This window comes from Hemiscyllium ocellatum, chromosome 11 (assembly GCF_020745735.1).
Source record: "Hemiscyllium ocellatum isolate sHemOce1 chromosome 11, sHemOce1.pat.X.cur, whole genome shotgun sequence".
In the NCBI taxonomy this organism is placed as follows: Eukaryota; Metazoa; Chordata; class Chondrichthyes; order Orectolobiformes; family Hemiscylliidae; genus Hemiscyllium; species Hemiscyllium ocellatum.
This window is the reverse complement of record NC_083411.1, coordinates 45,950,724-46,239,081: the sequence shown is the minus strand read 5'-3', so window position 1 is coordinate 46,239,081 and position 288,358 is coordinate 45,950,724. Positions and strand designations below refer to the sequence as shown.

The following is a 288,358-nucleotide window of genomic DNA, read 5'->3' as shown; positions in this document are numbered from 1 at the left end:
TGCCCCACAACTACAGGTAACTGAAAGCTGTGATCCTCTGACAGTCCCATTGTCAGACACAGAATTGGACGGTGCAGACCCTTGCCTTGGCTCAAGGACACCAGAGCGGGTAAATGACCCCAGTGAGGAGCTGGATAGCTACCTCAGCCCAGCGAAGGTCCAGCAGTTCGTGCTCACCATGGGGATGCAGACAGCTACCCCAGAGACAGGACAGTCAAATGGACAATGGTAACCCCATAAACTGGGGATTAAAGAAGATTCCTTTGCTATCATATAACAGGGCACCCACTCACTAGGTGGGTTCCACTGAAGCCACAGTTAAATAATAAGAGACTGGATGGTTAATAAAGGGAACTGTAAATAGGATAACTGTAAATTCGATTAATTCAATCTGTACATTGTAATGTTAAGACATGCAATGTATATATCTATGAACGACATGACAAATTGTACAGGTACCAAAGATTTATTTCTATGAATAAAGTATATTTTGAAATAAAAAAAACCTAAGGTTTCTACGGGAGCATAGACCATAGGACATAGAACAGCACAGCACAGTAGAGGCCCTTCGGCCAACGATGTGGTGCCGAGCATATATCTTTTTCTAAGATCAACCTAAACTACACAACTCTTAATTTACTGTCGGCAATGTGCTTGTCCAGCAGATGCTTAAATGTCCCTAATATCTCTGACTTTACTACTGCTGCTGATAGTGCATCCACGCAAACACTATGGGTTTCTATGGGAAGTGAGGGAAGAGATGCTGCACCTTTGGTGATTATCTTTGCGTCCTGACTGTCCACTGGAGTAGTACCAGAGGTTTGGAGGATGGAAAATGTTTTTCTCTTGTTTAAGAAAGGGAATAGAGATAAGCCTGGGAATTATATATCCGTCAGTCTTACGTCGGTGATGTGCAAATTATTGAAGATGTTTCTGAGAGACGGGATTTATGATTATTTGGAAAAACATAGTTAGATTTTAAAAATCAGCATGGCTTTGTGTGCAGCAGTCATGCTTCACAAGCCTTATTGAATTCTTTAAGGATGTGACAAAACACATTGAAGGTAGAGCAGTGGATGTGGTGTGTATGGATTTTAACAAGGTGTTTGACAAGGTTCTCCATTGTAGGCTCATTCAGAAAGTAAGGAGGCATGGGATATGGGGAAATTTGGCTGTCTGGATACAGAATTGGCTGGTCCATAGAACACAGAGGGTGGTAGTAGATGGAAAGTATTCAGCCTGGAGCTCGGTGACCAGTGGTGATCTACAAAGATCTGTTCTGGGACCTTTGCTCTTTGTGATTTTTATAAATGACTTGGATGGGGAAGTGGAAGGGTGGATTAGTAAGCTTGCCGATGACACAAAGGTTGGTGGAGCTGTAGGTAGTATGGAAGGCTGCTGTAGGTTGCAACAGGACATTGGCAGAAGGCAGAGCTGGGTTGAGAAGTGGCAAATGGAGTTCAACATGGAAAAATGTGAAGTGATTCATTTCGGAAGGTTGAATTTGAATACAGAATACAGGGTTAAAGACAGGATTCTTTGCAGTGTGGAGGAACAGAGGAATCTCAGGGTCCATGTCCACAGATCCCTCAAAACTGCCAGCCAAGTTGATAGCGTTGTTAAGAAGGTGCACGGTGTGTTGCCTTCCATTAGTAACAGCTGTGAAAGTATGCAGCAGCTCTATAAAACCTTGGTTAGACCACACTTAGAATAGTGTGTTCAGTTCTGGTCGCTTCATCATAGGGAGGTTGCAGAAGCTTTAGAGAGCTTACAGAGGAGATTTACCAGGATGCTGCCTGGACTGGAGGGCATGTTTTATGAAAAAAGATTGAGGGAGCTAGGGCTTTTCTCATTGGAGCCAAGAAGGATGTGAGGTGACTTGATAGAGGTGTACCAGACGTTAAGAGGCATAGATAGAGTGGATAGCCAGAGACTTTTTCCTAAGGCAGAAATGTCTATCATGAGGGGACATAATTTTAAGGTGATTGGAGGAAGGTTTAGGAGAGGTGTCAGAGGAAGGTTCTTTACACAGAGAGTTGGGGGTGTGTGGAATGCACTGTCAGTGATGGGTAGTAGAGTCAGATGCATTAGGGACAGTAAAATTCTTAATAAGTCTCATCTTTTTACCTATTCATTGGAAGACCAGATATCTTCTTAAACAAAATATCAGTGTCTACAGATGGCACATGTAGGGAATGACCTTTCATTGAAATTTTCAACTTGTTAGCTAGAAATTCATTGTAAGGTCTGTGGAAACCTCAAAAGCTGGCAAACAATTGATGCTCATTTTCTGAAATTGCCACCTTCTTCCATTCAGGTTAGAACCAGATTAACTGACAGACTTCCTCAAACTTTAAACTTGAAATGTTAAGTTCCACTTATATTGAGAAGTGCAGTCTATTATTGAACAAACTAGTGCATTCTTCCATCCATCTGTAGCAGGCGATAAGAGCAGAGACAGATTCCTGGTCAACTCTGCTGTAGATGGGAAAGGTTAGTGACAAGAAGAGCATCTGACCTAAAGACCACCCAACAGTTCCAAATATTATGGTTGCTCCATGTAACAGAAAGCCAAAGGAGGAAGAAGGAGACAATCTATCTTTGAACTGTTATATCAATGTAACGATAACAACACAGAACAAAGAGCACATTCAGACTGTTTCCTCTGAGTATATTGCTGGAAGGAACAGTCCATTCACTGATGCAGCTAAGATCATTCCTGAGCTAAGATCAATGGATTGCTTTGACCAAAGAAAACAGAACCAGGACGGTGAAACAAAGAGAAAAATGAAACAGCATTAGGACAGTCATTGCTGTAATTGAGAAATTGATTCATTGAGATTTCAGCATGTAATCCAATTGGTACTTCAATAAATTATTAATTGCTGAAATGTTGCAATGTGATTTTTTGACTGAAAGATTAAACCATATTCTTGTTTGTTGATACTGTTTGAAGGAGATTTCCTAATGTTCAGAAGGAAACAGTTATCACTTAATAAACATCATCCAAAGAAAATAAACTTGTCATTAATCACATTTACTGAAAGCTTTTTTTAGGACTAGCTGTCAAAATAGGCTGCCTAAATTACAAAAATGAAGCGCATTCCATTGATATGGCAACTTCCGCATCCTTTCATATTTCAAGAGGTCCCACAGCCAATGAAAGAATATTTCAAAAATATTTCATTTCATTTGTCCACCCCAATCCAACACCAGCATTTCCCACAATGCGTTTTTCTTTGGAATGTTTCATAAGTTATAGGAATTCAATGTCATAATACTTCAGCATTTCAGTCAGTCCCAAAGACACTCTCGGTGCATTCTCTGTCAGGTCATCCAGTACATTATTCAACATCTTCCTGGTCTGCAGAAATGATGATCCTGCTCCAAAAATTAGACCAATGACTGGGATGCAGTCAAAGACAGGTTTAGCTGCAGAAATTCCACCAAAAACCGAACCTTTTAACTTTTGCAACACAAAGTCCTTACTTATTTCCCTTAGCAGTGAAGATTTCACCACTGCTTTCAGATCTTTTACAGGTTTCCCTGTTCTATTTGCCAGTCTTTGAAATGACACGTTGTCCAAACCCAGATATTTACAGAATTTTTTAATTGCACAAACCAGTATCCCAGTGTCACAAGCAAAGGACAGGCCAAGAACTAGAACTGCTCCCACTGATCCAGAAACTATAGCTAACATCCAGATTTGTTTCTTCAGCCCTTTTCTTTTGTTATGGATAATTTCCAAGGTTGTGTTCGGAAGTGACATCATGAATATGTGTTTCTTTAGATCATCAAGGTTATTTGCAAGGGTTTCCCTTAATTTTGGAAAATCAAAACCATTCATTTCAAAGTTTGATATCAGGAAAACAGTGAGTGCTGAAATCCCTGCCTCTTGCAATTTGCTGGCACAGTCTCTTCTGACCTTCTTCAGTTCTTCCCCTTCATTAAAATTCCTGTTTCGCTTCCTCATTGAATAGAGATCACTATCTATTTTGGAGTGGGCAAAGTATAAATTCTTCCCAAGCTTTTTAATCTCATTAGCTATAGAAATGTCATTTTCTCTGAATGAGAAAGAAGTCATATATTTGAAAATTCATTCCACCCAGGTACGTTTCTGTAGGGGAGTTTGTTCCAATTCCTGGCAGGCTCCAGAAGCAAACATTTGGCAGGTGAGGGTGTGGGTATGAGGTTGGCTTCATTGTAGTTTCTGTGGGCCCAGTTTCAGCTGCTCTGTCATCATCGCCCTGAACTCCTCTCATCGCATTGATGAAGGTGGGTTTCCCTGCACTGGAATTTCACTGCAATGTTCAGCTAGATATTGCGAGGAACATTTAACTTCTGCTGTATCAAAGAGGCAGCATTCCCCAGTCCACCTTTTTCATAAGCGGCCTTGAGATCTTGGAGTTCATCATGATTAAAATATTTAGACTTGGAAGACTGAGCCATGTCTGTGGAAAAGAATATAAACATTACACTAGGCATAACTTTGTCACAATCTGAGTGTGTGTTTTTTTTCACAAAGAATGAGAAGTGCAATCAAAATACGGAGATATGGCATTGAGGGTGAGTTGGAGGTTTGGATTAAGAATTGGCTGGCTGGAAGAAGACAGAGGGTAGTAGTTGATGGTAAAGGTTCATCTTGGAGTGCAGTTACCAACGGTGTTCCGCAAGGATCTGTTTTGGGACCATTGCTGTTTGTCATTTTTATAAATGACCTGGAGGAGGGGCTAGAAGGTTGGGTGAGCAAGTTTGCGGATGATACGAAAGTCGGTGGAGTTGTTGACAGTGAGGAAGGATGTGGCAGGTTACAGCGGGATATAGATAAGCTGTAGAGCTGGGCAGAAAGGTGGCAAATGGAGTTCAATGTAATTAAGTGTGAAGTGATTCACTTTAGTAAGAGTAACAAGAAGATGGGGTACTGGGCTAATGGTCAGATACTTGGTAGTGTGGATGAGCAGAGGGATCTTGGTGTCCACGTACACAGATCTCTGAAAGTTGCCACCCAGGTAAATAGTGCTGTGAAGAAGGCATATGGCGTACTGGCTTTTGTTGGTATAGGAATTGAGTTCCGGAGTCCTGAGGTCATGTTGCAGTTGTATAAGACTCTGGCGCGGCCGCATCTGGAGTATTGTGTGCAGTTTTGGTTGCCATACTATAGGAAGGATGTGGAGGCACTGGAACGGGTGCAGAGGAGGTTTACCAGGACGTTGCCTGGTATGTTAGGAAGATCATATGAGGAAAGGCTGAGGCACTTGGGGCTGTTTTCATTGGAGAAAAGGTTTGGGGTAACTTGATAGAGGTGTACAAGATGATTAGGGGTTTAGATAGGGTTGACCATGAGATCTTTTTCTACGTATGGAGTCAGCTATTACGAGGGGGCATAGCTTTAAATTAAGGGGTGGTAGGTATAGGACCGATGTTAGGGGTAGATTCTTTACTCAGCGAGTCGTGAGTTCATGGAATGCCCTGTCTGTAGCAGTGGTAGACTCTCCCTCTTTATAGGCATTTAAACGGGCATTGGATAGACATATGGAGGATAGTGGGCTAGTGTAGGTTAGGTAGGCATGGATTGGCGCAACATCGAGGGCCAAAGGGCCTGTACTGCGTTGTATTTTTTTATGTTCTATGTTCTATGTGCTATTGATTTTAAATCAGAACCGATTGGAGTTGGAATATTTTACTCAGGTACTGTGAGATACATTGATTATTAAAGAGTCTTGTCACTCTCTTTGATCGCTATGTTGCTGTTATTCAGTCTTAATCTCAATGCTGTTGTGGGAATATACTGTCAACATTTGATTGACGTGTTCACTTCTGAAGTTGTTGCAGGGAATGGGATGCACTTTGATTTTGTGTTTGTGGACACTGCGAATGGGAATGGAGTATATCAGGAACAGTATGTCATGATGAATATCAGGCTCAAGAAGGGTCACGGACATTGAGAATCACGTTCAGCCCAATATCGGTAGTCAGGAACAAAAACAGAAGTTGCTGGAAAAGCTCAGCAGGTGTGGAAGAACCTGTGAAGAGAAATCAGAGTTAATGTTTCAGGTACGGTGACCCTTCCTATTGTTTTCATCACTAGTCAGGGGATTATTTATCAGAAATAATGGATCGCTGGGTGCAGAGATGAAATAGAGAGGGATAAAGGGGTGTGAAATTTTGAATAAAATTGAATATTGAAGTTTCAAAGTTGGATATTGCAGATTTGGAGTGAGACGATTTTGAGTAAGATGGATATTGGGCAAAGGAACTCAAGGGAAAGCTGAACAGCAGAGCATTATACATAACTACCCTTTAGTGGCTGGGAGCCAATTCCCAATTGAGCACAGGAAATCTTTCTTGCTTCTTGTACACCCTGTGTTTGTAGGAGAAAGTGAGGACTACAGATGCTGGAGATCAGAGCCAAAGAGTGTGACACTCTAAAAGCACAGCAGGTCAGGCAGCATCCGAGGACCAGGAGAGTCGATGTTTCAAACATAGGCTCTTTGTCAGCCCATTCCTGATGAAGAGCTTATGCTTGAAACATCGACTCTCCTGCTCCTCGGATGCTGCCCGACCGACTGTGCTTTTCCAGCGCCACACATTTTGACCCTGTGGATGTAGTTACATTCAAGCTTAACATTTTTCCCCTCATTCCTGTTCAGTTTATGTGCTAACTTAAAGCTCAGTATGGCAAGATGACAGAATCAGAATATTCTCATTCTTTTCAAAGAAGAGTATTGGTGAGTTTATGAGGCACATGAACACTGATTTGATCTCTATTTCATCCACGCTATGAGAGCACAGTAACAGTGGAAGCTATGGCAGGCTCTCATCGGGTATTGAAACAGCAAACAGTCCACTTGAACCTTGGCATCAGACCTTCATTGGCACTTGATCCTAATTTTGCCTCCTTCTTTAGTGAGGTCATCACCTTGGGAAAGAGAGGACCTTCTTGAGGACTCAGAGACACAGAATTTGATGGGACTTCTCCAGGACTCACTGCCGTGCCAACTGAACTTATTCAATTTGATGTTAGGACCAAGAACCAATTAAAGTCATAGAGTCACAGAGACCTAGAGCACAGAAATAGACCCTTCGATTGACTCATACAAGCCGACCAGGTATCCAGCCTCCACCTCTTCCTCTGGCAACTCATTCCATACATGTACCATCCTCTGTGTGAAAAAGTTGCCCGTTAGGTCCCTTTTAAGTTTTTCTCCTCTCACCTTAAACCTATGCCCTCTAGTTCTGGACTCCCCCATCCCAGGAAAAAGACCTTGTCTATTTACCCTCTTCATGTCCCTCACAATTTAATAAACTTCTGTAAGGTCACCCCTCAGCCTTCGACACTCCAAGGTAAACAGCCCCAGCCTGTTTAGCCTCTCCCTATAGCTCCAATCCTCCAACCCTGGCAACATCCTTGTAAATCTTTTTTCTGAACCCTTTCAAGTTTCACAACATCCTTCCAATAAGAAGGAGACCAGAATTGCACGCAATGTTCCAAAAGTGGCCTAACCACTGTCCTGTACAGCCACAATGTGACCTCCCAACTCTTACACTCAGTGTTCTGACCCATAAGCGAAAACATACCAAACGCCTTCTTCACTATCGTATCTCCTTGTGATTCCACTTTCAAGGAACTATGAATCTGCACTCCAAGGTCTGTTTGTTCAGCAACACTCCCCAGGACTATATCATGAAGTGTATAAGTCCTGCTCTGATTTGCCTTTCCAAAATACAACACCTCACATTTCTCTAAATTAAACTTGGTTCAAAATGGAAGATTATATCTTCCTATAATGTCACTTCCAGGCCACAGCTGTCCACCTCTTTGACCAGTCTGTCAGAATACATTGAGATGATAGCACTCGTCATGAGGTCTGGTGGTTTACTTTGAGGAGAACCAGTTGCTGAAAGGTGGGCACATCATCACACTGACCATGCAATGAGGATGAGGAGACAATAGTCACAAGAGAATCTAGTGGTCTTACATCAGCCACGGTACATTCTCTCTAACCAAGCCCATCTTGTGAAGCAAAGAAGTGGCACTCAGCTCACATCATGCAATTGGCATTCATCTGTGCAGAGATGACCCACATCTAGGATTCAATGTTTGATGAGATTTGTAGATGTGTTTATGCCAAGATTCTCTATGCTGCTGTTTCTCTATCCTGCCACATAGACTGATCCTGTCCCTGAACCAGTCACCACCTTAGGAGGCATGCTGTTTCAGGAATGCTACATTGTGATTGAGTTCAGAAGATCAAAGATCCCCAGAAGAACCCAGTGGATGTGAAAGCAGAATGAGCTCCTACACTAATCACACTGGCCAATCGTCACTGCCTGACTCAACTCACGTCTTCATTTGCAAGATTTGTCAGTGAAAAATAACAGACACTGATTCACCAATGTGTAGACTCCCCTGACCAATGTCCAGGTTATTGAGAATCAATGTTAACTTCATCAGAGCAATCACCAGTAAATCCAGAAATCAAAGTTCCACAAGCTGTAAAATTAACAATCATCTCAATTGATGTTGATGTTGATCTACCTTCAAACTGGTCACAACTTGTCACGGACCCACCATCACAATATGGCTACCTCTGGAAATGGCTGGTGCAACATTCACAAGTTCATTGGTTTCCAGCTCCATAGCTCAACTTATCGATTCAAGAGGTCTGAATGTAACAAGGTCTCGTTGCTCTGCACTGGCCCTGTAACCTGACCTGCTGTCATTTTCCCAGAACTCTCTCTCTCCATCTTTTCTGGAGCAGTCCACATCTTCCAGAATTAATGCGTTAAGAATGAAATCTCCAAAAGCTGTGATGGATCTCCCAGCCTTGGTGCTCATGACTGATGTCTGGACAGTTCCCTGAGTGGCCGTCTCCATCCAAGTAGAGGCACTGGATGACTAATCCAGAGTCATAGTCTTTAGCCTTTAACCTTTTGTTGTGGTTTCCAGCTTAGGCTCTTGGTGTTATGCAGCCAATTGATCCAGTTTATGTGCTTAACCTGATAGTAAACACTGCTGAATGCTGCGGTGCTGTGAGAGGACTTACAGATCAGAGACCTCACAGCATCTTCTAATGGGGATAGTTTCTCTTTGTCACTGAATCTAACCCTGTCATAAATGTATCTGCTTCTGTCAAATCATCCCTCATTCTCCTTTACCTTAAGGAGAACAACTCCAGCTTCTCTAACCTGAACTTGTCGCTAAAATCCTCCATTTGTGCATCGCAAAAAGAGAAATAACATCACTACCTAGCAACCTCCAGTCTGAAATGCAAGCACTTGCCCGCTATTTGCTATCTTTCTTTCCTTAAACCAATTTCTTTAAGCAAACCGACACCAAACCTCAATTTGCTGAACATTACGTTATGCGAGACTTCATCAACCCCTGAAAATCGATGCAGAGAATATTTAATGCTTTCCCTTCATCAAGGTTCTCCTTTACCTTGCCACAAAAATCAATTAGCTTGGCCAAGGGTCATCTGCCTTTTATAAATCCTAAGTTGTCACCTTAATTAGTTGAAATCTCTCAAGTTATTGAAAATGGTTTATTTTCATGTTTACTGTTGCTAAATCCTGTTCAAGTGACCAGATGATAAAATTCCCAGAGTATAGAAGAAGGCCATTTGGCCCTTGAGTGCACACCAACCCTCCAAAGAGCAACCCACCCCATCCCTATAACCCAGCACATCTTTCGACACAATAAGCAATTTAACATTGCCAGTTCACCTAACCTGCACACCTTTGGACTGTGGTGGAAACTGGAGCATTAAGGAAACCCGTGCAGACACGGGGAGAATATGTGAACTCCACACAGACAGTTGCCTAAGGATGGAATTGAACCTGGATCCTTAGTGCTGTGAGAGCAGTGCTAACCATTGAACAACCATGCCGCCCAGTGTTATAATCGTTGTTACTGCAAAAATATACTTCATTTTTGAATAAACGTTTCATACTTGTTACTTTTGTAATTCTCTTGTAACTCCACCATGTGCACCATTGTTTCATGATGGCCACCACCTTCACCTCTGCCCTCTGACTTTCTTGAGGTTTTGATATATTACTGGTGTCTTCTGTTGTGAAAACTAATGCAAAGTAACTATAAGGTTCCTCTACCATTTCTTTTTTCGCCATTACTGCATCTTTCACCTCATTTTCCAGCCGTGCACTGTCCACTCTTGACTCTCTCTTATCTTTTAGATACCTAAAAGAAATATGGTGTTTTTTTTAAACCTTAACCCTAAGCCTAACCGTAACCCTAACCCCAACCGTAACTGAAATATTGGAGATTATGGAAACTTCTGCTATCCCCTTGGGGTCTTGGGATCTTATTAGTAAGGTCACTGGGTGTTGGCAGGATTAAGAAACAAAGGGGAAATCACATCTTGGAAAGGAGTTATTCCTGATGTATACAGGCGACAACCCCCAAGGATAGTGGCCCTTGCCTTCTCCTATTGCCAGAAGAAAATGCCCCAAATACATAAACTCCTCAACCAGGCAACCTTTGTCTATCTGACTTCTTCAGTCTTACATATAGATTAAAATCTGCTATGATTAATGTCATGCCTTTCTTACAAGGTCCCATTATTTCTCCCTTGTCACTCCACCCTATTGTGTTATGAGGCTGTACACTGATCTTACCTTTATCATTTATCGTCTCAACCCAGAATTATTTTGACTTTCCGGTTTCCTGAACTTAGTTTATTCCTCTTTAGGAAATCGCTCTAGATTTTCTTTGCTTCTTGCCCTTGAGCCTTACAGGCATCCCAAAATGACTCAAAATTCAAGTTGAAAAAGGAAGAGATAAAATAAATGCAATAGCTATCGCTGAAGATAAAGTGCTGGGGAAATCATAAGACCATAAGATAAAGGAATAGAATTAGACTATTTGGCCCATCAAATCTGTTCCACCAGTCAATCATCAGGAGGTGGAGAAGTCAACAGTTTTGGTGTAACCCTTCTTCAGGACTGTTGAAGAGTCCTAAAGAAGGGTTAGATCCTAAACATTGGCTTCTGCACCTCCTGATGCTGCCTGACTTCCAGCCTCCAGCTTGTCTACCATGGATTCCAACATCTGCAGCTTTTGTTTTGTCTCCCATCATTCAATCATCGTGGAAATATTTCTCAACCTGATTTTCCTGAGCTTGATCCTCTTACCAATCCAGAACTTACCGCCTCTGTCTTAAAAACACTCACTGACTTGGCCTCCACAGCTTTCTGCAGCAATGAGTTCCACAGATTCACCACTCTCTGGCTGAAGAGAATCCTAGGGAAGAAGAAAAATATTAATGGGAGGATGAGGCAACCATGTCTGACCAGGGAAGTCAGGGATAGCATAAAAGCAAAAGAGAAAGCATGAAGGTTAGTAAGAAGACAGAGGATTGTCAAGCTTTTAAAACCAGCAGAGAAACTAAAAAAAATTAAGCAGGGGCCAAGATAAAAGTGAGTTAGTGAGTAACATACAAAAAAACCCACAATATTTCATTTAGGTGCCTAAAAGGTAAGAGAGAGGCAAAAGTGGTCAGTTGACCGCTGGAAAATGAGGCTAGAGATGGAGTAATGGGGAACAAAGAAATGGTAGAGGAACCTTACAGTTACTTTGCATTAGTTTTCACAACAGAAGACACCAGCAATAAATCAAAACCTCAAGAAATTCAGAGGGCAGAGGTGAAGGTGGTGACCGTCAGGAAGGAGAAGGAAAACTAGTGGAACTAAAGACTGACAAGTCTGTTAAACCTGATGAGATGGATCCTAGGATGTTAAAGGAAGTAGCTACAGAGCTAATCAATGTGCAACTAATAATCTCCCAGTAATCATTTGATTTTTCAGAAGTTCCAGAAGATTGGAAATTAAATTAGATTCCCTACAGTATGGAAACAGTCCCTTCAGCCCAACAAGTCCACACTGACCCTCCGAAGAGCAACCTACCCAGACCTATTTTGCTACCCTATATTTACCCCTGACTAATGTACCTAACACTATGGGCAATTTAGCATGGCCAATTCATCTGGCCTACACATCTTTGGACTGTGGGAGGAAACCGGAGCACCTGGAGGAAACCCAAGCAGACACGGGGAGAATGTGCAAACTCCACATAGACAGTCATCCAAGGTGAGAATTCGAACACAGGTCCCTGGCCCTGTGAAGCAGCAGTGCTAACCATTGAGCCACCATGCTACCCAATATAGCTCCTGTATTTAAAAAGGGGAGGAGACAAAAAAAGGTAGCTATGGGCCAGTTAACTTAGCATCTGTTATTGGGAAAATGTGAGAATCTGTTATAAAAGCTGTATTAGTGGGGCATTTAGAAATGCAGAATATGATCAGCAAAGTTAATATGGCTTCATGTGAAGGGGAAAACATATCTGCTAAACTTATGAGACGTCTCTGAGCAGGTAACAAGCAGGGTAGATATAGGGGAAGCTTTGGATCTAAAGTATTTTGATTTTCAGAGTGCATTTGACCAGGTAACACACATGAGGCTACTTAGCAAGTTAAAAACCCATGCTATTGGAAGCAATATATTAGCAAGGACAGTTGATTTCCTAATATGTAGAAAACAGTAACTTGGAATAAGGTAGCGAGTTGATAATTATCAGGTCAACAAACTATAACTAGTGGTATACCATCGTCATCGGTGCTGGAGCGTGTAAATTATTTACAATATATATTGAAGGACTTTGATAAGGAAAGTTAATGCACTATAGCCAAGTTTGTGAATGACTCAAAAATAGGTGGGAAAGCAAGTGGATGTGCAGAATATACAGACAGCTTAAACGGTTGGACAAAAACACATGGTAGATAGAATATAATGCGGGAAATTGATGAAGCACAAAAAGTGTTCAAGTTCAATCAGTAAGGAATCAGGGGAAAGTCTCTGTACATTCAAAACATAGAAGAAAAGTTATTATGATTTGTTTCAAAGAAAATTAAATTAAACATCAATGGAAACATGTCAGCCATTTTATTAAAATTGTGAGATATGAACGATCTATCAAGTTATTTTCAAGATTATTTTAGATCTATTATTATGAAATGAGAAGCTGATTACCTTGTTGCAAAAGAACCTTTCAGTAAAAGTGACTATCATATGATAACATTTTCCATTATATTTGAAAGTGATGCAGTTCCTTTCAAAACTAGGATCTTAAATTGAGCCAAAGGAAACCATCAAGATAAGGGAGAGGTTAAATAGGCTGGGGCTGTTTTCCCTGGAGCATCAGAAGCTGAGGGGTGACCTTATAGAGGTTTATAAAATCATGAAGGGCATGGATAGGATAAATAGACAAAGTCTTTTCCTTGGGGTGGGGGAGTACAGAACTAGAGGGTATAGGTTTAGGGTGAGAGGGGAAAGATATAAAAGAAACTTAAGGGGCAACTTTTTCATGCAGAGAGTGGTACATGTAAGGAATGAGCTTCCAGAGGAAGTGGTGGAGGCTAGTACAATTGCAACATTTAAAAGGCATCTGGATGGGTAAATGAATAGGAGGGGTTTAGAGGGATATGGGCCAGGTGCTGGCAGGTGGGACTAGATTGGGTTGGAATATCTGGTTCTGGAGTAGAGTGGTGCTGGAAGGGCTTTTGCCCGGAACGTCGGATTTTCCTGCTCCTTGGATGCTGCCTGAACTACAGTGCTTTTTCAGCACCACCCTACTCCAGAATCTGGTTTCCAGCATCTGCAGTCATTGGGATACCTTGGGATATCTGGTTAGCATGGGCGAGTTGGACTGAAGGGTCTGTTTCCATACTGTACATCTCTATGACTCTATAAGACCAGCAAGATATGATGGGAGACAGGCAGTTGTAAGTTTTAACTGAATAAAGACATGGCTGAGAGCAAGCACCCATTGCTTTGAAGCACAAAAACCAACAACAAAGTTCAACAAAGGAAGATGAACACTATATTACACAAACAAAAGTCCGATAATGTCACTAAAAATATAGAAAGCCTGAGGTCAGGGGACTTTTTTTGAATTCACCAAAAAGGAAACTGATAAGCCCAAAATGATTTAAGACTGTAAAAAAAGCTCTATAAGTATGTAAAAAAAATCAAGATTTACAAAGAGAAATGTAATTACATTCCAAGAAGTTATAGGATAATTTATAACTATCATGGAAAAATGACAGAGAAGTTAAATCATTATTTGGTGACTGACTTTAAACAGGAAGATGCAAAAACTTTACCAGAAATAGAGATCTGCACCAAACTGCAGCTAAACCAATCCAAAGACAGTCACCAGGCAGTTTTTCTTTTCCCTGAAACTCAAAGATTCCTGGTTCCACTCTGTCTTAAAATATCCATTCATTGCATCACGATGTTACACAGTCTTGTCTAGTAAACATGTGCACGACTTAATATTTCCAAGTTCCATTTCATTGGTGTTCCAACTCCACAGTAGTGGTTCACTTCTGCACCATTTTGTAATTAAAAATTGGCAACCCAAGCATGAGGTGGAGGTAGTGGTGTTCAGGGAGTGCTATTATAGCGCAGTAACTGCCCTGAGGCCATGGGCTCAAATCTCACCTTAATTGCTGGAGTTTACTTTCAAGCACCAAAGCTAGTCCTAGTGATGATAAAGCCTCTATTGCTTATTTCAAAATTCATTTTAGTTTGTTAGTTTGCTTTAGGTAAGGAAATCTGTCTTTGTTACTTGTTTTCCATTCATGTGACTCAAGACTAAAGCACTGGTAGTTGACTCTTAAATGACTTGGCAGGTTGATTAGTCCAAGAATAATTTAAGGATGGGAAAACAATAATTGATCTTGCCACTGACAACCACATCTCATTCAGGATTTTATTAAAAGTTATAAACATGGTGCAGTCAAATGAGGAGGGGAAAGAGAAAAAAAACAGCCAGTCCCTCCTCACCTGGTCATAACAATCTGTCGGCATGGCAAAATATTATTCTAGTTTATGGACTTAGGTCAAATGGTGATCTCCCAAATTTCAGATGACCATAAGGCCTAAGATGTAGGAGCAGAAGTAGACCATTCAGCCCATCGAGGCTGCTCTGCCATTCAGTAAGATCATGGTTGATCTGATAATCCTTAACTCCACGTTCCTACCTTTCCCGCATAAGTCTCAATTTCCTGACTGATCAAAAAAAGGAATTGTCCATCTCAGCCTTGAATGTACTTAATGACCCAGATTCTCCAGCCCTCTGTGGTTAACTAAGTTCCACAGATTCACTCGCTGCTAAGAAAAGAAATTCCAACTTATTCTGTGATCCTTCCTTCTGGCCATAAACTCTCATACAAAGGAAAGCAACCTTTTTTTTTTCATTTATCCTATGAATCGTGTAAGTTTAAATAAGGTCATCTCATTTTTCTGTATTTAGTGAGAGCAGGCCCAACCTACTCAACATTTCCCCAGCAGCCGATATCTTCATACCTGCTGTCAGCCAATCAGCCAGTCTCAGGACTATCCTGCTCCCATTTTTTGAGATTCTGCCATAAGCATTTAAATATGTTTGCTCCATCAATGCTCTGGGTCCCTCAGCATCAAGACAGTTTTCCAGTTTGGTTTTCACATCTAAAAATTGAGTGACTGACTGTGTTCTCACATGCCATCTGCCATGTATTATCCCATTTGCTTTGACTATGTCCTTGCAGTTTCCTGCTCCCAGTCAAGTTCTCTCAAATTGTAGGCTGACAAATTATTTAAACCTGAACTTGTATATCAGATGAATATTCTATTGCTTTTTGCTCCATTCTTAACCTTACCTGAGGGTTTCTTTGTGGAGAATTTATTGTTACTGACACTTTAATACCTTGATTTAATGACAATCCTGCTACTTCAATGTTGGATCTACTCTGTGAGGAGAGAGGGAAAGAGTCACTCTGTATAACTGTCTGATACCACACCTCTAGTCAAATGTCTGTTTCAAATAGATTATCCAATGAAATTGCAGTGTAGGAACTCTCTGCCTTGTTGCTAGGTAGAATCCTAACAAACGGATTCATATTCATAGTTAAAAATCACACAGCACCAGGTTATAGTCCAACAGGTTTAATTGGAAGCACTAGCTTTCAGAGCGCTGCTTTTTCATCAACAATCACCTGATGAAGGACCGTCACTCTGAAAGCTAGTGTTTCCAATTAAACCTGCTGGACTATAAGCTGGTGTTGTGTGATTTTTAACTTTGTATACCCCAGTCCAACACTGGCATCTTCAAATCATTCATATTCACGGTAGTGAAATTCTCTGTTAGGAGTCTACCTAGCAATATAATCAAAAGCCTATTTATTACCTTGTTTTTTAAAGATAGCAATCCTGACTAGTAGAGGTGTAGGACACCGTATGATCATTACATTTGTGTTGTCTCTAGAATGAGAGTAATTGGAATGGTTTGAAGGATTTCAATTGTTTTCTATAGAAAACATTTCAGTGTCCTGATGTTTGGGGCAGTGATGGTGTGGTGGAAATGTCATTAGCCTAGTAATTGAGACTGACAGGCTAATGCCTTGAAGACATAGGTTTGAGCCCCATCAGAACAGATGGTGATGTTTGAATTCAATAAAAAGAGCCTGATGGTAGCATGGGTGGAGTCTTCCTGGTTTTTCAACAATGTGGGAAAATCAGAAGAGACTGGCAGAAATAAGATCATTGACATCAAGATGACAAAGTCCAATTTTTTAATCAGGTTTTGAGCAGTAAGATGAGAATCTCACTGGTGAACATTGATAAGTTAATTACCATCTATTGGATGTGTTAGCAGGCTATTATTAACTAATCCCACCTCATTCAAAGTTTGGGAGAAGATTTGTAGTTCGGTGCTCGTTGTTGTGATTCTGTTCGCCGAGCTGGGAATTTGTGTTGCAGAGGTTTCATCCCCTGTCTAAGTGACATCCTCAGTGTTTGGGAGCCTCCTGTGAAGAGCTTCTGTGATCTTTCCTCCGGCATTTGTAGTGCCGGAGGAAAGATCACAGAAACGCTTCACACAGGAGGCTCCCAAGCACTGAGGATGTCACTTAGACAGGGGACAAAACGGCTGCAACACAAATTCCCAGCTCGGCGAACAGAACCACAACAATCCCACCTCATTAATATGCAGTTTATCACTCTCCTCCTGACAATTCTTGACATGGAAGTCCGAGAAGTTGCCAGGTGACTCCAGGCCACTGCTTGCTCCTCTGCATTTCCATCAGTTACTGACATCTCAGCCCACTTCCATAGGCAATGCCCACCTGCACCCCCATCCCTGAACATTGGCATTGAACACACACTAACATGACCGCACCCTCATGGCACATCTCCAATCCCCAAGAGAGATCTCTACTTCAATGCTGCAGCACGGAGCACAGCAACACCATTCATTGCAATGCTGCTTCCAGGAACAGGCAGCCAGCTCATGGACTGGTTCAGGGTGCCCTTCAGGGCTCTTCACTTGCTCTTTTAGTTCTCCCTCACTTTATGTCTGCTTGGATGCTCACCGCATCTCTGTCTCACCATTTTTTTATGTGATTCACCCTCACAGTCTGAGCTTAAATGTGCCCAGTAATTTTGTGTCTTGTCTTGATAGCTGGTAGTAGTGAATAGTCAAGGGGCTAGACAGATTGGCGTATGGCATCATGCTTCATCAATTTCACATGTACACCATGTACCTGCAGCTTACATGGCAAGCATTCTGAATGTACTTCAACCAAAGGGACAGAGATGACCTGTTCAAGAGGGAGAGGTTACAGCTGAACTTGAGAGGGACCAATATCTTGGCAGCCAGGTTTGCTAGTGCTACAAGGGAGGGTTTAAACTGCTTTGCAGGGGTGGTGGGATCCTCAACAGCAACTAGGCAAGTGCGAGGCTGGAAGGAGATACAATAATCAGAATTAGTAAAGTGAAGAGACACAACAGGGAACAAGCAATACCTGTTGGATTAAATTACATCTATTTCAATATTTCAAGAGAGCTGACAGGTAAGGCTGATGAACTCAGGGTGCAGATAGGTATGTGGGACTGGGATATTATAGCCATTACAGAAACATAGCTAAGGGAGGGACAGGATTGGCAGCTCAATGTGCCAAGGCACAGGTGCTTTAGGTGGGACACAGCTAGTGGAAGGAGGGGAGGGGAATTGCATTTTTGATCAAGGCAAGTATCATAACAACAATCAAAGACGAAATAACTGAGGGATCATCCAGTGAGGCTTTGTGGGTGGAGCTAAGAAATAAGAAGGGGATGGTGACGTTATTGGGGTTGTACTATTGACCCCTAAGTAGTCTACCAGAATTAGAGGAACAAATTCAGGGAGACTGGGGAGACTTGTAGGAACAATAGGGTTATTAAAATAGGGGATTTTAATTTTCTGAACATAGACTGGGATTGCCATAGCTTTAAGGGCTTAGATGGGGTGGAATTTGTTAAGTGCATTCAGGAGAGTTTCCTGAAGGGTCCTACCAAGAAGGGACAAAACTCAACCTACTCTTGGGAAACGGGACAGGACAGGTAACAGAAATGACAGTGGGGAAGCACTTTGGGACCGGTGACTAATATTCTATTAAGTTTAAAATAGTTATGGAAAGGAACAAAACTGGTCCACAGGTTCTAGTTCTAAACGCGGGCAAGCTAAATTTTAATGGAGTTAGACAGCAGCTTGCAGGAGTTGATTGGAGTAATTTGTTTGCAGGCATAGTGGGAGGCCTTTAAAAGTGAGATAGTTAGAGTTCAAGGTCTCTATGTTCCTGTGAGGGTGAAGGGCAAGGTTGGCAGGAATAGAGAACCCTGGATGTCATGATATATTGAGGCTTTGACCAGAAAAAAGAAGGAGGCACGGCTCAAGTACAGGCAGCTGGGAACAAGGGAATCCCTGGAGGTATATAAGAGAGACAGAAGTTTACTGAAGAAGGAAACCAGGAAGGCGAAAAACGAGCACAAGATAGCCTTGGTTGACAATATTGGGGTGAATCCAAAGAGGTTCTTTAAGTATATTAAAGGAAAAAGAATAACTAGAGACAGGATAGAGCCCCTCAAAGACCAAATGAACATATACGTGTCAAACCACTGGAGACAGGCAAGGTTCTCAATGAATATTTCTCTTCTGTGTTTACCGTGGAGAAACACATGAAGACTTGGGAACTTGGGGAAGTTAGTGGTCATATTTTGGGGACAATCCATATCACATTGGAGGAGGTGCTATACATATTAAAATATATGATGGTGGATAAATCTCCTAGTCCTGACCAGATATATTCAAGAACACTGCAAGTGGCTAGAGAAGAAATTGCAGGTGCCCTGGCTGATATTTTTGCATCATTATCAGCCACAGGTGAGATCCTGGAAGATTGGAGGGTAGCAAATGTTGTGCCCTTTTTCAAGAAGGGCTGCAAAGGAAAGCCTGGGAACTATAGACCAGTAGACCTAATATTGTGGTTGGTAAGTCACTTGAGAAGATTCTGAGAGATAAGATATAATGCATTTGGAAAGATAGAGTTTGATTAGGAGTCGTCAGCATGGCTTTGTGCACAGAAGATCATGCCTCACAGATTTGTTAGCATTCTTTGATGAAGTGACCAAGAAGGTGATAAGGGCAGGGCGGTAGACATAGACTATATGGATTTCAATAAGGCCTTTGATAAAGTTCCACCTAGTAAGCTGCTCTGGATAGTTAGAATGGAATCCAGGATGAGCTGGCAAATTGGCTTGATTGTAGGAAGCAAAGGGTAATAGTGGAAGAATGGCTTGTCGGACTGGAGGCCTATGACTAGTGGAGTGCCACTAGGATCGGTGCTCGGTCCTCTACTTTTTGTGGAGAAAGTGAGGTCTGCAGATGCTGGAGATCAGAGCTGAAAATGTGTTGCTGGAAAAGCGCAGCAGGTCAGGCAGCATCCAAGGATGAAGGGCTTGTGCCCAAAACGTCGAATTTCCTGTTCCTTGGATGCTGCCTAACCTGCTGCGCTTTTCCAGCAACACATTTTCACCTCTACTTTTTGTCATTTACATAAATGATTTGGATGCGAGCATAAGAGATACAGTTAGTAAGTTTGCAGATGACACCAAAATTGGAGGAGTAGTGGACAGCGAAGAGGGTTACCTCAGATTACAACAGGATCTTGAACAGATGGGCCAAGGGGCTGAGAAGTGGCAGATGGAGTTTAATTCAGATAAATGCGAGATGCTGCATTTTGGGAAAGCAAATCTTAGCAGGACTTATACACTCAATGGTAAGGTCCTAGGGAGTGTCGCTGAACAAAGAGACCTTGGAGTGCAGGTTCATAGCTCCTTGAAAGTGGAGTCGCAGGTAGATAGGATAGTGAAGAAGGCATTTGGTATGCTTTCTTTTGTTAGTCAGAGTACAGGAGTTGGGAGGTCATGTTGCAGCTGTACAGGACATTGGTTAGGCCACTGTTGGAATATTGCATACAATTCTGGTCTCCTTCCTTAAATTAGATTAGATTACTTACAGTGTGGAAACAGGCCCTTCAGCCCAAAAAGTCCACACCAACCCTCCGAAGAGTAACCCACCCAAACCCATTCCCCTACATTTACCCCTTCACCATAACACTACGGGCAATTTAGCATGGCTAATTCACCTAACCTGTACATTTTTGGTTTGCGGGAGGAAACCCACGCAGACACAGGGAGAATGTGAAAACTCCACACAGACTGTCCCCTGAGGCAGGAATTGAACCCAAGTCTCTGGCACTGTGAGGCAGCAGGGTTAACCATTGTGCCACCATGCTATCGGAAAGATGTTGTGAAACGTGAAATAGTTCAGAAAAGAGTTACAGGGATGTTGCCAGGATTGGAGGATTTGAGCTATAGGGGGAGGCTGAACAGGCTGGGGCTGTTTTCCCTGGAGCGTAGGAGGCTGAGGGGTGACCTTATGGAGGTTTACAAAATTATGAGGGGCATGGATAAGATAAATAGACAATGTCTTTTCCCTGGGATGGGGGAGTCCAGGACTAGAGGGCATAGGTTTAGGGTTGGAGGGGAAAGATGTATAAGAGACCTAAGGGGCAACGTTTTCACACAGAGGGTGGTACAGGTATGCAATGAGCAGCCAGAAGATGTGGTGGAGGCTGGTACAATTGCAACAATTAAGTGGCATTTGGATGGATGTATGAATAGGAAGGATTTGGAGGGATATGGGCCTGGGTGCTGGCAGGTGGGTTAGATTGGGTTAGGATATCTGGTCGGCATGGATGGGTTGGACCGAAGGGTCTGCTTCCATGCTGTACATCTCTATGATTCTATGACTCTATTTGGATGACAATGTACAGGGTATGATTAGTAAGTTTGTAGGTGACACTAAAATAGGCGGTATCGTGGACAGTGAGGAAGGTTATCAGAAATTGCAGCAGGTCCTTGATCAGCTGGGGAAGTGGGCCGAGAAATTAGACTGATAAGTGTGAGGTCTTGCATTTTGGAAAGTCAAATCAAGGTAGGAGTTTCATGGTGAATGGTAGGGCCTAAAGGAGTGTAGTGGCACAGAGGGATCTTGGAATTCAGGTGCACGGTTCTCCGAAAGTGGAGTCACAGGTGGACAGGGCACTGGAGAAGGATTTTGGCACACTGGCCTTCATCAGTCAGGGCATTGAGTGTAGAAGTTAGAACGTTATGTTCCAGTTGTACAGGACGTTGGTGAGGCTGCACTTGGAGAATTGTGTTCAGTTTTAGTCACCTTGCTATAGGAAGGATGTTATTAAATTGGAAAGAGTGCAGAGGAAATTTACAAGGATGTTGCCATGACTCAACAGTCTAAGTTATAGGGAGAGGGTGAATAAGCTAGGACTTCTTTAGCGTGTAGGAGACTGAGACTCTTATGAAAGAGTATAAGATCATGAGAGGCATGGATAGGATGAATGCACTCAGTCTATTTCCCAGAGTTGGGGAATTAAGTACTAGAGGTTATCAGTTTAACATTAGAGAGGAAAGAATAAAAGTGAAGCTGAGGGGCAACTGTTTTACACAAAGGGTGGTATATATTTGGAAAGAGCTGCCAGCAGACGTGTTGAGGCAGGTACATTAACAACATTTAAAAGGCATTTGGACAAATACATGGATAGGAAAGGTTTGGAAAGATATGGGCCAAGTACAGGAAAATGGGGTTAGTATTGGTGGACATTATGGCCGGCATGGACCAGTTTGGGCCAAAGGGCCTGTCTCTGTAGGACTTTAAGACTGTATGACTCTAAATGATCTTGTCCCAAAGTCTAAGGAGTATATTCAGAAGTCGCAGCCTTCAGTCCTCGTACAGCAGGAATAAATACCAACACCAGGAATACCTGAAAGCGAAGACCTTTCGATATTCACAAAGTTTTCACAGTAGTAGATGTGACGATGTATGACTCAATTGGATATTATAGCCATGTGTACAGATTTGAATACAATTAGATAATATAGTCCTGTGAGTAATAAGAGTAAAATAAACATTATTTGTTCGAGATAAAAGCTTGTAAATATGTAAGCTTTTTATGGAAAAATATGTTATCTGGAAAAATAGTGTCAAACTATTGTTTTGCAGCAAGTCAGAGAATTGTGCACCATTTCTGATGTATACACCTCCCATGCTTGCATGAATAAATGCTTAGATAATGAAACCTATTGTTTGATTTGGAGATGCTAGTGTTGGACTGGGGGTTCGGTCCTCATGGGGGTGGCCTCAACTGGGTCCTTGGATTCATGTCACACTACGGGTGACCCCATTGCACTATACACACACACACACATATGCTTACACACACATACACACACACACACACACACACGACAGATACACACACACACACACACACACACACACTCATGCAGACCGTCTCTCATAAGCTCACATATACACTCCCACACTCACACACGGACCCTTTCACAGACTAATACCCCTTTACACCCACACTCACACACATAACACCCTCTGTCACAAACACTCATAAATCTCACCTCCCCTCCCCCCACCCCCGCTCCCATATGTACACACGCACATGCACACATACACATATAAGTTTGTAGGGTGAATCTATACTTGCAGAATTACATTTTATTTTGCTCAAAAACTGCATAAATCCACGTAAGATTCTGTGAATCCATTTTTTTAGATTCGAATCATTGTGGCACAGACAGTCTCACACAGGGAAGCTCCCACCTTCAATGCATTATCTGGGCCGACATGACACCAATGGTTAAAGTTCACTTGAGAATGTAACTTATTTAAAGGTTTTGTGATTTACATATGAGAAAACTGAAACCAACATGGTCATTCTAACAGATGAGAAAATTCAACAAACAATACATAATTTGTTGAATTTTTCAATATATAATTTCAGTTACATCACACTGTAAACATTTGCTATAAATTCTGTGTCTTACGACCTTATTCTTCACAATCACCTGATGAAGGAGCAGCACTCCGAAAGCTAGTGCTTCCAAATAAACCTGTTGGACTATAACCTGGTGTTGTGTGATTTTTAACTAAGTCTTATTTAGTCTTAAAGGGAGCAAAGGGTTAATTTTTTTTCATTCAATACCTGTCAACCTGATGAAGCTGCAACTTATGTGCCAAACAGCATGAGCAGCAGGGGATAAACAGGGCTAAGCCATTCCACAACCAACAGATCAGATGTAAACTCTGCAATCCTGACACATCTAGTTGTCAATGGTTGTGGGCAATTCATAACTCATTGGAGCAGGAGCTTCCACAAGTGTCTCTGTCCTTAGTGATGGGGGAGCACAGGATATCAGTACATACAATATGACTGAAATATTTGTAACAACCTTCAGCCCGGAGGATAATCCATCTTGGCCTCCTCCTAGAGGTCCCCACTGTTACTAACATCGGTCTTCAGCCAGTTTGATTCAATCCATATGATAACGAGAAATTGCTCGAAGCACTGGATATTGCAATAACTATGAGCCTTAAAACGTTCCCTTCCCTAACGCCACTGTGATTCTGCCTACAGAACATGGATTGCAGCAGGTCAAGAGGCAGCTCACCACCAATTTCTCAAGGGCAACTAGGGATTGGCAATAATTGCTGGCTCAGCCAGTGACAGCCAAGTCTCAGAAGTGAATTAAAAATAAAGTTCCCCACATCTAGCAGTCCTTCACTCTTTACCATACACCCCTTTAACAGAGTCGTCGAGCCATATAGCACAGAAACAGGTTTCCTAAACTTCTTTGCCTGTGTTTGGCCCATATCCCTCTAAACCTAACAATATTCCTGTCCAAGTATCTTTTGAATATTGTAATTGTTTTTGCCTCTACCATTTCCTCTGGCAGGTCATTCCATTTACCCACCCACCTCTGTGTCAACAGGATGCCCCTAAAATCTTTCCCCTCTCACCTTAATCCTACGCCTTCTGGTTTCGAAATCTCCTATCCTGAGGAAAAATCTTAGCTATCCACCTTATCGATGGCCCTCATGATTTTATAAACATCAACAAGGTCACCCCTCAGCATTACCCATTCTTGATATCTCACCACAAAATGTCTCCCGCCATTTGTTAGTTTCTCTAGTTAAAATTTAATTTAAAACTCCTAACTTGGTGGAAGTGAGCATTTTAAACACAGCAAGAACTTGGAGAGAAAAGGAGACAGCAAAATGAGGAAAATTTAAATTTGAGCTGTAAGTTTGTACAAAACTATCGAATGAGAGGTGATGGTGTTGAATGACATCATTGGAACTAGCAATTCAGAACCCAGGCTAATGTTCCAGGGGTGTGGGTTTCAGTCCCACTGTGGGACATCGTGGATGTTTAAATAACTCTCATCTAATGGCAACCATGTAACCATGATCAGCTGTTGTAATCCACCTGCACCATTAATCTCCTTTAGGGAAATCTTCCAATTCTACCTGGTCAAGTCTACATATGATTCCAGATCTACAATGATAGTGTGTTATAGAAAGTGGCCTCTTGGTCCATTGAGTTTTTATTGATCATCAAGCACCTATCCATTCCAATCCCAGTTTCCTGCCTTTGGTCCATAGTCTTTTAATCCATAGTGTTTCATCTAAATATTTCTTAAAAGACATGATGCGTTCAGCCTCTTTTTACCTCTACCCTTTTAAACAATGACTTCCCGATACCTGCCAGCTCCTGGGTTAAACAAAATTTCCTCAAATACCTTTGAAAGAACCTACTGACGTTAAAACTCACTGTTGACCACGACGAAGAGGAAAGCAAAGGGAAGGTTGACCCTTCCTGCCCTCTGGACAGTTTGGCACAGTCAATATATTCTGGTCTTACCAGTGATGCTCAAAACCCATTGATAGATGTAAATTTAATCCCACTCATCATTTCACTGACTCCCCTCCCCTCCAGTTTGTTGTTTGATCCTTGGTCCTTACCTGTGCTGCTTCCTTGAAGGAGGAGGGTCTATCAGTAAAGTTCTCCCACTGTCAGCACCTTCATGCAGAGTGACTGCTCCTGCTGCTTCACTGTCCCACACCAGCAACACTGAGGGTCACAGAGCAGAAACTGTTGCACTCAGTCAGCAGATTACTGTATACTGGCCTATGGGAATCACACATGGTGGATGTCCACTTATTGCCTGGGGAGATGACATTTTTATAATTCTTAATTCTTAGAAATATGTTTTTAGGTATTCTTGTCATAAGATGCAGAATCTGTGAACTTTGAGTATTCTGTCCAGCTATATGAAGGGCTTAGAAACTGTACTCCAAATAGACAACACCATTAAATACTGCTGTTGCTTACAATTATAGCAAATCTATAGCACAAAAATGGATCATTTGCCCAAAATAATCTGCACTGGTGTTTATAATCTACATAGGTCTCCTTCCATAGCATGTATGTGACTTTAAAAAGTTATTTTGTTTTTTTTTGAAGAGATGTGAGACAGAGATCGAACTGACAACTTGAAGAGGATTTAAGTAAATAGCTGGTGAGGCCTTTAGATGTTTTTAAAAGTTGGAACAATAGAAGCAACCTGAATGGTTGTGGCCTGCTCTCATCGATCCAAATTTCTGGGTTTAGGTTTTCTCAGTAACCTCAGAAGCTGTTTGGGGTCTCAAAATGAATTACAAGCTTCAGTGAGTGTTTTTTTGGCTGCTACACTCTCTGAATTTTCTCTTGATGTTTCTTCCTCCTGGATTGGAGAACTGCATGTGAGGATCTGTGTCTGAATTTGGCTTAATGCCAAGAGGTTGGTTTATGAGTTGTTACTGTATTAGAACAGTTAATTAACAATAGGTACTATATCTATTATTTGGAAAAGTTTGCCATTAGTTAATTTATTCTAATTTTCAGGCCTGTCTTAGGGATACATTCCTTGAGCAACTAGATGATTTCATCTTAGCATAGACAGAATTTTATGTTGTTTGGCTAAGTGCAAGTTGCATCGTGTGTGTTGGAGGGATTCTCAATGCAAGATCCAGTGGGATCTGATCATGTCAAACACACCTCATTAGCTACTTACCCTGCCCCTGTGGTACCTCTCATTCGAAATTCTATCCACACCTCACCATGCACCATTCTCAGAACAATTCGCTACTCCCAAATATCCCCTGAGAAGCAGGCATCCTGTGGGCTGGTGCCATTGTTAAAAGCCAGACAAGCCACACTTCCTGCAACTTACCCTGGACATGGCACATATACTGCTGGACAGGGACTATCCTGGAGATCCTGCTGGAAGTGGAGGTACACACAGCAGACTTCCTCATCTCCCAGGACCAAGTGTGAAGGTCACCACACTAAACCCTGCCAGGCCGTGGTGTCTGATGGTATAAATTGCCGTCAAAACCATTTGAAGGAATGCACAGTGCTGTAGGAAGAAGGCCAATGACATTTTCCACTCTGCCAGTGCAAATTCCACCTTCTCTCTGATACTCCACACTGCGTCTGTCTCTGCCATTGTATCTACAACTCATCAAGGCTCACACTCTCCTGCTATCACTATTGCTTTCAAAACCTTCTTCACTCACTCTCACCCAATCTAACCCTGAATACCATGAATATTGTACACCCTCAGAGCTGCCTACTCACTTAGCCATACCCTCAACACTACCAACTCTCAGCCATACCCTCAACACTACCTACGCACTCAGCATATCCTCAACAATACTTACTCAGTCACTCATACTCTCAACACTATCCACTCACTCAGCCATACCCTCAACACTATCTACTCACTCACTCATGCCCTCAATGCTGTCTGCACACTCACTCATACCCTCAGCACTGCCTACTCACTCACCCGTACACTTGGTACTGTCTACTCACTCACTTATACCCTCAGCACTGCCTACTCACTAACCCGTACCCTCAGCATTACCTACTCACTCATACCATCAGCCCTGCCTACTCACTCACATACCCTCAATATTACCTACTCACTCATACCCTCAGCACTGCCTACTCACTCACTCATACCCTCAACACTACCTACTCACTCACCCGTACCCTCAGCACTACCTACTCACTCACATACCCTTAATACTACCTACTTACTCATACCCTCAGCACTACCGACTCACTCATACCCTTAGCACTGCCTACTCACTCACACATGCCCTCAACACTGCCTACTCACTCAGGAGCCCTCCCCACCTGCACCAACAGTAATCACCAAGTCACACACTTTCATCCTTCAGAATACCTCCCCTGACGCTCAATCCAGAAATAAAACAGCTCCAGCGGGGCTGATAGAATCAAGATGGTGGTGGGCTGCCAAACATTTAGCACCTGTTACACAGAGGGCATCCTGGACCTGACTGCTCCAAGGGCTGACTGCCTGTGTCCAAGCTCTTGGACTGATATCGGAGATTGGTCTCAATTTACTGTGCTTGGCCCCTCTGAGTGGAGGCAATCTCTCTTAGCCTGTCTGAGGACTGCTGACAGCAAAAAAAGGCTTCCTTGTTGTTGTGTCAGCATTAAACAGTACGCAGTATAAGCTCTGTATTTCTGACTGAAAGAGCAATGTGCAAAAAGACAAGACAGGCTCAGAGTGAGTGAGTGCTATGACAGTGAGTGAAGAGGCTAGAACTGCAGCCTGGTGCAGCCCCTGACCACCACAGTATCATTGCTGTGGAGTTACAATGAGAGTTAACAGTGCAGCGTTGAAATGTTCTGTAAGTGGACCAGAGATATGCCATGAAAGTTCTTGGAGACTGACACATGTCACTGTGAACATAAGAGTACATGTGGACATTACTCATGGACTGTGCCTGAGACATTGGCATCCAATGTCCAACGTGGAAGTCATTTGAAGCAAGCGGTGAACTGAATTGGGAATTCTTGATTTCATAGAATCCCTCCAGTGTGGAATCAGGCCATTCAGCCCATTGAGTCTATACCAACCCTCAGAAAAGCATCCCACACCCCAATCCTATCCTATTCCCATAACTCTGCATTGCCCATGACTAATCCACCCACATTCCTGGACACTGTGGGTAATTTAGGCATAGACAATTCACCTACCCTGCACAGCTTTGGAATGTGGGAGGAAACCAGAGCACCAGAAGAAGCCCATACATACATGGTGAGAGTGTGCAAACTGCACGCAATCACCCAAGGGGGAGTTGAACCCATTGCTGTGGGGCAGCAGTTTAAACCATTGAGACACTATGCACCCTGCCTGTCCAGCTTGTTTGACAGATTTTGGTCAGATAATAAGTTGAATATGAATGAGATGAGTTTGGTCATTGCTGTGGTGTTTATCAATTCATAAGCATGGATATTAGCAATTCACCTCGTGAAAAACTCACCTCGTGAAAAGTATAAAAGATGGCATGAGGCGCACATACCCTTGACGTAGGGGTAGGCCTGTTTAAACTATGGATCGGATTCTGCCACAAACTATATGGTAGCCCATGTCCCTAGCACCCTGATGTGGTTCTATCTATGATGTCTCAGGTCTGATTTCTTTGAGGGGCCTAAGCATTCCAATCCTAGATTTCTGAAGCAAAAGCAGTCTCACAAGCAGGTTCACCATCTTAGCTTTCTGCAGCAAACGAGCTGTTTTTGTACTTGATATGGTTTTTCCATAACACCCCTACCTTAGCATCTTTCTATGCTGTGTCTGACTCCTCGATGTTTTCACTTTATTACTGTAAAAAAGTATGCAAAAAAATCAAGTGATATTAAATTATATGGTTATATGTATGACCTAAATATTGTGATCTGTGCATATCTTTAATATCATTGATTTCGAGTTCAGATTTTTACGATGTGAGTCATGCATATATTTTTTGTACATTGGCAACTTTCTATGACTGCACAAGATAAACAAGCTCCAGTATAGACGTTCAGGAGAAGATCCTCTAAATTTAAGGAATACACCATTAGATAGGAGAGAAAAATTGCTTTTTGAATCTGGTTTGAGTTTTTAGCAGTCCTGAGCAGTTGTTCAATGATGATGCTCCTGAGAAAGGAAGGATATAATGAAACTAGACTACCTTAGAATCGAATTAATGATAGTCCCAGATTAGAAATCTTGGGATAAAACCCTGAAATGGTTATGTAAAGCTGTGTATGTTTAAGCTCAGGTGTAATATAGAGTCATAAAGATGTACAGCATGGAAACAGACCCTTCGGTCGAACCTGTCCATGCCGACCAGATATCCCAACCCAATCTCGGCCCATATCCCTCCAAACCCTTCCGATTCATCTACCCATCCAAATGCCTTTTAAATGTTGTAATGGTACCAGCCTCCACCACGTCCTCTGGCAGCTCATTCCGTACACCCTTTGCGTGAAAAAGTTGCCTCATAGAAGTTACTAGCTGTTCCAGACTATAAGTTTAAGTCTTAAGTCAGGGCAAGTAGATAGGGCTCAAGGCTTAGAATTAATAAAAAGGGGAATTCAGTCTCGGGTCAATCGATCAAACACCAATGCTATTGAGGACAATTTCCTGTATGAGATTCCTTCTGGAGCAGTTGAGGAATCAGCTTGGGAACAGACCATCTTAGGCCTATTCTTATAAAATAACCAACTAATGATCTTGTTGCAAAAGATCCTTTTCGTAACAGGTTTATCATGATAGAATTTGAAAATGATGCAGTTCCATCCAAATCTAGGGTCTTAAATTGAACCAAAGGAAATCATGAAGGTAGGGCCAACAGGATATGTTGCAGCTTTAAATGAATGAATACATGGCTTAGAGAAAACATGGCTTTGAGGCACAAAAACCAAAAACAAAGTCAAAAAGAAGGAAGTTGAATACTATGTTAGATGGAAAAAAATAGTCCGATAATGTCACCAAAAATATAGAAAGCCTGAGGCCTAGGGATTTCTTTTTAAACTCAATGTAAAGGAAACTGATAAAACAAAACTAAATACGCTATGTAAATTGACTGTAAAAGAAAGCTTCTTTAAATGCGCAAAAATGAAGAGGTTTACAAAGATAAGTGTAAATACATTCCATGAAGTGACAGGAGAATTTATAACTGCAACTGTAAAATGACAGAGAAGCTAAATCAATGCTTGGTGACTGTTTTTAAAAAGGAAGATGTAGAAGCTCTGCCAAAAATAGAGATCAAAAGGATGGTTAGGATGAGGAACTGAAGAAAATTGGCATTAATTAGTTGACAAAGTAATGAGACTGACAGTTAGCAAATCCCCAGGACCCATAGATCTAAATCTCAGAATGGTGAAAGCAATGTTTATAGAGAATATGTCATCTTTCAAAAAAAGAATAGATTCTGGAATGGTGTCTGCAGATTGGAAGGTTGCAGATCTAACCCCACTACTTAGGAAAGGTGGAAGACAGAAAAAGGGGAAAGTCAGACCTGTTATGTAAATGTTTGGAAAAACATGAGAATCTATTATAAAGGATGTGATAATTGTTGTGATGATTCACTAGGACAACACATTGGAAACCAAGCTCTACTAATCCCATAGTTGTTGCAAATGTGAAAAGATTTAATTAAACTATCCACTTTAAGGGGTGACACAGTGGTTAGCGGTGCTGCTCGTCAGTGCCAGGGACCCAGGTCCACTTCCAGCGTCTGCGTGGGTTTCCTCCGGGTGTTCCGGTGTCATCCGAAGATATGCAGGTGAGGTAGATTGGTCATGTTAAATTGCCTATAGTCACCCAAGTCTTGAATCAAACCAGGCCCCTAGTGCCGTGAGGCGACAGTGCTAACCACTGAGCCACTGTATCACAAAATGGGTGACCTCTTACTTTTAAACTATAACCCTGAGTTCTAGATTCCCCCACAAGAGAAAACACCCTTTCAAAATCAAACTGGACAAGCATGTATTTGGATTTTAAGTAGGTTTTTGAACAAGTTTCATACACAAAATTGGTAAATAAAACTAAACCATATCGGTTAGGAGATAATATACTTGCACAGATTGTGGTTTAGTGAATCAAGAGAAATCAGAGAGAAAGAATAATTGAACCATTCACAGGTGATAGGCTTTGATTGTGCAGTACAACAAGGATCATTATTGGGGCTGTCACTGTTAACAATCTATATCAATGTTTTGGATGTGGGGACTAAATATAGTTTAGGGTGTAGGCTTGCTCGCTAAGCTGTAGGTTTGATATCCAGATTAAATATAGTCACCAAATTAGATAGAAATGTGAGTTGTCAGGAGGATGCATAAAAGGTTAAAAGAGGATTGAGACAGGCTGTGAGAGTGAGCGAAGAGAGGCAGATGGAATATAATGTGGACAAATGTGAGGTTATCCATTTTGATAGGAGAAAGGGAGGTCCAAAATATTTCTTAAGCAGTGAAGACTGTCAAGTGTTGATGTCCAAAGGCACTAGGTGTCCTTGTCAATAAGTCACTGAAAACATGTGCACATGCAGTAAGAAATTAAGAAAGTAAATGGTTTGTTGAGTTTTATTATAAGAATATTTGAATACAGGAGTAAAAATGTCCTAATTCAATTACATAGAACATTGGTGAGACTGCGCCTGGAGTGTTGTGTGCCCTTCTGGTCCCTTACTTAAGAAATTATATACTTTCCATCAAAGGAGTGAAATGAGGGTTCACCACGCCCTTTCCTGGGATGGTGGAACTATCTTTGAGAAGAGTTTGAAGACACAGGTCTGTATTCTCTTGAGTTTCGAAGAAGACAAGGTGAGTACAAAAATTCTCAATGGACATGACAGATGCAAAAGGATGTTTCACCCGGGCCTTAGGTGTATAAAGCCAGGGGACCCAATCTCGGAATATTGTCTGGCTAATTTCATGCTCAGGTCAGGAGAAATGCCCTCACTAAGAGACCAGGAATCTTTGGAATTCTCTCCCTCTGTGGGTTGTGGAGGCTCAATCATTGAGTATGTTCAAGACTGAGACTTTTCTAGGAACTAATAACATCAAGGAGGTTGGCCCAAAGATAGCGAACTACCATAATGAGACAACAGCCCTAAACTCTAGTTCGTCCAAAGGTGGCCATGGCTCACTGACGCCCTTCAGAGAAGGAAATCTGCTGTCCTCACATGTTCTGGCCCACATGTGATTCCAGACCCACAGCAATGTGTTTTACATTTAAATATTCGCTGAAGTGGCTTATCAAGAAAAGGAATGAACAGATCACCCGACATTAACCGAGGCAACAAAACTGATCCAGTTATGTCAACCCTGACAAGGCCTCTTCAGTCACATATGGGAGAGATCTCCCATAGACCAGTCAAGCAACAAACTAACATTATCATTCTCTTAGATTACGGGCAAAAGCCGGATACCACCATCATCCTCTCTGCACAGTCAACAAGACAGATCAGCCAGAGGCTGTGGTATAGTCAGTCAGAAATTGACACTGGATTGCTCAAAGTTGACTGCAGACCTCATGAAGTTTCATGGCATCAAGTCAAACATGGACAAGAAATGCATTGGCCCCAGCCTACCCCTTCCCTGATATACCTCCATGTTGATCAGAACTTGGAGGAAGCACTGAAGGTAGCAAGGGCACAGAATGTCATTGACCTTTCTGTCATTGCTCCATATGGAGTCAATCCAGTTGATCTACTTTTTGTTGTTCCAACTCTCACCTGGATACTAGGAAACATATTTGCCCATTCCCTGCCACCTCCTGGATGGATTTAATTGACTCTGTCTTCAATCTCATACCATTTGCTCCACCATGCCTCATCTCTATGAGTGTTGGGGGATGTGAAATTTTGTTTGTTTCCCAGTAACTTACTAACGTAATAAGAACATGAGAAATAGGGTAGGCCATTCAGCTCCTCTCAAGTCTCCCAACGGGGCGCAACTTTTCGATATTTCTGAAATCTCTCCCTCGCCTCTTTTTAATACTCCCATTAATCTCAACTCCACAACTCTCTGGGATAGAGATTTCCAGAAATCCACAACCCTGAGACAAGGAGTATCCTCCTGTCTCAGTTTGAAATAAGTGATCCCAATCACAAGACTGCCCAGAAGTGGAAATATCTACACTGTTAAATCCCTTCAGCCCCTTCAATAGCTTACTCCTCATTCTTCTAAACTGTAATGAAATAAAGACCAAACTTATTTCGCTGTTTTCAATGACTCACAACCCTCTGAGAGGATCTGTTATAAATGAGCACCCCCTCGTTCTAGATTGCCCTACAAGGGGGAAACATCTTTTCCACATCCACCCGGTCCAGTCCTCTCAGGATCTTATGTATTTCAATTCAGTCAGCTCTGACTCTTGCAAACTCCAGAGGAGACAGGCCTAGCCTGTCTAGTCTTTCCTCATAAGGTAATCCTCTCATTCCAGATGTCAGTCTAATAAACCTTCTCTGAAGTGCTTCCAGTTCATTAACATCCTTCGATAAGAATGGTGACCAGAACTATACACAACACTCCAAATGCTGTCTCACCAATGCCCTGTATAATTGAAGCATAACCTCCCTACTCTTATATTTAGTTCCCCTTGCAATAAAACATAACAAACCATTAGCTTTCCTGATTCCCTGAATACTAACCTTCACCAAGGCTAGGACAACCAGATCTCTCTGAGATCATCTCAGAGCTCTGTAACTTCTCACTTCTCAGCAAACATTTTATTCTTTTTTGTTTTTTCTGCCAAAATGTACAATTTTGCATCTTCCTGCATTGTGCTCTACCTATTCACTTAACCTATCTATTTCCCTTTGTGGGCTCCCCACGTCCTCTTCACAATTCACTTTCCTCCCTTTGGACAGCAAATTTAGTTCGCATGCCTTGAATCCTTCATCCAAATAATTTATATTGAATGTAAAGAGTTGAGGCCCTAGCAATACAGTGGGATAGAGAAGGAGAAAGAGGTGTTCTCCAAACTCAGTGTTCTACCTATTCAAATCTCATAGTGTGTATCCTTCTCCTCATCCACATCTAATTCATACTTGCATCATTAAAATTTTTTTTTGACATATGACTTTCAGTACAATCATTTTTGCTGGAGTGTGGGCCATATCCACACTCTATATACCCTTTTAAAGTCGATGAAAATGGTCAAGAAATCAATTATGTAGAATCCTTAAGCAATCAAGATTTTAAAATATTCGGCTTTTTAAAAATTGAAGAATAAAAGCTGCCTGCCTGTGTCAGTGTGAGGGGAAAATATCTGTTGTGGTAGTGTCCATAGTTGTTTGTTGACATAACACTATATGGTACCAATACAGCATTATTGAAACTTGATTGCTTTCTATGTGCATCATTAGCACAGATGAAGACCATCTCTTCACAATTTAATTGATGCCTCAAAAAGGTTGAAACATTACATGCATTCTTTGATGTTAGGCTGCTAATACATTTTTTAATATAAGGGATTAGGTACTTGATAATATTTAAATCTGTTGAGTAAGCATTCATAAATGAGTTTTAAAAAATATGTTGTGAAGTCTATAATAAATATTAGAACTAAATTTTATTTCATCTTAGCATGACTCCTGAATCGGCCCATATGGATACTAGATGCATCAGAATGGAAAAGGTAAGGCCAATGATGGTTTGGAGCTGTGAGGGGCTGTGAAGGTAAGCAGGTAGACATAAATTGGCACTAGGTCCATACAAGGGCTTTGATTGGTCAGATTATAGGTCAACATGCTGACAAAACAGTGATGATACAATGGTTTTAAAAGTTGGTTTTTCCTTTCTTTTTTTTTGGAGAGGTTTTAAGGCAGAGGTGACAAGTCTACCAGAACCACTAGGGTAAGTGGCTTATGAGGCCATTTGTTCTTTAAAAAGATGGGAATAATAGAAGTAGACTGAATGGGTGTGGTCACGCTCTCACAGGAACAGGATTTCCAGTTTAATTTTTCAGTTAACAGCTGTTGTTTCTGGGGTCTCAGCAAGGTTGGAAGCTGCAGTAGATCTCTCCCAGCTGCTATACTGTCTTAGAATTTTTACTTGATGTTTTTCCTTCTGGGTTGCTGAAGTTGCATGTGAAACAATGTGTTTTCTAAATTCTACATTGCCTCTTGATAGTCAATGAAGTCATCAGCACTAAATTCCCCACTATCAACATCCTGGGGTTACCATTGATCAGCAACTCAACTGGACTTGCTACATAAACACATAAGCTCCCCTCCAAGCCACTCATTATCCTGAATTGGAAGTATACTGCTGCTCCTTCACCTTCGCTGGGTCAAAATTATGGCATCTACATGAATGTCAAGGGTTCTTGATGGTAGCTCACCTTTACCTTCTTGAGGGTAACTAGAGATTGGCAATAAATTCCGACCAACCAGCGAAGCCCATAACCCATGAGTGAATTTTAAAAGTCTTGTAATGAGAGATAGGCCAATAGTTAATGAGTCTATAGTCCATTTGATCTGGAGTAGTATCAGTGCAATGATATTACGTGAATATTGTAACGTCTCTGGATAGGCTGGTCAAATCCTGTTGATCATATTTGTCTGTATCTTTAACCCTTGGGTCTTGCCTTAAACACTGCATTGTACATTGCCATTACACTATCTAGTGTCTTCAGCCATTTCTTGATATCATGTGGAGGAAATTGAATTGGTTGAAGACTGGCATCTGTGATGGTGGGGAGTACAGGAAGAGGATGAGATGCATCATCTGCTCAGCAATTCTGGCTGAAGATGGTTAGAAATATTCAGCCTTATCAATGGTAACACCATTGAATTTCAAGGGGCAGTGGTAGCTAGTCATTCCCTGGCATTTGTATGGTATGAATGCTACTTGCTACTTTTCAACTTATTGTAGACCAGATCAAACCTCCTCAAAATACATCACAGTCATAGCCTAGACCCTAACTTTTGTCTTATTTAAAGGCAAATATAAAGTTCTGTTTCCAGACACAATTGGATTGATCAAACTACGAGCAAATCACACTTTATTTTTATACTACGGTTAAAATGGGGGAGTCAGTGCTAAAGATTTGATGATATGGATTTTTCTGGAACTTCCTCCTCCAGTGAGTTGTTTAATTGTCCATTTAGTTGTCCACCACCATTTATAATGGCTGGCACGATGGCCAGTGGTCATCACTGCTGCCTCGGTTCCAGCCTCAGGCGACTGTCTGTGTCAAGTTTGCACATTCTCCCCGTGTCTGTGTGGGTTTCCTCCGGGTGCTCCAGTTTCCTCCCACAATCCAAAGATGTACAGGTCAGGTGAATTGACCAGCATAAATTGCCCATAGTGTTAGGTGCATTAGTCAGGGTAAATATAGGGTAGGGGAATGGGTCTGGGTGGATTACTCTTTGGAGGGTTGGTGTGAACTTGTTGGACCAAATGGCCTGTTTCCACACTGTAGGGAATCTGATCTAATCAAATCAGTTAACCGGATGTGCCAGGATTGCAGAGCTTAGATCTGATCCCTGGGTTGTGGGATCTCTTTGCCCTGTTTTGTGCATGTTACTTTGGCAATGTAGTACCTAACTAGTCCTGCTTCTTAGCTTCTCCAGGTTGCTGCCTCATTTTCAAGCACACCCAATTCTGACCCTGGCATGGCCTCTTGCACTCTTTATTAAACCAGTGTTGATAGCTGGATTGATGGTAGAGTGGGGGATATACTGGGGGCATGAGATTTCAAATTGTGGTTGAACACAAGTCTTCTGTGGCTGATGACCCACAGCACCTCCTGAGTGCCCAGTCTTGAGTTGCGAGATCAATTCAAAACCTGTCCCATTGAATATGGGCATGACACAATGTAATGGAGGACAGTCTGAATGTGAAGACAGAAGAACTGCGCAGTGGTCACTCTTACCATTACTATCATGGATGGACAGAAGCATCTGCAATGCATAGACTGTTGAGAATGAGGCCAAGTATGTGTTTGCCTCTTGTTGATTCCTTCACCATTTACCATCTTGCCAGTCCAACAGCTATGTGCCTTTGAACTCAACCAGCTTGGTCAATGTGGATGTCCCTGAGCCATTGGAGATTGGAGTATTAGAACCAGAATATGAGTTCTCTGACTGGGGCTGTTAAACTGGTCCAATCAGGGAGCTCTGGTAGATAGAGAAAAGCAGGAGTGTCAGACATTCTCTTCACTCAAACAGCTGGCTCTGGGAGCTGGATCATTGTCAAGGAATCGCCATGTGTAAATAAAGGGTGACTTGGTGACAGGATACCGGCCTCTGTGGAGTTATTTCAGTGATGATGAGAGAAAAGCACGCTCCTGAAGAAATTCACACACAACAGATGCCTTTGTGTTGGAATAAGCATTTCTGGCATCATGCTGTTATTTGGGAAACTTAGCTCATTCAATCTTGCTGTCAAAGAATGGATCCTGTATGTGGAAAGAATGTGTTATTTTTTTCCAGGCAAACGGCATTGGAGCAGATGCAAAGCAATGAGCAATTCTTCTGACACCTTGTGGACCCATAGCTTTTTCAGTTATTAGGAGCCTAACTTTCCCTGAGGCGGCAGATACTAAAACCTTTCAAGAGTTGACAGATTAGCGAAGGAATATTACAACCCTAGACCACCTGGAATTCTGAGATGTTATTGGTTTTTACTCAGCAACTCGAGAAACAGGGGTATCCATATCAGGACTTTTATTGAGATTAAGACAGCTGGCAGAGATGTGACTTTAACCCATAAGTAGATGCTGAGAGAGCATTTGGTATGTACTATTAATGATGTAAACATACAAAAGCACCTACAAACTGAGCCCAACTGGACTTCAAATAGGCACTGCAACTGACTTTGCCATTAGAAAATGCGGCAAGTGGAGCATATGAATTACGGAGTATGCCAATGGAAGTACAGACCTTTGTTAGTCCCACTGGCAATTACATAGCCTCACTCAGGACATATCTTGAACAGAGAGACTGAAGATCAGCCCACAGCAAAACCCCAAAATAAAGCCAAGCTTCGGCCAAATGGTTAAAATTTTCTCAAGAAATCTCTGCAGATTAAGGGTCTAACTTCAGTTCTGGTCTCTTATGAGAAGCAACAGGTTCGGTCACCAACTGATTTTACTAAAAGGTTTGAACCCTAGTTGCCAGGACAGAATTTGTTGAGAACGATTCACCTCGATTGACTCAATATTTTCCAATTAGAAAATGGCTATCCCAGTGAAATCCTAATTAAGTATCCGAAAACTCTTCAGGAAGATCCAGGGACTATCAAATGAATCCAAGGCTACCTTGAGTGATGACCAGGAAGTAACTCCATGATTCTGCAAGGCCCGCCCAGTGCCAATTGTCTCAAGGGGAAAAGTAGAGGCAGAAATCAGGAGGCTGGAAAGTGAAGATATCATCAAACCAATACAATTTGTGGAATGGGCAGCACCAGTCATATTGATTGTAATGCCTGAAGGGTAGGTTTGCCTTTGTAGGGATTTTAAACAAATGGTAAATCACTTTTTGCAGCTGGATAAATACCCAATCCCTCACATAGAGAACTTATACACAAAACTGACAGGGGTACTATCCTTCACAAAGTTGGACATGAGCAATGCATTCTTGATGACAATTCACATAAAGGTTTGTACCGATATACAAGACTGCCTTTTGGGGTATCATCAGCCTTCACCCTTTTCCAGCAGACTATCAAGAACATTTTACAAGGTCTACCCCAGGCCATTTATCTGGGCATTGTGCTAACAACAGGGAAGGCCGATAAGGAGCACTCAGAGAACTTGGACATAGTTCTTAAACATTTCTCCCAAATGAGCATACACCTTAGAAGGGATAAATGTGTGTTCCAGGCACCCCAAGTGACCTACTTGGGTTACAGAGTCAACAAGATTGATTTACACCCATTGGAAGATGAAGCGAGAGCAAACAAAGGTGCCCTGGCTCCCCTATCTGTACTAGAGCTTATGTCTTTCCTTGGGCTGGTGTATTATTCCAGAAAGTTCATATATAATTTGGCCTCCATCCTGGCACCTTTGTATTAATTTGAAAAATAGATCAGTCTTGGAGATGATTGTGCAGCCAAACTATAGCTTTCAGAGAAGTGAAGAGAGAGCTATCATGCAGTTGGCACATACAATAGTTGGCACATTATGACTCCAAAAGAGAGCTATAATTGACATGCAATGCCTCCCTGTTCCGCACCATGGTAGTATTAGCTCTTAGGTGGGTCAATGAAGAGGGATGCCCAATAGCATATGCATCGAGGACTTTGGCTAATGTAGAGTGTAAATACACCCAGATCGAGAAAGAAGGTTTGGCAATCCTATTTGGAGCCAGGATGTTCCACCAAAATCCTTATTGATGAAAATTTGTAATAATAAATGGCCACAAGCCCTTGCTCGAGTTACTAAAGGAGGAGGACAAGGCAGTGCCACCCATGGCTTCAGACTGAATTCAGCAGAGGGCTCTAATACTGAGTGCATAAAGTTGGAACACAGTCTGGGAGGCCAAATAGCAAATGTTCATGTATTGAGCTGCCTCCCACAGGCAGATACACCACCAGTGGTACTACCACTGGAAGATTCCAAAGTGGTTTTAAATTTTCTGACCACACTTCCAGTCACAGCTGACAATATCAGACTTTGGATGCAGAAAGATTCAATCCTGGCAAAACCAAAACAGTTGGGTTGACAGGGAAACCAGAGGGCCATCACAATCAGAATTGAAGCCATTTTGGACCCAGAGAGACCAGATCACAGCTGATGATGGCATATTATTATGGGGAGCGAGAGTAATTGTCCCAAGCAAAGGTTGCTGCCAGATACTGGCTGAACTCCACCATGGTTATCCAGGGGTTTCCAAAATGAAGATGTTGATGATAAAATGTGCCTGCTGACCAGGATTGGATGCAGCATAGGTGCATTGGTGGGACAGTGCCCAGAGTGCCAGCACAGACAAAATTTACTGCCAGCAGCTCCCCCACATTCATGGGAATGGCCGGGTAAACCCTGGACTTGGTCACACAATGACTATGCAGGTCTTTTCACAGGCTTAATATCCTTAGTCCTTGTGGACACCCACTCAAACCAGTTTGTCATGAGTAGAGTTCATTCGTCAAACATGGGGAACATCTGTGAGCATCTTTTGCAATACACAAACTTCTGGGAGTGTTGGTCATAGATAACGGGCCACCGTTTACCAGCAGGAAATTTGAGTATTTCCTAAAGTTACATGTATTCGCATATAAGGATAGCTCCATACCATCCATTGTCCAGTGGTTTGGCAAAAAGAACAGTCCAAACCTTGAAGGCAGGCTTAAGGAAATAGCCCACAGCTTCACGCGATACCCAAATTGCCCCTGTTCCTATTTGATTATTGGACCAGTCCTCATACAACTGCAGGGATAGCTTCAGGAGTGTTGCTAATGGGGAGACTGCACACCAAGTGAAATTTGATCATCCCGGACCTTGGGAGGGGTGTTGAAATGGCATCAGGAGTGTCAGTGCCCAACACATGACTCCCCTAAGTGAGAGAGATATTTTAATTCAGTGAATGAAGTTTGGTATAGGTACCAGGGGAACGGCCCTGCATGGGTAAGAAACATGGTCGACATGAGGTCACATCCAGTGATGTATAAAATCCAGGTCGGTGCGGCAGTCCTAAACCAACACCTGGGATCTCTTCGGAGGGGTGATATAGATTTGACATGCTGCTTCCTCATTGTAGGAATTCTATGATTGTGCCATTGGAAAATAAGAGAGAGATATCCTGGATGTTTGTAGGAGAATGTGACAGAAATTCTGTGTGGATTCCTGATTGGATTTGAGGAGGTACATCCCAGCTTCTGCAGCTCAGCAGGTCAATTCCATTACTTTTAACTCTACCCACGCATCTGCACATTTTAAAGAGTGGAGAATCGGGATGGGTGTTGCTGTTTTTGAGAATGAACAGTCATTGTGCTCAGAGTTGTTGCTGCAGAGCTTCTGGTGGAGTGCAGTGATGTCATGGGCACCATATCTGCATGTGCAGTGAATGCGCCCCCTGCAGGTGTGTTGGCAGGAAACACAGCCCTCTGGCACATTCTTATTCACTGAGCAACTGGAGAATTAACACAGAGAGCCTTGAAAGCTAAAATAAAACAATGAACTGTGGCCACTGGAGATTTCAAACAAAGACAGACATTGATGGAGGAACTCAGCAGGTTTGGCAGCATAGGTAAAAACAATGACTGCAGATGTTGGAAACCAGCTTCTGGATTAGTGGTGCTGGAAGAGCACAGCAGTTCAGGCAGCATCTGAGGAGCAGGAAAATCGACGTTTTGGATAAAAGTCTTTCATCACAAATACAGGCAGAGAGCCTGAAGGGTGGAGAGATAAGTGAGAGGAGGGTAGGGGAGGGGAGAAAGTAGCATAGAGTACAATAGGTGAGTGAGGGAGGGGATGAAGGTCAAGGAGGAGGGTTGAGTGGACAGGTGGAATAGATGATAGGCAGGTAAGACAAGTCAAGGGGACAGTGCTGAGCTGGAAGTTTGGAATTGAGGTGAGGTGGGGGGAGGGGAAATGAGGAAACTGTTGAAGCCCACATTGATGCCCTGGGGTTGAAGTGTTCCAAGGCGGAAGATGAGGTGTTCTTCCTCCAGGCATTTGGTGGTGAGGGAGCGGCGGTGAAGGAGGCCCAGGGCCTCCATGTCCTCGGTGGAGTGGGAGGAGGAGTTGAAATGTTGGGCCACAGGACGGTTTGGTTGATTGGTGTGGGTGTCCTGGAGATGTTCCCTAAAGCGCTCTGCTAGGAGGCGCCCAGTCTCCCCAATGTAGAGGAGACCACATCAGGAGTAACAGATACAATAAATGATATTAGTGGATGTGGAGGTAAAACTTTGATGGATGTGGAAGGCTCCTTTAGGGCCTTGGATGGAGGTAAGGGCAGAGGTGTGGGCACAGGTTCTGCAATTCCTGCAGTGGCAGGGGAAGGTGCCAGGATGGGAGGATGGGTTGTAGGGGGTGCGTGGACCTGACCAGGTAGTCACAGAGGGAACGGTCTTTGCAGAAGGTGGAAAGGGGTGGGGAGGGAAATATATCCCTGGTGGTGGTTTGGTAGCATATGTGGAGAGAGAAACAGAGTTAATGTTCAGAGTCCACTGGCGCTTCTTCAGAAGGGGAATCAACTTCACTGGGCTCAAAACATTAATTATGTTTGCTTTCCACAGATGCTATCAGATCTCCTGAGCTTCTCCAGCAACTTCTATTTTTGTTTGAAAGCTGTTTGCTGAGGAACTCTCCACTTACCAAGTAGGGATTTCACAGGACAGAGATTTATCTTAAAATCCTGTTTTTTGCCTTGACAAAACACTTTTGCATTCAGAGGATCTTGCTTTACAACTGTTCCCTGTCGGTTGCAGTCAATTTATTTTTAAAAGGGGATGGCAAATATACAATTTGTTCCCAATCAGTTACTTCATGATAAATAGAAACTTGCTTTAGAAATGGAGTTTTTTTAATATTAAATCATATTATTCACAGGCTACAAGTTAAAAGATTTAATAATGTATGTACTTTGGCATTTGCATTATCTTAAAAATATTCAACATATTCAACATTAGGGACAGCCTGGTGGCTCAGTGGTTAGCACTGCTGCCTCACAGCACCAGGGACATGGGTTCGATTCCACCCTCGGGCGACAGTCTGTGTGGAGTTTGCACGTTCTCCCAGTGTCTGCGTGGGTTTCCTCCAGGTGCTCTGACTTCCACCCACAATCCAAAGATGTGCAGGTCAGATGAATTGGCCATGCTAAATTGCCCATAGTGTTCAGGTTTGTTCAGTATAGGTGGATTAGACATGGGAAATATGGAGTTATGGGGATAGAGTAGGGAGAGGGGTCTGCATGGTGTGCTCCTCAGATGGTCTGTAGAGACTTTAAAGGCTGAATGACTGTTTATACACTGTAGGGATTCTATAAATACAGAAGCTTATATTATTTCCTGACTTCACCAAATAATAAGTGTAAATGCAGAAGATGCTCTTGAACAGCAAATGGTGGATGCAGGCACAGTTACATTTGAAGATATTTGGACGAGTACATGAATAGGAAAGGTGTAGAGGGATATGGGCCAAACACAGGCAAGTGAGACTTGTTTAGTTTTGGATTATGTTTGGCATGGATGAGTTGGACCGAAGGGTCTGTTCCTTTGCTGTATGACTCTGCAAGCCAAAACAAAAGATGAACCAAAGTGAATGCATTGCACGTCCAATGAGATTTGAGGGTTCAGGTGCACAGATCTTTAAAATGCCATGAACTGGTGCAGAAATTAGTCAAAAACACTAACGGACTTCTTTCCTTCCTGTCAAAGTATAGGAATGCAGATGTTATGCCACAATTATACAAAACCCTATGTGAGATGCCCCAGAGAACTGTAAGCAGACCTAGGCACCAGACCTGAGGAAGAATGTTTTGGCCCTGGACAGCGTTCAATATACGTGCACAAGGATGATAGCTAGACTTCAGGGGTTACAAAAAGACACTAGACAAATTCAGCCTTTTTGTCTAGACCTTAGATGGTTACGGGGTGTTCTAATTGAGGTAGTCAGGATATTAACAGGAAAGGTAAATATAAACTATTTCCACCGATTGGAGATTCTAGAATCGGGGGCATTGTCTAAGAATTAGGACCAAATCATTCAGGAGAGATGTTAGAAAGCTTTTCTACACACAAGTGTAATGAAGACTTGGAACTCTCTTTCTCAAGCAGTGGTCAATGTGAATTCAATTGTTACATTTCGATCTGAGCTATACGCAATTTTTTATTAAGCAGAAGTAATAAGGGATATGGGGGCCAAGTTAGACATGTGGAGTTAGGCCACAGATCAGCTATGATCATTTTGAATGGGGTTGCCTGTTCCTGTTGCAATGCTCCTACATTCTCTATTGCTTATTATAATAGCTAATATATTTCAGCATAAAAGAAACATGTTTATAACTGCTGAGGTGCGATAAGTATTATCCTGTTATGGAGACCTTGCTGCTCAGAGTAATTTGTGCTCCTTCCTCCACCACTGATTACATTCCAGCTGCTTTAGACAAGCACAGGCTGGATGCGTGGTGGCAGCTAGTAATCTAACCCCAACCACAAGCCACTAGTGGTTGGTACCAACACAACACACAAGATTAAAACCTAATGGCATCAGGGGTTTTTCATCACTCTTCCAAGATTCAGCAATGGATTATAACTGACGAAGAGTCACCTACTCTCTCTCCTTCGATGCTGTCTGACCTGTTATGATCTCCAGTATTTGTTTTCAGTAGAGATTCCACCATCTGCAGTGATTTGCTCCTGGATTAAAATCTAGTGTTTGGAGGTTTGGGGAGGAGGTGTATTGGTGAGAGAACTGAGGGGTGTGAAGCCATGATGTTCGATGGATCAGGGTCAGGGTCAGGTACAAGGTCATTATCTGGTTCAGGTGGAGCCCATTTCATCTCTATAACTCCTTGTCCCAAAACAGGGCCGCTGATCCATCTGAGCATTACAGGCCAGGTTAAACTCGGGTAAATGTGAAGTCAACAACAGCGAGCAGACCGTAGACTGGTCTCTCATTACAGAGAGAGAGAGATGGATGGTGGTGGTTTCACCAGTGGATTACCACGCTTCAGGCGAGGTTCTGAAGGTGGGACCTTCATGGTAACATCAGTCAGTGGGGGAACTGAGCCCACGCTGCTGGAATCACTCTGCAATACAAACCAGCCACCCCGCCAGCCAGCAGAGAGGGAGTCGTAAAGAAGGTTGGAAATAGAGAGCTGAAAGACACCTGGCTTTGAGCTGTAAATGGTGCTTGTACCTTGGGTTGCTCATGTTTATAAGAGAAGAATTTGAGATCTGTAACATATATTCATAAGTACATTTACACATAACAAAAAGTATTTTTGATCAGTCTGTTTGGACTTACTGTAATACAACCCACAATCAATCTGGACATTCTGGGTCAGAGGTAGGGACATTATCAGAGTGTCATAAATATCTTTAGCACAAACTAGAGTCAAACAGCACGGAAACAGACTCTTCGGTCCAACCAGTCCATGCCAAACATATTCCCAAACCAAGCTAGTCCCACCTGCCTACTCCTGGCCTATATCCATCCAAACCTTTCCTATTCATGTACTTATACAAATAGCGTTTAAATGTTGTAATGGTACCCACATCTACCACTTCCTTAGGAAGTTCATTCCACATGTGAACCTCTCTCTGCGTTTAAAAAAAACTCCCCTCACCATTTTTAAATCTCTCTCCTCTCACGTTAAAAATATGCCCTTAGTCTTGAAATACCCATCCGAGGGAATGGACACCACCATTAACCCTATCTATATCCCTCATGATTTTATAAACTTCTGTAAGGTTGCTTCTCAACTTCCTACATGAAATCTTCTGTCCAATCACATATTGCTAATAGATTGGACACAAGTTCTTAGACCATCCCCTCCCCCTCACACCACCCCCTCCCATCACTCCCTCCCTTTCACATCAGCCCTCCCCCTCACACTGTCCCCTACCCCTCACATGACTCCTTCACACTATCCGCTCCCTCACACCATCCCCTCCCATCACTCCATCCCCTTCACACCACCCCACCTCACACCATCCTATTCCCCATATAGCTTTCCCTCCCAACCCCTTACTCAGTCCCGCCCCCTCAGACCATCCCTTCACGCTATTCCCTCTCCCTCTCACCACCACCTCCTATTACTCCCTCTCCTTCACACCACCCGACCTCACACCACCCCCTCCCGTCAATGTTGATGTTTTTAAGCAGCTTGTTGCTATGATCTGGGGTGCATTACTCGACACAATGCTGGAAGCAGATTCACAACTCACTTGACAAGGTTACAGCTGCAGGCTTGTAAGGAATGAAGGGGTGGGGGCTGTAGCTCTGTCATCACGGGCATGGAGGGCTGAACAATTGTACTCTGCATCATAGCATTCACTGATGTGATTTCGGCCCATGTACTGCGTTCCCAGACAGCCCTGTCATCAGCTTCATGACCTGACACTTACTCAGGTAATCCCATCCCTGTCTGCTTCAATCATTCCCACAGATAATATCCCCAACCCTTGGCACACCGTGATGCCCATTCTCAGATAATAACTCTGGTCCATTAGCCCCTCCTCAGTTTGTAACTCCATTTCCATTAGCCCCTCCTCAGTTCATAACCCCATCTCCTGTCACTCCTTGCCCTCTACAGCCTCCTCTCCAAATAATCCCACCCCCAGGCAGGCAGAGAGCAAGACAGCCGCACAGTCTTTTCATCATCTCTGAGGTTTTGTTTTATTACAATGAAGTACCTTTGACCTCATTCCACATGTGCAAAACAAAATTAAAGGAATTTCTTTATAAATCATCTCTTAGGCATCAAACAATAAATAAATCTCCTGGGTTTGCTCTTTATACAACCAAAGTGCTACATACAGATGTAAACAATGTGGAGCACAGTCGGGGGTTCGCAAAGCACAGACATTCACCAATACGTTACTGAGCCACGTTGAAGACAACGTTTCAGTCACATTCCCAGCTCGGAGCGGGAAGAGGCTAAGGCGAATGTAGGAATTCAATAAAGAACATTCATTTAAGTCAAATCTCCCCTGGATCAAGGGTGTTCCAAAGCACCTTACAGCGAATTAGGTATTTCTGAAGCAGAGTCTGTTCTAATGTAGGAAATGCAGCAGCCAACATATACACAGCAAGATCTCAGAAACAGCACTGCAATAATGACCAGACAATTGGACCCAGAGATTGGTTCAGAGATAAATGGTGGGTAAGGGTTTGGTGATTTGTCCCAGCTCCCGCCCCACTCCACCTTCTGCTGCTCTTCCAATAGTGCCGTGGGATCTTTCACATGAATCTGAGCAAGCAGGTATTGCCTTGTCTTAACATTGCATCAAAAAGGAAGCACTTTCAATATTGGTGCACTTCCCCCAGTACTAAACTCAGCTGTGAGACAATGTGTACAAGTCTGAGATGATATTCAAGTTATACGTGTGAGATAATGAGAAAATGAGATAATGTATCTGTCCCATCCTGACACAAAAGATGGGAAAGAGAGACACATTAAGGCCCCAGTCACACAATTAAATTTACAGCAAGTAACCCGGTGACTGTGGTTTATGGCAATCCACTAGAGAATGGTGAAAGGGTTTGGCTGTTTGCACAATATACAGCAGTTGCAGCAGAGCTGACAGCATGCGCTTTGAGTGTGACAAGGGGAAGCAGAGGTGCCAACTCCAGTTTTACAGTCACTACTCCATGAAGCAGGCCAGAGTATGTCCACCAGTGGCTCTCCAAGATCAGAGGCCACTGGGAAAAGTTATGTTGCTGAGCAACGTTCCTGTTAAATGCTGCAAACTAAGCAATCCTAAAATAGGGTCAGAGTGAGCTGTTCTCAGGACGATTGGAAAAATCAAACAGCAATTTTCTCACTGCTCCTAGGACCAGGAACTGACCCAGCCAAGGAGAATTCTGCCAGAATCCAGGAAACTCATCAGGAAATGTACACTGGAGGAAGTGCTTGGTGTGGATGCTACTCCACGTGGGGACTTGCAGATCATGCAATAACCTGATGACTCCCATAAAAATACATTTTAAAACCATGACATTTAATATCAATCATGTATTGTGAGCATTTCGTTGGAAGTCACAGGAAGCGCTGACTATGTTGGGAAGTTGAAGACTTTCAGGTATGCTAAAGCTAATTCTGCATCTGGATATTCCCAGTTAGGTACAGAGTAAAGGCTCTGCTATACAATCCCTTTCAAACACTCCCAGGACAGGGATAGCACGGGGTTAGATACAGAGTAAAGCCTCTTCTACACTATCCCCATCAAACACTCCCAGGACATATTCAGCACAGGGCTAGTTATGGAATAAAGCTTCCTCTACACTGGCCCCCAACAAACACTCCTAAAAGGAGACAGAGTCTATGATTTGCAGACTGTACAGGGGGAAGGTGATCAGTGAAAATCATCCCCTCTCCTTTAAAGGGGCAGCTAATTTCCAGCTGAATGTCTCGATGGCCCTCATCCTTAGATAGCACTGCTGAACTGTGCTGTGATTCATACATTCAGTCCCTACTCTTTAGCACAATGAATAACTCTCTTGGACATGAACACCATTCACCAGCACTCGGGACACTGCAACACACTGAGCAGGAATCACACTTTGGTAAAGATTGACGTTTTGATTGTCACCTTAACATGGTACCACAGATTTATCAGGATAATTCCACAGCCACCTGAACCTTCATTGTCAGAGTCCATCAGGTAAGGGAGCTGTGTCTTGTGTTTGCCTTCTAACCACTGTGAAGCAGAGGACATGGCTTGAAATGGTGATGGTTCATGCAGAATGGGCAATATTAATGAAGGCTTCCCACCATTCAGGGTGAAAGCATAACTTCAAGTTCTGAATTAAATGACAGCTCCCCAACATTATAAAGGCATTGAGTCAGTCACAAAGCCATGATTTAGACTGCTGGAATCACAGGCCTGGGCCAATGAATGATCCATCTTCTTGCGAACGATGAATTCAATGTTTCAGATCAAATCTGATTGGAGCCACAGACGCAGAGAATTACACCCATGCAGCAGTGCTCCAACACTTTGAGCAAAGATCAGTTCTATTCATGGACGATCAGCTATGTGACTCCCTGCCACCGAGAAGCTCCTGTACTCCAAACGGAGGTTCCTGTTAGTCACAGTTTTGCAGCAGTTACAATGGCGACCCCTGCAGCCATGATCAACAGGTGGGATAGGTTGTGAGATGCGCCTGGCCATGCAGTGCCGAAGCCTTAAGGAGGAATTGCACAGGGAAGAAGTTCATTCTCTTTGACATTCAACAACATGGGAGTACTACTGATGTCCTCTAGGCAGCAAAGTCAGGCAAGCAGCCCATGAAGAATCAAAAATCAAATGGTGAAACACATCCCATTACAGCACTTGAAATATTTCAGCAACAATCGCCCTCTGGTTGCTTGTCTGGTTGCTACAAATCAGAGGTGACTGCATTTTGACCGATCTCTTTAATACCATGCAGTATACGTGTCTTGTGGCCCACCTTGGTTGTCCCCGGATCCTTAAAAAAATAAGAACAATGTAATTGTTTCAGGTGTATCTCCTTCACCAAGCAAACAGAATATTCCAGCACATTGGTCAGTTCTTATTGCTAAAATGTAGGACTCCTGTTCCAGATTGTCAAGATGATAAGTTGTCAACTAGGGTGACTGAGGCTCCTGTCTTCTATCACAGGGTGTGACAGGGTGAGGGGGTGAAGACTGATGAGGTGACTGAGTGAGGTATGAACAGTGAGGGGGTGAGGACTGAGGGGATAACGGAGTGAGGTATGAACAGTGTGGGGGTGAGGATTGAGGGGGTGAGGAGTGATGGGGTGCGGAGGTAGGGAGTGATGGAGTGAGAGGTGAGAAATGAGAGGTGTAAAGGGAAAAAGATGAGGAGAGTCATGAGTTGACAGAGAAGGAGACAACTGAAAGGGAGTGGGAGGCATAAAGCATTAATTCATGAACATATTAATACAATATTTTCATGACTGTAGAATATCTTAAAGCAAATGAGCCCATCTTAAGTGTACTCACTGTTGTGTTGTATGAAATGCAACAAACCATTTGGACAAAGCAGGATCCCACATACAGTGATACATAATTATGACCGGCTATATCTCTTAACTGATATTGACTGAGATATACATATTGATCAGCACCAGGGAAGGCTCCCTTGATCCTCTTCAAAACAATATCATGGAATTGTCACCCATTTTGGAAGACACAGAAGGTCTTAGTGTGATGCATCATTTGAAAAACATCACCACATTGTTAAATGTCTTGGTTGGAGCTTGAACCCTTGAGGTTATAACTCAGAGGCAGAATGCTGCACACTGAACCACAGTTAACTATCTCATCAATGACATCAGTATATGTTGGCAAACCGAAGAAAATGACATGCAGATTTATTGATCAAAATTAGCAAGTTTTAACAGAAGTGGAGCAAAAACTTACAGCTGCTTGAATTTCAGATTGCTAGGGAACAAGTAACTAGTGTGCAATTCTAGTCCCCACCCCAATGACACTGATAACAAAAAACACACCATGTTGAACATCATAAAACTGCAGCCACTATTTTGAAATCCATGAAGCTAGATATCCCAGCATGCAATTACATCTTTGTTGCAGACATTTATTCTGATTTGCCAGAATTCTCAAGAGTTTTAAAAGAGCTAAAAGAGAGAAAAAAAGTAATTTCCATTGCTATGGGACAGAGTCAGGGCTGAGGGAGGGCGGACTGGGACATTGCCGGACCCTGACCCTATACTAAAGGACACTGGCTCAGCTATGACAGCTATCAGAGTGCAGTGACCTGGATACAGCTAAAGGATTTGAAAGCTAAAGTGCATGAGGGATTGGAAAGTGCAATGACCACCAGAGCATGTGTCTCACAAAGCACAAGCATTTGAATGATCAGAAATGAAATTGTGTTGAAACACCTCATAGTGTAGACCATGGTGCATTGTAGGGAAGAGTTTATTTGTATCACATTTTCCTTAATTTACAGTTTGAAATGATTTTCTCTCAGGCTGAACACTTACCATACTGGATAATGCAGATAGGAATATTCTAATAGCATGGAGGTGCCTAAGAGTGCAACATGTGATTTGATAACAGGCTGAATTTAATTGCCGATTCTCTAACATTTGAAAACTTTCTGATATGGTTTTGCAAATTTAGCATGAATAAAGCATGTTTACAAAAAGAATAATGAAGGCTTTTCAGTGGAAGTACAATGAAGTGCTAGAAACTGAAGAACCCCTAGGATTAGACAACAGGAAATGTGTGGTATGAGTATCAATTGTAATTAAATTGTACTGAGGCACTGCAATGTGAATTATGCCTCTTGGGGTAAAGTGAAATTCCATTACACGTTCTAAAATTTTCAATGTGAAGTGATTTTCTCTTGGGTTATAAGCCTGAATGAAACGTACATTGTAATTATTAAGATTTTTACAACTATGTTGAGACACCCGAGAGTGAGGATTTTTGAGTGAAGATAAGCTGAATTTTAATGGAAATTTCCATAGTTTTCAGGGCAAAATACTTGGTAATCTCTTTCATAAATTTTCTGAATAAAGAATTCTTTTTGCAGTAAGAAAAAAATGGTACCGAAGGGGTGCATTTCAGAAAGCGGACTTAGATTGTGATGTTAGAGAGCATTTCTGCACACAAAGGCTGTTCATTCTAGGGGAGAACTGTGGTTTTTAAAAATGCCTCAAATAAGGACAAGGAGAAAAGCTGTAGTATAGAGTCAGACACTGGAACTGGTTGAATATCTGAGTAGGCTCATGGCCCTGATTTATCCTCCTTCCATTCCACTAACACTGTTCAGATATGACCACTTAGGCCAAGAATTCCAAGGGTGTGGGAGTCCTGAAGAAACAGAGGAAAGCCAACAATGAAGGAAGAACATAAATCAGACTGCACTGAAGCCAACTCCATCTCAATTTCATAGTTAGACCTTGTGTATCACAGACAGCTTCTTTAAAACATGTCATTGTGACCTGCTTGAGGTCACCATTATTATTATTTGAGTAATTTACAGGAAGGAATGGGATGAGGGAATTGGCCACAGCTATCAGGAATATCAGGTGCTGCCTTGCCAGCTACAAAAGGTCATGATATTCAAACATCTGTTGTGCAAAAATGTCCTTGCAGTCCCTTGGTCTGAAGGACTGCAGCCATACTGACACTTCACTTGTGCCTCATGTCTACACCATCTCAGGGAAGAGCAAAGCCCTGCTTAGCAGCAGCAAACACACCAGCACCCTACGAGATAGTGAATACACTCGATGTCTGAAATAATGGCTTCACTCATGGCCCAGAAAGCTTGCAACACTGAGGTGAGGCTGGAGGAGACTTGGCTTTACCAAACTTTCAGGGTGAGTTCTGGCCTAGCCTTTGCCCCCTGTGAGTTTCCCTAATCTAAACTGCTAGGGCTGAATGGCCTCCATCTGCACAGTTTGACTCTGAGTGGCGTTCAGCATCCTGTTACAAATGTGCTCACTGTCTGCCATGGTAGGTACAGTTTGTTTTCAATGTGAAGTAGGGTAATCAGTCTATAACTGGACTTACACAGTGCACACACTGAGGCAGAAGTACCTGCCACTGTGATAATCTCAAACTGCCTGCCTGACTGCATTATAATCTCACATAGCCCGGCTGAGAGTAAGAAATCTCAAAGGAAGTGATATGGGAAAGACTCCAAAAACAAATTGCTCACATCCCAAGTAGGGACTGAAAAAGTCTGACAGATATTCCTGCCAGTGATGTCAATTCAATAACAAGTGTAGGAACAGTGGCCAGATTTTTGAGGTTGAGTTTGATTTCTTGTTGTTACACGTATTGAGATACAGTGGAAAGTATTGTTTTGCATGCTCGATTCACAAATCATACCATACAGAGTGCATCTGGGTCACAGAACAGAATGCAGATTACAGTGTTACGGCCACAGAGAGAGATCAAAATTAACATTTGAGAGGTTAGTGTAGTGGCCATGCAGACTCTGGTCAGAGATGTGTATGTTGACAATTCCTGATGGCTTCCCTTTTTAAATTTTGTCACAAATTGGTAAGAGTGGAGTGGGTGTTTAGTTTCGGTGGTGACAGATAGTGGGCAGCAGCAGCTCAGCCTGAGGCCATACACACCATCAGATCTAGCCTTCGAAGGTTACTGCACTGGCTGTGGATACTAGCTTGATGGTTGATGTTAAAATTTGAACTACCTGTGATTATATTCCTTCTTCCTTCTATGAATGTGTATCATCACTTCCCCTTTTCAGAACCCTTCAGCTTCCTGTTACAGTTTCTATCATTTCCAGTCACATTGTACACTTTAATCTTGGGGCATCATTAAGATGTTTAAGTAAAAGGTGCCCCAATATGATACTTTTAAGAGATGAGTCATTTCATCTATTATAAACGCTTCACTAGCATCTTGCATGTATTGGGCTTGGTGGCTAAGTTTTGGTGCCCATCAAGAGATGCTAAATATGCTCTTAGCAATAATAATTGCCAGCATTCCAAACTTTTTCCAATTGGTTTTCAGGCTACTTTTGGATATCTGTAATTCTAAAATGTAAGGTAAAACATGAGGGATAATTTTACTGCAAATGGTGATGTGAGCAGAATACATGCACACACCTATCCTTTTGCTAATATTGGTGGATGGAAGTAAACATTCCACTTGTTTTTAAGGCCAGCATTTGATTTTTTTTTTAAATGCCAGAACATGAATGTGTTGTTTCCAAGTCAGTGGATAGTTATTCCAGATTGTTTACCCTAGGGATTAAACTGCTAAGATCCTGAATTGCAATTGAGTGCAATTCTTCCAAAAGCACCCTCACCCCATTGGTCAAGTTGGGTGGGTGGTCAGGATGAACATTTCTCCAAATATTTCAATAATATTCAAAAGGTTCTCAGAGCTGACTCACACCAGGAGAAAGTGGAAGGAGGTCCTTGAGGTTAGACCTTAATTGCGTCAAGTTATTTCATTAAGAGTGCAAACAATTTAATTGCTCTTGTTTTATAATTCTGGACTCACCCAGCAAAGAACTGTTTGATTTTTGCTTCTGGAGTTTCTCCTTTCTCGACATGTTCTTTATTCTTATCTTGATGCTGCTCTTGTTGCTTCCCTTCGAGTGCTCCTGAGAAGAGAAAAAGAAAATTATATCACAAGGACTCTGCCCTTTCATTTGTTCTGAGAAAATAAAGGACGATGAGCAAAGATACTTGGCATATGAAGTTCATTGCCTTATCTCCTTCAGCCTGGATAAACCTGATCACCCCATCCTCCATTCAAACATAGCGAGGTCCCAACAAGACCAGCAATGTACACATGGGCACTTTCTCTCTTCTTGCCTTCATTCCTCATGTGTGATCATAACTTAGTTTAGACTATGCCTACATGATAGATTTATCCAGTCACACACCTGGTATGTCAACCCTCGGACAATATGCTCTGACACTCAAGCCAATGACCCGCAACTCAGTCCTAGTAGCTGATGTTACGATTAGTTACCCTACAGTATGGAAACATGCCCTTCAGCCCAACAATTCCACACTGACACTCCAAAGAGTAACCCACCCATACTCATATTTACCCCTGATTAATGCACCTAACACTATGGGCAATTTAACATGGCCAATTCACCTGGCCTGCACATCTTTGGGTTGTGGGAGGAAACCGGAGCACCCAAAGGAAACCCGCACAGACATGGGGTGAATATGCAAATTCCACACAGACAGTTGCCCGAGACAGGAATTGAACCTGGGTCCCTGGCACTGTGCGACAGCAGTGCCACCCACAAAGGGTTATCTCAAGGGTGAATAAATCCTAGATTCTCTCTTTCAAAAACCAGCATAAGCAGAGTACATAACTTATAATTATGCTGTGCCTGGCAGGAACAGTTGACATGGTAAAACCATCCACCTCTGGGAGACTTCCTCATCTCATCTCAAGCTCCACGGTGTCCTAATTGATCGAGATTGACAGTGATGTCAACACCCTGATTACTGGGAGGTGAGCCAAATGAAAGGTGGTCATCTTACTATGAGCAAATGTAAATCCTAAGCCAAGCTTTGCTATTTGAAGTAATTTCGGATTTATACCATTGACATAAACATTATGCATAAGTCCAGTGTTATTGGGTAAGCTCAAAAAAAGGTGTAAAGACAAATGCAACACATCCTTAGTCATGTAAATTATAGATATGGGACAAGACATTTAGGACTGAGATGAAGAGAAATTCCTTCATTCAAAAAGTCATCAGCCTGTGGAATTCTCTGCCACTGAAAGCAGTTGTGGCCAAAACATTGAATGTTTTCAAGGAAGAACTATATAGGCTTTTTAGAGCTAAAGGAATCAAAGGGTGTGGGGTAAAAGTGGGAACAGGATTGGATGATTAGCCACATCATATTGAATCACAGATCAGCCCCAAAAAACCAAATAATCTTCTCCTCCTCCTAATTTCTCTGTCTCTACAGTTCCTTGCTGTCCATACTATAAATCAGTGAGAAGCTTCCTTTTACTTAAGGTGCATCATAAAAGGGTGGGGGGAGTGATAGATTTAGTCACAATGACCAGGAGGTGAATCATCTTGATTATCCCATTCAGGAACAGACAGAAAGATGCTGGTGTTATTACTATCTGTAAAGGATGATAGCAAGAGAATAAAAAGTATGCAAATTGATCAGGTAATGTCATTAGCAGATATAACATTTTTGAATTGTACATTGGTAGAATTTAGTCAAAAGGAGGAAGTGAGCATTAATTAGTGAATCACTAAACTAAAATTGTCAGGCAGTGAGCATTTTTCATGTGTTTCTGTATATAATGTTGATTAAAGTGTATCAAACTTGGCTCTGATTCTGTCCCAATGAGCTTCCTTGAGTACAACAACATCAGAAATTGATGTCATACAGAGAGAGGCTAGAACGTAGAGAGCTTTGTGGTATCCTGTCTCAAACACATCAAATGAATGACACATTGTGTGTAAGCAGCAGGTGCTATTGAGATCCATCAGCTCCACATTGCCCGAATGAGGGATTAGTTGGCTCTTATCTTCTGGTGAACCAACCTGGACAGACTGACTCACCTCCACATCACTTGTCTGGATAGCATGCCCCAGCCAGTGGAGCTCAGCCAGCTTCTGGAGGTCATTCTCAACATCACTTAGCGAAGTCTGCAATTCCTCTTCAAAGGGGGCCTCCAACTCCTGTATAAAGAAAAGATTTACAAGGATGTTGCCAGGGTTGAAGGGTTTGAGCTATAGGGAGAGGCTGAATAGGCTGGGACTGTTTTCCCTGGAGTAAGGGGTGACCTTCTAGAGGTTTATAAAATCATGAGGGACACGGTTAGGGTAAATAGACAATGTCTTTTCCTTGGAGTGGGGAGTTCAGAACTAGAGGGCATAGGTTTAGAGAGAGAGGGGAAAGATATAAAAGGGACCTAAGAGGCAACCTTTACACACCGAGGGTGGTACTTGCATGGAATGAGTTGCCAGTGGAAGTGGTAGAGGCTGGTACAATTACAGCATTTAAAAGGCATTTGGATAGGTATATGAGTAGGAGAGGTTGAGAGGGATATGAGCTAAGTGCTGGCAGGTGGGACTAGACTAGTTCTGGATATCTGGTTGGTGTGGTCGAGCTGGACTGAAGGGTCTGTTTCCTTGCCGTACACCTCTTTAATTCTATGACTCTACAAATGGAATAAAGTGAACCATTTAACACAGTTCAGAAACAGGGACAAATGGCAGCATTAAATGTTCAGTAATACTCCCAAAGGCCCAATATTGGGCACTATGCAAACTTAGTTTGAATCCAATTCCAAAATACAGTAATCAATCATAAAGCTCCTCAGTTCCATATCACAAGTCAGCTTTTTAGCTCCTGCTAGGACTGGGAATGGAGATGGGTGGGTGCTAAAAGAATCTGATAACGAATGTGTTAGTTCCTCATCTCCATTGAAAGACAGATTCCAAGACTGTGCAGTACAATGTGAACTGGCTTAATTTAATACACAAGAGGGTGCTAGGTTGCTGCTACAATCCTCATCACTCCTTAATGAATGTTATACAACTTAATTACCTCTCCTGTTTTCTATTTACTAACAAATTCATTTAACTGGTTTAAGGGATACCTCCTTTCTTGACTTAAACTTACAGAACGTAGGGAACAAAACTTGGCCTGACATAGCCTGAAGTGACATTTCCTCTCATTAAGGACATGTTTCATCATTGATCATGAATTGAATATTCTCCTTCAAACATTTCTGACAGAACTCTTAAGTGGTTTCAGGCACACTTTACGTTGGAGTAACTATTAGTAACTCATTGATATCCCATCTATCCAATTCATCAGTCTCATTTGATTCTTCTCAACTGTTTCCACCTTCATTGTCCCTGAAGATAAAACATGATCTGTCTGTACAAACCTAACCTTTCAACTTCCAAATGTTTTGACCACACACTAAGGACCACACATGTTTATGACACTGCCCAGTAGCCACTTGATTGGTGACTTCAAGCCATTTCAGGAAAGATAGGTGGGACACCATACCACCAACTCCATCTTGATGAGGCATCAGATACTCACTTAGCTTTTTTCGGACACATTGTAATAATGTGATCAAAATGTCTCCAATTTGTTTTATAAAACTTGAATGCTTTGTCTCCTCTGTCCAAACACCATTGGAATAATCAATTCTCAGGGTAAGTCTAGAAGCAATGCAGGCAGGAATGAAGGCAAATAAGCTGACAAAGGACTGACGTTAAGCCATAGTTATAGTTAGGGTCGACTGCAGAACAGCAAAAAGGCTCTTTGGTACATTGAGCTTGCCAGTCAAAAACAAGCACCTCGCCTGTCCAAACCAATTGACCAACAGTTGGCCAATAGCCTTTCATGTCTTGGCGTCAGGGAGCACCTCTAAATATTTCTTCAATGTTAGAAGGGTTTCTACCTCAATTACACGTAGAGACAGTGAGTTCTAGATTCCCACCATCTTCTGAGTCATACAATCATCGAATCATGCAGCATCAAAACAGGCCCTTTGGCCCACCATGTCTGCACTGACCAACAAACATCAAACTACACTAATCCCATTTACCTGCACTTGGTCCATAGCTAACATTTTAAGTGCTTGTCCAAATGTTTCTTAAATGTTGTAGGAGTACCTGCCTCCACCACACTCTCAGGCAGCACATTCCATATTTCTACCACCCTCTGGGTGAGAAAAAGTTTCCTCAGATCTCTTTGAAACCACTCATCCCACAAGTTAATTTTATGTCTCTGGTCTTAGACCCATCTGTTATGGAGATTAGGTTCTTATAGTCTACACTAAGCCTCTCATAATTTTGTTTACCTCAATCAGATCCATCTTCCCCCCACCAGACCCTCCCTGCTCCAAGGAAAACAAATCCAGCCTATCCAGACTCTCTTCATAGCTGAAATTTCCATCCCAGGCAACATCCTGGTGAATCCCCTCTCCACTCTCCCTCGTGCAATCAGTGGGCGGCAAGGTGGCACAGTGGTTAGCACTGCTGTCTCATAGTGCCAGAGACGCAGGTTCATTTCCTGCCTCAGGCGACTGACTGTGTGGAGTTTGCACATTCTCTGGGTGCTCCGGTTTCCTCCCACAGTCCAAAAAATGTGCAAGTTAGGTGAATTGGCCATGCTAAATTGCCTGTAGTGTTAGGTGAAGGGGTAAATGTAGGGGAATGGGTCTGGGTGGGTTGTGCTTCAGTGGGCCAGTGTGGACTTGTTGGGCCGAAGGGCCTGTTTCCACACTGTAAGGAATCTAATTCCTCCAGTAGCGTAGTGACCAGAATTGCACACACAGTTTCCATCTGTGGCCAATTGATGTTTTATAAAGTTGTAATAAGACTTTCTTGCTCCTATATTCTACCCCACGGCTAATGAAGACAAACATTTCATATGCCTTCTTTGCCACACTGACCACCTGTGCTGACATCTTCAGGGATCTATGGACTTGTACACCAAAGTCCCTTTTTTCCCTCAGTACTCCCTAGAGACGTAGCATTCATTATGTATCTCCTTTCCTTATTATCTCCCAAAATGCATCACCTCACACTTATTAGGATTAAGTTCCATCTGCCATTATATTGCCCAATTTACTAGCTGCTCAATATCAGACTGTAGCTCATCTTCACCACTATCAACAATACTAACCATTTCCCTGTCTGCAAACTCAATAATTATACGCTCTGATTCACATTCAAGTTGTTAATGTACATAACAAAAAGAATCCCAGGTTCAATCCCACTGGTCACAGGCTTCCAATCACAAAATCATTCCTCCATTATCACCCTATCATTCCTGTTTACAAATCAAATTGGATCCAGTTTTCGCACCTCCCTTGGATCCCATGGGATCTTATCTTTTGGAATAATCTACCACGTGGGACCTTGACAAAGACCCTACTGAGGTCCATATAAATCACATCAACTGCACTGCCCTCTCAATATATTTAGTTTTTCAAAAAATTCGACTAAATTAGTCACAGAATCTCCCTCTGACAAGTCCATGCTGACCATACCTGTCCACCTCCTGACTTTTTCAATGTTGATGAATCCTATCCCTCAGAATGTTTTTCAATAATTTCCCTAACATTGACGTCAAACTGACTGGACTTCACCAGTTTCCTCATTTCCCTTCCCCCCCACCTCACCCCAGTTCCAACCTTCCACCACAGCATCATCCTCATGACCTGTCCTACCTGCCAATCTTCTTTCCCACCTATCCGTTCCACCCTCCTCTCCAACCTATCACCTTTAACCCCACCTCCATCCACCTATTGCACTCTTAGCTACCTTCTGCCCAGCTCCACCCCCTCCCATTTATCACCCCACCCCAGAGGCTCCCAGCCTCACTCCTGATGAAGGGCTCCTGCCCAAAATGTTGATTTTCCTGCTCCTCGGATGCTGTCCGACCTGCTGTGCATTTGCAGCACCACTCTAATCTTGTCTCTAATCTCCAGCATCTCCAGTCCTCACTTTCGCCTGGTCTGTAATTACCTGGCCTATCCCTGTTGTCCTTTTTGAACAAGGGAACTACACTAGTTACACTCCAGTCACCTGGCACTTCACCTGTGGCCAACAAAGTATTAAATATCTTCGTCAGGACTCCAGCATTTTCTGTCCATGTCTCCTATAGCAACCTGGGATGCATGTCATCAAGTTCTGGGGATCTATCGCCTTTTAAAATGTCGAATAATCTCTATTTATCATAATGTGTTCTAGATCATGACTATTCCAACTGATATTCACAGCTACATTCTCTTTTTCCTTTGAATATAAAGATGAGAAATATTCATTTAAGACCTCACCCACATCCTCAGGCTCTACACATTTATTACCTCTTTGGTCTCTCTTGGGCCCCACTCTTTCCTTGGTAAATCCCTCCCACTCTTTCCCTGGCAATCATTGGGTGAAAAGGTTTCTCCTCACATCTCCTCTAAACTTCCTGCCCTTTACCTTAAACGTATGCTCTCTGGTTAATCTGTCTAGTCTTCTACCTAATGTACAGTTCCTTCCTGTCTACTCTATCCATGCAGCTCCTAATTTTATATAACCTCTGAAACTCTCCAGCCCAGACAACAAGCTGGTAAATCTCCTCTGCATCCTCTCCAGTGATATCATACCCCTCCTGTAATGTGCATTCCAAAACAGCATAAAATTGTAGCTTACTCAACATCTTGTACAGTTCCAATATAACCTCCCTTCTCTTAAATGTGATGCCTCAACCAATAAAGGCAAGTAAATGATTTGCCTTCTTAACCACTTTGTCCAACTGTTCTGATGTCTTAAAGTCTTAAATACATCCCTCCATGTACCTCTGATGCATGATGCTTTCCAGGATTCTACTGTTCGTCATGTGGAAAGATCGGGGCCAAATGCTGGCAAATGGGACTAGATCACTTTAGGATACCTGGTTGATACAGATGAGTTAGACCAAAGGTTTGTTTCCATGCTCTATAACTCTATGCCTGGATGTATTCCCTTGCCTTCTTTGTCCTGCCCAAGTGCATCACCCCACACTTGTCCAGATCGAATTCCATCGTGGGTCGATCAGCCCTTCTGACCAGACTCTCCATAACCTCCTGTCATCTAAGGCTATACTCCTCACTAGCTACCATCCCGTTAATTTTCATATTATCTGTGAACTTATTCACCAACCCTCCTATGTTTGTACATAAATTACTTATCTACCATAAACAGCAAGGGCAACAATACTGATCCTTGTGGAATCCTACTGGTTGCAGGCTTCCAGTCACAGAAATGTACCTTGACCATCACCCTAAATTGAGTTCTGATTTCAAGCTGGAACTAGGCAGGGCAAATCTCTGACAATGACATGCAGTGGGAGGCTCATTCATCGGGATGTTATGAGATTGAAGGAGCAAATAGTCTGCGATTAGTCTCAGACAATTGCCGGGAAGGGGGATGGAATTGATGGCGAGAGAAAGACACTTATGGCTTGAGCTGAAGATAGTGTCCTCAGTCTCCTTATTATTCAGTTAAAAGGAATCTCCAATTCATCAGAAGTTCAGGACATCTGACAACTGAGAAATACTCCTAGCATAGAGTTCTCATTGTATTATTGAAATTGTTGCAAGAAGTTTACCCACAGCAATCTCCTGCAAATAACAATGATATTCAAGACCAAGTAAATGATTTGAATGAGTAGCGTATAGATCAGTGGCTCGTGTTGGCAGATCCAGCTCACGTACCAGTAATTTCCCATCGAGAAGTACCTTTGTCTCTGTGCACAGGGCTTTTACACTACTGAAGACATCCACAACTGCATTCCTGCTCATAGCCTGAAAGAAACACAAAACCAAGTTATGGGACCAGAAGGCAGAGGTATCCATCATTGTATTTACAAAGATCAGGTGGCATGGTGGCTCAGTGTTTAATTCCAGCCGTGGGCGACTGTGTGGAGTTTGCACATTCTCCATGTCCTCTGGGTGCTCTGGCTTTCTCCCACAGTCCAAAGATGCACAGGTTAGGTGGATTGACCAGGCTAAACTGCCCATAATGTCCAAGGATATGCAAGCTAGGTGGATTAGCTATAGGAAATGCAGGGTTACAGGGAAAGGGTTGGTGGGGTGGGGGAGGTCTGGGTGGGATAGGGTAGATGTGGACTTGAGCTGAATGACCTGCTTCCAGACTGTAGGGATTCTATGAGGAGCTGCTGTACATTGCAGTTCACAAGGCACTACATGTGGAAGAAGGGAAGAAAACTGGCAAAGTGCTCCTTCCCAGAATGTGCAATCGGACTCCAAACAGATCGAAGCCAGAGTGCAAATCCTCTCTTTCCCATGTATCCCAAATTGGCAGAAGGGAGCCGGATGGAGTTTCCAAAGGCAGTGCAAACAAGCTCAAACTTGGTTTCAATTAAATTTATTACTTGCAACTAAATAATAACACGTGCAGTATTTTGAGGTTAGTTGATGAGTCCTGAGCAGAGTTTCTTTGCATTTGCTAATCAAACCGAGTAGAGAAGGTCCTGTGGCATTGTTGTAGCATTCCTAGCTCTGAGCCCATTGGACTCAGGTGTACTCCAGAGATGTGTAATAACATTTCTGAACAGATTGATTCAAAAATGTACATCACCAATGACATATCTGTCATGGAACCACAGTATGGATTTTCACAGGCATCTCATATTTGGGAGAACTGACCATTTTAGGCAGGCTATATTTCTACCTGTACAGGTGGGGGGAGGCAGGGAACATGTGGGAATCTTGAATGCAGAAAGGAGATTTGCACTCAGTGCTGGGGTGAAAACCTTACCCTGTAATGTGACAGTTATATATCATTAGATAGGTCACAGAAGGTGCTGTTTGAAGATAGATCATGTCTGTAGAACTGTGATAATGCAAAGTTTCTAAAATGGCTCTTAAAATTGAAAAGAAAAGCCTGTTCATACCCAGGGGATTTGAAATAGAATCTTTTGGCACCAGATATGGTTGATTCCTTGCGAGCGCCTGCATGCAGATCTAAGTTTCCAATTTCCTACAATCATTCTACTCTCTTCAAACTTAATAGTATACTTTTAAAGTTACTAGTAACTATGACTCACAAACTCTTAACATTCGCCTGTACCTGTGTTTTTGTTTACATATTATTTACTTATCTGTGCTGTTTAACTCTGAGATCTGCCCGTATTGCTCGCAAGACAAAGTTTTTCACTGTGCCCCGGTACACGTGACAGTAAATTTAATTCAATTCAATAATGGTTGTTTGTTGATATAAACCCTAAGTGACATAATTACAGTAATATGAATGCTTGATTGTTATCACAGCCTATCATTATCTCAGTGGGAGGAGGTACTGTCTGTAGGTACACAGTCTGATTGACACTCAGAGGTGTTTAAAGGATTAGCTGTTGTTGTTGTCAAGTTCTGAATATAAATATTTATTTTTATACCAGATTAACTACTTAAGGGAATTTAAATGTTTTGAATGTGCTTTCATGAATGTAATGAGCACTGATTTGTATTTAGAATTTAATTTGATCTCAGTATGGCCCTGACATCAAACATTGGTAGAGATGGGATGAATTAGCATGTAACCTATGAGGGAAAAGGACTGTAGTTAGATAGAATGGGTTGGCATGAGTTGACACTAAGTTGGTCGAAGAGTTATGAGAGGCTACACATTGTCATGTGTTAGCATGTTTGCCAGATTGAGTGGGTATTAGGCATAAAGGATAGAAAGGTGAATATTTAACAAAACAAATAGGACAAAGTCCTAACGAGCTAGTACAGGCCATTCAAAAGCATAATTTGTAGAAGCAGAAGTAGGCCATTCAGCCCATTGTGTCTGTTCTGCCATTCAATAAGATCATTGGTGATTTGAGAATCCTTAACCCCACTTTCCTATCAATCCCCCATAACATTTCATAGATCATAGAACTCCTACAGTGTGGAAACAGACCATTCGGCCCAACAGGTCTGCACCGACCCTCCAAAGAGTAACCCACAGACCCATTCCCCTACCCAATTATTCGACATTTAACCCTGACTACTGCATTTAACCTACACATCCCTGAACACATTGGGCAATTTAGCTTGGCCAATTTAACTAACCTACACATCTTTGGACTGTGGGAGGAAACCAGAGCACCCAAAGGAACCTTTAATTCCTTACTGATTAACAATCTTTCTATTCCTGCCTTGGATACACTTAATGGCCCGACCTTGATAGTCTTCTGTAGAAAAGAATACCACAGATTCACTGTCCTCTGAGAGAAAAAGTTCCCACTCATCTCTGTTTAAAAGGGGCAATCCCTTATTCTGAGATTCTGCCCTCTGGTTCTAAACACTCTCTCAAGGGGAAATAATGTCTTTGCATCTATTCTATCAAATCCACAAGAATCGTGTATGCTTCAAAAAGTTTGCCTTACATTTTTCTAAACTCCAGTGAGTACAGGCCCAACCCACTCAACCTCTCCTCAAATAACAGGCCCCTCCATACCCAGTGTCCACCTAATAAACTGTCTCAGGACTGCCTCTAATGGCAATACATCCTTCCTTTGTCACGGGGCTCAAAGCTTTTCATAGTATTCAAGCTGTGGCCCAATTAGTGGCTTGTATTATTTTAGCAAGGTCTTCCAATTTTTATCAGAAAAAGAAACAGAAATTCAAAGTGAACACAACATAAAAAAAATTGGGAAAAAGAAACAGAAAAAAACTGCGGATGCTGGGAATCAAAAACAAAAATAGAAATTGCTGGAAAAACTCAGCAGGTCAGGCAGCATCTGTGGAGAGAAAGCAGAAGTTAATATTTCAGGTCCAGTGACCAATCTTCACGAGAAGTTCTAAAGAACAGCCACTGGTCCTGAAGCGTTAACTCTGCTTTCTCTCCACAGATGCTGCCTGACCTGCTGAGTTTTTCCAGCAATTTCTATTTTTGTTTCTGATTCCCAGCATCCGCAGTTTTTTTCTGTTTCTTTTACCCAATTTTTTTTATGTTGTGTTCACTTTGAAAGAAAAACCAACATGGCATTTGGTCTTCTGCTGAACTTGGATTCTAACTTTTCATGACTCAGTCCCCAAATCCCTCTGTTCAGTAGCTTTCCGCAGTCTTTCTCCATTTAAATAATATTTGGCTTCTCTATTCTTCTTGGCAAAGCACATAATCTCATACCTCCCCACATTGCATTCCATTTGCCAAGTATTTGCCCACTTGTATAACCTGGGTATATTCTTCTGTAGACTCTTTGTATCATCATCACCACTTGCCACCCCACCTATTTTTTCTGTCACCTACAAGTTTTTTTTCTCAGCCAGGTCCTTCATATATATTGTAAATAATTGTGGCCTCAGCTCTGATTCCCACCCTAAATGCCCCATTTATCCCAGCTCTCTGTTTTCTATAGCATGTGGCTGCCTTTCATCTAGGCCTGGTTTGACTCCATTCTGACTCCAATCTGACTCCATTCTGCACACACATTTCCCTGTCAGGATGAAGTTCCCACCATCCGGGGGCCTATTCTCGCAAGGTGTGTGCCTTAAATCAGGTGTGAAAACCTAATCTATTGAGTCATTGATGATAAGTAGAAGTAATGAAAATAGGAGCAGAAGTAGTCCTTTACCTTACTCTGTCATTCAATAAGATCATGGCTGAGCATCCAACACAGTATCCTGTTCCTGTTTCCTTTGACCCTTTTAGCCCTAAGAACTATACCCAACTCCTGCTCGAGAACATTCAATGCTTTGCTCTCAACCGCTTTCTGCGACAGAGAATTCCACAGACTCCCCAATGTCTGGGTGAAGATATTTCTTCTCACCTCACTCCTAAAAGGTCTACTTTGCATCCTTAGACTATGATTCCTGGTTTTGTAAACCCCGGCCATTGAAAACATCCTTCCTATGTTTACCCTGTCTAATCTCGTTAGAATTTTATAGGGTTCTATGAGCTCAACCACCACCCTCCCCATTCTTCTAAGCTCAAGGAATACAATCTGAATCAATCCAGTCTCTCTACATATGTCAGTCCTGCCATCCCATGAATGGAGTTCAGCCATTTGACCCATTTCCTCCTGACGATGTCTAATGGGATAGTGCAGAAACAGCTTACTTTACATATTGGTCATAACTCCTGATGTTGTTTGAAGGCCTTCTCCCTGGGCTGTCTTGTGATGGATCAAGTGGAGCTTATCAAACCCGTTGAAGGAACATTACCCCATTCCAGGAACCATAGTCTCAGTATTTGGAGCTGGGCGGGGGGGGGCGGCGGAATTAAATAAAGCTAACTTACCTCAGGAGTATTTTGTTTTGGCAAGACTTCACTAAGTACATGGGAGCATCCATTGACTGCATGGGCCAACTCCTGCTCAATGATCTTCTGTCTCTCAGCTGCATGGTGGATCCTGTAAAACAGAAAGAGTGGGGTAATCTCATACTGCCACTAGAAGATATTCAGCATTAATCAGCTGGGGAATGTGATGGTCTCATTGAAAGTAGCTCTGGAGCACCTCAGAAACCGTTCATTTTTTGGATAGCTGACCTTCTCTCACCTCAACGATAATCCCTGATTATTAAATGTACTGCTGTTCCAAGCTTTGTCTCTTGCTGCCTTCAGTCACCAAAGTCTTGCCTGATACATTCTGCCTCTGCGCAGAGGTGAGTACTGCAGATGCTGGAGATTAGAGTCAAGAGTATATAGGTGCTGGAAAAGTACAGTAGGTCAGGCAGCATCCGAGGAGCAGGAGAATTGACATTTTGGGCAGGATCCCTTCATCAGGAAGGGCGTTGATCATTCTGCCTCTGACCTGCACAGATGTTGTGACTCATTGAACTGCACTCTGCACTATAGGCATTATCCAAAATGTCTGATTCTATCAGGTTTCAGGAGATGTCTCAAACTGCCGGGCTTTGGTCCTTGCCCTGACGGCATTTGGCGATATAGACTATCTTTCCCTATACCCCTTCCCTTATTCCCTCCTCCTTTCCCCTGGTGTTATCCTGCGCTGTAGGCACTGACCTTTCCCATGATCTTTCAGAGCAGACTGTGATCCTTCACGGCAATGTTCAGTTTCACATATATTTGACCTGTTTCTGATGGTTTCCTGAATTTCCATCTCTTCCTTTTGGCCTGCATTAGTTTCTCAATAAAAAAATAGTCAATGCCTTGAGCCAAGGATCTCACAGCTCAGGGCAATTGGAAAGAGACATTCCCAATCAGAAAATTGTGACACCGTCCAGACCTCAAACACAACCTTATTTAACTCCAACACGCAAATGGGTTTCTCCCAATCCATTGCTTTCTTCAAGGCACATCAGTGAAAGTCAAGACCTTTGCAGAGATGGGTCTGACTGTGGGTGGGTAATTAATGAATCTCATTAATGATAGTATGTGGGTGATCAATACATATTGTGAACAAAAGAGGATGGGGTGATCGATGGGCATTGTTAAAGATAGTGGCTGATTGATGAATCTCATGTTTGATAATGAGTAAATGATCCATAAATTTTGTAAATGATAGTGGGTGATTCATGAACATCCTTAACTGTACTGGCTTCATCATAAAGATGTACAGCATGGAAACAGACCCTTCGGTCCAACTTGTCCATGCAGACCAGATATCCCAACCCAATCTAGTCCCACCTGCCAGCACCCAGCCCATATCTCTCCAAACCCTTCCTATTCATATACCCATCCAGATGCCTTTTAAATGTTGCAATTGTACCAGCCTACAACACTTCCTCTGGCAGCTCATTCCATACACACACCACTCTCTGCGTGAAAAAGTTGCCCCTTAGGTCTCTTTTATATCTTTCCCCTCTCACCCTAAACCTATGCCCTCTAGTTCTGGTCTCCCCCACCCCAGGGAAAAGACTTTGCCTATTTACCCTATCCATGTTTCTCATAATTTATAAACCTCTAGGAGGTCACTCCTCGGCCTCCAATGCTCCAGAGAAAACAGCCCCAGTCTATTCAACCTCTCCCTATAGATCAAATCCTCCAACCCTGGCAACATCCTTGTAAATCTTTTCTGAACCCTTTCAAGTTTCACAACATCCTTCTGATAGGAAGCAATATTCCAAAAGTGGCCTAACCAATGTCCTGTACAGCTGCAATATGACCTCCCAGAATACTCATGTACTCTAAAAAGGAGAAAAGGAGGAGGAGAGGGGACCTAATTGAGGTATACAAGATAATGAGAGGCATAGATAGAGTCGATAGTCAGAGACTATTTTCCAGGGCAGAAATGACTAACATGAGGGGTCATAGTTTTAAGCTGGTTGGAGGAAAGTATAGAGGGGATGTCAGAGGCGGGTTCTTTACACAGAGAGTTGTGATAGCATGGACAGCAGTTGTGGAAGCAAGGTCATTCGGGACATTTAAGAGACTACTGGACATGCATATGGTCACAGAAATTTGAGGGTGCATACATGAGGATCAGTGGTCAGCACAACATCGTGGGCTGAAGGGCCTGTTCTGTGCTGTACTGTTCTATGTTCTATTATCCAATTGCCCAGAACTGCACAGAACATTCCAAAAGTGGCCTAACCAATGTCCTGGATCAGTGGTGCTGGAAGAGCACAGCAGTTCAGGCAGCATCCAATGAGCAGCGAAATCGACGTTTCGGGCAAAAGCCCTTCATCAGGAATAAAGGCAGTGAGCTGGAAGCATGGAGAGATAAGCTTGGGGAGGGTGGGGTGGTGTCCTGTACAGCCGCAACTCCTATACTCAATACTCTGACCAATAAAGGAAAGCAGACCACTATCTACCTGCGACTCTTCTCATATTGATAATGAATACTCATTCAAAACTTACTAACGGAAGTGATGGGATGGTTAATGAATCCTGTCAATGTTAGTTGGTGACGGAAACTTTTCGAATCATGATACCTACCTGTTGATCAGTGTTTCTGCTGACTGTGCAAACTGCTGCATCTCAGCCATCTCGTCCTCCGTGAGAAACTCCATGGACTGCTGAGAGCTCAGGCGGGCCCGAGTCACCTGTCTCAGGGAGTCACCTTTCCGCTTGTCTTCCCAAGACTTCAAAGTGCTTTCAAAAGCCTGAGGAGGAACATGCGAAGAACTCACAAGGGGTTAGCCGTAACATTTCAGAGCTTCCTACACACATTTCTCTGTAAAGAAACTACCATCTGCGTAACAAAGGTATTTCTCTCCTTTCCTTTTTGTCATTTCCTCTTCTTTTACTAATAATGTTCTTGTCTTTACCTCAGTAGCTTCTTTGGTAAAACATTCCAACATCGAGTCGCCATGGGTCAGAATATTTAATCCAATGTCCTCCTTTATCCTTCCTGAGTACACACATTTGATGTCCAGGTACATGTGACAGGGTTCATTCTACACTCTTCATCACTGACCCTAAATCGTGCTTCATCTGCATTGTTACCCTCCTTTCTGCATCATTATTCCATATCCCTTGAGTAATTTTCCAAACAAGCTTTTTAACCTCACGTGAAAGCTCAATGCTGTGTATTAAGCCTCACTGCCTTTTTCCACTCATTCTGTCACTGAAAGTGTCAACCTTTCAAGATTTATCTTTACTCCTAAGAGATGAAAAAGCATTCGGCAGCCTTAAATGATCTATGTGTTTTCTCATTTGCTTTGAACATTTTTTAAATAAAAATATTGCAGGCGGGGAGTAAAGATTATTTCTAGTCAGAGTCAAGAATTGTCCTTTTAGGTAAAAACTCATCCAATCGGTTTCCAAAGGCGCAGGATACCATGAGGATAAACATATCACAGTTAGAGACAGGAATAGTCTTATTGTCCCTTCATTTTGATTTCGCCTAATCTCCTAACTCTCCACCTTTTTGACCTCTCCCAAACTCTTGACATTCCCTGTGAGATATGTGGACAGGATGGACAGTGGGGATGGGGCAGTTGGATACCAGGTAATGGAATAACCTAAAATACATTCAACTCTTTCTTTTCACTGGAGCAGAGGAGGTGGAGGGATAACCTTATAGAGGTTTGTTAAATCATGACAGGTATAGGTGAGGTAAATAGTGGGTATCTTTCCCCCAGATTGGGGGAATTTCAAGAATAGGAGGCATGTTCTTTAAGGTGAGAGGAGAGAGATTTAGGAAAGACATGAGGGATAACTTTCTTACACAGAGAGTGGCTGGAGTGAACTTCCAGAGGAAGTGATGGATGTGGGTACAGTTATGCAAAGACATTTGGATAAGTACATGAATAAGAAATGTTCAGAGGGATATGGGCCAAGGGCAGGCTGGTGGGACCGGTTTAGTTTGGGATTATGGTCAGCATGGACAGGTTGGGGACTAGAGTTTCTATGCTGTGTGACTCTATGACTCCATAACTAAAGTTGATAAAACTAAGTGCAAGCTTTAAAGGATTTTACATCACTAGCCATGGATCTTTCCACCCCTCCACTCTTACCAGTAAGGGTATATTTAGTCTCATTGTTCACTTCTCGACACTGAGCTGTACATGCATTTGATGATAAACCAAGGTTTCATACAACAGCAGCATTAATAAGGATCCCAAAACTCAGTTGCCCAATTATCATCATGACTCTGCTCAGGGCTTTGCACATCTCACTGCTGCCACCTCGACAGAAATCCCACTCGGTGCACATCAGGAATGATCGCAATCCCCACCAGCACTCTACTGAATGCTGCACATATGGGTTAAAAACAAGAGTGACGACAGTACTGAATACTCACCCTGTCTCTTGTTAACATTTGGGCCCTGTTCTTATGTTGTATCTTGATAATTCCTGGAGGTTGGATCCAGGCTTCACCATCCACCTGAACTGGCACTCCCTCATCCCCACTGATGGTAATCTTCACCATGCGACACTACAAGGCAGGAAATTCAAAACAAGCCTTCATCTTCGGAAAATCAAATTCATTCAACATGGAAGGATTCCATTCAGCCCATCATGCCTGTGCTAAATCATTTGTTAAGCTATCCAATTATTTCCATGCCACTTGTCTATTCCTTTCATCCAACCAAGTATTTATTTTATAAGTACTTACCTAATTCTCTTTTAAAAGCTGCCACTGAGTCTGTTTCTACCACCACCACAGGCGGTGCAATCCAAATGCAGGGAAATTTGGTGAGATGGATCAGAAACTGGTTTCCCAATAGAGCACAAAGTGGAATGAACGAAGGCTGTTTGATTGACTGCAGGCTGGTGTCCAGCGGTGTAGCACAAGGATCAGTTCTGGAACCCTTATTTGTTTGTTATAAACAGAGGATCCTCGATTATCCGAAGGACATGGGCAGGGAGTATTTCGTTCAGTTAATCGAATTTTGGATAATCGAATGCTGGATAACATCATTTCATCGAACATCGGGACCTTGTGATCTTGCTGGATAATGCAATATTCGAATGTCAGAAATTTCAAGGTCCCTCTGTACATAAGCGATACGGTGGAAAATGTGTAGGAATGTTAAGCACGTTTGCGAGATTGATTAGATTCCTTACAGTGTGGAAACAGCCCAAAAATTCCACACAGACCCTCTGAAGCGCAACACACCCAGACCCATTCCCATACATTCACCCCTTCACCTAACACTATGGGCAATTTAGCATGGCCAATTCACCCAACCTGCACATTTTTGGACTGTGGGAGGAAACTGGAGCATCCAAAGAAAACTGAGGAGAACGTGCAAACTCCACACAGACAGTCGCCTGAGGCAGGAATTGAACCCAGGTCTCTGACACTGTGAGGCAGCAGTGCTAACCACTGTACCACCATGCTGCCCACATTGGTAGGGTGACTACTGGTGAAGATGATGTTAGTAAGATGTAGATGGCTCATTCAGATGGACAGACCAGTGGCTGATGGTATTTAACCTGCTAATTGTAAGGTGATGCACTTCGGAAGGAGAAACAAGATGAGAGAATATTTAATGAATGGCAGGATGCTGGGGAGGTTGGAGGACCAGAGGGACCTTGAGGTAATTATTCACAGATCCCTGAAGTCAACAGAACACATGAATAGGATAGTTAAGAAGGCATTTGAAACACTTGCTTTCATCAGTTATGCCATCGAGTATTAGTGCAAGGAGATAATGTTGAAGTTGTACAGAATGTTAGTCAGACCACAGCTGTAGTACTGTGTGCAGTTCTGGTCACCTCACTACAGGAAGGATGTGATAGCACTAGAGGGTTTATAGAGGAAATTCATGAGGATGTTGCCTGGGATGGAGAAATTGAGTTTTAAGGAGAGGCTAGATAGGCTTAGATTGTTTTCTTTAGAGCGGAGAGGATAGAGGGGAGACATGATTGGGGTAAATGAGATTATTACTAATATGGTTAACAGAGAACAGCTGCACCCCTCGGTTAAGGGGTCAATCATGAGGGGGTATAGTTTTAGGGTAAGGGGCAGAAGATTCAGAGAGGATTTGGGAAATAAAAAGCTTTTCGCTCAGGGGGTGGTGATTACCTTTAAAAAATATTTGGATGAGCACTTGGAATATCATAACATTCAAGGGTATGGGACAAGTGTAGGAAATTGCAATGAGCATGCCTTTAGTGGTCCTTATCGTCAGTGCAGACCTAATGGGCTGAACGGCCTTTTCTGCACTGTATGTATCGATGGCCGTGTAAACATAACTCCTGTCCTCTCACACTTGGTTCTTTCCTCAAACTTATTAAATCTATTTCCTTCTGGTTATGGGCCTTACTGTCACTGAAACCAGTTTCTCCCTATGAACTCACTACCCTTCATAGTTTTGAAGGAAGTAGAGAAAGGAAGCATATTTATACTCTTCTTTGAGCTTACATTGATTGAGGGAGATTAAATGGAATTGAGGAATGAGAATGAGAACAAACGAGATCATCCAATCCCCTGTGGCACATACATTCTGGTGATGAACTTCACCTGAGGAAATCCAGCAAGCAATTTAAAATTCTCCAAACTTTAACATGCAAAAGAACTTACATTCCCAGATAGCAATAGAAAGAATGGTGATGTGTAGTTTGGGGACATAATGCCAAACACTTTCCCACTGCCTGAGGAAGACGTGAATCACCGAATCATTTAAATGAAACCATAGAGTTTAAACAGCTCAAGCTGCTTGAAGAAGCACCAATAAACCACAAACCATTGGGAGCAGGTTGGCATGAAGGTGGAGTGACATCCACATTGCAAAACAAAAACAATTTGAGCCAAGCTTGGACGCCTCTACACTCCCATATCAACACTCTCTAACTGCCACAGAACATCCCAAACTACTGCAATTTCACCCAGCATCCCCCAGGCTATGCCACAGCAGCACGCATTTTCCCAGACTCCCCTTTGCTGTCCCGTGATATTGCACATTCTCCCAGACATCCTTGTGCTCTCCAATAATAATTCCCCCTTCTCCCAGACCCACTTGTGCTATCCAACAATACCTCCCCCTTCTCCCAGGCCCACCCATCCTGTCCAATAATACTGCCCCTCCTGCCAGACCCACCTGTCCTGTCCCATAATACTGCCCCTTCTCCCAGACTCACTTGTCCTGTCCCATTATTCCTCCCCCTTCTCCCAGACTCACCTGTCCTGTCCCATAATACTACCCCTTCTCCCAGACCCACATGTGCTATCCCATAATACTGCCCCTTCTCCCAGACCCACTTGTCCTGTCCCATAATACCTCCCCCTACTCCCAGACCCAACTGTGCTGTCCCATAATATTGCCCCTTCTCCCAGACCCACCTGTCCTGCCCCATAATACCTCCCCCTTCTCCCAGATCCACCTGTGCTGTCCCATAACACCGCCCCTTCTCCCAGACCCACCATCCTGTCCCATAACAACGACCCTTCTCCCAGACACCCTGTGCTGTCCTATAATACCTCCCCCTTCTCCCAGACCCCCTGTCTGTCCCATAACACCGCCCCTTCTCCCAGAGGTAAAAAGAATGACTGCAGATACTGGAAACCTGTTTCTGGATTAGAGTGCTGCTGGAAAAGCACAGCAGTTCAAACAGCATCCGAAGAGCAGGAAAATCATCTTTTCAGGCAAAAGCCTTTCATCAGGAATACCTTCTCCCAGTCCCACCTGGCCTATCCCATAATAATGCCCCTTCCCCCAGACTCACCTGTCCTGTTCCATAATACCTCCCGCTTCTCCCAGACCCTTTTGTGCTATCTCATAATTCTGTCCCTTCTTCCACATCCACCTGTGCTGTCCCATAATACTGCCCCTTCTCCCAGACCCACCTATGCTGTCCCATAATACTGCCTCTTCTCCCAGACTCGCCTGTCATATCCCATAATACCTCCCCCTTCTCCCAGACCACCTGCGCTGTCCCATAATACCTCTCCCTTCTCCCAGACCCATTTGTGCTGTCCCATAATACCTCCCACTTCCTCCAGACCCACCTGTGCTGTCCCATAATACCTCCTCCTTCTCCCAGACCCACCTCTGCTGTCCCATAATACAGCCCCTTCTCCCAGACCCACCTGTCCTGTCCTATAATACCACCCCTTCTCCCAGACCCAACTATGCTGTCCCATAATACTGCCTCTTCTCCCAGACTCGCCTGTCATGTCCCATAATACCTCACCCTTCTCCCAGACACACCTGTTCTGTCCCATAACACCACCCCTTTTCCAGACCCATTTGTGCTGTCCCATAATATCTCCCACTTCTCCCAGACCCATTTGTGCTGTCCCATAATACCTCCCCCTTTTCCCAGAACCACCTGTGCAGTCCCATAATACTTCCCCCTTCTCCCAGACCCACCTGTGATGTCCCATAATACTGCCCCTTCTCCCAGACTCACTTGGCCTGTTCCATACTACTACCCCTTCTCCCAGACCCACCTGTCCTGTCCCACAATACTTCCCCTTCCCCCAGACCCACCTGTCCTGTCCCATAATACTGCCCCTTCTCCCAGACTCACTTGTCCTGTCCCATTATTCCTCCCCCTTCTCCCAGACTCACCTGTCCTGTCCCATAATACTACCCCTTCTCCCAGACCCACATGTGCTATCCCATAATACTGCCCCTTCTCCCAGACCCACTTGTCCTGTCCCATAATACCTCCCCCTACTCCCAGACCCAACTGTGCTGTCCCATAATATTGCCCCTTCTCCCAGACCCACCTGTCCTGCCCCATAATACCTCCCCCTTCTCCCAGATCCACCTGTGCTGTCCCATAACACCGCCCCTTCTCCCAGACCCACCATCCTGTCCCATAACAACGACCCTTCTCCCAGACACCCTGTGCTGTCCTATAATACCTCCCCCTTCTCCCAGACCCCCTGTCTGTCCCATAACACCGCCCCTTCTCCCAGAGGTAAAAAGAATGACTGCAGATACTGGAAACCTGTTTCTGGATTAGAGTGCTGCTGGAAAAGCACAGCAGTTCAAACAGCATCCGAAGAGCAGGAAAATCATCTTTTCAGGCAAAAGCCTTTCATCAGGAATACCTTCTCCCAGTCCCACCTGGCCTATCCCATAATAATGCCCCTTCCCCCAGACTCACCTGTCCTGTTCCATAATACCTCCCGCTTCTCCCAGACCCTTTTGTGCTATCTCATAATTCTGTCCCTTCTTCCACATCCACCTGTGCTGTCCCATAATACTGCCCCTTCTCCCAGACCCACCTATGCTGTCCCATAATACTGCCTCTTCTCCCAGACTCGCCTGTCATATCCCATAATACCTCCCCCTTCTCCCAGACCACCTGCGCTGTCCCATAATACCTCTCCCTTCTCCCAGACCCATTTGTGCTGTCCCATAATACCTCCCACTTCCTCCAGACCCACCTGTGCTGTCCCATAATACCTCCTCCTTCTCCCAGACCCACCTCTGCTGTCCCATAATACAGCCCCTTCTCCCAGACCCACCTGTCCTGTCCTATAATACCACCCCTTCTCCCAGACCCAACTATGCTGTCCCATAATACTGCCTCTTCTCCCAGACTCGCCTGTCATGTCCCATAATACCTCACCCTTCTCCCAGACACACCTGTTCTGTCCCATAACACCGCCCCTTTTCCAGACCCATTTGTGCTGTCCCATAATATCTCCCACTTCTCCCAGACCCATTTGTGCTGTCCCATAATACCTCCCCCTTTTCCCAGAACCACCTGTGCAGTCCCATAATACTTCCCCCTTCTCCCAGACCCACCTGTGATGTCCCATAATACTGCCCCTTCTCCCAGACTCACTTGGCCTGTTCCATACTACTACCCCTTCTCCCAGACCCACCTGTCCTGTCCCACAATACTTCCCCTTCCCCCAGACCCACCTGTCCTGTCCCATAATACTGCCCCTTCTCCCAGACCCACCTGTCCTGTCCCATAATACCTCTCCCTTCTCCCAGACCCACCTGTGCTGTCCCATAATACCACATCTTCTCCCAGACGCACCTATGCTGTCCCATAATACTGTCCCCTTCTCCTAGACCCACCTGTCCCCTCCCATAATACTACCCCTTCTCCCAGAACCATCTGCGCTGTCCCATAATACCACCTCTTCTTTGAGGCCCACCTGTGCTGTTCCATAATACTGCCCCTTTCTCCCAGAACCATCTGCGCTGTCCCATAATACCACCTCCTCTTTGAGTACCACCTGTGCTGTCCCATAATACTGCCCCTTCCCCCCGACTCACCTGTCCTGTTCCATAATACTGCCCCCTTCTCCCAGACTAACATGTGCTGTCCCATAATACCTCCCCCTTCTCCCAAACCCATCTGTGCTATCCCATAATACCTCCCCTTTCTCCCAGACTCACCAGTCCTGTTCCATTATTCCTCCCAATTCTCCTAGACCCACCTGACCTGTTCCATTATTCCTCCAACTTCTCCCAGACCCACCTGTCCTGTCCCATAATAGTGCCCCTTTTCCCAGAACCATCTGCGCTGTCCCATAATACCACCTCTTCTTTGAGGCCCACCTGTGCTGTTCCATAATACTGCCCCTTTCTCCCAGAACCATCTGCGCTGTCCCATAATACCACCTCCTCTTTGAGTACCACCTGTGCTGTCCCATAATACTGCCCCTTCCCCCCGACTCACCTGTCCTGTTCCATAATACTGCCCCCTTCTCCCAGACTAACATGTGCTGTCCCATAATACCTCCCCCTTCTCCCAAACCCATCTGTGCTATCCCATAATACCTCCCCTTTCTCCCAGACTCACCAGTCCTGTTCCATTATTCCTCCCACTTCTCCTAGACCCACCTGACCTGTTCCATTATTCCTCCCACTTCTCCCAGACCCACCTGTCCTGTCCCATAATAGTGCCCCTTTTCCCAGACTCACCAGTCCTGTTCCATTATTCCTCACCCTTCTCCCAGAGGTAAAAAGAATGACTGCAGATACTGGAAACCAGTTTCTGGATTAGAGTGCTGCTGGAAAAGCACAGCAGTTCAAGCAGAGTCCGAAGAGCAGGAAAATCGTCTTTTCAGGCAAAAGTACCTTCATCAGGAATACCTTCTCCCAGACCCACCTGTCCTATCCCATAATAACGCCCCTTCTCCCAGACTCACCAGTCCTGTTCCATTATTCCTCCCCCTTCTCCCAGACCCACCTGTCCAGTCCCATAATACTGCCCCGTTCTCCTAGACCCACCTGTGATGTCCCATAATACTGCCCCTTCACCCAGAACAACCTGTGCTGTCCCATAATACCACCTCTTCTCCGAGACCCACCTGTGTTGTCCCATAATACTGCCCCTTCTCCCAGGCTCATTTGTGCTGTCCCATAATACCGCCCCTTCTCCCAGACTCACCAGTCCTGTTCCATTATTCCTCCCGTCTCCCAGACCCACCTGTCCTGTCCCATAATACCTCCCCCTTCTCCCAGACCCACCTGTGCTGTCCCATAATACTGCCCCTTCTCCCAGACCCACCTGTGCTGTCCCATAATACCGCCCCTTCTCCCAGACTCACCAGTCCTGTTTCGTTATTCCTCCCCGTCTCCCAGACCCACCTGTCCTGTCCCATAATACCTCCCCCTTCTCCCAGACCCACCTGTGCTGTCCCATAATACCTCCCCCTTCTCCCAGACCCACCTGTGCTGTCCCATAATACTGCCTCTTCTCCCAGACCCCCTGTGCTGTCCCATTACACCGCCCCTTCTCCCAGACGTAAAAAGAATGACTGCAGATACTGGAAACCTGTTTCTGGATTAGTGTGCTGCTGGAAAAGCACAGCAGTTCAAGCAGCATCCGAAGAGCAGGAAAATCGTCTTTTCAGGCAAAAGCCCTTCATCAGGAATACCTTCTCCCAGACCCACCTGTCCTATCCCATAACACTGCCCCTTCCCCCAGACCCACCTGTGCTGTTCCATAATACCGCCCCTTCTCCCAGACCCATCTGTGCTATCCCATGATACCACCCCTTCTCCCAGACCTACCTGTGCGGTCCGATAATACAGCTCCTTCTCCCAGATCCACCTATGCTGACCCATAATATCGCCCCTTCTCCCAGACTCACCAGTCCTGTTCCATTATTCATTCCCCTTCTCCCAGACCCACCTGTCCTGTCCCATAACACTATCCCTTCTCCTAGACCCACCTGTCCCCTCCCATAATACTGCCCCTTCTCCCAAAACCACCTGTGCTGTCCCATAATACCACCTCTTCTCCGAGACCTACCTGTGCTGTCTCATAATACTGCCCCTTCTCCCAGACCCGCCCGTTCTGTCCCATAATACTGCCCCTTCTCCCCGACTCACCTGTCCTGTTCCATAATACTGCCCCCTTCTCCCAGACCCACCTGTGCTGTCCCATAATACCTCCCCCTTCTCCCAGACCCATCTGTGCTATCCCATAATTCTGTCCCTTATCCCAGACTCACCTGTCCTGTCCCATAGTACCTCTCCCTTCTCCCAGATCCACTTGTGCTGTCCCATAACACCGCCCTTCTCCCAGACCCAACTGTCCAGTCCCATAATACCACCCCTTTTCCCAGACTCACCAGTCCTGTTCCATTATTCCTCCCCCTTCTCCCAGACTCACCTGTCCTATCCCATAACACCGGCCCTTCTCCCAGACCTATCTGTGCTGTTCCATAATATTGCCCCCTTCTCCCAGACCCGCCTGTGCTATCCCATAACACTGCCCCTTCTCCCAGACCCACTTGTCCTGTCCCATAACACTGCCCCTTCTCCTAGACCCACCTGTCCTGTCCCATAATACTGCCGCTTCTCCCAGAACCACCTGTGCTGTCCCATACTACCACCTCTTCTCCGAGACCCACCTGTGCTGTCCCATAATACTACCCCTTCTCCCAGACCCACCCGTCCTGTCCCATAATACTGCCCCTTCTCCCCAACTCACCCATCCTGTTCCATAATACTGCCCCCTTCTCCCAGACCCACCTGTCCTGTCCCATAATACCTCCCCCTTCTCCCAGACCCCCTGTGCTGTCCCATAATACTGCCCCTTCTCCCAAACTCACCAGTCCTGTTACATTATTCCTCCCCCTTCTCCCAGGCCCACCTGTCCTGTCCCATAATACCGCCCCTTCTCCCAGACCCACCTGTCCTGTCCCATAATACCGCCCCTTCTCCCAGACCCACCTGTCCTGTCCCATGATACCTCCCCCTTCTCCCAGACCCCCTGTGCTGTCCCATAACACCGCCCCTTCTCCCAGAGGTAAAAAGAGTTACTGCAGATACTGGAAACCTGTTTCTGGATTAGAGTGCGGCTGGAAAAGCACAGCAGTTCAAGCAGCATCCGAAGAGCAGGGAAATCGTCTTTTCTGGCAAAAGCCCTTCATCAGGAATACCTTCTCCCAGACCCACCTGTCCTGTCCCATAATACTGCCCCCTTCTCCCAGACCCACCTGCGTTGTCCCATAATACCTCCCCCTTCTCCCAGACCCATCTGTGCTATCCCATAATTCTGTCCCTTCTCCCAGACCCACCTGTCCTGTCCAATAATACTGCCCCTTCTCCCAGACTCACCAGTCCTGTTCCATTATTCCTCCCCCTCCTCCCAGACTCACCTGTCCTATCCCATAACACCGGCCCTTCTCCCAGACCTATCTGTGCTGTTCCATAATATTGCCCCCTTCTCCCAGACCCGCCTGTGCTATCCCATAACACTGCCCCTTCTCCCAGACCCACTTGTCCTGTTCCATAACACTGCCCCTTCTCCTAGACCCACCTGTCCTGTCCCATAACACTGCCCCTTCTCCTAGACCCACCTGTCCCCTCCCATAATACTGCCCCTTCTCCCAGACCCACCTGTCCTGTCCCATAATACCTCTCCCTTCTCCCAGACCCACCTGTGCTGTCCCATAATACCACATCTTCTCCCAGACGCACCTATGCTGTCCCATAATACTGCCCTCTTCTCCTAGACCCACCTATCCCCTCCCATAATACTACCCCTTCTCCCAGAACCATCTGCGCTGTCCCATAATACCACCTCTTCTTTGAGGCCCACCTGTGCTGTTCCATAATACTGCCCCTTTCTCCCAGAACCATCTGCGCTGTCCCATAATACCACCTCCTCTTTGAGTACCACCTGTGCTGTCCCATAATACTGCCCCTTCCCCCCGACTCACCTGTCCTGTTCCATAATACTGCCCCCTTCTCCCAGACTAACATGTGCTGTCCCATAATACCTCCCCCTTCTCCCAAACCCATCTGTGCTATCCCATAATACCTCCCCTTTCTCCCAGACTCACCAGTCCTGTTCCATTATTCCTCCCACTTCTCCTAGACCCACCTGACCTGTTCCATTATTCCTCCCACTTCTCCCAGACCCACCTGTCCTGTCCCATAATAGTGCCCCTTTTCCCAGACTCACCAGTCCTGTTCCATTATTCCTCACCCTTCTCCCAGAGGTAAAAAGAATGACTGCAGATACTGGAAACCAGTTTCTGGATTAGAGTGCTGCTGGAAAAGCACAGCAGTTCAAGCAGAGTCCGAAGAGCAGGAAAATCGTCTTTTCAGGCAAAAGTACCTTCATCAGGAATACCTTCTCCCAGACCCACCTGTCCTATCCCATAATAACGCCCCTTCTCCCAGACTCACCAGTCCTGTTCCATTATTCCTCCCCCTTCTCCCAGACCCACCTGTCCAGTCCCATAATACTGCCCCGTTCTCCTAGACCCACCTGTGATGTCCCATAATACTGCCCCTTCACCCAGAACAACCTGTGCTGTCCCATAATACCACCTCTTCTCCGAGACCCACCTGTGTTGTCCCATAATACTGCCCCTTCTCCCAGGCTCATTTGTGCTGTCCCATAATACCGCCCCTTCTCCCAGACTCACCAGTCCTGTTCCATTATTCCTCCCGTCTCCCAGACCCACCTGTCCTGTCCCATAATACCTCCCCCTTCTCCCAGACCCACCTGTGCTGTCCCATAATACTGCCCCTTCTCCCAGACCCACCTGTGCTGTCCCATAATACTGCCTCTTCTCCCAGACCCCCTGTGCTGTCCCATTACACCGCCCCTTCTCCCAGACGTAAAAAGAATGACTGCAGATACTGGAAACCTGTTTCTGGATTAGAGTGCTGCTGGAAAAGCACAGCAGTTCAAGCAGCATCCGAAGAGCAGGAAAATCGTCTTTTCAGGCAAAAGCCCTTCATCAGGAATACCTTCTCCCAGACCCACCTGTCCTATCCCATAACACTGCCCCTTCCCCCAGACCCACCTGTGCTGTTCCATAATACCGCCCCTTCTCCCAGACCCATCTGTGCTATCCCATGATACCACCCCTTCTCCCAGACCTACCTGTGCGGTCCGATAATACAGCTCCTTCTCCCAGATCCACCTATGCTGACCCATAATATCGCCACTTCTCCCAGACTCACCAGTCCTGTTCCATTATTCATTCCCCTTCTCCCAGACCCACCTGTCCTGTCCCATAACACTATCCCTTCTCCTAGACCCACCTGTCCCCTCCCATAATACTGCCCCTTCTCCCAGAACCACCTGTGCTGTCCCATAATACCACCTCTTCTCCGAGACCTACCTGTGCTGTCTCATAATACTGCCCCTTCTCCCAGACCCGCCCGTTCTGTCCCATAATACTGCCCCTTCTCCCCGACTCACCTGTGCTGTCCCATAATACTGCCCCTTCCCCCAGACTCACCTGTCCTGTTCCATAATACTGCCCCCTTCTCCCAGACCCACCTGTGCTGTCCCATAATACCTCCCCCTTCTCCCAGACCCATCTGTGCTATCCCATAATTCTGTCCCTTATCCCAGACTCACCTGTCCTGTCCCATAGTACCTCTCCCTTCTCCCAGATCCACTTGTGCTGTCCCATAACACCGCCCTTCTCCCAGACCCAACTGTCCAGTCCCATAATACCACCCCTTTTCCCAGACTCACCAGTCCTGTTCCATTATTCCTCCCCCTTCTCCCAGACTCACCTGTCCTATCCCATAACACCGGCCCTTCTCCCAGACCTATCTGTGCTGTTCCATAATATTGCCCCCTTCTCCCAGACCCGCCTGTGCTATCCCATAACACTGCCCCTTCTCCCAGACCCACTTGTCCTGTCCCATAACACTGCCCCTTCTCCTAGACCCACCTGTCCTGTCCCATAATACTGCCGCTTCTCCCAGAACCACCTGTGCTGTCCCATACTACCACCTCTTCTCCGAGACCCACCTGTGCTGTCCCATAATACTACCCCTTCTCCCAGACCCACCCGTCCTGTCCCATAATACTGCCCCTTCTCCCCAACTCACCCATCCTGTCCCATAATACTGCCCCCTTCTCCCAGACCCATCTGTGCTATCCCATAATTCTGTCCCTTCTCCCAGACCCACCTGTCCTGTCCAATAATACTGCCCCTTCTCCCAGACTCACCAGTCCTGTTCCATTATTCCTCCCCTTCTCCCAGACCCACCTGTCTTATCCCATAACACTGCCCCTTCTCCCAGACCCACCTATCCTGTCCCATAATACTGCCCCTTCTCCCAGACCCACCTGTCCTGTCCCATAATACTCCCCCTTCTGCCAGACCCACCTGGGCTATCCGGTGATACTGCAGATTAATGACCCTGGAAACCGCCATCTGGATGCTGCCAAACACGGCCACAACCTCCAGCTTCTTGTCATCGAAGGATGGTGCTCCATAATTCTGGAACAAAAGCAACGGGTTACTGGAATGCTTGGCTTAGACCCCAGAACCGATGTCTGGGTCTGTGACAGCCCCTTCCTTAACTGCTGCCCTGCACCTGTGCCTGAACCATTCTGTGTTTGTGCATCATTCTCCCATCACAATCTTCCAGCCCCCTACCTCAGCAATGCCTGACCCCTGCCAATGATGCTTCCTGTTCCTAATTTTCCCCTTTTGAAGAAGCTGGTGCTTCCTGAGAGCAGCTTCCTACTTTCCCTGTGTCTCGCTAAATAGGTCTTATCTGTTCAGTACTGAGTGTCAGTGTACTACCTAACTATGAGGGGAATCCCAACTGTGCTTATCCTCAGATTTTGTAACATTCCAGACAGAAACTAGGCAGTGCCTGCCTGTACATGGAGAACAAGTACACTGCCTAATTATTCACTGTACTCCAAGAGAAACCTCCAAAACCAGCCTCAAAATGAAATTATTACATCCTAATTTGCTATTTCACTAAGACTCACTAATATACTGAAAAGAAACTTTCATCCAGATTAAACTTCCTTCCACAACAATTGCAGGTCATTAGTGTATATGTACATGATGCTCGAGCATACCCTATAGGGAGATATCAATACTCCACCTTTATTGTGAGTTCTGATGTGAAGACTCCCTTGTTAAATTATTTGAATGTCCAAATGCAAAATAGTCCTTGGGTTATATGCTTAAGTGCATTTCTGTGTCACACCAGTGTCTGTACATATTATTCACTTGTATCTGTGTGTAATATATAAATGACCCACACAATGCATGGAAATACTCACATCATTCTCCTTTGTTCCTCCCCAGAAGTTGATCCCACCAGCGTAACTCGGGATGTTAAGCACTGCTAGCCCCTGAAGACTAGGGAGTGAGATGGACACTCCATCACACTGTAACATAAAGACAGAAAGAAATCTGTAGGAATGTCCATCTACACTTCAGAATGGACGGCAAGTGGAAACATTCAGACATCAAACTTTACAAGACCCAGTCAAAAAGAAAATGGAGACAGCAGAATCGTCCAAGATCTGAATACTCAACTTCAACGGCTAATAGTTGGTGTTGTAATGTCTTTATTCTTTAAACCATTTATGTAATTGATTTGTAAGACTGAGCTGCCACGTACTGCAGTACTGCACCATGTTCACTCTCTCACACAAAGTGCAGTGGCAATTTGGGCCTCTCTCCCAAAAGGGAATGGATGTTAGGGTTCCATTAACATACATCATAGCTTAATATGGCAACCACTCTGCTCAGGACTGTCAGAAACTACAGAGAGTTGTGAACACAGCCCAGTCCGTCATACAAGCCAACCTTTCATCCATTGACTCCATCTACACTCCTTGCTGCTTCAGGAAAGCAACCAACATCATCAAAGACCCCTCCCACACCAGATATAATCTCTTCCAATCTCTTCCGTCAGGTGGAAGATACAAAGGCTTAAACACTTGTATCAACAGTTTCAAGAACAGCTTCTTCCCCGCTGTTATGAATGGACTTCTGAATGGATCTTTCAAGTTTTAAATGTTATGTTGATCTCGCTCTTTGTGAACCTTCCCTGCAGGTATTCTTCATTTTGGTCTATTACCCTAATGCACTTTGTATGGTAATGATCTGCCTGTACTGAATGCAAAACAAAACTTTTCACTGTATCGAGGTACACGTGACAATAATAAGCCATGCTGGCACAGTGGCTCAGTGTTTAGCACTGTAGCCTCACAGCAGCAGGGTCCCAGGTTCGATTCCGGCCTCGGGTGACTGTCTGTGTGGAGTTTGCACATTCTCCCCGTGTCTGCATGGGTTTCCTCCGGGTGCTCCGGTTTCTTCCCACAGTCCAAAGATGTGCAGGTTAGGTGAATTGGCCATGCTAAATTGCCCATAGTTTTAGGTGAAGGGGTAAATGGGTCTGGGTGGGTTACTATTCGGAGGGTCGGTATGGACTGGTTGGGCTGAAGGGCCTGTTTCCACACTGTAGGGAATCTAATCTAATCTAAATACTCTCCATGGACTGCCACATCAAACACTCCAAGGATGTGGACAGCACAGGGTTAGATACAGAGTAAAGCTTCCTCTGCACTGTCCCATCACACACTCCCAGGACAGGGACAGCACAGGATTACATACAGAATAAACCTCCCTTTACACTCTGTGTGAAATACTCCATGGATGGGTACAGATGGTTAGAATCAAAGTAAAGCTCTGAAAAGATTGCCTTTTACCATATAGTGATCATTTTTAGATTGTGAAGAGGGGACATATCAAACATAGAAATATCTCTTTTCTATCTGAGCAATCTGTTAGCCAGATTCTAGTTTTTGATAGGGCCAATCCAGTCTGTAAATGTACAACTAGTGTTCAGTCCAGTGTTAGCAGCCTTCCTCTGTTTATATCACATGGAGCACTAGCAACTGGCCATCATACCTCCAGGTGAACTCTCTGTTCTAAATTCTTGTACGTTCTCTGAAGAAGTTCTTTGGTGCCAAGCACTCCATACCACATCATATTCTTAGTCCGGCTCCTGGGGATAAAAAAAATGCACAGTTGCTCATCAAATTACCAATATATTCTGTCTCTAATGTTGTGAGCTGAAGTAATATGTACAACACTGATAACACTGTATTACAGCGTGTACACCAGGCACTGAGTACAGGACAGACCTGTCTCAGTCTGTGTTACACCCTGTACACCAGGCACCAAATCTAACACAGTTTGTCTGTAAGTGTCATTCCAAATACATAAGAACGAGACCACCAAGACAGGAAACTGACATCCTGTACCTGCACTTTTTCGGATGTTCTTCCCTCTTGTTGTTGAACTCCAGTGATATTTTTGCATCTAGTCCAATTCCAAAATAGTTGTTCATGACGCACCTCTCAGAGAAAGACCTAGAACAATAGGCTCAGTATCACACGAATTGTAAAGTTCTAGAATGTTCCAGCACAGAAAGAGGCCATTCAGCCTGTAATGACTGAGTCTTTGTTTTTCGCAGATGTGCTATCTGAATTTGACTCACATCCCAGCTTTCTACCCCATGACACTCCAAATAAACCCTCTTCAAATATATGACTAACGTTGATTAAAATTCCTGTGGATTCTGCTTCTGCTATTCTATCAGTTATTGCATCCCAGATCTTAACAAAGTCAAATTTCCCACAAACTCTCCCAACAAGTTTATCAATTCAAGGATTTGAAATTATGTATATCCAGATCCCTCTGCTTTTGGACCACCTCAAAACACTATGACCTAGATTACTTTGCAATCTACATTACAGAGTGCTTTGGACTCTTTGCTGCTCTCATTACAGTCACTTCAGTAATATTTACATTATGATCGCTACTGCCTAATGTTTCTCCTTCACCACACATGCTTAACTTTGTTGACAGAATGTGATCAGGACAGCCTAATTCCTCATTGGTTTCAAACACGTTCATTAAGAAAGTTAATATTTTAAGAAATATTCACTCTGGAGATCCAAGATGGCGGCGACTCAGCAAGTCTGAGTTTACAGTGCTCTTCCCAAAACCTGGGTAAAGTGAGTTACTCACCCCCACCACACTTACCAAACCACCCAAAAAAATTTCTAACCTTAATTAGCTGTTTACTATTATATTTACGCAGTTTAATATTAAGTGGATAATGAGTAAACCAAAGGGATCCCGCAGCTCTCAGAAAACAAAGACCCCTCCCCCACCCTCCTCTCCTCCTCCGGCTGCAGCTGATGTAAAAACAGGCCTTGAAGAGATGATTGCCAGGCTGGAAACGACACTCGTCAATTTCATCGCAGAATCCAGACAGAGATGGAATGCATTCGAAGAAAAGCTACAAAAGTACAGCCAGGCTCTCGAGGAATTACAGGGCCGAGTGGAGGGGGCGGAGCTAAAGGCCACGACCTCCGAGGCTGCAGCTCAAACAGCTGCAGAACAGGTGCGAGCTCTGGAGCAGAGAGTCCGGGCCTTTGAAATCTACATGGATGACCTGGATAATAGAAATCGGAGAAAGAATATCCGTCTCCTGGGCCTCCCTGAACAAGAAGAGAAGGGACAGTTAGTAGTATTTCTGGAGCGATGGTTGCCCCAGCTTTTAAACCTGGGGGCTGAAACTGACCGGGTAAGGGTGGAGTGGGCCTACCGGGTCGCAGTACGCGGATCTGGCCCAAACCAGCGCCCACGCCCGGTCCTGTTCCGGATGCAGAGTTATAGGGAGAGGCAGATACTCCTGGATGCCTCCAGAAAGCTTGGAAAGGATCCTAAAGCCATGATCCATGAAGGATCCAAGATTATGTTATTTCAGGACTTCTCCCCGGCTTTGGCACGAAGGAGGAAGGCGTTTGATGAGGTGAAGAAATGTCTAAGGAACTTAAATATTCAATACACCTTACGCTACCCAGCGACGTTACGCTTTACCCACGAAGGATCCGAGTATAATTTTAGATCACCAGAAGAGGCTAAGGAACTTTTAGACTCGTTTAAATAAATCGTAAGAGACAATTTATGTTGGCTTGCCTCTTCCACACTCCGTGGGGAGAAATGGATACTTTACTCTACTTTACTTTTGCTTCTGGGAGCAGGGTTGTCTTCTCTTGCTATTTTATGTTATTATACTTAACTGTAATTTGTTGGAGTTGTAATTTTATAGTTATGTGTGTTTGTACGTGGCATTGATGCTATCAGATATACTCAGGTATGGGTGGGGAGGGGTGGGGGTGGGGCGCTCACTGTCAACTCTAGCTCGGTATTATATGTAAATCCTATTAAGGAGCGCCCGGGTCAAGGGTGGGACACTGTTTGGGAGAGGATATGGTGGACCTTTAGAAAGGAAGTAAGGCCCCCTGAGAACAAGGGGGAGGATCTCCATTCAAACATGTTTTATTTTTTTTGTTCTTATTGTTTGGAAATAGTTTTCTTTTTATTATACTGTTATGAGTGTATTAGAGAACATTTTCTCTTGTTTGAAGGATGTAAGTGACTCAACTATACACTCTGGATAATTGTGGATTAGATTAGTAGTTAACTGAGTTTCATTGTTTTTCTTTCTTCTTTAGTATCATTCCTTTGAATTTTGATGATTATATATTTAAGATCTATTTTTATATTAATGTTTGTGCTTGAAAGTTCTGTTTATTTTTGTAAATCTGTCAAAATATTAAATTTCTAATAAAAATATCTTAAAAAAAAAGAAATATTCACTCTCTTTGACAAAGGATGTTCTGTTCCAGTTTAGCAGAATAGATAATGTCCACCTTATTCTTGGAGTAAGATTTTTAACATTTGTTACAATTTGAATATGGAGTTTCTCTTCTATCATATTCTCATGAGTTGGGGGTGGGATTGAGTCAGCACCTAACATGGCACCACAAGACCATAAGACATAGGAGTGGAAGTAAGGCCATTCGGCCCATCGAGTCCACTCTGCCATTCAATCATGGCTGATGGGCATTTCAACTCCACTTACCAGCATTCTCCCCGTAGCCCTTAATTCTTTGCGACATCAAGAATTTATCAATCTCTGTCTTGAAGACATTTAGCGTCCCGGCCTCCACTGCACTCTGCGGCAATGAATTCCACAGGCCCACCACTCTCTGGCTGAAGAAGTGTCTCCGCATTTCTGTTTTGAATTGACCCCCCTCTAATTCTAAGGCTGTGTCCATGGTCCTAGTCTCCTCACCTAACGGAGCCAATTTCCTAGCGTCCACCCTTTCCAAGCCATGTATTATCTTGTAAGTTTCTATTAAATCTCCCTTTAATCTTCTAAACTCCAATGAATACAATCCCAGGATCCTCAGCTGTTCCTCGTATGTTAGACCAACCATTCCAGGGAATATCCGTGTGAAGCTCCGCTGGACACGCTCCAGTGCCAGTATGTCCTTCCTGAGGTGTGGGGACCAAAACTGACACAGTGCTCCAAATGGGGCCTAACCAGAGCTTTATAAAGTCTCAGTAGCACAATGGTGCTTTTATATTCCAACCCTCTTGAAATAAATGACAACATTGCATTCGCTTTCTTAATCACGGACTCAACCTGCATGTTTACCTTTAGAAAATCCTCGACTAGCACTCCCAGTTCTCTTTGTACTTTGGCTTTACGAATTTTTTCACCGTTTAGAAAGTAATCTATGCTTTTATTCTTTTTTCCAAAGTGCAAGACCTCGCATTTGCTCACGTTGAATTCCATCAGCCATTTCCTGGACCACTCTCCCAAACTGTCTATATCCTTCTGCAGCCTCTCCACTTCCTTAGGACTACCTGCCTGTCCACCTAACTTCACATTATCGGCAAACTTCACTAGAATGCCCCCAGTCCCTTCATCCAGATCATTAATATATAATGCGAACAGCTGTGGCCCCAACACTGAACCCTGCGGGACACCGCTTGTCACCGGCTGTCATTCCGAAAAAGAACCTTTTATCCCAACTCTCTGCCTTCTGTCAGACAGCCAATCCTCAATCCATACCAGTAGCTCACCTTGAACACCATGGGCACTCACCTTGCTCAGCAGCCTCCTGTGTGGCACCTTATCATCCTTTGGAAGTCTAGATAGACTACGTCCACTGGGTTTCCCTGGTCTAACCTACTTGTCACCTCTTCAAAGAATTCTAGAAAGTTTGTCATACATGACCTCCATTTACTAAATTCATGTTGACTTGTTCTAATCAGACTCTGCTCTTCCAAGAATTTAGAAACCTCATCCTTAATGATGGATTCTAGAATTTTACCTACCCGAGGTTAGGCTAATTGGCCTATAATTTTCCATCTTTTGTCTTGATCCTTTCTTGAACAAGGGGGTTACAACAACGATCTTCCAATCATCCGGGACTTTCCCTGACTCCAGTGACTTTTGAAAGATCTTAACCAATGCTTCCGCTATTTCCTCAGCCACCTCTCTCAGGACTCCAGGATGTATTCCCTCAGGGCCAGGAGATTTATCAATTTTAAGACCTTTTAGCTTTTCTAGCACTTGCTCTTTTGTAATGGCAACCATACTCAACTCAGCCCCCTGACTCCCTTTAATTGTTGGGAAATTACTCATGTCTTCCACTGTGAAGACTGACGCAAAGTACTTGTTAAGTTCTCCTGCTATTTCCTTATCTCCCATCACTCGGCTTCCAGCATCAGTTTGAAGTGGCCCAATGTCTACTTTTGCGTGTCGCTTGTTTCTTATGTATTGAAAGAAACTTTTACTATCATTTCTAATATTACTGGCTAGCCTACCTTCATATTTGATCCTTTCCTTCCTTATTTCTGTCTTTGTTATCCTCTGTTTGTTTTTGTAGCCTTTCCAATCTTCTGATTTCCCACTGCTCTTGGCCACTTTATAGGATCTCTCTTTTTCTTTAATACATTTCCTGACTTCCTTTGTCAGCCATGGTTGTCTAATCCCTCCCCAGATAATCTTTCTTTTCTTGGGGATGAACCTCTGTACAGTGTCCTCAATTATACCCACAAACTCCTGCCATTTTTGCTCTACTGTCTTTCCCGCTAGGCTCTGCTTCCAGTCTATTTTTGTCAGTTCCTCTCTCATGCCCTCATAATTACCTTTATTTAACTGTAACACCATTACATCCGATTTTGCCTTCTCTCTTTCAAACTGCAGACTGAACTCTACCATATTGTGATCGCTGCTTCCTAAAGGTTCTCTTACTTTATGATCTTTTATAAAGTCTGGTGCATTCCAAAGCACTAGGTCCAGAATAGCCTGCTGCCTTGTGGGCTCCATGACAAGCTTTTCCAAAAAGCCATCCTGTAAGCATTCCATGAATTCCCTTTCTTTGGATCCACTGGCAACATTATTGACCCAGTCCACCTGCATATTGAAGTCCCCCATGATCACCGTGACCTTGCCTTTCTGACATGCCTTCTCTATTTCCCAGTACACATGTTGCGCCCCTGGTCCTGACCAGATCCCAAAGCAATGTGTAACAAAGCAATGAGGTAGCAACTTTGAACATTCTAGTGTATCACTCCTGTTGCAGCACGTCATAATTTATTAGTGATTATAACTTTTTTCTTCTTCTTTCTGAAGACATTTTAATGGGGAGTATTTTGTTCCCAGCCCAACACCACTTCAGTTCACCTTGCTTTATTCCTCTACGCTGCTGCTCCGATTTCACCTCTATGGTTTCTATACTCCTTGGCACTACTTCTCTGCTGCTATAAACTGAACCTTCTCATTAATCATTTTTAACTGTGCAAAACCAGGAGAAATGTTTGATGGGGGACAGTATAGAGGAAGTTTCACTCTGTATCTAACCCTATGCAGTACCTGTCCTGAGAGAGTTTGGTGGGGACAATATAGCGGGAGGTTTACTCTATATCTGATCCCATGCTGTCCCTGTCCTGGGAGTATTTGATGGAGACGATGTAGAGGGGACTTTACTTTTAGTTTAAAACAGTAGGGAAGCATTTTTTGTATTTAAAGCAGTGCCTGTACTTGGAGTCTTTGATGGAACAGCGTCAAACAAGCTTTACTCTGTACCTCACCCAGAGTGTTCCATAACCCCTCCTCACCCCTGGAAATATAGTCTTTCTATTGATGAGGATAAATATACAGAGCAGTTTTCCATTCAAAAGCTGCTGCCTTGGAGCTATATTCACCAAACTTTATGGATGCTTATTTCTGATACAAAGTTAAAAATCACAAACACCAAGCTGTAGTCCAACAGGGTTATTTGGAAGCACTAGCTTTCAGAGTGCTGCTCCTTCATCAGGTGGTTGTCGAGTATAACATTGTAAGACACAGAATTTATAGCAAAGGTTTACAATGTGGTGTAACTGAAATTATATATTGAAAAAGACCCGGATTGTTTACTAAGTCTCTCACACGCTCACACACACACCCTCTCACAGACTTATACCCCTTTACACTCACACACATGCACACACCCTCTTACAGACACTCATAAACCACACTCCTCCCTAACACACACACACCCACACCCACATGCACACATACACATAATCTGTTTTTTAGATTAGAATCAGTCTGCCCATTGTGTGCAATCTCACACAGGGAAGCTCCCACCTTCAATACATTATCTGGGCCGACACGACGCCAATTGTTAAAGTGCACTTGAGAATGTAACATTTTAAAATGTTTTGCGATTTACATATGGAAGAACTGAAACCAACATGGTCATTCTAAAAGATGAGAGACATAATAAACAATCCAGGTCTTTTTCAATATATAACTGCAGTTACATCACACTGTAAACTTTTGCTATAAATTCTGTGTTTTATAATCTTGTACTCCACAACCACGCGATGAATGAGCGGTGCTCCGAAAGTTAGTGTGCTTCCAAATAAACCTGTTGGACTATAACCTGGTGTTGTGTGTTTTTTAACTTTGTACACCCCAGTCCAACACTGGCACCTCCAAATTATTTCTGATACATATTCCAATTCCTTTGCAGTAAACAAAGAACCAAATAGGAAGCAAACAGATGGTCTCGATATGATTTCGAGATTCTGAGTTTCAGTCAGTCTGGGATATTTATGACAAGTTAACTTACATTGTACTGGGATCTTCGAGGAAACTGAGAGTGCTGGTTCCATCAGATTGGTCAAGGAATATGGTGGATGTCATCGAAGTCACTGTTGCCCTTCTTCCCCCTGTTAGTGCAACAGTCAAACAAGGATCAGGTTAGAGCTACATACTGTCCCAGTGAGGGTCATCCGTGCTGGCCCAGTGACGGTCACTCCGCACTGTCCCAGTGAGGGTCACTCCGCAGTGTCCCAGTGAAGGTCACTACACGCTGTCCCGGTGAGGGTCACTCCACACTGTCCTGGTGTGGGTCACTCCACACTGTCGGTGAGGGTCACTACACACTGTCCCAGTGAAGGTCACTCCACACTATCCCAGTGAGGGTCACTCCACACTATCCCAGTGAGGTCACTCTGCACTGTCCCGGTGAGGGTCACTCTGTACTGTCCCTGTGAGGGTTACACCACACTGTCCTGGAGAGGGTTACTCCACACTGTCCTGGAGAGGGTCACTCTGCACTGTGCTGGTGAAGGTCACTCCACACTGTCCGTTGAGGTCACTCTGCACTGTCCTGATGAGAATCACTCCACACTGTCCCTGTGAGAGTCACTCCGCACTGTCCCGGTGAAGGTCACTCCACACTGTCCGGTGAGGTCACTCTGTACTGTCCCGGTGAGAGTCACTCTGCACTGTCCCGGTGAGGGTCACTCCGCACTGTCCCAGTGAGAGTCACTCTGCACTGTCCCAGTGAAGATCACTCCACTGTGTCCAGTGAGGTCACTCTGCACTGTCCCGGTGAGAGTCACTCCGCACTGTGAGAGTCACTCCACACTATCCCCAGGAGGGTCACTCCGCAATGTCCAAGTAGGGTCACTCCACACTTTCCAAGTGAGGTCACTCTGCACTGTCCCGGTGAGAGTCACTCCACACTGTCCCAGTGAAGGTCACTCCAAGTGAGGTCCCTCCACACTTTGCAAGTGAGGTCACTCCAAATTGTCCAAGTGAGGGTCACTCCACACTTTCCAAGTGAGGTCACTCCGCACTGTCCCGGTGAGAGTCACTCCATACTTTCCAAGAGAGGTCACTCCGCACTGTTCCGCTGAGAGTCACTCCACACTGTCCCAGTGAGGGTCACTCCACACTGTCCCAGTGAGAGTCACTCCACACTAATCCCAGTGAGGGTCACTCCGCACTATCCCGGTAAGGGTCACTCCACACTGTCCCAGTGAGAGTCACTCCACACTGTCCGGGTGAGAGTCACTCCGCACTGTCCCGGTGAGAGTCACTCCGCACTGTCCCGGTGAGAGTCACTCCGCACTGTCCTGGTGAGGGTCACTCTGCACTGTCCCAGTGAGGGTCACTCCGCACTGTCCCAGTGAAGGTCACTCCGCACTGTCCCAGTGAAGGTCACTCCACACTGTCCCAGTGAGGGTCACTCCACACTGTCCCAGTGAAGGTCACTCCACACTGTCGCGGTGAGGGTCACGCCACACTGTCCCAGTGAGGGTCACGCCACACTGTCCCTGTGAAGGTCACTCCGCACTGTCCCGGTGAGGGTCACTCCACACTGTCCCAGTGAGGATCACTCCACACTGTCCCGGTGAGGATCTCATCTATAACCGTTCTGTGATGGCCGTCACCCCATCACGGAGTTAAAGTTTCTTCTTGCTGCCCTGCTGCTGTCCTTTCGAAGTGACCTGTCCAGCCATCCAGCTCTGATCAAATGCCTGAAATGTTGACATTTTCTTTTCTGGATGTCACTATTTAAGAATTTTATTTTTATTTTGTGCAATTTCAAATACCTCCTCTTTTCTGTCAGGGTCTGCATGCATAATGTTTAGCTCATGTCTTAGTCTTTATATTTCAAAGAATCCTACTTTCTTCCTGATATCTTTACCTATTCCAGATTTCTGAGACATTCAGGAAGGTGGAAAAATGTTCAAAGTATTTTCTTAGTCTATGTTTTCTTGCTGTTGACACACCCCCTTCAGCTTAACAACATTATTTCTGACTCTCTATCCTCCTTCTAAATTCAGCATCGCATCTGTCATTAACTATCATCATTTATCCGAAAGAGACAAATGTATTGACATGTCCCAGTGCCATGCCATCCATTTCAAATCCGTTTCTTCTCATGTATTCTTTCTATTGCAGTTTTAGTGATTTTGGTGTAGATACTAAATCCATGTTCTAAATTTCTGGACTTCACTTAATCCACAATACTCTGACAAGTTTACCCCAATGCCACCCCCAGCGCCCCCCAACTCCCCCCCCCCCACACACACACACACATCAGACCTTGTTAGCACATAGTCTGCTGTTACACGACCTATTCTTAGCCACTAACAGTCCACACACACACCCTCCTAGCCAGATCATTTTCCACTCCTCTGTTCAACTGTTCTTCTCACTTTTTGGTAGTTTTTTTTCCTACCTACTGTTTCCTCCTTATTACCCCCTGCCTCCACCCTATCTTCTGCCCATAAACTGACATTTTCCTAGCTACCATCAGTTCTAGATTTGAAACATTAACTCTGATGTCTCTCCACAAATGCTGCCAGACCTGCTGAGCTTTTCCACCTTCTACCTTTGTTTCTGTCGGGCTTCTCCTGATTCAGGAAGTCGCTCTGTGCCGTCAGTCTACTGAGTGTTTGTTACGTTCTTGCCTCCAATTTCTATCATCATCTGACTCGCTGACTAATTGTTCTCTGTCATGGCTGAATACATCTGGCAACAGTTCACAGCCTTTTTGTACTCCCCTCTTTTATTGGAAACATGTTTGATTATCCTTCTAGATTCATGCTTGCCGTTTGATTCAGTTACAGACTCTGAAAAATCTCACAGCTCCACTGTCAATGTCACAGTTTAGCAACATATCCACCAACTCCTGGTGACAAACACAATCAAGTACTTTTTCATAGGATATGAATATTTTTCTTAACTTCTGGATATCAATTGAAGACTGTTCACATTCCAGATCTAATTTCAGATTTTGCTTCAAGAATCTGTGATTCGATTGTGTTATTATTGCTTTGGATTATGATTTGCAAGAGCACTTTATTGAGTCGACTCACAGAGGTATCAGTTTTAAAATACTTTATTTCCACTGTTTCTGGTTTACTAGATAGCTTTAATGAATAATGAATGTCTCCAGTCATTTAGTTATAAAGATATACAGCATGGAAACAGACCCTTCGAACCAACCTGTCCATGTTGACCAGATATCTCAGCCCAATCTGCCAGCACCTGCCAACACCCGGCCCATATCCCTCTAAACCCTTCCTATTCATATCCCTGTCCAAATGCCACTTAAATGTTGCAATTGTACCAGCCTCCACCACATCCTCTGGCATACATATACATACCACCCTCTGTGTGAAAAAGTTGCTGCTTAGGTCTCTTTCATATCTTTCCCCTCTCACCCTAAACCTATGCCCTCTAGTTCTGGACACCCCGACCCCAGGGAAAAGATTTTGTCTATTTATCCTATCCATGCCTCTCATAATTTGGAACATTTCCTTTGGTTTACATAAAATTGCAAGTTTCTGTCAGTCTGCAGTCAATCTGACTGGTCACAACAAACATCACAAACATCTCTATTACAACGCAGTCGTTGAAAAGTGGTTATTGTCATTCAAGAATTGTGAAGTATTGAAGTATGAGCTGGTTGGCCACTTTGAATGTTAAATGGGAATGGATCAATAACATGATAACAAGTTTTTTTTTATTCACTCTTGGGACATCTGTACCACTGCCTGGGCCAGCATTTATTGCCTGTCCTTAGTTGCCCTTGAGAATGTTATAAGAGAGCTCTTAGATGGTGAATGTCAAGGAAAACCATCTTGCTGTTCTAGGTACATTAAGTCTATGTAAACGTTGTTCTACGGTATCATTGGGTGGCCCAGCAGGATGGCTACTGCCACACGAGGAGAGTCCAGCTTTCGGTCTAACAATGCGGTTCAAGAACAAGAGGGCACAGATTTCAAGTGATTTGCAAAAGAAGCAAATCTGAGGCGAGGAAATTTTTTTTCACACCGAGTGCTTCGGTCTGGAACTATTGTGGTGGCGGGTTCGGTTGAGGTATCCAAGAGGGATTTGCATAGAAGCAATGTGCTGCGGTACAGGGAAAAGGCAGGAGCATGGCACTAAGTCACAATGCTCAATTGGACAGCCAAGTATAAGCGCGGTAGGCCATATCTCTGTGAATGCTGAGGGCTCCTGGTCTCCAGCAGGACTTCTTGCTCAGCTCAAAGCAATGACGCTCTCCAAGGGGTCAAGGGAAAGTCAGGTGCCCAGGCTCCCGGAGATCACACAGCCAATTCAGTCCTAACAGTACACTAGAGTGCACTTCACCGGCAGGTACAGAATCTGGGCACATACACAGAGAAGGAGACCGCCTCCATTTTGACATCAGAAGCTGTATGAGGTTACACAGAAAAGGCTGGTATAAACAGTATCTTTTTCCACAGTGGGGCAGGAGCTCAGAAAGGCCACATGTCCCACTGACAGACAGATCCACTAGCTCTCATCCCCACATGACCACTTGTTCTCAGCACAGAATGACTCACCTGTCCCGCCTGCTTTTGGTCTCAGCTCCTCAGAACTCTCTCCCTCGACTGAAGTGCCAAGAAGGTTAAAGTTTGCAGAAGAGCTGCGTATCACCTGACTCTGTCTGTTTTGTTCATCCAGCACTATGAGGGGATACAAGGGTTTAACAGTGAGCTTCTGATATCGCATCCCATCCATTCTGTACATGACTCAGTGTACAAACACACACCACAGTCTGACTCAAATCTCCATGTGAGCCAGTGTACAGACACACATTACAGTCTGACCCATATCTCTATGTGACCCAGTGTATAGGCACACATTACAGTCTGACCCATTCTGTATGTGGCCTAGTGTACAGGCAGACATTACAGTCTGACCCATATCTCTATATGACCCAGTGTACAGGCACACATTACAGTCTGACCCATTCTGTATGTGGCCCAGTGTACAGGCAGACATTACAGTCTGACCCATTCTGTATGTGGCCTAGTGTACAGGCAGACATTACAGTCTGACCCATATCTCTATATGACCCAGTGTACAGGCACACATTACAGTCTGACCCATTCTGTATGTGGCCCAGTGTACTGGCAGACATTACAGTCTGACCCATTCTGTATGTGACCCAGTGTACAGGCACACATTACAGTCTGACCCATTTAGTATGAGACTTAGTGTCCAGAGAAACATTACAGTCTGACCTATTTCATGCTGGTGCAATATAGAGGAAGCTCCAATCCTTTGTCCTGACCTTGTCCTAATCCCTTGATTGACAAAGCATGGAGAGAGCAACCATTTTGTGACTGTACCTTTTTCTGTTTGTTCGATAATCTGTCGTAATGCTTTCTTCAAGCTGTTGGCTCGCAACATAAGTTGCTCCTTTGACTTGAAGATTTTGGGTACAGCATTTGCATCTGGAGCCTTTTCTGGGTGCCCTCCATTTTCTGTCCATTGCTTCTTTTCCTGTCCAGCAGTAGTTGGTGGGGAGATGCCAGCGGGGACAATAACAGCTTCTGCCTCATCAGTCAGAGCCTTCACCAATGAGTCCAGCTTCTGGGTTAACGTGGCACACTGAGTGAGAGAAACACAGTCACCTCAACCCCATCAGGAGACATTCTGAGTTGCTATCGAGCGAAGTCTGGTCACCCTTCTATAGCAGGAATGTTATTAAACATGAGAGAGTGCAGAAAAGATTTACAAGGATGTTGCTGGGACTGGACTGTTTGAGGTGTTGGAAGAGGCTGGATAGGCTGGGGTTTTCTTCCCTGGAGTGTCAGAGGCTGAGGGGTGACCTCATAGAATTTATAAAATCACGAGGGGCACAGAAAAGGGTGAATAGCTGTGATTTTTTTCCCAGGGTAGGGGAGTCCAAAACTCGAGGGCATAGGTTTAAGCTTAAGGAAGATGAGGATGAACTCTATTTAAGTACTTCATTTTTATTCCTTTTTATCTCTAAATGGCACTGGATGACAGAACACCTTTCGCTGTATCTCCCAAGATGGATGCAATAATAAATCATTCAATTCATTCATTCAAAGTGAGAGCAGTAAGACTTAAAAAGGACCTGATGGCTAACTTTTTCGCATAGATCATTTCCTGGTTTGTATATAGGAACAGAGCTGTGGGTTTGGTGTCCCTAGCTCTGGGCTAGAAGGTCTTGGTTCAAGTCCTAGTGGCCCAAGAGAGTGTGTCAGAACATTTCCAGACAGGTTGTTTGAAATGTACACTGTAGAAAGAGTCTGCTCCAGTGCTTGACTCTATAGTTCAAATTGGCTACTTCAGTTTTTACCCAGCTCACAGCATTCCGAACTGGAAAAAGACAATGCTGTCGAGGGGAATACTGAGAATCAGGCTATTAGAGGAGATGGGATTGAGGTTCACAAGGAGGAGGTGTTAGCAATTCTGGAAAGTGTGAAAATAGATAAATCCCCTGGGGCGAATGGGATTTTTCCTAGGATTCTCTAAGAAGCCAGGGAGGAGTTTGCAGAGCCATTGGTTTTGATCTTTATGTCATCATTGTCTACAGGAATAGTGCCAGAAGACTGGAGGATAGCAAATGCTGTCCACTTGTTCAAGAAGGGGAGTAGAGACACCCCTGGTAATTATAGACCAGTGAGCCTTACTTCGGTTGTCGGTAAAGTCTTGGACAAGGTTATAAGTGATAGGATTTATAATCATCCAGAAAGGAATAAATTGAGTAGAGATAGTCAATACGGGTTTGTGAAGGGTACATCATGCCTCACAAACCTTATTGAGTTCTTTGAGAAGGTGACCAAACAGGTGGATGAGGGTAAAGCGGTTGATGTGGTGTAAATGGATTTCAGTAAGGGGTTTGATAAGGTTCACCATGGTAAGGTATTGCAGAACATATGGAGTTATGGGATTGAGGGTGATTTAGTGGTTTGGATCAGAAATTGGCTAGCTGAAAGAAGACAGAGGGTGGTGGTTGATGAGAAATGTTCATCCTGGAGTTCAGTTACTAGTGGTGTGGCGCACGGATCTGTTTTGGGGCCACTGCTGTTTATCATTTTTATAAATGACCTGGATGATTGCGTAGAAGGATGGGTTAGTAAATTTGTGGATGACGCTAAGGTTGGTAGAGTTGTGGACAGTGCTGAAGGACATTACAGGTTGCAGGGGGACATAGATAAGCTGCAGAGCTGGGCTGAGGGTTGGCAAATGGAGTTGAATGTGGAAAAGTGTGAGGTGATTCACTTTGGAAGGAGTAACAGGAATAAAGAGTACTGGACTAATGGTAGGTTTCTTAGTAGTGTAGATGAGCAGAGAAATCTCAGTGTCAATGTACATAGATCCCTGAAAGTTGCCACCCAGATTGATAGGTTGCTAAGAAGGTGTACAGTGTGTTCGCTTTTATTGGTAGAGGGATTGAGTTTCAGAGCCATGAGGTCTTGTTGCAGCTGTACAAAACTTTGGTGTGGCCATACTTGGAGTATTACGTACAGTTCTGGTCACCACATTACAGGAAGGATGTGGAAGGTTTGGAAAGGGTTCCGAGGAGCTTTACTGAGAATTTGCCTGGTATGGAGGGAAGGTCTTATGAAGAAAGGCTGAGGGACTTGAGGCTGTTTTCATTAGAGAGAAGAAGGTTGAGAGGTAACTTAACAGAGACATACAAGATAATCAGAAATTAGATAGGGTGGACAGTGAGATCCTTTTTCCTCAGGCGGTGATGGCTAGCATAAGGAAACACAGTTTTAAATTGAGGGGTGATAGATAGAGGACAGAGGTCGAGGTAGTTTCTTTACTCAGAGAGTAGTAACGGTGTGGAACACCCTGCATGCAACAGTAGTACACTCACCAGCTTTAAGAGTATTTGAATGGTCAGTGGATAAACATATAGATGAAAATGGAATAGTTTAGGTTGGATGTGCTCCATTTTGGTTCCACAGGTCGGTGCAACATCGAGGGCTGAAGGACTGTAAAGTTCGATGTTCTATCTTATTTTCATCACCAAAATACCCACCTTGTTGGCCATGGTGTCAGCTTCTTCCTTGTTATCCTCAGCTTTCTTGTAGGCTTTACCAACCTCAGCAATGAAGTCACTGACTGTCCCACAGAGAAACCTGCAGAACCAGCAGGAGGGAATCGTGTAAAGAGGAAGAGGGGATTAATACCAGGGAGGGGTGCAGAGTGACGTAGATGCAATATTGACCTGCCAGCATGAAGCTGCTCTGTCAGAGAGGTATCTTCTGGACTGACATGAACCCCTTCTGCACCCAGATCTCCAGTTCCAACAGAGTGAGTGACCAGGATTAACTTCATCTCTACTCTGTCACTACGAGTAACTGGAGCGTGCAGTAATGCTCTGACTTTGTTACTAATGTGTAGCCAATGACTGGAGCTTCCAATGAGGTTCTGTATTCCAGAAACTGTCCTGATTTTAACCATGCAATGTCATTGGAGCCCTTATATTTTACAGAATAGCATTTTGTAAAGGCTGGTAGAATAGATGGCCTCAGTGCCCTGGATGGGCCCTGAATCATTGACACAGTACTATCCTCTGACATGCGACAGGACCTAGGCGGTCTGACCTCTTTCAAACTATCTCCAACCCGTGGCTTTACTTTCAAAGACAATTCACACATCACTGCTGGTGACTGTACCTGCATCAATGTACCGTCTGTTGCCCAGGGCTCTTTGCATTGACAAGGCAGGCAGACTCTGTGATCTCTGCCTCTACTGCAAAGGCTTTCTCCACAATAAGCTGGGGCACTCACATGGGCCACTGCTGGGGGCGAGACCTTTTCCACTTGCCCCTGAAAGCTGACACTCACCTCACGCATGAACCCACAGGGACCACACAGAGGTGTCAAGGCACTTGACTCTGAAAGGTCTTGATAGAGACATTGAGGCTTCAGAGTTGATCATGTCCTCCCAACACCTCCTCCGTGCTCAATGCCAACTCTAGGCTCCCATTGCAACTGGGAGTCCTGAGGGGAATCTTGTGGTAATTGTGCTCCTGTACCATACAGCTACCCTCTGAAATGGTGAATCTATCTGAGTGCAGTTAGAGATGAGCATTAAATGTTGGCATTGCCCACACACTCTGGGAGGAATCTCAGACCATTGCAGTGCATAGATTTTTATCCTGACCCCCTTCATGGTGACCCATGCGGATAGGGCATGGGATGCATGGTGTATCACAGCACAGGATTGAGGTGAATGATATCCACCATCAAGCCCTGGCAAGGCCAAACTCTCCAGGATCATAGCAACATGTGGGAGCGGTTCCTGTCTGCGCGCGCTTGCTGAACAGCCCCTCTTTAAGCAGTTTGAAAACCAGGAAACCTACACAGTGTTGAAGCTTAAACAGCAAGTTTACCTGGCAGAGGAAATCACATCAGAGTGTTGATCAGAATCGAGGACTTTTGTTAAATGATAAACAACCGAATCGGCATATTGAGAGATTGGATCCTAGAAAAAGACAACAGCAACAGAACGGATTATCAGACTAACAACCATGACCCCTCACCATATTCATATTGTCCAACAAGGACTGTCGGAGAATTTGACTGTGCAATAGGTATTATAGGAGACAATGACTGTACAACAGAGAATATAGGAAGTAATGGTTGCACAACAGGGACTGTACAATAATGCCTGCAGGAGAGATATAACAGGAACAAAAGAATCATAGAATCCCTACAGTATGGAAGCAGGCCATTCGCCCCATTGAATCCACATCAACATCCCAATAGCATCTCCTACAGACCCACTCCCCAGACCCACCCCCCTACGTATCCCTGTAGCCTGCATTTCCCAAAGCGAATCCCTGAACACAAGGGACAATATAGCTCAGCACTGTCCCCATGACCTGTCCTACCTGCCAATCTCCCTTTCCACCTATCCGCTCCACCCTCCTTTCTGACCTATCACCTCCATCGCCACCCCCATTCACCTATTTGTACTCTTTGCTACCTTCTCCCCAGCGTCACCCCCTCCCCCGCCATCCCCACCCCCCATTTATCTCTCCACCCTGGAGGCTTCCTGCCTCTATTCCTGATTAAGGGCTTTTGCCCGAAAAGTCGATTTTCCCGCTCCTTGGGGACCTGCTGTGCTTTTCCAGCCCCACTCTGATGTAAACGGCATGGTGGCACAGTGGTTAGCACTGTTGCCTCACGGCGCCAGAGACCCGGGTTCAATTCCTGCCTCAGGCGACTGACTGTGTGGAGTTTGCACGTTCTCCCCGTGTCTGCGTGGGTTTCCTCTGGGTGCTCTGGTTTCCTTCCACAGTCCAAAGATGTGCGGGCCAGGTGAATTGGCCACACTAAATTGCCCGTAGTGTAAGGTAAGGGGTAAATGTAGGTGTATGGGTCTGTTGCGCTTCGGCAGGTCGGTGTGGACTTGTTGGGCCGAAGGGCCTGTTTCCACACTGTAAGTAATCTAATCTAATCATCTAATCTAAACAATATAGCATGGCCAATCCACCTAACTCACACACCTTTGCGTATGAGGCACTTATTTCGCAACAGATATTGTAGGAGACACTTTCTGCACAATAGATAGATGTTTGAGATACTAACTGTACAATGGTATTGACTGTATAACAGAGACTGTAGGGACAAGCTGTACAATAGGTTTTGTAGAGACATTGACAATAAGAAGTGAACAATAAGAACAATTCCTGGCTCTCTTCCTCTTATCTACCCAATGACAATGCAATGATACTGTGCCTCGATGCCAAAACCTGATGTTGTAAGTTCTGTGGAATGAAATTGTCTGTGTGTTGGGTGTTGTGGAGCTATAATTTTCTGAAATGCATGATACCGGGCACACAAATGTAAAACTTGTGCCTTTTTTCTGTCCCCATACGTTTCTCAGATAAATGTTGGACTCTCTTAACAATAGTTTATAACCCATGCGAATCTCATATCTGCACCTGGGAATTGTAAACTTCATCTCCTGTTATGATGGGAAGTGGTTTCGTGGCCGCTTCGTAAGTCATGATGCTCCACCTAGGGAATAGAAAGTAGAGAAGCCAGTCATCACAGTCAGACATTCCTCGGCTCACATTAAGCAGAGCAGTGGGGGTGAAGGTGCTGTCCTCTGTCTCAAAACTATTTACCACATGAGTAGCCCCATTCCCCAATTAAACAAACACCCATCATTCATCTGGGATGGCTCCTAGAGGCATGACAAGCGGAGCATCATTATACTTTCACAGAAGGAGAGACAGGGTCAATCAAGGGTATTCCAAAACGTGAAACTCTCTGTAATAGGGGACAGTGATAGCGGTGTTCTCTCTGTAATGGGGGGCAGTGATAGCCGTGTTCTCCCTGTAATGGGGGCAGTGATAGCGGTGTTCTCTCTGTAATGGGGGCAGTGATAGCGGTGTTCTCTCTGTAATGGGGGCAGTGATAGCGGTGTTCTCCCTGTAATGGGGGGCAGTGATAGCGGGGTTCTCTCTGTAATGGGGGCAGTGATAGCCGTGTTCTCCCTGTAATAGGGGGCAGTGATAGCGGTGATCTCTCTGTAATGGGGGCAGTGATAGCGGTGTTCTCCCTGTAATGGGGGGCAGTGATAGCGGTGTTCTCTCTGTAATGGGGGCAGTGATAGCGGGGTTCTCTCTGTAATGGGGGCAGTGATAGCGGTGATCTCTCTGTAATGGGGGCAGTGATAGCCGTGTTCTCTCTGTAATGGGGGCAGTGATAACGGTGTTCTCTCTGTAATGGGGGCAGTGATAGCGGTGTTCTCTCTGTAATGGGGGCAGTGATAGCGGTGTTCTCCCTGTAATGGGGGCAGTGATAACGGTGTTCTCTCTGTAATAGGGGACAGTAATAGCGGTGTTCTCTCTGTAATGGGGCAGTGATAGCCGTGTTCTCTCTGTAATGGGGGGCAGTGATAGCGGTGTTCTCTCTGTAATAGAGGGTAGTGATAGCAGTGTTCTCTCTGTAATGGGGGCAGTGATAGCGGTGTTCTCCCTGTAATGGGGGGCAGTGATAGCGGTGATCTCTCTGTAATAGGGGGCAGTGATAGCGGTGTTCTCTCTGTAATAGGGGGCAGTGATAGCAGTGTTCTCTCTGTAATAGAGGGCAGTGATAGCGGTGATCTCTCTGTAATAGAGGGCAGTGATAGCAGTGTTCTCTCTGTAATAGGGGGCAGTGATAGCAGTGTTCTCTCTGTAATGGGGGGGCAGTGATAGCCGTGTTCTCTCTGTAATAGAGGGCAGTGATAGCGGTGTTCTCTCTGTAATGGGGGGCAGTGATAGCGGTGTTCTCCCTGTAATGGGGGGCAGTGATAGCGGTGTTCTCTCTGTAATGGGGGCAGTGATAGCCGTGTTCTCTCTGTAATGGGGGCAGTGATAGCGGTGTTCTCCCTGTAATAAGGGACAATGATAGCGGTGATCTCTCTGTAATGGGGGCAGTGATAGCGGTGTTCTCTCTGTAATAGGGGGCAGTGATAGCGGTGTTCTCTCTGTAATAGGGGACAGTAATAGCGGTGTTCTCTCTGTAATAGGGGACAGTAATAGCGGTGTTCTCTCTGTAATAGGGGACAGTAATAGCGGTGTTCTCTCTGTAATAGAGGGCAGTGATAGCGGTGTTCTCCCTGTAATGGGGGGCAGTGATAGCGGTGTTCTCTCTGTAATGGGGGCAGTGATAGCCGTGTTCTCTCTGTAATGGGGGCAGTGATAGCGGTGTTCTCCCTGTAATAAGGGACAATGATAGCGGTGATCTCTCTGTAATGGGGGCAGTGATAGCGGTGTTCTCTCTGTAATAGGGGGCAGTGATAGCGGTGTTCTCTCTGTAATGGGGCAGTGATAGCGGTGTTCTCTCTGTAATAGAGGGCAGTGATAGCGGTGTTCTCTCTGTAATAGAGGGCAGTGATAGCCGTGTTCTCTCTGTAATGGGGGGCAGTGATAGCGGTGATCTCTCTGTAATGGGGGCAGTGATAGCGGTGTTCTCCCTGTAATAGGGGGCAGTGATAGCGGTGTTCTCCCTGTAATGGGGGGCAGTGATATCGGTGATCTCTCTGTAATGGGGGCAGTGATAGCGGTGTTCTCCCTGTAATGGGGGCAGTGATAGCGGTGTTCTCCCTGTAATAGGGGGCAGTGATAGCGGTGTTCTCCCTGTGATGGGGGCAGTGATAGCGGTGTTCTCCCTGTAATGGGGGCAGTGATAGCGGTGTTCTCTCTGTAATGGGGGCAGTGATAGCCGTGTTCTCCCTGTAATGGGGGCAGTGATAGCAGTGTTCTCCCTGTAATAGGGGGCAGTGATAGCGGTGTTCTCTCTGTAATGGGGGGCAGTGATGGCGGTGTTCTCTCTGTAATAGGGGGCAGTGATAGCGGGGTTCTCTCTGTAATGGGGGCAGTGATAGCGGTGTTCTCCCTGTAATGGGGGGCAGTGATAGCGGTGTTCTCTCTGTAATGGGGGCAGTAATAGCCGTGTTCTCCCTGTAATGGGGGGCAGTGATAGCGGTGATCTCTCTGTAATGGGGGCAGTGATAGCCGTGTTCTCTCTGTAATGGGGGCAGTGATAACGGTGTTCTCTCTGTAATAGGGGACAGTAATAGCGGTGTTCTCTCTGTAATGGGGGCAGTGATAACGGTGTTCTCTCTGTAATAGGGGACAGTAATAGCGGTGTTCTCTCTGTAATGGGGCAGTGATAGCCGTGTTCTCTCTGTAATGGGGGGCAGTGATAGCGGTGTTCTCTCTGTAATAGAGGGTAGTGATAGCAGTGTTCTCTCTGTAATGGGGGCAGTGATAGCGGTGTTCTCCCTGTAATGGGGGGCAGTGATAGCGGTGATCTCTCTGTAATAGGGGGCAGTGATAGCGGTGTTCTCTCTGTAATAGGGGGCAGTGATAGCAGTGTTCTCTCTGTAATAGGGGGCAGTGATAGCAGTGTTCTCTCTGTAATAGAGGGCAGTGATAGCGGTGATCTCTCTGTAATAGAGGGCAGTGATAGCAGTGTTCTCTCTGTAATAGGGGGCAGTGATAGCAGTGTTCTCTCTGTAATGGGGGGGCAGTGATAGCCGTGTTCTCTCTGTAATAGAGGGCAGTGATAGCGGTGTTCTCTCTGTAATGGGGGGCAGTGATAGCGGTGTTCTCCCTGTAATGGGGGGCAGTGATAGCGGTGTTCTCTCTGTAATGGGGGCAGTGATAGCCGTGTTCTCTCTGTAATGGGGGCAGTGATAGCGGTGTTCTCCCTGTAATAAGGGACAATGATAGCGGTGATCTCTCTGTAATGGGGGCAGTGATAGCGGTGTTCTCTCTGTAATAGGGGGCAGTGATAGCGGGGTTCTCTCTGTAATGGGGGCAGTGATAACGGTGTTCTCTCTGTAATAGGGGACAGTAATAGCGGTGTTCTCTCTGTAATAGAGGGCAGTGATAGCGGTGATCTCTCTGTAATGGGGCAGTGATAGCGGTGTTCTCTCTGTAATAGAGGGCAGTGATAGCGGTGTTCTCTCTGTAATAGAGGGCAGTGATAGCCGTGTTCTCTCTGTAATGGGGGGCAGTGATAGCGGTGATCTCTCTGTAATGGGGGCAGTGATAGCGGTGTTCTCCCTGTAATAGGGGGCAGTGATAGCGGTGTTCTCCCTGTAATGGGGGGCAGTGATATCGGTGATCTCTCTGTAATGGGGGCAGTGATAGCGGTGTTCTCCCTGTAATGGGGGCAGTGATAGCGGTGTTCTCCCTGTAATAGGGGGCAGTGATAGCGGTGTTCTCCCTGTGATGGGGGCAGTGATAGCGGTGATCTCTCTGTAATGGGGCAGTGATAGCGGTGATCTCTCTGTAATAGGGGGCAGTGATAGCGGTGTTCTCCCTGTAATGGCGGGCAGTGATATCGGTGATCTCTCTGTAATGGGGCAGTGATAGCGGTGTTCTCCCTGTAATGGGGGCAGTGATGGCGGTGTTCTCCCTGTAATAGGGGGCAGTGATAGCGGTGTTCTCCCTGTAATGGGGGCAGTGATAGCGGTGTTCTCTCTGTAATGGGGGCAGTGATAGCGGTGTTCTCTCTGTAATGGGGGCAGTGATAGCGGTGATCTCTCTGTAATGGGGGCAGTGATAGCGGTGTTCTCCCTGTAATGGGGGCAGTGATAGCGGTGTACTCCCTGTAATGGGGGGCAGTGATAGCGGTGATCTCTCTGTAATGGGGGCAGTGATAGCGGTGTTCTCCCTGTAATGGGGGCAGTGATAGCGGTGTTCTCCCTGTAATAGGGGGCAGTGATAGCGGTGTTCTCCCTGTAATGGGGGCAGTGATAGCGGTGTTCTCTCTGTAATGGGGGCAGTGATAGCGGTGATCTCTCTGTAATGGGGGCAGTGATAGCGGTGATCTCTCTGTAATGGGGGCAGTGATAGCGGTGTTCTCCCTGTAATGGGGGCAGTGATAGCGGTGTACTCCCTGTAATGGGGGGCAGTGATAGCGGTGATCTCTCTGTAATGGGGGCAGTGATAGCGGTGTTCTCCCTGTAATGGGGGCAGTGATAGCGGTGTTCTCTCTGTAATGGGGGCAGTGATAGCCGTGTTCTCCCTGTAATGGGGGGCAGTGATAGCGGTGTTCTCTCTGTAATGGGGGCAGTGATAGCCGTGTTCTCCCTGTAATGGGGGGCAGTGATAGCGGTGTTCTCCCTGTAATGGGGGCAGTGATAGCGGTGTTCTCCCTGTAATGGGGGGCAGTGATGGCGGTGTTCTCCCTGTAATAGGGGACAGTGATAGCGGTGTTCTCTCTGTAATAGGGGGCAGTGATGGCGGTGTTCTCTCTGTAATGGGGGGCAGTGATGGCGGTGTTCTCTCTGTAATGGGGGGCAGTGATGGCGGTGTTGTCTCTAAAATATGGAGCAGTAATGGTGGGATTCTCTCCGTAATGCGTACTTTGATGGAAGGATTCTCAATGTAATAGGAACAGTCATGGCGGACTCGCTCTGTAAAAGGGGGCAGTGATAGGGGGATTCTCTCTGTAGTAGAGGCAGTGATGGGGGAAGTCTCTATAATAGGGACAGTGATGGGGGAATTCTCTTTGTAATAAGGACCGTGATGGGGGGAATTCTCTTTGTAATAGGGACAGTGATGGTGGGATTCTCTCTGTAATAGGGACAATGAGGGGATGATTCTCTTTGTAATAGGGATAATGATGGTGGGATTCTCTCTGTAATAGGGACAGTGATGGGGAGGATTCTCTTTGTAATAGGGACAGTGATGGTGGGATTCTCTCTGTAATGGGGGCAGTGATGGGGAGGATTCTCTTTGTAATAGGGACAGTGATGGTGGGATTCTCTCTGTAATAGGGACAGTGATGGGGAGGATTCTCTTTGTAATAGGGACAGTGATGGGGGGGATTCTCTTTGTGATAAGGTCACTGATGGTGGGATTCTCTCTGTAATAGGGACAATGAGGGGATGATTCTCTTTGTAATAGGGATAATGATGGTGGGATTCTCTCTGTAATAGGGACAGTGATGGGGAGGATTCTCTTTGTAATAGGGACAGTGATGGTGGGATTCTCTCTGTAATGGGGGCAGTGATGGGGGGATTCTCTGTGTAATAGGGAGAACTGATGAGTGATATCTGGCCATTATAAAGTAGTCTGATTGTGAAACCCTTCATTCAATGTATGTAATACACAGTGCATGGAGAGATACTATTTGGTTTACTTGGGGTCTGATGGGAATGACTGCTGTGTGTGGACCAGCAGAGGGAGTCCTGCACCCAGCCCTGATCACACTGCAAGGTGAGCACTTCAGAATATTGCCAGGATGTTTGCTCTTGTCTCACCCTGTACCTTCTTTCTGCAAGGTGTTCTGGGGAAGCCTTGTTGTGTAGCGTACACCCCAGGTGATGGTGGAAGAGGTAATGATTCTGAAGAAAGAATGGCTGACGTGTGGGTTTACAAAATGAGCAGAGTGTCTGAGGAAAGGTGGGACGAGGTGAACAGGAATTGACGGAGGATGCTCTGGGATTCTGCAGTGAGGGTGTAGGAAAGGGGAGTGGGAGTTCAAACAGAGTTCAGAGATTGTGTATAACAGGGGTTTAAAAAGCAAGGAATTTTAACAGACTAAATAAAGGTCCATGTTGAAGATAATTGGCCAAAGAACTGGAGGGGTGATCCTAATGTGATTGGTTTGGGTCTGGCATGTAATGTCTTTAAAGAATGATGAAAGCAGATTCAATTCAAACTTTCAAACAGAAATTGGATAAATAAAAAAGTGCGGATGCAGGAAATCGGAAACAAACAAATTGCTGGAGAAGCTCAGCAGGTCTGGCAGCACCTGTGGAGAGAGAAACTGAGTTAATGTTTCGAGTCTGATGCATTGTGCTTCAGGACTGTCAATCTTTAGTCCCAGAGAAGAATCACATTGAATTCAAAATGTTATCTCTCTCCACAGATGCTGCCAGACTTGCTGAGTCTCTCCAGCAATTTAGGAGTTGGTTAAATACTTTTTGCAAATGTTTTCAGGGTTATGGGCATAGAGCAATAGGAATTAGGGGAACCAATAGCTCACTCAGAGTTGGCACCAATACAAGAGGCCAAATAGCCTCTTTCTTGTATTGCGAGGCATCATTTCTAAAGGAAGGAGGCTGCCTGTCAGGGAGGATGGTCATGGGACAGGGATACACCAACACAAGCAAACCTCCCCGTTACCTGTCCAGCATCTTGGTGGTGGCACGCTCCAGTTTGGCCACAACCTGAGGAAGTTGTGCATCGTCGTCACATAGTCCACCCCAGCCGAGTACCCTCGCCAGGTCATTGCCTGTCCCCAGGGGCAGCACGCCCAGCTTACACTGGCAAAGAGAGAGTGAAACACTTCAACAATCGAGACTAGCTCACAGTCAGATATCTGTCAGACAGTTCTGAGGAAGGGTCACTGGACCGGATATGTTAACTCTGCATTCACTCGCAGATGCTGCCACGCCAGATGAGTTTCTCCAACAATTTCTGGTCTTGTTTCTGTTCTTCACTGTCTGCTCACTCTCAGCCTCCATCACTGTCTGCTCACTCTCAGCCTCCATCACTGTCTGCCTCCAAGTCCTGCCCTTGTCTGTCTCTCTCTCTCTGACACACCCTCACCTCTCTGTCTATCTGTTTGAGTCCCACCATCTCCTGTCTGTCTCAGTCCCATCATCTCCTGACTGTCTGTTTGTCTCTCAATCCCAGCTCTCATTGCAGTCTGTCTGTCTCTCAGTCCCACCCTCTCCTGTCTGTTCGTCTCAGTCCCACTGTTTCCTGTCTGTCTGACTGACTCTGTCCCACCCTCTTCTGTCTATCTTTCAATCCCATCCTCTCCTGTCTGTCAATCTGTCCATCTCTCCGTCTCATATTCTCCTGTCTGACTGCTTGTCCAACTCTGAGTCTCACCCTTGTCTGTCAATCTCAGTCCCACTCTCCCCTGTCTGTCTGTCTATCTCAGTCCCACTCTTCCCTGTCTGTCTATTTCAGTCCCACTCTCCCCTGTCTGTCTATCTGTCTCAGTCCCATTCTCCCCTGTCTGTCTATCTCAGTCCCACCCTCCCCGTCAGTCTATCTCAGTCCCACTCTCCCCTGCCTGTCTATCTCCATCCCACCCTCTCCTGTCTATCTCAGTCCCACTCTCCCCTGTCTGTCTGTCTCAGTCCCACCCTCTCCTGTCTATCTCAGTCCCACCCTTCCCTGTCTGTCTCAGTCCCACTCTCCCCCGTCTGTCTGTCTCAGTTCCACCCTCTCCTGTCTATCTCAATCCTACCCTTCCATGTCTGTCTCAGTCCCACTCTCCCCTGTCTGTCTGTCTCAGTCCCATCCTCTCCTGTCTGTCTCAGTCCCAATCTCCTCCGTCTGTCTGTCTCAGTTCCACCCTCTCCTGTCTATCTCAATCCTACCCTTCCATGTCTGTCTCAGTCCCACTCTCCCCCGTCTGTCTGTCTCAGTCTCACCCTCCCCTGTCTGTCTCAGTCCCACTCTCCCCTGTCTGTCTGTCTCAGTCCCACCCTCTCCTGTCCATCTCAGTCCCACCCTCCCCTGTCTGTCTCAGTCCCACCCTTCCCTGTCTGTCTCAGTCCCACTCTCGCCTGTCTGTCAGTCTCAGTCCCACCCTCTCCTGTCTGTCTGTCTCAGTCCCACTCTCCCCTGTCTGTCTGTCTCAGTCCCACTCTCCCCCGTCTGTCTGTCTCAGTCCCACCCTCCCTTGTCTGTCTCAGTCCCATTCTCCCCTGTCTGTCTGTCTCAGTCCCACCTTCTCCTGTCCATCTCAGTCCCACCCTCCCCTGTCTGTCTCAGTCCCACCCTTCCCCGTCAGTCTCAGTCCCACCCTCTCCTGTCTGTCTGTCTCAGTCCCACTCTCCCCTGTCTGTCTGTCTCAGTCCCACTCTCCCCGTCTGTCTGTCTCAGTCCCACCCTCCCTTGTCTGTCTCAGTCCCACTCTCCCCTGTCTGTCTGTCTCAGTCCCACCCTCTCCTGTCCATCTCAGTCCCACCCTCCCCTGTCTGTCTCAGTCCCACCCTTCCCTGTCAGTCTCAGTCCCATTCTCGCCTGTCTGTCAGTCTCAGTCCCACCCTCCCCTGTCTGTCAGTCTCAGTCCCACCCTCCCCTGTCTGTCAGTCTCAGTTCCACTCTCGCCTGTCAGTCTGTCTCAGTCCCACCCTCCCCTGTCTGTCTGTCTCAGTCCCACTCTCCCCTGTCTGTCTGTCTCAGTCCCACTCTCGCCTGTCTGTCTGTCTCAGTCCCACCTTTGTCCGTCTCTGCTTAGTATTACATCAACTAAACACGAATCAAAAGAGTTAATTAAAAGTAAACCAGTTCTCCAGATTAAGCACATAAAACACACCGAGGCCGGTATCACTCACTGACCTGTTTGTGTAAACCCATTTTATCGATTTCAGACAAGACCCAGCCCACGCTCCCATCTCCTCCGCAGGCCAGAATTCGGAATGTGGAGAACTTCTGGAATAGACGGAGGCTGCCAGGGAACAAACACAGTTACAGCTCCACTCCAGACCGGGCAAGGAAACGACAATAATCACACGCCCCGAATGTTGTAGTAACCTCACTCCTTCACCCATCCCACAATTTCTTGACAGTGGCTCTTGTACTGTGTTGGAAATGTGCACAGAATGCAGCAGTAATTGCTGATGAAGCTCCAACATTAAATAGGAATAGCTTCAAGTCAACCCCACATCAATCTCCGCAAACAGTTTGAAAAGATTTGTATTTGTCTTTGCATAATGGAAAACCAGGTTCAGTCATCCCATCAGCAAATTCACTCTGATATCTTGGCCAAACAGTTCCATTGGAAGTAATGATAGAGTTGCCGCACCAGCACAGTATTAGACCTTGAGGACGTGTGCCTACAGGTAGATAGTCCAGTACTGAGATTATGTTGTACTATTTCAGGGGCTGTACTGACGGAGTCCTGGACTGTCAGAGGGCAAACGTAAAGGGGTGCTGCACACTCTGAGGATCTGTACTAAATAAGGGCTGCAATGTTGGACTATCTGAGGGGCTTATAATGAAGAAATACCCAGTGAGGAGGGCTCCACACAGAGGAAGTGATGTGCAGTCAGAAGGTCACTACAGAAGAAATTCTGCACTATCAGAGGGGCAGTATTTAGGGAATGCTGCAATATCAGGCAGTTAGTACCGAGGGAGTGTGCAGTCAGAGTCAGTACAGAAAGAGTGCTACACGGCCGGAGGGTCCATACTGAGGGAGTACCACACTGTCAGAGGGCCAATGCTGAGGGGATGATGCACAGTCAGAGGGTCAGCACTGAGAGAGTGCCGCACTGTCAGAGGGTCAGTGCTGAGGGAATGATGCACCATCCGAGGGTCAGTGCTGAGGGAATGATGCACCATCCGAGGGTCAGCGCTGAGGGAATGATGCACTGTCAGAGGGTCAGTACTGAGGGAATGATGCACCGTCCAAGGGTCAGCGCTCCGGGAATGATGCACTGTCAGAGGGTCAGCGCTGTGGGAATGAAGCACTGTCAGAGGGTCAGTGCTGTGGGAATGATGCACTGTCAGAAGGTCAGTACTGAGGGAATCATGCATCATCCAAGGGTCAGCGCTGAGGGAATGATGCACTGTCAGAGGGTCAGTACTGAGGGAGTGCTGCACTGTCAGAGGGTCAGTACTAAGGGAATGATGCACTGTCCGAGGGTCAGTGCTGAGGGAATGATGCATTGTCAGTGGGTCAGTACTGAGGGAATGAGGCACCAACCGAGGGTCAGTCATGAGGGAGTGCTGCACTATCAGAGGGTCAGTGCTGAGGGAATGATGCACCGTCAGAGGGTCAGTGTTGAGGGAATGATGCACTGTCAGAAGGTCAGCGCTGAGGGAATGATGCACCGTCAGAGGGTCAGTGTTGAGGGAATGATGCACTGTCAGAAGGTCAGCGCTGAGGGAATGATGCACTGTCAGAGGGTCAGTGCTGAGGGGATGATGCACAGTCAGAAGGTCAGCGCTGAGGGAATGATGCACAGTCAGAGGGTCAGCGCTGAGGGAATGATGCACTGTCAGTGGGTCAGTACTGAGGGAATGATGCACCAACCGAGGGTCAGTACTGAAGGAGTGCTGCACTATCAGAGGGTCAGTACTGTGGGAATGAAGCACTGTCAGAGGGTCAGCGCTGTGGGAATGATGCACCATCAGAGGGTCAGTACTGAGGGAATGATGCACCGTCAGAGGGTCAGCGCTGAGAGAATGATGCTCTGTCAGAGGGTCAGCGCTGAGGGAATGATGCACAGTCAGAGGGTCAGTGCTGAGGGGATGATGCACAGTCAGAAGGTCAGCGCTGAGGGAATGATGCACAGTCAGAGGGTCAGCGCTGAGGGAATGATGCACTGTCAGTGGGTCAGTACTGAGGGAATGATGCACCAACCGAGGGTCAGTACTGAAGGAGTGCTGCACTATCAGAGGGTCAGTACGTGGGAATGAAGCACTGTCAGAGGGTCAGCGCTGTGGGAATGATGCACCATCAGAGGGTCAGTACTGAGGGAATGATGCACCGTCAGAGGGTCAGTACTGAGGGAATGATGCACCGTCAGAGGGTCAGTACTGAGGGAATGATGCACTGTCAGAGGGTCAGTACTGAGGGAATGATGCGCTGTCAGAGGGTCAGTACTGAGGAGATGCCGCACTGTCAGAGGGTCAGTACTGAGGGGATGATGCATATCAGAGGGTCAGTGCTGAGGGAAAGATGCACTGTCAGAGGGTCATTACAGAGGGAATGATGCACTGTCAGAGGGTCAGTGCTGAGGGAATGATGCTCTGTCAGAGGTTCAATGCTGAGGGAATGATGCTCTGTCAGAGGTTCAATGCTGAGGGAATGATGCATTGTCAGAGGGTCAGTGAGGGAATGATGCACTGTCAGAGGGTTAGTGCTGAGGAAATGATGCACTGTCAGAGGGTCAGTGCTGAGAGAATGATGGACTGTTAGAGGGTCAGTGCTGAAGGAATGATGCACTGGTAGAGGGTCAGTGCTGATGGAATGGTGCACCGTCTGAGGGTCAGCGCTGAGGGAATGATGCACTGTCAGAGGCGTCATCTTTCAGTTGAGTTAAAAGATTCCAGTTAACAAAGGATAGATGTCTCTCTCCCTGCCTTGGCTAAGATTCCTCCTTCAATAAACAGCACCAAAAAAAACAGCTGAGTGTTTCGTTTGCGTCACAGTTGCTGATACTAGTGTTAAGTAGCTGATATGAAACTGCATGAACAAAGTGAAATGTTAAGTGGAAGTCCTGAGGAATGTTTAACAATGATAAGCCACGAGACAGCCGGTGCACAGATGGTAGCTGGACGTACCCGAGGTGGGGCCCACCGATCATCAGGTCGAATACCTGCGCTGGGTTCAGCAGCTGTTTGAACTTCCTGAGGAACTTCACGCCCTGGTTATCACCACTTTTGGAATTCACCAGGACCAGGAGGGGACTGCTGCAGGATGAGGAGCAAGTGGCCTTCCAGAACCCTGAACAAAGGCAAGGACAGAACACAAGGCTCAGCAATGTTACTCCGACTGAGAGAATTAAGAAAAGACACTAAGCACAACAGCAATAAGGTAGGCTGATCGGGAAATTCCCAGGCACATCACCAGAGGGGAAAAATAGAGAAACCCAATCTTAATTGGAAATGAATGTTGGCATCCTGGAGATCCGTTTCCAGATATCCACGATGAGACATTCATATTTTCTACTGTTCCTTTGCTCTGGGTAAGGTCAGACATCCAGGGGATGGTCCCCAGGACCAGAATCTAACAGATAATGACGATATTTGGGAGGTCATCCTTTCCAGCCCATTATGGAAAGAGGGCCTTACCTGTGACAGTACCCCACAGCAGTTCCAAGCTCTGACTTCCTTGGCCTATGTGCTGAGGCGTAGCAAAGGCCCTAATCCTTGAGAGGGGAGATGTCAATAAGCGCAAGGGGATGGATGACCTTGATGCTCCATCAGTTTGGGCTGAGCCAGCTTTAAGGCAGAAGCCCCCTCTCAAGTACTTCCCTCCAAGGCCAGACCTCATTCCCCCACATCATCCACACTGTCCCTTCTTGAAAACAATGTAGAAGAAATTCAAAAGGATTTGGTTTTGAACAGCACTGTCATGCATCACTTCCTTTAGGGTCTCAGCCCTTCCAACCTCCTGACAATTCCTTATGCAGACAGCTGCCTCATTCATTCATGCAGGAACACCCATTGAACAATGAGAAGGCATTTAGCACGCTTGCCTTCATTGCTCAGACCTAGGAGAAAGGGAGGACAGCAGATGCCGGAGATCCGAGTCGAAAAGTGTGGCGCTGGAAAAGCACAGCCAGTCAGCCAGCATCCGAAGAGCAGGAGAGTCGATGTTTCGGGCATAAGGCCCCTAATGAAGGTGTTCCTGATGAAAGGCTTATGCCCAAAACATTGACTGTCCTGCTCTTCGGATGCTGCCTGATCTGCTGTGCTTTTCTAGCGTCACAACTTTTGACGTCATTGCTCAAACGTTTGAGTATAGGAGTTGGGACGTTATGTTACGGTTATACTGCACATTGCTGAAGCCTCTCCAGGAGCACTGTGTCCAGTTCTGGCCACCCAGTTATAGAAAGGATATTATTTAGCTCGAGAGGATTCAGAAGAGATTTACCAGGAAGTCGCCAGGAATGGAGGGTTTGAATTATAAGGAGAGGCTGGCTAGGCCAGAAATATTTTCACTGGAGCATAGAAACCTGAGGGATGACGTTATAGATGTTTATAAAATCATGAAGCGCATAGATAAGAGGAATGACAAGTGTCTTTTCCCTATGATGGGGATTTCAAAACTAGGGAGTGTACCTGAATTAAATTGAATTGAATTGATTGTCACAAGTACTTTTAAGGTGAGATGAGGAAGATTTAAAAAGGACACAAAGGGCAATTTTATTACACAGAGAGTGGTTCGTGTTTGGTATGAACTTCTAGAAAAAATGGTGGATGCGTGTACAGTTACAATTTGTAGCTCAGGTTGAGGTTGTAACATCACCACAGGAAATGACATCACCAACCCAAAGAAACCCAAACATATAAATACAAAACAGGAATTTTCAGCATTGCTTCATGTGAGGTCCACTGAAGATGTTACCTAATAAGGTAACAAAAGGTCTGGAAATGAACCTTTCAGCTCAGCGAGCAAACCTACATCCAAAACAGATACAAAGTTTAAAAGACATCAGGATAAGTACATGATTAGGAAAGATATGGAGGGATACGGGCCAACTGGGACTAGTTTAGTTTGGGATTATGGTTGACATGGACTGATTGTATCCTATGGTCTGTTTCTGTGCTGTATGACTCTATTACCCTGATTTTACAGGTATCAGTAAAGTAAATGCAACTCACAAGGTCTGTACATTTATTCATAGTTCTTCTCAATTCCAACCCATAAAGCAAGATGAACTTTCCTTAATGACTCCCTCACAACCCACAGGGCAATATTCTCACACACACGGCCACAAACTAACACACGATCCCAGAGGGAAAGTAAGTCATACTTGGGTATAGATGTACTGGCCATAACTGAGCTCTTTTTCAAGTAAGTGTCACTCAACACTTTTACTGGTTCTTCCTTCTGGGAACGATAGTCACACACACAGGGCATCGTACGTAACCTTTAGGCTAAACGCAAGTTGCACTGATATTTTTGCAGGGATTATCCAGTGGCAATTATTCCTGAGCAGTGCACAGTGACCTCTAACAATGGACATATAATCTCAGCACTAACCAGCCTCTGCCTGGGACTGAGTTGATTTTGATTTATTGTTGTCACATGTACCTAAGTACAATGAAAAACTTTGTTTTGTGAGCCGTACAGGCAGATCACTGCAAGCATGGTGCTTAGACAGAGCGAAGCACATAAGGTTATGGCTGCACAGGAGGTGTGTAAGGCAACATCAACATTAGGTTTGAAATTAGAGAGTTGAAAATGCGTTGCTGGTTAAAGCACAGCAGGTCAGGCAGCATCCAAGGAATAGGAAATTCGACGTTTCGGGCATAAGCCCTTCATCAGGAATCTTATGCCCGAAACGTCGAATTTCCTATTCCTTGGATGCTGCCTGACCTGCTGTGCTTTAACCAGCAACGCATTTTCAACTGTGATCTCCAGCATCTGCAGACCTCATTTTTTACTTGAAATTAGAGAGGTCCATTCAGCAGTTTAATAACAACATTCAGTCAGTTCACTGCTGTGTTAATTCAAAATGAAACTATGTACAAAAAGCTTACAGTGAACCAGGAGATATAGGTGAATGCTGTTCAGCCTCTCGCTAACTTCACAGCAGTGATCAGACTGACACTTCCCAAAAGTCTCACCATTCCCTATCTTCTGTGAGATAAAGCCCCAGGTCAATGTGGTATAACTGACTTCTTCCACGACCCCTTGCATGTGCTGGGGAAACAATCCTGACTGGAATTGCTCCTTTAACATATTAGAAATAGGCAAGCCAGATCAGACATGAGTTGACTAAATGGCCGAGGTGGGAGCATTATGCGTCATGCTCCAGTCATGTTTAATCTCACTATATTGTGTCATTTATGTCTTCACTACGTTGAAGCATGTTTCCATAGCAACCATCAGACTTGATAGCTCATTGCTGCATGGCTGAGTCAGAAGTCATTTTTAAAAACCAATCTGCGAACACTCACGGTACCAAAGTGGAGATTCCCTCCCTAACCCAGAGTGAGAAGTTTAGATTTAGAAAGCAATTTTTAATCAGAGCTGGGTGTCGCTGTGTGCTGACATAAAACAACACTTGCTCTGTGCAAAAATAAAAGGATCATAAAATGGGAAAGTTTACATCATACAAAGAGTTTCCTTCCCAGGATACCATTTATGAAGGGAACCTCAGCATCACAACTCCTTTCAAAGAGACAATCTCACCATAAGGATCCCTTGTAACATTTAAGTCTTTAAGCAAATCCATGTGTCTCCCTCCCTCCAATCAACATGCACTTACACTGCATGTGGGTGCTTACAATTTTGCATGATTATATCATTCCATGTTTGTCTGTGTGTATTTAAGTGCATTTCTGGGAGCACCTATGTACATATGGGCATTTGTTTGTATCATTTTACCTGTATCTGTGTGTGAACGTGTCTGCCGATTAGTGTTTGCGAATGCCTATGTATTTGAACCTATCACTCTGCGTGTGTGCTTGCGCATCTGCCTGTCTGTTTGTCTGTGTCTGTGTCTGTGTCTGTGTCTGTCTGTCTGTCTATCTAGAATAGAATAGAATTCCTACAGTGTGGAAACAGGCCATTTGGCCCAGCAAGCCCACGCTGACCCTCCGACGAGTCACACACCCAGACCATCCCCCAACCCTATTACTGTGCACTTACCCCTGATCAATGCACCTAACCCACTCATTCTTGAACACTATGGGCAATTTAGCACAGCCAAAACATCTAAATTGCACATCTTTGGATTGTCTGTCTGTCTGCCTGTGTCTCTGTTGCCTGCATATGTGTCTGTGTCTCTGTGTATGTGTGTGTGTGTGCCTGTATCTGTGTGTCTGCGTTTGTCTGTGTGTGTCTGTGCGTCTGTGTGTGTATGTGTCTGTGTGTCTGTCAGTGTTTCTGTGTGTCTGTATGTCTCTGTGCGTGTGTCTGTCTGCCTGTATGTCTTATGTCTGCTCTGTGTGTAATGTCTATGTCCATGTGTATTCTGCACAAAGCTCTTCTGCTGGCATTGAACCAATTGCTGTTCACCTCCATTGGTTTGATGGATTGAAGAGAATGGGATGACAATGCTCAGTTACTGCGGGACTTCTGCCTTTTCAGTTACTCACCGTCTGGGTCGATGCTGTTCAGGGCTGTTGGAGGAATGACAGACAGCTTGCACTGGCCCAGCGGGCATTTCCTGTCTAACTGCTCCTTGCATATATTGTGGACCTGAAAAACAGGGCACACATGCTCAAACAAAGCTCCCCATACAGATTTCCAGTAAAAATCACAACAGGAGAAGGCCTGGGTCACATAGAAGACAACAGCAGATTGTCACTCTCCACACCCAGCCTCATATAAACAAAATTCCTTGCAGGCTTATGAGACTACTATCTGTGTTCACAGCACATCAGGAAGAGGGTCTGATTATGAAAGATCTTATTTATACTTAAAGAAGATTAAAATGATCCAAAGATTGATCTTGAGAGTGGAAATGAGTTTAAAGGAATCTGTTTTCTCTCTCTATTCCATTTGAATAAATGATGTGGGGATTGATAGGAAATGTGATAGAAAGGAATAGAAGGATGTGTTGATCAGACGAAATGAAGTGACATAGGACTCTAGTGTGGGACAGAAACAGCAACAGTGGGGCTGTATGCTGTCAAATTCCATACAACTCCATGAAACAAGAATGGAGCATTACAGATATCACCATCTCGATTGACTTCTGAAGCCTTCAAAAAAATCACTCCATAAATAGCAGTCAATTAAAGGATGATTATAAACATGAACCACGTGCGTGCTCAACATTCTAAAATGTCTTCATCAGCTGACACAAGGGACTGGTTACTACGTGCCCCTATTGGGTGGGTTTTCAAGTGGGAAGGGGGCATGCAGAGCAGAAGGGTGCACCTTCTTGTTTATCCCTGAACTCAGCCCCATGATACAGATAGTGGGCACGCATCAAAATTGCTAAGTCACCATTATATACACATGGATAATTAAGAGTTAACCCCATACCTGAGGAGTACCAGATGGGGACAGCATAGAAGGAACTTCACATTTACTTTACAGGGGTAGAGGAAGCTGTACTGTGTCTAACCCCATGCTGTAATTGTCCAGAGCGTGTTTGATGGGAACAGTATAGAGGAGCTTTACTCTATGTCCCATCCTGTGCTGTCCCTGACCTGGCAGTGTTTAACAAGGGAAATGGTGAAGAAGCTTTACTAACTGGTAACTGTTGTGCTTAATCTGACTGCATTTGCATTTGTTATACAGTTTCCAAATAGCCCACACCCCTTCCAGAACAGAAGGGTGTTGGAATTATGACCTTGAGTTCCATTCAATAGAACTGCACTTAATGAGTTCCTTACTCAGCGGAGAGAATGTGCTGAGCCCCACACCTTAGTGGTGAGGTCAGTGAGAGGATTTCCGGAGACAAGGTGATGATTTCATTGCTAATTTACTGATTGAATTGGCTCAGCTTCTGTATGACACAATGCTTCTTGAATGCTCACTTGAGTGAATGCCAGGCTCATAGAAAATTATTTTTGGCAACTGCTATCAGATGGCTCTTCCCCAGTGTCAGCCCAATCAGGATGTAGGGGAGGAGGGGGGGGGGTGGAAGCAACAGCTACTGCCATCTCCCTTACCGTCTGGACCCTCAAGGTGATAGTAGCAATAAGATAGTCCAATATTCTGGGTATCACATGTCAGATTGCACAGTTTACCCTTGAAGGTGTACAATGTAGATTCATGAGAATTATATTAGAGCATCTATGGTTAAATTATATGGATAAATTATTTCAATTTGGCTGGCATTTCCACAAACATAGAAGAACGAGGTCATGTCCTTTTTTAAATAAAGTAATAGATTTTGACACATAGGAATGAGTTCCTCTAAATGGTGAGTACAGAACATGGGACAGAATTAGAAACGGGCTACTGAGGAATCTCTTCGCAGCTTCTGGTTTCATTTAAGATGCTCTCAATCGATGTACCGCCACCAATCCTTCCCCTTTTAAAAAAATTAGCCTCAGTTACTGATATCAAATGGGGAAGGAAGCCCACACGAAAACTTCAGTAAAAAGCCAGTCTCACTCTTGTTGAGCAGAATAGGGTTATACTGGATAATACCACTTGCATCTGAGTTATATGATAGCTTCTTGTGAGAGCTCAGCCTAGAGTTAAGAGCTCTTTAAGTAAGAAGTACTCGTATTATTTAAGAGCCAGTACATATTGCTATTTCACTTTATCATATTTTTAAATCAACATGTTCAGGCACTTCACGACACACTGTGCAGCAGGTGGGAGGGGAACTCAAGCCTTTGAGTCTGAGGGAGGAATGACCACCACTTCACTACAAGAGCATCTGCAATTTAGTTTCATGGAATATAGCCCTTACAACAACAGTTTGGTTAGCTCCTCCCACAAACAGTACTTCATATCCTGATGGGCAGTGCCTACCTGGTGACATCAGTTAACCCCTTCAGGGATTAATTGTCCAAAATGACAAAATCCGGAAGCACTTCTCACACATAGGGAAATCTGGAACAGTTCCAGAAGGCTGTGGATTCTGGGACAGATACAACTGTGATCACTCAGATGCTTACTGGACAAGGGGGAGGGGGGGGGGGGGAGGGGGGAGTGTTTGGTCGTGGGAAAGTCAAAAAATGGGATTGAGGTAAACGCCAGCGATGAATGGACATGACAGCGAAGCAAACTAGCTTCTGATTAGTGAATGAGATGACACTGTGCAGACCAACTCTTTGGAAGACTTGGGACGTCAATCCAGCACGACCCACACTGACCCTTGCTGGACTTGCATGTGTTCAGACTTGGACAGACAAGGCTGAGTTCTGATTCGCATGATCAGAAACGTAACATTGATACTGATCCCCCTCTCTGTCTAATTTCTCATGTGAAGTAGAAGAGGGCTCAGTAATCCTCAATCCAGGAGGCGAGAGAGGTCCTGGTCATGAAAGAAAGCGGGAGTGGACCACATACACAAAACTAATAAGCCCAATTACCCCCTGGCAGCAGGGGAGATTAAATCTGCCATTGCAGCATTGGCAACCATTGCAAAGTGACCAGAAATGTTTTCAGGTGAGGTATTGGAGGATGGGGTGAGAAGGAAATTGAGGAAGTAGGATTAAGGGAATAAGGAAGAAAGGGAGAGGTAGAAAAATAATTCAGGGATTGGAATTTGCGGGGAGATGGGGAGGACAGGGAGATTGGGAACAGGGATCTGGGAATCATGAGCAGAGGGAAACTGGGAATCGTGGGAGGTGGATATGAGGAGCAGAGGGAGACCAGGAATTATGGGAGAGGGTATCAGGAGCAGAGGGAGACTGAGAATGGGGGGAGAGGGGGGTATGAGGAGCAGAGGGAGACTGGGAATCGGGGGGGGTATGAGGAGCAGAGGGAAACTGGGAATCAGGGAGGGGGGTATCAGGAACAGAGGGAGACTGAGAACAGTGGGAGAAGAGGTATGAGGAGCAAAGGGTGACTGGGAACAAGGGGGAGAGGAGGTATGAGGAACAAAGGGAGACTGGGAATCGGGGGAGGGAGGTTTTAGGAGCAGAGGGATACTAGGAATCGGGGATGGGGTATCAGGAACAGAGGGAGACTTGGAAAAGGGAGAGGAGGGATATGAGGAGCAGAGGGAGACTGGGAATTGGGGGAGGAGGGATATGAGGAACAGAGGGAGACTGGGAAAAGGGGGAGGGGGAGTAAGAGGAGCAGAGGGACTCTGGGAATCGGGGGAGGGGGTATCTGGAGCAAAGGGAGACTGGAAATCGGGTGAGAGGGGGTATCAGGAACAGAGGGAGACTGGGAATGGGGGAGGGGTATGAGGAGCAGAGGGAGACTGGGAAAAGGGGAGGCGGGTATCAGGAACAGAGGGAAACTGGGAATGGGGAAAGTGAGTATCAGGAACAGAGGGAGAATCAGCACAGGCAGTAACACTAGTCATCACTAGAACCACAGCACTGCTCGTACATTCGAGAGGGACAGAGAGAGAGATGGTTAGTGGTGGTTTAATGTGAGGGTCACCACACCTCAAGGGTGAGGTCAAGAAGATGGGACCTTCAAGGTCACCTCAGCTGGTTCGGGAATTGAAGCCAAGCTGTTGGCGTCATTCTGTATTGCAAACCAGCTTGAGTTGGTTAGCGTCGTAAACCCGTACTGAACACTTGCAGTGCCATACTTTCACTGTTAGCCTGGCTCACCAAATTATTTTCCAAAAGTGAGAGTACTGCTTGACTTGTCTTTCTCATGTTGGAATCATAAAGTCAATTTTGTTTTAACTTATTTGTGGATTATGGTTGGCAAGGTCTGTATTTACAGCCTTTCTTTATACAACTGAGCTGCTTCACCACATAACTTCTGAGGACAGTCAAGGTTCAAGTGCATTGTTGGATGTAGAGTGAGATGTGGTCAAACCAGGCAAAAATGACAGTTTTCCTTCCCCTAGGGATATGAGTGAAGCAATTGAGTCTTAGAAAAATCTTGTATTTTTTGGGTCTCCATTACACCAGCCTTTTCAGTCCAGATTGAATTAATTAACCAGAATTAAATTCCCTGACTGCTGTGATGGGATTTGATCTCACATTTCCGGACCATTAGCCCAGGCTTGAGGGTGATTAGTTCAGTGACATAACCACAGTGCTACCATATTCACATAATTATAGCACTCCTACTGTTGCACAGACTGAGACCTGCTATCGCAGCACAGATTATGTATTCACCCCAGTCAGAGTTACAATTAAACCATTTCTTTTCTGAGTCACAGAGCAGCTGTCCCATTTCAAATCAATCCTCCCAATTTGCTGACTCACTTTTCACAGAAACAAGTGAGTGCATCGAGCTGATAGCTGTGCTGGCAATTTAGTGGATAATCTGTACCACACAGTGCATCACACAGGAAATGTAGAGAGAGAGAGAGGAACATCAAGATGGGTGAATGGTGGGTCCAGAAGAGAGGCCTCCGATTAAACCCCTCTTCATACAATTGGAAGCAAAATCAAACAGAACCCATAACTGATCATTTGATTGGTCATTTCTGAGTCATAACATGTGGGTCGAAGTCAAACTCCAGAAACTAGAGTCCCTGCATCACCATCACCACCACAGTACCCAGGCCCAACACTGATCCTTCCATTAACATGATTAAAAACAGTCTGTGTGCTCATTATAGTTCATGGGAGCTTGTGGCACATTACTTGACATCATTAGGGATGCCCTGAGTGAAGATTTTCATTTTTACATGGGCAAGTTTGTTCTGTTCTGACTCTAACTTGCCCATCAGCATCTGCTGCCCAGGGAAAGAGAAATGTATCCCACTACAGGGAGTCATCCTTGGGGCAAATCACACGGTGTGGTACCCCCCTCCCCTGGGGAAAATCACACTGTGTGGTAATCCCCTCCCCTGGGTCAAATCACACTGTGTGGTACTCCCCACCCGTGGGGCAAATCACACTGTGTGGTACCCCCTCCTTTGGGGCAAATCACACTGATACCCCCCTCCCCTGGGGCAAATGACACTATGTGATAACCCCCTCCCCTGGGGCAAATCACACTGTGTGGTACTCCCCACCCGTGGGGCAAATCACACTGTGTGGTACCCCCTCCTTTGGGGCAAATCACACTGATACCCCCCTCCCCTGGGGCAAATGACACTATGTGATAACCCCCTCCCCTGGGGCAAATCACACTGTGTGGTACTCCCCACCCGTGGGGCAAATCACACTGTGTGGTATCCCCCTCCCCTGGGGCAAATCACACTGTGTGGTATCCCCTTACCTGGGGCAAATCACACTGTGTGGTATTCCCCACAAAGGGCAAATCACAATGTGTGGTACGCCCCTCCCTGGGGCAAATCACACTGTGTGAGCCCCCTCCCTGGGGCAAATCACACTGTGTGGTATCCCCCCTCCCATGGGGCAAATCACACTGAGTGGTACTCCCCACCCGTGGGGCAAATCACACTGCGTGGTACCCCCCTCCCCTGGGGCAAATCACACTGCGTGAGCCCCCTCCCTGGGGCAAATCACACTGTATAGTACCCCCTTCCTCTAGGGCAAATCACATTACGTGAGCCCCCTCCCTGGGGCAAATCACACTGTGTGGTACCCCCTCTCCCTGGGGAAATCACACTCTCTTGTACCCCCTTCCCTGGGCAAATCACACTTTGTGAGCCACCTCCCCGGGGCAAATCACATTGTGTGGTACCCCCTCTCCCTGGGTAAATCACACTCTCTTGTACCACCCCCTCTCCTGGGGCAAATCACACTGTGTGGTACCCCCCTCCCCGGGGCAAATCACACTGTATGGTACCCCCTCTCCCTGGGGCAAATCACACTGTGTGGTACCCCCTCTCCCTGGGGAAATCACACTCTCTTGTACCCCCTTCCCTGGGCAAATCACACTCTGTGAGCCACCTCCCCGGGGCAAATCACATTGTGTGGTACCCCCTCTCCCTGGGTAAATCACACTCTCTTGTACCACCCCCTCTCCTGGGGCAAATCACACTGTGTGGTACCCCCCTCCCCGGGGCAAATCACACTGTGTGAGCCCCCTCCCGGGTGCAAATCACACTGTATGGTACCCCCTCTCCCTGGGGCAAATCACACTGTATGGTACCCCCTCTCCCTGGGCAAATCACACTCTGTGAGCTGCCTCCATGGGGCAAATCACACTGTGTGGTAATCCCCTCCCCTGGGGCAAATCACATTGTGTGAGCCACCTCCCTGGGGCAAATCACACTGTGGTGGTACCCCCTTCCCATGGGGCAAATCACAATGTTCAGGCATTCTGCCTCCACTCCAGGGCAAATCGACTGTGCTTCCTGATCCTTACCCAATCCCACTCCTTTGGCCAGAACCTTCCAGCTCCAGTTCCAGCTCTCGCTCCCTGCTGACCAGCTCCCAGTCACCAGTGCCCTTCTCATTGTTTACCCAATCATACGGTTGTTCGGCCCCGGTTGCTGCTTATAGACTCACTGAGGAGAGAAGCAGTTTGGGATTGGCTGAACAACCCCTCGCAGATTCTGACCATCCCATTGGCTGGATGCCCCCATGAGGGACAATATTGGGAGAAAATTCAACCCCTGCCCGAGATTGTGCATTGCTATCTCCTTTTCTGTTTTAAAAGATCCTGTGTAACCGTGCCATCCGTGATTGAAAATACCCACTCAATCAACATTCCGCGGAAACTCTTACAATTGCTTTGCACCACAGGCACCTCCAGTCCTGCAGTCTCCGGACACTGCCACAGGTTTTATCGCAGACAGCACATCGGGCACTGACGGGCAGGTTCCCCTCCAGCCACTGGTGAGGCATGGCAACCTGCAACAGAGCAGAGCTCGAGGTGAGTTCACCATCACAACGCTGTATCTGGCACCCACATGGTCTCCAAGCCCACCAATGCCTACTGTGTATACATTAATGCAATGTTAATGCATCTTTATATGCACCAACATCAATCAAACCATCAGACACACCCACACCCCATTGTGTTAGTGAGCAATTGTAAATAACAAGTGACAGAAATATCACCTGGCTTCTAATGGAAGCACAACACAGAGTTTAGAAGCAATTCTAGTGGAGCCCAATGCTTCAGACTCTCCACTCCCCATGCTAGTGCCAACCTTCCAGACCGAAGTGTCCCATTGATATTGGTGCTGGCGAAACCTCAGCCCCAGGTGCACACTGGCCTTAACATTTTCTGCTTTTGAAGTCCCATGTCACTTGGACGTTTCTACATTCTAAGAGGAGTTTGTCTCCTGATCCTTGACAGGTTCAGCCTCTAGCTGAGATATTGATCCCACCTCTCGGACAATAACACATTAGCTTGTATGGTCATGTCAGAGTTGGGAGGAGCAGGGGAAGTGAGCAACCATTGGGTGTTAACTCTCGGGGCATCAGTGGTCTCAGTAAGTAAATGGAACCTATCAGAGGAACTGCATGCAAATGATGTGATCTGCTTGATTTCAATGCTGTGAAAATCATAGTTTCCCTACACTGTTGAAGCAAGCCATTCAGTCCACACTGACCCTCCAAAGAGGATCCCATCCAGACCCTTACTCTATCCGCATAACCCTGTATTTCCCATGGCTAACCCACTTAGCCTACACATCTTCCGACTGCGAGAGAGAACAAGAGAACCTGGAGGAAACCCACGCAGACAGGGGGAGAATGTGCAAACTCCCACAGCCAAGGCTGGAATTGAACTCAGGCCCCTGGCGCTGTGAGATAGCTGTGCTAACTACTGAGCCACTGTGCTGCCCCCGTGAGGATGAAGGGAAAGGTAGTACATAGATGAGCTAGTGATGAGAAAGCTTGAGAAAAGAATCTTCAGAGATCAATAAACAAAGAATAGGGAGATGAAGGATCAAGGTGAGTGAGGGATCTCCAATCATGTGGGATGCATTCATTATTATCGAGTCATTTTTGTCAAAAATTGATTTTTAATTTAGAAATAATGAATGAATTTACTAAGCAGCCCTTTTTAAACTCTATTAATAGAACTCAATGGATGTCACCATTGTACTTACCCCATCCTCATCTTCAATGATATCACTTCCTACAGAGGCCAGTGTGGTCCATTTGCAGTTGTTGATCGCTCTAACAGCACATCGCTTGTGAGCTTTAAACTTACACACTGTCAATTTAAAAGCAAAGGTTCAGTGTGTTGTCTTTAGCAGCAGACCCACTACATGCTCAGCCTAACAGCTCCCAGTTAAGAAAGCCATGGCTCAGAAACCCCACATACTCTGAGGCCATTTGATACGTCAGGCAGGATTAAACTGATTTGTACAGAATTACCAATCTGTATAGTACCTCACCATTACAAATAACCTTGATAGCCAACATTAATTCGACAACAACAACTGATCTTTATATAGTACCTTCATATAGTGTAATGAAAAGCTCCAAGCCACTCTGGAGGAGCATTTTAGTACACATTTTGACCCAAAGTTGCATTAAGTGATATTAATGGAGATGGTCACCAGTCCATAGGCTGGTCAGGTTACCAACTGTGTTTGGAATATATTAGTGAAGACATCAACACAAGGCTTCCTGCCTCCAAAATAAGTTAGACATTGCACCCCTACTTCACCATCTCCCAATCCCAACAACCCAACTTGACTACAATCAATATGGTCGCTGAAACTCCCAGAATCCTCTGTGCTGCAGAAACTGGTCAATCCTTGTTGCCAGAACGAACATATGTCATTTTGCAATCTGGGTGCATTGCGACCTTGCTATTCTACTTTAAGCCCAACCACAGTGTCTTGCGGTCAATCACAGGAGTCCCCATGAGATAAATCTTCAATGGCAGGAGGCTCCAAGCCAATCCTACATGCTGGGCCAGACCCTGACTTGCATTGCATTAAAAAGAAATGGTGCTACACCTAACCATGCCTTGTGATAAGATTATTGATCAAATTGCCCATCTTCATTCTGACCCCAATTCTGCCATCTCTGGTAAGGGATATAGGTTCTTCCATCCCTTTAAATGGTCATTCTGCTATCTCTCACTACCTGCGGCTCCATTCACCCCAAGCTGCTTCCTGCTGTGAATTGTTCCCTCCATCCTATGATTGATACTGCTGAGGACTGAGCTGGCTGTTTTCCTGGTGAATTGTTTGGACATTCCCAAAATGTTACACTTAATGCTAACACAGTGTTTGGATGAAACATCCTGGCAACATAAGGCTGTGGAGCCAAAGAAAAATAACTTCCCAGGTAATTCCAGGTGTCAACTTTTAAAATATTTGCTCCCTACTGTTTTGTGATGTTGATGTGACAGTAATCAAGGCAATGAAGTCACTCAAGCTCATAGTAAGGACCCTCCTACCTTCACAAGAGAGCCCGTGAGAAGTCATTCCTGACAGGGCCTCCCGGCAGACATTGCAGAAGGTGGGGCGGGCGTGGGATGTCGCGTACCAGTTGTGCATCCCTGAGAAATGCTCCATGTTCAGCTGGCTGGCCTGAGGAAGACCCAACAACAAACGTGCTCAGTTTGAAGCTCAGAGGGAGGATGTCAAATGCAGAGGTAAGACATGTGCTTTCAAATACCCAGCCATGGTCACCACACCCTGAGCGAGAAGCACCACTTAGTGTAGTGCATAGACACTCAGCATTTATGTAGATGTCTCTAAATAGGAATGATCATCCATCCATCCACTCTCTTCCTTCCATTGCCTCTCCACTATCACGCACTCTACTTCAACATTAATTCCAGAATGCATTTAAACTCCATCCTATTATTAACTGACTCCCACACATCTAATCAGCTCTGTCGTTCTCTGTGCACTCTGATTGTCATTGACTCTATTCCGCACATTTAAACACATTTCCAGAGTCCATGTATGTGGTGCCCCCTCTTAAATGTAAACACAGACACAAAAACACCATGCAGGCAGACAGACATACGGCTACATATCTAGGTACATATTCTCACACAGATGCACACACACACACACACACACACACACGTCACAGACACATGTCACAGACTAGATTTACATGTTCACACAGGGGCACTCAGACACACCTACACTCACATACATGCACACAATCACATGCACAAACAAGAACACAGACACAAAAACACGTGTGGAGCTGTGTATATAAACCCTCACAGGCAGCCACAGCGTGGGAGAATGAACAGCAGATTGACAGTTAGGGTGCAATGTTCCAGGGACGGACCAGATGTCATTTCTGACAGAGTGTGAAAAGAACTGACACTTCTATTTCCTTACCTCATAATTCTCAAGTTTTTGGACAGACTTCAGTGCAGTGATCCAATCCTCCATCTCTTTCCTACTCTCTGCACACAGGATTAATTTTCGGAAAGGCGTAATGATCTGAAAATAAAGCTCAATTTAGAATACAGAACCCTTTTTCTGATGGAGCCTATGTTTAGCCCTGGGTGTCTCTATCTGAGTTTGAACAGCGGTTAATTCTGAGATCTCAGGGAACAGGTACAGACATTATGGCCAGTTCCATCTGAAAAGGCATAAGTGGAACCAACAAATGTCCAAACACAACGATGCTTCCTACATATTAACGGTGTTTTCTACAATCTTCTTCCAAGCTACTTGTTGGGCTCAGAAAACCGAGGAGACTGAATGTTGTTCTGCACTATAAAACAATCCACCGTCTTTAAAACTGATAAAGAGTAGGTAATGATGCAAGAATTGTAAGGGATAAAACCAGTAGTAAAACAATACATTGTATACAAACTGCACTATCTTAGAGCTTTCAATATCTCAGGGATCTGGAGGGAAGGAGACTGGAAACAGGTGAAGAACTTGGTAAAATGACTAGACCATGCAGGTCTGAAAGGCTGAACTTCACTTGAATAGATATTTTCTAGTGCTGGGATTCCACATTGTACCTTTTCCTTTCCTAACTCAATGTGAAGGGACTACTTATCAGGAGATAAGGTTATTTCAGTCTCTACACAGCAAATTAAAGTCTATTAATGAGAGCCAGTGCTGTACCTACTGACTCAAAATGACAATTACCCTGAAGCCATGCCGCTGGTCAGAAGACTATACCATTGTCTGTGTCCGTCAAGGAATGAGAAGCTACTTTGGCAGCTCATCACTCAGTGGCTTATCACTGAGTCAAAGGTTGTACATTAAGGCCTCACTCCAGACACTTGAACATAGTTAAGGTTGACAATCGAGTGAGGTGCTGGGGCAGTGCTTCATTGTTAGCTGTGTCAGTGACATATTCAACGAAGGTCCTGCCTACTATCTTAGATGAATGTCAGAGGCTTCCCGTCACTGTGAGAAAAGTGTAAAAGGGTTTTCCATGACACGCCAACTGTTTGTGAGTTTAACCTGAGGGTCACTATGCCTCAGACAAGAAGTGAGATCCAGAAGACAGTAAAGCTTTTATAGTGACCTCAGCCAGGACTGGAATTGAACCTACATTGCTAACATCACTCTGCAGTTCAGTTCTAGCAGTGAACTGGTTAACTGACCTCCACCGCAGGGGAGCATGTTGGCTCAGTGGTTAGCACTGCTACCTCACAGTGCCAAAGACCCAGGTTCAATTCCAGCCTCGGGCTACTATCTGTGTGAAGTTTGCACCGTCTGCCTGGAGCTCTGGTTTCCTCCCACAATCCAAAGACATGCAGGTTATGTGGATTGGCCATGCTAAATTGCCTGTGGTGTGCAGGCTGGGTGGGCTAGCCTTGGGAAATGTGGCATCACAGGGAGAGGTTGGGGAGTTGGATCTGGGTGTGATGCTGTTTGAAGGGTTGGTGTGGACTCATATTGCACTGCAAAAAGTTTGTGATTTAGTCTTTGACCAATATCAACAAACGTTTGCATCACATTGCTTGCTTGTTGGTGTTGTATTTCCTACATGGCAATATTCTTCAAAAGGACTTCATTGCCTCTGAAGAGCTTTGAGGCATCCTGATATTGTGGGAGGTGCCACACCAACACATGTCTTCCTTGGTTTAATTTCCAGCCAGTCAATGATTAACCCCTTGGCGGGTGGGTGAAATCAGCTGCCCCCACCAGTGTCAACCAGAGTGAAACCTTCTCATAATCTTTTGGTTGCTTCATTTGGGTAGATTGCTGGCTCAGTAGCTGATCGTGTGCAGAGACACAGCCTGTCCCTCATGGTAGAGTGCTTAGCAAGCCTGCTTCATGAGAAGGTACTCCCTGTAGTTGCTGACTCTAACTGTGGGTGATTAACTGGGGGTCACCATGAGTCACAGGGTGCCATCACATTGGACAATTTAATACCCACAATTATGAAAAACTTTGACTTCAACAGGAGCAGCCTTCCTATATCTTAGCACACTCTCCAGCTCACAGTATTTGACCCTCACTGTAGAGTAATTGCCAGAGACATAACACAGAGAGATTTATTTTGGCCACCATGAGATAACTTCACGACTTTTAATTGGGAGAAGGTTACAGGGACTTCAACATAATTCCAGATTCAGAGAGAGGATTCTTTTGACACTATGGGAAAGACAGTACAGTGGTCACTGCTCAACAGAGAGATTAAATCAGGAAAAAGCAACGACTTACGGTAAAACTGTTGTTAATGTTTTTAGTGCTGGTCTCAGCAACACTGGCATTAGACAGGTCAACCTCATCGAATATTAAGGACTGGAATGAGAGAAACAAAACAAATCACAATCAGAATACAGGTTGAACCAGGAGCAGGACTTCGGGTGCAGGTGAATAAGGCAGACTAAATCAGAATACAGACTAAATCAGAATACAGGCTAAATCAGAATACAGGCTAAATCAGGAGATGGGTGACAATCAGAATATGGGCTACAGCCTAAACAGGAATCATCAAATTAGCATGGGCTTGAGGTTAGGTGTGAGAGAATACTTAATATTATACTTTGGGTAATTAGATCAGAAATAGTGTGGGTCAGAGGACCAACACTGAGGGAGTGCCACACTGTCAGAGGACCAGCACTGAGAGAGTGCCGCACTGTCAGAGAACCAGCACTGAGGGAGTGCCGCACTGTCAGAGGACCAGCACTGAGGGAGTGCCGCACTGTCAGAGAACCAGCACTGAGGGAGTGCCGCACTGTCAGAGGACCAGCACTGAGGGAGTGCCACACTGTCAGAGGACCAACATTAAGGGAGTGCCACACTGTCAAAGGACCAACATTAAGGGAGTGCCACACTGTCAGAATGTCAGAACGCAGAGTGTAATCTGAATAAAGGCTAAATTAGAATACAGGCTACAACCAAACCAAAGCTACAATCAAAACACAAATTATAATCAGAATACAGCCTAAACAGGAATCAGCAAATGTGGATGGGCTTGAGGTTTGATGTGAAAAAGAGTACTTTATATTGTACTTTGGGTAATTGGGCAATGGGTAGTCTCTGAACTCAAAGATTATGGGTTCATGCCCCAATCCCAAGATTTAAACAAATAACCCAGACTGTCACGTCAGCGCTGAGGGAGTGCTGCACTGTCAGAGGGTCAGTGCTGGGGAATGCTGCACTGTCAGAGGGTCAGTGCTGAGGGAGTGCTGCACTGTCAGAGGGTCAGTGCTGACGGACTGCCACACTGTCAGAGCGTCAGTACTGAGGGAACACCGCACTGTTGGAGGGTCAGTGCTGAAAGAGTGCTGCACTGTCAGAGGGTCAGTACTGAGGGAGTGCCACATCATCAGAGGGTCAGCACTGAGGGAGTGCCACACTGTGAGAGGGTCAACACTGAGGGAACACCTCACTGTTGGAGTGTCACAGTGTTAAGAGAGTGCTGCATTGTCAGATGGTCAGTACTAAGGGAGTGCCACACTGTCAGTGGATCAGTGCTGAAAGAGTGCTGCACTCTCAGAGGGTCAGTGCTGAGGGAGTGCTGCAGTGTCAGTGGGTCAGTGCTGAGGGAGTGCTGCACTGTTAGAAGGTCTGTACTGAGACAGTGCTGCGCTGTCAGTGGGACAGTGCTGAGGGAGTGCTGCAGAGTCAGTGGGTCAGTGCTGCACTGTCAGAGGATCAGTACTGACAGAGTGCTACGCTGTCAGTGGGTCAGTGCGGAGGGAATGCTACACTATTAGAGGGTCAGTGCTGAGAGAATGCTGCACTGTCAGAGGGTCCGCACTGAGAGAGTGCAGCACTATCAGAGGGTTAGTGCTGAGAGAGTGCTGCACTATCAGAAGTACTGTCTTTCAAACAAGGCATAAATTCTTCCCTTCCAACTCTACATAAAACTTCTCTATTCAACAAGAGTACAGGAGAAAAATGAGGGAAGATGGAAGAAACAAAAGCTAGAGTTGGAACAGGGATGTAGGTTTTGGAGAGTGTACTCCTCGACATATCGATGTAACAGTTCTGGCTGATGGAGCTAATATCGGGACTGATTCCTGGCAGGAAACATAGGAGCTAGAAAAGCAGCCACAGAATATGTTGGAATCGGATAAGCTTCATGGAAGGTCATGGAAGTATGTCTCTTTGCCTTGCCCTGTGCTGGATACAGCGTGGTCTTCCTCAAGCAATCTAGCAGTGACGGCAGATCTTTCATTGTACTGCTTTGTGATTCTTAGTCATCAGACAAACATACCAGACAGCTTTCCCATCATTCCTGTTTTTGATGAAGGAATCAGAGAGAGTTCTTAGGGATAAAGGAATCAAAGGAATGGGGAGAAAGCAGGACTAGAATGCTGAGTTGGATGCTCAGCCTTGATCGTGCTGATGGGGGGGTCAGGCTTGTAAGGCCAAAGAGCCTATTCCTACCGCTACTTATGTCTCTGCAATAAACATACAAAACTTATAAAACAAATGAACCCACGGATCATCTTTAATGATATGACTTTCAATTTGTTGACAGAAGACACTTTTAATGCTGACAGTCTTATAAGATTGACAATTGTTGCATCCTATCACCCGAACTGTTTAAAACGAATAATTTCCTAAAAGAGGTCGTGGAAAATTAGATGCTTCTGCTCTGTTCCTGACTGACACGTCACCCAAACAGCCTGTGTTGCCTTCAGCTGTCTACCTGTGAAGAAGGCTTGGCAACCTTCTGCAAACGAATGTGTATGAGAGGGCTGTGAGCATAGATTATCTGTTGTAGACCCAGGTACATGACTGAGTCTGAAATAATTTTGCTGCAAGTATTTGCAAAGTTCATGTTCAGGTGCTGACACTTGGACCTACTGGAATTGCCATGTGTTGAATTGTTAGAATAGTCATGTCAAAAATTTGAGCACCAAGAATCAGGAATTGCATTGGAATTTCCTGGATTGGAATTGTCAGGAATGACACTGGATTTAATTTATCCAGATCGGAATTGTCAGGATTGCTACTGGATTGGAATTGTCTGGGTTGTAATTGTCAGGAATGGCATTGGTATGGAATTATCAGGATTTGAATTGTTCGGGTTGGAATTGTCAGGAGTGTTATATGATTGGAATTGTCTGGAGTTGAATTATCAAGAATGATATTATTAGGATTGCCATTATCCTTAATGACCCAAGCAACATTCCTGCTCAGTCACCACCAGATTACAGTATCCGCCCAACTGCTGATTATGTATTGCTGCTGAGTTATGTCTGTTAGCAAATTCATGATACCATTCAAGATGATTAATATTTGCAAGGTGATTTGAGATAATTATGTTGATAGAATGTAATGCTAATGCCCTCCATATTATGTTACAGTGAGGATTGGTTAGCAACAGTCCTAAGTGTTAGTGAGTCTGGGTGAGATTCCTTATCAACTCATTGGAAAATGATGAGCAACATGCCTTGCTTCAGTTGACAAGCGTGAACAGTGTCAGCCCTGATGGCTTTACCTTTGAATCCTTGGCCCAGTATAGAGTTCGTCCTCTGAGCTTAAAGTATCTTTTCTTCCACCTCTGGAATGAGCTGGTCTGCTTCAGTAACAAGCCTTCATTAATGCTTTTCTGTTAAAAGAAATTGGAATAAGGTTCATGAGTAATTTTAAAAGAAAAGCTGTGATATGATATGGACTACGATAGCATTTGCAGAGCGAGTCTTTACTCTGTTGGTTAAAAATGGATTAAATGAGTCCAATCCTTTGTAATGCCGTGAATGAAGGTGGGCAGAGAGTATGTTATTTGTTGCTTGTCATTCTGTTTGCATATAAACAATATATCTCAAAAATTAGTGAACAAATTTCTACAAAAGTTAATACATAGACAGGGTAAGAGCCAAAGATGAGTTGATTAGTTTCTGCTACAGGTGCAGATCCAAATTGGCATCTTGGACTTTTCAAATAGACCATTAACTTGGGGAAGGGGCGAGTTGTTTTGTTTATAAGAATGCTCAGTATTGTTGAATGGAAAGAAAAAGCAGTTCTGACATTTCAGCTGAGTAAACCTTCATCAGGGCGGTTTGTCTGAGATGTTGTGTGTGTCCCACTTTCTCCGCTTTCTCCTTTTAGCACCTTAATGATCAAAGACAGATCATCTATTGCTCCTTTCTTTGACAAAACTAGTCCTATTCCACAGGAACATGGTGTTATGTTCAATCCACATCACCCCTCCTCTTCCCCCCCACCCCCAACCTCACAGTTTTGTTTCATATCCATGGAAGTGCCATTTGCCAGCACCTAATAATATGAGACATCACCCTCACCCCAAATCACAAACAGGTACAGTTGGAGGCTTCAGAAAATTCCATGCAGCAAATCTCACATACTCTCAGCATATAGCAAGAAAGTTTTGAGATGTATTAAACTGAATGTGGTATGACATATCCACCACAATGTCCCCTTTCCATCCTCTCTCTGAAAATTGGAATGGTTCTGAATGTCTTGGATCTGTTCTTAGAGAATGGAAGGAGAGAAGGAAGGAAGACCAACTGTTGATGAGACTCTCCAACATCTTCTCCTTGTTCTGTTTGGTGAGACTTATGATACAGGATTCTGAATTCATCCTTTGAATGTCTCTCAATGTTGGTTTATCATCACTTTTCATCAGCACCTATCAACACTGTCAGACTCCTCATCCACAGTGGTGTTAAACACTTGCAGGGCATATATAGACCAATACAAAATAAAGCCCATTCACCCAATTACTATCCCATCAAACACTCCAGGGCAGGTACAGCATGGGGTTGAATACAGAAGTAAAGTTGCTTTTACACTTACCCCATCAAACACTACCAGTACAGGTACAGTGCAGGGATATATAAAGGGTAAATTTCCTTCCTGACTGTCCCAATTAAATACAGCCAGGGATCCATATCTAGCCCTGTGCTGTAGTTGTCCCAGGAGTGTATGATGGGACTCTCTAGAGGGAGTTTTACTTTCTATCTAACCTGTGCTTCACCAGTCATGGGATATGACAGTGTAGAGGGCATTTTACTGTATATCTGACCCCATGCTGTACCTAGCCTGGGAGCGTTTGATGTGACAATGTAGAGGTTGCTATACTGTATTTCTGTTAGATTCAAATCTCCCTCTAATCTTTGAAAATTGAAAGGAAAGTTCCATCGACGCCATCGCCATCCGACACCCCTGGGACACAGACAGTGCAGGGGTTAAATCCAGTATAAAACTTGCTGTACTCTTGTAAACTAAAAAGTACACAGAAAGTAAAGTTCTCTTGGCACCGTCCCAATCAAACAGTTCCAGGATAGGGAAAGTCCAGGCTTAAATCCAGAACAAAGCTTGCTCTACTCTTTTAAATGAGATGTAAACAGAAAGTCAAGTTCCCTCGACACCATCCCCATCAAAAACTCCTGGGACATGGTCAATACAGGTTAATTCCACATGAAAGCTCACTCTTCCCTTTTAAACTGAAAGTAGACCTCCCTTGACATTTTTCCACTATACACTTGCAGGACAGGCACAGCACAAGGTTAGAGACAGTGTAAAACTTCCTTTACACTGCCCCATGAAACACTCCCAGGACAGCTACTGCACTGTATTCAATACGGAATAATGCTCTCTGTATACTGTACCCATCAAACGCTTGCAGGGCAGGTTCAGAACAGGGTTAGATACAAAGGAAAGCTCTCTCTTTTCTTAAACTGAAAGCAAAGCTCTCTCAACTCTTAAACAAAAAAGTAGAGCTTGCCCTACTATTTTAAGCTAATTAAATCTCACTCTACTCTTTTATATTTTTTTTTAAAGTAAAGTTCACCCTGCTCTTTCTAATCTGAGAGGAAGTCTCCTTCCATATTGTCCGCATCAAACACATCCAGGAAAGGGATAGCTCATTTTTACATAACACTGTCAAACACTCTCAACACCCTCCTCTTCAAATACACCCAAAGCAGGAACAGCAAGGTGTGAGATCCAGAGTAATGCTTCTGGAGTGATTTTAACAAGGTCAGGGTGTTGAACCTCATAGAATATGGGTTTCCTAACTGGGGTTGTTAATCTAGTCCAATCAGGGAGCCTTGACTAAAAGGTAGTAACAAGGAGTGTCAGACATGCTGGTCACTCTGAGAGCTGGCTCTGAGGGAATTGGATCAGTGTCAAGGGCTCTTGGTGTGCAAATAAAGAGTGATATATATTCTAGCTCCTTGAAAACCGCATTCGGGTATTGGAACTGGATGAACTTCGGATCATTTGGGAGGCAGAGGGAGTAATACAGAATATTTGCAGGGAGGTAGTCCCAGCTCGGGTACAGGGAAAAGATAGATGGGTTACGGAAAGAGAACAGGCAGACAGTGCAGGGATCCCCTATGGCCATTCCCCTCAATAATAAGTATACCATTTTGGATACTGTTGGGTGGGGAACCTGCCAGGGGAAAGCCACAGTGGCCAGGTCTCTGACACTGTGGCTCAGAAGGGAAGTGGGGAGAATAGAAAAGTGCTACTGGTAGGAGACTGAATAGTTAGAGGAACAGACTGGAGATTCTGTGGTCACGAATGGGACTCCCAGAAGGTATGTTGCTTCCCAGGTGCCAGGATCCAGGATGTCTCTGATTGAGTCTACAAGATTCTGAGGGGGGCCGGTGAGCAGCCAGAAATCGTGGTGCACATTGGCACCAATGACATAGCCAGGAAAAGGGATGATCTGAAACATCATTTCAGGGAGTTAGGTTGGATGCTAAAAAGCAGGATGAGCAGAGCAGTAATCTCAGGATTACTACCGGTGCTACATGCTGGTGAGATGAGGACAGGGAGCAAGTGCAGCTAAACACGTGGCTACAGGGCTGGTAGAGGAGGGAGGGCTTCAGATATGTGGATCATTGGGGTACCTTCTAGGGAAGGTGGGACCTGTACATGAAGGATAGGTTGCATTTAAACAGGAGGGGCACCAATGTCCTAGGTGGAAGATTTGCGAGAGCACTTTGGGAGGTTTAAACCCATTTGGCATGGGGATGGGAACCAGAGCTACAGAGCTACAGGAGAGGGTAGTTTTTGAATGGGCAGAAATAGAATGCAGAGAGTCTGTAGAGAAGAATACACAGTTGATAGGGCAAAGGGATGGGTTAAAGTGTGTCTGTTTCAATGCAAGGAATGTCAGGAATAAGAGTGATGAACCTAGAGCATGGATCAGTATTGGACCTATGATATTGTGGCCATATTGGAGTCATGGATTTGATAGGAATGGTTTCTGAATGTTCCAGGGTTTGGATCTTTTAAAAAACACAGAGACGGGAGTAAAAGAGGAGGGGGAATAACATTGTTAATTAGAGAGTGGATCACAGCTGCAGAAAAAATTCCTCCCACAGTCCAAAGATGTGCGGGTCAGGTGAATTGGCCATGCTAAATTGCCCGTAGTGTTAGGTAAGGGGTAAATGTAGGGGTATGGGTGGGTTTCGCTTCGGCGGGTCGGTGTGGACTTGTTGGGCCGAAGGGCCTGTTTCCACACTCTAAGTCTAATCTAATCTAATCTAAAAGGAGGTTGCTGAGGAGGGTTTGGCTACTGAGTCAGTATGGGTGGAAGTCAGTAACAGGAAAGGAGCAGTCACTTTATTGGGTGTTTCAGAGAAATGGAAGAACAGATTGGACAGCAGATCTTAGAAAGGTGCGGATGTAACAGAGTTGTTGCTATGGGTGACTTCAACTTTCCCAATATTGATTGGAACCTCCTTCGTACAGATGGTCTGAATGGAGTCGATTTTGTCAGGTGTGTCGAGGAGGGACTCCTGACTCAATATGTAGATAAGCCGACTAGGCGGGAGGCCATGCTGGATTTGGTGCTCGGCAATGAGCCAGGCCAGGTGACAGATTTCTCAGTGGGAGAACATTTCAGTGACTGTGACCACAACTGCCTCACCTTTACCATAGCCATGGAGATGGATAGGAACAGACAGTATGGGAAGGTATTTAATTAGTTAAGGGAAATCATACTGCTATTAGACAGGATCTGTGGAGTATAAATTGGGAAAAGTTGTTTTTTGGGAAATGCAAAACTGAAATGTGGAGGATGTTTAAGGGAGACCTGTTGCGAGTGTTGGATAACTTTGTCCATTAGAGACAGGCAAGGAATGGTAAGGTGAAAGAGCCTTGGGTGACAAGAGCAGGGGAACTTCTCATCAAGAAGGAAGCTTACTTGAGGTTGAGGAAGCAAGGCTCTGGCACAGCTTTATAGGATTACAGGGTAGCTACGAAAGAACTCAAAAATGGACTGAGGAGAGCTAGGAGGGGGCATGAGAAAGCCTTGGTGGGAAGGATTGGGGAAAAGCCAAAGGCATTCTACACTTACGTGAGGAATAAGAGAATGATCAGAGGGTAGGGCCGATCAGGGGTAGTGGAGGGAACTTTTGCCTGGAGTCTGAAGAGGTAGGGAGGCCTTAAAATGAGTTTTTTGCTTCAGTATTCACGGGAGAGAGGGACCTTGTTGATAGTGAGAACTCCATGAACCAGGTTAATAGGCTTGAACAGATTGATATTAAAGAAGTGGATGTACTGGAAATCCTGGGAAGTATAAAGATAGATAAATGCCCAGGGCCAGACCAGATATATCCAAGTTTACTCCGGGAAGCGAGCAATGAGATCGCTGCACCTCTGGCAATGATATTTACATCCTCATTCTCCACGGGAGTAGTCCGGATGATTGGAGGGAGGCGAATGTTGTTCCTCTGTTCAAGAAAGGGAATAAGGAAATCCCTGGGAATTACAGACCAGTCAGTCTTAGGTCTGTGGTAAGCAAGGTTGTGGAAAGTATTCTGAGAGGTAGGATTGAAGACTGTTTGGAAATACAAAGTTTGATTAAAGATAGTCAGTATGGCTTTGTGAGAGGCAAGTCATGCCTCACAAGCCTTATTGAGTTCTTTGAGGATGTGACTAGACAAGTTGATGAAGGTTGAGTGATGGATGTGGTGTATATGGATTTCAGTAAAGATTGCCCATGGTAGGCTCATTCAGAAAGTTAGGTGGTATGGGATACAGGGAAATATGACTGTCCGGATACAAAATTGGCTGGCTGAAGGATGACAGCGAGTGGTAACAGATGGAAAGTACTCCGCCTGGTGGTCAGTGATGGATGATGTTCCTCACGTATCTGTTTTTGGGCCTCTGCTCTTTGTAGTTTTTATAAATGACTTGGATGAAGAAATGGAGAGGTGGGTTAGTAAGTTTGCCAGTGACACAAAGGTTGGTGGTGTTGTAGATCGTGTCGAGGGCTGTTGCAGGCTACAACAAGACATTGACAGGATGCAGAGGTGGGCTGAGAAGTAGCAGATGGAGTTCAACCTGGATAACTGCGAAGTGATTAATTTTGGAAGGTCACATCTGTATGGTGAATACAGGGTTAAAGACAGAATTCATGGCAATGTAAAGGAACAGTGGGATCTTGGAGTCCATGTACACAGATACCTCAAATTTGCCAGCCATGGTGATAGGGTTGTTAAGAAGGAGTGTAGTGTTTTGACTTTCATTAAACAGGAGATTGAGTTTAAGAGCCACAAGATTTGCTGCAGCTCTATAAAATCCTGGTTAGACTATATTCGGATGACTGTGTCCAGTTCTGGTCACCTCATTATAGGAAGGATGTAGATGGTTTAGAAAGGGTGGAAGAAGGAGATTTACCAGGATGCTGCCTGGAATGGAGGGCTTGTCTTATGAAGAGAGATTGAGTGAGCTGGAGCTTTTCACACTGGAGAGAAGAAGGAAGAGAGGTGACTTGATAGAGGTGTACAAGGGAATGAGAGGCATAGAGAAGATGGACAGAGACATTTCCCGAGGGCACACAATGGCTGCCATGAGGGGTCATAATGTTAAGGTGATTGAAGGAAGGTTTAGGGGAAATGTCAGAGTTAGGTTCTTTATGGTGGGTGTGTGGAATGCCGTCCCAGCAGTGGTAAGAGAGTCAGAGACATTAGGGACATTTAAGTGACTGCTGGACAAGCACATGGATGGCCGTAAACAGAGGGATGTGTAGGTTAGATTGATCTTAGATTAAGATAAATACTCGACGCAACATCATGGGCTGAAGAGCCTGTACTGTGCTGTACTGTTTTATGTTCTATGATACCAGCCTCTGTGAAGTTATTTCAGTGGTGATGAGAGTGGGAATAATTATGTAACTATGAAAAAGCACCTAATAGCTGAAGTCCAACTGGACTTCAAACCGGCACTATAACTGGTTTTGTCCTTAGAAAATGCAGCAACTGGGGCATTTGAGTTACAGGGTATGCCGATGGACGTGCACATCACTGAGCCTGGGAACACTACTTGAATGAAGGCAATCACAGAGCCTCACTTAGGACCTATCCTGAGCAGACAGACTCCAGGTCAGCCAACAGCAAAACCCCAAAACAAAGCCAAGCCTTGACCAAGTGGTTAAAGTTTTCTTTAGGATCTAGGTTAGCAAGCCATTGCGGTTGCTACCAATATGTGGATTTGAGACAGCAAAGGAGTCCCACTAAACCCAAATGGAGTAAGAGAACTCATAGGCTGGCATCCAGGAGAATGCACACCCTGGAATGTCCACCTGTTTGGAACAGTTTAATTGCTTAGCAACATCCAAATCTGAACCAATCAAAATAAACATCTGGTTAAATGGTTACCCAGTTCTAATGGTGGTCAGAACTGGAGCAGGCGTTTACCTATACCGGGAAACCATTACAGATTAAAGGGATGCCTGCAGTTCCAGTCTCTTCTGAGAAGCAGCTGTTTCAGTTACCACTGATTGTAGTAAAATGCTTAACATCCAAGCTTTGATGGGATGGCCTTAGGCGAGAAAGGTTGACCTTGATCGCCTCAACATTTTTCAATTAGCAAATGGCTGCCTGGGTGATGTCCTAATTAAATACCCAAAAGGTTTTCAGGAAGGTCTGGGGACTATCAAAGGAGCCAAGGCCACCTGATATGTTAACCAGCAAGTAATTCTCTGATTCTGCTAGGCCTGCCCAGTGCCAATTGCCTCACGGACTAAAGGAGAGCAGAAATCAGGAGGCTGGAAAACGAGGGAATCATCAAACCAATACAGTTTGTGGAATGGACAACCCCCAGTCAATACTGATTGTGAGGCCTGAAGGGTATGTTCACCTTGGTGGGTTTTTCAAACAAACGGTTAACTGATTCTCACAGCCGGATAAATACCCAGTCCCTCACATAGAGGAATTATATAAAAACCTGGCAGGGAGGCTGTCCTTGAAGCTGGACATGAGCCATATGTATTTGCAATTGTGGTTAGATGAGGATTCCCAGAAGTACGCTGCAATAAATACCCTAAGGGTTTTTAACAATACACAAGACTGTGATGGGATATTATCAGCCCATGCAAAGTTTGAGTGGTCAATAGGGTACATTTTACAAGATCTTTCTCAGGTTGCCATTTATCTAAATGACAGGCCAATAACAGACAAGACCAATGAAGAGCATTTACGAAGCTTGGATGTGGTCCTTAAACATGTCTGCCAGGTGGGCGTATGCCTTAGAAGGGAAAAATGTGTGTGTTCCAGGCACCCCAAGTGACCTCCTTGGGTTACAGAGTGAACAAGACTGGGTGACACTCATTGGAAGATAAAGTGAGGGTGATCAAAGGTGCCCGACTCCCACACCTGTATTGGAGCTTTGGTCTTTCCTTGGGCTGGTGAATTATTACAGAACGTTCATACATAACCTAGCCTCCATCCTGGTAGTTTTGCATCAACTCTTAGAAAAGGGTCAGCCTTAGAAATAGTTACGTCACCACACTGTAGCTTTCACAGAAGTGAAGAAACAGATATTATCCTCTTAGGTGTTAACACACTACATCCCAAACAAGATCTGGTATTGAGATGCTATGCCTCTCTGTAAAGGATCATTAGTGGCCCAATAGAGAGGAACATCCAACAGCATAAGCAGCCAGGACATTGGCAAATGCAGAATGCAAATATGTCCTGCTAGAGAAGAAAGGTTAGGCGGTCATATTTGGAGTCAGGAAGTTCCACCAATATCTTTATAGACATAAATTTGTGAAAGTAACAGACCACAAACCCTTGCTAGATCTACTTAAATAGGACAAGATAGTGCCACCATAGCTTCAGGTGGAATTCAGCAACGGACTCTAATACTGAGTGTGTATAATTACATGTTGGAACACTGACCAGGAGACCAAGTAGCAAATGCAGATGCATTGAGCCGCCTCCCCCTGGTAGATACATCACCGGTGGTGGAGCCACTGGAAGAGTTCATATTGGCTATAACTCGTCTGGACACACTTCCAGTCACAGCTGACAATATTAGACTTCGGACAGAGAAAGTTCCAGACCTGGCAAAACTGAAACAGGTGGTGATACAGGAATCCAAAGGGCCATCACAATCAGAGTTGAAATCTTTACAGACCTGGAGAGACCAGATCACAGAAAGGAATGGGATGCTATTTCTGGGGAGCAAGAGTGATTGTCCTCAGCAAAGTCCGCTGCCAGATACTTGCTAAACTCAATCAGGGTCAACCAGAGGTTTCTAAACTGAAAATGTTGGCCCACTGCTGAATTCTACCTGAAGCTATGTTGGCTAGCCAGGATTGGATGCTGACATAGCCATATTGGTGAGGCACTGCCCAGAGTGCCAAAAAGGACAAAAGTTTACCACCAGCAGCTCCCATACATTCATGGGTAAACCCTGGACTCGATTACACATTAACTATGCAGGTCCTTTCATAGAACGAATGTTCTTAGTCATTGTGAACGCCCACTCAAAGTGATTGGACATGCATAGAGTTCATTCATCAGGGGACGTTGATAGAAAAACTGAGTGCATCTTTGGCAATGCACAGACTCAGGGAATTGTTGGTCATAGATAATGGGCCATTGTTTACCAGCAGGAATTTCAGTACTTTAAAGTCAAATGGCATTTGACATATAGAGACAGCTCCATGCCATCCATCATCCAATGGTCTGGCAGAAAGACCAGTCCAAACTTTGAAGGCAGGCTTAAACAAATAGCCCACAACCTCACTAGATACCAAACTGTCCCGGTTCCTGTTTGATTATTCGGGCCATCTCTCATGTAGCTAGAGGGATAGTTCCAGCAGAGTTGCCAATGGGAAGATGACGCCACACCTGATTAAACTGATCTCCCCAGTTCTGAGAGAGGAGAGTGCCAGTGCCCAAAACAAGACTTCATTAAGTAAGAGAGACAGTTTGGCAAAGTTTAGTGTAGGAACTAGAGGAATGGCCCTGCATGGGTAACAGATATGGCCAACACAAGGTCAGGTCTAGTGATGTATAAAGAGTTGAAAATGTGTTGCTGGAAAAGCACAGCAGGTCAGGCAGCATCCAAGGAACAGGAGATTCGACGAAGAAGGGCTTACGCCCGAAACGTCGAATCTCATGTTCCTTGGATGCTGCCTGACCTGCTGCGCTTTTCCAGCAACACATTTTCAGCTCTGATCTGCAGCATCTGCAGACCTCACTTTCTCCTAGTGATGTATAAAGGTCAGGTAGATGTGGCAGTTCTGAACAAGCATGTGAACCACATGAAAACTACAAACTCACAAATAGTGCAGGAACAAAATATGCCCAGCTCCTTGACACCCTTTCCAACTGTTCCGGCACCTGTGGGCTCTCCCTCTTTGTCAAGCATGGAAGTAACCTCAGAATCTGAGAAGGATACGGCAGGTGTCACTGCCTCAATTCCTTAGCCGCCTGAATAGGAGAATGAAGTTCTTTTGAGAGGTTGGCCATATCAGAAACAGAGTTGGAGGAACCAAACCCGATACCTGGAAGAGCTAAACAAAAGGAACTAGCCAATGTCCTCAGACTTGGAGGGGGAGGGTTGTAGTGATTGTGACAAGGTCATCCAGGTGAACCTCATAGAATAGGAGTTCTCTGATTGGGGTTTTAACCTCATTCAGCCATAGCCCTGGCTAACAGATAACAACAGGAGTGTCAGAGATTCAGTTCACTCTGAGAGCTGGCTCTGAGGGAGCTGGATCAATGTCAAGGACTCTCCACCTGTAAATAAAGGGTGACTTGGTGATGGGATACCGGCTTCTGTGGAGTTTTTCAACTCCCTCCACAAGTAAAGCTTCCTCGACACTGTCCCCATCAAGCACCCCCTAGGTACAGAACAGGATTAGATATGGAGTGAAACATGGAGGTTTTAATGTGAAACTTCTAGTCTGTACCATTAAGTTGTTTTAGTGTGAGTGTATTATGGACTTTAACACCCTTAGGTCCATTATGTCTCTCCTCTTTTTCGCATAGTTTCTCAACATTGGATTCTCCATGTGGCATTACCAATTGGATATCACTTGGACTAATTTTGTGGGGAAGACTTTCAATCATTTAAGTTGGAAACATTTCCAACCGCAGTTTACCTTGAACTGCTCCAGGCAACTCATCGATTAGTCTTACATTTTACCAGCCCAAGTGAGTTTGAAGCCAAGATCCAAACAGCACCACCCAAACTGCTTTCATGTCCCTCTTCTTCATATGTAAACAAATTAAAGGTAGACTCTACTTAAAGAAGCAGCATGCTATAATTTTGGCCTAGGATTTTCAAAAGGAAACTGCGGGGGTGCAAACCATTTCTATTTTACAGGAACAGAATCTATTTTTTGCAGCGGGTAAGTTATAATTTTAAAGCATAAAAATAGGCCAATGTGACGCTACACAAAAGGAATGATGGGATTGGCAAAGCAAAATGGCTGCCTGTGGCAGGTCAGTTGATGAACCAGATTTTCTTTACTCTTTTCCTGAAGCTGCTACCTCAGGTACAGGACAGAGCTTTCAACATGTGGCAAAATCTGACTTTGGGTATCCACATTTATCAAAATAACAGTGATCAAGTCTAAAAGTAGCTCTCCCCATAATGTCTGCTGTTATATCATCAACCACCGATTGGATTTTCTTTTAGCAAGACAATGTCGAACAGAGGGTCTCTATAAGCTTAAGCACATGTACCAACACATTCAAGAACAGCTTCCTCTCTGCCGTTATTAGACTTCTGAATGGACCTCTCAAATTTTAAATTTAATTATAATCTCGCTTTTTGTGCACCCTCTCTGCAGCCGTAACTTCGTATGCTTCGCTCTGTTCTGTTACCCTAATACACTTTGTGTGGTATGATCTGTCTGTACTACAGGCAAAACAAAAGTTTTCACTGTACCTAGCTACATGTGATAATAATAAATCAAACAGAAAAAAACGTACATGCAGGTGCTTAATATTAGAAAGACTACCAATAGGCCATGCAGGGTAACATTTCATGAGGAGAGGGAAAGTCTTGGCATAGAGGTTGCCCCAGCAATACTGAAAAAAAGGCAAAATATTTCCAACGAGTGAGTGGCTTGGAGGGGAGATTGTGGGGGGAGGGGCTGTTCCCATGTATCGCTGCCTTTGTCCTTCTAGATAGAAGTGGTCATGGGTTTGGAAGGTACTGTCAGAGGAGTCTTGGTGAACACAATGCTTCTTGCCCATGATGCTGCCGCTGTGTGAGGGTGGTGGCGAGAGTGAATGTGGGTGGTGAGTGAGTGCTAAGCAAGCTGAAGAGGGCTGGTCCATGAATCGGAAATGGGCCTCTGTGTAGCTCAGGGTGGCAAATACTCAGAGGTTCAGTTCAAGTCATTAAACCTGAGACTGAAATGTTGGTCAAATGTAAGATTTTTCGATGTACCTTTGGGAGCACGAGGTTTTCAGTGCCCATCTGGCTTCAATCACTGACAGGAAGCTACAGCTAAGGCAAATGGTCAGATTGGTGGGTGCCCTGAAATCTTCCTCCGGACCAGCCCTCTGTCCCATCCCACAATGAGTTCCCCTCATCATCCAGACAAAATAAATGTGACTGAATGTGTACACATGGTGCAGCTACTGTTACTGAGCCAGTGTAAATAAAGACTTCATATCTCCTATCAGTCTGTCAGAGGCTGCTGAGGATAGGCTAAGTGCTGGGATTGAGCTGTCGGGATATTTTAATTGCGCTTGTTTACGTTGGTATAGTATAAATATACAGCAGACTGGATTGTTACCTGACCATAATGAACTCCTCTGTAAACACAGATGTGAAGCGTCTGCTGTAAAAATAGCAGCTGTGTCTAAAAATAGATGTGAGATCCAGGCTAGTGTTTACTTCAGAACCAGCCCTCACTCTGACATACAATGTCAGGCTGTAGCCTTTCTTCCTGCACACACTCCCTCTGATCAACAGCCCAACCTGCAGCCCTCCTGCACATCTTCCACTTTCAATCTATTTTTAAACCCTGCAATCATTCAGCTGCCTTACCATTTACACAATGCATTCTCCAGTGATGATCACAGCAAGTGGGAATCTACTCACTTTAATCTTAAACACGGTGCTCAGGGCAAGGGCAGGCCTAGTCAAGACAAACTTTGCATTTGATTGGCGTCTCCTGCAGCCTCTGGATGCGCCCCCTCCCCCCTCCAAGAAAGTGCTCTTGACGCTGTCTGAATGTAAAACGTGCAACTGCTGCGCACACCAAGATCCCACCGAGATTCATGACCAAATCATCTGTTTTCAGTTGCGACAGTTGAGGGATAAATATTAACCAAGGTATGGGGCAAAACACCCCTTCTTCTTCCTTCTTCAAAGTAGCATCTTGAGCATCTTCCACCACAGCCGTAGGGCATCTGAGAAATCATATTTCGGACAGTGCCTCAGTATTGTTCTGGATTGACAGCAGGAATTTTGCACGAAAAACTCTGGCCTGGGACTTTAACCCAGAAGCTTTTGACCCTGGAAGTGACAGGACTTCCCACTGAACCACAGAAAGATTGCAACTTTGACACAGAGATGTCAGGAATAAGGGGTGAGAAGTCCCCTTAAACAACAGTGTGGAATCAGTGAAGTCCTTTAGCTCCAAACTCCCTAATGAATGCAACTGTCCTTTGATGTAAGCTAGGCCCCACCCTCTGTCTGAGGTTGGGAAAAGACCCTCTCAGTCAATATTTAGAGAGTTGTGTTTGCTTAATCCAAAAGCTGTTGTGACAATGACTCCCTTCTAAGACCCCAGCTCTTTGAATCAGTGTGTTGGAAAAGGAAACTACTTACAGCGTTGTAGCTCAGAGCAGAGCGTTGCAGAGCCATGGAATGGGGCAAACACGGATGGATCCCTGTCAGTTCACACACCTTCCACACCAGTCCACACAGGGGAGAGGCTGTGGTGCCATTCCTGGGGAGCACGATGGGTCCCACAAAGTGAAAACAATCCGTTAGCTGGAGTTGGAGGGGTGGGGGAATGTCTCTGTCCCAAGAAATCCCCCCTTGAGCTTCACGAAGCCCACCCACCCCACCCCTCGCCCTCCAAAGGCACCAATCCCACTCTCACTCTCAGCCGTGGAGAAGTAACAGCCAGGTGCAGTCAAACCAGCAGCAAACCCATCACTGGAGACATACACTTAAAACCTTCAGACGTCACCAGAGCTCAATCAGTAAGGAATGGAAATATTTGTGGTTAATCCATTCACTTCTCAGTGTGCAACAGAATGCAGAGCACCCCTAACCAAACTGCTTTCACCACACCCAATGCTTAAATTAGTAGATGGCTTGTGATAGTTTCCAAATCAGTCAGTCGTGGTACCGTTAGTACTGCAGCTTCTAAGAATGTGCGCTCATCCCTTCTCCCCACATATAATCCAGGCTGACACTCTCAGTGCTGTCCTGAGGGAATGCTGCTGTATTCCAGTTGAGATTTTAAACTGAGGTAACATGAGTACTCTCTGTTGGACTCTTGGCTGGCACTGACTACGGAATCCTCCATCCTCGCCCATTATATTTCCAAATTCCGGAAAGGTGGCAAGTGGAGTAGGGTTCCTTGGGCGTGGGCTTGCCCACCTCTCCATCCACTTCCTTCCTTTGGGTTTCTCTCTCCTCTCGTTCATTCTTTCTCTTCCATTTTTTATGTACCTCTTAGAGAATAGCAATAGGATTGGCGGCAAGGGTCCCCAATAGGACAGACTCAAGCAGGCTCCAGCAGCATGGACTCGAATGAGCCCAGCAGCACGGAGCCAAGTGAACACAGCAGCAGGGAGCCAGGTAAACCCAGCAGCACACATCTAAGGAAACCCAGCAGCACAGAGCCAAGTAAACCCAGCAGCACAGAGCCAGGTAAACCCAGCAGCACAGAGCCAGGTATATCCAGCAGCACAGAGCCAAGTAAACCCAGCAGCACAGAGCCAAGTAAACCCAGCAGCACAGAGCCAAGTAAACCCAGCAGCACAGAGCCAGGTAAACCCAGCAGCACAGAGCCAGGTATATCCAGCAGCACAGAGCCAAGTAAACTCAGCAGCACAGAGCCAAGAAAACCCAGCAGCACATAGCCAGGTAAACCCAGCAGCACAGAGCCAAGTAAACCCAGCAGCAGGGACCCAGGTAAACCCAGCAGCACAGAGCCAAGTAAACCCAGCAGCACAGAGCCAAGTAAACCCAGCAGCAGGGACCCAGGTAAACCCAGCAGCACAAAGCCAAGTAAACCCAGCAGCACAGAGCCAAGTAAACCCAGCAGCAGGGACCCAGGTAAACCCAGCAGCACAGAGCCAAGAAAACCCAGCAGCACAGAGCCAGGTTAACACAGCAGCACAGAGCCAAGAAAACCCAGCAGCACAGACTCACGTGAGCCCAGCAGCACAGACTGGAGTGGATCCTGTAGCACAGGCTAGGGTAGACTCAGTACCATAGACTAGATTGGACTCAGTAACATACACTGGAGTGGATTCAGTAGCATAGACTGGACGAGACCAAGCAACACAGACTAGAGTAGACACAGTCGCACAGACTACATTCGACCCCGTAGCACAGACTGGAGTGGGCCCAGTAGCACAGACGAGAGTGCACCCAGTAGCACAGACTAGAGTGGGCCCAGTAGCACAGACTAGAGTAGGCCCAGTAGCACAGACTAGAGTGGGCCCAGTAGCACAGACTAGAGTGGGCCCAGTAGCACAGACTGGAGTGGGCCCAGTAGCACAGACTGGAATGGACGCAGTAGCACGGACTGGAATGGGCTCAGTAGCACAGACAGGAGTGGGCCCAGTAGCACAGACTAGAGTGGGCCCAATAGCACAGACTAGAGTGGGCCCAGTAGCACAGACTAGAGTGGGCCCAGTAGCACAGATTGGAGTGGGCGCAGTAGCACAGACTGGAGTGGGCACAGTAGCACAGATTGGAGTGGACCCAGTTTCACAGACTGGAGTGGACCCAGTAGCACAGACTGGAGTGGACGCAGTTTCACAGACTGGAGTGGACCCAGTTTCACAGACTGGAGTGAGCGCAGTAGCACAGACTGGAGTGGACCCAGTAGCACAGACTGGAGTGAGCTCAGTAGCACAGACTGGAGTCGGTCTAGTAGCACAGATTGGAGTCGGTCCAGTAGCACAGACGAGAGAGGACCCAGTAGCACAGACTGGAGTGAACCCAGTAGCACAGACTGGAGTGGACCCAGTAGCACAGACTGGAGTGGGCCCAGTAGCACAGACTGGAGTGGACCCAGTAGCACAGACTGGAGTGGACCCAGTAGCACAGACAGAAATGGGCCCAGTAGCACAAACTGGAGTGGACCCAGCAGCAAAGACTGGAGTGGATCCAGTAGCACAGACTGGAGTGGGCCCAGTAGCATAGTCTGGATTGGGCCAAATAGCACAGACTGGAATGGGCCCAGTAGCACAGACTGGAGTGGGCCCAGTTTCACAGACTGGAGTGGGCTCAGTAGCACAGACTGGAGTGGGCTCAGTTTCACAGACTGGAGTGGGCTCAGTAGCACAGACTGGAGTGGGCTCAGTAGCACAGACTGGAGTGGGCCCAGTAGCACAGACTGGAGTGGGCCCAGTAGCACATACTGGAGTGGACCCAGTAGCATAGACTGGAGTTGGCCCAGTAGCACAGAATGGAGTGGGCCCAGTAGCACAGACTGTGGTGGACCTAGGAGCACAAACTGGTGTGGGCCCAGAGCATGTACTCGACTAAGACCAGCAGCATGGGCTGGAGTCGGCCCAGCAGGTTGGACTAGTGGCATCAGTGGCAACTTGGGTTTTCAGCAGGCTCGGCATTGGTGAGGCGGTTCTCACACTGATCCCTGTCTGCTGCGGATGCGTGTTTGGCCCCATTAGAAAACCTTGCGGCATCAGCAGCAGCTGCATCGGTGAGGTAGGCCCGAAGCAGACTCACGGCAACAGTGCAGTTTAGTTTGGACCAGTTCAGTAGCCAGTGGCGCCTGCATTGGCGGGGTCCAATGTGGACTCAATGGCGAGGGCGTTGATGGAGGCAAAATGGCACCGAAGCGTGGCATCCTTTGTTCTAGCAGCAGCACAGTGAGGGGGACGAGCGCCTGGCCACCAGTTGTATGGCCCATGACAGAGAACTTAACAAGAAGGACTCTTAAATGTCTTGTTGCAAAAGCGCAGCAGGTCAGGCAGCATCCAAGGAGCAGGAGAATCAACATTTCGGGCATAAGCCCTTCTTCAGGCTTATGCCCAAAACGTTGATTCTCCTGCTCCTTGGATGCTGCCTGACCTGCTGCGCTTTTCCAGCAAAACATTTATCAGCTCTGATCTCCAGCATCTGCAGTCCTCACTTTCTCCATGAAGGACTCTTATGGTCACTTTCTTTTCTGTCTTTATATTACATTTCTCTGTGTTTTAAAATGGAGAATGTTGACGCTTACACAACACTTTTCATTATTTTGTGACAAGATTCACGTAACAATTAGTAAATCAAATAAATGAAATAAGTAATATCCATCTCTCAACCAACATTACGCAAAAGAAATTAGTTCACTTTGAGTGACCTTGCTCCCCTCAAATTGCCAACTGCATTACAAAACTGTTTCCAAAGTTCTTTGGGATGTCCTCAATTTGTGAATGGTGATCACAAGTTGAACTTGAGGTCTAGAGTATAGGACATGTACATGATATTAAAGAGTTAATTCATGGGGAGATCAATAAGCAGTGATTCAGTTCCAGTATGTTTGGGTTTTAAGAAATGTCCAGACTGAGAGAATCGAGTTGTAAGTTCACAATCCCTTAAAGAAAATTTTGGCGATGGTACACAGAGTTTAATTTACTCATAGTGTAACTGGAGAGACAGAACAATATACAGGATGGGGCATGTGAAGCTGGAGAGTCCAGTTCAGAATATCAGTGACTAAAGTAGCTGGAATGTTTCTCATTCATTCTTATGACACATATGTAAAGCGTCTAAAGAAATACATGCAAATAAAGCAAAGCAAAAAAAGGAAGCCTATCCCAGAACTGCACTGCTAATATCAATAAAGTACCACAATATTCAAACTGTGAAGTGACATTGTTTTCATAAAACATAAAAGTCATTGAAGTAAACAAATGCATATGGATTCCAATAAGAGCAGAGATTAGGAGATCAAAGAGGAAATGAAAGCCTGCATTCTGAGATATTTATAGCGCCTGCTCATTACTGGCTTCAGTTCAAACAAAGATTCTATATTTAGAGATGTGACCCAGTTAAAGTAACACAGAGTTTGTCTTACTTAAAATCTTGGACAGAGTAAAGCTCGCTCTACACTGTCCCATCAAACACTCTCAGGACAGGTACAGTATGGGGTTAGACACAGAGTAAAATTCCTTCTACATTCTCCTCATCAATCACTCCCAGAGCAAGTCCAACAAAAGGTTCCTGACAGAGTAAAAGTTCGTCTACACTGAACATCAAACACACCCAGACAGGGAAAGCACGTGGTTAGATACCGAGAAATGATCCCTCTATTATTTTAAATTGTAAGTAAAGCTTCCTTGAATCTTTTAACCTGAAAGGAAAACTGCCTTCAATTGTTTCAACTGTAAGTAAAGTTCACACTGTACCTATCAAACTTCCGACACAGGTACAACACAAGGTTAGAAACAGAGTAAAGCTGCCTCTACACTGTTCCCGGAAAAAGTGAGGACTGCAGATGCTGGAGATCAGAGCTGAAAATATGTTGCTGGAAAAGCGCAGAAGAGAGAAGGGCTCATGCCCGAAACGTCGATTCTCCTGCTCCTTGGATGCTGCCTGACCTGCTGCGCTTTTCCAGCAACACATTTTCAGCTCTACGTTGTTCCCACCAAACAATTCTAGGACAGGGGCATCACAGGATTTGATACAGACTAGAGCTCCCTTCACTCTTTTAGGCTGAAATTCAAGCTCTTTCAACACTTTCCCAAACACTTCCGAGAATGGTGTAGCATGGGGATAGGTACAATGTAAAACCTTCTCTGTTTTTTTTTCAAACTGGAACTAAACTCAAAGTAAACCTCTCTCAACACTGTCCCCATCAAACACTCCCAGGAAAAGGAACAACACTGGCTTAGATACAAAGTAAAGCTTCCTCCACACTGTCCCCATCAAACACTCAGGACAGGTACAGCATGGAGTATGATACAGAGTAAAACTTCTACACTGTTCCCATTGAATACTCCAACAACAGGTAGAACACGGAGTTTGATATGGACCAACACCCTTTTCATACTGATTTACGTTATAAGATCAGTTTAGGATTGAATATGATAATATACCTCTGGCAATGAGGAAATAGATTTTTACTGTTTACCAAAGCTTTTGTGTTGTAATTGCACAGGGAGTGTGGCTGAATGAACGTCAAATGTAAGTTGTTGAAATCAATTTTTAAAATCCCACGATTTCACAGTCAAAAATGACTTGCTAAAATATGTTTTGAGTAGCTCTCAATCAGAAAGTTTGTAGAGAAATCACTCCTATTTTTAACTTATACATTTCTGATTTGAGATTCACTTCACTACCATGTGGTTACATGTCGAGCAGCAGAAAAAGCTATGAGTCTGGTTTAGAGCTACAATCAAGCATGCTGGGAATTTTGGTGAAGGTAGCTAAAATCTGACCTCAGTTAACTGCAGCCAGGTCATGTTGTGACCTTGTAAGCTGTGACCTTTGTTGACCAAATAAGGGTAACCTGCTCGACATACTGCCACCACTATTACCTTATATGGAGTATGGTATGTGACTGTTTAAGACTAGACATAAACATTCGGGAGCTGTTTCCCAGTAAACTCCATTGGCTGGGACCAAACATTGTGATCAGGCTTTGGTCAATTCATTGGCTGAGTACCAGAGAAGCTTCTGGAACTATTGAATCCTCTTGGAGTGGAAACAGGCCATTCATCTCACACCAACCCTCCAAAAAGCATCCCACCCAGACACACCCCCTGCCCTATAGCCCTGCATTTTCCCATGGCTAATCCACCTAGCCTGCACAGTATGAGCAATATTGCATGGCCAATCCACCTAACCTACACATCTTTGGACTGTGAGAGGAAACCAGAACACCCAGAGGAAACTCACACAGACATAGGGAAAATGTGCAAACTCCACACAGTCACTCAAGGGTAGAATTGAACCCAGGTCCCTGGCACTATGAGGCAGCAGTATTAACCATTGAGCCACCATGCCACCCTTGGGCACATTTTGTGATAAAGGTTAGCAGAACTCAGATTTAACAGGAGGAGCCTTCAAGACCAATATTTGAGAAACATTTGCCCTGAAGTCATCTTCAGAGAAGACAAAGAACAAAGGCAAGATCTATGCTGAGAGCAAAGTTGGCCAGTTCACTCACATCAGGGCAGTATGTGTTTCAAGCCAAAGTTAAAGAGTTAGGGTTAAATGTGAATTAAGTTAAACCTAAGGTAAAGTGAAGTTAAATGAAGTGAGTTAAGTTGAAGTTAAAATAGATTAAGTAAGAATTAAATGTTACAATGAATGGATATTTTACATTTGGGTATTAGTTTCTGAAGGGTTAAATAAAGAAGGGTTTGTTTAAGTAACATCTGAGTTTACTCCTTGTCTTTTATCTGTCACAAATGTGAAGAATAACAGGGAAAAAGGTTGGGCTATTCCTTTCTGGCGGAATGGCGGGACTACCTTACGCTGAAGATTGGAGCGACTGGACTTGTACACCCTTGAGTTTAGAAGACTGAGAGGGGACCTGATTGAGACGTATAAGATTATTAAAGAATTGGACACTCTGGAGGCAGGAAACATGTTTCTGCTGATGGGTGAATGCCGAACCAGAGGACACAGCTTAAAAATGTGGGTAGACCATTTAGGACAGAGATGAGGAGAAACTTCTTCACCCAGAGAGTGGTGGCTGTGTGGAATGCTCTGCCCCAGAGGACAGTGGAGGCCCAGTCTCTGGATTCATTTAAGAATAAGTTGGATAGAGCTCTCAAAAATAGTGGAATCAGGGGTTATGGAAATAAGACAGGAACAGGATACTGATTAAGGATGATCAGCCATGATCATATTGAATGGTGGTGTAGACTCAAAGGGCAGAATGGCCTACTCCTGCATCTATTGTTCTATTGTCTATTTCAAGATCCAAGCTGCTAATATTCCAATTCTGCATCTCTTATTACTGACTTACTCTGTATATTAATACTCTATGTCACCTAATATTCCAATCCATGTCCGTTAATATTGTTTCTTCATACACTGTGCCTCTTAATAGTCCAACTGCACATCTGTTAATACTCCAGCTCTGTACTCTCACTGCTGCATTTCTGCTGTCCTCATAATGCAACACTGGATCTTATTCCAGAGACATGTTGTTACATGTTGTTACATAGATGGGAGAACCTTTGCCTCATTTGTTGCTGAACCCCCGAACTATACCTTTCTGTCGACTAGCAGAGTTAAAGTAATAATGTATGGGCATGGAACATGGAGCTGTTATTTGAATAAGGGTGAAGCATTTTTACTTTGTAGTTCATAGAATAAGAGTAAGTTCTAGCTGATAAGATAAAATTAAGACTAGTTTTTTTTAAAGTTAACAAAAGGATCTAAAGTTACACTTAGTAAAGTAATACTTAAGGTACGGTCGGGCAGTTTGACCAAGTCAAAAGCTTGCCTTGTGCTTTATGGAGAGTTGTGTATATTTCTCAGTAGATTCCAGAGGTCCTGCTCACTAACTATTTTCCGTTCTGGATGTTGATGAAGATGATGGATTCCCAGAGAAGTGCAGCAAGAGCCAAGCATGTGGCACCACATGTGGCCCAGCTAGAGGAGACAAGAGATAATAGTACTGATAGCGGTTTCTCTAAGTCAGGGAATTGGCTGGCATTGCTGCAGCCTCCAATGTGGCTCCAGGCTGGTATGCTGCCTCCAAGGTGCGAGAGTGAAGGATATCACCAAATAGATGCAGAATATTCTTGTAGGGGAAGGCAAACAGACAGGGATGTGATTGAAGTTGGTTTCAACAACGTAGATAGGAAGTGAGATGTTGTGCTGCAATTAGAATTTAGGAAGCAAAGTAGAAAATTACTGAGCATGACCTCAAAAGTAGTAATCTCCAGGTTACTCCCAGTGCCACATGTAAGTGAGTACAGAAATAGGAAGATAAAAACAGATGAATGAGTGTTTGGAAAGATACTGCAGGAGGAAGATTAGATTTCTGGGACACTGGCTTTGGGGAAGATGACACCTGTACAAGCTGGATAGGGTTGCTTCTGAACAGAGCTGGGAATAAGTTCCTTGTGAATGATTTCCTAGTGCTGACAGGGTGGGGTTAAACTTACTGAGCAGGGGTGTGGGAACAAGGAGAGGAGATGAGAGAGCATTACCAGAAATGCTGGGTAGGGCAGATAATACTAAAGTGGAAAAAAGGAAGTTAATGGGTGGAGTCAGATTAATGGAGACAGGAATGAAGACCAAATCACAGTTATATTGCATGTTTGTGAATGCACAGAGTTTCATTAATAAGACAGAGAGTTCCATGCATAGACTGCCATGTGATGATGTGATTGCGGCGATAATAGAGGCATGGCTCAAGGGAAAACAGGTCTGAGTTTTTTTTAGTACTCCTGGTGTTTGGAAAAGATAAGAAAGGAAAAAGGAGGTAGAGTTGTATTTTTGGTTAAGGAGGACGTTGCAATATTGGAGAAGGAATACGGTTTCCGAGTGTCCAAAGATAGAATCAATTCGGTTGGAGCTGAGGAATAAGAAGGGTGCAATTACATTGCTTGGTGTTGTCTATAGACACCAGCTAGTGGGAAGGATGGAGAGGAACAAATCATTAAGAAAATTATAGAGAGATGTAAACATCATGGGATAATTACAATGAGGGATGTTAATTAGCTATATATCGACTGGGATAGCAGTACTGCAGGAGGAGGTGTACCCACATTATGTTCAGGATAATTCAGTCCAGCAGCAAGTGTTGAAACCAATAAGAAAGAAGGCATTGCCAGAGTGAGGAATATTTAGTGAACAGTGAGGAATAGTTAGTGAACGGTGAGAAGCATATCATAAGGTTTAGGATGATAGTTTAAGAAAATGATATTGGTCAATCCAGAGTTAAGCTAATCAGCTGGTGGAGACATGATTTCAATGGGGCAGGAACAGAGCTGACCTGGACAGACTGGAGGCAGGAGAAACAGTAGCTGAACAATGGGCTACATTTAAAATGGAGATGTTCTGGGCATAGTCAAGGTCTATTCTTTTGAAAGGAAAAGGTGGGACAAACAAATCCAGAGGTGTATGGAGAGCGAAGAGATAAAATCAAGCTAAGGAAGAAAAACTAAGTGCTGATGGCGGCTATCGGGTGGTAAATAAATATGATCATCTCTACTCAGATGTAAAACCAAGTTGGGGTAACTCAGGTTGTTAAGAATGGGCAGCACGGTGGCGCAATGGTTAGCACTGCTGCCTCACAGCGCCAGAGACCCGGGTTCAATTCCCGCCTCAGGCGACTGACTGTGTGGAGTTTGCACATTCTCCACGTGTCTGCATGGGTTTCCTCCGGGTGTTCCAGTTTCCTCCCACAGTCCAAAAATGTGCATGTTAGGTGAATTGGCCACGCTAAATTGCCCGTATTGTTAGGTGCAGGGGTAAATGTAGGGGAATGGGTCTGGGTGGGTGCGCTTTGGCGGGTCGGTGTGGACTTGTTGGGCCGAAGGGCCTGTTTCCACACTGTAAGTAATCTAGAAAACTCAGCTGAATACAGATGGTTCAAAGGGAGATAAAAATGAAAGAAGCAAAGAGGGATTATGATAAAGGACTGGAAGCTAACATAAAGGGAAATCCTGAAGTCTTCTACTTCCACTAGATTACTTAGTGTGGAAACAGGACCTTCGGCCCAACAAGTCCACACTGACCCGCCGAAGAGCAACCCACCCAGACACATTCCCTACATTTACCCCTAACAGTCTGGGCAATTTAGCATGTGGAAAGAAACCAGAGAATCTGGAGGAAACCCACACAGACACGGGGAGAATGTGCAAACTCCACGCAGACAGGCGCCTGAGGTGGGAATTGAACCTGGGTCTCAGTGCTAACCACTGTGCCACCGTGCCACCCATTTTTCACAATCTGAGTTACCCCAACTTGGTTTTATATCTGAGTAGAGATTGCTGGGAAAACAGCATTGCTAACTACTGTGCCACCGTGCCCCCCATAAATAGTAAAAGAATTGGAAAAAGGAGGAGGGCGATCAAGTGAAGACAATGGCAAGGTGTTAAATGAATCCTTTGTAACTGTCTTTACCAATGAGGCAGATGCTGTCCTGGTACATGAGAATCTTGTTGAATGGCAGGTCAAGCTTCAGGGGCTGAATGGCTTACTCCTGCTCCTATTTCTTATGTTCTTATGAAATGCAGTCACTAGAAAGGTACAACATTGATAAGGAGGAGATATTAGATAAGCTATTGATACTTAAAGTTGATAAAGCACCTGAACCAGAAAAAAAACGAACCCAAGGATATGAATGTAAGCAAGAGATATTGCAGAGGCACTGGCAATTAACCTCCAATCTTCCCTGGATACAGGTGTGGTGTCAAAGGACTGGAGAAGTGTTAAAAAAAGTTGTCAAGATAAGACCAGTATTTATAGATGAGTTGGTAAAACTTCAATGGTGAGGTGACTTCTACAAATAAGTTATTTAGGACAGAATTAATAGTCAAATGGGAAAATGTGGGTAATTTCAGATTTGTTGAGGGAAAGTCTTGTCTGATCAACTTGCTGGAATGTTGTCAAGAGGTAACAGAAAGGGTAGATGTGGTGTACAAGAGCTTCCTGTTCTGAAGAAGGGTCACTGGATCTGAAATGTTAATTCTGCTTTCTCTCTGCAGGTGCTGCCAGACCTGCTGAGTTTTCCCAGCAATTTTCTGATTTTGCTTCTGACTTCTGAAAGATGTTCAACGTAAAATCACATAACAGACTTGTGACGAAAGTTATAGGTCATGGAATAAAATGAACAAGGGAAATACAGATACAAGATTGCCTGCATTCTAGGAAGAAGAAAGTCAAAATGGATAATGGGCATGTTTTCTGGCTGGAGGAAGGTTTGTAGTGAAGTTCCCCAGGGGCAAATAGCAGAAACCTTGTTTTTTCTAAGTACAAGATCTAAATGGTGTGCAGGAGGCAATTTCCAAATTTGCAGGCAACACAAAATTTTGGAGGATTTTAAACTGTGAAGAAAACAGTGTAAAATATGGACAATTTGATGGAGTGGGCTGATAGGGAGCAGATAAAGTTCAATGTGGAAAAGTGTGGGTGACCAAGACAACAGATGGCCGAGAGTGAATAGTGCTATTCTAAAGATGTGTAGGAGAGGCTTGTGTGTAGATATTTTAAATCAACCTGTTCAGATGTTATTGAAAACCTTTGGAGAAGGTGAGGTTTGAACCCAGACCTGCTGGCTCAGAAGTAAGGAGAGCTGAGACTATATGTACGTAAGTCAGTAAAGATGGCAGGACAGGTGGAGAAAGCTATTAATGATTCATGCATTACTCTGGGCTTTGTTAGTGAAGGCATAGAGAACAAAAGCAGGGGAAATATGACGAATTTACATAAGATTCTTGTCAGACTTCATCTGGAATATTGTGCTTAGAGTTCTGGGCATCACACTATAGGAGAGATGTGACTGCACTGAGATATGACAGAACAGATTTATAAGGTTGGTTTAAGAGATGAGGCACATTAGTTACGGGGATAGATTTGGGGGAGTTTTCCTTAGAGTGCAGACAGCAGAGTGGAGATCTGATAAAGGTTTTCAAAACCATGAAGGGTCTGGGCAGAGTAAATAGGGGGAAACTAGTTCCTGTTTGCAAACACATCCAGAATGAAGTGGCACAGTTTTAAAATGTGTTGTGAAAGAAGCAGATGTGAGGTGTGAAAATCTTTTTTCATGCAACAAGGAGTTGGGGGCTGGAATGCACTACCTGGAGATGTGGTGGATGCACAGACAAATCGAGGCAGCCAAGAGGGCTTTGGATAATTATTTAAATAGAAGCAATGGGCAGAGTTATAGGGAAAGGACAGGGATTGGCACTAAATCAAAATGCTGACAGAGTCAGTGCAGATACATGGAATGAATGGCCTCCTCCTGCACTGTGACATTTCTGTTAGCTCCAAACAAAATTAGAATGATATTATTCTGGCTAGCCCTCCATCTTTGACCTTTTGTAAATTTAAAGTTATCCAAAATTCTACATGCTGTATCCAAAGTCAGACTGACCCCCATTCCCTCAGCATGTTTCAACTCCCAAACCTATATGACTCCTGGTGTTAGAATACCTTAACTTTAAAATCCTCACTCATGTTTTCAAGTCCTTGCATGACCTTTCCTTTCCTTGTAATCTCCTGCTGCCTCACAACCCTCGGAGAACTTGGCACTCCTCGAATGCTGTACGTTAAGAATTAATGAAAGACATTCCAGCAACTTTGGTAGTGCTGCCTTTAACATGTGTTTGATGATCCAATTCACTTTCACATTCTCCATTTGGTCTTTCTAGCCTGACTGCATTTATATTGACACTTCTTTGCAAGCAACATTGGCACCATACTAATGCCAAGCAAGGACCATCTCCAGCAAAACCGAATTAAACTATTTCCATTTGATATTCAATGACATTTCCCAGCACTGAATATCAACGTCTTGGAGGTTACTGGTGACCAAAAACTGAACTGAGCTTGCTAAATAAATACTGTGGTTGTAAGAACATGTCAAAACTAGCTTGAAGTATCATTCTGAAAGCCTGTCCACCATCTACTGGGCCCAAGTCAGGAGTGTGTTGGAATACTCCTCACTTGCCTGGATGGGTGCAGCTCCAACAAGCTCGACACCATCCAGGACCATACAGCCCACTTGATCAGCATCACATTTACAATCACTTGGTCCACTATCAACCTCAGTAGCAGCAATTTGTACCATCTACAAAATAGATTTACATCAATACATCAAGATTCCTTCAACAGCATTGTTCAAACTCACAATCACTACCATCTAGAAGGACAAGGGCAGCAGATGCATGGGAACACTGTCCCCTCTGAAGCACAACAACCTGACTTTGAAATATATCATGTTTCCTTCAATGTCACTAGGTCAATATCCTAGAACTCTCCCTGTAATGGCACTGTGGTTTCACCACATGACTGCAGCAGTTAGAGAAAACAGCTCATCACCACCTTCTCATGGGAATAAGGGATGGGCAATAAATACTGGGCTGGTCAGCAATGTTCACATCCCTGTACCATCTCGTTCCAAGGGCCTGAAAATCATGTAACTCAACTTAGTCTGTCTTCCCTTTCTGTAAAACCCAAACTTAGCAGCTACTAATCACAACTATTATTGATTTTCTCTTTTTAATTCTACTGTGTTGCAAACCATTAAAAAAACGAACTTGCATTTACATAAAACATTTCACAACCTCAGATGTCCCACTGCACCTTGAGAAGAATCGGTTATGTTTGAAATGTTAGACACAGTTGTAATATAGAAAATGCAGGTGCCTGTACTGGCCACTGTAACTCCCAAACAGTTATGATATGATCAGATTATCTGTTTCATTAACAATGCTGGCTAAGAGATAAATACTGGCCAAAACCCTATAAATAATGCATTTTTTAAAATTTGAAATAATACAATGGGATCTTTTATATTGGGCTAACGGATCAGACAGTATCTCAGTTTAAACTTTTATTCAAAAGATGGCACCTCCAAATACACAGCACCCCCTTCGTGTTGCACTGGAATGTCAATTTAGATTAAACACTCATGTCTCTGGAGAGAGATTTACACACAACTTTCTCATTCAGAGGCAAGGTTGAATATTTATTAAATGTTTATTCACTTCTCAACCAAGGAGATCTCTGTTACTGCACAAGACATCTCAATACCCATCCCATAGCATAGTTTATCATGCCACATCTACAAATGATTAAACTGATCCAAACTATCAGTTCTACCTGAGGATTAAGCCACTGCCGATAGTTTGCCCTTTCAGAAGGTCAAGATCATCTTCTCTTTGCACTCAGTATTGAACCTCCGCTGGATCTGATCTGGGAGAACACACACACACACACACACACACACACACACACACACACACACACACACACACACACACACACACACACACACACACACACACACACCACAGGACTGAACAGGGGTAAATCTTCCTCTTTACCTGTTGTTAAATGGCTAGAGTTCTCCGCCACAGCTCCCAGCAGCCTCACACCAAAATAAATTCCCGGTTCTCTCACGTTGCTACTTTTACCTTTCCATACAGAGTCACAGTCCAGCTGACTGTGAGGAATGTAGCAGGTATGGAGAGGTGATGATATGAGCAGGGGTGAGGGGGGAAATACAACACAATCTTGATCTTCTGCCAGAGCACAGTAAAGATGCTGATTAGAGAGACTGACTATGGGTTAAAATAAAACATTTGGACTCTGTCTTCGTCACCGGGGTTAATGACTGACTGCACAATGACACTGATGAACTCAACCAATGATTCACTCGCAAAAGTAGATTTTGACTTGGTGCTTACATGTACATTGAGTGTTAGTGAGTTAGCATCAACATGACCACACAAAATCAAGGCTTATCGACTTAGGCCTACACCAAATCACGTGAGGCTGAAATGTTTTAAAAAGCCTGTCATATCAGTGGAATTTATTTGTTTGAAAAGTTTGGTTGAGATTAGATTTAGTTAAGTGTTGATACATGGATTTTTAGATAGTTTGAATTAAGATGTTCAGACATACTCTGACACACCCCTGGACGTGTTGGAACTTGAACCTCTTAGCCAAGAGATTGTGATACTATCACTTTGCTAATTTTCTTTAACCCCTGGTCCACTCCCAAGCACTGGTTGGAGGGCACTTGTCCATTTCATTAATTTGACACTGAAGGGTCACTTTATTGCCCATTGCTGTGAATGACCACTCTTTCCACCTGCTTTCACTGAATTAGACATCAACTTATTGAGAGATTGTGCATTTCCATGGCACCTTTCACGGTCTCAGAATGTTCCACAGTGCTTCACAGCTGAGTTAATCCTTTGGAAATGTGGCTGCAATTATTATATAGAAACCATGGCAGGGAATTTGCATAGCAATTAACAGACAGTGTGCTTTCATGATGCCAGTCAAAGTGGGATGTGAGAGAGAACACAGCTGAGCTTCCTCAAAATATCTTAATGTCTTTAAGAGTGTCTTCAGAGTTTTATATTAACATAAAAGGGCAAACAGGGCCTCAGTTTAGCATCTCTGCTGGAAGATGACATCTCTGCTGATGCAACAGTCCCTCTGTACTACACTGTAGTTTCAGTTCTAAATGATTGCCTTCAGGATAGATTAGATTAGATTAGATTACTTACAGTGTGGAAACAGGCCCTTCGGCCCAACAAGTCCACACCGACCCGCCGAAGCGCAACCCACCCATACCCCTACATTTACCCCTTACCTAACACTATGGGCAATTTAGCATGGCCAATTCACCTGACCCGCACATCTTTGGACTGTGGGAGGAAACCGGAGCACCCGGAGGAAACCCACGCAGACACGGGGAGAACGTGCAAACTCCACACAGACAGTCGCCTGAGTCGGGAATTGAACCCGGGTCTCAGGCGCTGTGAGGCAGCAGTGCTAACCACTGTGCCACCGTGCCGCCCACGGTACGGATTTGAACCAACATTGACTGCGAGAGTGGTGTGTTGCCCGTTGAGCTGAGCTTGGCATTTAGGGTACCACCAAATTCTAGGTACAGACCATCACTGACTTAACGTACATAACCAGTTGCATTGTATCCAATAATCCAATAGCATAATCCAATAACCTTTCACAGGAGCAGGCCGTTCGACCCATTGAACCCATTCTATGATCCGAGGGTGGCAGGGTAGTTCAGTGGTTAGCACTACTATCTCACAGCACATTGATCCAAGTTCAAATCCAGCCTCAGGTGAATGTGTGGAGTTTGCATATTTTCCCCACACCTGTGTGGGTTCCCTTTGGGTGCCCCAGTTTCCTTCCCTGGTCCAAACGTGTGCAGGTTAGGTGGATTGGCCATGCTGAATGGACCCATTGTGATCAGGGATGTGGGAGGTTGTGTGGATTAGACATGGGAAATGCAGGATTACAGGGATAGGATAGGAAGATGGGTATGGGTGGGATGCTCTTTGGAGGGTCGGTATGGACTTGTTGGGCAGAATGACATGCTTCCACCCTGTAGGATTCTGTTGATTTAATATGATCAAAGCTGATCAAACACCGTTTACCCACATTATCTTTATAAACCTTTATGCCACTTGTACTCAGAAATCTATCAGTTGCAAAGACTTAGCTTCCATAGCCCTTCAGACTAGAGAATTCCAAACATTCACAACTCTGAGTCAAATAATTTCAGCTTATTTTGGTTATAAATGTTTTGAAATTATGATTTTAGACTTCCCAACCAGAGGAAACGTTGTCTCTTCATCTACCTAGTCAATTTCTTTAAACATTTCATAGGTTCCAATGAAATTACCTCTCATTCTGGGAAATGTTAGAGAATATATACAAATTTACTCACAAAAGAAGGGAGGCTTGGCAGCAGCAAATTATATCAACCTTTGCATGAACTCAGAATAAAGGGTCACATATTTAAGATAAAGATGAGAAGGAATTCTTTTCTCTCGGAGTATAGGCATTCATTACCACAGAGTGTTGTTAATGGTTAGGTCATTAAGAATATTCAAGGGTGAGGTAGACAGATTTTTAATCAAGAAGGGAATCAAAAGTTATGGGGAAAAGGCAAGAAAGTGGAGTTGAGGATTATCAGATCAGCTATTGAATGAGAGAGCAGACGCGATGGGACTGAATGGCCTACTCTGCTCCTGCTTCTTAAAGTCTTACCACATACTGGCAGAGGTAGCTAATACCACAAGTTACTAGAAGTGATCATTTGAGAAGATGCCACAAAACATGCTGTAAAAATGGAAGTTCTTCCTTCCTCTTACACTGTGGGTGGAGGACAAGATAAATAATGCATTGTCCTCTCTCTTGACAGCACGTTGCCCATGGGGATGATGTCGTCATGGCCTGCCCTTAACCCATATCATTTCCCAACTCTGGTGAAAGTGCCTGAAGGAAAGGAAGTTCATACCTGCTGTGCCGAGCTTGACAATGATGTGGAGGAGCCGGTTTTGGACTGGGGCGGACAAAGTTAAAATTCGCACAACACCAGGTTATAGTCCAACAGTTTTATTTGGAAGTATTAGCTTTCGGAGCAGTGCTCCTTCATCAGGTAGCTGTGGAGCAGGATTCATAAGACACAGAACCTATAGCAAAATAGACCAGTTGGATTATAACCTGGTGATGTGTGATGTTTAAATCTAAGCTTGACAATGTCATCTCTGGCTCAAAGGCGAGCAGCTGAATTTGGTATCAAGCAACAGGAAGGCTGTGAAAGGGATTTACCTTCCCCAGTATACCACTGCTGCTGCCTGTGAATGAAAACAGGCTCTCTGGATATGGGCGGGACAGTAATGCGGTCTACCAGCTTCCTAATCTCTCTTCGCATACTTCTTAATTATAATTGGAGCAACTAAAAATGTGACATCCTTGGGCAGTCCTTTCCAAAAATAACTCGGCCATAAATAACCATGTTCACACGTGTGGACACCTGTCCTAAAATAGCCTGCAGAAATACTTCTTTAAGAAGATCTGCCACTGTCCTGCCATGTGAAACCTTGCTGTTTAATTGAGTGAGTGAAAGGGTTGGGCATGTTCCCAAAATGGGCGCCAGAGGAATGCACATTTGTTCTCCACTATCACTGTAACAACCCCCCTGCATTGATATAGTGCCACAGCCCAAGAAGCTTCACTGGAGTCGATGCAGATAAAGAATTGGCATTGATTTAGTGACAAGAGAGGTGAAGACAGGGGTCAAGCACTTAAAAGTAGATTTTAAGGAGGGTGTGAGGAAAGTAGTATGGAAGGAATTCCAAAGATTTGGAACCAAACAGCTCGCGTCACGGAGGATATCCAATTGTTGCACAAGAGGTGATTCAAACACAGGGAAGGGCTGCCCTAACTTTGCTGGTTCCCCTAAAATCCAGATTCGATCATATGTAAAAAGAGGAAACCAATGCAACAGCAACTGAGAACAGAGGAATGTGACTCTACCTATTGGCTCATAGGGAAAGTAAAAATCCAGCATGTGCTAGTTGGGCCAAACGGTCTCATGTTTTAATGCACAGCTCATTTTCAAATTTCTGCACATCATAGAATAGTTATCATCCAGATCCACACTCCACCCGCCATGTCAGAGCTGGTTTGATACAATTAGCAATGCCAACTGGGATAAATCTGAAATAGTACAACATACTCCGGGACATCACACTGTACCACACATCTGTAGATTATGGAATAGCACATTATATCACACTACATTATAGTCTCGTATACACACCATTGCTTACTATATCACACACATCGCACCATAACTCGGTATTTTACACAATAACACACATTCTCATAGTAGTCCATACTCCTACACTATAAAACACTGTATATTACACTATACCCATGTATATGACACTGTGAAGCACTATAACATGTTATACCCACATCCACCACACAATACAATCACACTAAGGATGTGATTTTAACATCCCTGTAGGGGTGAGACAGACAAGGAGAGATGGAAATGACTTCGCTCAGGAGAGAAACTCACTCCTTCACATCAGCTCAAAAATGAGGCACTGCTGTAAGACAGGTGTTTATACTCTTGTGGTCACTTAATGACCACCAAAGGGCTGTACCTCACCATCTCCTCATCACCTGCCTCCTCACCGGGCAAGAAATGTGGCTGGTGTCCTGGCTGGGAGGCCATGTGACCTACCCGCTGAGTTAAGGGGATGTTCCTGGAATTGCACAGATCTGGGGGTGCCTGAATGGCAAACAAGCCTGTCCCAGATTCAAAACCACTGAACTCCTGTCCCCATTCAAACCCTGAAGCCCACATCATGCGAATAAGGGACTTACCTTCTCGCTGCTAGATCCCCAAGGAGTAGTCCTTAATTGAGAGAAAGAACATAGAACAGTACAGCACAGTACAGGTCCTTTGGCCCTCAATGTTGTGCTGGCCTTCTATCCTACTCTAAGATCAGACTAACCTCCATACCTTTCATTGTACTATCATCCATGTGCCTATCCAAACGTCGCTTAAATGTCCTTAATGTGCCTGACTCTATACTATTGCTGGCAGTGCATTCCACACCCCCACCAATCTCTGTATAAAGAACCTACCTCTGAGATTTCCCCGAAACTTTCCTTCAATCACCTTAAAATTATGCCACCTCATGATAGACATTTCCACTCTGGGAAAAAGTGTCTGGCTATCTACTCTATCTATGCCTCTTATCATCTTGTATACCTCCATCAAGTCACCTTTCATCCTTCTTCATCCAATGATAAAAGGTTGAGGGAGCTTAAGGCTTTCTTCATAAAACATGCCCTCCACTCCAGGCAGCATTCGGATAAGTCTCCTCTGCACCATCTCTAAACCTTCTACAGCTTTCATATAATGAGGCGACCAGAACTGAACACATTATTCCAAACGTGGTCTAACCAGGTCTCTATACAGCTGCAGCACAACCTCACGGCTCTTAAACCTAATCCCCCTGCTAATGAAAGCCAACACACCATATGTCTTCTTAACAAACCTATCAACTTGACTGGCAAATTTGTGGGATCTGTGGACATAGATCTCAAGATCCCTCTGTTTCTTCACACTGCCAAGAATCCTGCCTTTAACCCTGGATTCTGCATTCAAATTTGATCTTCTAAAGTGAATCACTTCACACTTCCACGTTGAACTCCACTTATCAGCCTAGTTTTAGAATTTAGAATTAGGATTCCTACAGTGTGAAAACAGGCCCTTCGGCCCAACAACTCCACGCTGACTCTTTGAAGAGTAACTCACCAGACCCAGTCCTCTATCACTCCACATTTACCCCTGACTAATGCACCGAACCTGCACATCCATGAACACTATGGGCAATTTAGCATGGCCAATTCACCTAACCTGCACATCTTTGGAGTGTGGGAGGAAACCAGAGCACTTGGGGGAAGCCCACGCAGACACAGGGAGAATGTGCAAATTCCACACAGTCACCCAATGCCGGAGTTAAACCCGGGTCCCTGGCACTGTGAGGCAGCAATGCTAATCACTGAGCCACTTGTCACCCTTTCTGCATCTTGTCAATGTCCTGTTGCAATCTACAGTAGCTCTCCACACTATCCACAACTCCACCAATCATTGTGTCATCAGCAAACTTACTAACCCACCCTTTCAATTCCTCATCCAATTCATTTATAAAAGTCTCAAAGAACAGAGGTCCCAGAACAGATCCCTATGGATGGTCACTAAGCTCCAGGCTGAATACTTTCCATCTAATACCACCCTCTGTCTTCTATGGGCCAGTCAATTCTATATCCTGACAGCCAGATTTCACTGTGTCCCATGCCTCCTTATTTTCTGAGTGAGCCTACCATGGGGAACCTTGTCAAATGCCTCACTAAAATCCATATACACCATATCCACTGCTCTACCTTCAACAATGTGTTTTGTCACATCCTCAAAGAATTCAGTATGGGTTGTGAGGCATGACCTGCCCCTCACAAAGCCACGCTATCTCTAATCAAACTATGGTTTTCCAAGTAATCATAAACCCTATCTCTCAGAATCCTCTGCAATATCTTGCCCAACACAGACATAAGACTGACTGGTCTATAATTCTCAGGATTATCCCTATTCCCTTTCTTGAAAGAGAGACTACCAGTTGCCACCTTCCAATCATCTGGTACTACTCCAGTGAGGAAGCAAAGATCATCGCCAAAGGCACAGCAATCTCTTCCCTCGCTTCCTGTAGTAACCTTGGATAAGTCCCATCTGGCCTCAGGGATTTATCTTCTTTGTGTTATCCAAAACTTTCAACACATCCTCCTTCTTAAGATCAAACTGTTTGAGCAAATCGGTCTGTTTCATGCTGTCCTCAGAAACGCCAAAGTCCCTCTCAGTAGTGAATACTGAAGCAATATATGCATTAAGAATCTTCCCTATCTCCCCTCTCCCCCCCCCCCCCCCCCCCCCCCCCGCCCCCGATTCCAAGTGTAAGTTCCCTCCACTATCCCTGATCAGCCCTACCCTCGCTCTGGTCATCCTCACATAAGTGTAGAATGCCTTGATGTTTTCCTTAATCCTACCCTCCAAGGCTTTTTCATGCCCCCTTCTAGCTCTCCTAAGTGTGTTCTTTAGTTCCTTCCTGTCTACCTTGTAACCCTCTAGAGCCATGTCTGAACCTTGCCTCCTCAACCTTAAGTAAGCTTCCTTCTTCCTCTTGACTAGATGTCCCACATCCCTTATAACCCAAGGTTCCTTCACCCTACAATCCCTTCCTTGCCTCAGTGGGACAAACCAATCCAGCACCAGCAGCAAGTGCTTCCGAAACCAACCTCCACATTTCTGTTGCGCGTTTCCCTGCGAACATCTGCTCCCAATTTAGACCAGCCTTTCCTTTATTCAGTGTTATTCAATTGAAATAAATTAATAGGGAATGGTGGGCAAATTGTCTATAATTTTCTGAGGTTCTCCATAGCTTGTACAAAGATAGAGAACCAATGCAGTCTATCCAGCACCATTGTTACGAACTACAGTTTGGGTAGTCTGAACAGCAGAGCATGAGTTGTCCCTGGTCTCCTGTCTACTACAAAACCAGTTGCAATGAAATAACATCTTTAGGGCAGTCCCAATGACCTGAATCTCAGCCTGTGCTACACAATCACTGCTACAACAGTGGGAAGCAGGGATACTTAGTGCGGCCTTTCCTTTGCTAATATTATTAATATAATAATCACCAGTTATTCTGTATTAATGATGATACATGATGGTTAAATACCGGCCAAGATAGCAGGGCTAATACCCTGCTATTGGTGTTATAGGAATGCTTTGCATTAACTTGAGAGGGAAACAAGACCTTAGTTTAATGGTTCATCTGAAAGATGACAATCCACTGATGCAGCACTCCCTCATATCCAGCTCTGCAGTGTCAGCTTGAATTATGTGCTCAAATCCTGCAGTAGGACCTGAACCTATGGCCTGCTGTGGTATGTAAGGAAAAGCAAGAACAATAAACTGGACTAAAATGATAACCTATCCCAAAGCACTGCTTAGGAGCATAATGACAATATTTAATTTGAATTGTCACTGGATCAGGTCACAGGAGTAAGATGATGGATGAATGTGATCTTCATGAGTTACAAAATGCTAGCAACAGTTTGGGGGTGAGTTCAACTTAATGGAAGTCGTCAGATTAAAATCCCAATCGCTTTGACTCCTACCACAACAGTCAGAATGCCTTTCACTTCTAGCGCAATATATACGCAGCTGAAATTTGAAGAAATTTTCCTGCATTTCCTATGCAATCCTGCAATCAAGCAAAACAATCCACTTCATTCCAGGCTTGTCATAAATCTTTGCAGTAACCATATGACATAATATGGCAGGTATCTGTCAGGAATTTTGGATGGCTCGGGGGTTAGCACTGCTGCCTCACAACACCGGTTCGATTCCAGCCTCGGGCGACTGCGTGGAGTTTGTACGTTCTCCCCGTGTCTACGTGGGTTTACTCCGGGTGGCTCCGGTTTCATCCCAAAGTCCAAAGATGTACAGGTTAGGTGGATTGGCCACAGGAAATTGTTGATAGTACCAGAGATGTGCAGGCTAGGCAGGTAACCATGGGGAAATGCAGTATCACAGGTTTAGCCTTGTGGGATGGGTCTGGATGGGATACTCTTCAGAGGTTCATGAAGACTTAATGGGACAATGCACCACAGAGATTCAATGATTTGGGTTCAGCAGAATTGCAGCTCTGTGACTTAATGAGGTCAAACTCCAATTGGCAGACACAGGAGTCTTCTGAATGGAATCTGAATTCCTAACATTAAATGTCCTGCTGCTAACTGGCTGTTCTAAATCTCTCACAGTCATTTCACAATAATAAAACTCACAATTCAAAAAAATTCACAGGCAGAAACACCTTCCACATTTGAAACATCAATTCAACTTTTTAATCTTGTAGGTCTTTTACTCACCTTGACCCCCCCACCCCGCCATGACAGGCCTGTGATCCAAACAGCTACAGCTGTCCACAGAGATTTAGATAACATACAGTGTGGCAACAGGCCCTTCGGCCCAACAAGTCCACACTGACCCACCAAAGAGCAACCCACCCAGACCCATTCCCCTACATTTACCCCTTCACCTAACACTACGGGCAATTTAGCGTGGCCAATTCACCTGACCTGCACATTTTTGGACTGTGGGAGGAAACCGGAGCACCCGGAGGAAACCCACGCAGGCACGGGGAGAATGTGCAGACTTCACACAGTCATTTGCCTGAGGCAGGAATTGAACCCGTGACCCTGGCGCTGTGAGGCAGCAATGCTAACCACTGATGCCTATCAACAGGCAATCGATTTGGAGACATTCCTACACCCGCACAATCTCATCCTCTGTGGACAACTTTAAATTCTTTTTGTTTATAGAGTCATGCAGCATGGAAACAGATCCTTACCAGTCCATGCTAACCATAATCTCAAATTAAACTTGGCCCATATACATCCAAGTTGAGAGTGTGGTGCTGGAATAGCACAGACGGTCAGGGAGCATCCAAGGAGCAGGAGAGCTGACATTTCAGGCATAAGCCCTTCATCAGGAATGAGGCTTGTGGATCAGCGGGCTGAGAGATAAATGGGAGGGGGGTGGGGGTTAGGGGAGGTAACTGGGAAAGCGATAGATGGATGAAGGTGATGGAGAAGGTGATAGGTCAGAGGGGGCAGTGATGGACGTGTCCGGAGGGTGGTGTCAAGTTGGAGGCCTCGGACTGGGATAGTGTGGGGGGAGGGGAAATGAGGAAGCTGTTGAAATCCTAATTTATCCCATGCGGTTGCAAGGTCCCAAGGCGGAGGATGTCCAGAACCTGCAAGTCCTTGATTGAGTGGGAGGGGGAGTTAAAGTGTACAGCCACAGGGCGGTGGGGTTGATGCGGGTGGGTAAAAAATGAGGTCTGCAGATGCTGGAGATCACAGCTGCAAATGTGTTGCTGGTCAAAGCACAGCAGGCCAGGCAGCATGTCAGGAATAGAGAATTCGACGTTTCGAGGGCTTATGCTCGAAACGTCGAATTCTCTATTCCTGAGATGCTGCCTGGCCTGCTGTGCTTTGACCAGCAACACATTTGCTGCAGTTGATGCGGGTGGGACACATATTCCGCCTTGGGACCCTGCAACCACACGGGATCAATGTGAATTCAAACAGCTTCTTCATTTCCCCACCTCCCATATTATCCCAGTCCCAAGCTCCAACTCAGCACCATCCTCTGGACCCATCCATCACTGCCCCCTCTGACGTATCAGCTTCTTCCTCACCTTCATCCACCTATCACTTTCCCAGCTACCTTCCCCGAAACCCCACCCCCCTCCCATTTATCTCTCAGCCCCGATCCACAAGCCTCATTACTGATGAAGGGCTTATGCCCAAAATGTCAATTCTCCTGCTCCTCGGATGCTGCCTGACCTGCTGTGCCTTTCCAGCACCACTCTAATTTAGATTCTGATTTCCAGCATCTGCAGTCCTCACTTTCTCCAAACCATTCATGTTCAAGTACTTATCCATTAGCCTTTTAAACACTGTATCTGCACCTGCATTCACCACTTCCTCTAGCAGTTCTTTTCACACACAAACCATTCTCTGTGTTAAAAGGTAACCCTCATGTCCTTTTTATATCTGTCTCCTCCCACCTTAAAAATATACCTCCGAGTTTTGAATTCTCGGGAAAAGATCTTTCTCATTCATTTTATCTCAGCCCCTCGTGATTTTATACACGCAAAGAAGGTCACCCCTCAATTTCCTATGTTCCAGTGAAAAACGTCTCAAACTTTCCAGTCTATTTTTATTTCTCAAACCCTCCATTCCTGGCAACATTGTTGTAAATATTTGCTGAACCCTCTCCAGTTTAATAATCCTTCCTATAACTCAGTGACCAGAACTGCATACAGTATTCTAAAAGAGGCCTTACCCATGTCCCGTACAATGTCAACATGATATCCTATCTTCTATACTCAAAGATCTGAGCACTGAAGTGCGAAACACATTCTTAACCACCCTGTCTACCTGTGATGCAAATTTCAATGAATTAGATTTAGATTACTTACAGTGTGGAAACAGGCCCTTCGGCCCAACGAGTCCACACCGACCCGCCGAAGCGCAACCCACCCATACCCCAACATTTACCCCTTACCTAACACTACGGGCAATTTAGCATGGCCAATTCACCTGACCTGCACATCTTTGGACTGTGGGAGGAAACCGGAGCACCCGGAGGAAACCCACGCAGACACGGGGAGAACGTGCAAACTCCACACAGTCAGTCGCCTGAGTCGGGAATTGAACCCGGGTCTCAGGCGCTGTGAGGCAGAAGTGCTAACCACTGTGCCACCGTGCCGCCCTAAATTATGTACTTGAACTCACACAACACCAGGCTATAGTCCAACAGATTTATTTGGAAGCACTAGCTTTCGGAGCAACGCTCCTTCATCAGGTAGTCATCAGGACAATCAGCTGATGAAGAAACGGTGCTCCGAAAGCTAGAGTTTCCAAATAAATCTTTTGGACTATGACCTGGTGTTGTGTGATTTTTAACTTTGTCCACCGCAGTCCAACACCAGCACCTCTAAATCATACCTAAACTCCTGGTCTCTATGTTCTGCAGCACAACCAGCACTCCACCATTAATTGTATAAGCCCTGTCCTTGTTTATTTTAACAACGTGCAATACCTCACATTTATCCAAATTAAACTCCTTCTGCCACTCCTCAACCCACCAGCCCAATTGGTCAAGATTTCTTTGTAATCTTAGGTAATCTTCTTCACTATCCACTATGTCACCAATTTTAGCGCCATTTTCAAACTTGCCTCCTACAGTCTTATCTAAATCATTTATATAAATGACAAACAAAGGTAGACCCAGCATCGATCCAGTCCAAAATACAAACCCTCAACTACCACTCTCTGTTTCTTGCCATTAGGTCAATTTTGTGCATAATTGACAAGTTCACCCTGAATCCCATCTGATCCCTTTATAGATTAGTCTACCATGCGGAACCTCTGTTAAAGTTTAAAAATCTCCTGGTTTACCCCTCAAAATGGACCAACTTCTCCAGCTCCTTCCCCCTCACTTGGAGCATTTTAAAAGGTATCTCAGAATACTCATTCCAAAACAACTAAATGAAACAAAGTGTTAGACTTTTACACTCCTTCCCAATCTCTTTGATTCCCAATCAGTCAAAAGAAGGCATTGGATCGCGACTACAATCAAGTTTAGAAATGACAAATATCAACTTGTTTAACTCTTCGTTCACTGCTACCACCCCCTCACCCCAAAATAAACTACTCAAAATATCAAACCTGTGAACTGGAGACAATATGTTGTTTTCTCAGGAGCTGACAGGAGCTCTCCGACATCAGTAAGAAATGTTCCCTCTTGTCATAATCCTACATACAGTAGTGATTGGGTTAAATCCTTCAGAGGACGTTTGAGTATATATAAGAGAGGGATTGGCTGCGTGCCTTGTGGAAAGGTTGTTGTGAATGTGTGAGAGAGACACGTCTTGTAAATGTGTGTGTCTTTGCTTTGATTCTATCTACAGGGCAAATGCTTGCTGTGTGAGTGATACAGTGTGCAAGTGCTGTGAGTGTGTGTGTGAAACAGAGAGAGACAGAGAGAGGCTGTGTAGACAGACATGTGTGTGTATGCCTCTGTCTGCCGTGCAAAGAATCGAAAAGAATACTTTCCAAAATTCCCAGCCCCAGACCTCTGAACCAATTGGCTTCCATGCTGTACAAAGTAGGATGGGTCTGTGCACCTAAGTCTTGGGTAATAAGGAAGTGAATGAAAGATTAAGGATCGGCTTTCAGCAAGTGAGCAGACCCTGTTTGCAAAGACAGGAGAGACCTGCTGGGTGAGATAACTGCCGAGAAATAGGAGGAGAAGCAAGATCACAGCAATGAGAGAATGGCAGTTTTAGAATAGCAGGAAATGTCTCATCCAATTACAATGTGAATGTGTTCTTTCAGCCGATTGCACACAGGAGAAGCTACAAGGAGAGAGAGAGACAGAGAGAGTGAGACTGTAAGAAATAAAAAGTTGGAGCCTGAGATTATGCATGGTTGCAGATACAGCTTTAACATATGCCAGTATGAAATGGAAAGGACAGTAATCAGTGGGTTTTGTAAAGTACACTCAGCTGACAAGGTGACAGGAAGACAGGTGTAACATAGTAGCACAGGCAGGATAAGATAATACACAAGAAAAACATACAGACAAGAACCATCAGATTTTGCGCAGCCCAAATACACAAAGCTCTATCTACCCACATCATCTCCTGATCGGGACAGACATAGCAACAGCAATGAGTTGCATTTACCTAACCCCTGCAATGCAGTACAAAGGGCATTTCATTGGTAGAGGGACACTTATAATTTGAGACTCTGCCGAAGAAGAAGGTATCAGGGCAGATCACCAGACAAAGTAAGAGGTTTAAGCAGCCTCTTACAGCAGGAGAGAGGGGGACAGTGGGTTCAAGCAGAAGGTGGGGGTGAACAGCAGGTTTAGGTAGGAGAGTCGGGGGCAGGGTTAAAGCAGGAGAGAGGGGGAACAGCGGGACTAAGCAGGAGAGAGGTGGACAGTGGATTTAAGCGGGAGAGAGGGGAGCATGGGTTTACGCAGGGGGCAGACGGACAGTGGGTTTAAGCAGGAGGGAGGGAGGACAGTGCGTTTAAGCAGGAGGGAGGGAGGACAGTGCGTTTAAGCAGGAGGGAGGGGGACCATGGGTTTAAGCAGGAGAGAAGAGGACAGTGTGTTTAAGCAGGAGGGAGAGGGACAGTGGGATTAAGCAGGAGAGAGGGCGACAGTGAGTTTAACCAGGAGGGAGGGGACAGTGTGTTGAAGCAGGATTAAGGGGACAGTGGCTTTAAGCAGGAGGGAGGGGGACAGTGGCTTTAAGCAGGAGGGAGGGGGACAGTGGGTTTAAGCAGGAGAGAGGGGGACACTGTGTTTAAGCAGAAGAGTGGAGGACGGTGGGTTTAAGTAGGAGAGAGGGGGGCAGCGTTTAAGCAGGAGAGAGGGGGACAGTGGGTTTACAGAGGAGCGAGGGGGACAGTGGGATTAAGCAGAAGAGAGGGGGGACAGAGGGTTTAGGCAGGAGAGAGGGGGACGGAGGGTTTAACTAGGAGGGAGGGGGGACAGTGGGTTTAAGCAAGAGACAGGGGGACAGTGGGTTTACACAGGAGGGAGGGGGACAGTGGGATTAATTAGGAGAGGGAGGGACAGTGGTAATAATCAGGAGAGAGGGGGACAGTGAGTTTAACCAGGAGGGAGGGGACAGTGTGTTGAAGCAGGATTAAGGGGGACAGTGGGTTTAAACAGGAGGGAGGGGGGCAGTGGGTTTACGCAGGAGACAAGAGGACAGTATGTTTAAGCGGGAGGGAGCGGGACAATGGGATTAAGCAGGAGAGAGGGGGGACCGTGGGTTTAAGCAGGAGTGAGGGGAGCATGGGTTTACGCAGGAGTGAGGGGAGCATGGGTTTAAGCAGGAGGGAGGGGGATAAAGTGTTTAAGCAGGAGGGAGGGGTGAAGTGGGTTTAAGCAGGGGTGGGGGGGGAAGAGTGGGTTTAAGCAGGAGAGAGGGGAACAGTGGGTTTAAGCAAGAGACAGGGGAACAGTGGGTTTAAGCAAGAGACAGGGGGACAGTGGGTTTAAGCAAGAGACAGGGGAACAGTGGGTTTAAGCAAGAGACAGGGGGACAGTGGGTTTACGCAGGAGGGAGGGGGACAGTGGGATTAAGTAGGAGAGAGGGGGGGACAGTGTGTTGAAGCAGGATTAAGGGGGACAGTGGGTTTAAGCAGAAGACAGGGGGACAGTGGGTTTCAGCAGGAGAAAGGGGGACAGTGGGTTTAAGCAAGAGACAGGGGGACAGTGGGTTTAAGCAAGAGACAGGGGGACAGTGGGTTTAAGCAGGAGAAAGGGGGACAGTGGGTTTACGCAGGAGGGAGGGGGACAGTGGGATTAAGTAGGAGAGAGGGGGGGACAGTGTGTTGAAGCAGGATTAAGGGGGACAGTGGGTTTAAGCAGAAGACAGGGGGACAGTGGGTTTCAGCAGGAGAAAGGGGGACAGTGGGTTTACGCAGGAGAGAGGGGTATAGTGGGATTAAGCAGGAGAGAGGGGGAACAGTGCGTTTAGGCAAGAGAGAGGGGGGACAGTGGGATTAAGCAGGAGAGAGGGGGGACAGTGGGTTTAAACAGGAGGGAAGGGGACCGTGGGTTTAAGCAGGAGAGAGGGGGGACAGTGGGTTTAAACAGGAGGGAAGGGGACCGTGGGTTTAAGCAGGAGAGAGGGGGACAGTGTGTTTAAGCAGAAGAGTGGAGGACGGTGGGTTTAACTAGGAGAGAGGGGGGCAGCGTTTAAGCAGGAGAGGGGGTGACAGCGGGACTAAGCAGGAGAGAAGAGGACAGTGTGTTTAAGCAGGAGAGAGGGGGACAGAGGGTTTAAGCAGGAGAGAGAGGGACGGTGGGTTTAAGCAGGAGGGAGGGGGGACAGTGAGTTTAACCAGGAGGGAGGGGACAGTGTGTTGAAGCAGGATTAAGGGGGACAGTGGGTTTAAGCAGGAGGGAGGGGGACAGAGGGTTTAAGCAGGAGAGAGGGGGACAGTGTGTTTAAACAGGAGGGAGGGGGACAGTGGGTTTACGCAGGAGACAAGAGGACAGTATGTTTAAGTGGGAGGGAGCGGGACAATGGGATTAAGCAGGAGAGAGGGGGGACCGTGGGTTTAAGCACGAGGGAGGGGGATAGCGGGTTTAAGCAGGAGAGAGGGGGTACAGTGGGTTTGAGCAGGAGTGAGGGGAGCATGGGTTTACGCAGGAGGGAGGGGAACAGCGGGTTTAAGCAAGAGGCAGACGGAACAGCGGGTTTAAGCAGGAGGGAGGGGGATACAGTGTTTAAGCAGGAGGGAGGGGGACAGTGGGTTTAAGCAGGAGACAGGAGGACAGTGGGTTTAAGCAGGAGAGAGGGGGACAGTGTGTTGATGCAGGATTAAGGGGGACAGTGGGTTTAAGCAAGAGGGGGGGGGACAGTGGGATTAAGCAGGAGAGAGGGGGGACAGTGGGTTTAAGCAGGAGGGAGGGGGACAGTGGGATTAAGTAGGAGAGAGGGGGGACAGTGTGTTAAAGCAGGATTAAGGGGGACAGAGGGTTTAAGCAGGAGAGAGGGGGGACAGTGGGATTAAGTAGGAGAGAGGGGGACAGTGGGAATAAGCAGGAGAGACGGTGACAGTGAGAGGGGGACATTGGGTTAAAGCAGGGCAGAGGGACAGTGGGTTTACGCAGGAGAGAAGAGGACAGTGTGTTTAAGCAGGAGCGAGGGGGACAGTGGGATTAAGCAGAAGAGAGGGGGGACAGAGGGTTTAAGCAGGAGAGAGAGGGACAGTGGGTTTAACTAGGAGGGAGTGGGGACAGTGGGTTTAACTAGGAGGGAGTGGGGACAGTGGGTTTAAGCAAGAGACAGGGGGACAGTGGGTTTACGCAGGAGGGAGGGGGACAGTGGGATTAAGTAGGAGAGAGGGGGGACAGTGGGTTTAAGCAGGAGAGAGGGGGACACTGTGTTTAAGCAGGAGAGAGGGGGGACAGTGGGATTAAGCAGAAGAGAGGGGGACAGAGAGTTTAAGCAAGAGAGAGGGGGCCAATGGGTTTAAGTAGGAGCAAGGGGGACTGTGGGTTTAAGCAGGATGGAGGGGACAATGGGTTTACGCAGGAGGGAGGGGAACAGCGGGTTTAAGCAGGAGGGAGGGGGATAGTGTGTTTAAGCAGGAAGAAGGGGGACAGTGGGTTTAAGCAGGGATGGGGGGAAACAGTGGGTTTAAGCAGGAGAGAGGGGGACAGTGGGTTTAAGCAGGAGGGAGGGGGGACAGTGGGATTAAGCAGGAGAGAGGGGGACAGTGGGATTAAGCAGGAGGGAGGGGGGACAGTGGGTTTAAGCAGGAGGGAGGGGGGACAGTGGGATTATGCAGGAGAGAGGGGGGACAGTGGGATTAAGCAGGAGGGAGGGGGGACAGTGGGTTTAAGCAGGAGGGAGGGGGGACAGTGGGATTATGCAGGAGAGAGGGGGGACAGTGGGTTTAAGCAGGAGAGAGGGGGACAGAGAGTTTAAGCAAGAGAGAGGGGGCCAATGGGTTTAAGTAGGAGCAAGGGGGACAGTGGGTTTAAGCAGGAGGGAGGGGGATAGCGGGTTTAAGCAGGAGAGAGGGGGGACAGTGGGTTTGAGCAGGATGGAGGGGGGACAGTGGGTTTGAGCAGGATGGAGGGGGGACAGTGGGTTTGAGCAGGATGGAGGGGACAATGGGTTTAAGCAGGAGTGAGGGGAGCATGGGTTTACGCAGGAGGGAGGGGAACAGCGGGTTTAAGCAGGAGGGAGGGGGATAGTGTGTTTAAGCAGGAAGAAGGGGGACAGTGGGTTTAAGCAGGGATGGGGGGAAACAGTGGGTTTAAGCAGGAGAGAGGGGGACAGTGGGTTTAAGCAGGAGGGAGGGGGGACAGTGGGTTTAAGCAGGAGAGAGGGGGGACAGTGGGTTTAAGCAGGAGAGAGGGGGGACAGTGGGATTAAGCAGGAGGGAGGGGGGACAGTGGGTTTAAGCAGGAGGGAGGGGGGACAGTGGGTTTAAGCAGGAGAGAGGGGGGACAGTGGGATTATGCAGGAGAGAGGGGGGACAGTGGGATTAAGCAGGAGAGAGGGGGACAGAGAGTTTAAGCAAGAGAGAGGGGGCCAATGGGTTTAAGTAGGAGCAAGGGGGACTGTGGGTTTAAGCAGGAGAGAGGGGGACAGTGTGTTTATGCAGGAGCGAGGGGGACAGTGGGATTAAGCAGAAGAGAGGGGGACAGTGTGTTTATGCAGAAGAGTGGAGGACCGTGGGTTTAAGCAGGAGAGAGGGGGGCAGCGTTTAAGCAGGAGAGAGGGGGACATTGGGTTAAAGCAGGGCAGAGGGACAGTGGGTTTACGCAGGAGAGAAGAGGACAGTGTGTTTAAGCAGGAGCGAGGGGGACAGTGGGATTAAGCAGAAGAGAGGGGGGACAGAGGGTTTAAGCAGGAGAGAGGGGGACCGTGTATTTAAACAGCAGGGAGGGGGACAGTGGGTTTACACAGGAGTTAGGAGGACAGTATGTGTAAGCGGGAGGGAGGGGGACAGTGGGATTTAGCAGGAGAGAGGGGGGACAGTGGGTTTAAGCAGGTGAGAGAGGTATAGTGTGTTTAAGCAGGAGGATGGGGCACAGAGGGTTTAAGCAGGAGAGAGGGGGACAGAGGGTTTAAGCAGGAGAGAGGGGGACAGAGGGTTTAAGCAGGAGAGAGGGGGACGGTGGGTTAAAGCAGGAGAGAGGGGGACAGAGGGTTTAAGCAGGAGAGATGGGGACAGCGGGTTTAAGCAGGAGAGAGTGGGGGCAGTCATTTTAAGCAGGAGAGAGGGGGACAGCGGGTTTAAGCAGGAGAGAGGGGGACCGTGTATTTAAACAGCAGTGAGGGGGACAGTGGGTTTATACAGGAGTTAAGAGGACAGTATGTTTAAGCGGGAGGGAGGGGGACAATGGGATTTAGCAGGAGAGAGGGGGGACAGTGGGTTTAAGCAGGAGGGAGGGGGATAGTGGGATTAAGCAGGAGAGAGGGGGGACAGTGGGTTTAAGCAGGTGAGAGAGGTATAGTGTGTTTAAGCAGGAGGATGGGGCACAGTGGGTTTAAGCAGGAGGGAGGGGGACAGTGGGTTTACGCAGGAGACAAGAGGAGAGTATGTTTAAGCGGGAGGGAGGGGGACAGTGGGATTAAGCAGGAGAGAGGGGGGACAGTGGGTTTAAGCAGGAGAGAGGCGGACAGTGGGTTTAGGCAAGGGGGAGGGGGACAGTGGGATTCAGCAGGAGAGAGGGGGACAGTGGGTTTAACCAGGAGCGATGGGGACAGTGTGTTGAAGCAGGATTAAGGGTGACAGTGGGTTAAAGCAGGAGAGAGGGGGACAGAGGGTTTAAGCAGGAGAGAGGGGGACGGTGGGTTTAAGCAGGAGGGAGGTGGGCATTGGGTTTAAGCAGGAGGGAGCGGGTCAGCGGGTTCAGGCAGGAAAGAGGGGGACAGTGGGTTTAAGCAAGAGAGAGGAGGACTGTGGGTTTAAGCAGGATTGAGGGGGACAGTGGGTTTAAGCAGAAGGGAGGGTGACAGCGGGTTCAGGCGGGAGAGACACAGGCCAGTGGGTTTAAGCAGGAGAGATGGGGACAGTGGGTTTAAGCGGGAGGGAGGTGAACTGCGGGTTTAAGCAGGAGAGAGGTCGTCAGTTGGTTCAGGCAGGAGATTGACGAGTTCCAGGTTTCTGTGACTAAAGGCACGGCTGTTGATTCAGAACATTAATTTGAGGAATGCTTGTGCCTCAGAAGAATGCGTATCTGGTTGTGACGACTGTGATAGGGAGGGGTGAGGCTCTGAAAGAACTCAAAAAACTGGATGTAGAGGTACGTGCAGTGTTGAAAGGAGGGTAAACAATACCTAAAGCATCAGAACTATTGACAACATCAGTTAACATGGGTGCTAGGAAGGGAAACTTAGCAGACGATGGTTTGGTGTTAACTGCATTGATGGAACATGATTTGGGTCTTTCAGATAAGATGGACTTGGAAGGGGGCATGATTGGAAGTAGGAGCAGAACAAGACAATGATATTAATTCGGCTGCAGGGTGGGGAGCATGTTTGGCATAACTGGTTATGGGATAAATCAATGAATGACAACTGAATGGTGTTAATAGGGGAATCAGCAGTTATGGGGAAGGGGCAGGGATGTGGACACAAGGAACATCACATTAGCCATAACCCTATATAGTGGCAGAATAGACTTGAAGGGCTGAAGGGCCTATTCCTATTTCTTCTGGTTTTATACGGAATAGACAGTGTATGGGAGACACCGAATTCTGTAAGCTCCTCACACCTGTTGGTTGTTGTTAGGATACAGGAAGCAAGAGCAAAAGACTTCAATAGGCAATGTATGGAAGAGAAGAGAAGGTAGAGTTATATTTGCATCTTCCAGGATACTCCTGGAATTGTGAGGAATTTCAACAGTAAGGAACCATACAGCATTTGATTTGACCCAGCCACATCCATCAATGAACTTAAGGAAGTAGAGGTGAGGGCTGTACTAGTGGGAGCGGCCTGCATGAGATAGAGCTAAGCTTTTAATAGGGATACAAATGTCAACGGTGGAAGTGAGGCCGTGGGCAAGGAACTCAGTCATTCAGTACAACTGTTGGAGCTGGAGCCATGGTTTTGAGCTTGTTGTGACATTAATCTTTCATGAGATTTGGGAAGGGATTAGTTGTCTTTGAACTGAAAGGCTTGTTAGGCCAGTTAAGAATCAATCACATTGCTGTGGTCTGGAGTCATATGTAGGCCAGACCCAGTATGGAGAGCAGATTTCCTTCCCTAAAGGACATGAGTGAACCAGATGAGCTTTTAGAACAATGAATGATAGTTTCACATTTTCCTGAAGTTGTCTTTGGACCTGTTTTGCTTTGTACATGAGGCAGTTGGCGTCAAACAGTGTTGTTTCTTGCAGCTTATGTGTGAGACAGTTGTTGAAAAGAAGTTCTCTCACTGTGCTTATGTTACCAGTAAACAGAGCATTAATTCACAAACCTGTTCTGTATTACAGAGGGGAGCTAAGCTGGCAGAATGCTTGGTGGAGATAATTAAATGAAACCACATCCTTTGCCCAGCACATCAAACTGCTCAGCTATCAATTTCATTAAGTAACTTGTAATCATTCACAAAAAGAAACCGTGATGCGGTTATGGCTCGTGCACAGAAAGCAGCAGCAATCACTGATCTCTGTTAGATGGAGTTAAAAATAGGCAGTTAGACACAGAGAACCGTGAGCCCCACACTCATCCTGTGCCCTTTGCTTTTATTTACAAGGAGGCCTGGTGAGAGTTTAGATTAGATTAGATTATTTACAGTGTGGAAACAGGCCCATAGGCCCAACTAGTCCACACCGACCCGCCGAAGCGCAACCCACCCATACCCCTACATATACCCCTTACCTAACACTATGGGCAATTTAGCATGGCCAATTCACCTGATCCGCACATCTTTGGACTGTGGGAGGAAACCGGAGCACCCGGAGGAAACCCACGCAGACACGGGGAGAACGTGCAAACTCCACACAGTCAGTCGCCTGAGGCGGGAATTGAACCCAGGTCCCTGACGCTGTGAGGCAGCGGTGCTAACCACTGTGCCACTGTGCCGCCCTTAAAACAGTGAATGGGAGAAAGTTCTCTCTCTGCTGAACTCCATTAACTATTCTCCTGAAAATGGAGCAGCACTTGTTGGTCTAATCTAAGCCCAGTATATTCAGATAACATCCAGACCATGTTTGTGCCAGGTAATGACCACCACTGGTAAGAAAATGCCCATGAACATGATGGCTCAGTGATTAGCACTGCTGCCTCACAGCACCAGCGACCTGGATTCGATTCCAACCTCGAGTGACTGCCTGTGTGGAGTTTGCACATTCTCCCCGTGTCTGCGTGGGTTTCCTCTGAGTGCTCTGGTTTCCTCTGGATGTTCCAATTTCCTTCCACAGTCCAAAGATATGCAGGTTAGGTGGATTGTCCCATAGTGTCCATGGATGTGTATCTAGCTGTGCTATATCTGGGGTTATGGGAATAGGGTGAGGGGGTGGGGTGGGATGCTCTTCAGTGAGTCAGTGTGGGGAATTCGATGGACTGAATGGCTTCTTTCTACACAATCGGGACTTCAACATCACTTCTAATGCCATCAACATCCTGTATTTATGTGGCAGCTTTAACATAGGAAAATGACCCAAGGCATTCTGCAGGACTGTAATCATGCAAACGTGGAATGAATGAAGGAGGAAATAGGACCAGCAGTCAAAATTCTGGTCAAAAGTTTGAATTTTAAGGTGAATGTATAGAATTTTATATAATCTATAGGACAAAGACAGGCCATATAGCTCAATCCGCCCATGCTAGTGGTTATGCTGCAATCCCAATCCCTGCCATTTTTGCTCATTTCAATCCAACATTGTCAGTCACCTGGTTTCCCCTTAAACACACGAATGCTATTCACCCCAACCACACCAGTTCCATGTTCTCCTCTTTGAATAAAGATGTTTCTTTTGAATTTCCAATTGCATTTCTTGATAATTCTCTTATATTGACGGCTTCCAGTAAGGCACTTGGCCCATAAATGGGATCGACCACCCTGTGCCCAGCCTATCAAAACCTTCAAGAATTTTCAACATGTTTATTGGGTCGACCCTCAACTTTGTTTTTCCAGGAGAAAAGGGACCTGGCCTTTCTGATGTGCATTCCTGGAAACCTCTGCATGCTCTCCAATGCTGCTATAACCTTTTGTTTATCGTATGATGACCAGAAAGGTGACTGTCTGTGTGGAGTTTGCACGTTCTCCCCAAGCCCTTGTGGATTTCCTCAAGAGTTCCGGTTTCCTCCCACAGTCCAAAGATGTGCAGGTCAAGTGGATTGGCCATGGGAAATTGTCTATAGTGTCCAGGGATGTGCAGGTTCAGTGGGTTAGCCATGGGAAATAGGTAAAAACAATGACTGCAGATGCTGGAAACCAGATTCTGGATCAGTGGTGCTGGAAGAGCACAGCAGTTCAGGCAGCATCCAACGAGCAGCAAGGTTACTGGGATAGTGTTGGGGGGGTGGCTCTCGGTGGGATGGTCTTTGAAGGGTCAGTGAAACAAGATGAGCTGAATGGCCTGCGTCTCTGCTGTGGGGATTCCATGGTTCTACACTTAACTGTGTACTCTTTACTCTTCAATGTAAAAATAACATTCTGTCAGAATACACTTGAAAGGATCTGCGCAGGGAAATGATATGAAATGCATTAAACATCTCAAGTTCACACAAGATGTTACACACTATTGTACTCCCTGGAGATTCCGGAGAACATGAGGGTGGTCATAGAAGGCTTTAAGATGCTTGATGGAAAAGGGGCAGAATCAGGTGAATGCTCAGAGGTTAATACTGACAAGAAGCTTGACTGAAAATGTGTTGCTGGTTAAAGCACAGCAGGTCAGGCAGCATCCAAGGAACAGGAAATTCAACGTTTCGGGCCAGAGCCCTTCCTATTCCTTGGATGCTGCCTGACCTGCTGTGCTTTAACCAGCAACACATTTTCAGCTCTGATCTCCAGCATCTGCAGACCTCACTTTTTACTCAAAGAAGCTTGACTGGGCAAGTTTTGTCAATGGAAGGACAAAGAAGTAATATCCATCATTGCCACATGATATTTGTGACTTTGAGAAAACCTATTTTATTACTGTGGCAACTAGAAATCTCATGGTTGGGGGCGGGGGAGTGGGGGAGCATGTTTTGAGACCTAGAGTTAAGGGAAAGGTCAACATGGGATGTGGATTGTGCAGAGAACAAAAGGCTTGGAAACATAGTGATAGTTTACATGAACAGAAGGGGTGAGGATCAGGCGTTGTTTCTCTGTTTCTTTCTCCACAAATGCTGCCAGACATGCTGAGTTTCTCCAGCATTCTCTGTGATTCAGATTTCCAGCATCAGCAGTAATTTGCTTTCATAATAATCATATTACTGTGAAATGTAATAGTTTATTCTGTGTTTAATGGTATTTTGGATATTGGAAATTTCAGTTACTGAGAAAGGTGGATTTTGTAGGGAATGGGGGTGAAGGATAATATTACACCATCTGCTGGTGTCACAGGGATCAGCTTTAGATAAGAATCTCTGTTAGAGTGCCACCTACTGGTGTTACAAATTAACATAGACATTTTCGCATTGGAACCCCATAGGAAATATCCATAAAAGAATTGTAAGAGGTGTTCTACTAACATAAAGTTTTAATACATAGTCTTATATATAGGAAATACGGTTGCAAACTCAACAGCCCTCCTCTTAATACTGTATTACTCTGTTGTGTAATCTTGCACAGTATTAATGTCAGCATCTCTTCCAGTAGTGAATTTGGAAAATAATCGCAAGCTGAAAGAGGATGTTGACAGGCTTGTGAAGTAGGCAGTCACATGGCAGGTTACATTTAATACAGAAATGTGAGATCCCACAATGAGGCGAGTTTGTTAGAATCTAAGCAGCGCAATATAAAAGGGGATTCAGGGTCAGAGAGAAGTGAGTTGAAAATGTGTTGCTGGAAAAGGCGTTGGGGAACGGACATTTACTATAAACCGACCGACTCCCACAGCTATCTAGACTACACCTCCTCGCACCATATCACCCGTAAAAACGCCATCCCATATTCCCAATTCCTTCGTCTCCGCTGCATCTGCTCACAGGAGGACCAGTTCAAATACTGAACAATCCAGATGGCCTCCTTCTTCAAAGACTGCAATTCCCCCCTGGTCTCCAACGCCTTATCTTCACCATAGACATCCAGTCCCTGTACACCTCCATTCCCCCATCACAAAGGACTCAAAGCCCTCCGCTTCTTCCTTTCCCACCGTACCAACCTGTACCCTTCCACTGACACCCTCCTTCAACTGACTGAACTGGTCCTCACTCTGAACAACTTCCCTTTCCAATCCTCCCACTTCCTCCAAAACAAAGGAGTAGCCATGGGAACCCGCATGGGCCCCAGCTATGCCTGCCTCTTTTTAGGATATGTGGAACAGTCCAGCTTCCGCAGCTACACTGACACCACCCCCCACCTTTTCCTCCACTACGTTGATGACTGTATCGGCGCTGCCTCATGCTCCCACGAGGAGGTTGAACAGTTCATCCACTTTACCAACACCTTCCACCCGACCTCAAATTTACCTGGACCATCTCAGACTCCTCCCTCCCCTTCCTAGACCTCTCCATTTCTATCTCGGATGACCGAATCAACACGGACATTTACTATAAACCAACTGACTCCCACAGCTACCTAGACTACACCTCCTCCCACCCTGCCCCCTGTAAAAACGTCATCCCATATTCCCAATTCCTTCGTCTCCACCGCATCTGCTCCCAGGAGGACCAGTTCCAACACCGTACAGCCCAGATGGCCTCCTTCTTCAAAGACCACAATTTCCCCCCAGACGTGATCGACGATGCTCTCCACTGCATCTCCTCCACTTCCCGCTCCTCTGCCCTTGAGCCCCGCCCCTCCAATCGCCACCAGGACAGAACCCCACTGGTCCTCACCTACCACCCCACCAATCTCCATATACATCATATCATCCATCGTCATTTCCGCCACCTCCAAACGGACCCCACCACCAGGGATATATTTCCCTCCCCTCCCCTATCAGTGTTCTGAAAAGACCACTCCCTCCGTGACTCCCTCATCAGGTCCACACCCCCCACCAACCCAACCTCCACTGCCGGCAACTTCCCCTGCAACCGCAAGAAATGCAAAACTTGCAGCCACACCTCCCCCCTTACTTCCCTCCAAGGCCCCAAGGGATCCTTCCATATCCACCACAAACTCACCTGCACCTCCACATACATCATTTACTGCATCCGCTGCACCTGGTGTGGCCTCCTCTATATTGGGGAGACAGGCCGCCTACTTGCGGAATGTTTCAGAGAACACCTCTGGGACACCCGGACCAACCAACCCAACCACCCTGTGGCTCAACACTTCAACTCCCCCAAGGACATGCAGGTCCTTGGACTCCTCCATCGCCAAACATAGCAACATGACAGCTGGAGGAAGAGTCCCTCATCTTCCGCCTAGGAACCCTCCAACCACAAGGGATGAACTCAGATTTCTGCAGTTTCCTCATTTCCCGCTCTGCCCCCCCCCCCCCCCCCAACCTTGTCACAGTCCCAACCCTCGAACTCAGCACCACCTTCCTAACCTGCAATCTTCTTCCTGACCTCTCTGCCCCCACACCCAATCCGGCCTATCACCCTCACCTTAACCTCCTTCCACCTATCGCATTTCCAACGCCCCTCCCCCAAGTCCGTCCTCCCTAGCTTTTATCTTAGCCTGCTTGGCACACTTTCCTCATTCCTGAAGAAGGGCTCATGCCTGAAACATCGATTCTCCTGTTCCTTGGATGCTGCCTGACCTGCTGTGCTTTTCCAGCAACACATTTTCAGCTCTGATCTCCAGCATCTGCAGTGCTCACTTTCTCCTCAGAGAGAAGTGAGGCTTACATACAGAAACCTTTAAGGGTAGCAGGGCAGGATGAGAATTATGTTGTGAAGTAAATCACATAGGATCTTGGACTTTGTGTTGGGAGAGGGCAGTGTGGTGATCTTTTAAAAAGTTTAAGCCAGCCATGTCTTAATTGGTCACGGCATTTTTGTGATAAATGGACTTGAGAATGGCTCCCGCCTCATTTGTTGAAACAGACACAGTGGCGGATGTGTTCTTTCTGTCTGCCAAAAGCAGTGCCTATATCTTAATATATGTGGCTTCCCGTACGTACCATGTGCCTAATACGAAAAGGAGTTATCAATATAATTATTCACAATCTCAGCAATTTTTTTCCCAATTGATATGGATTTATGTTTTATAACTGTGCTGTGTTTGGGGATTTAAGGGTATTTATAAGTGCCTAGCTCCTGCAAACTGTAAAATGCAAATTTATGATAAACCTTCTCTTTATGTGTGTATGTTTGACTTTTAAAATGTGATTTCTGTCCTGTGATTCAAATCCGTGGTTGGATAATTTGGCCCATTCTGTTCTGGATGACTGTAAAATGATTCCAGCAGCATTTCTGTCCCTCCCTTTGTTTTGATCAATCTGCATGGTCATATCCTGGGCACATTACGATGTCAGACTTGCCTTGGTGGGAGTAGTCCTGCTTCTGATGTTTGAGTTGGACCCACACTCTGAAGACTTCCAAGAATGAAAAAGGGATAACTGTAGTTTTTGAGGTTTCTTTTGGCTTGGTCACATCTGCCATCTCAGCTGATGCAAAAGAACCCAAAGCATTATTCCAAGGAGAGCAACGGTATTATGAACAGTTTCCTAATAAGTATTCGTCTCTGAACTAACAAAACAGAACTGACCTCTTCCACTCATGATCCCTTGATATTTGCATGAAGCTCTACAACTTGGGGAGCACTTCCTACATACTTCTACATGGCCTTGAAACACTGCGATGCCCTGAAGTTGTGAAATATAAATGTCAGCAACATGCTTCCTGGGATCCTAGAGCAATGTATCACTTTCACAAGATTTGTTTAAATTTGTTTCCAGTTTAACCACATCCTTACTTAACACTGCCCTAGTCCTGAACTTGTATTTTTCTCTAGTTTCCTTTTGGCCTCCATTCACACCCTCTCTGAGCTCATCTTGTTCACAGGCCCTACTTATTAACTCTCCAGCCTATTCTCATGAAATCGATAAACCAACCAACTTGCCCTTCCCGCAACCCGTGTTCACTGAAATTGTCAACAGTGCACTCTCCTTGTGGAAATGTTATCATCAGTCACTACTCTTCAAGAAATCTATTCTTGACCCCATGCTTCTTGCCAACTCATGCTCCAACTAGTGTGGCACAGTTGCCTCACAGCGCCAGGGACCCAGGTCCAATTCCAGACTTGGGCGACTGTTTGTGTGGAGTTTGCACATCCTCCCAGTGTCTGTGTGGGTTTCCTCTGGGTGCTCCAGTTTTCTCCCACAATCCAAAGATGTGCAGGTCAGGAGAATTGGCCATGCTAAATTGCCCGTAGTGTTCAGGGATGTAAAGGCTAGCTGCATTAGTCAGGGGAAATTGTAGAGTAATGGAGTAGGGGAATGGGTCTGGGTGGGATACTGTTCAGAGGGTCGGTGTGAGCTGTTTCCACACAGTAGGGATTCTATGATCTCCAGCCCCTTTTCACTCTTTAAACTTCTTGTCACTCCCAAATCCAATCCATCTTTCCCAGAATTCCTCATTCAAATTTAAGTACTGAAATTTCTCTTGACCAATTCTTCAATGACAACAGATGGGAGTGTGGTGACTAATCTGGGACTGTCTGGAATTTGCCCTCCAGCCTCATGCCTGGCTATGTGATTCTATGGGGTGTCTCTTATCCCCGGTCTGTCTCTCTCCCTCATTGCTGCCCAGTCCTGATTGGTGTCTGCTCATGCATACTGTTCTGCCACACACTCACAGCCTGCTTAATGCACAGGTATAGACACAGGCAGACCAGGCATACAGAATTAGACTCTTCATTCCAACCATGCCGGACATAATTCCAAACTAAACTAGTCCCACCTGCCTGCTCCTGACTCATATCCCTCCAAACCTTTCCTATTCATGTACTAAGTATTTTTTATAGGTGTTATAGCTCTGCCTGTATCCATTGCTACCTCAGGAAGTTTATTCCACATGTGGACCATCCTGTGTAAAACATTTGCCCTTCACGTTTTTCTTAAATCTCTCTCCTCTCACCTTAAAAATGTGCCTCACCCCAGTCTTGAAATCCCCCATCCTAGGGGGAAAAAACACCTTGCCATTAACCCTCTCTATACCCCTCATGACTTTATAAACCTCTGTGAGGTCACTTCTCAACCTCCTATGCTCTAGTGAAAGAAATTTCCAGCCTATCCTGTCTCTCTTTATAACTCAAACTTTCCCTCCCATCAACATCCTGGTATATCTTTTCTGAATCCTTACTACCTTAATAATAATAATAATAATAAAAATAATATCCTTCCTATAACAGGGTGACCAGAACAGTACTCCAGAAGAACTCAAAATGATTTCCCAACTTCTATTCCTAGAGGGCTGAGCAATGAAATCAAATACGCTCAACGCCTTTTTAACCACCCTGTCAATATGTGATGCAAACTTCAAAGAATTATGTATGAGAACCCCTCGGTCCCTCTGTTCTACACCACTACCCAAGACTTTACCAGTATATGTTATGCCCCTGTTTGTACCAAAATGCAATAATTCACATTCATCCAAATTGAATTCCATCTGCCACTCCTAAGCCTATTGACCCATTTGATCAAGCACTCTTTGTAATCTTCGAAACCCTTCTTCACTGTCTACCATGCCATCAATTATGGTGTCATCTTCAAACCTACTGACCGTGCCTCTGTCTTCTCATCCAAATCATTTACATAAATGACAAACAAAAGTGGGCCCAGCACCGATCCCTGTGGAACACTGCTGGTCACAGTTCTCAAGTCCAAAAAACACCCCTCCACCATTACTCTCTGTCTCCATTTGTTAAGCCAATTATCTATCCAACTGGTATGCTCGCTCTGAATCCCATGTAACCTAACTTTACTAATTAGTCTATCATCCGGAACCTTGTTGAAAGCTTTATTAAAACCCAAGTAAACAACATCTACTGCTCTGTCCTCATCAATCATTTTAGTAACTTCCTCAAAAACCTCAATCAATTTGTGTGATACAATTTTCCTTACACAAAACCATGCTCGCGACCCCAAATCAATTTTTGCCTCCCTGAATGTTTATAAATCCTTACAATCACCTCAAACAATTTACCCACAACTGAAGTCAGACTCATAGGTCACAAGTTCCTCAGTTTCTCTTCACAACCTTTCTTAAATAAAGGCACAACATTAGTGACCCTCAAGACATCAGGCACCACCCCTGTGGTTATAGATGATGTAAATATATCTGCAAGGGTCTCCGTGATTTCCCCCCTCGTCCCATAGCATTCTGGGATACATTTGATCATGTCCTGGAGATTTATCCACCTTTACATTTTCTAAAACCTCCAGCACTTCCCCTTCTGTAATATGAACTGTTCTTTTTATAAAAAAAATCAATATTTATTTCCCTGAGTTCTCTAGCTTCCATTTGTTTCTCCACAGTGAAAACCAATGCAAAATATTCATTTTTTCGTTGTCTGTCTGGCATAATCTTACCCACTGTAATCAAATCTGCCTCTGTCTCATTTACATCATGAGCAAGAATCAGAGCTTAACAAGCCTCACCCTATGATCATGAATTCCTCATCCGCAGTGCCATGCTGGTAAACCTCCTCCACACCCCTCACCAGGATCCTCATGCCCTTGCCAAAGTGTGGTGCTGGAGAACACGGCTATCACAACCCAGATTGTAACATTCTCACATTCTTGTTTTCAGATTCCTCCATGGTCTCGCCCCTCCCAGTCGTCCCTCAGCCCCACCGACCTCTGAGATCTCAATCCTCAGCAAGCATACGCCTTCAAATCGCCCCATCTCTTTGACCAACTTTGAGTCACTTGACCAAAAATCCCCTTACATTATGCAAATTCATATCTTGCTTTAGAAATCCCCTGTGGGCATTTTGTTATACAGCTATATAAATGTAATTTGTTGCTGTAGTACAGAGGAACTGCAGTTCCGGCAGATCATACCATACAAAGTGCATTAGGGTAATAGAACAGAGCGAGGAATACAAAGTTATGGCTGCAGAGAAGATACACAAGGAGTGAAATCGACATTAAATTTAAAGTTTGAGAGGTCTAATTAGAAGTCTAATAACAGCAGGGAAGAAGCTGTTCTTGAATCTGTTTGTATGTGCATACAAGCATTTATACCCTCTGCCCGACAGAACGATGAAAGGTTTGATAACAGAGGCACGGTGGCTCAGTGGTTAGCGCTGTTGCTTCACAGCACAAGGGACCTGGGTTTGATTCTAGCCTTGGATGATTGTCTGTGTGGAGTTTGCTCGTTCTTCCTGTGTCGACTTGAGTTTCCTGCGGGTGCTCAGGTTTCCTCCAACAGCCCGAAAATGTACAGGTTAGATGGATTAGCCATGGGATGGGGGTAGGGAGATGGGGGAGTGTGCGGGTTTGAGTGGGCTGCTATTCAGAGGGTTGGTATGGACTTGATGGGCTGAATGGCCTGCTTCCACACTGTAGAGATTCTATGATTCTCCTATTGCCTCCAGCACCTCTCTTTTCTGCACACAGCAGAGGTCCCAGACACAAGGCTCCACAAGGGATTTCTGTAGAATTAGCTTCCGCTCAGAGAGTATGAGCACCCATCAACAGGGACTATCATGGCCCAGGGAGGACAATGACCAGGACATTTCCAGTTTAAGCAAAAATTTCCTCATTTCTTATTCCATGACACTAAAGGCACTTAATTAAATTATGCTGGAGATCTAAAACAAACAAAACAAGAAGTGCTGGAGAAACTCAGCAGGCCTGGCAACTTCACAGAGTTAATTGGGGAGGCACGATGGCCTCACAGTGCCAGGGATCCAGGTTCAATTCCCGTTTTGGGTGACAGTGTGGAGTTTGCCCATTCTCCCTATGTCTGCGTGGGTTTCCTCTGGGTACTCCATTTTTCTCCCACAGTCCAAAGATGTGCAGGTCAAGTAGATTAGCAACACTTAATTTCCCATAGTGTTCGGTGCATTAGTCAGAGGGAAGTGGGTCTGGGTGGGTTAGTCTTCGGAAGGTCAGTGTGGGCTTGTTTGGCCGAGGGGCCCAATTCCACGTTGTAGGGAATCTAATCTAATCTTGCCCAGTGACTCTTAGCAGCTGGGTATGGTTGGTATTTATGCTGATGATGGTGGGGAACAGATAGAGATGGTGCCCAAAGGGAGAGAGAGAAAACACAAAGGCAAAATCAAGATTTACAAGGACATTGCCAGGGTTTGAGAATTTGAGCTATAGAGAGATGCTGAATAGACTGGGGCTATTTTCCCTGGAGTGTCAGAGATTGAGGTGTGACCTTATGGAGGTTTATAAAATCATGACAGCATGGACAGGGTGAATACCCAAGATCTTTTCCCAGGATAGGGGAGTCCAAAAATAGAGGGGATCGGTTTAAGGTGAGAAGGGAAAGGTTTAAAAAGGGGTTAAAAGGGCAACCTTTTCACACAGAGGATGGTGTAAGGAATGAGCTGATGGTGGAGGCTGGTACAGTTACAACATTTAAAAGGCATCTGGATGAGTACATGAATAGGAAGGGTTTAGAGGGACATGGGCCAAACACTGGCATATGGGACTGGATTAATTTAGAATATCTGGTCGGCATGGATGAGTTGGACCAAAGAGTCAGTTTCTGTGCTGGACAACTCTATGACACTAAGAATAAAGCTCCCTCTACACTGTCCCTAACAAACTTTTCCAGGACAGGTACAGCACAGGGTTAGATATAGAATAATGCTACCTCTATGCTGTCCTCATCAAATATTCCCAGCACAGGTACTGCACAGGGTTAGATATAGAATAACGCTATCTCTACACTGTCCTCATCAAACATTCCCAGCACAGGTACTGAACAGGGTTGGACATAGAATAACACTACCTCTGCACTGTCCTCATCAAACATTCCCAAGACAGGTACTGCACAGGGTTAGATATAGAATAAAGCTACCTCTACACTGTCCTCATGAAACATTCCCAGGACAGGTCCTGCACAGGGTTACATATAGAGTAAAGCCTCCTCTACACTCTCTCTATCAAACACTTGCAGGAAAGGTCCAGCATGGGATTAGATAAAGAGGGACAGTCCCTGTGCTCTGACAAATGGTCAGTATTGTATGCAAGGAGTTTCAGCTCACATCAGAAGTGGAATTATGGTGGGATCAGCAGGAAGAGAAAAGTGAGTGAAACATAAAGAGCAAACACTGTCAAATGTGATGAAAAATGCTGGGGCCTGGAATTGTCCACTCAATCCCATGTAAATGAAACTGAACACAGAGACAGTCTCAGGCCTGAGCAACAGGCTGTCATCTGAGAGTAGGAGTCCACCTCAAGCAGGACAGTGGTGAGCCTGACAGGGGGTACAGGAACAGGAAAGGGATGGAAGACAAATACTCAGAGGAACAGATGGATTCTCCTCCTTCCTTGCGCTGACCCAGAATGCCTCTCAGTTCCAGAGGGGAAACATTTCTGTGCAAGTTTTTGTTAGAGGTGTCCTGCTGTATTGAAGGCTGAGAAATCCTTTCTGTGCAAAGCCCAAATCTCAGGCCTCCTGCCAAAACCTAATGCTAAGTCACCGACTCCACCGTGTCCGCCTCACACAATTTTACCGGTACAACCATCGTCAGCAGAACAATTCCCTGAGCCCCACACTCACCAACAGTCATGTGATCTCCTCGAAAGAGACCAAAACAATGTAAAACTCCACGATCAATTGGAAAGTATCTCTCGAGATTTCCTCTTGGAAGATTTGATGTAGTTTATAACTTTGAATCTTGCCAATTAACCTGGTCTCAGTGAAATCTCATCACCTTGTTTTTCATTTCAGCCTGGGGGTGTGGCCAGTTCTGGGCGGGGTTATCTTTGGGAGCACCGATTTTTAAAACAGCATCAAAATAACAGAAGCTGACACCTGAATTTCGAGCCTGGAGCAATTTGATTTAAAATTCTGTCCCCCCATCCCCCCTGCTCCTGTGCAATGGTTCAGCCTATTGCGTTCATGCATGGCCATTGGACTGAAAAAAACCTCTTTTTAAGATGTGATCTCTACCCCAAGCAGAAACTAGTTCTCTTTTTGAAGTTTGATGAAGGTCAACAAGTACCACACCAACCTGGAACTTCATCCATTGGTCAACTCTCATCTGCAAAATGAAGAAATGCCTAACCTCAGCCAAGCCTGATGCAACCTTTACATGTGACCTACATTCTTCCTCAATCTAGAAATAACCTATTGGCAGGAAACATCTTTCAATCGTCAACTGGTTTATATTCCTCTCAAATACAACCAGAAAGTCTTCAAAGTTTTGTACTGAACAAACAATCCAGGTCTTTTTCAATTTATAATTTCAGTTACATCACACCGTAAACTTCTTACAATCTTATACTCCACAACCACCTGATGAAGGAGCAGCTACTGCTTCCGAATAAACCTGTTGGACTATAACCTGGTGTTGTGTGATTTTTAACTTTATACACCCCAGTCCAACACCGGCATCTCCAAATCAGGAAAGTCTTCACGTCTTGAAAGGGAACAAATTCAGTTTCCAAAGTCTCTCAATTGTTTCAAGTCATTCCTATACCTCTCTGGTCAATCTTCATTATAGCTTTTATAGATATTGTAATCAACCTATTCAGAGATATTGTGACACATTTCACATGGAGCACATAGGACTTGAACCTGGGCCTCCTGCCTCAGAGTAAGAGACACTATCACTGCACCACAACAGAGTCAACCGTACAGTCTTCACTCTCGCTCAGTCTTTATACAAGCAGCCAGTTGTCAAGAACAAAACTGAAAACAACTATAGAATCCTACAGTGTGGCAGCAGGCCTTTCAGGTTCACACCCCTCCTAAAGGCATTCCACCCAGACCCACCCCTGTAACCTTACATTTCCCATGGCTAATCCACCTAGTTAGCAAATCTCTGGACATTATGGACAATTTAGTATGGCCAATCCACCTAACCTGCACAGCTTTGGAATTTGGAAGAAAGCCCACGCAGCCACAGGGAGAATGTGCAAATTCCACATTTACAGTCGCCTGAGGGTGGAATCGAACCTGAGTCCCTGGTGCCATGAGGCAGCAGTGCTAACTACTAGGCCACCGTACTGTTTTGGGTCTTCAGGCAACTGATCAGCTTGAGACTGTGAACAAAGGAGAGAGACATTTATCAGATCTCCATCAGTTCAGGAGCTATCTCTTTTGTTTGCCGTGAAAGCCACTCTAAGGCTGAAGAAAACCAATTAATCTTTCCTTCAGGAGTTGCTGTAAGCTTTGACTTTTAGTGAATAAGTTAAAGACCATTTATGAATGAACCAGACACCCTGTGCAGCTTGTAGACTGATGGGAACATCTGAGAAAGGCAGCCCAATGTCTTTATCAGCACAAGAACCCTAACAACCATCTCAGGAACTACTGAAGAGCTTGCTAATTTTCCCTCCATCCATAACACCCAAATGTTTGTATCTATGTAAGGGACAATTTATATGTTGAGTTTATTTTTAACTAGTAGAGTTGTATGCTGACAGGTCAAACAAGTCCACACCGACCCACCGAAGAGTAGCCCACCCAGACCCATTCCCCTACCCTATATTCACCCCTGACACTTTGGGCAATTTAGCATGGCCAATTCATCTGACCTGCACATCTTTGGATTGTGGGAGGAAACCGGAACACCCGAAAGAAACTCACACAGACACGGGGAGAATGTGAAAACTCCACATAGGCAGTTGCCCAAGGCAGGAATCTAACCCGGGTCCCTGTGAGGCAATAGTGCTAACAACTGAGCCACCCAAATTGTTTACATGTAGTTACAGTCTAATTAATCGTGATGATTTTTTTGTTAGGTTCAAAAACATAGTCCACGCTTTCTGTCAATCTGGGTCTCCAGAACAGGTAAATGCGGAAATTCCATGTGTTGACTGCAGGAATATCAGCACTTGATTTCTAATGAGACATGACAGAATAAAGGAAACCAAAAACAGGTTGTCTTTAAAGATGAGGGAATGCCGATGCTGTTGAGGATCATCCACATTCGGGAAAAAAAACCCTTCACCTCCATTGACAAGAGTAGTTGAGAATAATGTGTGTATATGGCGGATATCAGATTGATTAAAACAAGGGACTGTGCAGGCTGGAGATCTGATACAAACAAAACCAAGAAGTACTGGAGAAAATCAGTAGCTCTGGTGGAATCTGTGGAGAGAAAAAAAATGCTTACATCTTAATTCTCGTCTTCAGTTCTGAAGAAGGGTCTCTGGACTCAAAACATTAGCTCTCTTTTCACCCCACAGGTGCTGCCAGACCTGCTGAGTTTCTCCGGAGATATCAGATTGATATGGATAGACTGGAAGAACTGGAATTGTTCTCTTTGGAGAAAGAAGGTTCAGAGGAGATCTGAAAAAGTTGTTCAAAGGGGGTCTAAGTATAGATTCGTAGAGTCATACATCATGGAAACTGACCAGTCCAACTAATACAGACATGTTCCCAAAGCCACTAGTCCCACTTACCTGTATTTGGCCCATATCCCTCCAAGCCTTTCCTAGTCATGTACTGATCCAAATGTCTTTTAAATTTGTAACTGTATCTACTGCACCTACTACATCCTCTGTCAGTTCATTCCAGATATGAATCAACCTCAATGTTAAAAAAACGTTTCTGCTTATGTCCTTTTTTAAATCCTTCTCCTCTCAAGTCAAAAATATGCACCCTAGTTTTGAACTCTCCAACCTCAGGGAAAATATTTTTACTTATCTATGCCCCTCATGATTTGATAAACCTTGATCAAGTCACCCCTCAACCTCTTACACTCTGGTGAGTAAAGTCCCAGGCAGTAGGTGCAGAGAAGTTGTTTCATTTGGTGGAAGTGTAAAAGAAACAGGAAGACTCTAAGATGATAACCAAATGAACCAACAGCAACAGGAGGAAAACATTTTTTCTCATTCATTGACTGGATAGGATCTGGAATGCACCTGCCTAAGATTGTGATGGAGGTAGGTTCCAAGATGATTTTTAAAAAGAATTGAGTAAGCCCCTGATGGGAAAGCAATCACAGGGCTATGGGAAAATGAGGAGCAGGGAGACTGATGGAATCACTCTTACAGGGACCCAGTACAAACAAAGCTGGCTGAATGGTCACCTTCTATATTGTAACCATTTTCTGATTCTCTAAATCTATCAGCTTTGTTGCAATCAAGGTCAAGATTCCACTAACGTTTCAATTGCTCCTTGTCTCAGTCTATCAGTTTTTAATGACTTATATCCTTTGCTTCTCTGTTGCTACTAATTTCTCATCATTGGATGAAGTGTGGATGATTTGTGTCTAGATTAGAGTGGTGCTGGAAAAGCACAGCAAGCCAGGCAGCATCCGAGGAGCAGGAAAATCGACATCTCAGGCAAACACCCTTCATCAGGAAGGGCTTGATAAAGGGCTTTTGCCCAAAACATCGATTTTCCTGCTCCTCGGATGCTGCCTGACCTGCTATGCTCGTCGAGCACCACTCTAATCTTGACTCTAATCTCCAGCATCTGCAGTACCCACTTCTGCCCAGTGGATGACTTTGGACCTTGGACTTTGTTGCCATTTTATTTCCTACTTGCTCACTTAATCTATCAATGCTTCTTCACAATGTCCTGTTGCTGTCTAGATTAATTAATGAGGTACAATGATCTTACATCAACAATTAATTAGACAATCGTAACTTTTGTTGGCAGCTCCCTGGTGCAATCACTTATAAGTAACCAAAATCAAAAGACTGAGAGTGACAATGATACTGGGAGTAATGTAGGGGCAGCCATTTTGTATTTGGCTTGGTTTGCAACTAAAGTACAGCTAGGAAGCAATGTGGCATTGGCAAACATGCCTCTGACAAATTGAACAGGTCCCCCGTGAATTGTTAGCATACCACACATTGTTAATTCCTTCAGTTTCATCGTAATAGAATCAGGAGTAGGCCATTTGGCTCATCAAGCCTGCTCCACCATTCATTCAGATCTATCCATCGCCTCAGCTCCTCCTACCTGCATTATCTCCAAACCCTTAAATCCCCTACCATATAAAGACCCATCCAACTGTGTCTTGTTTTAAATTAATGAAACTGACCCTACCTCCTCACTAAGCAGCTTCAGTTGGTACCCAATGACCCTCCAAGGTTGTATTTTCATCACTAATAACTCTAGTGTTAATGACAGCCAAATATGCAAATTAGCTGTGAAATAATGTGTATCAGTCTCAATCCTAATCAGAAGGTCACAGATTGAGCACTACTCCATCACAATTCAAAGACTTGAATAGTTAATCTCGACTGAAAGCCAGTGCGGTACTGTGGGACTGCTGCATTGTTGGAGATGCTATCTTTCAGATCAGATGGTAAACCAAAGTCTCCTATGGACCTTAGGGGCAGATGGAAGATCCCATTGTGATTCAAAGAAGAACAGGGTTTGTCCCTGGTGTTGCAGCCATTAGTTATTCAACAATATAAGAAAACTAGAGTAAAATATGAGGTCTGCAGATGCTGGAAATCAGAGCTGAAAATGTGTTGCTGGTTAAAGCGCAGCAGGTCAGGCAGCATCCAAGGAACAGGAAATTCGATGTTTCGGGCTAAAGCCTTCATCAGGAATGAAGGGCTTTAGCCCGAAACGTCGAATTTCCTGTTCCTTGGATGCTGCCTGACCTGCTGCGCTTTAACCAGCAACACATTTTCAGCAATATAAGAAAACTGCTCAATATATAATTCGGGATGCAGCTATGGGCAAATTAGCTGCTGCATCTCCTACAATGGAACACCAATTAGTAAGTACTTAATTGACTAGAAAATACTTGGCCTGAGATTGTAAGAGGAGTTAGAGTGATATAACTTCTTTCTTTTAAACCTTGAATGTCAGTCACTTGATCCAGAATTACAAGGCACAGGTTGAGGGTGAATCTAAAAGGGACCTAAAGGGCAACGTTTTCATGCAGAGGATAGTGCTTGTATGGAATGAGCTGCCAGAGGAAGTGCTGAGGGTTGGTACAATTACAACATTTAAATGGCATCTGGATAGGTATATGAATAAGAAGGTTTTAGACGGATATGGGCCAAATGCTAGTGAATGGGACTAAATTAGGTTAGAATATCTGGTCAGTATGGACGAGTTGGAATGAAGGATCTGTTTCCGTGCTATACATCTCTATGACTCTAACTGAAATCTTTGGAAGCAGTGAGCATAGCAATATCGTTCATCAATGGACACAGCAGACTGTGGGTTAGGCCGGTACAGTGTTATTTGGTATTACTGTTGGATATTAGATTCTCCACAGTGTGGAAACAGGCCCTTCGGCCCAACAAGCCCACACCGACCCTCCGAAGAGTAACCCACTGATGCACCTAACACTATGAACAATTTAGCATGGCCAATTCACCTGGCCGGCACATCTTTGAACTGTGGGAGGAAACCCACGCAGACATAGGGAGAATGTGCAAACTCCACACACACAGTCGCCCAAGGCTGGAATCAAACCTGGGACCCTGGCGCTGTGAGACAGCAGTGCTAACCACTGAGCCACTGTGCCACCCCGATATGTTGGAAGTTATACTATAAGTTAATAAGTGTGCTTCCACTGGCTGTTGTCTGTTGGTTGTCAGTTCTTGAATCTGAACACAGAAGTTTAGCAAACCACAGTCAGGCTTGCACTAAAGGACAAGAAGTTAGACGTAATAAATCACCTCATCCACGGGACTTGTGGTTCAAGCATTGGAGTGGCTGAACTGAATCCTGGCCAATCAGGATTTATCTGAGTGAACAGAAATACCACAGAGGAAATGTCTGTGTTGCATTAGTTAGAGTTAGTATAGAGTCAGAGGGAAAAACACAATGTGTAAAACAGGAAAGGAACTGAGAATCAGCCACCCGTACCACCCCTGACAATTTGACAAGCCATCCATTTAGTTTCTGATAACATCAAGATGTTGATTCAATGAAGCAATCGAGTGCATGAGAGAGAACAGTCCCTGCCTACACATTCCCCCACTCTGGTGCATTCCCTCACTTTCAGGAGAAAAACAGACTTGCTTTCCTACAGTTGGCCTCATTGACCTCAGGCCCACAGTCACTGAAGCACTGCTGAAGCAGAGTCACTGTCGTGAGGTGGCAAACACAGCCACCAGAAACAGCAATGAGATCATGAACAGGTTGGCTTTGTTCAATTTAGAGATAGATATTGTCCAGGACATCAGGAAAAATGCATTGCTCTCCTTTCAACACTCATATTGAATCATTTACATCCACAGGAATGAGCAGACAGGGCATTAGTTTAATGTTTCATTTAAAAACTCCTCCCGTTCTGCAACACAGGACTCACTCTGGCTTGCTAGGCAGAACTGAAGAGTGTGGTGCTGGAAAAGCAGAGAAAATTCCTGATGAAGAGCCTATGCTCGAAACGCCTCTCTCCTGCTCCTCAGATGCTGCCTGACCTGCTGTGCTTTTCCAGCACCACACTCTTTCCCTCTCAGCTCCAGCACCTGCAGTCTGCACTTTCTCCTTTGTGCTGGGTGGAACTACAGGCTCAAGGCTCTAAAATGGATTTGAAGCCAAGATCGACAGCCTCTGACATTGAAAAAGTAGATGGGTTTGATTAAAACTATCATTGAGAGGAATTGAAAGCTTGCAGTGGTATTGCTAAGAGCTCCCTTCAGGGGAGTTGGTAAATGTTAGATTATAGATTAATACTGATTCAGGTCTTGGGGATGGGGTGGTCGGAGCAGGCTCAATTATTATTAGCTGATCCCAGTCAAATATGTAATGACAGAGCTGGAGCTGGGATAGGCTTGGGATGAATAACAGTGTTCCAACCCCTTGATCCTGCGACTCTTTCTGGAGCAGTGATTCTCCTGGCTGCTGTATAAGAGCAGGATTGGACCTAGCTGTGATACCCATCACAGCGGACTAGCATCTTGATCCTCAAGCGCGCAAGGTTTAAAAACAGAAAGTGCCACATGGTATGTCATCAGAAAAGGTGCCAGGTGCTGACTACGCTGTGCCTTAGAATGCTCTGCCTTGGGTCTCACTCCCAAGTCCTTTGAAATTCTTTACTATCCTTTACCCATTGGACATTTACCCCGTCCCTCAAAACTACTCTTGGTTATGTTTCCAATTTTCAAATGGTCTCTTTCTTCTGGTCTCTATGTCTCTCCCTGTGTCTACAAACTCTATAACCCAAGCCACCGAAAACGTTGACAAATCACCAAAAAGGAAGGGAATGGGTAAATCCCATAATGATAAGAGTGATCAATTCAAGCTTGCTTCTCAATCAAAACTGGGTCAAAATCCTGGAGTTCCCTCTCTAAAGGTATTGTGGGTCAACCATCAGTATTTGGACTGCAGCAGTTCAAGAAAGCAGCTCACTACCACCTTCTCAAGGGCAACTAGGGATAGGCAAGAAATGCGGATCAGCCAGCGGTGCCCATATCCCATAAGGGTATTTTAAAAATCCACCTTTATCCAGTCGCATCAACATGCATGAAATTTTGTTTTGTGACAAGGTAACTCCAGTATTTACAAATCTGGGATCGTATTTGGCAATTTGCACCAATATTTTCCCTCAGGTCAGCAGAATATAAAAGTCTATTTCTCACAAAAGATGCATTCCAATGAATCTCGGCATAATTCAACAAAGCAGAATCTATACTTAAACAGCATTTTAAATGTAATTAAACATCCTGAGATTCTTCTCCGAAGTGCAATTAGACACAAGCTTGTCATGCCACCAACTGGAACCCTACTATGAGGAATAATTCAAGTGTACATTGGGGTAATGTTTGCACTGATGGATGTCAGCATTTCAGGCTAAGAGGCATTGAAGACACAGAGTTTATTGCTGAGGAAGGTACAACCCTGAGACAGGTCATTCAGAATGTCAGCACTCCTTTTGTTGCAAACTCCATTGTTTTCAGAGAAATCTGCTTGACAGCTTTTAACAATAACAACGGCTTTTTACTAGTTTCCTGCATGACAGGTGATGACACTTCAAAAGCATTTCATTGGTTGTAAAGCACTTTGAGACACGCTGAGGTCATGAAGGCCGCTACAGAAATGTAAGTCTTTCTTTGATGGCACACTCTAGTCATACACTGTCTAGTCATCTTGCTATAGTGAGCAAGCTCGTGAAATGAAGTGAAAGGCAAATTATCTGCCTCTCACCAAAATGTCAGCTCACACCACAGCTGACCTCTGCATTTCCGACCAACCCCATCTATTAACACGACCAATAATGGAGCATTTGGTGACAATGGAGCATGAAAATACTGCCTTTGATTGATGTAGGGAAATGCTGGGGAGTAACATATGTGTCCCAAGCCTAGAACCCATCAAATAAATCAAGAGCATGGATCTGACACACACACACACACACGCACGCACTCCTACACACACACACACACACACACACACACACACACACACACACACACACACACACACACACACACACACACACACACACACACACACACACACACACACACACACACACACACCATAAATTATACCTTCACATTCCACAGAGCACATCACAAACTTACATTCATCATTTAGCAATGCTTATTGATTCCCAAGCATAAATCATACCCATATGGATTTCACACTCACTCAAAACATCTCATTCAATATATTATTGTCAATCAGTATATCACACTGAATATGAATCATTCTGGATATACATTATACTCTGTATTTCACAATGTGAATTGCATCTGTCCATAAATAAGATCGAGCCATGTAACACCACTGCATTACACATTCACCAAATAATTCATGCCTGCAAATTTATCAGACCAGAACATCCACCAGACAATGATAGTAAATCATCTACTAATGATTATTCTTCAAAAAGTGTAACATATCATCTATATTTTTCACATCTGTGTGCTCGTTACAATGAATCACATCCATTAGGATAGGCAAACATACATAGAAACATAGGAAATAGGTGCAGGAGTAGGCCATTCTGCACTTTGAGTCTTAACCACAATTCAGTATGGTCATGGCAGATCATGCAAACTCAGTATCCCACTCCTGTTTTCTCTCCATACTCCTCAATCCCTTTAGCCACAAGGGCTACATTCCTCTCCCTCCTGAATATATCTAACAAACTGGACCCAACAGCTTTCTGTGGTAGAGAATTCCATAGGTTCTGAGTGAAGAAATTCCTCCTCATCTCAGTCCTAAAATAGCTTACACCTTTTCATAGTCTGTGACCCCTAATTCCGGACTTCACCAACATCGGGAACATTTTTCTCGCATCTAGCCTGTCCAGTCCTATCAGCATTTTATACGTTTCAATGAGACTCCCCCTTCATTCTTCTAACTTCCAGTGAGTACAGGCCCTGTCGATCCAGTTGTTCCTCATATGTCAGTCCTGCCATCCCGAGAATCAGTCTGGTGAACCTTTGCTGGACTCCCTCAATAGCAAGAATGTCCTTCCTCAGATTAAGGAGACAAAAACTGCTCACAATACTCAAGGTGTGGCCTCAGCAAGGCCCTGTATAACTGCAGCAAGGCATCCTTACACCTATATTCAAATCCTCTCGCTATGAAGGCCAGCATGCCATTAGCTTTCCTCACCGCCTGCTGTACCTGCATGTCAAATTTCAGCAACTATTCCACCACAACACTCAGGTCTTGTTGCACTTCACCCTTTCCTAAACCGCCACCATTCAGATAATAACCTGCTTTCCTGTTCATCCATATTATATTGCATTTGCCAAGTATTTGCCCACACAGCCAGCCTATCCCAGTCACCCTGCTACCTCCAAGCAACCTCTTCACAGTGCACACTGCCACCCAGCTTAGTGTCACCTGCAAATTTGGAGAGATGACATTCAATTCTTTCATTGAAATCATTAATGTATATTCTGAACAGATGGAGTCCCAATACTGAGCCCTGCAGCACCCTACTCACCACTGCCTGTCACTCTGAAAAGGACCCGTTTATTCCAGCTCTCTACTTCCTGTCTGCCAAACAGTTCTCTATCCACATCAATACATTACCTCCGATACCTTGAACTTTAATTTTCCTAACTAACTTCTTGTGTGGAATGTTGTCACAACCCTTTTGAAAGTCCAGATACACAACATCAACTGATTCACCCTTGTCTACTCTACTGGGCACATCCTTGAAAAATTCCAGAAGATTTGTCAAGCATGATTTTGCTGTCATGAATCCACACTGATTTGGACCAATTCTGTCACTGCTTTCCAAATGCTCAGTTATTACACCTGAAATAATTGACCTTTGCACTTTTCCCACCATTTATGTCAGGCTAACTGCCCTATAATTCCCCATCTTCTCTCTCCATCCTTTTTTTAAAAAGATGTGGGGATACATTAGCTACCCTCCAGTCCAGAACAGAACAGTTAAATGCATGGCTACAGGGATGGTGCAGGAGGGAGGGATTCCAGTATCTGGATAACTAGGGTTCTTTCCGGGGAAGGTGGGACCTCTATAAACAGGATGGTCTATACCTGAACCCGAGGGGCACCAGTATCCTTGGGGGGAGGTTTGCTAGTGCTCTTTGGGGGGTTTAAACTAACTCTGCAGGGGCATGGGAACCTGGACTGGAGATTTAGGGTGCAGGACCTTGAGTGTAAGGAGGTTAGGAACATGGCATCAATCTCGAAGGAGAGTGCCTGTAAATAGGAAGGTGACTTGAAGTGCGTATACTTCAATGCGAGAAGTATACGAAATAAGGTAGGTGAACTTGCAGTGTGGGTTGGTACATGGGATTTCGATGTTGTGGCTATTACGGAGACATGGGTAGAACAGGGACAGGAATGGCTGTTGCAGGTTCCAGGGTTTAAATGTTTTAGTAGGGTCAGAGGTGGGGGTAAAAGAGGGGGAGGTGTGGCATTGCTTGTCAAGGATAGTATTACAACGGTGGAAAGGACGATGGATAAAGAGTCGCCATCTGAGGTAGTTTGGGCTGAGGTTAGAAATAGGAAAGGTGAGGTCACCCTGTTAGGAGTTTTCTACAGGCCTCCTAATAGTCCTAGAGATGTAGAAGAAAGGATTGCGAGGATGATTCAGGAGAAGAGTGAAAGTAATAGGGTGGTTGTTATGGTGGACGTTAACTTTCCAGATGTTGACTGGGAAAGCTATAGCTCGAGTACATTGGATGGGTCGGTGTTTGTCCAATGTGTTCAGGAGGGTTTCCTGACACAATATGTAGAAAGGCCAACAAGAGCTGAGGCCATACTGGATTTGGTTCTGGGTAACGAACCAGGCCAGGTGTTAGAATTGGAGGTAGGTGAGCACTTTGGGGACAGTGACCACAATCTGGTGACTTTTACTCTAGTGATGGAGAGGGATAAGTGTGCACTGCAAAGCAAGAGTTATAGCTGGGGGCAGGGAAATTATGATGCAGTGAGGCATGACTTAAGATGCGTGGCTTGGAAAAGTAGGCTTCAAGGGAAGGGTGCAATCGATATGTGGAGCTTGTTCAAGGAGCAACTATTGAGTGTCCTTGATAAGTATGTACCTATCAGGCAGGGAGGAAAGGGTCATGTGAGGGAGCCGTGGTTTAATAAGGAATTTGAATCCCTTGTTAAAGGGAAGAGGGCGGCCTATGTAAAGATGAGGCGTGAACGTTCAATTGGGGTGATTGAGAGTTATAAGGTAGCCAGAAAGGATCTTAAGAGAGAGCTAAGAGCAGCAAGGAGGGGACATGAAAAGTCCTTGGTTGGTAGGATTAGGGAAAACCCAAAGGCTTTCTATAGGTATGTCAGGAATAAAAGAATGACTAGGGTAGGAATAGGTCCAGTCAAGGATAGTAGTGGGAAGTTGTGTGTGGAGGCTGAAGAGATTGGAGAGACACTGAACGAATACTTTTCATCAGTATTCACTCAGGAACAGGACATTGTTGCCGATGTGAATATTGAGTCACAATTAATTAGAATGGATGGCTTTGAGGTATGTAGGGAAGAGGTGTTGGAAATTCTGGAAAGGGTGAAAACAGATAAGTCCCCTGGGCCTGATGCATTTATCCTAGGATTCTCTGGGAAGCAAGGGAGGAGATTGCAGAGCCATTGGCCTTGATTTTTATGTCCTCGTTGTCTACAGGAATAGTGCCAGAAGACTGGAAGATAGCAAATGTGGTTCCCTTGTTCAAGAAGGGGAATAGGGATAACCCTAATAACTATAGGCCGGTGAGTCTCACTTCTGTTGTGGGCAAAGTCTTAGAGAGAATTGTAAGAGATATGATTTATGAATGTCGGGATAGGAATAATGTGATCAAGGATAGTCAGCATGGTTTTGTGAAGGGCAGGTCATGCCGCACAAACTTATTGAATTCTTTGAGAAGGTGACGAAGGAGGTGGACGAGGGTAAAGCAGTAGATGTGGTGTATAAGGATTTTAGTAAGGCATTTGATAAGGTTCCCCATGGTAGGCTACTGCATAAAATACGGAGGTATGGCATTGAGGGTGCGTTAGAGGTTTGGATTAGGAATTGCCTGGCTGGAAGAAGACAGAGGATAGTAATTGATGGTAAAGGTTCATCTTGGAGTGCAGTTACTAGCGGTGTTCCGCAAGGATTTGTTTTGGGACCATTGCTGTTTTTCATTTTTATAAATGACCTGGAGGAGGGGCTAGAAGGTTGGGTGAGCAAGTTTGCGGATGATACGAAAGTCGGTGGAGTTGTTGACAGTGAGGAAAGACGTGGCAGGTTACAGCGGGATATAGATAAGCTGCAGAGCTGGGCAGAAAGGTGGCAAATGGAGTTCAAAGCAGGTAAGTGTGAAGTGATTCACTTTGGTAAGAGTAGCAAGAAGATGGGGTACTGGGCTAATGGTCGGATACTTGGTAATGTGGATGAGCAGAGGGATCTTGGTGTCCATGTACACAGATCTCTGAAAGTTGCCACCCAGGTAAATAGTGCTGTGAAGAAGGCATATGGTGTACTGGCTTTTATTGGTAGAGGAATTGAATTCCGGAGTCCTGAGGTCATTTTGCAGTTGTATAAGATTCTGGTGCGGCCACATCTGGAGTATTGTGTGCAGTTTTGGTCGCCATACTATAGGAAGGATGTGGAGGCACTGGAACGGGTGGAGAGGAGGTTTACCAGGATGTTGTCTGGTATGGTAGGAAGATCGTATGAGGAAAGGCTGAGGCACTTGGGGCTGTTTTCATTGGAGAAAAGAAGGTTGAGGGGTAACTTGATAGAGGTGTACAAGATGATTAGGGGTTTAGATAGGGTTGACAATGAGAACCTTTTTCCATATATGGAATCAGCTATTACAAGGGGGCATAGCTTTAAATTAAGGGGTGGTAGGTATAGGACAGATGTTAGGGGTAGATTCTTTATTCAGCAAGTCGTGAGTTCATGGAATGCCCTGCCTGTAGCAGTGGTGAACTCTCCCTCTTTATGGTCATTTAAACGGGCATTGGATAGGCATATGGAGGATAGTGGGCTAGTGTAGGTTAGGTAGGCTTGGGTTGGCGCAACATCGAGGACCAAAGGGCCTGTACTGCGCTGTATTTTTCTATGTTCTATGTTCTATGTTCTAAGTACTGTTGGCTATGGGGATGATGAGTAGTGGTGAGGATTTATCATAGAACACAGTGGCAAGTAGGTGTGGACTCCACTGAGCTGGCAGTAGGTTGGAGGTTTGAAGATTCCTTCAGGCACAGCTTTGAGGACGTTGCTCAAGACAATAGCCAGTAAATGGAAGAGCTGAACATTCAAGAACCTAGTCACCATCATGGCATGATGCAAGAATGCAAAATCAATGGTAAAAACACTTCAGACCCAGGAAAATACACTTAGCTACGAGTGTGAGTTAGGAACTCCATTCAAATGGAGACTTAGTCACGCCAAACTGGTACAAATTGTATTTACCGTTGATAACCTGTAGGAACAGTTTAGCAGGAGAGCAAACAGACATCAAGGCTATCTACGTATAGTTGAGATTCCTGGTGAGCAGTACAGTGTGCAGGCTAGGGAAGCTAGCTGTGAGCACTGAGCATTATTGCGTTAGTGTGCAGACTTCAGAGCAACCTAAACAAAGGTTGCAGACCTGGGAACATCCCAAAGTCAGATTAAAACAATAAAAAGACAACTCAGAAGCATAAACCAGTAAAATTTATTGGAAGATGAAAATTAGGAGATAAAGAACGCTGCAAAAAAGTCAGGAGATCCATTACTGAAACCACAACAAAGGCAGGAAGAATTAATTTAAAACTACATTTATCAGAACTTATCCAGGAAAAATATTGTGGAAACAAGGATTATATAGTGCAAAGATGTAGACAGTGGGAATGATCTGGAGAAAACATAAAAGAAATAGCATTCATATTCTGTAGCTGAGAAAAATGGTAGTTACTTGGTGAAGCCAGTAAGATAAGGGGAACCATTACTAAAGCCACAAGCAGCAGGATTCACTTAGTAAAGCCAATAGGTAACAATAGTTGTTTATTAACTCTGTGATTAGTAGGATACATCACAGAAAGTTTCAAAAAGGTGCAAATCTTCCATTTTGATTATAGGAACATGTGAAAACCCTCCAGCACAGCAGTGTACAGCAGCTATATTGTTACACAGCCTTGAAAACAACCAAAAAAATAGATAATCGCATTCCAGTGATATGCAGCAGAAATAATATTGCCAAGATGATTTCATTTCAGAGATGAGCCATATAGAATGCAGAATTAGACATCATGGAACAAAACAATTCTTCGTATACCAGAATATCTTCTAAACTAGATACTAAATCAAAAGTTGAACAAGTAAGTATACTTTTTATGTACAATTGGGTACATAGCTGATTATCTGTTAGCACATTCCACCACCACCCCTCCCACCACCACCACCCCACAACCAGGTAAAAAGCACTGAATGTTTTTGACAGTTACTTTTACCTCAGAACAAATAAAATCCATGAACAAGCAAGAGTGCATAGAACAGTTTAGCTCCAGGGATCCAGAGATAACTTCATTGATCACTTCTACAGATCACTGGAAATATGCGACTATGGCGTTTGAAAATCAGAATTCCTGAATGAGAGACTTGTTGTTGGAAGTGCTGAAGACTCTTTTTTTAGATTTAATCCAGCCAAAGAACACTTGAGTATAGAGAAAACCATTCAAATGGTAAGCGAAGCAGAAGTCCAGAATAAACAGATCAAACTGATCACAGGAGATCTTAAGGTGTATGTCCCCTGTAAACAGCACAGCAAGTAGGATAGACATACTATAAGTCATTTGCAGTGCTGTCAAGCAAGGAAAACAAATATTTTGGAGCTGAAGGCTGTGACTGCTCAGAGTGGAGTCATCGAGATCAGGTACTCAGGATTTGATGGAGCGCAGAGGTTCAGGGGCTTACAGGTCTAAAGGAAATAACGAGGGTCTAGGCTCAAGGAGAAATTGTGGCGAGAATTGTTAAATTGAGTCATTTCCTCATCATGATAAAGTTTAGAATGACGAACACTGAGAAATTGGCTGGGTTGCAGCATTGCAGGTTGGGACATTGACAGCCAAGTCTGGAAATAGCCTAAATTTTACAGATTGTCAAACAGCAGAGGTTGGCCAGGAATGTAGGAGAATAATAAAGTCTGGATGTCATTAAACCATGAATAAAGATTTAGGCAAGCCTGCAGTAAGATTTGCTTTTTAAATATTTAAAACATTTTCTCTTATTTTAAAAGATATTTAAACATTTAATCTGGTTAGAAAACACCATAATTTTGTATTTGTTGCTGTTATATTCAACCATTCAAATGCTAGGACTGATCTTATGCTGTTGGTGCCTATTTCATCATCTGGAGAAATGATGTTTGTCAAAAATAAAAGAACTGCAAGTGCTGGAAATTTGAAACAAAAACAGAAACAGGCTTTCTTCAGCAATTTCTGTTGTTGTGTGTGAATTGACATTTCTCACTGTGTTAAACAATATATCACCTTTAACAGGTTAATAAACATATAATCTAGCCATCACTTGTTTCTCGTAAGGTTTCTTTATTTTATTTCTAGTCTTGTGAATATCATTCCACTAAAACGTAGCATTGCTGCATTTCATTACAGTGCCAAACCATTACTGCAGTCTTTACACAAAGGCTATTCTGGAATTAATCATTTCACTTTGTATAATGGTAGTTGTTGACTTGCTTGGCTACAAGATTAACTCAGCAGAGCAACGCAAGTCGGGTTCCATTCTCCATAGCAACAAGTGGTCTATGTTGCCATGGATCCCTGCATCTTCTCTGTTTTTTAATGGCTTCAACTGTGTGCAGGCTTTCAGACAAGCAGAGAGCACCAAACTACGGTAATATAGGGGAGACATTCCTCTTTTCTGCTCCCAAATTTCAGCCTCTTCTGCAGAAACACATTGTGCCCGGCCCCATATATGGTGCTTAGATTTTCAGTCTAACTGAGCTGTGTTCATTCCTCATAGACAAGGCTTCGTGTCAACTGTACAAAGCTGATGCTGTTTATTTCTGAGTCACTTCATCTCCTCTAAAAATTTATTCTGGTTTTCTCTTGATTTGAAATCACTGTAGCGATAATCACTGTGCAAGCACTCTCCCTGCTATTACACTCATAGGAAATGCATTCTCAGAAATTGCAGTTATGATAATAACATTCTCATAGATTTCATATACTGAGATTGCATTCTCCACACACTGGGATTCCAATAATTAAGATTGGTTTCTTGAGACTGCAATCACTGAGATTGCATTCACTGTGATTTATTCGCTGGAATTGCAATCACTGCGATTGTATCTGTTGTATTAAGTGAGTTTGCATTCACTGAGTTTGAATTTATTGGGCTTACTTTAACTGGGATTACCTTAGCTGGAATTGTATTCATTGTATACACCAAGATTGCAATCACTGGGACTGTATTCGCCAGGTTCAAAATCACACAACACTTGGTTCTCGTCCAACAGGTTTATTTGGAAGCACTAGCTTTCAGAGCGCTGCTCCTTCATCAGGTGGTTGTGGGAAGGAGCAGCACTCTGAAAGCTAGTGCTTCCAAATAAACCTGTTGGATGAGAACCAAGTGTTGTGTGATTTTTAACTTTATACTCCCCAGTCCAACACTGGTACCTCCAAATCATGTATTCACCAGGGTTACAATCACTGAGATTTTATTCACCAGGATCGTATTCACTGGAATTTCGTTCGCTGGAATTGCATTCACTGGAATTGCATTCACAGGATTGTTTTCACTGGGATTGTATTCACTGAGATTGTATTCACTGGAATTGTATTCACTGGGATTGCATTCACTGGATTTTATTCACGAGGATTGTATTGACTGGTAATGCATTGACTGAGGTTACATTTATGAGGATTGTATTTACTGGATTTGTATTCACTGGGATTGTATTAACTGGGATTTCATTCACTGGGATTGCATTCTCATGAATTGAATTTCTAAGATTCCATTGACTGGGATTAGATAAGATTCCTGGAGAAGCTAATTGAAAAAGTACCCATATTAGGATAACAGAATAAGGCCGAGTAATTTAGTCAATCAACCCAGGGAGAGTGACCAAACAATGGGGTAAAACTGCAGAGTAACAAAGGGAAAAATACTCTTCACCTGACATCACAGTGACACATACATGGGCTATGCTGACACAATGGCTATGTTATTAGACTACAAATTCAGATACCTGGATTCAAATTTGTGTGGTGAATTTAAATTCAGATCATTTAATAAAGCTGGCATAAAAACAACTGTGTCATTCATAGGACTCATGAAATAATCAGATGTTCCCAGATTCTGACCATGTCCATTACGGATGGAAATCCAATAAATATGTGGCTTCACACCTGCAGGAATATTCTTGACTCTTGCTGTTAACTCATGGCCTGGAATGCCACTCAACTACATTCAAAAAAACGTTCCACTGGTCCCTTCTGAAGGGCAGTGAAAGAGGGATAATGAAGGCTGGCTCTGCCAATGATTTCCAAACCTCTGTCAATGTACTAAGGGAAGGCAGTGTTAGCGGAGGGGTGTTGCGTGTGAATCTAACAGAAGAGATTTGAAATAAGAGAACAAGTAACACTCTGGTTCTAAGATGCAGGCAGACATAGCGCATAAAGGATTCATTTCTGGATGACTGACTCACTGGAGAGTCAGTGAATGACTCAGTTGGAGTATTTGTCCATCTTTGACCCCTGGCAACGCCAGTCATTGAGGGTGGAACAGGAATCCTTCCAAGTGAGATCCTTTAAAAATGCACAGGAGCTTTCACGTGGGATTATGATCTGGGGAGAATCTGTCGCAGTCTTCATGACACACACACAACTTAAGCGAGGCAGAGCTGGTGGCCTTGGTTGTTCTAGTAGCAGTATTTTGGATGAGACAACCCCAGATGGTTTCTCGGGGGTTTTCTTTAGTTTTGAAACCCAGCTTGAATTCAAAGGCCTGGCTTGAGTTAACTGTGACACCACTCCACGTAACTCTCAGTAAGAATACTGCTGCGTAGGTGGCAGTGGTTAGTGCGGGGGAGTGAAGGGGCAGGGCAACCACTCAGTTTCTCTGCGTATTAGCTTCCTGTTATGAGCACTGCTTCCTACTTGTCTTCACAAAGGCCAGGACAAAATTGGCTTCACTATGGAGAGTGAACATATATAGCACCCAGTGTGGGCCTGGTCCATATAGGGAAGGAGTGTACTGTCAGCTGTGAGACACAGATGTGAACAGGTTCAGAAGCCAATGCAGACATGATGGACATAGCAGCCTTTTTCTTTGCAGTAACCATTCAATGACTCTACAATTTTAAGTGTGGGAGCAGCAGTCCTACTGTGTCCAGTGTTGGTCCCCACACCTCAGGAAGGACATACTGGCACTGGAACGCGTCCAGCGGAGATTCACATGGATGATCCCTGGAATAGTAGGTCTAACATACGGGGAACGGCTGAGGATTTTGGTATTGTATTCATTGGAGTTTAGAAGATTAAGGGGAGATCTAATAGAAACTTACAAGATAATACATGGCTTGGAAAGGGTAGATGCTAGGAAATTGTTTCCATTAGGCGAGGAGAGTAGGACCCGTGAACACAGCCTTAGAATTAGAGGGGGTAAATTCAGAACAGAAATGCGGAGACATTTCTTCAACCAGAGAGTGGTGGGCCTGTGGAATTCATTGCCGCAGAGTGCAGTGGAGGCCGGGACGCTAAATGTCTTCAAGGCAGAGATAGATAAATTCTTGATGTCACAAGGAATTAAGGACTACGGGGAGAATGCGGGTAAGTGGAGTTGAAATGCCCATCAGCCATGGTTGAATGGCGGAGTGGACTCGATGGGCCGAATGGCCTTACTTCCACTCCTATGTCTTATGCTCTTATGGTCTTACATTCCTCTTTGAGAAGCATCTTTCTTTATTCATTTCACATGGGCGATGTTGCCTGGCCACCATTCTATTGCCCATCCCCAGTTGTCCTTGAGAAGACAGTGCTGAGCTGTCTTCTTGGAATGGTTACAGTCCATTTCATGTAGGTTGACCCACAATGCCCTTTGGAAGGGAATTCCACCATTTTGACCCAGCAACAGTGAAGGAACAGTGATATATTTCCAAGTCAGGATGGTGAGTGGCTTGGAGGGAAGTTTGCAGGGGGTGGTGTTCCCAAAAATCTGCTGTCCTAACCCTTCCAGATGGGAGGGTTTTTGAGATTTGTGTCTGAGGATCTTTAGTGAATTTCTGCAGTGCATCTTGTAGATGGCACACACTGCTGCTACTGAGGATTGATGGAAGAGGGAGTGGATGCTTGTGGATGTGGTGCCATTCAAGCAGGCTGCTTTGTCCTGGATGGTGTATCTGAGGGTTACCGTTGACCAGAAACTCAACTGGACTCACCACATAAACACAATGGCAACAAGAGCAGATCAAAGGCTCGGAATATTGTGGCAAGTAGCCAACCTCCTGATTCCCCAAAACCTGTCAACCATCTATAGGGCATAAGTCAGGAATGTACTGGAATACTCCCATTTGCCTGGGTGGGTGCAGCTCCAATAATGCTCAAGAAGCCTAATGACTTCCTGAATTGGAGATAAACTACTGTTGTTTCAATGCTATGCTGCAGAACCTGACTCAGGGTCTTGTAGTGGGAGGGGTGACTGCCTATCATTACCTGCCAGGGTAAAAGAAAGTCGACAATAAATGCTGAGCATGCTGAGTGCAAATTTGTTTTCCAATTGGCCTCTCAGGATCATAGAATTGTAATGGTGCAGAAGGAGGCCATTCAGCCCATTGTGCCTGCACCAGCTCTTCCGATGAGCATCATTACCCAGGACCAATCTCCTGCCTGTTACCCATATCCTTGCACATTAATTCTATCCAAATAACCATCAAATGCTCTTTCAATGCAACCTGCCTCCACCACATTTCTATGCAGTGCATTTCAAAATTGTTCCTCACCTTTCATTTCCTACCCACGCAAATCAATTTAAATCTGTGTCCTCTCATACTTCTTCCTTTTACAAGCAGGAATAGTTTGTCTCTATCTACTCTTGCCAGCCTGCAAGTCATTTTGAAAACCTCAATCATATCTCATCTTAACCTTCTTCTCTTCGAGGAGAACAGTCTTAACTTCCCTCATCTGTCCTCATAACTGCAGTTTCTCATCTCTGGAACCATTCTTGTAAATTGCTTCTGCTGTCTCCTCATCACTTCTATAACATGGCACTCATAACTGTTCACAACATCCAAGCTAAAGTCTAACAAGTGTCTTGTACATGTTCAACATCATTTCCTCTCTTCTATACTCTTGACTCCTATCAATAAATCCCAGGACATTATATGCTGTCTCAACCTGTCCTGCCAACTTCAGTGATTTGGAATACAGTAGTAATTCATTGTCACTTGTATTTATGAAAGTACAGTGAAAAGTGTATAATTGGCCATAATCCAGTACCATTTTAATGAGAGAAATTATAAAAAGAAATAATTGAGACAAACTTAATCCAATGTTCCTCTTTTGTGCCCTCCATGGCTCCTGGATATCTGAAATGGCTATGGGATGCTGCTGACAAAGCCTCCAAAGCATGGATTTCTGGATTGGACTCTGCTCCTGCACCCACTTTAGAAATTGCCCCCCCCCCACTCCATCTTTTATACTGTCGTTCAATGCTCTTTTGACCAATGTGCACCACCTCACACTTCTTTGCATTGAAATTCATTTTCCACCTGTCTGTCCACTCCACCAACTTGTCAATGTCCTTTTCGAGTTCCACACTGTCCTCCTCACAGCTTACAATTCTTCCAGGTTTTATGTCATGTGCAAATAATCCCTTGCACACCTAGGACATCAGGGACAGCTAAGGTCCCAAGACCAACCCTTGGAGATGTCCACTAGAAACTATCCTTCAGCTCAAAAAATATCTCTTGACCATTATTTTTTATTTCCTATTCCTCAGTCAATTTCATAAAATACATAGCTTCTGTTCCTTTAATTCCACAGTATATCACTTTTTTTCACTGTTATGTGGAATACATTTTGGAGTCCATATAAATCATATGAACATCCCTGGCCTCATCAAGTTTATGTGTTCCCACTTGACAAAACTCCAGCAAGTATGCTGAACACAACTTTCCTTTTAGAAATCCAGGCTGACCTTTCTGAATTAACCCACCATTTTCCATGTGACTACTATGTCTATCTCAAATAGTCGATTCCAGAAGCATCCCCCACCACTGAAGTTATGCTGACTGGTCTGCCATTGTTGAGCTCATTCTTACAGCCTTTCTTGATCAAGGCCATAATGTCAGCTAATTTCCAGTCTTCTGGCACCTCCTTCAAATCATAGGCAGATTGAGATTATGACCAGCTCCCCTGCAATCTCAACTCTTGCTCTTTCAAGATTTTTGCATGCGTCCCCTCTAATCCCAGTGCCTCATCAAATTCAAGTTGCTGTCAGTATAGCCAACACTTCATCCTTATCAATTTTGAATCATTGTAGTGACAAAGTTTCCTCTTTTGTCATCTTGGCTTGGGTAGCTTTTTCCTTCTCTGGTAAAGGCTGATGCAAAGTATTTATTTAACACCTCTGCAACACCCATTGCCTCCACATGCAAAACCCTTTATGGTCTCAAATCTGCCTTTCTCATTTTTCCACTCTTTTATTGTTTACAAACCTATAGATGTCTTTGAAATACACCTTTATGTTGACTGCCAGTATTTTCTCACAATCCCTCTTTGCTTTTAAGAAATTTGCTTTTTCATCTTCCCTACGAACCTTTGCATTCTTCCTGGTTTTCCATTGTATTTTTGACTTGACTTTTACTTTACTAACAAGATGACAATTGAGGGTTCAGAGGAACTTTTAGAAAAGATTGTCCTTTTGTCAGGACTAAAAGGGGTCAGAAGGATGGATGCACCAATTTAAAGCTGCAGTGGAGTGTGGGTTTGGAAATAGATAAAAGCGAATGGCCTTGTTATTCACTGTCAATTCATTCATTGTTGCAAAACCATCTCATTCCACAAAAAGAAACAAAGAATTAAACAATAGAAATTTGGTTTCAACATGAGGTTAAATATAGAAAATAGCTGTACCAGGGGTTCAGCAGTTTTGCTAAACCTGACCAGAACTAAGGTTCTGAGTTAATCTGATAAGATATTTTGACTCATTCAGTGAGGATGTTTACAATAAATGTTCTCAGTTGTTTGTCAAACCAACCTCTCTCTGACATACTGTGGTGTTGGAAATTGCATCAACATCCATTTCGTTAGAGGTCTTGATGCCGATGGCCTGTCCAGCTCCTCCCTAAGTCCCACTGGCTGTGATATTTACCCTCACAGGAGGGGAATCATTAAAGATCACAACCATGCTACCCACTTAAGGACAAAGAGGTGCCTACTCATCCCGCTTATAGCAGTCTGGACAAACAAGATGAGAGTTCAAGCTCAACACTTTCCCACAGGCTCCTTTGCTTCCTAATAATACAGTACAGAAACTGCAGTGCAGGAGAAGGCCATTCAGCCCTGTAGGTCAATTTGCCCTCTTCACAAGCCTTTGTCCCTCAATCCCTGCCTCAAACATGCATGGATCATCTAGAGCTTTCCTTCTGAACCTCTAGTGGTAGGTCAGTTCGCTCAATTGATTGGATAGCTGGTGTGTGATACAGGGGTACCACCAACAGCATGGGTTCAATTCCTACACTGGCTGAGGTTTCAGTGAAGAACGTTCCTTCTCAGCTTGCCTCCTCACTTGATGTGTAGGAGCCCTCAGGTTGAACACCATCAGTCTTCTCTCTTGCCCTCTCTCTCTAATGAGAAAGCAGCTTTGCAGTCTGGGAAAATTACAGTGACTCTTTTTTTTTGCTCTTTACCTCAACCACTCCATGTGACAGCAAGTTCCTCGGTCTCACCACTCTCCAGGTACAGAAATTGTTCTTATTTGATCCATTCTATAATGCTGTTCTGCACTCACTCATCAGCTACATTCCCCCTGATTATTTTTCTCCTGCATTAATCTCCAACATCCAAAATGGCGGCAGTTTCTGGAAATGGAAGCCAATGTGTCAGCACAGCTTAGAGAAGATCTGAGCATGATTCAAACCACCTCACGTGTATTTTTCAACTAGGCGCAAGATCTACAGGCTTTGATCATAGAATTATAGAACCTCTACAGTGTGGAAACAGGCCATTTAGCCCATCAAGTCTACACCGATCCTCCAAAGAGCATCCCACCTGGACACATCCCCCTATCCTATCCCTGTAAACCTGAATTTACCATAGCTAACCCACCTAGCCTATACATCTTTGGTCTGTGGGAGGAAACCGGAGCACCCAGAGAAAACCCACAGGTAGGATATGCAAACTCGACATGGACAGTTGTCTGAGTCTGGAAACGAACCTGATCAGAGAAGAGGGAGATTGAAGTCCAAGGTCAAAAAGGATCTGACAATGTTTCTTGATGAACCTCAAAAAGTCCAGAAGGGGAGACTGTGCTCAGTGTTTTGGAAATTTCAGAAAACAGTCATACTTTAGAAACAAGGTTTAGGGGCAATTTTGACTGAAACAGTGAAGAGAAAATGAAATAAATGTCAGAACAATTCACACGCTGGTAACATAGTGTAATTTTTGGATCTTTATCTCTACACAATCATGCAGACTGAGTCACAAAAATATTGTGTCTGTTCAGTTGCGATCCAGTAATGAACACACTGCTCTCTTCGACACGAGAAGGTGCCTAACGTTCTGGTTTAGTGCTTCATTTGTACTCTAATGCATATATTCTTTCAATTACTTGGGACCTGAGATGTTTAGACTGATTCACCAGAAGTCAGACGACAATGGGAAGACAGAGGAGGGCTTTTTAAAAACATTATGGTTTCAAATGAGCAAAAAGGCAAGGAGATTTGCTCTCTGGATCAGGAATCAGTCACAAATTTCTCACACAGCCCAAGTGAAGTTGTAAGGAAACTTCTTCATAGACACGTTTTGGAGAATTGAATGCTTTATTTAGGGAAACTGCTGAGGCAGTAACCATTACAGTTTTCACGAGTTAAGCATTTGATGTGGGGAATTTAGCACAATATAGTGAGAGAACAAGGCAGCAGATTTAATTTGGGGTTTATACAGGGCTATACATAGCTTATACAGGGGATCAGTGAGGTTAGTTTGAGATTAATACAAGGTTATTTTGAACTATTCGGGTAGTGGAATAAGTTTGGGATTGTTACAGTGCTTTAATAGGAGAGTAGGAGAGAATTGGCTTTAGCCTAGTATGGAATTATCAGTGGAGCAGTGGGAATAGTTTTAAATTAATACTGTACTGTGGGGAGAGATCAAGAGAATAGGGTTAATGTAGGACTGCAAACAGCACATATGGACAATTGCTTCCTCCTGTGGCACGCTTTGATATAACCAGTAACCAGCATGGCCCTGCTCTCGTCTGTTGTTGTCACTGTTACAGTTAGATATTAGTGTATAACAAGCGCATAGTGATTCCTTTCCATCACTTCCACAAATATTGATATTTCACTGTACAATGCAGTTTGCCTTGCTTTCTGGAAATCCTTTAACAAAATGCCGATGTTCAATGTTTGCAGTTTAACAAAAACAAATTGAAAGACCTATGTGCTGAGCTCAAGCTCACTGCTGGGACAGGCCATCAGTAAAGATTTGTGAAGTGACATCAAAACATCGTGGAGATTAAGGCATCCAAAAGAGGAACCGCTGTTGTCTGTGAATTGTCTAGAAGGGCTGCAAACATTTATCCTCAGTTCTATAACTGCATGCTGATACATTTTGTAGTAGCTCTTATAAAAGTGAACCCCAAATACATTCACTTATAAGATTGATGCATTCAGCCATCGACATTGCTAGAGGAATGGGGTTTAAAGTCAGTGTGGTTATACCGCAGCTATATAGGTTGTTGGTAAGGCCACACCTGGAGTACTGTGTACAATTTTGGTCTCCTTGCTTGAGAAAGGATGTACTGACACTAGAGTGGGTTGCAGGGGAGGTTCACTATGTTGATTCTTGAATTGAGAGGGTTGGCTAGTGAGGAGAGGTTGAGTAGACTGGAATTTTGAAAAATGAAGGGGAACCTTAAGGAAACATATAAAATTATGAAGGGAATAGATCACATAGAAGCAGGGAGGCTGTTTCCACTGACAGGTGAAACTAGAAATAAGGGGCATAGCCTCAAAAGAAGACACAGCAGATTTAGGAGGAGTTGAGGAGGAATCTCTTCCCACAAAAGGGTTGTGAATCTGTGGAAATCCCTGCCCAGTGAAGCAGTTGAGACTTCCTCATTGAGTCTTTTTAAGACAAAGATATATGAAGAGTAAAGGAACTAAGGGTTATGGTGAGCAGGCGGGTAAGTGCACAAAGATACTGAATGACAGAGCGGGCTCGAAGGGCCAGAATGCCTACTCCCACTCCTAGTCCTTATGTTTTGATGTTCTGATGACAGCTCCTCAAAAAATATATTGACAAATCACATTGCAACAGCAATATTCTGAAATCAAGGAGATAGCATTTCAAACAGGTGCTGCAGCCAAGAAGCATTGTTTAAATTATTCTTCCTCAGCCTTGAAGAGCTTGGCTGTAAACGCACAAAGGATTAAAGTGGATTGAAAGCACTTGAATGGTTTTGTACTGGAGGGATGTATGGATGAAACACAGTCAGTTCCTCCAAAATCTATTATCACCTCCTTTATTAAAACTTTCGGAACAGACTAGATAAATATCTCATTACAAGCAAACCTGGACTTGAGAGTTACAGAATTGGATTGTGTAGGGTCAGCAGCATCAGGAGTTTGTAGTTTGCTGAGGAAAAGTATTGAGACTGACAGGGAGAGGAGAGCTAAGCAGTAATGCTGGAGCTCTAACCTTTATTTCTCAAAATATGAGTATTGCTAGCAAGGTCAGCATTTTATTGCCCATCCCGACTTGCTCTTGAGGTGGTAGCGTTGAACATTTCACATGAACTACTGCAGTCTGTGTGGTGCAGGTAATAATGTTAGGTTCCATTTTCAGCTGACTGACCCAACAATAATGCAAGAACAGTGATATCTTCCCTGTAGTGACTGTAGTGAAGTCAGCCAGCTGAACCTCATAGAATATGAGTTCCCTGATTGGTGCTGTTAGTCTGGTCCAATCAAGGAGTCCTGGTTGACATAAAAGGAGAGATATCAGGGATGTTGAGCCCCCAAACTCAGTGAGAGGCAGTGCTTTTGTCAAAGTTTATGCAACTACTATCGGTGCTGCACACTCTAAGCAAGTGGAGAGTATGGCATCACCTTCCTGATTTCTGCCTTGTCACTGCTGGTTAGCACTGAATGAACAAATGTTTTCTCTAAGAATATTAGGAAGATATTCCCACAAACTGCATTCCTTAACCATCCTCTGGCCATGATCTTTTGCTGATAATTCAAAATCCAGCATAATATCAGAGCTTCCAAATCCAGCTCTGCTTCATCACCAATACTGCTTATGTTCACCTCTTTAACATTGGCCCTCACAGCTGATCTGCAACTGAAACTCTCATCTAGCTAATTTGGATATGTAGATTAATGGCTAATCAATGCTTTCTTGGACTCCTGCTTATCATGGACTCCTGTTTATCATGGATTCCTGCTTATCATGGTGGCTCAGTGGTTAGCACTGCTGTCTCACAGCACCAGGGTCCTACGTTCAATTCCCACCTCAGGCAGACTATCTGTATGGAGTTTGTACATTCTCCCTGTGTCTGTGTGTGAGTGCTCCCATGGTCCAAAGATGTTCAGGTTAGGTGAATTGGCCATACTAAATTGCCCATAGTGTCAGGTGCATTAGTCAGAGGGAAATGGGTCTGGGTGGGTTACTCTTTGGACTTGTTGAGCTGAAGGGCCTGTTTCCACACTGTAGTCTAATCTTCATCCCATTATAAACTTGAATACATCTGAAATTCTGCTGCCCATATTTCAATTTTCCTTAATTCCTGTTCACTCCTGTACACTGGCCTATATTGGCTAATAAGATAGAAAATGACCCAATTGCAAAATTCTCATCTTGTTGAATATTGGTCTGGCTGTTCGTAGGCAAAGTCAAGAGTGCGGTGCTGGAAAAGCACAGCAGGTCAGGCAGCATCCGAGGAGCAGGAGAATTGACGTTTTGGCCATAATTCCAGATGATTCTCCTGCTCCTCGGATTCTGCCTGACCTGCTGTGCTTTTCCAGCACCATACTCTCAACCCTGATCTCCAGCATTTGCTTGCTCCCTATTCATAGGCAAATCATAGAATCCCTACGATGCAGAAAGAGAACATTTGGCCCAAGCAGTCTACATTAGCATTCAGAAAAGCATTCCACCCTATCCCTGTGACCCATTTACTATGGCTAGTCCACCTAGCCTGAGCATACCTGAACACTTCGGGGCAACTTAGCATGGCCAATCCATGTTGGATTGTGGAAGGAAACCGGATCACCCAGAGGGAAACCCAGGCAGACACGGGGAGAACATGCAGACTTCACACAGTCATCCAAGGCTAAAATTGAACCTGCATCCTGGCGCTAACCACTGTGCCTCTGTGAACACAGAACACAGAACAGTACAGCATAGAGGCCCTTTAGCCCACTATGTTATGCCGAGTATTTATCTTAATCTAAGATCAACTCAACCTACACATTCTTAATTTGCTGCTGTCCATGAGCTTGTCCAGCAGTTGCTTAAATGTCCCTAATGACACTGACTCCACTACCATCACTGGCAGGGCATTCCACACACCCACCACTTTCTTCATAAAGAACTTACCTCTGATATCTCCCCTAGACCTGCCTTTAATCACCTTGAAATTATGACCCCTTGTAATGGCCATTTCTGTCCTGGGGAAAAGTCTCTGGCTATCTTCTCTATCTATGTCTCTCATTACCTTGTACACCACTATTAAGTCACCTCTCTTCCTTCTTCTCTCCAGTGTGAAAAGCTCCAGCTCACTCAATCTCTCTTCATAAGACAAGTCCTCCATTCCAGGCAGCATCCTGGTAAATCTCCTTCTTCCACCCTCTCTAAAGCATCTACATCCTTCCTATAATGAGGCGACCAGAACTGGACGCAATATTCCAAGTGTGGTCTAATCAGGGTTTTATAGAGTTGCAGCAAAACCCCGTGGCTCTTAAACTCAATCCCCCTGTTAATGAAAGCCAAAACAGCATATGCCTTCTTAACAAGCCTATCAACTTTGGTGGCAACTTTGAGGAATTTATGTACGTGGACCCCAAGATCCCGCTGTTCCTCCACACTGCCATGAATCCTGTCTTTAACCCTGTATTTGCCATTCAAATTCATCCAGCTTGAACAACATCTGCCACTTCTCAGCCCAGCTCTGCATCCTGTCAATGTCTTGTTGTAGCCTGCAACAGCCCTCGAAACGATCTACAACACCACCAACCTTTGTGTCATCAGCATACTTACTAACCCACCCCTCCACTTCTTCATCCAAGTCATTTATAAAAACTACAAAGAGCAGAGGCCCAAGAACAGATCCCTGTGGGACCCCACTAGTCACAAACCACCAGGCGTAATACTTTCCACCCACGACCACTCGCTGTCTTCTTTTGGCCAGCCAATTCTCTATCCAGACAGCCAAGTTTCCCTGTATCACATACCATCTAACTTTCTGAATGAGCCTGCCATGGGGAACCTTATCAAATGCCTTGCTGAAATCCATACACACCACATCCACTGCTCAACCTTCATCAACTTGCCTTGTCACATCCTCAAAGAACTCAATATGGCTTGAGAGGCATGACCTGCCTCTCAAAAAGCCATGCTGACAATCTTTAATCAAACTATGTTTTTTCCAAATAGTTATAAATCCTATCTCTGAGAATCCTTTCCAATACCTTACTTACATTGACATAAAACTGACTGATCTGTAATTTTCAGTGATTTCCCTATTCCCTCTCTTGAACAGAGAATCAACATTTGTCTCCCTCCAATCAGCCGGTACTACTCCCGTGGAGAGTGGGGATGCAAAAATCATGCCCCCTCCTACCTCTCCTCAGTCCATTGTTGAGTTCTTTCCTAGCTACCCTATAATCCTTTAAAGTTGTGCTAGGTCCTTGCTTCCTCAACCTCAGGTAAGCTTCATTCTACCTCTTGATAAGAAACTCCTCTGTTCTTGTCATCCAATGTTCCTTCACCTTACCATTCCTTGCCCGTCTCAGTGGAATAAAGTTATCTAACACTTGCAACAACTTAAAAATCCTCCACATTTTCGTTGTGCATTTCCCATAGAACAACTGCTCCCAATTTATACTCCACAGCTCCTGTCTAATAGCAGTATCATTTCCTCTCCCCCAGTTAAATGCCTTCCCATACTGTCTGTTGCTATCCCTCTCCATGGCTATGGTAAAGGTGAGACAGTTGTGGTCACTGTCACTGAAATGTTCTCCCATTGAGAAATCTGACACCCAGCCTGGCTTGCAATCCAACATGGCCTTCTGCCTAGTCAGCTTATCTACATATTGAGTCAGGAATCCCTCCTGGACACACCTGACAAAATCGTCTCCATCCAGACCATCTGTACTAAAGAGGTTCCAGTCAGTATTGGGGAAGTTGAAGTCACCCATAACAACAACTCTGTTACATCCGCACCTTTCTAAGCTCTGCTGTCCAATCTGTTCTTCCATCTCTCTACTGCTATTAGGGACTCTATAGAAAACATCCAATAAAGGGACTGCTCCTTTCCTGTTACTGACTTACACCCATACTGACTCAGTAGACAAACCCTCCTCAGCAACCTCCTTTTCTGTAGCTGTGATCCACTCTCTAATTAACAATGCTACTCTCCCTCCTCTTTTACCCCCCTCCCTGTTCTTTTTAAAAGATCTAAACCCTGGAACATCCAGCAACCACTCCTGCCCCTATGAAATCTATGTCACTGTTATGGCCACAACATTGTAGTTTCAGTACTGATCCACGCTCTAGGTTCATCACTCTTATTCCTGACATTCTTTGCACTGAAACAGACACACAACCATGGCATCTGTGAAACTGACCAATAGGCCAATATTGGCATATCCCTGTGCCCTATATATCTGTGTATCCTTCCTGACAGACTCTCCGCATTCTAGTTCTGCCTGTTCAACAATTACTCTCTCCTCTGATCTGTAGCTCTGGTTCCCATCCCCCAACCAAACTAGTTTCAACCCGCCTGAAGCAAATCTCCCACCCAAGATATTGATGTGCCTCCTGTTTAAGTGCAACCCATCCTTCATGTACAGATCCCACCTTCCCCAGAAGGTATTGATCTACATATCTGAAGCCTTCCTTCCTGCACTAGCCCTGTAGCCACATGTTTAGCTGCACTTGCTCCCTGTTCCTCGCCTCACCAGCATGTGGCACCGGTAGTAATCCTGAGATTACTACTCTGCTCATCCTGCTTTTTAGCTTTAACTTAACTCCCTGAAATCACTTTTTAGATCCTCATCCCTCTTCCTGGTTAAGTTATTGGTGCCAATGTGCACCACGACTTCTGGCTGCTCACCCTCTGCCTTCAGAATCTTGTAGACTCGATCAGCGTCATCCCACTTGCTCTTCTGCTGCCCATAAAATCAATGGAGAGTATTCCATCACACCTATTACTCGAACCATTTGTTTGAGTTCTCAAGGCAAAACACTCATCTCAGAACCTATAATCTCTGATCTTACAACCACGGCATCTGTGAAACTGACCAATAGGCCAATATTGGCAAATCACTGGCTAACACTGAACTCCAGAAGCTTAATGGTAGAGAATGTAGCAATGATGATGATGTTGAATGTCAAGTGGATAGTTAAACTTCCTGCTGTTCAAACGGCCATCTCATGGCTCCTGACTGCTATTTGCTGCTTAGCAGGTTAAGCCTAGATGATGTGTAGGTCTTGCTACATGTGGACGTGGACTGCCTCTGCATCTGAACAGTTGGAGGAATTGGGAATTATGTCAGTCAGCAAGGACTGGCAGATGGACTGGCAATGGAAACTTGAATGAATTAGTGTTTACGGACTCAGGCAAATTGAATGACAAGATGATGAAAATATTTAATAGCAACTTACCTGCGACAGGACAGAGTGAAATGAAATGATGAAGTTGTTTAAGGACAGAATATAATATTGGAAATTCAGCTATTGATTGAAAACTAGGCAAAAGTGGGTACTGCAGATGCTGGAAATTAGAGTCAAGATTAGAGTGATGCTGGAAAAGCACAGCAGGTCAGGCAGCATCTGAACAGCAGGAAAATCAATGTTTTGGGCAAAAGCCCTTCATCAGGAATGAGGCCTCACAGATTGACCTGCTGTGTTTTTCCAGCACCACTCTAATATTGATTTAGAACATCAATCGTGACTGACAAGGCAGTCTGTGAAAAAGAGATTTTCGTGATTGGAGGAGTGGGGGGTCATTGACCTGAAGCTTCTACATTTCAAATTGAGGCAGATGCGCTTTATCTGCAACTCTATATTCAATAAATCATCTGATCGCATAGAGATGGCAATGGGAACAAGGGAAGACATGGAGCATTATGTTATCAGCTTCTGGAGGGTGACAGATTCCAGTGTCCCTGAGTGAGGAGAGAGAAGGGGCGGCACAATGGCGCAGTGGTTAGCACTGCTACCTCATAGCATGGGGACCTGGGTTCGATTCCAGCCTCTGGCTGACTGCCTGTGTCGAGTTTGTACGTCCTCCCCGTGTCTATGTGGGTTTCCAAAGATGTGCAGGTTAGAGTGGATTGACCATGCTAAGTTGTCCAAGGATGTGCAAGCTAGGTGGATTCTCTTCAGCGGGTTGTTGCAGACTCAAAGGGCTGAATGGCCTCTTTCTGCGATTTAGGGATTCTGACAAAATCACCAACCACCACTTTCTAAAGGACAAATGTGGGAGGCAAGCAAGTAATGATGCAAAATACCAAGAACAAAATTTAAAAGATCAAAATGCATAAGCAAATGAATCTATTAAAAATTAAAATATAGATGTACGTATGTATAAACCTACAAAAATAAGCTAAAATGGCAATGACATTTAAATCACTGTCCAAACTCCCTGACAGACCTGGCCAAATATGCCAAAGGCAAACAGAAAACCAGCCAACAAAACCTTCAACACACACTTGTAAAACCATCACTGCAAAGCTAAATTTAATGATGCACACAGACAAATGCAAATGGACCACAGTCAAAAGCACCATGATAAAATCTCCAAGTACAATAGTAAACCTCAACAAAATACTCAAACTTTACCAAAACCCACCAAAATGCAGCAAAAGCAACTGTGTACTTGTACTGACAATTCTGGCCAAATATAACGGCAATAAGTAACCCCATCAAAATAAAACAAAAAGACATCAGCAAGCATGCTAACCTGCAACAGGATCTCTATCAAAATATTGTAACTTGCCTGACAAAGGATGACCTCAAATGTAAATCAGAAAATCCACTAAAATGGGCCAAAAACATACAAACCAACCTCATCAAAATGTTTAAGCAAGTGAACTAAAATATATCCAAAAATACTCTCTTCAAAACAGCCCAACTAAACAGAACCAAAACCATGAATGGACATTCCAAAAGACTTAAATCTGGCAAACCTGTCCTTTTGCCTGGAATAGATTTTTTTTATGTTTTCTGGGATATTTTCTGCACGCAGCCAGCTCATTGGCTGCAGGTTTAAACTTTTTCCTTGTAAAACAATCTCTGCTTTCCCCCTCACCCCTAATCTCGAGCAATCAAATTACTCTTGCTTGCTGTCAGTCAGATTCTGAAAACTCACACGATCTTCTTCAATCGATCTTTAATTCAAGACATCGTCATTAAACATCAACCCAAAATTAGAATAACCTTAGAAATCTCATAATTGTAAAACTATGCCTACACTTGAATGGGGACCCATCCATCAGGCGAATCAATCTATTTGATAAGATCATTGAATAAAGTACCATTAAAATACTCAGCTTAATACTTTAGTCAAACGTGGATAGAATACCAGATGGATATCTTTGAACTGCACTCTGCTAGACATCCTATTGGTTTGTGATCAGTAGGAGGCCAGCCTGAGATAAGATGCTGGATCTCTGATAACAGTCGAGATTGTGGTGTTGGAAAAGCACAGCCAGTCAGGCAGCTTTGAGGAGCAGGACAATCGACGTTCCGAGCATTAGCCCTTCATCAGGAGTGAGGCAGGATCTCTGATAACAGTTCACTCTGCTAACAGGTGAGTTACCAGATGCCATTGATCAATTCTGTTTGAGAATATCTTTGTGACATTGAGAAGAACAGGTTTTCACAGTTTTTAGAATTGAATGGGTGTCCATGGTTGATATTTTGACATAAATGATTTGGTTTTTAGAGAACACTTGTTACACTGTATAAAATGGTCAATTACAAGGTCTAAAATTTCACTGGAGTACCATGCCTCCCCGCCCGCTACCATCTATCAATCATGTTTCAAAGTAAATGGCAGCAGTACTGGTCCAGTTGTCCCTCAGAGAGAGCAGAATTTCTATGAATCATTGATGGGCCTGGGTCATATACCATGCATTGTGTCAGAGTTTTAGATGCCTTAGAATTGTAGTTTGGTGCTCATGACTTAACAACCCTTTTAAAAGATTTTGCTTAGTGGTTAATGGACAAGCTTAATGAATGGGTCAATATCTAATGAAGGCTTATTTTTAAGTCATTCACAGAATTACTAGAGTGCCGAAAGAGGTCATTTGGTTCATTGAGTCTGTACTGACCCTCTGAAGACCATCCCACCTAAACCCAACCACCTATCTTGTCACTATAATCCCATATTTACCATAGACTAATTCACCTAGCCTGCACACTATGAACAAGTTAGCATGGCCAATCCACTTAACCTGCACATCTTTGGACTGTGGGAGGAAATCGAGGCACCCGACAGAAACCCACTCAAACAGGGGGAGAATGTGCAAACTCCACACAGCTGCCCAAGGTTGGAATTGAACTCAGGTCCCTGGCACTGTGAGGTAGCAGTGCGAACCAATGAACCACTGTGCCACCCATGAAGGCCACTAAACTCTCAACTATGAATGACCTGACATTTGACCAAACACTTGTGGGAGTGCAAGCAATCTCCCCGGTCAATGGTCTGTTAGCTCAGTTGCACCATCTTGGCCCAAGCAGGAAAAATGACCATGTCGTTAAGATGCAGAAAGACTAGCAGCACCAAACAAAAGTCTGAGAGAGAATATATCAAATGATCAACTGGGAAAAAAACTGTTTCTAATGAAACACAGGATATCCTCTATTGTAAGACTTTGCAGCACCTGAAAACATAAACATTATAACCGCAAAAGACAGAAATAAAAGAGCTCTCCATCTCATCACAGACCTTGGCTTACTTACACAATCTTTACACTAGTTTGGATTTTGCCTGTCCACAATTAAACTCATGTTCCTATTACGTTTTCTGCAATCCCATTTTGGTAGTTCAGTAATTTAAAACTTCAAAAGTGCTGTTAATTAGGTTTAAATGTAGGAGAAGTGAAATTAATTAACATTAAGGCTGATTTCACTGTGTTTTTCGCTGATTGATATTTATTTATTCAAGGGGACAAAGCTTCTGGAAGCTCAGTTATCATTCTGAGCTGCTTCCCATGTCCCTACAATTCTTACTGTCCTTCACTGCTCCCACATTCCAGCATCTGTGACAGAAATGTTGGTCAAGCTAATCTAAGGATTTGTGATAGATGGTTATGCTTTCACAGCTTCTTGCCAGTGGAAGGAAAGGTCAGACTGCTTCTATAGCAACCAGGTAATTGCTGGATCACTGTCCATGCAATGAGAACAGAAACAACATATCTTAGTGTTGTAAATCGTTGAATGTTCTAATCTGTTGGCTACCAGTAAGGGAACTTAATAATTGGAACTAACTCCACAAGATGCTCTTAAACCATCCTCTCTGCAAGGACTTTCCCCATTCTCCTCACCTCCAAGTAAGTATTATACATGTCTTTAGTCCTGGCTAAAACAGGGCATTGAGACTGGAACACCACTGGTCACTCAGCAATGTTATAGCCACACTTCTTACTTGCTTTCACTTGTCAGTTGCCCTGCACCATCAAAAAAACCTCTTATTTTGGTTTAGTTTACTGTTGTTTACGTAGAACTTTTCATGCCAGCCAAGCCCCTCTTCATTCTGTAACTTGACCTTACCAATGCGTTGCCTATAAAGGAACCATCAGTCATTTTAACAAACCAACTCTCACAGGCCCAAGGACGCACTAACTCATGCTTCAAAACTTATAACAGTAGCCCCTGCTCTGCACAAAATAGGCTCCTGTTTTGCCTCTTTGGTAACTAGTAACAACGTTACTAAGCATTGCAGGCAAGAACCTGGTCATCAGGTGAGAGGGCCTCTCTGTGTTGCTGTATGTGACTATAGGAAGGGTTCAGAGGAGATTTACTAGAATACAATGAAGGTCTTATGAGGAAAGGCTGAGGGAACTGAGGCTGTTTTCATTAGAGAGAAGAAGGTTGAGAGGTGACTTAATCAAGGCGTATAAGATAATCAGAGGGTTAGATAGGGTGGACAGTGAGAGCCTTGTTCCTCAGATGGTGAAGGCTAACACGAGGGGCAATAGTTTTAATTGAGATTTGATAGATGTAGGACAGATATCAGGGATAGTTTCTTTACTCAGAGAGTAGTAGGGGTGTGGAATGGCCTGCCTGCAACAGTAGTAGACTCACTGATGTTAAGGGCATTTAAATGGGCATTGGGCATACATATGGATAATAATGGAATGGTGTAGGTTAGATGGGCATCAGATTAATTTCCCAGATCGGCACAACATTGAGGGCTGAAGGGCCTGTACGGCATTGTGACATTCTATGTTCTATGTTCTATGCTTTAGGTCTAACCCATGCACCAACACTGCATCATGGTGATCACCTGAGACACTTTCTCTTTCATCACAAGGTCAGAAATGGACTGTGCTCTCGGCAATACTGGATAAAAGGAGCAAAACATTCTCAGTGTCACATTTATCCTGAAGGCTACCTTTGGTTCAGTTACATGCACCCACAAGGTGCCAGTACGTGCTGAGGTTCCAATTGTCTTCCATGGCACAGAGAATGGGCCTGACCACACAAAGGTAATTGCAACTGAACCATGTCATACTGTCTGTCAGTGTGACAAAGTTAATGCAGAAAACCACCCTTGGTCACAACTTTCTTAGGCAATAGTCCACACAGAACATCCTGGATGCCCTGTGGGTAAAGGAGATGGCTAAACCTGAGATGACTGTCACTGACATTGGCAGAATGTTTCATCACCAGAACTTGCAAACAAGCTTCAAGATGCAGCTACAACAAATATTGTATATATTAAGTGTACTTGTAAACATTACAAGGAATGTACAGCATTAGGAGAAACACATTTGATTTTATACTATATGTAACAATATCTTTGAACAGTCAATTGAAGACTCACTGCAACTGAATTATCAGATACCTAATCAGTATGAATCATTCACTGCTCTGAAGGAAGATGTGAATCTAGAATATTAAGCTATCTTTTCCTCTCAGATGCTGTTTGACAGGCCAAGTATTTCCAGCAGCCTCTGTTCTGGCTTAAATTGGATTTGATTTGATTTATTTATTGTCACGTGTATTACAAATACAGTGAAAAGTGTTTAGTGTTACCATTGTCACCCAATTTAGCCTGTTTTATCTCTCCTCATAATGTAAGCCACCCATTTCCAGTATCAGTTGAGTAAACCTTCTCTGAACTGCTTTCAATGTATTAACATCCTTCAGTTGTCCGATGCCATCTTCAAAACACAGAAAATAAAGCAAGACACATAATACAACGCCAAAACATAAAGTGAAAGAGTTTATCTTCACATTCCCTTCTTCCACTGATTTTGTTGAATGGGGGTCGAGAAAGAAAGCATTGAACTCCAGTCTACTGGTCTCACACACTTGGGGGCGGCACGGTGGCACAGTAGTTAGCACTGCTGCCTCACAGCGCCTGAGACCCGGGTTCAATTCCCGACTCAGGCGGCAGACTGTGTGGAGTTTGCACGTTCTCCCCGTGTCTGCGTGGGTTTCCTCCGGGTGCTCCGGTTTCCTCCCACAGTCCAAAGATGTGCGGGTCAGGTGAATTGGCCATCCTAAACTGCCCGTAGTGTTAGGTAAGGGGTAAATGTAGGGGTATGGGTGGGTTGCGCTTCGGCGGGTCGGTGTGGACTTGTTGGGCCGAAGGGCCTGTTTCCACACTCTAAGTCTAATCTAAAAACTTGAAGCTGAAATGTGGAGAATTGAATGTACAAACAAAAAGCAAGAGTAGGCCATTCAGTCCCTCAAATCTGCCCTACTATTAAATAAGATCGTGGCTAATCTACATTCTCACTGATCCCTGCTAACCTTTCATCTCCATGCTCATCAAGAACCTATCTACCTCAGTCTTAAAAATATTTATTGATGGCTGCATCCACTGCCTTTTGAGGAAGGGGATTCCAAAGACACGCAAGCTTCTGAGAGAAATTTTCCTCATCTTTGTCTTAAATGGGAGACACTTTATTTTTAAACACTGACCCCCAGTTCTAGATTCCCCCACCAGAGGAAACTGCTTTCAGATCGAGTCCCCTTAGAATCTTCAAATAAGTCACCCCTGACTACAGAGCCTGTTTAACCTTTCCTCATAAGGTAATCCACTCATTTCCAGTATTTGTCTCATAAACCTTTTCTGAACTGCTTTCAATGCATGAATATCCTAACATAAAAATGGTGACCAGTACTGTACACAGTACCCCAAATTCAGTCTTACCAATGCCCTAAATAACTGAAGCATAACCTCTCTACTGTAGCATTAAATGCCCTTCACAATACATTATAGCATTCTATTAGCTTTCCTAATTTCCTGTTGTATCTGCATCCTAACTTTCCGTGATTCACGCACTAGGACACCCAGATCTTTCTGCATCTCAGAGCTCTGAAACCTCTCACAATTTAGACAGTGTGCTTTGTTTTTACTCTTTCTGCCAAAATGGACAACTTCATATTTTCTCACAATGAAGTTCATTTGCCAGATATTTGTCCACTCTTTTATCTATCTCTTTACATTTGTCAGCTCCTAAAATGCTCTTGACAAGTCACTCACCTGCCAACCCTTCTGTGATCGACAAATTGAGCTACCGTGCCTCTGGTCACTTCATTCAAATGATTTCTATAAATTGTAAAGAGTTCAGGCCCCACCACTGAATTGTGACATCCTACCATCCTGAAAAAGATCCGTTTATTCCTATTCTCTGCTGTCTATTAACAAGCCAACCTTCTATCCATGCCAATATGTTACCCCCTAGACCATGAGCTTTCATTTTCCACTATAACTACTGATGTGGCACCTTATCAAATGCCTCTGGATATCTCTGTAAAATACATCTACTGGTGCCCCTTTATCTACAGAATAAGTTACTTCTTCAAATAATTTGAATAAGTTAGTTAAACGTGATTTCCCTTTGAAAAAAACCATGTTGGTGCTGCTTGGCAATCTTGAATTTATTTGAGTGCCCAATCATAACATCTTTAATAAAGTTTCTAACATTTTCCCTAAGGCATTGGATATACATATGGATAATAATGGAATGGTGCAGATTAGATGGGCATTAGATTAATTTCTCAGGTTGGCACAACATCGAGGGCCGGAGGGCCTGTACTGTGCTATAACATCCTATGTTCTACGTTCTATGTTCTAAGTCTAGCCCATTCCCCGACACCGCATCATGGTGATCACCTGAGACACTGCCTCTTTCATCTCAAGATCAGAAATGGACCTTGCTTTCAACAATACCAGCTAAAAGGAGAAAAAACACTCACAGTATCACCTTTATCCTGAAGGCAGACGCTAAGCTAACTGGCCTGTAATTTCTTGCTTTCTGTCTCCCTCTCTCTTTTAAACAAAGCAGCTCTATGAACTAGTTTTCAATCTAGCGAAATCTTCTTGAATCTAATGAGTTTTGAAAAATTCAAACAATGTTAGCTACTTCTTTTAAAACCCCAGAATGAAATCCCATCAGGACAGGGGCTTGTCCAGTCACAGTTCCAATTATATATTCAGTCTATTGAGAATTATAATTTTCTTGACTTCCTCTTTCTCATTCAATTCCTGATTTACAGCTTTTTTTAGGTCTGCTACTTGTATCCCCTCAAGTGAAGACCAATACAAAATATCTCACCAATTCATCTGTCATTGTTTAATCTCCATTACTAATTCTCCAGGCTCATTTCCTATAGGACCAACACTTGCTTTGTTAGCTCTTTTTCTTACACCGACCCTGACAGCAGCATTGATCTATGCTTTTAGGTGTTCAGGAACAAAGTATCACATACTCACATCTGGGTTGCACTGAAGTATCATTCCTGACACTGCAACATTTAAACTAGGCTGATGCTCACAATGCAGGTCTGAGAGGCTGCTGTACAGTTGGAGGATCATTACGAAGGGTATGCTGGACTGTCAGAGGTTTCTCCTTCAACATTGAGAAGAACAAAACCCTTGCCCATCCTTTTCAGTGGATGACAAAAGATCCTGAAACAAAGATAGAGACGAGGGGGATCGTTTCCTAGCGTCCTAACCCAAAAACATCCCTCATCACTGGATTGCTGTTTGTAGGTGCTGGCTGTTTGAACATTGACTATTGCATTTCCCTACATTATTACAGTGGCCACATTTTAAAAAAAAACATCATTAGGTGTGAAACACTTTGGGACATTGTAAAATATGTCTGAAAATGCAATTTATTTCCTTCAATTTGTTTAGAGTCTGGATCCAGCTGATTTGAAATTCCCTCTCAGAATTAATTTGGAGATGTCAGTGTTTGACTGGGGTGTACAAAGTTAAAAATCACATAATACCAGGCTATAGTCCAACAGGTTTAATTGGAAGCACACTAGCTTTCGGAGCGATGCTCCTTCATCAGGTGGTAGTGGAGGGCTCGATCGTAACACAGAATTTATAGCAAAAATTTACAGTGTGATGTAACTGAAATTATACATTGAAAATCAATTTTTCAATGTATAATTTCAGTTACATCACACTGTAAATTTTTGCTATAAATTCTGTGTTACGATCGAGCCCTCCACTACCACCTGATGAAGGAGCATCGCTCCGAAAGCTAGTGAGCTTCCAATTAAACCTGTTGGACTATAGCCTGGTGTTATGTGATTTTTAACTTTCTCAGAATTGCAATTCATTGCATTAAATCGTGTGTCAATCTTGAGTAATAATTAGGTCAACTGTAGTTATTGATGAGATACTGGGCCACCACCTGTTTCTATCTTGAACTCCAAGACCTTTGAAAAGCATTTTTTTTAACAAAACAAGGAAAATAAGTCATCAGTCTCTGGTCAGATGCACTGCAGGTTGATGTGAAGAACAGCAGAGATACAATATTATTCTGTGTCACATTTCCCAGTTTCTCTGCTTAATCAACTGCCTCTCTTCCTCTCTCATTGTATCAATATTAGTGTTCAGTTTGGATCTTCCTTTATGTTGGGTGAGATGTATAAAGTCTAATCAATCCCCCTTCTCCTGTTTGTATCATTATCAAAACGATCTCCCACCAAAATGCAAGAAAATAAAATGAGGAAGGTCTTTCCCTATGGAACCAAAACATCAGGATGAATGAAAATGCTTATCCTGCTGCATATAAATGAAGCTTTCCATGATACAGTATTGTGGAGGAAATATCTACAGAGATTCTGTGTGTAAATCTACTCATCAAGTGATATACTGGTCCTGAACATGTTTTCTAACTTCCATCCAAGCAACCATAAGAAAGGTGAGGTTGCTATGGTCCCAAAGGACCATAGCACAACTCTTTCATTAGATACAGACAATTTTTGGTGGTTTAACCTGAGGGTCACCATGCCTCAGGGGAGGGGAGAGGTTAAGAAGGAGAGTCCTTCACAGTGGTCATACGCTGTTGGTGTTATTCAACATTGCAAACCAGCTGTCCAGCCAACTCAATGAACCATATTTTCCCATAAAGAGCAAGTAATAAAGCATTAGCAAAGTGTGACATTTCTGCTCATTTATAGTCCTGAGGGCTCAGGTTCATCAACCTCCTTATACAGTAACATTGAAATTAATTGCCCCACTAGGGTCATTCCATTTCTCAGCCCCTTGAGAAAATCAGTAAGAACTATTGAAGACAAAATAAATCTTCAAAACTTCTTTTTAATAATAGTCAATACCAGAATCAGACAATGACCTAAAATGGCAGCAATGGACACCATTATCTGTTCCACAATTGCAGCATCATGTTATTGTTAAGGAATAAACGCAACATCTCTTCTTAAAAACCTGACAGCATTCCATCAGTGATCCTCTTGCACCTAATGGAGTACACTTTTGCAAAAAGACACTTACACTAAAACCATTGGTCCACAACTTCAGTTGCTGCTCAATGTTTGCTTGGATGTGACACAAACAGATGGCGTTCGTTCGCTTTGTTGCTTTTCTGTGAAGTTGCAGTTTCTTTTGTCAGTGCGAGTCCTTTTAAGGGACTTCAGAGAGTATGTGCAAACCTCAGCCCAGTATCAGCAGCTGCTACTGACGCCAAAGACAATATGGCATAGCCAACTGAAATCTCTAAGGCAGAATGCCAAGTGACAAAGGAATTTGTGTAGTTGCGATATGCACTTTGAATGACACGAGAGGCTTGACTGCATCTCTGCAGGGAAGAGAGTCACTGCTGGGTAGTAGTGCCAGAGGAGGACTGGTTGGGAAATCCAGTACTCAGTCAATATTATCTTACCACTAACTGTGACCTTAGACTCTTGGCAGTCATGGAATATTGCAACAGTGGAAAGGGAGAATCCCAAAGGGGTCAAGCTCAGAATCTGCTTGTTTAGAACTGAGAGACAATCATAGTTAATAAAGCACACAGGATCCAGAATTTTATTCATAGAGGCATTGAGCCCAAAAGAGAGAACACGAAACCTTCAAAATCAAAGCAAAATGTCATGGATGCTGGAAATCTGAAATAATCGATGGAGAGAGGCTCTTCTTCAGAACTGGAAGGATAAGAGTCATGCCAGACTTGAAACATTCATTCTGTTTCTCTCACTCCACAGATGCTGCCAGGCTTGCTACGTTCTCCCAGCACCTTCCGTTTCTAAATGTTCATTGCTTCAGCTTCAACTGGAGTGTTGTGTTCAACTCTGGACATCAAGGATCAGGATTATATATGGGATAGTCAAACCAGGAACCAACGGGGCTCAGCAATTACAGATGTGTGGCAGCATGGTGGCGCAGTGGTTAGCACTGCTGCCTCACAGCGCCTGAGACCCAGGTTCAATTCCCGCCTCAGGCGACTGACTGTGTGGAGTTTGCACGTTCTCCCCGTGTCTGCGTGGGTTTCCGCCGGGTGCTCTGGTTTCCTCCCACAGTGAATTGGCCATGCTAAATTGCCCGTAGTGTTAGGTAAGGGGTAAATATAGAGGTATGGGTGGGTTGCGCTTCGGTGGGTCGGTACGGACTTATTGGGCCGAAGGGCCTGTTTCCACACTGTAAGTAATCTAATCTAAAAATCTAATCTATTGTGATGGGTGAATGGAATTCAGGTTTGGAGGAGTTGGATTTAAAGTGGGGTGAAAATCGGAGACTGACCAGTCTCTCAAAAATACAAACATCAGTAGATGGGTTGAGGCTGGAGCAAGGAGTGTCCAGAAATATAGACTCCTGCATTCGCTACAGGAAATATATTTGGAATTATTTCAATGGCTGCAAAGCACTTAGACATGCAATGGTCACAATATAAATGCTCATCTTCCTTCTCTCTGCAAGTGATTGTCAGTTCCCTTCAGAGCCAACACTGCTTCCACCTTCATTCAGGTCAGGTTTTTCTGGTCAACTGATTCATATTTCTTTATATTTCATATTTCTGCTGAACCATTTTTGAAAGCTTTAGCTATGAACACAGGGCTCAAATCTACCTAGTTCCTTATTGAGCTGTCAAGTTAGAGTCAGAAAAATTGTGTAGCAGCTGGAGTGTGAAGGTTTGTCTTCGCAATAGCCTTTAGAATTCTATTAGTTTCCTAAATCATTTCCTGCTTCTGAATTAGACACTGATTTGTCGGAACATTCAGTCCATGAAATGACTGAAATGGTATCAGGTAGTCAATTAGCATCTAGTTACATTCCACACTTTCCTTAGAGTATCTGCAGAGATTAATACAGTAAAGAAAGGAAAGGTTAGCATTTCCATTTCTTATATCATGGCGTCAGGAGGCCACAAAGCACTCACAGCCAATAACAAATTCTCTCAGTGTGCTCACTTTTATAATGGTCGAAGCTCAACAGCTGAATGATGCTCTGCCAGATTTCAAACCAACAATGTAAGACCATAAAACATAGAAGCAAAAGTAAACCATTCAGCCCATCAAGTCTGCTCTGCTATTCTGTGAGACCACGGCTGATCTGATAATCCTCAATTCTGTTTTTCTGCCTTTTACTCAGCTCTTGCATCCCTCACTGAGTAAAAATCTGCTCATCCAGCCTTGACTCAGTCCTGTAGGGTGGCATGGTGGCTCAGTGGTTGGTGCTGCTGTCTCACAGCGCCAGGAACATAGGTTCGATTCCACCCTTGGGCGACTGTCTGTGTGGAGTTTGCACAGTCTCCCCATGTCTGCGTGGGGCTCCTTCAGGTGCTCTGGTTTCCTCCTACCCGTCCAAAGATGTGCAGGTTAGGTGGATTAGACATGCTAAATTGCCCATATTATCCAGGGATGTCTAGGCTTGGTGGGTTAGCAATGGGAAATGCAGAGATACAATAGTGTGGGTGGGATGCTCTTCAGAGGGGTGGTGTGGACTTGAATAGTCTGCTTGTGCACTATAAGGATTCTATGATTCAATTCACTCCAATTGTATGGGACACATGAGTATTGTTTGTATAATGGGCACTACCTACATTACTTTGCTATCATGGACTATTTATCTACTAAGTTCCTATTTTCCATATTGCACTTTCTACTCTACCAAATCAGCTGAAACTTGCCCAACACAACCCAGGGTCAGCAATCCAGGGAATGCTTGGCTTCAGCATTTCAGTAGCCCAAAGCTATCTCCTCTTAATGCAACCAACTTACTCACAGCAAGGCAGCGTCACATAACCAATAAACTAGGAGCTACACACCAGAATGAAACCAAAGATGCCAGACCTCGCTACAAAAGGAGAAGCAAACAAAAACTAACCTAGCCACCCAGCTGTAATGTAGTACAATTGGATGTAAATATGATATTTGGGATGATGGTGTCAAGGATGATGATGAGATTTTGACAACAGGAGGAGCAGATTTGGGGGATTTATGTATTGCAGCAAGAGTGAAACACTTCTCTAGACAGCTATAATCAGTCTAATGCATACCTAAGGATAATAAAAGCTTGCAGTACCAAAAAGAGTGAGCAAACGTTCCTCTAGAATAAGGACAGACCAAAGTTGCTAGGGATCAAGTATTTCAGCAATTCAGTAAGGCAAAGTAGCCTCTGAGAGTCCGAGTGCAGACACGTAATTCTCTAGACAACTAAAAAGGGACAAACAAGCCAAGGTATAATAACATAATAATCAGTGTGCTCTCAAAGGACACGGGCAACAATATTTCTTACAGCATGGTTGCAGCAAGAGGGCCTTCAAAATAGTTAAACTGAAGTTAGATCACATTCTCTATGAATTGCAGGAAAAATAGGGGGAAGACTCCCACACACTGAACAGCACTATCGAAGACTTGAAAGGGGAATACAGAACTAATGGTACTGAGGTGGAGGTAGTCGAGAGCTTCAAGTCCCTGCAGTAAATATCACCAACGATCTGTCCTGGTCCATCCACGTTGATGGTACAGTCATGAGAACACACCTACTTCCTCAGAAAGCTGAAATTCAGCACGTCCACAATGAATCTTACAGTTTTTATAGATACCAATTTTTACAGAAAGTATCCTATCTGAATGTACATTAGCTTGGAATGGCAACTATTCTGCTCAAGTTACAGAGAGTTGTGAATACAACCCAGTGTATCACGCAAATTAGCTTTCCTTCCATTGACTCTGTCTACACTTCCCACTGCCTCAGGAAAGCAGGCAACATAATCAAAGTCCCCTCTGTCCCCGGTAGTCCTCTCTTCCGCCTTCTTCCATCTGGCAGAAAATACAATATTTGAAGTCACGTACCAACAGATTTAAGAACAGCTTCTTCCCCACTGTTATTAGACTTATGAACGGACCTCTCATATATTAGAGTTGATTTTTCTCTGCACCTTCTCTGTATCTGTGACTGCATATTCTGTTTCATTACCCTGATGATTTGTCTGGATAGCATGCAAAACAATACTTTTAATTTGATATTGGTATATGTGTCAATAATAAATCAAATCAGTACAATGAAAAAGCTCCAGAGAACAAATGAGTGTGTTTTCAAAGCAAGAGAGCAGCAGATAATCTTAAAGCAGTAACCAGGAAACCATGATACAATCAACATGACACAATCGAGAAACCTGCAGCTACCTGCCCTGCTGTGGATAGGAAATCTAGAACAATCCATCAGCCAGCAATGTCAAGTTATCAGCAAGGAACCTTGAAATCTCAGTTGCAGAGGGAGCTGTAAGAAATGACAATCAACAATTTCATTTGTTTCTAGGATCTGTCTGACGTCATCTTGAATCCTGTGTTCTGAAATGTGGTGAATCTTATCTCTGACATAAGACGTAACCAAATTGATTCAGGCAAATCAATTTAAGGAAGTATCAAAAAGCCATAGCTTTTACAGTTTGCAACTATGCCCTCACATGGTTCTAAAACAGCCAATGATCTATCTGTTGGTGAAGGAGAGTTGTCAATTGTATGCGTGAGAGATGCATTATATAATGGGGACAATATTGTCAACTTTACAGGATTAAAGAAAAATCATGAAAATTGAAGCCAAAACTAATGCACTTTAATTCCTGGACACCTCTTATGTTGTTTGAGATAAATTACAGACCATAAGTGAGGTAATTGCAGCTTTGCGATCACAATCTTTGTATGTAACAATCAACGTCCCAACATACTCACAGGATTGGTGCAGATAAAAAAGGCTCTTCAGCTGAACCGACGTTGTCCTTCAGCAAGACCAACCTGATATTTCCCCATGATAGCATCCAGCTGTTTGTTCAATGAGTACTAGGCTCCATCACTTTACTTAAAAACCTTTACATCTGTAGGTCACACTCTATGTAAAGAAAGTCAAAAATCATACAACACCAGGTTAAAATCCAACCAGTTTGTTTGAAAACACTAGCTTTCAGAGCGTTGCTTCGCTAACACCTGATGAAGGAGCAGCGCTCTGAAAGCTAGTGTTTTCAAATAAGCCTGTTGGACTATAACCTGGTGTTGTATGATTTTTAACCTCATCCAACCCAGTCCAAGACTGGCACCTCCACATCATATGCAAAGAAAAGCTTCCATAATCTATTTGAAACCTAACCTTCCCAATCCTGAATTTGTGCCATGGGAAAACACGCTGTGTATATTGTAAAAATAACTTTGTATCTCTGCTGTGAGGTGATGTTACACTGTTGTACGGTCCTGCATCAGCTTATTGTGCTCCTTGGGAAGTTTTTTTTTCAAAACAATGCCACTATGCAATGGAAGTTGTTGTACCTTATTTGAGCTGATCATCAAACATTGTGGATCAGTCTTGTTGTCCACTTGGGCTTTAAGTTGTGATGACCACAAATATGTAGTTTGTTCAGGGTTCCGTGGCTTTGAACTCAACTTGATATTTGGTTCAACAGTGTAACATCACATCACAGTGGGGAATATAAAGTTTTTTTTACAATATTCAACAGAATATTGCTTTCCAAAAGGCACAGGTTCAGGATTGGAAAGTTTCGGTGTCAATGGGATTACAGAAGTTTCTCTTTATGTGCAATGGGCAGCACAATGGCTCAGTGGATAGCATAGCTCTCTCATAGTGCCAGAGACCCAGGTTCAATTCCAGCCTCAGCTTTGCACATTCTCCCTGTGTCTGTGTGGGTTTCCTTCCACAATCCAAAGATGTGCGGGTTAGGTGAATTGGCATGCTAAATTGCCCATAGTGTTCAGTGGTGTGTAGGTTAGTCAGGGGTACCCCTGTCATTAGTCAGGGGTAAATGTAGAGTAACAGGGTAAGGGTAATGGGTTTGTGTGGACTTGTTGGGCCAAACGTTTCCACGCTAAAGAGCTCTATAGTAAATTGGCATCCTAGTCACAGTGCATATGGCTACCTCACACCATTCAAATAAGGGTGACCACTTTTCATAGCCTCCAGGCAACCCAGATTGGTCTACAGCCAATCATTTACTTTTGAAATACAATCATGATTTAATGCCGGAAAAAGCACATTTTCGCACAGCAAGGTCCAACCACGGTAATGTAACAATGACCACATAATCTTTCTTCGTAGAGAAGATAAATAATATTTGCTGCAAATCTGAAATATAAACAGCCAATGGTAGGAATGCTTATGTTTATTTTACATCCCTCGCCATACAGTCCAACAAACTAATTATTTTCCTGCAACTACTTAATCCAATTTCACAATTGGTGCAGGATAGGCATCAGCCATGATTCTGGGAATAATTCCCGTGCTCTCAGTTCGTATAGTGCCATGGGACTGCTTCCTGTCACCTGTGAGGAAAGTCAAATGGTTTAACATTCGATCTAAAACAAAAAAACACTGCATTTACATCGTGCCTCTTTAATAAAACCACCCATAGCACTTGCTGCCACCTTTGACAGTGCAGGGTGCCCTCAGTGCTGCATTTGCACATTAGCCTACATCATTGTGATCAAAAGTGTAGAGCAGGTCTTAAACCCACACTTTGTAACGCTGAGAAAAGTGTTGAACCACTGAGCCAAGGCTGAAACTATTCGCACAGCACATTTCAAATGCTTCTCTGTCATGTTCCCACCCACCTTGGTGTCCATCTATTCTCTAAAGATCAGGAGTTTCTCTTTGTTCATACTGAACTTCATTTGCTCTGACCTGCCTGCCCTCTCATTGCAGAGTCCCTATTTTGAATGCAAAATCCTGACTGACTCAACATTGCCTGTTCTTTTAACTAACTGTTACGATGTGAAAGTCAATTATGGCCTTTGTGCCATTATTTATGGGAGCTGAGTCCATGTTTGTGAAGGGATGGTGTTGTCAAGAGGCTAGGAGGAGGGTGGCGATAGAAAGAAGGAATATTGGATAATTCCAAAGTAAACGTCTAGAGGTGGGACTGAAATCACTAGAAATACTCAGGTTTCAAACAAACAGATGAGAGTGCAACAGGTAGACAGGCTAGATGGGGGGGCTGGTCTACTCTTGCTTCTGTATCTTCTTTATATCCTCAAAAAGGGCAATTCCTTTAAGCTGGATAACAATAGAGAGATGTTGCATTGGATTCTGTAATAGGTGGAAGGTTGATGGGAGGTTGCAGAGGACAAAGAGGGATAATTCACCACAGTTGCAAGAGCAATAAATTGGCAATTGATTGTTAAGTGCCGTAAGAGGGGCCCAGAACTGAGAGTTGTGGGATAGATGAGCACAGATATGGAACATAAAACTTTGTTCAAGGGCCTTGGGGAGAAAAAGGAAGTTTAAGCTGGATTGATTATTGTGAGGACACAGAGACAGACAGACTTTTGTACTGTAATCAGAGGACATTGAAGAGTGCAAGAGGGCTAACAAACCTGGTCAACAAGTGCAAACCTGACAATTCCTCCTTGACATTCAATGACATTACCATCACTGAATCCTTCATCATCACCATCATCAACCAGAAACTGAACAGCATCAGCATACTGTAGCGACAAGACAGCAGATCAAAGGCTGTGAGTTTGGCAACACGCTACTCACTGACTCTCCAGAGCCTGTCCAGCATCTGCAAGGCACAAATCAGGAGTGCAATGAAATATATGCCCCACTTGTCTGGATCAGTGTAGCTCCAAAAACATTCAAGAAGCTCAACACCATCCAGAACAGAGCAGTCTGTTATTTGGCACCTCATCTAACACCTTAAATATTCACTCCCTTTATCACTGATGCACAGTAGCAGCAACGTGTACCATCAGCAAGATCCATGGCAGGGACCCACTGGAGCTCCTTCAGCAGCACTTCCCAAACCTGTGAATTCTGCCATCTTGAATATGCATTGGAACACCATCACCTGCAAGCTTCCATCTGAGAAACACACCAACTCAAGATGGAAATATAACACCGTTCCTTCAGCGTCACTGGGTCAATATCCTGAACTCTGTCCCTCATCACAGACCGGGGAGGGGGAGAGGGGGAGAGCGATCCCTATCTGGACTACAACTGTTAAAGAAGGTAACTTATTGTCATCTTCTCAAGGGCAACTCAGACAGGTCAATAAATGTTGGCCCAGTCAGTGATACCCACATCCTGTGAAATAACAGTCTTTTCGTTCAAAGTGTTTCTTGAAGTAGGTTCATTGCTGTACTGAAATAAATGTCATAAGCAATTTAGCTGCAATGTCAATGATCAGCTCCTTCGTTTCAGTGATGTTGTTTGAGAGATACCTATTGACCAAAACATGGCAAGCAACACACCTATTGTTCTCCAAACAGTGCCACTGTCAAACCACCAATGACAGAACTGTTTCCTTGTTGCAGAGAATGCAATGTCTTTGTGAAGTGCTTATCTTACGAGATTTGTGCATCAGGATGATTCCCACAACTCCTTCAACTTGAGTGCTGTTAATATTTCAACACCTTCCCTACAAGTTATCTCTAATAAGAGCTCTACATCCTCTTGTACACGTGCATTCTCACTTCACAATCATTAATAATACCTGGTGTCAAATATTTATTATCTCCCAACACCTTCATTCTTCACAATCAGATTATCCTTTCATTCTTAAGGAATCCTACACATAGAGTCATAGAGTCATAGAGATGTCCGGCACGAAACAGATCCTTCTGTCCAACTTGTCCATGCTGACCAGATATCCCAATCCAATCTAGTCTCATCTGCCAGCACCCGGCCCATATCCCTCCAAATCCTTCCTATTCATATAGCCATCCAAATGCCTTCTAAATGTTGCAATTGTACCAGCCTCCACCACTTCCTCTGGCAGCTCATTCCATACACGTACCACCCTCTGCATGAAAAAGTTGCCCCTTAGGTCTCTTTTATATCTTTTCCCTCTCACCTTAAAGCTATGTGGTCTAGTTCTGGACTCCCCCAACCCAGGGAAAAGACTTTGTCTATTTATCCTATCCATGCCCCTCATAATTTTATAAACACATTCTTTAACTCTTTCTGTATTCTCATATGATTATTAAACTGAATTTGTGCCATCCGCTAGCATCTGCTATTGGTCTTTATAATCTCCCTTTTCAGTTCCCCACTACACGACCGCATAATTGATAACACTTTCCATATTCATTCTATACTACTTTACATTTCAGTTTCGGTTTAATTTTCATCCGTCTTTATTAGGCATAAACCTAATAAGGGAATCACTCAGTGTGCTTTGACTCATTGGCAGCTCTCTTTCTCAGAAGTTAGAAGGTCACTGATTCATGTTCTAATTTAGATATGCAAACACCCATATGCGGGCCAATATTTTAATTATAAGAGGGCTACACTGTCAGAAATGCTGGTTATTAGATCAGATGGGGGGGTTAAACTGAAGATTCAACTGCACATTCATGTGGGTATGAAAGATCGTCATCCCATTGCACCATTTCCAAACAGGCGGTAGGATTTAGAATTTAAGAAATAGGAGAATAAGATTAGATTCCCTACAGTATAGATTCCCACCTCTCGGCCCAACAAGTCTACACCAACCCTCCGAAGAGCAACCCACCCAGACCTATTCCCCCCTGACTAATGCAACTAACACTACAGGCAATTTAGCAAGGCCAATTCACCTAACCTGCACATCTGTGGACTGTGGGAGGAAACCAGAGCACCTGGAGGAAACCCACGCAGACACGGGGAGAACGTGCAAACTCCACACAGACAGTTGCCCGAGGTGGGAATTGAACCTGGGTCCCTGGTACTGTGAGGCAGCAGTGCTAACCACTGAACCATTGTGCCTCCCACTACAGGGCCAGAAGCCTGCTCTGCCATATTGTCTGATCATGACTGACCTTGGACCACCATTCCAACCTCCTGCCCAATTCCCAACATCCTTCAGTTCTTTAGAATCCAAAAATATTTATCTATGTTTTTCTCATCCTTCAAAACTGAACATCCATTAGCTGATACGGTCAAGATTTCTAAATATCTACAATTCTCTGGGAGTAGGAATTCCTCATCTCACTGTTAATTGAGATCATCCCGAAATTATGGCCTCTCTGATCATAGAAACATCCTCTCAGTATCTACCTTGCCAAAACCCCTCAGAATCTTATACATTTCCAAAGGAATATGCATCTAAACTGTAGGTTCACTCTAATCCACCTTTCATTATATGCCAATCTATTATTCCAGGAGTCAATCTCAAGTTCTCCCCAGTGTCCTACTCAATATTTATTCCTCAACCAGCACCAATATGAACAGGCTGCCTGGCCATGTATTACTTTAGTGCTTTTGAGAACTTTCTATCTCCTATTGCTTGCATTGGTGACGTGACATCCTTGACTGCAGAGTACTTTTGAAAGTATTGAGACGAACTGTAAAAACCTTCCTTTCTTAGAAGTGCTGTGCATTACATCAGGTGGTACCTGTGGGTACAACTTAGAGGGGAATAGACCTCAAACTGGGTCAAGAAAAGTGGAAGGAGTACATTCAAACCCAAAGCCTGTATGTGCTCTGCTACCTCACATATGTGCAATGAACTTCCTTCCCACCTGTGTGAGTCAAATAATATTCTGAAGTTACTGCTTGCAGAGATCATACAGTTACCTCAGAAACCTTTATGCTTCTTTCTAATCCTGTCTCATTTCTATTGTTCTCACACCATTGTTAAATTGCTAGCATTGTTTGCTTTTTTTCCTTAAATGCCATTCCTGCCCACTGAAGTCTGAAAAATAAAGTATTTCTTTCTCCTACCTACCTACTGAATACCAGTTTTCTTTAACTTAAATCTACATACCATGGATCCGAACGCTTTCAACATTTTAAATTCTGTTAGAGTCACCTGAGTCCCAATTTAAACTTTTCTGGATCTTCCAACACTATGCCTTTGATGTTTCCTTATTTACTATCAGTACAACACACACCTTTGTCACTTGCCTTTCTTAAATGAATAAAACTGGCCTCATGATAGGGATTTGTCTCCTTGCTGACAAGTTGTGTTTCCAACTCACTCCAATGCATTTAATGTGTTGATTAACTTGTTTTCTGATTGGTCAAGCACAATAGGCCACAGCCTATGGCTTCCATTGCTGGTCTCTCAATCATGCTAATGATAATTGTCTAATATTCAATGACTTTTCTGGGATTTGTTTAACTCTGTGGGTAAGTTTATTTAAAACAGTAAAATGCATTATAACTATGAAGCTGACATTATACCACTCAATTGATCTCTGTGCACATAGCTTCCAAACCACAACTAACAGACAGATAGATTGCAACATTTTACACACACAGCACACGGAGTTCTCAAACTGAGCTCTCATAAAGGCAAAGTACACACACAATGCTGCCTTTTCAGTCCAAAACCTTGAATATGTTATTGCTTCTCAAAGCCATCCTTATTTTCCAACATTTTCGTGCTTGAATCCCTCAAACTGACGTCCTCCTCTGTCACATTACTTCCCAAAGAGCATTGTGGGTCTACCTACAGCAGGTGGACAGCAGTGGTTCAAGAAAGCAGCTCACCTCCCACTTTCACAAGGACGACAAGGGCCAGGCAATAAAAGCTGGCCAGCTAGCAACGTCCTTGTCACATGAGTGAATTTTTCAAGAATTACCAAGCATTGGACACTAGATCATTGAATCCTTACAGTGTGGAAACAGATAATTTGGTCTAACAAGTCCACACCAACTCTCCAAAAAGTAACCCACCTAGACCCATTCCTCTAACCTATTACTCTACATTTACCCCTGACTGATGCAGCTAACCTACTCATCCCTGAACACTATGGGCAATTTAGCATTGCAAATTTATCTAACCTGCACATCTTTGGACTGTGGGAGGAAACCGGAGTACCCAGAGGAAACCCACACAGACACTGGGAGAACGTACAAACCCCACACACACAGTCACCCGAGGTTGGTGCTGGCGCTGTGAGGCAGCAGTGCTAACCACTGAGCCACCATGCCGGATGACACATAATGTGATGGACTTTTGTGTTGGGCTTGGAAGCATGAGGTGGGCCACTTCCTGACTTTGGAAATCTAAACCTGTCACCTCTGCCCACACCTACCATCAATCTGTCGCCTGGAATATGGGTATGGTTGGAGATTCTCAACTCGTACAGTCACCTTCCATTCACGGTGTCATCAGTCTCAGCTCCCCCATATAATTTGTATGCCCTCTGATTCTATTTTTCATCCCTATCATTACCTTTCATTCTCCTTCATACTGTAATGCCCCCTCCATACCCTCCCATAACCATGTTCCATCCATGTCCTCTTATATCCTTTTCATTTACTCATTTTTTGGGATGTGGGTGTCGCTGGCTGGCCAGCATTTTATGCCTGTCCCTAGTTGCTCTTGAGAAGGTGCTGGTGAGCTGCCATCTTGAATTGCTGGAGTCTACCTGCTGTTGGGTTAACCCATAATGCCATTAGGGAGGGAATTCCAGGATGTTGACCCAGCAATGGTGAAGAAACGGTGATATAATTCCAAGATGGGATGGTGAGTGGTTTGTAGGGGTACTTGAAGGTGGTGGTGTTCCCATAGATCTGCTGTCCTTGTCCTTCTAGATAGAAGTGGTCATGGGTTTGGAAGCTGCTGCCTGGGGATCTTTGGTGAATTTCTGCAGTGCATTTTGTAGATAGTGCACACTGCTGCTACTGAGCACCAGTAGTGGAGTAATCGGTCAGTCAGTGATGATGGTCGGTCCCACTCATATTCCTCATGTCCCATCCATTATCACATGCACTCAACCCAACCCCCTCCCTCCACCAAAGTATGCATAGCCCTCACACAGCATCTACAATACTCAGGTGTCAGGATCAATGGCTTCTGATTTCGTGTCCAATTTCATAATCTCAGAAATTGTTTTCTCCATGCTGTCCAACACTGTGTTCTACTCAGCCCATCTCTAGAATGAAATATTAATTTCTGATGCCATATCCACCTACTGTGATCATACATTCTGCTCACTTAAGCTCATTTTATGATTAATTCACAAAGTCTTAAATGGTTGTTTGCTCACCACTGAACACCATATCAGGGCCCCTCTCCCAGAACATCACTTTAAGATGCATCTTTTGGAATTTCTCATTCTCCTTCCTCAGGGAGTTGCTAACTCCCCTGTTACAGCATATCTCTTAGCAGATCTGAAATGATTTGGAAATGCCGGTGTTGGACTGGGATGTACGAAGTTAAAAATCACACAACACCAGGTTATTGTCCAATTGGAAGCACTAGCTTTCGGAGCACTGCTCCTTCATCAGGTGGTTGCGTTGAAATGATTTTGCCATTCACTACAGTATTCTTTCTTATTGAGGATATCTCCTGTAATGTTCTTTAATCTGCAGCTCTTACCTGTTACTGGCTGTGGTGTATGAGTGGATGACTTCAAGCTCAATCATGTAGTATATGCAATCAAATCAAATGTATTCCATTGCATGAGCATGCCAGCTCACTGTGCTGGATTAGCTGCTATCCATGGTGAAGATTCCTGTCACTACCCTTTTTAAATATAGGAATCTACAGGGCCTGATCTAGTACAGGAGAAGAAAAACGCTGAAGTTCTAACTAAACAAGATTAGCTTATTGTTGATTTATCAATTATTTACAGGTTACATTGGTACGATAAACATTGTTGCAGAGACTTTGAAAAACCAGGTGTGAGGTCATCCCCCTTTGAGACCCCAAGTTATTCTGCCCACAAATTCATATGGTGTCATCATAATGGTGGTGCTTATGGGACTCCTCAGTATTAACTCTTTCACTCTGAAAGCCGTATACAATCTCAGTCAAAGCAGATGCAGAAAGCTCTTTCAGGCAAGAGCTGGTGAGAGAGTTGGATGAATCGGATAGCTCTTTCAGAGAGATACCTTAGGCTGAATTGACTCCTCTGCACTGCAGTATTCAAAGAGACTATGATTTATATGGAGTCTTTTCTCTTTTACCTAGAATCTATCTCCAATTTCTGATAATGGTTTCATTTAAATTCCCACAATATATGCCAATGCTTCTTTAATTTATGCATAGGGTGAAGATTCTCCCCCCATCATTTTGCTTCTTCTATCAATTTCTTTGAATCTGTTCCCTCGCGATCTTGATCATTTCACAAGTGGGAACATTTTCTCCCTCCTTACTCTATCCAGACCTGTCATGATTTTGAACACAAAGTGGAATGCAATGACATCTGAGCACTCATTTGTAAAGATCTGGTGTTAGATTAGCATAGCCTTTCAAAAAAACAAAACCTGTCTTGCACAGGTGGAAACAAATGCTGTCCAGGATTGTAACTCTATTGAATAGGATTAAAGGCTTGGATAGTCAAAGCTGAACTTTAAAAAATGTGAGAGTGAAATGAATGCCCATTAAGTATTAGTGTGGAATAACATAATGCGCATTCATAGAAATGAACTGAATAAAGTGTTTTTGGAAGAAAACAGACAATAAATTGAATCATTGCCCCTTTCCACTTCTATCAGCACTTCCATCAGAAATGGGAGCAGGTCTAAACCATTTGGCCCATCAAATTTATTCTGCCAGTTAACATGATGGTGGCTTATTCTCTGCCTTAACTCCACTTGCCTGTCTGATCCCCTAATTCCTTGAGTGAGCAACAATCTACCTATCTCAGCCTTAAATATATTTGACAATGGAAGATCCAAAACCTGCTTACGTAAAGAATTCTAAAGATTTAAAATCCTCTGAATGAGGAAATTCCTCCTCATCTCAGCCCTAAATCCTTACCTCCCAGTTGTGAAGCTGCACCTCCTTGGTGCTGCTTATTGTGCAGTCTGTTGCACAGCCATCATCTGAGAGTAAAATGCTCCATAAAAGCCATAAGATAAATGTGTTTTGAAATGACTGGTAAATCCCAGCAATCCATTTCAGTCAGTATTCACATAAAGGTATGAGAATCAACGGATGTACTTCATGTGAAGTGAGATCAATAGGAACAAGACATTGTCATTCAGGTCAGTGAGCTATTCAATTAGATCATGGCTGATCTGCATCTCAACTCCCATTTCCTTACCTCAGTTCCATATTCATTGATGTTCTTACCAAACAAGTTAGCCTTGCCTTAAGTACTCCAGTTGGTTTAACATCTGGGTTTGAGTTCTAGGATGAGGCTGAATAGGCTGGGACAATTTTTCCCTGGAGGCTGTGGGGCGACCTTATAGAGGTTTACAAAATCATAGGTAGGGTGAATAGTCGAGGTCTTTGTCCCAGGGTAGGGGAGCCCAAAACTAGAGAGTATAAGTTTAAGGTGATGGGGAAAGATTTTAAAAAAGGACCTGCTGGGTAACATTTTCATACAGGGTGTGGTGTGTGTATGGAATGAGCTGTCAGAGGAAGTGGTGGAGGTGGGTACAATTATAACATTTAATAGGCATCTGGATGGATATATGAATAGGAAGGTTTTAGAGGTACATGGGCCAAATACTGGCAAATGAGACAAGGTCAGATTGGGGTGTCTGGTCAGCATGAGCAAGTTGAGCAGAAGCGTATGTTTCTGTGCTTTATAGCTCTATGACTCTATATAGCCTTTTATGGGAGAGATTTTAGGACCTCTGTCACCCTTTGTATGAAAAATCACGCTATCTAATTATAATCTTGAAAGGAATAACACTAAGTTTAAGGTTATATCCTTGAGTTTCACATTATCAAAGGAAGTGGGGTTTTTTATATCAATAGATTACTGTTCAATACTGAGGGAGTGGGTGAAGTTGGAATTGCAAATCAACTCAGATACTCATCCAACAGCCATATGCGTGCATTGTGAACGCATCTTAGTTATATAAAATGCTGGGATTTATATAATACCTTGTTATCGCTAAATGTCTTAAAGCAGTTCCAATGCAAATTGTTTACAAATACAATTTTTTAGAGGCTACACAGACAATCACAGAAACCATTCTACAACGGCTGACCTTTTTGATGAGTTTACCATGGAAAGGGTAATAGTTAGGAATATATTCAAGAGAACCTCTGGAACAAGTGGACATGATGGCCACACAAAAGCACTTTTAGAGATCATAAATGAAAACTGAAAGCTTGGGAGAAACTTAATAACATTCGCAGAGAGAGAAACTAGAGTTCTATTTTGGAGTTCAATATTATTCTTCTTTGAAATGGAATGAGGCTGTGATTTTTTATGCTGTTGACAAAAGGAGGTTGAGGAGCAAGTGGAACAGATGGTGATGGTGCCCAGAACAAAAGGACAAAGAGTGTTAATGATGGCAGTTATTGGACATAGGTGGAGAAAAGGTGCTCATGGTATTAGTGGTGGGTGCAGAAAATTGGTCAGTTTTGCTGAGAACCAGCTCATACAAACATGACAAAGTTTGCACGTGTTCAGGTATAATCAAAATGCAGAACAGATTTCATGTTCTAAAGTTGTTGAAGGAAGGGTCACTTGACCTGAAATGTTAACTCTGATTTCTCGCTACAGATGCTGCCAGACCCATTGAGCTTTTCAGGCATTTTCTGTTTCAGTTTCTGAATTTCAGCATTCTTTTGGTTTTTATTTTGTTGAACTCAATGTTGAGCACTCAAGGCAGTAAAGTGTCTACTTAGGAAAACGAGGTGCTGTTTGTGGCCTGGGCTACATACAAACATGACAGGTATCATAGGACTAAAATAATGGCACAAGAATAAAGCAGTGTATTAACATAGCAAGCAACTGGAAGATTCAGGTCATTCCTGTGGATGGGATGCAGGTGTTCCACAACGTGGTTTACCTGTCTGCAGTTGGTCTCACCACTGTAAAGAAGACGACATTGTGACAGTGAATATAGTAGATTAGACTAAATGGAGTTCAGGTAGAATGCTGCTTGACCAAGGAGCTGTGCTTGAAAGCTTGGACAATAAGGAGGGAGAAGATGAAAGGCCAAATTGTACACCTGCGATTGCATGGGAAGGCGCCATTGGAGGGGGTATTGAGGAGATATGAGAAGCAGCTGAGGTGTGGGCCGTGGTGTTGTGAAGGGAATTGTGGGATGAAAACAGTGGAGGGGAGGGCAGATAGGGTTCGGAATGACATCCTCTGGAGGTGGCAAGAATAATTGAGGATGATTCTTTGAATGTGGAGACTAGCGGGATGGAAAGTGAGGACAAGGAGAACTCTATCCTGATTCTGGAAGGGAGATAGAATGATGACTACAAAATGGGACAGTCATGACTGAGGACCTGTCAACCACAGTTGAGAAGGGGAAAGACCCTCAGTTTAGGAAAAGGGAAGACAAGCTGGAATAACCCCTGAGGAAGGTGGCATCATTGGAACAGATGTAATGGAGATTGAGGAGAAATGGGGACAATGAGTGCAGGATGCAAGGAGGTGTAGTCAAGGTAGCTGTGGGACATGGTGGCCATCCTTTGGCTCCTCAGTCTCTCAGTGCTATAATTACTTGAGCAAGAAATGGGCTTTATACACCTACTACACCAGTTAAACAAATGCTCTCAAATGTCATTTCCAACAATTACTGTGCAGCTTACCCGCTTCACATGGTAAGTCAAACATGTATTATATCGAGCCAGAGTGAGATGCAGCAGTTTAACCTTGAGCACTCAAAACACATTAACTACCCGATGGGAGAGAACTGAAGCCTGTTATCTGGTAAATATTGTGCACATGGGGGGTGTATATATAGACTGAAATCTCCTTCTATGAGTAGAGAAGGAGCATGAGCAAAATGGAAGGAAATATCTGCCTAATGAGCTCCAGATAATAACCTGGCAGAGGTGTTGCATTTCTGAAGAGTGTTGATGTGGAATCTTTCAGGCTTTCACTAGCTTTCTCACTGAAGTTACTTTAGAGAACGTGCAGAATACTGTCAGAGGATTACTATACAATGTGACTCGGAACCATAGGCAGATATTCTTAACAGAATGATGGCTTTTCTTCCCTTTCATTGACCAGCTATTTAGATTATGTGACACTTCCTTCTTAAGGTAACTAGTGGTCGGATTTCAGTCATGCACTTGCAGATCATGTATGTTGGATACAAAACACCCCTCTGCAACCTCTCCTGAAAATTGCAACATAGAATGAGTGGAAAAATCCAAAGATGAGATCTTGTGCTACTACTTTTCCTATTCCATTTCTCTTTCTCTTTGATAGTACCATCACTTGCAGCTTGGGTTCACAATTCCAGGAATGGCGGGACTGCCTTACGCTGAAAGACTGAAGCGACTGGGCTTGTTTACCCTTGAGTTTAGAAGACTGAGAGGGGATCTGATTGAAACATATAAGATTATTAAAGGATTGGACATTCTGGAGGTAGGAAACATGTTTCTGCTGATGGGTGAGTGCCGAACCAGAGGACACAGCTTAAAAATACGGGGTAGACCATTTAGGACAGGGATGAGGAGAAACTTCTTCACCCAGAGAGTGGTGGCTGTGTGGAATGCTCTGCCCCAGAAGGCAGTGGAGGCCCAGTCTCTGGATTTATTTAAGAAAGAGTTGGATAGAGCTCTCAAGGAAAGTGGAATCAAGGGTTTTGGAGATAAGGCAGGAACAGGATACTGATTAAGGATGATCAGCCATGATCATATTGAATGGTGGTGCAGGCTCGAAGGGCAGAATGGCCTACTCCTGCACCTATTGTCTATTGTCTATTACAGAAGAAAAGTTAAGAATGAAAATTGGAGAGTCAATGGAAAAGAAGATTCGAGCAGATTCTGTAACAGTGGGATGGCACAGCTGAGGCAAATCCATGAGCTCTGAAATTCTCATTTTCACTGTAGTTCTTTTACCAATCCTTGGGAGAAGTCAGTGGGTAAAGTGCCACAAAAAAATATTTTGTCAACATCTAATGAATGACAGAGTGGAAAACATAAGGAGAGTCAAAACTGCTGATAATGTCTACTATTTGCTTGGGGAGATGGGAGGAGAGGTTAATAGGCAGTAGCCAAGCGTCTGATCTGTTTCTTGTCTCACAAAAAGGAACTTGATTTTCAGTTGGCGGTCTGATGATGTTATGATCTGCTTTATTGAGCAACTATTGCCTCTGGCTTTCCTGTCCTGATAAATGTAAAGTAATGACAATACAAACAGGGAATATTTGCAACTCTAATGCAGCAGTACAGTGGCTCATCATCTGTGGGCTAATTCTATTTTACCTTAATACTGGACTTAAGATTCCATCAACTGAAGTAGAATTCGACACAGACAGGGATCCATTCATTCATGCAACTGTAGTTTAATTAGCAGGGCTTTTACGTTTCAAACAAAGTGTGTATGGTTTCATGTCTCATTCTTCACAATGTAGCCCACTTATCTAAACTAATACTCCAGTGCTATCATTATAGTTGCTGGCCTTCCCTTAAATGTTTATTGACAGCCTGCCTGTCTCCTCAGATGGATCTAAAGGGTTATAAGATACTAATTTGAAGATCACCAGAGGATTTAACATAGAACTGTCACAGGACAGAAGGAGGCCTTTCAGCCCATCATATGAGTACCACCTCCACATGACCATCTCACCTGGTGCTGTTCTCTTGCCATTTCCCTGAAATTTTACCCTTCAAAAGACCATCTAATTTGCTTTTATATGTCTCAGTTGAGACTGTCTCTACTTCACTCGCTGGCAGTGCATTCCACATGCTAACTGACAGATGAAAACATTTTCCTCCTGTCACTTTTGCTTCTTTTGTCATCGCTTTAAATCTTTGCCCTCTCATTCTCAACTCTTTCACAAGTGGTCATTTTATTTATTCTGATTTAGTCTGTCCAGACCTCTCATGAGGTCACTTCTATTAGATCTCCTCACAGCCTTCTCTTCTCCAAGGAGAAAATGAGGAGTGCAGATGCTGGAGATCAGAGTTGAAGAGTATGGTGCTGGAGAAGCACAGCAGATCAGGCCTCATCTGAGGAGCAGGAGAATCGGCGTTTCCTGATGAAGGGCTTATGCCTGACCTGCTGTGCTTCTCCAGCAACATTCTCTTCTTGTGTCCAAGGAAAAGAGTCTCAGCTTTTCCAAACTTATCATAACATTTCCTGGAGTCTTGGCTAACAATGACTTCTTAATCAAGATCACCAGAACAAACTATCTGGTCATATATCTAAAATTATTGTTTGTGGAATCTTTCTGTGCATAAATTTGCTGCCTTATTTTCTACACTTTGGGAAGACATGAGGTCGTGACAAAGGCAATGGACGCTTCTTAATTTCTATGTCCTGAAACAGGGATGTTTTATTTGAGTTTGGGAAACATTGAGTCAGGTGACTGAGAGGATGGCTTATATGTTGGACAGGGGGCAGGGTTATTCTGAATCCCACAACCATCACTGGTCATGGAGCTTGAGCAAAGCAGGACCGAGCTCCAGATCAAGAGAAATAAAGATAATAGAAATGTGTTAGGTGAAGGTTAAGACCCTAAGAGGCAGTGTAGGGTTCATCCAGAAGGCATCAGTGGTCACACAGTACTCTTCTTCCCATGGTTGTGTTTGATGTCTCAAGGTTGTGATAAGGTACTATAGTATCTGCAGTCAAATGACAATGGTCTGAACATGCATAGCAACAATATCGACTTACAGAAGAGCAATGTAAGCTTCCATGGCCATAAGTTGAGTTTGTATGATCTCAGCCTGACCTTTACTGCAACACTCAGCTTTTGTTTCCACTGCTGTTGGATGCTGCATCATGCTTGGGTCTATGCTTGGGTCCATATGTGTCCCTAATGGGTCACCACGTGTGAGTTTAATGCAAAACCATGTGCCAGTCATGCCCCAGCTCCTTGTGGTTGTCTGGAGGCTTTCCAGCAAGCCTCTCTAACACTGCAAGTATTTCAAAATGCATACCCATCTGCTGCTGTCTTAGGCTGGGTGCCACCTTGACATGCAAGACAGTTAGCCACTGAAGCTGGAAAATGAATTTGGGTGTTGTGCCTGTCACAGTTTAGTGTGTGCAAGCTGTGAGATGTGGGTTTCAGACTTCCAGTTGTGTTAAGTGATGGTGATATGAACCTAGGAACAACAGGTAAGAGTCATGAATCATAGAGATTGTTAGTTGGTGACTGATATTAATGCGGTGCACAGAGCAGTCTGTGGGGCTAGCAGTTCAGGCACAAGGATATGCCATGTGATCCACTGACCTTCACCACGTGTGGGAAGTCATTGAAACATGTACAGCACTGCATCTTGGGATAGATAGACACAAATGATGTTTCCCCTTGAATGAGATATATTAGTCCAACAATGTTGTATAATACAAAATGGAGCTTCAGTATGACCAATATATTCATTCCAGGTACAAGTTGTTGACAATTGTATTTTCTATTTTGGGCTATATACAGAGCAGAAATCACTATGAATTGTTTAAACACTCCCAGGGCAATACAGGGCGATTTATATATAGAGTAAAACTCAATCTATATAGTTCTGTCAATATTCCCAGGGGAGACTTACACTCACTAGGCACATAGTAAGCTCTCTCTGCATTCCCCATCAAACACACTCAGGTCAGGTACAACATTATCACAGTGCTTATGCCATGGCAAACTCAATAACTAGGAGATGATGACTACCATCATGATCTCCCATAATTGGGCACTTTGTCAAATAGTGCATATGGTACAATCTTTGAATAATCTGGTCCTGTACACAATATCAGTGCCTGTGGTTGCTTTTGCTGCAACAACCAGACATAAATGTTACCAAGTGGAAGGCTTTGATTCAAAGTGAAGGCTGAAGGTTCACAGGTATTAATCTGCTTCAAACCTACCCAATTCATTCATATTGCAAATAATGATTCACATCTCACATAGAGCGTGCTGGTGGTTTGCTATCCTTTGATAGGATGTGGGTGTCACTGGCTGGGCCAGCATCTACTGGCGTTCCCTCATTACCCTGGTGGTATCAGCCAGATCTTGAAATGTTGCGTCTGTGTGATGTCGGGCCACACACTGTACTGTTAGGGAGTTCCAGGATTTTGACTTAGCGACAATGAAGGAATAGCAGTATAAATTCAAGTCAAGATTTGTGCGACTTAGAGGGGTACTTGCAGGTGGCAGCAATCACATGCATCTGATGCCCTTATCCTTCAAGTTGGCAGAGGATGTGGGCTTGGAAAATGCTATGGAAGGAACCTTGGTGGGTTACTATACTGCAGCAGTAGATTGTATACACTACTGCGTTTTGAGTGTCAGTCGGGAAAGTGAATGTTGAAAGTGGTGGTGTATCAGCTAAGCTGTTTTCTCCTCAGATATTGTTAAAACTGCACCCGACCAGCCAATTGGAAAACATTCCATCACTGTCTTGGCCTGTGCCTGAGACTTGGTGAATAGTCTTTGAGAGTCCAGAAGTGACTGCAGAATTCTCAGCCTCTGACATGCTCATGTAGCCATTGTATTTATATGGTGAGTCCAGTTCAGTTTCTGATCAATGATACTCCCCAGGATGTTGATACTGCGGGATTCACTGATGGTAATGCCATTGAGTGTCAAGGGATGACAGTTAGAATCTCTCTTGCTGGAGATGGTCATTGTCTAGAACTTGTCTGGCATGAATTTTATTTGACATATTTTGGTGCAAATGGACAGAAACTGCTTCATTACCTGAGGAGTTGCGAATGGTGCTGAACATTGTGCAATCATCAGTGAACAACCTCGCTTTTGACTTTATAACAGAGAGAAAGCTATTAATAAAGCAGCTGAAGCTGATTAGACCTAGAACCCTGCCTTGAGGAACTCCTGCAGATTTGTCTTGGAGTTGAGATGACTGACCTCCAAAAACCACCACCATCTTCGTACATACCAGTGTGATTCTAACCAGGAGAGAGTTTGTCCTTTAATTCCTATTAATTCCTGTTTTATTAGGGCTCCTTGATGCTACATTTAATCAAAAACAACTTAGATGTCAAAGACTGTCATTCTCAATTCACCTCTGGAATTCAGCTCTTTTGTACATGTTTGGACCAAGACTGTAATGGGATCAGGAGCTCAATGGGCTGGTGGAACACAAAGTAGATTTTGATAAACTAAGCATCAGTGAGCAGGTTATTGCTAAGTATCTGCCACTCGATAACTCTGTTGTGACACTCCTTTCATCACTTTGCTGATGATTGACCATAGATTGATGGTACAGTAATTGACCTGTTTGGATTTGTCCTGCATTTTGTGCGCAGGATATGTTTGGGCAATTTTCCATGCCAATCTTGTAACTGTTTGAAACCACTTCGCTCAGGGCATGACAAAATCTGGAGCACAAGATTCCAATACGATAGCCAGAATGTTGTCAGAGTTAATTACCTTCACTGCATCCAGTACGTCCAGCAGTTTGTTTTGATATCCAATGGAGTGAACTGAATTGGCTGAAGGTTGGCATCCGTGATGCTAGGGATTTCAATAGGAGGGTAACTGGCTCATCACTTGGCACTGAAGATGGATGTTTGCAATGGTTTGATGTGCTGGGCTCCCTATCATTAAGGAAGGGGACAAGGGTGAACCTCGTCCTCCAGCGAGTTGTTTAATCATCCATGACTGGATACATCAGGAATGCATTAGATCCAATCTGTTTGTTGTGGGATTGCTTAGTCATTTCAATTAAATGCTACTTCTGCTGTTGGAGACTCAAGGAGTCCTGTTCTGTAGTCTCACCACATTGACATCACATCTTTAGGTATGCTTGGTGCTGCTCCTGGCATGACTTCCTGCACTCTACATGGAACCTGGGTTGATCTTCCGGCTTGAAGGAAATGGTAGAGTTGAGAATATTATGAGCAAATTTTTTTGCCGATTGTGGTTGGATACAATCCTATTGCTACAGATGACCCACACAGCCTCATAGATGTTCAGTCTTGAGTCGCTGGATCATTTCAGTCTATCCCATTTAGCATGTGCCAATATGATGGAGGTTATTCTCAATGTGAAGGTGGGATTTTGTCTTCACAAGGACTGTGCAGTGGTTACTCTTACCGATACTGTCATGGACACATGCATCAACAGCTGGCAGCTTGGTAAGCTAGAAGTCAAATATGTTTCTCCCTCTTGTTGATTCCCTCACCATTTGCCACAGACCTAGTTGAGCAGTGATGCCCTTTAGCATCCAATCAGCTTGATCAGTAGTGCTGCTGCTAGCCCCACTCAGTGGCAGGCATTGAAATCCCCCACCCAGAGGACATTTTGTGCACTGGCCAAGTTCAGTGCACAACATGGTGCTCAGCATAGAGCAGCACTGAATCCTCAGCTGAGAAGGTGGTAATCACCAGGACATTTCTTTGTTGATGTTTAATCTGATACAATAAGATTACATGGTTATCCCACCAATGGGACAGGACATACCCAGGGATGATGATAATGGCAGTGTCCAGAATAGCATGTATTAAGAATAATTCTGTGAGTATGACAATGTAATCAAGACTGGGTTTGTCATTGTCATTTATGGTGCCAAGTCCAATGCTGGGCATTCCATCCAGTTTTGTAATGTTCTTTAGGCTTGCTACGCAATTTTATTGCGTACTTATGAGTCAACTGCATTGCTGTAGGTCCGTAAAAAGGAATGTAAGTAAAACTTCGACAATGAATGGAACTAAAAGTGACAAATCTAAAGGACCTAACGGTTTCTACTCGAGAATGTTAAAGGAAGTAGGGGACCACATTATAGGCACCATAACTATAATCTTTCAGAGATCTCTAGATGCAAGATTCACCCTGTGGGTTGAAAATTACACATCACTCTACTTTGTAAGAAGGGCAAAAAAGGAAGATTACAGACCAGTGAGCCTAACGTGTGATGGGAAAATTGTTGGAGTCTATTACAAAGGTTAGGGTAACTGAGCACTTCTCAAATTTTCAGATCATCAGGGAGACCAAGCATGGATTAATGACAGTTGGGTCATGCCTTACAAACCTCATTTAATGTTTTTGAACAGGTAAGATAGTGACAAAAGAGAATGTTGATGGATGCTGATTGTATGAACTTCTAGAAGGCTTTTAATAAAGTCTCACATAAGGCACTGTAAAATAAGGTGGAAACCCACAGAACTGAAGGCACATTACTACCACGGCTGGAAAATTGGTTGAAGGCAGGTGACAGGAAGTTGGGATAATGAGTAGGTATTAAAATTGGCAGGCCATGACCAGTGGTGTTCCACAACAATCTGTGTTAGGCCTTGATTATTCAGGTTATTTATTAACAACTTGAAAGAGTCATATACTGTATCCAAATTTGATACAAAGTTAGGCTGCATTGTAGACAGTGTTGATGATAGTGGCAGATGGAATACAATATGAGATTATCCATTTTGGGCCATAAAAAGATAGATCTAGATGGTATGAAGTTAAATACATTGGATGTCCAAAGACACTTGAGGTTCAGGTGAACAGATCTTTAAAAGGTCACAAACAGGTGCAGAAAATAATGAAGGAAGCTGATGAAATACTGCCCTTTATATCTAGAAGACTGGAATACAAGGATGCAGAAGTTATGCTGCAGTTATCCCACTTGAAGTAATGTGAGCACCACCCCTTCGGAAAGAGAGATTGGCATTGGAGGGAGTGCAACATAGATTTACAAGAATGATACCGAGACTTCAGGGGTTAAATTATGAGGAGAGATTATACAAGCTGTGCCTGATTTCTCTTGAATTCAGAAGGTTGAAGGGAGATCTACTGTTCTATGTTTTATGTTAACAGGAAAAGTCAGGGGAGATAAAGATAACCACTTTCCATTGTTTGGAGATTCTCGAACTAAGAGCATAGTCTGAGAACTAAGGCCAGACCATTCAGGAGAGATGTTAGCAAGCACTCCAATACACAAAGGGTGGTAGATATTTTGAACTCTCTTCCACAAATGGCAGTTGATACTAGATCAGTTGTTAATTTTAAATCTGAGATTGTATTTTTATTTAGCAAAGGTGTGAAAAGATATAGGCAAATACCAAAGATATATGGATTTAGGCCATAGATCCGCCCTGATCTTATTCAATGGTGGAATAGGCTCAAAGGTTTGAATGGCCTAACCCTGTTCCCATGAATCACATGTTAGTGAGCCAACGTAAAGGTAGTGTATTTCCTTTATTGGTGAACCAGATAGGATTTTACAGCAATCTATTATATGGTCACCATGAGGCTAGCTTTTGATTCTAGATTTAATCATATTCAAATTTCACCATCTTCCATGGTGGAATTTGAACCTGGGTCTTGAGAATATTAGGACGGCTATTCCAGTGGCACTGCCATTTCATCACCCCTACATTGGAAGGGGGTGCTTACTAAAACTGTTCACAGAATCCAGATAGCTTTCAATCCCAGCCATCTTTACCATTCCAAATCGGCTTTGTAAAATGATTATCAATGATCAGCATCTAACTGCCCTGCAAGTGTCAATAGTTATGGTTAGTAATTACATGCATTATACCCTTAATAGAGCCTGTGTTTTAAATTGATACTTAACTGAAGGAGCTATGAAATAAGTAAGTCTCTGACAGACAGTTTAATGTCAGCACATTCCTCTGCTGCAGGAGTGGAAAATATAGGTCTCACATGGCAGGACACTGTTGTCAGTGTTGAAGTGATTCACCTCCCAACGTAAGTCCTTTCTACTGACTGCAGTTGCTAAAATCAGCGTATCTGCAGCTTATAATTATGAGTGAGTAATGATCAGTATCGAACTGAGTCTTGGCTCAATCGTAGGCTCACCATCTCTGAGTCAGAACTTGCAAGATTTGAATTATAAACTAAAGACTCTTGGCAAGGTGAAGCTTCCAAACTCTGAATACTGCATAGAGATTCAACGCACTATTCATATTTTGTTGGACTGAAAGGATAACTTGTCTGCCCCACACATCACTATTAGATTCCCAATGGTTATCTAGTCAGGTTGCTGACCACCATATTAAAAGAGATTTTGTTACAGAAACACAAGAGTGCGTTTGGAGCAGTATTCATTGTCAAATCATTTTAACTGGGCCAGTCTGAGTGGATTATTTATCAGAATGGCAATATGAATGGATCATTAGGGTCAATATCAGTGTGGTTGGGTTATTAGCGACAGCATTGGTTGAGTTGGTTATTAGAGGCAGCAATAGTATGCATGGGGTATCAGCAGTCTGAAACAGTCCATGTTAAATGCAACAACACCTAGACAATATCCAGGCTTGGGCTGTAAAGGGACGAGCAACATTTGCACCACAATTGCCAGGAAGTTGCTATCTCCGAAAAGAGACAGTCTAACAACCGCCCCTTAATATTCAATGGCGTTACCATCACAGAATCTCCCGATCTAACATCTTGGGAGTTACAATTGACTAGAAACTCAACTGGACTCACCATATAAATACAGTGGCTACAAAAGCAGGCTAGAAGCTAGGAATCCTGCAGTGAGTAATTCACCTCCTGATTCCCCAGTACCTATCCACCATCGACAAGGCAGAAGTCAGGAGTGTGATGGAATACTCCTCAAAGGCCTAGGTCAGTGCAACTCCACCTGTATTCAAGAAGTTTGACACCATCCAGGACAAAGCAGCCTGCTTGATTGACACCACCTCCGTACACATCCATTCTGTCTACCACTGACACTCAGTAGCAGATGTGTGCACAAATCCCACTGCAGAAATTCAAAGATCCTTCAACAGCATATTCCAAATCCATAATTATTCTATTTAGAAGGACAAGGGAAACAGATATTTAGGAACATCACCAACTGCAGGTTCCCCACCAAGCCACTCACTATCCTGACTTCGAAATATGTCTCCATTCCTTCACTGTCACTGGGTTGAAATCCTGAACTTCCCTCCATGTGATTGTCTTATTTGGCATTGTTCTGGTGTGATTGGTGACTCGGGACAGCAGCATGTATTAGGACTACCATCAGTTTAAGTGGCTTGTTAGGGTTGATGTAAATGGGAGTAGCTTCTTCAGATCAATATTAATCAGTGGGTTAGGAGGGATATTAGTGTCAGTATTGAGGTCAGACGGTTATTAGGGTCAGTGTGGATGGATTACTGGCTTCAATATTAGTGAGTTATTAGGGTCAATGTGGGGCTATTATTAGGGTCAGTGTGAGTGGGTTATTAGGGTCAGTGTGATTGTGCTAGGGTTAGTGTAGGTGTTTTATTAGGGTCAGTGTGAGTGTGTTATTATGGTCAGTGTGAGTGTGCTAGGATTAGTGTAGGTGTTTTCTTAGGGTCAATGTGAGTGTTTTATTTGGGTCAGTGTCGGTGTTTTATTAGGGTCAGTGTGAGTGTGTTATTAGGGTCAGTGTGAGTGTGCGAGGATGAGTGTGGGTGTTTTATTAGGGTCAGTGTGAGTGTGTTATTAGGGTCAGTGTGAGTGTGCTAGGATTAGTGTAGGTGTTTTATTAGGGTCAGTGCAAGTGTTATTAGGGTCAGTGCAAGTGTTTTATTAGTGTCAGTGTCGGTGTTTTATTAGGGTCAGTGTGAGTGTATTATTAGGGTCAGTGTGAGTGTTTTATTAGGGTCAGTGTCGATGTTTTATTAGGGTCAGTGTGAGTGTGTTATTAGGGTCAGTGTGAGTGTGCTAGGATTAGTGTGGGTGTTTTATTAGGGTCAGTGTGAGTGTGTTATTAGGGTCAGTGTGAGTGTGCTAGGATTAGTGTAGGTGTTTTATTAGGGTCAGTGTGAGTGTGTTATTAGGGTCAGTGCAAGTGTTTTATTAGGGTCAGTGTCGGTGTTTTATTAGGGTCAGTGCAAGTGTGTTATTAGGGTCAGTGTGAGTGTGTTATTAGGGTCAGTGTGAGTGTGCTAGGATTAGTGTAGGTGTTTTATTAGGGTCAGTGTGAGTGTGTTATTAGGGTCAGTGCAAGTGTTTTATTAGGGCCAGTGTCGGTGTTTTATTAGGGTCAGTGCAAGTGTGTTATTAGGGTCAGTGCGAGTGTGTTATTAGGGTCAGTGTGAGTGTGCTAGGATTAGTGTAGGTGTTTTATTAGGGTCAGTGTGAGTGTGTTATTAGGGTCAGTGTGAGTGTTTTATTAGGGTCAGTGCGAGTGTGTTATTAGGGTCAGTGTGAGTGTGCTAGGATTAGTGTGGGTGTTTTATTAGAGTCAGTGCAAGTGTGTTATTAGGGTTAGTGTAGGTGTTTTATTAGGGTCAGTGTGAGTGTGTTATTAGGGTCAGTGTGAGTGTGCTAGGATTAGTGTGGGTGTTTTATTAGGGTCAGTGTGAGTGTGTTATTAGGGTCAGTGTGAGTGTGCTAGGATTAGTGTAGATGTTTTATTAGGGTCAGTGTGAGTGTGTTATTAGGGTCAGTGCAAGTGTTTTATTAGGGTCAGTGTAGGTGTTTTATTAGGGTCAGTGTGAGTGTGTTATTAGGGTCAGTGTGAGTGTGCTAGGATTAGTGTGGGTGTTTTATTAGGTTCAGTGTGAGTGTGTTATTAGGGTCAGTGTGAGTGTGCTAGGATGAGTGTGGGTGTTTTATTAGGGTCAGTGCAAGTGTTTTATTAGGGTCAGTGTCGGTGTTTTATTAGGGTCAGTGCGAGTGTGTTATTAGGGTCAGTGTGAGTGTGTTATTAGGGTCAGTGTGAGTGTGCTAGGATTAGTGTAGGTGTTTTATTAGGGTCAGTGTGAGTGCATTATTAGGGTCAGTGCAAGTGTTTTATTAGGGTCAGTGTCGGTGTTTTATTAGCGTCAGTGCGATTGTGTTATTAGTGTCAGTGTGAGTGTTATAAGGGCCAGTGTGAGTGTGTTATAAGGGTCAGTGTGAGTGTTATTAGGGTCAGTGTGACTGTTATTAGGATCAGTTTCAGCAGGTTCTTTGGGTCAGTGGGAGTGGGAGTGGGCTGTTACTGACAGTACTGATGTTAATGCAATCATCCCAATATCAGAAGGTCTTGGTTTTGTCTGATCTTTGCTGCAGTGGCATTTTCTTCTTTTGAACTGACACAGACACACAGCTTCTAGCTCTTCACCTCTGATGAAGTACGGCTTTGAGGCAGACTGACCATTGCACTCTGAGCTGCCTGTCCTGTTGATATACAGATTGTGTGCATGGAGAAAGTGAGGACTGCAGATGCTGGAGGTCAGAGCTTAAAAATGTGTTGCTGGAAAAGCGCAGCAGGTCAGGCAGCATTAAAGGAGCAGGAGAATCGACGTTTCGGGCATAAGCCCTTCTTCAGGAACTTCAGGAATTCCTGAAGAAGGGCTTATGCCGGAAACGTCGATTCTCCTGTTCCTGAGATTGTGTGCATGTCCTTTCGCCAGCCATCAAGTTGTCCTTGAGTCTAGGACACAGATCCAACTGCTGCCAAAGAATCTCTGGGCATGATCCAGGCCAAACCTTCACTCACCTCCCTCTGCCAGATTCAGCTCTCTCTCCTCTCAATTCCTCTCTCTCTCCTGTTCGTACACTCTCTGGCTACCTCCCATCTCTGTATTTTGCTGTCTGTTTTCTTTCTGAGCTCAGCCAGGCTGCCACCTGTCTGCCTCCTCTCTATCCATCTGGCCCCTCTCTGACCTCTATCTCTCTCTCTCTCTCTGCATTTCTCGCTGTCTCTCCATCCTCTGCACACTCCCTATATTTCTGCTAGCTTTCTCTCTTTATCGGTTCTTTCTCTTTATTTCTTTCTCGGCCACCTCTCCCCTTCCCGGACTGGCTTCAATACGTTTCTCTCTCTGACCTCTACCTGTTGTCCGCTCACGGTATTTATAATCTTTCTCTTGCTGGCGTCTCCCTGGTTTGTCCAGCTGATGAATGAATTCCTCTCTCGCTTTTGTAGGAAAATAATTGCTTCGCTGATGTCTGCCTGGTCGGACTGTGGTGCGGCGGGGGAGGCGGCGATACAGGCTCAGTGGCCGACTCCAGAGCTCACAGACCGGGCACTGCAGAGGGGCTTTAGTCGGGACATGCTCCCTTTTTACCAAGCGGCTTCTGAATGCCCAAACCCGGCTGTACCGTGTCCCACAGTCACCGCCAGGGTCACAGTCATACATCCCCAGGGCCACAGACAACATTGGGGTCATAGTTACACAGCACCAGGGTCATAGTAATGCTAGTCCAGGGTGACACCCAACTCCTGACCACACACCCACCACCCCCATCACAATCAACACAGTTACCCCTAGTGTCACAGTGTCACAACCCCATTCCCCCTACCAGGGTTACAATCACTCCCAGGGTCACAGCCCCACACCCCGATACCCCCACCAGGGTTAAAATCACCCCCAAGGGTCACAGTCGCACAGCCCTATACACCCACCAGTGTCACAGTTACCCCCAGAGTCACAGTCTCACACCCCTATACACCCACCAGTATCACAGTTACCCCCAGGGTCACAGCCCCACAACCTTATACTCCTAGCAGTATCACAGTAACCCCCAAGGTCACAGTCTCACAGCCCTATACCCCCACCAGTGCCACAGTTACCCCCAGGGTCACACTGTCACATCCCTACACCCTCACCAGCGTCACAGTTACCCTCAGGGTCACAGTCTCACAGCCCTATACACCCACCTGTGCCACAGTTGCCCCCAGGGTCACACTGTCACATCCCTCCCCAGGGTTACAATCGCCCCCATGGTCACAGTTTCCCCGAGGGTGACAGTCCCTCCCATTTCTCGGTGCCAGGCTCTCAGTCCTACCAGCCCGGGAGAACAGTTCCTCCCACATCCCAGTCTCAGGGTCGCAGCCACCCCCGCGGGTGCCCCTACCTTGCTGCGGATCTGGCCGGAGGTGCTGACTTTCCGGATCAGTTTCTGAGGTCCCTCCTGCTCCTCTCCATCACTGTCCGAGGACTCGTCCCCAACCTCAGGCTGCAGTGACCTATCCGAGCCCAGGGATGACACGGACTCGCGGTTCTCCCGGGAGAGGCACATGTCTGGGTGCAGTTTCTCAGCCATTCTCCTGAGATCTGGCTCTCCTGCCGCCTCCGAGTAAAACATGCAAAAGAGCGGCTGAGACTGCAGAAGAGGAGGTACACGCTTTGCAGTTTGTTTTGGTCGGAAGCAGCTCTGTGTGTGTGTCTCTCTCTCTCTCACGTTGACTGCAGGCTCTCTCTCTCTCTGCATCACTCAAACGCTGATGTGTGTGGACCAAACAGTCATTTGCATGTCCTCGTCGTGAGATGTACTAAAATCCGACCCCAATCAACAGAAACATGGGGAGGGATGCGATAGGAGCCCCAGTTTAATAGCAATCGCTACGACCAGACTCACCCGCCTCAAGGTTCAAAGATATTGGTTATGATCAGTTATCTTCCCTCACGCAAGGTGAATCCTGCTAGAAAGCTGGCATCTGATCTTATGCCCTTTTTTTTTCGTCCAAATTTTACTCTCCTCCTGCGACCTCCCCAGCTTCTCTCCCCAAGAGGTCACCCAGAACTCTGCCACTCTCTGAAGGGACAGTTAGGAGAGGGGAATAATTTGAAGGTGAAGGGGAGGATTTAACGGGATTTGAGCAAATTGTTTTGGGTTTTTTTTCATCCAGAGAGTTGGGGAGGGGGGTGGTGTCTGGATTGCACTGCCTGGGAGGGTAGTTGAGGCAACTAGGAAACAACGGGGACCTCAGATGCTGCAGACATCAAAGTTGAGGAAGTGTGGCGCTGGAAAAAGCACACCAGTTCAGGCAGCATCCCAGGGGCAAGAGTTGACGTTTCGGGCAGGACCCTTCTTCAGGAACCCTCACAACCTTTTAAAAAAATATTTGGAGTAGCTCTTGAAATGCCATAACGCTCAACGCTACAGGCCAAGTGCTGGAAAGTGGATGAGAGTTATGGCAGGAAGAGGGCTACTTTATTTTCCCTCTGTTACAAGTTTGGACCCCTTATAATAACCAAGGCGGCTTTTATTTTAGCCTGTACTATGACAGAGCTTAAGGCTGAATCAACTTTGTTAAATGAAACTAAAGATGCACTTGACAGGGATCCGATGCACTTGGCGGTGTCCCAGATGCACTTGACAGGGATCAGTGCAAAGGGAATTTTATATCTAGTTGAATTGAACAGAGAGAAATTTAAACCATTGTTGACCCTGTCCTGAAGAAAAGTTACACAGAAAACATTGACTTCTCCATCTGATGCTGCCTGGCTTGCTGTGTTCTTCCAGCCTCCTGCTTGTCCCTGTCCCACAAGCTCTTGAGGATGGAGCAGAGGGGATTTACTTATCGATTCATCTATTTTGTTTCCTTAGAGTTTATTTTTTACTTTGCCCCTTGTAGCCCTTGCCCAAAACAGGTCGATGGGAATGGAGTCAAAGGAGAGCCTTTTTTTTTATTGTTTCTTCATTTTTGATTTCCTTCCAGAATAATAGAGTCTTTAGTTTCATTTAACAAAGTTGATTCAGCCTTAAGCTTTGTCATAGTCATAGAGTCATAGAGATGTACAGCGTGGAAACAGGCCCTTCTGTCCATCCATGCCGACCAGATATCCCAACCTAATCTAGTCCCACCTGCCAGCACCCGGCGCATATCCCTCCAAACCCTTCCTATTCATATACCCATCCAAATGCTTCTTAAATGTTGCAATTTTACCAACCTCCACCACTTCCTCTGGCAGGTCATTCCATACACATACCACCCTCTGTATTAAAACGTTGCCCCTTAGGTCTCTTTTATATCTTTCCCCTCTCACCTTAAAACTATGCGTTGTAGTTCTTGTCTATTTATCCTATCCATGCCCCTCATAATTTTGTAAATCTCTATAAGGTCACACCTCAGCCTCTGACGCTCCAGGGAAAACAGCCCCAACCTGTTCAGTCTCTCCCTATAGCTCAAATCCTCCAACCCTGGCAACATCCTTGTAAATCTTTTCTGAACCCTTTCAAGTTTCACGACATCCTTCCAATAGGAAGGAGACCAGAATTGCATGCAATATTCCAACAGTGGCCTAACCAATGTCCTGTTCAGCCGCAACATGACCTCCCAACTCCTGTACTCAGTACTCTGACCAATAAAGGAAGGCATATCAAACGTCTTCTTCACTATCTTATCTACCTGCAACTCCACTTTCAAGGAGCTATTAACCTGCACTCCAAGGTCTCTTTGTTCAGCAACACTCCCTAGGACCTTACCATTAAGTGTATAGGTCCTGCTAAGATTTGCTTTCCCAAAATGCAGCACCTCGCATTTATCTGAATTAAACTCCATCTGCCACTTCTCAGCCCATTGGCCCTCTGGTCAAGATTCTGAGGTAACCCTCTTCGCTGTCTACTACACCTCCAATTTTGGTGTCATCTGCAAACTTACTAACTGTACCTCTTATGCTCACATCCAAATCATTTATGTAAATGACAAAAAGTAGAGGACCCAGCACTGATCCTTGTGGCACTCCACTGGTCACAGGGCTCCAGTCTGAAAAACAACCTTCCACCACCACCCTCTGTCTTCTTCTTTTGAGCCAGTTCTGTATCCAAATGGCTAGTTCTCCTTGTATTCCATGAGATCTAATCTTGCTCACTAGTCTCACATGGGGAACCTTGTCAAACGCCTTACTGAAGTCCATATAGATCACATCTACTGCTCTGCCCGCATCAATCCTCTTTGTTCCTTCTTCAACTGTCGGAATAGTAGGGTGGGCTTTAATCTGTGTTTCACCCAATGTTGTCCCTATCTCAGGAGTTTCTGTTGGGGGCAGTGTCAGGGGAGTCTTGACCCTTTCTGTTTACACCTGTGGTTTAAAAGAGCAGAGTAGATGGGTCTATTCTAGGCTGCATGACTGTATGACCCCCACCCCTGTGCTCGCCAATGTTAGCTTGTGGTTAAGCAATGCCTCAATTTTAAAAATCTGATCCTCTTTTCTTTAAACCTCATCAGGGTGTTGCTCCCTCCCTATCTCTGTAATCTCTTTCAGCCCCTCAAACTCATGAGATTTCTGCTCTCAGTTAATTCTGGCCTCTTGAGAATCCCTGGCTTCGATTGGTCCATCTTACTTCCATTTCTAAATTCATAATCTGTTGAATTCCCCTGGCAGGAACTCACACTTGCATCCTTAAAGACAGTCTTTAGCAAAGTGTTTGCTCGCATGTTCTGGATCTTCTGGTGTGGCTCTGTGTCAGATACTGGCCAATAACACGCCTGTGGAATACAACGGTCATTTTACAACTTTGAAGGTGCTGTATAAATTCAAATTATTGTTGGAAGAGGCAGCAAACAACCTACAGAAAACACCAGACACAGCTCATGCATCATTGGTTGTGTGGGGAAGGATCCCAAACATTTGTGGATCTAATGAAGAGCTCCAGATAGGAGTAGCTAAGGAGATAGAAACTGAGCTACCCATTTAACCCCTTTAACATGTTCCTTGTTGGTGATCCATAACTTGACTCCACATATGTACATTAGCAGCTTTAGTCAACATAAATGTATCAGTCTCAGTCTTAAAATAAAGAATTATTTTGGAAGAGTGTGGTGCCAGGAAAGCACAGCAGGTCAGGCAGCATCCGAGGAGCAGGAGAATCAACGTTTTGGGCATAAGCCCTTCATCAGGAATGAGGCTTGTGGGCCAAGAGGGCTGACAGATAAATGGGAGTGGGGTGTGGGGTGGGGGGAAGGTCACTGGGAATGTGATTGGTGGCTGAAGGTGGGAGGGTGAAAATGATATGTCAGAGAGGAGGGTGGAGCAGATAGGTGGGAATGAAGATAGACAGGTAGCACTGTTCAAGAGGGTGGTGCCGAGTTGGAAGGTTGGGATTAGGATAATGTGATGGGAGGGGAAATGGGCACACCGCTGAAATCCACATTTATCCTGCGTGATTGGAGGATCCCAAGGTGGAAGCTGAGGCATTCTTCCACCAGGCGTCGGGTGGTTAGGGTTTGGCAGTGGAGGAGGCCCAGGACCCGCATGTCCTTGGTGGAGTGGGAGGGTGAGTTGAAGTGTTCAGCCACAGGGTGGTGAGGTTGTTTAATGCAGGTATCCCAGAGATGTTCTCTGAAATGATCTGCAAGTTGGCGTCCTATCTCCCCAATGTAGAGGTGACCATATCGGGTGCAACGGATGCGGTGGACGACATTTGTGGAAGTCAGGTAAATTTCTGTCGGATATGAAAGAAACCTTTAGAACCTTGGACGGAGGTGAGGGGGGAGGTGTGGACACAGGTTTTGCACTTCCTGCGGTGGCAGGGAAAGGTGCCAGCAGGGGAAGGTGGGTTGGTGGGAGGGGCGTGGACTTAACAAGGGAATCACAGGGGGAATGGTCTCTCTGCCACGCAGATAGAGATGGGGAGGGAGTATATATCTCTGGTGGTGGAGTCTGTTTGTAGGTTGCGGTAGTGGCAGAGGATGATGCAATGCATCCGGAGGTTGGTGAGGTGGAAGGTGAGGACCAGGGGGGTTCTGTCCTTGTTGCGATTGGAAGGATGGGATTCAAGGGCGTAGGTGCAGGATGTGGATAAGATGCTCTGGAGGGCATCATCGACCATGTGGGAGGGGAAATTGCAGTCTTTGAAGCAGGAGGCCATCTGGGATATTTTATGGTGGAATTGGTCCTCCTGGGAGCAGATGCAGCGAAGGTGGAGGAATTAGGTATAAGGGATAGCGTTTTTACAGGAGGCAGGTGGGAGGAGGTGTAGTCCAGGTAGCTGTGGGAGTCAGTAGGTTTGCAGTTGATGTCTGTGTTGACTCGGTCGCTGGAAATGGCGATGGAGAGGTCCAGGAAGGGGAGGAAGGTGTCTGAGGGTTGAATATGGATTTCATTAGTTTCCCCATTTCCCCTCCCCCCACCTGATCCCAGTCCCAACCTTCCAACTTGGCACAATCCTCTCAAACAGTCCTACATCTCCATCTTTCTTCCCATTTATCTGCTCCACCCTCCTCTCTGACCTATCCCTTTCACCCCTACTTTCATCTTCCTATTGCATCCCCAGCTACCTTCCCCCCCACCCCACACCCCACTCCCATTTATCTCTCAGCCCCCTTGGCCCACAAGCCTCATTCCTGATGAAGGGTTTATGCCCGAAATGTTGATTCTTCTGCTCCTCAGAAGCTGCCTGACCTGTTGTGCTTTTCCAACACCACACCCTCGACTCTGATCTCCAACATCTACAGTCCTCACTTTCTCCCAATTAGTTTGGAACCAATGGCTATTTGTGGTATGTCCAAGTGTCTACCCTCCTCTACATTTAAATGCATTTCTGGAAAAGCATACACTAAAATTTAAATTAATCCCCCCCAACACCACCTCCATCACCAAATCTAAAACTCTTCCAGCAAAGAAAATATTTTTCTTTTCATTGACTTTGTATTTTCCATTTCACACCTTGACAACTTTGGTCAAAATATTGATTAAGCTTTTAAAGTCTCTGTAAAGTGACCCTAGTTTGCATATTTTAAGAATCTCCCTCATAGGAAGTGGGCTTTATTGGCCTGGGCCAGCATTTATTGCTCACCCTTAATTGCTCTTGAGAAAGTGGTGGTGAGCAGCCTTCTTGAGCCACTACAGTCACAGGATGTAGGAATGGCCACAGTACTGTCAACAAAGAAGTTTAAACCTTTGACTCAGAGGTAATGAAGGAATAGTTCCAAGTCAAGATGGCGTGTGGCTTGCAGGAACTCTCAGATGGATTGTTGATACTTAAAGTTGACAAGGCACTGGGGATGGATGAGATGCCCTCACTGATATTGAAGGAAGTGCAAGATGCAATTGTAGAGACACGGGCCACAATCTTTCAGTCTTTCCTTGAGTCAAGGGAGATGTCAGAAACTGGAGAATTACAAATTGAGCTCCTCTGTTCAAAAGGGTCATCAAGATAAGACCAGCAGTTACAGGCCAGTCAATTTAATTTCAACCATCATGTGGGATAGGATTAATAGTCACATGGAGAAAGGTGGGTTGATTAGGAAGAATTGGCATCGACTTCTTCAGGAGAAACTGAGGGCTGTAGAGGCAAAAATGCAGCAGGTCAGGCAGCATCCAAGGAGCAGGAGGGTCGACGTTTTGGGCATAAGCCTTTCAGCAGGAATGTGAAGGGGGAAGGGGACTGAGAGGTAAATAGGAAGGTGGGGTGGGGCTGGAGGGAAGGTAGCTGGATGCAGGTAATTGAGATAGGTTGTTGGGGAGGGCAGAGCGGATAGGTGAGAAGGAAGGTGGACATGTAAAGAGGACAGTGCCGAGTTGAAGGGATTGGATATGGAATGAGGTGGGGGAAGGGAGCTGTGAAAACTCAGGAAGTTGATGTGGTTGAGGGTCACAAGGTGGAAGACGAGGCTTTCTTCTTCCAGTTGCGTGGTTTGGAGCAGGTCCAGGACTTGCATGTTCCTGGGGCAGTGGGAGGGGGAGTTGAAGTGGTCAGGGTGGTGGGGTTGTTTGGTGCGTGTGTCCCAGAGCTGTTTCCTGAAAGATTAGATTAGATTACTTACAGTGTGGAAATAGGCCCTTTGGGCCAACAAGTCCACACCGACCCGCCGAAGCGCAATCCACCCAGACCCATTCCCCTACATATATCCCTTCACCAAACACTACGGCCAATTCACCTAACCTGCACATTTTTGGACTGTAGGAGGAAACCGGAGCACCCGGAGGAAACCCACACAGACACGGGGAGAATGTGCAAACTCCACACAGTCACCTGAGGCAGGAATTGAACCCGGATCTCTGGCGCTGTGAGGCAGCAGTGCCAACCACTGTGCCACCGTGCTGCCCACTATGAGATGGCATTCCGTCTCCCCAATGTAGAGGAGACCACATTGAGAGCAATGGACACAGCAGATGAGAGGAATTCCTGTTGAACTAACCTACTGGAGGTTTTTAAAGTAGCAACAGAAAAGGTTAATGGTAATGCTGGCGACGTGGTTGATTCTGTACCCCCAAAGGATATTTAAGACAATGCTACACAACAGAATTATGAGAGAAGCTACAGCTCATGGAATGAAATGGTCAACAACAATGGGAATATAAAATTGTCGAAAGAATAGGAAATGGTCAATGGATTTATTTTTCAGGCTGGAGGAAGGTTTGTACTGGAGTTCTCGAAGGGTGGTTATTGTGACCCTAACATTTTCTGTTATACATTAATGATTTGGATGTTGGTGTGCAGGGGATAAATTTAAAGTTTGTGAACGATTTGAATCCTGAGGAGGACAACATAGAACTACAAAAGGTTTCTACAAGTTGGTGGAGTGGACGGATGGATGGCACACAGGAATTTAGTTTGTAGAGAAGCTGCATAGCAATGCCAGAAGTGAAGAGTTCATGCAGCTTTTGATGTAATTTAAAATCGGGTTGCTCACAGCTAGTGGATGAGACACATAGAAGAGTACTGCACATGGCCCTATATGTCTGTGCCACCCATGATGCCACCCTAAACGAATTCATTCTAAATAGATTCAATGCAGACAAATGTGAGGTGGTGCATTTTCATAGGAAGAGCATGGACAGACAACATAAAATAAGGGGTACAATTCTAAAGAGATGAAGATATGTGTGTATATGTGCAGGATTATTGAAGGAAGCAGAACAGATGGAGAGAGCACCTGGTGAAGCAAACAGTATGCTGGCAATTTTTAAAGAGAAAAATAGAATATATAGACCTAAGGGACAACTTTTTCATGCAGAGGGTGGTACGTATATAGAATGAGCTGCCAGAGGAAGTGGTGGAGACTGGTACAATTGCAACATTTAAAAGTCATCTGGATGGGTATATGAATAGGAAGGGTTTGGAGGGATACGGGCTGGGTGCTGGCAGGCGGGACTAGATTTTGTTGAGATATCTGATTCGGCATGGACAAGTTGGGCCTAAGGGTCTGTATCTGCACTGTACATCTCTATGCCTCTGTATGAGCAAGGAAACTACGCTGAATGTATATAAAATCTTTATTGGACCTTAGCTGGGATATTGTTTATAGTTCTGGGTGCCATATTAGAGGAAAGATGTGACTGGATGGAGACAGAGTAAATGCTGCCAATAGAAATACCTGCCCAGTGCTCCTAATCTCTCTCCTGCCATTGGATCAATTTCCCAACCAGATCAATAACTAGACTCCAACTGCATATACTTCACCTGTGTGTACTGGTCTCCCTTGAGATACTTTATGAAATGTTTTCCAGAAATCCATGTAAACAGCATCCAGAGTCATTCCCCTTTCCACTACTTCAACACAATGGCTCAGTTGGTAGCACTGCTGCCTCAGTGTTCGATTCCAGCCTCGGGCAATTGCCTGTGCGGAGTTTGCACATTCTCCCCGTGACTACGTGGGTTTCCTCCGGATGCTCCGGTTTCTTCCCACAGTTCAAAGATGTGCAGGTTAGGTGAATTGGATATGCTAAATTGCCCATTGTGTTCAGAGATGTGTAGGTTTGCTGCATGAGCCATGGGAAATGTGAGGTTGCGGGGAAAAGGATAGGGAAACAAGTCTGGGTACGATACTTTTCGGAGAGTTGGTGTAAGTTTGTTGGTCTAAATGGCCTGTTTCCACACTGTAGGGATACCATGAAACACTTCTCAAAATTCTCAATCCAGTTTATGATGATGGTGGACGCCACGGTGACTCAGTGGTCAGCACTGCTGCCTCACAGCACCAGCGACCTGGGTTTGATTCCAGCCTCAGGCAACTGTCTGTGTGGAGTTTGCACATTCTCCCTGTGTCTGTGTGGCTTTCCTCCGGGTGCTCTGGTTTCCTCCCACAATCCAAAGGTGTGCAGGTCAGGTGAATTAGCCATGCTAAATTGCCCAAAGTGTTAGGTGCATTGGTAAGGGTAAATATAAGGTGGGGGAATGGGTAAAGGTAGGTTGCTCTTTGGAGGGTCAGTGTGGATTTGTTGGGCCGAAGGGCCTGTTTCCATACTGTAGGGTATCTAATCTAAAAAAACCTACTCTTTTCAAATCCATACTGGTTTTTCTCTGATCAACTGTAAGTGTTCAAGGTGTTCAGTCCCCCTGACTTTAAGTGTAGACTCACATAGCTCCCCAACTGTTAAGCCAACTGACCTGTAAATTGTAGGGACATTTCTCCCATTGCACTGAACTGACCGGGAGCAGCAACTTCTGATATTGAGTTTGAGGATCATGAAGATCTCAGGAGCACTTTAATTCTTAACTGCTTTTGCTAGACTGTGAGCAATGAAATGCTGAATTGCTGCACAGAGCAATCAAACAATTTGCAACAACCACCTGATGAAGGAGCAGCGCTCCGAAAGCCAGTGCTTCCAAATAAACCTGTTGGACTATAGCCTGGTGTTGTGTGACTTTTAACTTCATTTATATAGGGCTTTCCGTATTCTTAGGATGCCCCATAAAGCTTTAAATCAATGAAGTGGTTTGAAGTACTGTCACTGATATAATGTGGGAAAAATGGAAACGAAATGAAGTAAATGACTGGATCATCTGTTTAAATAATGGATAAAGAATTGGCAAGGAAACATCCCATATTCTTTGAAATATTGCTTTGAGGTTTGTTGATCCACCTTATTCATTCAGTCATGGGACTTGTGGAATGCCACTGGTGACAGAGAGAATCTGGAGAAGTATGAGATGATGCACTTTGGTACAAAGAATTTGGAGAGACGTTATAAAATTAAAAGAATACTATTCTAAACTGTGTGCAGGAGCAGAGACTTATGGGCATATGTGGAGGTTACAGGACAGGTAGAGAGACCTGCTACCAGTGTCTCTGGCACTCTGAATTTTGTTTACAGTTCTGACCATCACATTTCACAAAGGAGAAAAGTGTAGAAGAAGTCTGCCAGGGAGTACGGTTTTAAAGTGATTGGCAAAAGAAGAAAATTGAAATGATAAAAAAAAAGCTTTTTTCACAGTTAGTGGTTTCGATCTAGAACGTACTGACTGGAAGTGTGATGGGAGTAAGCTCAACTGAGGCATTCAAGAGTCATAGAGATGTACAGCATGGAAACAGACCCTTCGGTCCAACCCGTTCATGCCGACCAGATATCCCAACCCAATCTAATCCCACCTGCCAGCACCCCGCCCTTATCCCTCCAAACCCTTCCTATTCATATACCATCCAACTGCCTCTTAAATGTTGCAATTGTACCAGCCTCCACCACTTCCTCTGGCAGCTCATTTCATACATCTCTGTGTGAAAAAGTTACCCTGTAGGTCTCTTTTATATCTTTCTCCTCTCACCCTAAACCTATGCCCTCTAGTTCCGGACTCAGGGAAAAGACTTTGCCTACTTATCCTATCCATGCCCCTCATAATTTTTAAAATCTCTATCAGGTCATCTCTCAGCCTCCAATGCTCCAGGGAAAATAGCCCCAGCCTGTTCAGCCTCTCCCTGTAGTTCAAATCCTTCAACCCTGGCAACATCCTTGTTAATCTTTTCTGAATCCTTTCAAGTTTCACAATATCTTTCCAATAGGAAGGAGACCAGAATTGCATGCAATATTCCAACAGTGGCCTAACCAATGTCCTGTACAGCCACAACATGACCTCCCAACTCCTGTACTCAATACTCTGACCAATAAAGGAAGGCATACCAAATGCCTTCTTCACTATCCTATTTATCTGTGACTCCACTTTCAAGGAACTATGAACCTGCACTCCAAGTTCTCCTTGTTCAGCAACATTCCCTAGGACCTTACCATTAAGTGTATAAGTCCTGGTAAGATTTGCTTTCCCAAAATGCAGCATCTCGCATTTATCTGAATTAAACTCCATCTGCCACTTCTCAGTCCATTGGCCCGTCTGGTCAAGATTGTTTTTATTTAAATAATCAGCGAATGTGCCTAGGTATGGGGGAAAGGATAGAGATTGGTAAAAAGTCAAAATTCTCAGATGGCTGGTGCAGAAATGAAGGGCTGACTGGTTTCCTTCTGCACCTTGGTAATTCTGTGATTCTTCCAAGTAACACAGCAACTGAAAAACATTTTACAAAGCTGTTGCAATCCATGGCCAAATGTGTATCAAACTCTTAGACTTCACTGCAGAAAGCACATTCCTTTTAAGATCTTTGCAAGGATGAGGGGCTGGGAGCTAGATTTTATTCTTCTTTTCCTGTATAGCTGCTTGCTTTTGTGATGGGGGTGGGGGGTGTGGGGGGGTGGCAGAGGTGCAATTTCCAGGTTATAAAGCCGAACAGCTCGTCAGTATCAAGGCTCACTGAGTCAGTGCTCAACAGAGAAACACTCAACAGAGAGTCAATACACCCTGTGGAGTGTGATATTTGAAAGATAGAAGTCAGGTTTCTAGATGAGACCTGGACTCTCCACTATTCAGTGGAGTGAACAATCTCTGTGCAGTATCCCTCAGCAGTAGAAGGTGACGTCTCAAACTGAAAGGGTGAGCTTGCTGTCTGAACCTGCCAGGCAAGTTGGTTTCTTAGGCAAGCGTCTCAACACAGGCTACTTTTCAATCTTTCATCCACATTGATGACGTTGCCTGTAGGAAACAGACAACAAAGGAAAACTACTTGTCAATTTCACAAGAGGGCCTTTCCGTGGGGCCCATACGGAAACACAGCTCAGTAGCATATGGCTCAACACACAGTGGGCACTCACTGAAACAATATCCTCATTCAGACTCTATAATCTAGCAAGGTATTACAAAGTGCATCATGCAATGCTTGAACTCACACACACAATACTTTACATTAGCCTTTTCATCATTTGATATGGATGCTGTGCACATCTTCCCACTTTTGAGCAATTAGTTTCCAATGCCGCAATTTTGAGACTTTGCATTATCTTTTACCCAGAATTGGTCTCACATGTCTCTCCAAGAAACACTCACATCCCCTGTAATCATGAGTGCACCATCTGTCGCCCAATATGGAATGATCTGGTCATCATAATGTAGATATCTTGCTGTATATATCAACTCCCATAGTATTCCAAATGTGTTCCATCTTTATCGAAGGCAGATCAAAGCATACTTTTTGTTTAAATGAAGCATGATTGCAAATCATCAAATTGGTTTATTTAACATAAAGTAGATAAAGCATATGCACTGTGAGATCTTGCTGTCTCCTTTGCTCTTTATTCCATGGAAGATACAAATAGCCCCAATTAATTAGGATGAATGGCCTGTTCCTGTGCTGTGCATTCTTTAAGATTACTGATTCTTTCGATTAAAGCATGGCCCAGTTACCATTGCTGCTTGTGGTGGCCAGCTAGCTGATGGAAATGGTGCTCAATTCTACATCCCAACTATCTGTCAGCCTGTTGGCAGGGTGTGTAATATTGCCCCCAAAGTTTGTGAACAATTGGTTAATTCAACTAACTGACTCGTAGACTCCACTGTTTCTAAGCAACACAAGATGCATAAGCAAGCCATTTCTATGTCAACAAGACAGCTGATGCTCTGGAACCATTGCAATGATATGAACTACCTGGGATTATTTGTGCCAATAACCCATTGATCACTATTTATTTTTCCAAGTTGTTAATGTAGCTGGTTTAGATACCAGCTGTTGGGTGTTTTCAGACAAAATACTGAATTTAGTCCTTAGAAGACTAGGAAGAACTTTCAGTTCAGCTGATAGAGATAAAGAACAAACATCGTATGGGAGGCCATCACAGTACTCACAATCAAGAGGACCACAACAAGCTAAGGGAAGGCACAACGCTGGGCTATTGGAAAATTATTTAGGCCTGTAGTATAACTGTTAGAAGGTATTCTTAAACTGGAGGTGTTTCAGTTTGGATTTTACCAGTACATCTGGCTTCTTTCAGGTTTACAGATCCACAAATACATTGGGTCTGAGGCTCTGTCTTTAGGAGTACAGATCTCTGTGCAAATAGAGGCAGCTCATGGAATCTGTACTGAACACCTGATCAAAGTGGCTTTTGATGCAGTTGTGGGTGGAGCTTTGTTGCTCAGTGAGTTCTGAAAGTGTAGCATCAGCATTGCTGGAAATAGAATTTCATGACACAGCCACAACTCATATGCTCATGCAGCATAGACTTCTCTTTTCATAGAAATACTGCAGAACGTGAAGAGGACCCTCAGTCACTTCAGCTACAACACAGGACATTATTTCCCACAGGACATGTTCAACAAGCACCCAGGGACTCACATTCCAGAGACCGTCAGCATCACGATAGTGCAGAGGGACTAAGTGGAACATTGAAAAGAGTCACAAACTCCTTGGCCAGACATTCAGTTTGCTGACTGATTCTAATATTTCATTTGAGTACTCTCCAACAATAGTTTTTCCAAAAAAAAATTCACGACAAGTGCACATGAATGAGTTCCAAAGGAAATTGACAGAGTAACCGAGGGAGTCCAATTGTACTAAATATTCTATTGTCAAGGAGCATAGTTTTGTTCTATTTACTCATGGGACATGGGAGTCACTGGCTGGGCCAGCATTTATTCCCCATCGCCAATTGCCTTTGAGAAGGGAATGGTGAGCTGCCTTCTTGAATCGCCGCAGTCAATGTGCTGTAGGTAGATCAAGAATGCCCTTTTGGAAGGGAATTCCAGGATTTTGACCCAATGACACTGAAGGAACGGTGATATGTTTCCAAGTCAAGATGGTGAATGGTTTCGAGGGGAACTTGCAGGTGGTGGTGGAACCATGTATCTGCTATCCTTGACCTTTTAAATGGAAGTGGTCGTGAGTTTGGAAGATGCTGTTTAAGTGGTGAATTTCTACAGTGCATCTTGTAGGTCGTACACACTGCTGCTACTAAAACTTGGTGGTGGAGGGAGTGGATGTGGTGCCTATCAAGTGGACTACCTTGTCCTGGATGGTGTCAAGTTTCTTGAGTGTTGTTGGAGCTGCACCCATCCAGGCAAGTGGGGAGTATTCCATCACACTCCTGATTGGTGCCTTGTAGATGATGGACAGGCTTTGGGGTATCAGGAGATGAGTTACCCACTGCAGTACTCCTAGCTTCTGACCTGCATTGTGTTTACACGGTAAATCCAGTTGAGTTTTTGGTCAATGACCGGCCAAAGGGTGTTGATAATGGGGAATTCAATGACAGTGACACCATTGAATGTCAGAGGGCAGCAGTTAGATCCTCTCTTAATTGAGATGGCTATTGCCTGGCGTTTATGTGGTACAAATGTTACTTGCCAGTTGTCACCCAAGCCTGAATATTACCCAGATCTTGTTACAATTCTACTGATCGCTTCAGTATTGGAGGAGTCGGGAATGGTGCTGAACATTGTGTAATCATTGGCAAGCATCCCCACTTCTGACCTTATGATGGAGGAAAGGAAGCCTCACATCAAAAGGCATTTTTTGAAACAGTGGTGTGGTTGAGTTAGAAGGTACATGCTTGCAATACTTATTTCACTCTAAATAAATGGAACACTCAGCCTGGATCTAGCAACATCTATTACCATCTGGCTTCGTAGAACAGAACATGGTGTTGGAGACAGTCCAGAGAAGGTTCACTGGGCTTACGTCAGGTCTTTCAAGGAGAGGTTGAGAAAGTTGGAATTCAGAAGAATGAAAGGCAACCTTATTGACATACACAAAATTCTTAGTAGATTTGGAAGGGTAGATGTGGGAAAGTCTATGACTAAAGAGCAGAAATCAGAATAAATTGGGTGCAAATTTAAGACAGAGAGGAAGAGGGATTTCTTCCCTTGGAATGTAGTGAATCTATGGAATTCTTTATCACAGAGGGTTGTCAAGGTTGGGTCATAAAGGATATTCAATGCTAGGATAGACAAGTTTTTAACTAGTAAAGGAATCAAGACTATAGAGAAAAGACAAAAAAGTGATATTTAAGATTATCTGAACAGCACGATCTCACTGAATAGCAGAGCTGACTCGATGGGTTAAATGGACCACCTCACCTCCAACATCATACGTCATTAAGGGAACCTGTTGTTCTTTTGATATAAATAAAAGGCCAGAACCCTTGATCATATGCAAGGGAGTTAAACCAAAAGCTAACATCAAGGAAAGGATATTATGCAGTAAAAAATGCAGACAGTACTCCTGACTCTCAATGAGGCTGAGTAAGATCAATTTGAAAAAAATGTGGGATGCAATATTGTGGAAAGAAAAATAAGAGTTATGTATTCCCTTAGTAGGATAGTCAGGAAGAAAGTAACTGTTAGATTACATATGGCTGCCATGCAGAAACAAGACAATGTAGAAATATACATGAGCAGAATGTATCACTGTCTGAATGAGGTACATTCAATGCTAATCAATCATACTGACGTTATACAGTACCCTGGTCATGCTGCATCGAACAACATAATTCAAATTATCAATCGTAATGAGTCAGCTAGGTCTAAGGCAGAACACACAGGATATAAATGGAGTTGATCCTTGAGTTTGGACGGTATGCCACAAAACAAACCTGAAGTTTGACATCCTTGAAAGTTTAGAACTAGGAAAATTTTGTTGCGATATATGATATTTAAGAAGGTATCATAGATAAACCCAGAACAGTGTTTTTGACTGTCCTTGGCAAACAGGGTATCTGTTATAGTGCAGCAGCAAAAAGCTTCTACAGAGATACCTTTGGCATACAGATGATTCACACAGATAGAGCTCTTATACATATTTGAGGTGATGGTTTGATGTCATGGAAGCCCAAGTACAATAATAACCAGATTCATTTCAGTCGGAGACCTACTTGCCATGGATTTCAAAGACCTTCCAGAAGCACCTATGTAGACTCAGTCGATGTGAGATTTTGATTTGTGAGTATGGACTGTTGTTGACTGTTACTGACTCTTGCCCTTGCACAGTTCTGGTCAAGTGACAGAAGAAGCTTCCAACATTACACCAACCCTAGTATAGCCAGAGATGGAAGGAATATTCCTTTAGGTTATAAGCCATTGGCATGTCAGCCACTGTCTGAGGACACATTGCAGTGACACATTACCTGATTTGTTACTGAGTCAGTAACACTAACTCAGAAATAGGGACGTAGAAATGGGAGCAGAGCATTCAGCCACATCACCTTGTTCCACCAGTCGGCTAGATAATGGCAGGTCTTTATGGCTACTCCATTTGCCCGTATCAGCTCTGTACCTCTTGAGACCATTATCTAAGAGCAACCTATTCATCTCAGCTTTGAAAGTATTAACTGTTCCAGCATCAACTACTTTTTGGAGGTGAAAAGCTCACAATTCTAGAGAACTGATGATGATAATAACGCAGTGGATGTCATCTGTATGGCTCTTCAAAAGGCATTGTATAAAGTAAATATGAAGTGAATGGAATAAAAAGGACATTAGCAGCTGAATAGCAGGAGACACAGTCATGGTAAATGGTTGTGTTTTAGATTGAAGGAAGTTATATAGTGGGGATTTCCAAGGATTGATATTCCTAAACACAGGTTAATGAATTACACTTGGGCATACCGTATCAAACTTCACATATGATCCAAAATGTGGAAGTGATTAGATTAGATTAGATTAGATTACTTACAGTGTGGAAACAGGCCCTTCCTCCCAACAAGTCCACACCGACCCGCTGAAGCGCAACCCACCCATACCCCTACATTTACCCCTTACCTAACACTACGGGCAATTTAGCATGGCCAATTCACCTGACCCGCACATCTTTGGATTGAAGTGTTGAGAACTGTTAGGAAGGTAGTGACAGGCTTCAAGACATCATAGATCCAGTCCAGTGGAATGAATGGATACAAGGTGGATAGAATTTAACACGGTTTTTAAAGGAGCAACAACATTTAAAAAGGTCACAATTCTAAAAGAGGCATAGGAGCAAAAGGGACCTGGTTCGCATATGTGTAAAAAATTGTTGAAGGTAGCAGTACAGATTGAAAAAGTGGTTCAGAGGTCAGACAGGATCCTGGACTTTGTAAGTAGAGACATTGAAGAGAACCTTTGAAGAATACTTAGTACCATAGTCAATTCTTGGTAGTACACTTTAGGAAGAATGTGACGATTTCAAAGTGGATGCGGTTAAGATAACTGAGAATGTTCTAAGGATGAGAGACTTCAATTAAACGGACCAATTTGAAAGTTTGAGGTTGTACACCTTTAAAGAAGAGAGGGTTGACAGACAAGTTGATGGAGTCACACAAAATCATCAGAAATCTAACCAGCATAGGTAGAAAGATGTTGCTTCTATTTATGTCAGGATTGGCAACCAGATGACAATGATTTGAGACGACTGGCAATGATAAAGCAATGGTGACAAAGAGAAAAAGTATGTGGTTCTGATCAGGACTATAGAACAACCTTGGTTATCCAAACATCAAATATCTGAATTTTGGATTATCCAAACAAGATTTTAAGGTCCTGAAGTTTAAGATCGGAAACCGAACTCTGTCACTACCTGCAGAAACGCTCTTTACAAGACAGACTGCCGACCAGTAAACTCAGCAACTGCTCTCCCACTCTGGCTCTGTCATTTATTCTTTATTTCTTTTTCTCTTTCCTTCTCTCTTTCTTTCTCTTTCTCTTTCTTTCTCTCTCTCTTTCTTTCTCTCTCTCTCTCTCTCTTTGTCTCCCTCTCATTCTTTCTTTCTTCCTTTCTTTCTTTCTTTCTCTCTTTCTTCCACATTCAACAAGAATGGTAACGAACTATAAGATTGTTTGTTGACATGTATTTATTTAAACAAACGAAGTATTTGGTTTATAAATTACCCACAACCGCAGCCAATAAAAATTTGTCCTTGATCTGAAAATAATGTACTTTCCCAAGATTATTGCAAAGATAATCATATACTTTCCATTGTGCCAAATGTTATTTTGCAGTAACATTTTTGTTGTGGTTCTGTTCGCCGAGCTGGAAGTTTTTGTTGCAAACGTTTCGTCCCTTGGCTAGGAGACATCATCAGTGCTCTGGAGCCTCCTGCGAAGCGCTTCTTTGATGTTTCTTCCGGTATTTATAGTGGTCTGTCCTTGCCGCTTCCGGTGTCAGTTTCAGCTGTCCGCTGTAGTG

At 44.4% G+C, this 288,358-nt stretch overlaps 1 protein-coding gene across 2 annotated transcripts; it reads right to left on the bottom strand.

The window, feature by feature from the left end:
• Nucleotides 1-46,445: 46,445 nt before the first annotated feature.
• si:dkey-172j4.3 (diacylglycerol kinase delta) lies at nt 46,446-270,600 on the bottom strand. 2 transcript variants are annotated; one of them, XM_060832574.1, is made up of 28 exons: nt 270,292-270,600; nt 135,705-135,815; nt 132,467-132,547; nt 130,169-130,273; nt 129,262-129,394; nt 127,955-128,061; nt 126,621-126,746; nt 119,526-119,628; nt 115,035-115,197; nt 112,086-112,194; nt 109,908-110,047; nt 103,212-103,287; nt 101,655-101,746; nt 100,296-100,395; nt 97,621-97,882; nt 96,829-96,951; nt 92,289-92,388; nt 85,560-85,667; nt 85,204-85,300; nt 83,565-83,672; nt 82,648-82,761; nt 70,426-70,560; nt 68,616-68,782; nt 66,015-66,126; nt 61,478-61,567; nt 55,827-55,946; nt 53,774-53,876; nt 46,446-49,245 (listed from the first exon to the last, which is right to left on the bottom strand). In XM_060832574.1, the coding sequence occupies exons 1-28, from the start codon at nt 270,520-270,522 to the stop codon at nt 49,193-49,195; spliced, it is 3,369 nt and encodes a 1,122-aa protein (XP_060688557.1). In that variant the 5' UTR covers nt 270,523-270,600; the 3' UTR covers nt 46,446-49,192. The 2 variants fall into 2 exon arrangements, with proteins under 2 accessions (XP_060688557.1, XP_060688559.1); XM_060832576.1 differs by lacking the exon at nt 270,292-270,600 and adding an exon at nt 175,985-176,324.
• Between the last annotated feature and the right edge of the window lie 17,758 nt (nt 270,601-288,358).

What these genes read in the sequence shown, in the direction of transcription:
- si:dkey-172j4.3 (XM_060832574.1), bottom strand. Translation starts at nt 270,522, where the DNA reads ATGTTTTACTCGGAGGCGGCAGGAGAGCCAGATCTCAGGAGAATGGCT. An exon ending in GCCTGTGGTGCAAAGCAATT is followed by an intron (nt 119,629 to 126,620) that starts GTAAGAGTTTCC and finishes CCTGTTTTTCAG; the next exon opens with GTCCACAATATATGCAAGGA. An exon ending in GCAGAAACACTGATCAACAG is followed by an intron (nt 66,127 to 68,615) that starts GTAGGTATCATG and finishes TCTGTTTTACAG; the next exon opens with GATCCACCATGCAGCTGAGA.